At 38.5% G+C, this 288,358-nt stretch overlaps 2 protein-coding genes and 1 long non-coding RNA gene across 3 annotated transcripts; 1 reads left to right on the top strand and 2 right to left on the bottom strand.

The window, feature by feature from the left end:
* Positions 1-79,611: 79,611 nt before the first annotated feature.
* LOC120420368 (uncharacterized) lies at positions 79,612-80,721 on the bottom strand. Its single transcript, XM_039583368.2, has 2 exons — positions 80,507-80,721; positions 79,612-80,446 (listed from the first exon to the last, which is right to left on the bottom strand). The coding sequence occupies exons 1-2, from the start codon at positions 80,683-80,685 to the stop codon at positions 80,053-80,055; spliced, it is 573 nt and encodes a 190-aa protein (XP_039439302.1). The 5' UTR covers positions 80,686-80,721; the 3' UTR covers positions 79,612-80,052.
* An 8,983-nt stretch (positions 80,722-89,704) lies between these two features.
* On the top strand, positions 89,705-234,063 carry LOC120420354 (myb-like protein I). The gene is made up of 2 exons (XM_039583350.2): positions 89,705-91,255; positions 229,948-234,063. The coding sequence occupies exons 1-2, from the start codon at positions 90,938-90,940 to the stop codon at positions 231,547-231,549; spliced, it is 1,920 nt and encodes a 639-aa protein (XP_039439284.1). The 5' UTR covers positions 89,705-90,937; the 3' UTR covers positions 231,550-234,063.
* Positions 234,064-236,856: 2,793 nt separating this feature from the next.
* Positions 236,857-242,625, bottom strand: LOC120420355 (uncharacterized). Its single transcript, XR_008212626.1, has 3 exons — positions 237,819-242,625; positions 237,592-237,763; positions 236,857-237,519 (listed from the first exon to the last, which is right to left on the bottom strand). It is a non-coding gene; the product is annotated as an uncharacterized LOC120420355 (long non-coding RNA).
* Positions 242,626-288,358: the final 45,733 nt, after the last annotated feature.

Here is a 288,358-nt window from a genome sequence, read left to right as displayed (position 1 = left end):
AATCATATTTTGGTATTCCTGTGGTCTTCCACAAACATGATATTGGTTTGATTTCATGGTATTTTACCATCTATTACTGGGCAACCAAGAGCACATTTTGGTCGCTGGTATTTGCACAAGTAATACCAAAATTTGCTATTTTCATACCATTTTTAGTGCAGCAGTTGCAGTTAGTGAAAAAAACGTAAATGATCCTTATGCAACAACCAAATCTACTCACCTGATGATTCCATGTTGTTTTTAGTGATATTCTTCACCACACCGAATGCATTTGTCATTGATGAACGGCTGTACTTGAAGTTCTTGAAGCTTCTGAAAAATAACAAGATTGAAAAATAAGTATTATTAAAACGAAACTGGATTGAAATTCACCAAAATTCAATAATCTGTTGATTGACTCGTTTTTCAAAGTATTTGGTTATCCCAACTTAGAAAAATTTCAACGTTTTTGAAAAAAATATTAGTGGGTATATCACAAAAAAAAATTTAAATCAGCTTTAACATTTTTGGGTTTCAAGTCAAGTTAGCGCAAAATTAATTATCTCGTCAAAAATTTAAAAAAATCCATAGTTTCAGAGAAAATTGATGAAACCTTTCAATACCAAAATAATACCAAAATGTGGCATCCTGACTTAGAAATTTTTCCACAATGTCAAGTCATTTCTGTAGGGGGTATATCAAAAATGTTCAAAATCAAGTTTGAAATTTCCGGTTTTCAATGAAAGCATTCGCTTTGAGACATCATTTTAGCGCAAAATTAATTATTTTGTCAAAATTGGTCAAAATTTTCCCATAGTTTCAGAGGAAATTGATAAAACACCTTAATACCAAAATAATACCAAAATGTGCCATGCTGACTTAGAAATTTTTCCACAATGTCAAGTCATTTCTGTAGGGGGTATATCAAAAATGTTTAAAATCAAGTTTGAAATTTCCGGTTTTCAATGAAAGCATTCGCTTTGAGACCTCGTTTTAGCGCAAAATTAATTATTTTGTCAAAATTGGTCAAAATTTTCCCATAGTTTCAGAGGAAATTGATAAAACACCTTAATACCAAAATAATACCAAAATGTGCCATCCTGACTTAGAAAATTTTCCACAATTTCAAGTCATTTCTGTAGGGGGTATATCAAAAATGTTTATAATCAAGTTTGAAATTTCCGGTTTTCAATGAAAGCATTCGCTTTGAGACATCATTTTAGCGCAAAATTAATTATTTTGTCAAAATTGGTCAAAATTTTCCCATAGTTTCAGAGGAATTTGATAAAACACTTTAATACAAAAATAATACCAAAATGAGCCATCCTGACTTAGAAAATTTTCCACAATTTTAAGTCATTTCTGTAGGGGGTATATAAAAAATGTTTAAAATCAAGTTTGAAATTTCCGGTTTTCAATGAAAGCATTCGCTTTGAGACATCATTTTAGAGCAAAATTAATTATTTTGTCAAAATTTTCCCATAGTTTCAGAGGAATTTGATAAAACACTTTAATACTAAAATAATACCAAAATGTGCCATCCTGACTTAGAAAATTTTCCACAATTTTAAGTCATTTCTGTAGGGGGTATATCAAAAATGTTTAAAATCAAGTTTGAAATTTCCGGTTTTCAATGAAAGCATTCGCTTTGAGAAATCATTTTAGCGCAAAATTAATTATTTTGTCAAAATTGGTCAAAATTTTCCCATAGTTTCAGAGGAATTTGGTAAAACACTTTAATACCAAAATAATACCAAAATGTGGTGTTCGACCATTGACAAATTCTGCAATTTTGCAATATCAAAACAATACCTTAAATTGGTATGATACCACATTTTGCTCTTGCATAATCCTTAAGACAAATTTTTAAGGGTCCAGAAATACCAAAATTTGGTATTGATACCAGAGAAAGGTATTATTACGCATTTCCCTTGTTATTTACCCATGCTCGGGCTCCGCCGAAGGTGGCTTTTCGTCGTCATCGTCGTTGGCTTCGTTAATCTCATCCATGCCGCCTCCCACGCCACGTGGCCAGCATCCTCGGGAGTGGCCATGCCCGTGTCCTGGCGGGGGACATCCACACAAAAAGGAGTAAGATGACCTGGGATGGAAGTGGATAGTATCATTACTGAAATTTACCTCCGAGCACTTTTTTACAGCTTTCACGGTTGGATGCTTTTGCATCAGACTCTGAACGCGAGAGGGGGTGGTGGGTGGTTTGTGCCCAGGACTAGTAGGGATGCAACTGCTGCTGTGTTTGCTGGGTGATTGGAATTATTGTTTTAATTGTTTGCTGTTTTTATGGCGCTTCATGTTGAGTGCTTTTGCACATGGTTTCCACGTAATTGGTTTTGATACTCGATGCTGGTGGAGTGCATTTGACCATTGATATAGAATTGCTTTTTTTTTGCTAATGTTTAGACAATACCTGTTCAACCTTTTTTTTCTATTTGTGCTGCTTGTGTTTATTTTTTCTAGAGTTTAAATTTGACCAATAAACTGACAGAATATATTTTCCGAGAAACTTTACCAGAGCAAAATTCACCAACACACAGCAGTTGACCCGATCCCTCTTTGAACTTTGTCCAAAGGTAAAAAAAAATAAAAATTTAAATAACAATCCATAGCATAGTCACTACATTTAAATGAAAAAAGTATTTTGAAATGTATTAGGCCGATGCAAATATTTAAAAAAGTTTTTGTCCCTCGGCCCTGGCCGAGGTCAAGGGGGGGGGGGGCAAAAAAATAAAAAAATATAAAAATTTAAATAACAAGCCATAGTCTTCACATTTAAATGAAAAAAGTGTTTTAAAATGCATTTTACACTAGTTCAGTTCTTTTGCAATCATTAGTTTTCAAAAAATCTAAGATCTGACAAAAACAAAAATTGTATCGAAAAAAAAAAGATTTTGCATCGAAAATTTTCAAAAAATCTTGAGATTTTTTGCTAAAAATGATTTTAAACGCAGGAGAATGTATTTTAATTTGATTTCAGCTGGTTGCACTTGAATTTTCATTGAAATTTTGAAGTTTATTGTAAAATTTTTTTTTGCCCCCTGATTTTTCGGGCCAATTTTGAAGGGGGGGGTGACAAAAACTTTTAAAAATATTTGTACCAGCCTTATATAGTTGTTCAGTTTTTTTGCAATCATTTGTTTTCAAAAAAATGTAAAATTTGAGGAAAACAAATTTTAGCTAAAAAAAAAAGTACATCGAAACTTATATTTTATCTTTTTTCAGTAGTGCGTCCATTACGGGAATGCCGAGGACAAAACTTCATGGATTTTTCCTAAACCGATAATTACCAAAACCTGGGAATTTTTATATTTTGTCCTGGAAATTCACAAAAAAAATCTAATTTTGGTTTGGAAAATCAGATTTGGTTTTGTAACAACCAAATTGACATGATTTTTGAAGCATTTTTATTTGTGTTCGGGATACATCAGAACTAATTTGGCTTACTAAGGAAAATTGCTAAAATTTTATTTTTAATATCCGCAAAATGCCTAAGGCTATATATATTGTCTGTTAGATTTCCTTTATTTTTAAGCATATTTCTAATTTTGAACTTGGAAAAAATATCATATTCAATTATGTTTCTTTAAACACCGGAACCAGAGGCAAATCAGGACAAATTTAATGAATTATGACAGCTTTGTTTAAGCCAAATTGTTTGTAAAATGTTTTGATTTTTTTTTATTGATTTCGGTAAAAATAGGAACAGAACTGAACAATTAGTACACCGAGTTACAAATATATTGCTCTTTAATCTCCTGTACCTATCCACACTGTAGTCCATACATACTATCCCAAGGTTGTGGAAGTGACTTAAAGATTAAAGATTTGTAAAATATTTAAAATATATTTTAGCTGATTTTAGAGTGACGTATTTTTTATGGATGAAGCTATTATCATGAAAATACATTATACAAACGGCCAAAGTTGATCCAAGAAAAATATTTTTTTATCAAAATATTGTCAAGGTCGCATGATGCAAGTAGAAAACAAATCATCAAACCATTTTTTTCAAATTTTGAGTTATACTTTCCCATACTGAAAAATCCTAATTGGAAAAAAAGGATTTACGAAAAATTCTAAGATCGATGCCCGTCAAGAGTTGTATTTGGGTCTTTCAAGTTAACGATGGGAAAATAATTATTTTGATCATATGTAAATTATAAACTAGGATTATTTGGTTTGTTTTACAATATTTTTTTGCGATTTTTTTTAAAAAGATTTCTTTCTTACTTTTTACAAAAAAAGTCCTTTTTGCAGTTCCGTTGCGAAATTATTTACTTTTTCTGTCATGACGAAACGGTCAAAATTTTATCATCAAAAATAACAATACTCAAATTGGCTGCCACTGACTTGTTTAACTTCAGTTTATCTGTCAATAACAGAGTAGCAGCTCATTGGCAGTCAACCATGCACATGCTCATGACGAAACGGTCAAATTTAAATCACCAAAAACAACAATACTGAAAAGTCGAACGACGAAACGGTCTAATTAATACCTTTCGACACCATTGTTGGAAAGTTGTGCTTTTTAGCACTCAAGTGGGATATAAAATGAACCCCAAATCGTTTTATTTACGTTCCAGAGCGACAGTAGTCTTAAAATATAAAGTTTTGTAAATTTTTGTATTCTTTTAGTTCAATACTGTAATTTATGGTACGATATTTTTTAATGCGGGACATAACCTTAGTCAAAAGCAACTAAAGTTATGCCCTATTGAAAAGTTATTGCGGACTCAAAATTTCTAAGCTTAAACGTTTCAAATCTGAGCACCTCAAGACACTAGAAGATGCATTTTTCTTTCCCAAAAAGAAAAATCTGGCTTGCTGGAAGATTTTCTCCTGAGTTTTACCGAACACGGACCAGCTTCGGTACCATCACCGAACCGGAAAAAAGCAACAACACAACCGTGCACTTTCCCTCCCGTTTTTCCTCACCCTGGCAAAGCAGCTTTCAGAAAAACTTCCTTACAACCAAAAGGATCCATCTCTTCGCCGGACGACTACGACGACGTTGGACGTCCAACGGCGTGACCGGAGAAGCTCCTGTTGTATCCCTCCCCGAGCAGGGGTAAATAACACGGGAATACCAAATTTTGGTATTACTTGAGCAAATAACAGCGACCAAAATGTGCCCTTGGTTGCCCAGTAATAGATGGTAAAATACCATGAAATCATACCAAAGTCTTGTATGTGGAAGGGCACAACAATACCAAACCATGTCATTCCAAGGGTAAAATAATACCTCAAAATAGAACCATTTCAATACCAAGTTGAGGTCTTCTGGATTTTTGAACATTGCTTGAATACCAAAACTTGGTATTGCCATGGTTTTATTTTTAGGTATTCCCGCGCCCTTGGAAAATCAGATTTTGGTATTCCTGTGGTCTTCCACATGCATGATTTTGGTATGATTTGATGGTATTTTACTATCTATTACTGGGCAACCAAGTTCACATTTTGGTCGCTGATATTTGCACAAGTAATACCAAAATTTGGTATTTTCATACCATTTTTAGTGCAGCAGTTGCAGTTAGTGAAAAAACGGAAATGATCCATATGCAACAGCCAAATCTACTCACCTGATGATTCCATGTTGTTCTTAGTGATATTCTTCACCACACCGAATGCATTTGTCATTGATGAGCGGCCTGTGCATGAAGTTCTTGAAGATTCTGAAAAATAACAAGATTGAAAAATAAGTGTTATTAAAATAAAACTGGATTGAAATTGACCAAAATTCAATAATCTTTCGATTGACTCGTTTTTCAAAGTATTTGGTTTTCTTTTCAAGTCAAAAAGCGCATAATTTATTATCTTGTCCAAATTGGTAAAAAAAATCCCATAGTTTTAGAGAAAATTGATGAAACCTTTCAATACCAAAATAATACCAAAATGTGCCATCCTGACTTAGAAAATTTTTCACAATTTCAAGTCATTTCTGTAGGGGGTATATCAAAAATGTTTAAAATCAAGTTTGAAATTTCCGGTTTTCAATGAAAGCATTCGCTTTGAGACATCATTTTAGTGCAAAATTAATTATTTTGTCAAAATTGGTCAAAATTTTCCCATAGTTTCAGAGGAATTTGATAAAACACTTTAATACCAAAATAATACCAAAATGTGCCATCCTGACTTAAATTTTTTTCCACAATTTCAAGTAATTTCTTTAGGGGGTATATCAAAAATGTTTAAAATCAAGTTTGAAATTTCCGGTTTTCAATGAAAGCATTCATTTTGAGACATCATTTTAGTGCAAAATTAATTATTTTGTCAAAATTGGTCAAAATTTTCCCATAGTTTCAGAGAAATTTGATAAAACACTTTAATACCAAAATAATACCAATATGTGGTGTTCGACCATTGACAAATTCTGCAATTTTGCAATATATAAACAATACCTTAAATTGGTATGATACCACATTTTGCTCTTGCATAATCCTCAAGACAAATTTTAAAGGGTCCGGGAATACCAAAATTTGGTATTGATACCAGAGAAAGGTATTATTACGCATTTCCCTTGTTATTTACCCATGCTCGGGTCTAGAACACTTACGTTGAGGTGCAGGGCAAGATTTTGGAAAACGCCAGGCAAAAAAAAGCAAAGCAAAATCATTTTAGTCACTACGGTTGAATGCATGGTTGAGCTAGGTTAGGTTAGGTTAGGGTTAGTTGGCTGTCTCTCCATGTTGGCCGGTTTCTGGGTCCGGTCGAGGAAATGAAAACGCTGTGACTGCGAACCAGAAACCACTCTAGATCCCGACTGTGTGATGTTGGATTTATATAAATTCGTTATAATCTGTGCTCAAGGATCTTGCCGCCCGTCGTCGTTGGTTGGTGGTGGAGTCCGTTCCGGTTATTCGGTGGATCCACGTGTAACACACGGGGAAGGGACTCTTTTGTCGGTACATGGTTTAAAATTTAATCCTTATTCTGGACAGCAGCAGCAGCAGCAGCACACACAAACACACGCCATGATGATATGACGGGGCGATAAAAGCTTTTCAAAAAGAAGCCATTTTAAACATGCATGATGGGAAGGATGATGGAAAGAATAATATTTTGAGACATTTTTTTTTTGTTCGGGGTTCAACGCTATATTTGAGCTTTTGGGAGGTAAAGGTAAAGGGGAAGAGAGAGAGAGAGAGAGAGAAAAAGTAAAATGGAACAGCAAATCATTTGCAATCTACTTTTGAAAGCTGCCCTGGGGTGTTGAAAATGCTTGTCAACACGTGGAATTGGGTTGAAAGGGTTTTTTCCTAGCCACAAGATCTTATCGTTTAAAAACATGAATATAAAACCAGGGGTACAATTTGGTCAAGCTTTACCCTTTGAAACGTGTGTTTTACTTTTTAATGAACCGAGAGATTCCAATTATTTGATCTAGATGATAATAAACCTGTCATTGATTTAACTGAAATCAAAACAAGTTAACTTTCGAACTTAACTCATTTTCATAATTCAAATTAAAGCATTACAATTTAATTTATTTTTCAATCCGAATAATTTTAATTTCTAAATTACTAATGGCTGGATTGGTTATCATTGCAATTTTCCAGAACTTTCTGAAAATTGCATAAGCTCATTTGAGTTAAAAAAAGCAAACCAGTTATAAGAAGCCCATCAAATTTGCAACTTTAAGTGCTGTTTGCTCAAAGCTTGAAAACAATAACGTTTTACTCGGGAATGAAAATTTCTGAACGCAATTAAGGGCATGAAAGCCTCTTATTTGCACTGCTGTTGAGTCTCATGAAACGAAAAGTGCAGGTGTAACAGGATTGTTTTTTAATGTGCCGGCATGAAGCGATCAACATTTTGTAAACCGTTATGATTTATTCTGTGATTGTGATTTTTCTTTGTACAATCTGTGATTTTTTCCTATGCCAGTGCAAATTTTATTTCTAATGTTATAACCCCTTGAATCTTTGTAAACATGTTATCCTAGGCTTATATAAGCCATTTTTGTGAACATGGAGCACGTTACACTCGAAAATTACACTTGAGAAGGGCGTATGATATTTAAATAGCTTTGTATTTCGTAATTTAAATATTGTTGTATTTCTAGGGGGCCGTGTGGCGCGGAGGATAGCGGCTTCGGCTGACGATCCAAAAGTTGCTATGGGGCGCGGGTTCGTTTCCCGCCTTATCCTCCTGGCCTTCTATCAGATCGGGAAGTAAAACGTCGGTCCATTTGCTTAAAAGAGGTTTTGAGTGACTCAAACTTTTAGGAAATTGGAAAAATACACGCCACTTCCATGAGATTTTTCAATTTTTAAGTTCAATAGTTAAATTTTACGGTGATGTCACGATTTTATTTCGTTCAAAAGTTTTGAGGGAACAGCCTTAGATGTTATAAAAAGTCTCACGAAAAATGCAGGATGGTAAGTCTCTCCTAAAAAAATACAAAAACCATTTACTCAAACTGTTTTTTTTAAAGTGGTCTAAACGTCAAAATGTTCAAAAACCAATAGTGGGTATTGATTTTCGATGTATCCATATAGACCATTGTCCTAAGTTCAATTTTTGTGAAGATACATCGGTTATAAAAATTAAAATGTAAAAAACAGGGGGTTTGGCCATTTTTGGCCATTTCTACATGACAGACTTGATTTTTCAGTCTCGTAAATAATGTTATCAAAAAGCTCGTCCGATTTGCCAGTTTGTCAGATATAAGCTTAGTTTAATTTTTTTATGTGTTGTAAGGGGGCTAAAGTTTTTATGACTTAAGTTTTGAATGTAAAAACAAACATTCAATATTACGCTTATTTGAAATGTTAGTCTTGATTTAAAATTTTCAAAATATTTTTTTGCGAAAAGATCATAAAAATGTACAAATGTTTCATTTTTCAACATTGAAAATCGGACCATTAGTTGCTGAGATATTGGCATTAGAAAATGTGGGAATTTTCGGATGAGACTTTTAAAACTTAAATTTTCTAGTTTCTTCTTCTTTTATTCACTGTATTTCAGCAACCTGAAGTTCAATCTTCGCATTATTATTGGAAATTTTCTGAACAATTTGAAAACAATATTTTCAGGATAGGACAATCATGATCACTTTTTTAAAACATCGAATTTTTCAGTTAAAATTAAGCATTAGGTGGCTATATCTTGAAAACGGCGAGCTTTATCAAAAAATTCAAACTTTTTTTCAACTAGTATTTCTATTTTCTCAAAAATAAAAATATTTTTCATAAAGTCATAACTTGGCGGCAAAATGTTAGTCCATAATTCTCTATGGCTCAAATGTTGCAGGGGTGATTTCGCGATGTTGACAGTTGCTTTGGAGAATTTGAACGGTGTGCGTCGCGGTCAACACGCCGGATTTTCGTTGCCGTTTCCGTCTTTGTTTCCCCCCCGATTGTGTGTTTATTTCGACCCGGGTGATTTCGCGATGTTGACAGTTGCTTTGGAGAATTTGAACGGTGTGCGTCGCGGTCAACACGCCGGATTTTCGTTGCCGTTTCCGTCTTTGTTTCCCCCCCGATTGTGTGTTTATTTCGACCCGGGTGATTTCGCGATGTTGACAGTTGCTTTGGAGAATTTGAACGGTGTGCGTCGCGGTCAACACGCCGGATTTTCGTTGCCGTTTCCGTCTTTGTTTCCCCCCCGATTGTGTGTTTATTTCGACCCGGGTGATTTTGCGATGTTGACAGTTGCTTTGGAGAATTTGAACGGTGTGCGTCGCGGTCAACACGCCGGATTTTCGTTGCCGTTTCCGTCTTTGTTTCCCCCCCCGATTGTGTGTGTATTTCGACCCGGGTGATTTCGCGATGTTGACAGTTGCTTTGGAGAATTTGAACGGTGTGCGTCGCGGTCAACACGCCGGATTTTCGTTGCCGTTTCCGTCTTTGTTTCCCCCCGATTGTGTGTTTATTTCGACCCGGGTGATTTCGCGATGTTGACAGTTGCTTTGGAGAATTTGAACGGTGTGCGTCGCGGTCAACACGCCGGATTTTCGTTGCCGTTTCCGTCTTTGTTTCCCCCCCGATTGTGTGTGTATTTCGACCCGGGTGATTTCGCGATGTTGACAGTTGCTTTGGAGAATTTGAACGGTGTGCGTCGCGGTCAACACGCCGGATTTTCGTTGCCGTTTCCGTCTTTGTTCCCCCCCCCCCCGATTGTGTGTGTATTTCGACCCGGGTGATTTCGCGATGTTGACAGTTGCTTTGGAGAATTTGAACGGTGTGCGTCGCGGTCAACACGCCGGATTTTCGTTGCCGTTTCCGTCTTTGTTTCCCCCCCGATTGTGTGTTTATTTCGACCCGGGTGATTTCGCGATGTTGACAGTTGCTTTGGAGAATTTGAACGGTGTGCGTCGCGGTCAACACGCCGGATTTTCGTTGCCGTTTCCGTCTTTGTTTCCCCCCCGATTGTGTGTTTATTTCGACCCGGGTGATTTCGCGATGTTGACAGTTGCTTTGGAGAATTTGAACGGTGTGCGTCGCGGTCAACACGCAGGATTTTCGTTGCCGTTTTCGATTGTGTGGGTTTTTCGGTCCGGGCGGTTTCGCGTTTTCGCATTTTATTTGGTTTTATCTTTCCACAGCCGGCTGTCTAAGATTGAATCATTTATGCTAAACTCAACACCAAATAACCGGGAAAAATCTCATCCACATCCTCCGACTGTTTGCCTTGAGAATGCATAATACATCACACTATTAAACCAAATTTATTGATTATTGGGTCGCATCATCATCCTCTATGTTGAATCCTGGCCATTACCCTTACCCACTAACAAAATCCCAAGTAGAAGTAGTTTTCCGGCACACGTGGGGGTGTGGATATCGTATAGAACCCACCCTTGGTAGCAGCCTGTGCTAACTAACATTCCCGTCCCAATCCCCCGAGATCTACAAACTGACATGGCGGGCGCCGTTGGTGGCCAATGACTGTTACCTATTTGCTTCAGAACTAGTTTTAATGATCTTGATGTTTTATCTTTTCAACGCATTCATACATGCTGTTGATAAGGGAAACACCATTAGATCGTTCAAGCGTATGGTCGGTTGTATTGATAGGATATTACGGTCCTGTTCAGCAACGGAGAAGGACAACCATGGGTGGTCTCTCATGCTCATGCTCAATTCTCTATGGCTCAAATGTTGCAGTTTGATGACCCATATAAAAAAAAATCAAAAAATTAAAATGCGTATAGGGGAAATAGATTTTTTGTAAAAAAAAGAATATTTAAAAATCAGCAATATTTTTTCCGTGTACCTTTTACAAAATAGTCCTCATCAATACCTATAACTTTGCCGAAGACACCAAATCGATCAGAAAATTAATTGAAAAGTGACTGATTTTCAAATATTTAGTACCATTTTTGTATGAAGAGTTGCCAAAATTGTATGCAGACATGTAGAGGGTGACGATTCTCGAGATTTTCAATTTCCCGGAAATCGAGAGTTGAATTTGGCCATTTCCCGGTAATTCCCGGACCCGGGAGTTTTTTTTACTATGCCAATAGTGCCAAAAATTTTAAATGAAAAGTTATAAATTTGTTTCTTTTCAATGAATTCAGTTACAATCAATTAAGCCTCATTGTTTTGAGGAACTTTATAAAACCATTTGATATTTTTTTGAAATCTGCAAATACAAAATCGTTTCTTGAGCTTTTAAAGACTCAAAATTGTAGTTTAAAATTATTTAAATTGTTTTGAAACTTGTCATTAGATTTTTGTAAAAAAAAACTAATATAGCTAAAATATAATTTACCAGTATTTTTTTGTTGTTGTAATTTTTAAGGTCAACTGTAAATATTCATTGAAGAAATATTTACAGTTATTAGGAAAACCCAAATGTTCTAAAAAAAACTAGATTATGAGGATTGTTATCCTCGAGAGAAGATATGGATATTGAACTTAACTTGAAAAAGCTTTTCCCTCTTAGAAATAATTAAAATAAATAATTTTTGAAAATAAAACTTTTGATTTCATTTCTGGGGTGAAACTGCTAAATACTTTTGAGGCAAATTTTGGGGTTCATATTTTTTTGGCTTTTCTCGAATTATAGTTATTTTATTTTTAACAAGTTAAAATTTACACTCTCTGAATAAGAAGATTAGAGAAGCATTTTTTTATGCGAACTTGAAAATCGAATATTGAACTTTGAATGTTCTAAACAATTTTGATCAAAAAAAAAATCTGATTGGTTTATATATTTTTGCTTCGATATTTATAATTTTAAAATTTCCCGGGAGTCTCGATTTCCCAGGATATTTTTCCCGGGAATTCCCACTCGTCATCCTTTAGAGACATGTATGGGTGAACCAATGACACAAAATGGCTTCTTTGGTCATAGGGAAGGCCCCCACAAAGTTTGAACCAAATAAATAAAAACCAAATAAAATCCTTTTCCAGTTTTGATGGAGTGTTGCTCTGCTTTCAATGCTTCCATTTTGTACCGTCACAGATCCTTTAAACTACACGCAGAGAAATTTTCTTTAAACATAAATGAATTTTGGTTAAAAACAAACAAATTTGTCGTTAGTTCTGGCGTCTACGAAAGCACACGTTTATTTCTACCAAAAATAATTATTTAAATCAACGGATAATCTAACTCGGTTACGATAGTGTTTTCCCGTGACTACAAACGATACTTCGTTTAAACTAACGATTTTTTTTTTATAAATTTTATTTTGACAACTGACGATAGAACAAAACAGTCAGTAGTTTTAAACGAGAACATCAGCTGAATGTGAAAGACGAAGTATTAGAATTCAACAAGCTTATATTTAGTTCTTAATATTCTTTTCCGTTCAAATAAACAGTGGCATATTTGTTTAGTACTGTCACTGTCGAGCTTGCTGAAGAGAATTACAACTTTCAACTCGAGATGACAGGTTGTCTAAAAAATGCTGTCAGTTGATTCAACTGATGCTTCTGTATTGTCTTATGACTGATATGACGAACTGTACTAGTTGAAACAACTGATTTTTTCCGTTGAATAAAATGAATCCAGTGTTTATTTTTACAAACTGGACCGAGCGAACAATATCCAATTCCTCAATAAATTTAATTAAAGATTTCAGTGATTTTGAAGAGAAAAATAATGATGATCATAATGAATTTTCATTTGTTCAAACAATACGGACAGATCAAAACTAGAACCAAAGAAAATCTTAGTTTCTACTGACAAAATGAGCATGAGCATGAGAATGAGCATGAGAGACCACCCATGGTTGTCCTTCTCCGTTGCTGAACAGGACCGTAATATCCTATCAATACAACCGACCATACGCTTGAACGATCTAATGGTGTTTCCCTTATCAACAGCATGTATGAATGCGTTGAAAAGATAAAACATCAAGATCATTAAAACTAGTTCTGAAGCAAATAGGTAACAGTCATTGGCCACCAACGGCGCCCGCCATGTCAGTTTGTAGATCTCGGGGGATTGGGACGGGAATGTTAGTTAGCACAGGCTGCTACCAAGGGTGGGTTCTATACGATATCCACACCCCCACGTGTGCCGGAAAACTACTTCTACTTGGGATTTTGTTAGTGGGTAAGGGTAATGGCCAGGATTCAACATAGAGGATGATGATGCGACCCAATAATCAATAAATTTGGTTTAATAGTGTGATGTATTATGCATTCTCAAGGCAAACAGTCGGAGGATGTGGATGAGATTTTTCCCGGTTATTTGGTGTTGAGTTTAGCATAAATGATTCAATCTTAGACAGCCGGCTGTGGAAAGATAAAACCAAATAAAATGCGAAAACGCGAAACCGCCCGGACCGAAAAACCCACACAATCGAAAACGGCAACGAAAATCCGGCGTGTTGACCGCGACGCACACCGTTCAAATTCTCCAAAGCAACTGTCAACATCGCGAAATCACCCGGGTCGAAATAAACACACAATCGGGGGGGAAACAAAGACGGAAACGGCAACGAAAATCCGGCGTGTTGACCGCGACGCACACCGTTCAAATTCTCCAAAGCAACTGTCAACATCGCGAAATCACCCGGGTCGAAATAAACACACAATCGGGGGGGAAACAAAGACGGAAACGGCAACGAAAATCCGGCGTGTTGACCGCGACGCACACCGTTCAAATTCTCCAAAGCAACTGTCAACATCGCAAAATCACCCGGGTCGAAATAAACACACAATCGGGGGGGGAAACAAAGACGGAAACGGCAACGAAAATCCGGCGTGTTGACCGCGACGCACACCGTTCAAATTCTCCAAAGCAACTGTCAACATCGCGAAATCACCCGGGTCGAAATACACACACAATCGGGGGGGGGGGGGGGGGGGGAAACAAAGACGGAAACGGCAACGAAAATCCGGCGTGTTGACCGCGACGCACACCGTTCAAATTCTCCAAAGCAACTGTCAACATCGCGAAATCACCCGGGTCGAAATAAACACACAATCGGGGGGGAAACAAAGACGGAAACGGCAACGAAAATCCGGCGTGTTGACCGCGACGCACACCGTTCAAATTCTCCAAAGCAACTGTCAACATCGCGAAATCACCCGGGTCGAAATACACACACAATCGGGGGGGAAACAAAGACCACTTAGTTTCTACTGACAAAATGATTTTGAAACTATAAAAATTACGTTTTCAAATGAACAATGTGCACATCATTGATAAACTAGATTTTTCTGACCTAAAACCTTAAACTCCTGAAACATTCAACAAAAAATCGTGTTATTTTGACACAGCTTGCAGTTGCGACAATTTGCAAGGAAAATTTCTGTTAGAAGTCGTTTTGTCACAGTTGGATGTAAGTCTACTGTTTACTGGAGACTCCGGTAACCAAATTCAACAAAATTTCTGGATTATGCACTGAACTGTCAGCCAAACAAAAAGTTGTTATTGTTTACATTTTGTTTCAGTTTTCATTAGTTCAAGGTCATAATTTAAAGCATGTTTTTTTTTGAATTTCAAAAAGCTATATGATAGAACGAGCTTGATAGCCATTTTTGTCACTTACGTAAACATCATAGGCGTATAGTTTAACATCTTGCTATAAAGGATTCAGTAGCTCTGTACAGAACATTAAAAATAAATAACAAACTGTCCCAGCAAAAGTCTGTGAAACTTCACAATTTGCAATGATTCCTATTCAATTTCCAGCAAAATGCCGTTTTATTCATTCCCCTAGCCAACACAAACAAACAAGCCCCAGGTTGCCACCGAGCAAACCTGGAAACTGTAAAGAGTTTTTCCTATCCATATTTAGTTGGACTATTGTTGGAAAGCAGAGAGGAGAAGAAAAAGAAACGAACTCCTTCATCACTCAAGAATAACTTTACCTCTAGCACCCATCTATAAGTTGAATCTTGTTTCTCTCGCCGAGTTGCCATTAACTTTCCAGGTGAAAAGCGATTCATATTCCACAAGAAAACTTTCCACCCATCGACAACCCCCCTCCCACCGGAAAAGCTTTCATTTCTCGTTTTATTTATCCATCTTTGCTGAACCCATCAACGCTCGAGCAGCAGCCAGGAGGGGCAAACTTTACCATGACTGCAACTGATGCTGCTGCTGCTGGCCGGTGTCTGCAGCTGGAAGTGCATCCGGTGGAAATCGTCCCCCCCTCGGTCGGTATCGGATGATGATGGCCTCTTCAACAGCATCAGCTTCAACAAGAGCAAGACGAGCAGCTCAGACACTCACTTTTTATTGCTGGGTGGTGGTGGCACAGCGCAGCACCATCATCCTTCGGGTACAAACTGTGCACTTGTAATTTTAAAAACAAGGATAAGAGCTTTATACCTGCCACTTGTGCCGTCAGCTTCTGGCTCGATTGGGGGGCAGGGTGGGGAGTTTCGGTTGAACAGCTCTCGAACAAGCGGTGACCTGCGGGCAGGATGGAGCTTTTGTTGAAGTTTTGAAATTTTTAAAAATTTCTTCAAGAAAAACCTACCTATTGATACGCCGTCGATGCGGAACTTAGGAATGAGCTTGTTCAAACCTGGAAAATGTAAAGAGTGGGATGAGAATGGCTTCGATTGGCAGTATCCTCTTGAGGAGAAGCTGCCTTCTTCCAGGATGACGCTGAGTGACAGTGAAATGTGCGCGAGCCGGTAAGTCTATTCATTATTATCATGGCACGTGAGACGGGTTTGTTTGACCCACGTTTTTTTAAATATCCTGTTATTTGTCTTTGACCCATTTAATCGTGTGTGATCCATCTAGATAGTAAGGGGCAATTTTTCTAATTGAAATAAATAAAACTTTTATTATTTTTTGATAATACAGCAGTTCTTCGATTCCTTAGGACCAAGTCCAAGTACAAGTCTACGTACAAATTTGGGTTATGCCCATAGAAAAGTGCTATGCAAATATTCGAAAATCTCTATCTTGAGAAGGGATTTTCTGATCGATTTGGTTTCTTCGGCTAAAGTGTTCTACTGGGTATGATGGACGTTCAGTTTTCACCTTACTATATATTTTTTTTCGAAAATAGGTGATTATACCAGTACTGTACAAGATTCTATGGAATTATTTTAAGCAACCATGCGCACCCACGTTTATCTATGGGGGTAGCAAAAATAAGGGTGTGTGCATGGTTGCTCCTTTGAAAGCATTTAGACCCAAATTTACAATTTTATTTTATTTGCAGGGAATTCACTAAAATTTAATTTTGTCGATTGGAGCGTGTTAAGGGAGCCCAAATCTATCATACCTTTACGAAACTGAGGCGTTTACTTACATCAACTTAAAAAAATAAATAAACACCATTGATTTTTTTTTTCGAATATTGCATATACCTTGTGTGGACTACTCCAGTACATGTTTTAAAAATAATTATCTTGATATTTCGAAAATTAATTGAAATCCTATCAATGTCACCCCGGTTTACGGTATATTGAAAAAAAAATGTATTCCTCTGATTTCTCGGGCCGATTTAGAAGAGGGGCTACATAAACTTTAAAAAATATTTGCAACGGCCTATTTTGGACCTAAAGAATCGATGGACAATGTTTCATATAATGAAAATTTGTTTTGTGGATATTTATAGAGTTATTAAATTGTTAAGAGTTTATGTTAAAAAAATTAGTTGAAATGAGAATAACATTATTATTCAGCAATTCCTCACAGCACGATTTGAAAAAAAAATTGTCCGAACAGACCCAAGATAGTCTCGGGGTTACTTGACCAAAATAATTCGATCCGTTTTTTAATTTTTTTGTTGGCCATTAGGGTGTTCCAAAAATTGCAATTTTTGTCGATTTTCATAAAAACTTCTTTTTCAAAAAATCCTGACTAGAACCATTTTAATCAAATTTTTGACGCAAATGAAAGGTGTTTTTCAGGCATTTAAGTTAATAGTAAAAAGTTTCAAAAATCTATACAAACATTTGAAAAGGTCGTTTGAAAACTAAGATTCCTCGAGAAATTTTACACAATATTTAAAAAAAAAGATGAAGGTTCAATAACAGGATTCAGAGATACGTTTGTTGAAAATAAAATTTGATGTTTTGACGCACCGCGTTCAGAAACCGGATAGTGGCGAAAAAAATCAAGTTTTTTTTCACTAAAACTTTCGAAAGTTGCATCTTTCAATTACACCACGTTGTTGATTTCAAGTATTTCGATACTTAAAAAAAATCAAAATGATCAAATTATATGAGTCATTTTTTAATGGTGCTTGTTTTGTTTGTTTGAAAGGAACGAATCAAAATCGTAGAAAAAACTGAAGTGTCAAAAATAATTATGATTTCAAGATTTTTTTTAGGAAATGTAATATTTTTTTTAAATATAATAAATCATAATGAAAGAATTTCATAAAATATACTCTGGTCTCAAAGCTTTGATCTAAATCATATCAGAGATGGGCTTTTCTGATACGTTTTTAGTTGACAGAAATGTTCTTTTACCATCTGTCATTTTATTTTGAGAAATGTTGTTTAATTTCCCCCATTCAATTTTCATTTATTGTTCCATGTTCAGGTGGCAGTGCTTGTGACCATTTCGACACTTTTAACGAATGGTGTATGAGTTCTTCGTTCGCCTTCACTACATCAACGTAACTTTGACATTCTTCTTTCTTTTGTTCACACCCGAACGAATGAGCGCAACGCAAAGTCACTCACACAGTCATTTGACTCCCGCCAAACAATCTACCGAAATTCCCTTTACCTTACCTATGACTGCATTCAAACGATTGCTGTCACCATGCGTGCCCAAAGAAGAAAGAGAGAAAAAACGCAAGAAAAGGAAATAATATTTTGGTTGCTTCGAGTCGGGCAGCTGCTTGAGTGTTTAGCTCGGTTTCGTTCGTTTCAACCTCGTGTGCGTTCACTGATGGTCGCTTCGTAAAAACGATCGTAACAGGCGCGCTCAGTCAGCGTTCAACGATCGATTCGATGATGAAAACTGACTGCCTAGCTCTGTCAAATCTCGTGCAATTACTGTCATTAATTTTGTTTATTGATAGTAAAAAATCATCAAATTTAAAATTTTCATCATTTCGGGACTGTTGTTTTGAAAATGAAATAAATATGAATTTCGCTCTAATCGGAGAAACCCTTAGCATAGAGTTAAGCTTGTTGATTTTTAATTTTAAGTACAATACATCATCAATCATTTTCCAAAGCCTGCCTTTTTCGCAATTAATGCTTTAAGCTTAAGCTAAAACCTGTTACCCTCCAGAAGCGCACGTGTCACGGGCTTAAATTAAGTGTCTTGTTTTCATTAGTTTGTTGCCTCGCCATCTTACAGAAAGAAATTATCTGTCTACAAAACAAAACAGCCAGCAAATCATAGATTCTGTACAAGAGAAGCGTCGCCGAGCCGTGAAGAGAGGAAAAAAAGTAGTTCATTTTTTATTATCTTTTATTTTCCTATGAAAAGGCAGAAAAAAGAGCAAAACAAACGTCAATATTATTTCATGACTCATGCAAATCCAAAACCCAGAACATGAACACCCGGACTACTGGTGGCCGAGTTTGCATGAGTCATCTCTCCGCGCGCGCGCGTGGACTCTGTGCTGTTAGCAGTCATTAGTCAGTGGCATAGCATAAGGGCTGTTGTTACTCAAGTTGCGCAGAAAGCACACACTTGATGCGTCCTAGCGCACATGTCGTTGGAACCGCGAAGAGTTGATGGATGGTCGAGTTATCAAAATAAGATAGACGATGAACATTTTTGTGATAAATACAGACAGAGTTTTTTTTTTGTTTTCAAACAAGAATTAAAAAATATTTAATTTAATTTAATTTTGTTTCACTGTTTTGACTTAAGAGGCAGTATTTGTAAATATTGCTCGGTTTGTTCTAGAGGTCGTATCGAGGTGCTCCGATTTGGATGAAACTTTCAGCGTTTGTTTGTCTATACATGAGATGAACTCATGCCAAATATGAGCCCTCTACGACAAAGGGAAGTGGGGTAAAACGGACTTTGAAGTTTGAGGTCCAAAAAACCAAAAAAATCTTAAAATTGCTCGCATTTCCGTAAAACTTCATCAATTCCAACTCTCTTAGATGCATTCGAAAGGTCTTTTGAAGCACTTCAAAATGTGCCATAGACATCCAGGATTGGTTCGACTTTTTCTCTTAGCTTTTGCAAATTACTGTCAAAAATGGATTTTTTTAAAACCTTAATATCTTTTTGCAACAGCCTCCAACACCCATACTCCCATAGGTCTAAAGATAGGTAATTACATGGACTATAAGCCTACGGTGTTAACTTTTTGGCCAATCGCAGTTTTTCTCATAGTTTTTCGATTTTTCTAGAACAAACATTTTACAACGTTAGTTTTTGCCCTGTAGGCCGCCATAGCGGCACTTTTTGGTCTCAATTTTGTCATATTCGGAATCCTTGGACAATTTCACGTAAGTTAGTAGTATTGGGGTTGTAAATTGGATTTAAAAAATAATTAAATAAAACATTTTTGAAAAAAGAAATGGATCTTATTTCCCCTGTGATGAATACGTCAAATGCTGTATCAAGTAGGCGAAAACCTGTTTTACCCCTAATCCAACAAATTGTTAAAAAATATTTTAATTCATTCTAAATGGCAATTTTTCCAATCAAATTTACTACTCCAACACTGCTTACTTACGTGAAATTGTCCGAGGATTTCGAAAATGACAAAATTGAGACCAAAAAGTGCCGCTATAGCGGCCTACAGGGCAAAAACTAACGTTGCAAAATGTTTGTTCTAGAAAAATCGAAAAACTATGAGAAAAACTGCGATTGGCCAAAAAGTTATCACGGTAGGCTTATAGTCCATGTAATTACCTATCTTTTGACCTATGGGAGTAAGGGAGTTGGAGGCTGTTGGAAAAAGATATTAAGGTTTTAAAAAAATCCATTTTTGACAGTAATTTGCAAAAGCTAAGAGAAAAAGTCGAACCAATCCTGGATGTCTATGGCACATTTTGAAGTGCTTCAAAAGACCTTTCGAATGCATCTAAGAGAGTTGGAATTGATGAAGTTTTACGGAAATGCGAGCAATTTTAAGATTTTTTGGGTTTTTTGGACCTCAAACTTCAAAGCCCGTTTTACCCCACTTCCCTTTGTCGTAGAGGGCTCATATTTGGCATGAGTTCATCTCATGTATAGACAAACAAACGCTGAAAGTTTCATCCAAATCGGAGCACCTCGATACGACCTGTTACACATTGGTGAAAAACTCGCTCTTAATGAATATGTTTTGTATTGTGTGTTGATTATTTTAGGTTACTACATTAAATATCGAATCAATAGTTTTCATGATATCACGGATTGTAAACTGAGGGCTGAATACAACACAGTTGTTAAACACATGGATTGAAAATAAAATTTTAAATTTAAAAAATAAATAAATTTTAAAAGATTTTAAAACGTGGATATGGGATATTTTCTAGAATTTTTGAATATATTTTCACAAGAATTCTTTAATATTGTAAACTATTGAAAACATTTTAAAAAATTGAAAAAATATTTTGCCAATATGAACAATGCTCTGTTTGAGAATAGACACTGTAGTAAAAAATTAACAATTTTACTTCAAAATATTATAAATTAACAGTCTAACTAGGCACTTTACTATTAGCGGCTGTAAAGAAGAGAGGAGAAATATCTACCTTCATCCAATTACCAGCTCAATCTGAACTCTCTACTGTTTATTAAAAGTTAAAATTTTATTTTTGCCGTTTTTGAAAGGCAACATAAAAAAGCGACTTCTCATTTTTTTAAGTTTATGAAAAAATTAGAAAAAATCATTCAAAGGTTGTTAAAAATGCAATTGTTATTTAACTAAAGATTTACCCAGTCTAGAAGAGGAACCAGGTTGTACAGGGTTAACCACAATCGAGAAGACTGTCAGGTAAAACGACCACTTGGTCCAGGTCGAATCCATCCACAAGAAAAAGGGTGTTTGCAAACGACTTGAACGACGGGGAGTCCAACACAGGAACGATGAATCAGAGTGTGTAACGATGATGATGATTCATGTTTAATTTGCACAGGTTGTTCAGCAGATTTTGACGTCTGCATCGATGGCGATGGATAAAGGAAGCGCAACAGAAGAAGAAGAGGGTGTAGACTTTCTCCCCGTTTCGTGACCTGGCGTGAAAAAAGTAAATAATATCGCGCAGTAATTATACTCCAATCTCAGACACGTACGCCGCGATGGTGGAGCGAATCGCTCGACAGATGACTCAGTTTTGTGCGAAGAATCAACCACCGATCGACGGAGAGGAATCACTCAACTGCGAAGGATCATTAGCAGGTGGTGGTGTGCCAATGTCGGAAGTAACGCTAATGTCCTAACATCAGGTTAACTGAACCCAACAGTGCACACAGCACGTGGTTGGTGGTGCAGGCTGTTCAAGTGTGTGCATCTAAAGTGACCTCGTCAATCACTGCAGCAAATGCATCAAATACGAACCTGAACAGATGGAAGTCACGCTGGGTTAGCAGCGCTCAGTGGCGTTCTAAGGAAACTGTAATTGGTTTTACATGTTAGGTAGCTCAGTTGAACACAAAAATTAAAAAAAAAAAACCAAAACATAAATTGTGACAAGCACTCCGGATGACGGTAACGATTTTCCTCTTCCTTGCAAATTATGAAAACCATCATTCATCAATCAATCGCTACTACAAAAAGTGTCTTATAAGAAATTTTCTCAGCTATCTTCTAAATTTCTGCGATATTTTTCAAAGTTTTTTTGTTTTAATTTTCTGAATTATTTATTAAAAACTTTAAAAAGGAAACAAGTTAAAATGATGCGTATAAAAAATGTTTTGTATCTATGCAAATGGTTAAGGCTTGATATAGGAAATATTATATTTAATCATTGAAAAATTCAATAATGCCATTAACAATCTCAAACCTGCTAAAATTTCGATTGTATGGTACACCAAATATTAGTAAAATTGTGAAGTAAGTAAAGTTCTAGAAAACACACCGTTCAATGAATATAAACCAAGAGGTCAATGTTTGCTCCGCAATACTATAGAAATTTTGATACCCACTTGATTAGATCAAACATTTATTCAGTGCATTTAAGATACAACCGGCAAATGCTTATTCATTTTGAGATTATTGACGGCAACACCTTTGGGCCACATTCAAATTTTAATTGGCAATGTTTATTTGTTATTAATAAAAAAAATACATCAAAAAGTTTAAAAAATAACTTGAGTTAAGATTCAAAATATTAAACTTTTAACATGGATGCGCATGATCATTAGGGTGCCCAGAATATGGGACTTTTTTAAAACCTCGCTCCACAAGCTAATTATTGTTTCTTGAGCTTTTTTAGGACTCAGGGCAAAATATGAGCAAAATCAACATTTACCCATTGATATGATATGAAATATGTATATGAAAAACCCAATTTTCTTACGGTTTAGTCTGCACGGTGCGCTACTTTCATCCAAATATTCCCAAAAGTGAGATTCTTATTGGAAATTGAATGCTCTACAACTTTGTAGAACATACCAAAGCTGTAAAACTCGAGTGTAGAAAGTTATCAGCGATTTAAAAATATCATTTTTACACTTTTTTTTCACCAACTTCAGGCTCGGGTATCAATGGGTTAATCTCAACCGATTTCGCTCAAAATTTGCACAGATTGATTTCCGCTTGTGGAGCAGGGGGTCCTTTTCAATTTGGGCCCCTAATGATTATCCACCAAACAAATTATTTCAATATCCATTCGCACGTGCTTCCTTAGCCTGGGGTAAAAATGTCAACATGGTTTGTGGTTTGTATCACGTCTATTTAGAAAAGTCTAAATAAAAAAATATAAAAATTGAAATAGCAAGCCATTCAACATTTGAATGAAAAAAAAAAATTTAAAGTGCATTTTACACCTGCCCAGTTGTTTTGCAATCATTTGTTTTCGAAATATCCAAGTATTGAAGAGATTTTTTTTTTCGCCGAAAAACAATCTTTTTGCGGTGCTGTACATTGGAATTTGATATATACCAGAAAAAATAAATATGATTTTAAACGCAGGAAAATGCATTTCTAATTGTTTTAAGTTGGTTAGACTTCTAGTTCCTTTAAAAATTTTAATTGTGGTTTGGTTGAGCGTTTTAGCCCCTCAGCGAAGAAGGAAAACAGAAAGAATTGGAGTACATATTTGAAACAACAGAAATCAACGGTTACAGCAGATCAACTATCCAAGCAAATCTAGAAGGTTGAAATTATAGTTCAAATCATAGTTGAAAGGAACTCCAAAACTCTATTAGGTTATAAGAAATACGGAATTGTAAATTGATTATTTACTAATAAAATAAATTGAATTGAATTGAACTAAAGAACTAAAGAAAGAAAACTCCACAGAACTTCACTCACAACCCTTACGCCACCGGTAGAGCCACTACGAAGAGCAGCAGTAGAATTCGACTACAGGATAACACGCCCATTACGACAAAAACTGGCTAAATTTGGCATCGATTTAGTGTTCAGCAGTAGAAACAGCCAGTTGGAATTCATCTTAGGTTCAACGAAAGACCCCATACCGACGTTAGGCAAACCCGGCATCTACGAGGTATCCTGCGGCCACTGCGATATGAGCTACATTGGACAAACTAAGAGATTGCTGCAAACCAGGTTGGATGAGCATATAGACACAGATGTCAGAATTGCCAAGGAGGAAAAACGGAAAGGATTTGTCCCCCATTTCAGGTCAGCAGTAGCCGAACACATCATCAAGGAAAAACATAACATCATAACTAGCGACGCGGTCATCTTAAGACACATCACGAACCCATCGAAGCTCGCTGTCGCCGAAAGTTTGGAAATCTTCAAGGCAGGCAACAAACGTTTACTTAACAAGGATTCAGGTAACGGCTCAACGTGGCTGTTTAAGCTGTAACCTATACAGGCACCAAAAAAGAACGAGGAGGTAGTACCTACAGTAACTACAACACTGATGAAGTCTGCAAGTAGTAGACGAAATACGTATCTGTCAAGATATTAAAAATATATAGCGGAATTAAAAGGAACAACTCGTCTCTTTGTATTCATAATTTTTTTTAAGTTTTTTGAAAATAATTTTTTTTGCCCCCTGATTTTTTCCAACCGTTTTAAAGGGGGGGGGAGGGGGGTGACATAAACTTTGTAAATTTGCAACGGCCTAATTGATAAAACAAGATGAGATGTCCGGGAATTCGAATCATGCCGTTACTGGACCTAGCTACCGGCGGGTGTGAAGATGATTCATTCTTTCATTCATTCACTTATAAATGATCGTTCAAAAAAAATTCCAAGAGTTGATATTGTTTGTTTATTTTTGAGGAACCAATATTGGTCCAATTGGGTGCTAAAATCACGACAAATCTTATTTTTCAGAGTACAATATTTCTTTGTACGACCGCAAACGATTTAAAATATATTTTCAAATCAATTGTCATTTTTTTGCATAATAATGAAAAAAAGTGATCAGAAATGGTTTTTAATCGTGTTTTATTCACTTTTGTACATAAAAAATTACATAGGGCTTAAGGACCCTATTGCGTCTTATACATCGTATATTTTTCTATGTGTTCAACGATTTCCTTAATAAGATATTTAAAAAAGTTAATATTGAAATGGTTATGTATAAAATTCTTACAAAGCTTCATCCAAATCAACAATGCAAAAAAATCGTTCATCGAATTCTAAGAAAATGCTCTTCTGCAGAATTAATCAAGTCTCTGGTTAAATTATTCACTTTTTAAGCAAATTTAAAAACATTAGTGTAGGCAGTATTGAATCATAGAGTGTAAATAAATTTGCTAAGGAAAGTATCGCCGTATTCTTTAGACTTGACAAAACATTATGGATTGAAAGATGTTTGGTCCTTGATTAATTCATGCAAATAAAAGGTCGATGCAAACATTTCAATGAAATAAAGTACTTTAAAATGCATTTGACAGTCGTTTTGCAATCTTTCGTTTTTTTGTAAATGTTTGATTTTACGAAAACACAAATTTTAGCGAAAAAAAACTTTTTTCGGTACTGTTCATGGGTTTTTTTTTAAATCAATGGTTTTTTCAATATTTTATAAATTGTTCTTAACGTAGGGGAATGCAATTTAAATTAGTTTCAGCTGATTCGCACTTGAATTTCTATTAAAATTTTTAAGTTTTGTGGAAAAATATGTTTTTTTGGCTGATTTTGAAGGAGGTAAGGGGGTTAGTGTTATGTTTCAATCAATAAAGCTAATTTTTATTTAATCAGTTGAGATTTTTTCTCTATCTTACTCAAACTATTTAAATTTTGAGGTACGCCGCTGGACCAATATTAGTAGCAGTGTGGACGTCCCATTTCCAGTGTATTTGATATTAATTGTTTCAGTTCTGCATCGCACCATCATCAGGATAGCTGCGGGGCATCTTTATTCCTTACTCCTTGCGATGTGGGCTTGTCCTGTGCTACTGGTTAATGGTGTGCTGCCGTTGTCAGGGCTCTCCAAAGAAATCCAGATATCATTTTTCATTCCGATTAAATACGGTAGCCGCGACTCGATTAATGAGCCAATTCTGTGCCGCTAATGAGTGTTCGATTCAGAGCCTCTCCGCCGTTTGGATCTGGTGGCTGGTGTTGCTTTATCGCTGGACGATGATCTGTTGGAGGACAGAAAAAAACTCCAGCTAGCTTCCGCAATCTTTGGACGTGATCCAGCTCGCAAGAGGGAAGTTCACCGTCCATATGCATATAGCTGGGATGGGCTAAACCAGTTTTTCGAAATCGCGCGTTCACGACAAATGTCTCGCCAGTTTGACCGGGACAGATGGGTATCTTATGGTATCTTGCACACAGCCATTATTTATTTAGATCGGAGTGACGCCAGAGAACAGAAAACATTCGATACCGACTTGGTAGGTTTGGATGGGCCAACAAGTGCTTATGAAACGAGATTTCAAGTATCAAATCTCTAGTCGTCACTGATTCTTATAGCCAAATGGCTTTACTTATGATGAATCTATGATGAAATGTTGAGCATTATATCTCTCATTAAACACTCTTTTACTGGTGCCAACTGCCAAGTGTTGTGTCTGGAAGATTTTATGATAAGTGGCAAATTAAGGGCAGTGTTTTTAAAGTACTTTAGAAACTATTACCAATACCATCTCAACCACGAGCTTGATGTAATTTTCAAGATATTTAAGCATATTTGATAGGTTGATGATTGTATACTTTTTTTCTAATATTTTTTTGTTAATTTAAAAAGTTCCTAAGAAATTTTATTTTGCATGATTTCTGTCGTGTTTGTCGTAAAATTAAATTAATTTTCAGGTTTTAGTTATAAAAAATAAATTCAATATTGTTTCCAAATCTGGCCGTATTTAATGCCTAAACCGTCTCCACCCACCATCTTCTGACATCAATATGATCCATATGTTTCAATCTGGCCAAGTACAGTTGGAAATCAAAACAAACCCCGTCCGTCGGTGACCTCTCCATAAAACAAAGCAAGAAAAAACAAGGAAAAAACCCAACAGACCTACATGACTGCCTGTTGCATTGGATTTGAAGTATTTAAATCAGTAAAAAGTGGTTGCTCTAAAATGGACCCCCCCCGAAAGTGTTCTAAAATGATGTTTAAGGTAAGGTAACCTATTCTCGTTCTGTTAAACTTTTTATAAATTTGCGTTTATGGATTTTTTCTCTAAATAATTTAAATAATAACAGTAATTAAATTTTATCAACATTTTTTTAAATCGTAAACATATGTTCCCACCCCTCGTGATCAAAAGTCACACATTATAGTAAAATGAGCCAAAGTGAGCAGCAAGTCATACAATTTTGAACTCGTTGATTCGAGCGCATCGCGAGTGGTCTTTAATGAGTCATCAACTTCGAGCGGGGGATCGGTTTTGTGCCCGCCGCCGCCGGTTCGGTTGCAATTAATGAGTAGGATAGCGAGCAGTGACGCCGCCTCACGATAATGGCAATTCAAGACGGGCGATAAATCTGCTGCGTATCAGATTCAGCCCAGCCGGGGGTTGAATGATTGTCGGATTGCAAAATGGCACACTAAATGAAACGGCAACAATTACAGTGCATTAAGGGTGTTGTGATTGCTGCTTACTTGTGTTTTGATTTTTTTGTTAATCCATATAACTTTTCAAATCTGCTTACTATCTTCTCAAAGCTTTTCTAAAATTGTACAAGTTCAGCACTCATGAGTTGTAGGTATTAAACAAGTATTTATATGGAATTAATGATTCGTCAAACTACCATTTGTGTCCAGTTTTTCATAGTTTTAACCCCTAAAACTAAATCGTGTGCATTTGAAAGTAGGATTGGAAAGTTCAGCAAACATTAAATTAGAATGAACCTTTGGACGTTTGTTGTGGCTCGAGCATTGCCAGAATATGATTTTTAAATCGACGGCCTTTCAAAAATAAGTACATGAATAAAAAACTTTTAAGATCAAACGATCTAATTACAAATTCTGGTGTAAACAAGTTGAAATGAATTTCCAAAACGTTGTAATAAATTAAGAATGAAGAATTAAAAAAATCATTAAAAATGCTTGCTACTGACAATTTATTTTTTTAAACACCTTAAGCATCTTGTTTTACTTCTAAATTTCACTTCAGATTATTTTTTGCCAAAACAGCGTCATTAGATGAATTCTCACATCGACTTTTATGTTAAATGAAACGATAAACGAAATTTATTCATAAAAATAACATTTTCTGGCGTAGGTAAAATATGAAATATTTTACTAAAACAAATATCTTTACTTTATAATTTTTAACTATTTTGCTTAAAAGTTGATCTAATCTAATCTAATCTAATCAGACCCTAGCGCAGCCAATCTTTCGAAGGGATCCTGGAGAGTGCCTTAGGTTAGATGACGCCTAGCACTCTTCTTGTCATTTATTAACATTTGTAGTGCGCCATTGCATCGGAATGCATTGAAACATCACAAGCGTTAAACCGGCCAGGCCTACTGCGTAAAGCCGTATCGCAGAGATGACTCGTAATTGGGTTGAGTTTGAACACTGAGTGTTCGAACAACAACACAATTCTGAATCGACAGGGGAGGAAGAAGCGTGGGGACACACCACCATACGCTCCGAGATTTGGTTGTATTCGTTGGGAGCACCATGCTAAGAAGGTTTGGTACTCCGGGACTCGACTCTCTGGGATGGGACATTGTATTTCCACGAATGGCCTGGACACTATTTGCCGTGGTTATAGCGCCACAATTCGCTCTCTCTGTACCAGTATTCCTAATTCCTGTCCAAGCTCACCAAGTCGTCATGGCCTAGTGGTTAGCATGTTTGCTTACCAATCCAAAGGACGGAGGATCGAACCCCGCCTCGAGCGACTTTGATTTTTCGTTTATATTCATCATTTCAAATTTATGTGTTCTTAACTTTCTCGTTGGGCGCAGATGGGAATCGAACCCAGAACCATTCGCTTACAAAGCGAACACCGTAACCAGTCAGCCACGGCCGCTCCCTAACTATTTTGCTTCAAAGTTGAGGATAAAAATTAAAATTAGTCAATTTTAAAAATTGAATTCAAAATTGAAAGCAAAATCTGGTACAATTAAGTGAAAGTCGTATCGCCGATGGATGTTTCACTAAAAAGTTTTTAGTGGCTTAAAAAATGTAGGAATTGCTTGCATTTATTTTTGGCTAAACATCGAACAATGTTTAAAAAAAAAAATAAGTTGAATCTTGTTCTTTTTGTATTTAAAACAAAATCTCACAGAAATAAAAGAAAATATCACTAAATTTATTAATTATATAAATGTCGAAGCTGCCTTTGTAAAATTTATTTAAAAAAAAAACAAATTTTAGATAAATAATCTTTATGAATGTATTTCAAGAACTGCTCATGTTTAAACGCAAAAACTCAAAAAAATGTGTTTTTACTGCAAGGTTTTTAAAGAAACTTCTCATGCAAAAAAGGTAAAAACATCTGAAATTAGATTTATAAATCTTTTCAAATTATTCACAAAACTTTTCATGTTTAATAGAATTGAAAAATTCATGGAAATTATTTTTTTAAAAACCTTTTTGTTTTCAGCCAACTGCTTTTTCTAGAAAGAATGCAAGAACTAGAAAAAATAGTTCTGGAAAACCAATTTGTTTTCAAAGAACTGGCCTTGTTAAAACTCATGCGAATACTCATAGATTTTTTTACAATTGATTTTGTAAACCTGGCGTAAAAGTCATATAAATATTTCTTTCAAAACCAATTCATTTTCGAAGAACTGGTTATAAAATAAATAATTCAAAAACCAACAGATGTTATTTATTATTTCAAAAGCAATGCAAATACTCCCAGATATTGATAAAATCATTTTTGTTATTGTCCAATGAACTGGTAATGTTTAAAAGAATGCAAAAACATTTAAAAATTAATAAAAACATTGTTTAATTTTCAATTTTCAAAAGAACTGCAAAAACTACATAAATAATTTTTATTCTTGAGAAACCAAGAACTGGTCTTGTTTAAAAGAATACAAAAAACCCAGAAACGAATAAATTAATATTTTAATTAGTCCAATATCATTGACTATATTTGCATAGTATAAAACACCGCTAAACTACCGATAATAAACATGACAATGTTTATACGAGAAATCAGATATGCAGAAGCCAACTGCAAGCTGCAGGGGGGCTTCAAGCCGTCACTCAAAAGGTGCGAGAAGTCCTCACAATAATTGACGTACCTACCGTACAAAATCACTGTTAAACAGCGGAAGTCATATAACTGCATGATTGGTTTTTTTTTCTTCTTTTTGACCTTTCTATGATTGTTTTATTTCATATTGCTTCTGTTTGTTTGTTTTTACCTCTATCAACTGTGTTTTCTAATATGCAAAACTGTAATAGGAAAATATTTCAAAAATAAAACAATTGTATTATATGTAGCTTTGAATCTATTCTAGGAAATTCATTATTTAAAAAAAAAAGCTATTTCGATATCGTCAGTTCACCGAAGTCATTGTCATCGTTGACCTCGGTGGGAGGGCAGCTGGCTGAACAAAAAAAAAAGGTGATAACAATGCTAATTTCACTCACAGTCGTCTTTATTGGCAGTTGATAAAATGATTCACCGTAGGGAAGTGTATTGTTGCAGCCGCATTGCGACGTAACCTTCAGGACTTTGCCTTGCAGTTACGCCAACCTGGCGTACCTTTTTTTTCTATAGCTGCTGCTGAAGCTTTACCATGTGACTTTACTTATGTCGATTAATGAATCCAAATTTTGTTATATTTTTTCATTGCGATTTCTTAAATTATTGAGCCAAAACAAAGCAAGACCTTTTTTTTATTTATATTTTCTAACCAGTAGAAAACAAGTCAGTGTCTGAAAACTTCAAACTGAGGGAATAGTCAAGGCCTTAGGCTAATAAACTATTTGATTAAAATACCCTGCGATGCAGTGCAGAAGAAGATTTCTTCGCCAGTAAAGTATATCATTGGAGGATGGAACGGTAGCAAGCCTGATGCATAAAAAGATTTCAATCCATTAGGTGAATAAAATTGATAATAAATGATCGTGCAAACTGAGAAATAACCTGCGACGTGTACACATAAAAAAATAAAAATAAAATGCATCTAAGAAAAAAGCCGAATTTGATTTTGATTGTAAAAAATCTTTAAAACCTCAATTGAAAAAAAATCTTAAAATTACCCAATTTAGGACAATTTTTACAGTGTCCTTCTCGCCAACCCGGTTGGATTAATTGAAATATTCAGGGACAAGGTCCAGGGATGATTAAAAATTCTCGCCGATTCAGAGTCTCACGGTTTTTCGTTCGCACACCGAGTTCAAAGCCACCCTGCTCCGAAGGTTGTACAAAAAGGGGGGAGGGCGTTGGGACCATGGAATATTGGCGACTGACGGATGATGAACAGTTGCAGCAACGAACCGGGTTCGGTTCCACGCGGACGGACGGACGGTGATGATGATGGTGGTGATGAATGTGGCTTTGTTCGACGACCACCACCCGGAGGAGTCCATCAACGGGCGTCAAATAGTACGGTATATTACCCGATGCAGTTTGCGCGATCTTTATGAAAACGTCAACCCAAGCAAGGGGGTAACAAAGAAGCTCCTCCGGCACGGAAGATTCTCCTATGATGGGATAATTTGTTCCGTCCTAATCGCTGCTGCCGTGCAATTGACGGCCCATTGAGTTGTCACGTTAGAAGAAGTCAATTTAATGGTTATTGGAAAATTGATGCAGCTGACTGGTGGATTGATGTTACCATGCACTTTTGCAATAATTAGATGCAATTAGAAATTACAACAAAAGATATTAAAAAAGTATTTAAATAAAAACACACATGAAGACATCACCCTTTCTTTAATCGATTTCTTGATTAAAATAAATAAATCATATTTTTTGCAAGGGCTATTTTAAGTTATCACAATAATTTCCTTGAAATGGAAGACAACGCCATTATTCATTTAATTATCTCACTTGAATGCTGAAAATTGACCAAAACAATCGGCTACAAAAGTGGTTGTGGATCCAGCTGCACCACGTATTTCTCATAACAGCAAAGATATAGAGAAGTAAATCATCTGCTGTCATCGATACCGTGAATCGAGCCCGAAAATAGAGCAGAATTATTCTTCGTTTGAAGTTCTAGGAGAGATACGGTTATTTTGGGCAGTTATTTTTTTTTCTTCTATAAACACGATTTCCAACGAAAATTTATTAGAAAATTCCTTCTTATTTTATTTTTTTCCGTATAATAATTGCTTTAGTAGAAAGATTGCCAAAGATTTAAAAAACTTTAATCTAAAATGTTGCTGAAACCAAATGTTCCTGATTTTCAGTTGAAAGATCAGATATCACTCACTCTTTACCGAACGAATCTTCGCTGACTTGAGCGCGCATTCATTCGCGAGCGAACACGACACGCTGACTTGCTCACTCAGCGAAACAAATACTTCGTGAATTTCTTTTCCTACTCCGTCCGTCATCCCGAGTCACACACGAATATGCTCAGAGAGGAGAAAGCCTAAAAAAAACTAGCGGCGCGCTCATTTGGCCTGCACTACAACAGTTTGCCGTCAATTCGAATGTTGCATGGTGGAAATTGCTGCCAAATGTGTCTTTAATGTTCTGTAAACAACCAAATTGTAACATATTATTGATATCATTGATTTTAAGCAATTTCTTAAATGATCAAAGGAAAGCCGATCGCAAACTATTTTTAGTCAGCTTAGAGCGACTTAACGAAATCGGTCTCTTTGAACCATTCGCTGTACTACCCGATTGGAGTGAGAGGAAGAGCAAAGAGCGAGAGTGTTCAGTAGCGATTGGTGTGGAAGCGACAAACGGTAGGAAACGGTCAGTGCAGTTTTTTAGTCGCGCTAGATTTGTGCTCGCGGGTGAATGAGTCTTTTTGTAGCAATCAGGACCCTTGGCTGAAACTATTGAAACAATTTAAACATCAAATATTACTTTTTAATTTTATGTTTTTTGATGGTTTTAAATTTTAAATTATTGTTTACGTTGGACCAATCATTTCCAAAACAATTCTTTTCAAGCAGTTAAGTACTTGATTGCATGTTTCAAAAATCCTAAAGTATTGTAAAAAAAAATACAATATTTCCTTGATTTTTTATACTCGCTGGCATTCCTCATCAACATCACTGTTGCAAAATTTTCCACCATCTTAAAGGTACACAAATTCCTTGCATCCTGATTGAATAAGAAGTCCGAACAAGGAGAGGAAATTTTCCGTCCTTCCGGGCAACACCGTCTCGTCGGAGCAATTTCCGGTACACTGGTTAAGAAAGAATCCTTCCTTAAAATTGTGTGCACATGTGCTTTTGTACTCTTACTCCCCCTCCCGCTGAACAGACACACCGGAAGTCGAAAAGGTGCCGAGTTTTGCAGAAAAGTGTATGATTTATAATGCAGCCAATTATTAGTTTTGGCAGCGCGTGCACCGTGCACAGGATCCGGATCAGGTGAGGAGGTGGTGATGCAGGAAGGATGCACTAAAAAGGTCCTGTCACACGCCAACCAAACCGAAGGAATTGGCCAACGGTCTAGCCAGGCCAGCGGCGGCGATGGAAGATTTATGGGGATTTTTCCATTTCTTGATCGGTGCTGGGGATGTTGTTGGGGCTAGTTAAAGGAAGCTGCCTAGCTACAGCGGGTAGTAGCTTTCTTTAATAAAGGTATGGCAGATATATAGCATTCAGCAATCTAGGCTGGGATGGGGATGGAAGATGAAATTGATTTTTGTTTGTGTTTCGGTTTGGACGTGTCCAGTCATTTGGGAACGAAATGTAATTAGTTGAATGCTGACTTGAACTGATTGGCTTACAGAAAGGGAGCAAATATACATGTTTTTCATGCGTTAAAAACAATGAAAATTAAAGAATTATTATTATAAAGAAAGCACTAGTCCAAATAATAATTCTTCGAAATGAAGTCATAAATGCCTCTTCTCCTTAATTCTTGATTTGCTTATATTGTTCAGATGAACATTTTCAATAAATTGTGTTTAATGAAAAAACAATTATCACTTTGTTTTATGGTCTCTAAACTAAAAACTCATTAAAAATTTGATCAAAATTAAAAAAAATATTCCAGACTGTTCTGAAAAGAAATAGACATATAAGAGGATATAACATAAAAAGATTAAATTAGAAGAACGTTCATAATTAAAAACGTTAATTAATCCACCTTTAGGTGGTTGGTGCCTTCCTCACATTCATAAAGTGAATAAAAAACACTTATTTTTATCAAAATATAAGAGATCAGGCCTCAAAAAAGTGTATTGAAAACACTAAAGTACATATAACTTTTGATAGGTTTGTCAGATCTTCAATCTTTTGGGCTCGTTGGAAAGGTCTTTTGATTACCTACCCAACAATGGGTCGCATAATAGATCCAGACAACTTTTTCATTAAAATATTTGAGATCCGGCCTCAAAAAAGTATATAAATAACACTTAAGTGCTCATAACTATTGGTGGGGTTGTCAGATCTTCAATCTCTTGGATGCGTTGAAAAGTTCTTTCAAATACCTTTCTAACAATATATAGCATGACGGGGTTTCTTACAAAAACCACCATTTTTACAATCTTCCGAAGTTTAGCAAAAACCGTTTTTTCAGCATAACTTTTTAAGTACTTTTCTAAACTTTATAATATTAACTAGGGTCTTGTGGGACCCAAAGACGGATCGAATGAGACCAAAACAGTCTAAATCGGTTCAGCCAGTCCGGAGATAATCGAGTGCATATTTTTGGGTGCACGGACTCACATCCAGACACACGCACAGACATTTGTTCAGAATTTGATTCTGAGTCGATAGGTATACGTGAAGGTGGGTCTAGGAGGTCAAATAAAGAACTTCATTTTTCTAGTGATTTTATAGCCTTTCCTCATTGAGGTGAGGAAGGCAAAACCGTCTTGATATTTTTTTAAAAACCATTTTTGATATTTTATAATAACAATAAAAAAATATTTGTGTCCAACAAAAATAGATTTCAAATGAGGGCAAATAAGATGACAATTTTAATAAAATTCAATCTTTCAGAGGCTGTGTGTTGATAACCAGCAATCCGGTCATCGAATGAAAATAATTTGTTTCGTCGTCCATGTCCGTTGCGGGTGACCATGAACGGCCATGATCGACGACGACAAACTTTTCAAAACTTTTTTTTCGTAAAATCGCGATAACTCATGATATTTATAAGCAACCCCCTCATGTTTATACATCAAAATATTTGTAATTGTCTGCTCTATAACTTTGTAGAACATTGTTGCACTTTAAAAATAACCCTGCAAAGTTAGAAAAAACACGAAATTTTAAAATGAAAAGTTTTGTTCTAAATGAAAAAATGACCCTTCTGGGTCAATGTTGATTCGAAAAGTACATAAAATTTCCCTTAAAATGACATGCTCCAAATTTTTTTTACAGTCGAGTAACAAAAAATTGCAGAGTTTTTAAATCTCTTTTAGCGTTTTTTTCGATGAAAAATACGTTTTTTCGGAATTCTGAGTACGCCTTCAAATCGGGCGTACAATCTTACAAAAAAGTTTAGTTTGCTTTCATCTATTAGTAAATTATTCGAAAGAATAATTCTTAATAGAATGATGACGCACATTAATGAAAATTCAATTTTCGCTGATGAGCAGGTTGGATTTCGCCTTGGGCAGCTGTTGAGAGTTTCAAATTTAATTTGAAGATAAATCAGAGGGGTTATTCTACTGAAGCTGCTCTTCTAGACATAGAAAAAGCATTTGACAGTGTTTGGCATAAAGGTTTGACTGCGAAATTAAAAAGGTTTAATTTTCCGATTTATATCGTAAAAACTATCCAAAATTATTTGACAGATCGTACTCTAAAGGTAGGTAGCTCAAGGTAGCATTTTGGGCCCAATTTTATACAATATTTTTACTTCTGACTTGCCTGATTTGCCCCCAGGATGTCAGAAATCACTTTTTGCTGATGATACAAGCATCTCCGCCAAAGGTAGAAGCCTTCGTGTCATCACAAGAAGATTACTAAAAAGCTTGGATATTTTCAATTCTTATTTGAAAGAATGGAAAATTGCTCCAAATGCTGCAAAAACTCAACTTATTACTTTCCCTCACAAACCAAGGGCTGATTTTCTTAAACCAAAAAGTCATCACATCATAAAGATGAATGAGGTAAATTTAAAGTGGGAGGATCAAGTGAAATATCTTGGACTTGCTTTTGACAAAAATCTTACTTACAAGGATCACATTGAAAGTATACAGGTTAAATGTAACAAATATATTAAATGTTTGTACCCACTTATAAACAGGAATGCTAGACTTTGTCTCAAGAATAAACTGTTAATTTATAAACAAATTTTCAGACCTGCCATGCTTTATGCTGTGCCGGTCTGGACAAGCTGTTGCTTAACCAGGAAGAAAAAACTTCAGAGGATTCAGAACAAAATTCTGAAAATGATTCTGAAACTTCCTCCCTGGTTCAGCACCAGTGAACTTCATCAATTAGCCGAAGTTGACACTTTGGATGTTATGTCCAATAAGATAATTGATGCATTTCGACAAAAACCATTGCAGTCTTCAGCTGCATTGATCCGCTCATTATATAGTTTATAAGTTAGTTTTAAGGCATCCCTTTTCCCTTTTGTACATGTAGAACCTCCCACATTTGAAATCACTGAATAGCGAAAGCTACAATATTTCATGAATAAATGAAAGTTGCTAGTATTTAAAATTGAGGTGAAAAGTCATCATCGATTGTGATTGGACACTCAATAATATTTTAACTGAATGAATGTACATGGAAAAGAAAATCTGAATAAATATAAATAAAAAAAAATCTTACATAAAAGTCCCTTTGACACCAAATTTCTATCTCATCGTTTCAGGCTGCAAATTATTGAAAAACACCTATTTTTTCGCATGTTCAATAATTGAAGGGGTCGTACCGCCCCTCCGTCACGACTTATCAAAAAACGGACCTCGGATTCGTGATCAGGGACAAAAGTTACCCCTTAGGACAAAGTTTCACGCAAATCGAAGAGGGGTCGGGGCAACTGCTGTGTGTTGTTGTTAATTCATTTATTTCTGGCAGCTTTAACCTTCAAGGTCATTCGCTGCCTTAACTGCTCTGTGCGTTGACGGAGAATTACCCATTTCTAAGGTGAATTGGAATCAAAACATTTCATGTTTCATGGTTTTCCTCTGAATTTTTTTTATGTTTTTGGTAATAGTTTTTAAATTTCTTTTGATGGTTTTTCATATTTTATCATCACCTTTTTCGATATCCGCTTACTTATTTTGACATATTATATCAGATGCAGATGCTAGTAGAAAACACATCATTAGTAGTTTTGCCGTCAATGTTGTTTGGCTCAATATGATAAAATGCAAATGCCTACTACTATACTAATAATCTAATCGGAACAAGATAATTTCGTTTAACACTAGTACAAATCTCGATTAAATTTTCAAAAGGTCCTATCTGCATAGGAAACCCATGAGGGATAGGTTGTTTTGAAAATTTAATCTAGAAATGAAAGAAATAAAGAGAATAGCAACAGTTTTAAGACATCCTTTAAATTATTGTAAAAGTACCTCATGTCATAAATTAATAATTAAAAATAATTAGTATTAAATTTTGATCAAAGTATCAAAACAAATCTTTCGCTATCTGCCATATTAAAAAAAATCAACAGTCTGTTATGCTTTGATCATTAAAAAATACATAAAATCAAACTCAAACAAGTATTTTTCCTGAGAACTACAACTTTCACGCATTATTTTTATTTCCCACTCAACTCGGAATGACCTATTGCCACACTGAGTGGAATCAATTTAACGTGTACACTTGCCCACACACACACAAACCAGGCTGTTGCTTCTTCTTTTCACTACGGCCGTGCGCCTCTCATCGCACACCATCAACCAACCAGTCTGGTGCCAGGCCTACTCCGCGCTCGGCCGTTCGTCGATGGGACGACCGCTCGAACAGCTGAGATTCTGAGGTTGAGCACGGCCACGGCCTACTACTATGCTGCCACAGCAGGAACAGCAGCAGCTCTTGTTGTTATTGATGCTCTTGGCGTAAAACTTGTTTTCCTCTCTCTCTGCTCTGCTTTGCTTCGCTCTTCTGTGACGTCCCGTCGCCGATTAGTGGCCTACGAGAGGGGCTCTTTCGTGTGCGTTTTTTCTGCGCTTACGATTTGTGCAGTTTTTTATTTCTTATTCAGCTTCGAAATTGTGATTTTATAGGTTTTTTTTTTAAATGGGACATTAATTAATTTAAGTTAAATTTTATGTATTTTTCCTAAAATAATTTAAACTATTGCAATTGGTCACTGAGTTCTCTTTACTCAATTTCAAATGGATTTATATTTTGAATCAAAATTTTAGCACACTTAATAAATCTTATTTTCTACTCTTTACAGCTCTTCCATTTCAAATGTCAGCGTGAGTTCGTATCAAAGAGTCGAACTCCGCACCCTTTTCTCTCTCTTTTTTCCCCGTTGCAAAATTACGCAGTTCATTTGCACCCCGCAAATACAAACCGCGATTAGCTGCTCGCACGTGCACCCCAGGAAGGACCACCACCACGATTGTAGTACTGTGCACGTACGTCTTCGTGGTTGTCGTCTTTACAAATCAGAACGATACAGTTTCAGGGGTGAGACGAATTTGTTGAGGGATAATAAGGCACGGCAGGATTTAAATGATTTTTACAATTATGATATCGAATCGGCTTTGCTTGAGTGATGCTATTGTAATGATATTCTTTTTTGAAAATGGGCAATAGCATCTTTTCTAATTTTCTGGATAGATTTTTTTTTATTTAAACGATCTGAATTTTACTAATATTTCTTTCTTCATTCGAATTTTACAAAAAGATTATTTTTTATTGTTTGTCGTATTGAAATTTAGAAGATTTTTTGGGATCGTACATTTTCCATTTATAATATAGTTGTAAAAGTAAGTTTATAGATATCGTTTGTTTATTATACATAATTAAAAATGATTTTTTAAATACAAATGGTGACAAGTTTTGATTGTTTCAGCTCGGAACAAACCAATTAAAAAATGGAAAAAAAATGTTACGCTTTAAACGAGTTCACAAAGTAGTGCACCAGTTACTATAATTGGATTTTATTGAAGGAAGATAGAGAATCCTTCAAAATTAGTTTGGATTTATAACCCAAACTTGTTAAATGAAGACACACTTTTTTGGTGCTGTGCATCTTAATTTCCATATTTTGAAAATATTTTTAAATGAAAATATATATATATATATATATTGAAATGTTTTTATTTATGTGTATCAAAATCTTTTTTTTTTAAATAATTTTTAGTTCTTAGAAGATATGTTTTTGATATATTTGTTATCTTAGAAAAATTTGTGTACGGGTTTAAACCTGATGAATTGCCTTATTATTATTAATCGTTTTTTAAGCAATATTTTGATTTTGCAGCATGCTGAGAAAACCGCATTGGAAGTTTGTCCCACACATAAGGCTACGTGTTAAGTTTAACTATTATAGTTCTTGTGAAAAATTTACATCCTTGATTTTCGATTATTTACATATATTTTACCATTTTTTTTTTACTATTTACGCAGTAAAAACTTGTACAAATTTATGTTAAGTATATTTTTGTATATTTGTAGCCAATAGTTATTTTTTGCAATTGTTTCTCGAAAATGCAAAAAAACTGGTGTAATCAAGCAATTATTTAAAAAAATATTAGCTGTGAATAAAAGAAAAAGAATATACAACAAATATTTAATAAATGAATTTGAAACAAAAATAATTGATTTTTAAAAAGCGACAATAAAATCCAAATAATACGTAGAATAACGATTCCAAGTTATATTCTCTTCAAATAATAGAAAAAATCATATGAATTTGGTTTAGAAACAACATCTTCAACTTCTAATAAAAAAAAAATAAACCGAAAAAATAGGATTTCTGACTGCCAGTGTTGTACAAATCGATGCCTCTGTGCTATTTTATGCTAACAAGATAGGGAAACCAGCAAGCTTAGTACAAGAGAGCACAGAGGCATCGAAATATCAAACTTTCAATTCTCAGCGATTACAATTACCATTCCCAAACTCTTATCTTCCAACTTTCCCTGTCCCACTTCGGTCACGAAATTCTCAGTAAAAAGAATTGTCAATCTCTATCTCGTGTTTACACAATCCTTTGTGACATTCTCTTTTTCTATATCATTCTCGCATTCACAATCATCCCCGTCAACTGTGTGTTACCATAAACACCGCCACAAAACAAAATTTTCCAATTCCAGTTTAACGGGACGTAAAGTGTGGTCGGTTCTCAATCCCCCTCTCACGTTCTTTCATTGCGGATTTTGAGAAAACAAAACAATCTTCGGCGAGTGTTCGTGAGCGAGGAGTGATAGAAAGAGAATGTTCTTGCTGACAATCACGAGATAAAAGAAGAGAACAAACAAGCTATAGTGACGGTCGTCATACCCTCTGATATTTTGGCGCTGGGATCTTCAAATGATAGTTTTGCTTTCCATCGCTCATTGACAACACTGCTGACTGTCAATAAAAAATGTCAAAAATTCAGGAAATAATCTTTTGCATATTTGCTGTTTTTAATCATTTTCCAGTCACTTTTAGGATTTTTTTGTTTTCAAGTCGTGACAAAGTGTATCCAAAAATACTGCAGGACAGTCGAATCAAAAACAAAAAAAATCTGGCTTTTAATATAAAATTCGAGTTTGCGACCTCATTTAAATAAAATTTGAGTTGTTGATTGCCTGTTAGCATACCAAGTAAAAATTCTCCATATTTCATCACTGTAATTTTGGCAGCCATCTTGGAATTTAAAATTCTTAATTTCAAATTTCAAAAGCCCCTCGGTTTATGTACGATTCCCTTAGATGCGAGGGTGAGCTGTAGAGGGTTAAATCAGTGAATAGTATTTCCGTAATAATTTTTCAATAGGGCGTAACTATGGCTCTGAACAAGCAACCCATCCCACTCTCACTCTACGTAAACTGTTAGTAAAGCAATTGAGATTGACTCTTAACATCCAAGGTTACGCACTGTTGAAAAGTTACTACGGATTTTATGTTTGCTGATTTACAGGGTTTTTGAAAAACCGTTTAAATATAGTGCATTTAAAATCCATTTTATAATACTTTAAATTCCATGTTATTCTACCTTTCCCGAAAAATCACGTAAACCCAACCATGCAAGCAGATCATCGCACACGTGTGCTTGGTGCATCGGAAACGCAGAAAAAAATACGCTTCAGCGGGTGGTGTGTCATTGAAATTTTTGCGGTCAAATTAAATGCAAATGAGCCCCCTCCCTCTACCTGCTCATCCAACTCCGTGTTTGAAGAGACCGATGATTTACCGCACGGTCAAAGTACGCTGCACTGCACTGCACTGCCATCTCTTCCCCTTTACCGGCCCTTTTTGCGTACATTTTGCGAACTTAAATTCAAAGCAGTTTCCGCTTGAAAAATGATGCCTTTCCGCATCGTGGGATCAAGCGTTCACACAATTAATGTTAAAGTGATTCGTTTTGAATATATGCGTTTGTGTGTTTTTAAATTGTAAATTTTGTCAGATTCACTCGAATGCACTTTACAACATTTGCCTGGCTCTTTTTACAAGCTGACACTTTATACAGTAGAAATGTCCCCTAATCAGGTCAGATGGGCGATAAATTAAGTCCCCGTAACTCTTTGATACTGTTTGTTCCCAGAAGTGTTTACAAGTAGACGCTGGTTTTGAAACGGTAGCAGCAACCGATTTTAGGGAATGCGTAAGCAACGGAAGGTCGATTAGCGTAATGAATTCCGCGGTTAGCGATGCGTTCAACGAAGGGCTGTTACCTACGGCAAACAGCTGATCAAAGGCCGGTCCACCTGGCTGGCTGGCAAAGTTGTTACGATAAACGTATGGAATGTCAAATCTTGATAGTTGTGCGAGTACAGCGGTGTTGAATGATGAATGATGATACTATGCCGTACAACCGGAGCAATTGATTGTTGTAAGCAAGGCATAGTTGTAAATTTTTCATGTGATAATCTGATTTACGGGGAAGCCACGATTATGCAATGACGTCATAGTGGAGTCAGTGGAAAGTTTCGTACTGCTGGGAAAGCTATGCCACCCAACTTGTAAAAATTGCAGTTGCGTTATTATATCCAATTGAACCTGTATGCATGGGAAATGCATCAGTTGGAGTCATTTATCGATCTAATTTAATATAATTTAATATGATTAAACCCATTATTTCCAAAATAAAACAAATTGATCCATTAATAACAATTTCACAAACAAAACAGGTTTCCAATCATTTCAGGTTTTCAAGTTAGAAAAGAAAGAAAATTTTAGTATCCACTGAACAGCAAAATTTTAAAAAAATGTAACCGTAAAAAAATTTAGAATGTTGGAGAAAATTTCTTTTACACTGACTCGATTATCAGAAGGTCTCGGATGATTGCATTAAGAAAAACTGGCTTGTTTTGGATTGATTAGCTCAAATATTATTAAAATGATTTTTACGTTGTCGTGCTATCTTGTCGCTTTTTGACGTTCAAGCAAAACGCGTATTGATGTTTGACCTTGAATAAACATAAAAATAAAGCCGCAATGTGAAAAATAACAAACACGTTTTGCTTGTTTGATCATTCTGTGCGTTGTCCCGAAGTTTGGTTGAAGTTAGTTGCTGCCGAGTTACAACTACAAATGTGTACGGTGGTCGGGCATGTACGTGTGTCAAACGCGTTCTGACCTGAAATCCCTTTGGCCAGTTGTCGCACTTACAGCAATTTTCGAGGTGTGTTATGTTGGCATTGTGAGTTTCACAAAATGGTGTTCTAAACTAAATTTCACCCAAAATGCACGTGCGACAAGAGAGCACGACAGCGACGATTAGTTGAGTTAAAATTGCCAACCGTTTACAATGTAAAAATACATTTTTGTATTATTCCATTATCACGAAGGAAACGTGCTACGTAATGAAAGAACGCTCCCTTAATATTTTAATGGTTTTAGGGGCAATTTACAAAATACGTGGATGTGGAAGATGCGAGTTGATCCTGATGAGTTATTAGCAATACGATGAAAAGAAATAGGCTTATATACTTGAAAGTATATAAGGGGTATATAGGAAGTATATAAGAAAATACTTTTTACTAAAAAAATCACCAAAAATCAGGATCAACTCGGATCGTTTTGCACCCTTCGACAAAGTTGTAGGAAATTAAATTTCCTACAAGAATCTTCCTTTTGGACAATTTAGGGCGAGACCCGCGCCACCTGGCAGAAAAATACTTAAACGATGTTTTTCTGCATACATTTTTGCGATTTTCCTCATATAAACTTCAACGATAAAAAGCGACCCCTTAACCTTAACCAATTTGACTCAAAATTGGCACAGATACTTATTTATGCCTAAGGAATCGAATCAGAGGGTATCCCTGAAGTCGATTTTTTTATTGTCACCCTAAATGTATGGTTTCATAAACAACTGTCCCTTTTTCGCGATGTTGCAACGCAATAAAATGGTAAACACTAGTTGGAAAAAATACTTTACATAAGACAAAGTGCAAATCCTTGCCGTTTCCGCTTTAGTACATCTAAAAACCTACAAAATGCAATCAAAAGAATGAATTATTGGTTTTTTATTTATCGGAAAACCAGGAGTTTTAAGAAAAATGTTTTAAAACGCTGATTTATCACGAAACGATGCATAACTTAACCAACTTGTACATAATGATATTCAAATGATCAATTAATGAAAACCATGATTGTTGAAGCTTCAGTTAGTCAAGAATCGAGGAAAAATATTTGAATAGCTCATACATGCTTTTCAAATTTCATCCCATGGTGTACATTGCCGGAGAATGTGTCATATCGACGTCGTCGTGCTATCTTGTCGCATCCGCCATTTCGACGTTCCGAGAAAAATACGTTTTAATGTTTGACCTTGAATAAACAAAAACTTGAGCACGCAATGTAAACAATAACAAACACGTTTTGTTTTGCAGACCATTCTGTGCGTTGTCCCAAAGTTTGGTTGAAGTTGGTTGCCGGAGTCTCGAGTTATAATTGAACATGTTTACGGTAATCTAACTTGTACGTGCGTCAAACGCGTTCTGACCTGAAATCTCTTTGGCCAGTTGTCGCACTTACTTCATTTTCCAAGGAGTGACAAGATACACGACGAGATTGAAACTTCTTTCATATGAAAAGTGACAAAAATGCACGAAGTTTTTTCGGTTTTTATTGAATATCTCAGGATTGAAATCGAATTTTGGGGATCTGTGAAGGTCAAAAAGTGAGGCATTGTGAGCTGCACAAAATGGCGTTCTTAACTCAATTTGGCTCAAAATGCACGTACGACATGTTAGCACGACGGTGACGATATATTGGAGAAATATTTTTTTTTTTTATTTATCACAGAGCATTAAAAAAAATGTTTCACATACAACTGCAAACTAAATAAATATTCCTCTCTTCGTACGTAAAATCATCCCAACCAAGTTCCCACGACCACCTTCCACCGAACCGACAGTCACGTCCACCGCCTCTCGATCGAATTGTTTGCCACACTTTCAATTGCTCGTGGCCATAAATTACCACGCAATAAACAAAAACAGTACACCCAAGCCTAGTACTACTGAGCTTGCGACTAGACTCACTTTAGTGGGAGTCGGCCGCGACACGGTCAACACGTGCAGCTAATCGCGCACTCTCTGACCAAACGCGGAAAATTCTGCCATTTGTCGGCGACTGGGGACATTCCCAACCCCAATAGAAGAAATACGAGAGAACATGGGAGGAAAAAAATAGCCACTTTTCACAAACTTTCCCGCGGCTCGGCTCGAACAAAAGACGCGCGCGCAAAACGCTGGCGACGTCACGAGGAAAAGGAAAATTTTGATTAATCATCACGAGTTTCCTTGCGGGGTGCACGCACACACACACATCCGTGAACCGGGAAATTCGTGTTTGGTCGCGTTCTGGTCGATTTGCCGAGACTAGATGGGGCGACTTGTCCTAAGAGTTAGTTCTAGAATAATGAATGAAAATGTTTTCTTTTTTATTATTTTTTTTAACAAAAAAAATATAATTTTGAAACCACTAAAAACATAAAGTTATTTTTGCCAATAATAAAACTATAAGTTTTTTGCAAATCATGCGCAAGATTTGTTTTCTTCCATGATAGAAATAGTGACCCCATGCTGAGCTCGTTTGATGAATACGACTCAGTGACAGATAGATGGAAACACCCATCAAATCAAACAGCTTGTAGTTGAATTGATGTGTCTTTGCTTAATAAATTATTTAGATACAGTCGAATATTACATTGTCAAGTAAAACCATAGAAGAGTTCAAGATTCAAAGCATCTTTAATTAAAATAAATTTTAATTAACCAAGATTATTGAAATATTATTCAAAACTTTTGCACCCCCCTCCCAGAAAAAAAAAACGAAACTATTGGCACTACGCCCCCCGGGGCATGGCCTTCCTCTAACGTGGGATTTCTGCTCCAGCGCCTCTGACGAGACAGGAGAAACCGGGACCGACGTTTTACTTCACCATCCGATAGAAGCTCAGTGGATAAGGCGGGAATCGAACCCGCGTCTCATAGCATCATCGGGATCGGCAGCCGAAGCCGCTTCCCCTGCGCCACGAGACCCCCCTCCCCCTTTTCTTCAAAAAAGAGGCAAAACAAATATTGCCAAACAATGGAATTTTCATTCAAAAACTTGTAAAACCGTTTTTAAGCTTTTTAAAACCCCATGCATTCCATAACCGGTGCGAATCGGGAATACAGTATCAATTGAATAATTACAGAAGTTTTAAAAACATTTAAATGATTGAAAGAAGGAAATAGATGTACTGATTTAGTTTATCTAAATCTGTTCTAGAATGAATATTTTGAATTCATTTATATTTACAGTACTCTGCAACTTTTGAATGTAAAATCATATTTGATACATTTTATTTTCAAAATTAAGAAAAGGCTTTAAATTTGCTTATTTTTATTTTTGCCCTATCAATCTCAACCATAATTAAGGGAAAAAGCTTTGAATAAAAGTGGTATTAAATGGCAAATCACATACAAATCATTGACAAGAAATTTAAAAATAAGATGAAATTTAATAGGTTTTGTGGTTGTTTTTTTTTTTGGTAAAATCCATAACTATGAACAAAATAATCAATATATATTTTAATTATGAATGTATGAATATTGTTTAGAAATAGTAATCTGGATTTAAAATTATATATTACAAAAAAAAACATGATAGTTACAACAAGTTATACTTTTCGTTTGCCTAAAAGTAGAGGTTCTTTGAGTTGTCAAGTTTTCAAGTTTAATAACCTTGGCACGGGATTTCCAATTTATCATTGCCTTCAAATAATTGCATGTTCCATAAAAAAAAACATATCATTATTCATTTTGAAACACTTAAGGTTGCATGAATAAGCAAAACCCTATAATTTCAGCTGATTAAATTTTAAAAATTTGTAGAGAAACTCAAAATTGAAATTTCTTGTAAATGTTAAAAGAAATTGGAAAAGAATGGCAACTCAATTGAAAGTATTGAGCACTCAAGTTAAATGTGTCGGTTCTGTCATTCTGAATCAATTGTTATTCAAATTTGAAGTAGATTTTATTATATTTTACTAAATTTGTCCTTATTTCTGTGCTTTTGTGATTTTTTTATTTTAATTTCAATCAGAATATGTTTTTTATGGTTTTAAGTTGCTCCAATTTTAAAACGCCCAAAATTTCCAGAAAGAAACTTTCATGAAAAATGAACATGCCAGCAAAATTTCTGTTCATTTGGTTTCGGGAAGAAAAAATCATTTATATGATCAAAAATATGGACTACACAGAAAAAAATATATTAGCAATATTACATGTGGGAATGGTAACATATCTTTTGTAAAAATGTGTATTTTCACATAAGAAACTGGTGAAATTTTGATCAGTTTTGATTAATTTAACATTTTTGCACATATTTTTCGTTAAAAAAAATGTGAGGATGACATCAACCACCTTACGGTGGATTGAGTAACGTTTATTCATGCAATTACATTCCAATATATTTTCAATATTGCTTGACAAATTATAAAAGATTTAAGTGTCAAGCAAGTTCACAATAAAGGTTTTAATAACTTGTTGGTACATCATATTTGAGCCATTTTAAAGAGGTGATGTGATAACAGCCCATTCCCATGTTGTTTTCCTCATCGGTTGTTGTGTCATCACTAGAAACCTGCTCGAGAACAGTTCTCAGAACTACACCGCGAAACCAAAGCCATTTACAAACAACGTCTCGTGTCAAAAAGATGAATAATTAAAAGGGTGGTTCCAAAACATATTTGATGAAGTTCTATAATTTTTTTAACAATGACGTAATAATATAATGAAGAACATAGCAGTTTCATTGTAACATTAAATGTAAAAAAAGGTTACAGAACCACCCTAACGCTCATTTAACGCACTTGACCACAACCGCGGCTAAGGAACGCTTATCAGCGTTTTGTACATTTTACCCATGCGGAGGAGTTATGCGTTAGGGTTTGCACTTTGCTCCGCTGCACAAGATTTTGCAAAACTTGAACCATATCGCAAAACAATAACTTTTCAGCACACGAGCAAGTGATAAGCGATGAGTAATGAAACAGCTTCCTGACAGAGACGCTCACCCAAGACTCAAGTGGTCTGAAGGGAGGGGTTGAGTTACATAACTGCAGTGTGTATAAATTATACCGATAATTACATAAATATTTTGAATGCACACAAGAAATGCACACTTTCCCAGACTGAGCAGGAGGGACTATAAAGAGTGTGTGTTTTTAATATTAATACGGAATGCATTCTTTCCGACACATTCTGCAGCAGTGCAAGTGCAGTTGCAGGAGTGTGGCAATACGGGATAATTGCAGGTTTGAGTAATTTCTGCTCCGGAATGTCCCACATGTCGAAAAGTGCAATTGAACATCAGTACAGTAGTAGGTAGTCTGTGGCTGTAGAGTTCGGGGAGCTGAGAGATGAGCTAGATAATGTGTTTTCATCGAAATTCCGCGGTAGTTTACGCTCGTGGCAGACCTGACTGCAGTCTATCATTTTCTGGGTTCTTGGAAGCGCACTTAGTTCTGGATGAGTAATGTTTGTACAACTTTGTATGGGAACTCGCGGTATTGATGAACTTGTCAGACGGTGATAATTTAATGAGCTGAAATTATAGTGTTTTGCTTATTCATGCAGGCTTAAGTGTTAAACAATGAATTATGATATGTTTTTTAAGAAAATTGCTCTTGTTCTTTGCAATTATTTAAGAGGCAATGATAACACTGACCTACAAACGTTTTAACTAAAACTAAAAACTAAAAACTAAAAACTAAAAACTAAAAACCAAAAACTAAAAACTAAAAACTAAAAACTAAAAACTAAAAACTAAAAACTAAAAACTAAAAACTAAAAACTAAAAACTAAAAACTAAAAACTAAAAACTAAAAACTAAAAACTAAAAACTAAAAACTAAAAAATAAAAACTAAAAACTAAAAAAAAAAAACTAAAAACTAAAAACTAAAAACTAAAAACTAAAAACTAAAAACTAAAAACTAAAAACTAAAAACTAAAAACTAAAAACTAAAAACTAAAAACTAAAAACTAAAAACTAAAAACTAAAAACTAAAAACTAAAAACAAAAAACTAAAAACTAAAAACTAAAAACTAAAAACTAAAAACTAAAAACTAAAAACTAAAAACTAAAAACTAAAAACTAAAAACTAAAAACTAAAAACTAAAAACTAAAAACTAAAAACTAAAAACTAAAAACTAAAAACTAAAAACTAAAAACTAAAAACTAAAAACTAAAAACTAAAAACTAAAAACTAAAAACTAAAAACTAAAAACTTAAAACTAAAAACTTAAAACTAAAAACTTTTTGGTATTACAGTATTTTATCAAATTCCTCTGAAACTATGGGAAAATTTTGACCAATTTTGACAAAATAATTTATTTTGCGCTAAAATGATGTCTCAAAACGAATGCTTTTATTGAAAACCGGAAATTTCACACTTGATTTTAAACATTTTTGATATATCCCCTAAAGCAATGACTTGAAATTTTGGAAAATTTTCTAAGTCGGGATGTCCCATTTTGGTATTGAAAGGTTTCATCAAATTCCTCTGAAACCATGGGATTTTTTTTAAAATTTTGACGAGATAACTAATTTTGCGCTAAAATGACTTGAAGCCATAAAATGTTAAAGTAGATATTTTTTTTTTATATACCCACTAATATTTTCTTTAAAAACGTTGAAATTTCTCTGGGTCGGGATAACCAAATACTTTGCAAAACGAGTCAATCGACAGATTATTGAATTTTACTGAATTTCAATCCAGTTTAATTTTAGTATCACTTATTTTTCAATCTTGTTATTTTTCAGAATCTTCAAGAACTTCAAGCACAGGCCGTTCATCAATGACAAATTTATTCGATGTGGTGAAGAATATCACTAAGAACAACATGGAATCATCAGGTGAGTAGACTTGGCTGTTGCATATGGATCATTTCCATTTTTTCACTAACTGCAACTGCTGCACTAAAAATGGTATGAAAATTTCAAATTTTGGTATTACTTGTGCAAATACCAGCGACCAAAATGTGCTCTTGGTTGCCCAGTAATAGATGGTAAAATACCATGAAATCATACCAAAATCATGTATGTGGAAGACCACAGGAATACCAAAATCTTATTTTCCAAGGGCGCGGGAATACCTAAAAATAAAACCTTGGTAATACCAAGTTTTGATATTAAAGCAATGTTAAAAAATCCAGAAGACCTCAACTTGGTATTGACATGGTTTTATTTTGAGGTATTATTTTACCCTTGGAATAACATAGTTTGGTATTGTTGTGCCCTTCCACATACAAGACTTTGGTATGATTTCATGGTATTTTACCATCTATTACTGGGCAACCAAGGGCACATTTTGGTCCCTGTTATTTGCCCAAGTAATACCAAAATTTGGTATTCCCGTGTTATTTACCCCTGCTCGGGAAATGGGTAATTCACCATTAACTCGCACAGAATCGGAAAAAGTGGCCTCGACCACTCTACGATTTGCGTGAAACTTTGTCCAAAGGGGTAATTTTGGTCCCTGAGCAATTTTCTACCTAAACCGGAAATGGATTTTATTTGTATTGTTTGATTTGGCTCGAACTTTGTGGGGGCTTTCCCAAGACCAAAAGCCATTTTGTGTCATTGGTTCACCCATACAAGTCTCCATACAATTTTGGCAGCTGTTCGTACAAAAGTTGTACGTAAATATTTGAAAATCTGTAACTTTTGAAAGAGCTTTCAGATCAAGTCTTCGGCAAAGTTGTAGGTATTGATGAGGACTGTTCAGGGAAAAATAGGTATATGGAATAAAAATCTTGTGATTTTTTAATTATATTTTTTTTACAAAAACTCAACTTCCCAAAATTGATATTTTTTTGATTTTCGAGATTTTTAGAAATGTTTAAGGGGACCAAAACCCGCTACTTTTGAGCCATAGGAAGAAAGTTTAAAAATGTTGCCACAGTTATGATTTTTTGAAAAAAGTGATTTTTGGGAACATGTGAAGTTTCATTAATATTTTTTTTTATCTAATTTTTATGTGAATTTGAATTTGCAATCGAAAAATACTTAACAGATTTTTTGATATGCCTCGTTTTCAATATACAGAAACCGATGTTTGATTTCGGTGAAATATTTGCAGTATGTCGATTTTAAAAAAGTGACCATTAGTGACCATTTTTATTGAAAGGTTCAGAAAATTGCCATAAAATTGTCTAATAGACATTGAAGATTCCCCCTCTGGTTGCTGAGATACAGTGAATTGATGAAAAAGAAATAGAAAAATTGAAGTTTTCTAAGTCTAACCCAAACAACCCTCCATTTTCCAATGCCGGTGTCTCAGCTACTAATGGTCCGATTTTAAATGTTTAAAAATGAAACATTCGTTAAATTTTCCGATATTTTCCGAAACAACAAGACTAACATTTCAACAGGGCCAAATATTCAATATTACGCCCTTTTGTTCGAAAATAAAAGGGGTCGTACCGCCTCACCGTCACGAGATATCAAAAAACGGACCTAGAATTCGTGATCAGGGTCTAAAAGTACCCCTAAGGACAAAGTTTCACGCAAATGTAGATTTTAGCAAAAGTAGTTCGCTTCCTATCGAATGCAACAGATAATAAAACGATGACATGGCAAAAATTGTTACTTAATCCAACCTTAGGTGGTTGGTGCCTTCATCTCATTTATAGAGCATTCCAACCCCCCTAAAGTGTCCACATGGTTTATGGATCTCCCCTAACGTGATCGCAGCACCTAAGAGGTCCTAATAAAAATAAGTGATGAGTAAAAAAACAGAAAGCCTGCAGACTTTTTGTCAAGTTTATATAGACACCGCCTTTGAGGGAAATGGCATCCCTCTACACGGCTTTTTCGTGAGGAAGGCAAAAACCTGTGGGGAAGTAGATTGAGGTATGTAAATTCAGACCATTTTTTAAACTGCTTGTAATTTTAGATAGGTAAGTCAGATCTTGAAAATTCTTAATCCACAAGAAAGGTTATTGTTGAAACTTTCTAAAAATATATAATATGGCAGGTTTTCATGCAAAAACCACCCTTTTTTTGCAAATTGTGAAATTCATATGCATCACTTTTTTAAGCATAACTTTTGATGTGCTTTACTTAATCTCATGAATTTAAATAGGGACTTATGGGACCCCAAGACGAATCGAATGAGGCCAATACGGTCAAAATCGACTCAGCCAGTGACGAGATATTCCAGTGACATTGATTTGGTACACATGTCTACATACAGCAAAACACACAGGGGTAATTCTCCGCCAGCTCACACAGCAGTTGCCCCGACCCCTCTTCGATTTGCGTGAAACTTTGTCCTAAGGGGTAACTTTTGTCCCTGATCACGAATCCGAGGTCCGTTTTTTGATATCTCGTGACGGAGGGGCGGTACGACCCCTTTCATTTTTGAGCATGCGAAAAAAAAGGTGTTTTTCAATAATTTGCAGCCTGAAACGGTGATGAGATAGAAATTTGGTGTCAAAGAGACTTTTATGTAAAATTAGACGCCCGATTTGATAGCGTACTCAGAATTCCGAAAAAACGTATTTTTCATCGAAAAAAACACTAAAAAAGTTTTTAAAATTCTCCCATTTTCCGTTACTCGACTGTAAAAAAATTTGGAACATGTCATTTTATGGGAAATTTAATGTTCTTTTCGAATCTACATTGACCCAGAAGGGTCATTTTTTCATTTAGAACAAAAAATTTCATTTTAAAATTTCGTGTTTTTTCTAACTTTGCAGGGTTATTTTTTAGAGTGTAACAATGTTCTACAAAGTTGTAGAGCAGACAATTACAAAAATTTTGATATATAAACATAAGGGGTTTGCATATAAACATCACGAGTTATCGCGATTTTACGAAAAAAAGTTTTGAAAAAGTTAGTCGTCGTCGATCATGGCCGTTCATGGTCACCCGCGACAGACACGGACGACGAAACAAAGAGAAACGCAAAAAGTAACTTTTTCAAAACTTTTTTTTCGTAAAATCGCAATAACTCGTGATGTTTATTAGCAAACCCCTTATGTTTATATATCAAAATTTTTGTAATTGTCTGCTCTACAACTTTGTAGAACATTGTTACACTTTAAAAAATAACCCTGCAAAGTTAGAAAAACACGAAATTTTAAAATGAAAAAAATGTTCTAAATGAAAAAATGACCCTTCTGAGTCAATGTAGATTCGAAAAGTACATTAAATTTCCCATAAAATGACATGTTCCAAAATTTTTTACAGTCGAGTAACGGAAAATGGGAGAATTTTAAAAACTTTTTTAGTGTTTTTTTCGATGAAAAATACGTTTTTTCGGAATTCTGAGTACGCCATCAAATCGGGCGTCTAATTTTACATAAAAGTCCCTTTGACACCAAATTTCTATCTCATCACCGTTTCAGGCTGCAAATTATTGAAAAACACCTCTTTTTTCGCATGTTCAAAAATGGAAGGGGTCGTACCGCCCCTCCGTCACGAGATACCAAAAAACGGACCTCGGATTCGTGATCAGGGACAAAAGTTACTCCTTAGGACAAAGTTTCACGCAAATCGAAGAGGGGTCGGGGCAACTTTTCCCGATTTCGTGTGAGTTGGTAGAGAATTACCTATCTACGATACACAGCAAAAAATCCGATGGTAAAATCGCATGCAAAAGCATGCACATCACCTTCGTCAAAATAAACACTTAATATTACATACTGCATGTACTTTTTTTGCAAACAAAAAAAAAAGTTGCAACCGTCGGGATTCAAACCCAGCACCAACAGTAAGGACTGGCGCCTTAGCCCACTCGGCTATCAGACCGATGAAAAGCTGTAAGGATAAACGCATATATGAGCTTGACATTTCGGTCAAGTAGGTTTCCCATACTGAGGGCTACATATTTCAAGGTGTAAAATCACATAAAATTGCATAAAATAATGCAATATTTATTTTACACCCAGGCCTTTTACACGCAGATGCCAGCTGGTGATTCTGAGTCGATATGTACAAATGGAGGTAAGTCTAGAAGGTCTAATTAAAAAGTTCATTTTTCGAGTGATTTTATAGCCTTTCCTCAGTAAGGTGAGGAAGGCAAAACAGACCTTATGTCACCTATCACAAGACAAGGTAGCATGCATATTGCAGGGACTATTTGGTCAACAGGTGTTTCAATATACATATGCATGGAAATTCCAGGAAAATCGCAAAACAAACAAAGACTTTTCCAGTCAATATTGAATGAAAAAATTATTTAAATTGATTATTTTCCCGCAATCAATCATTGAAGCCCGCCATTTATGCAGAAAGGCCACTTTGCTTAAATCTTATAAAACATTTAGAAGCCTCTCGTCGGCCCAGTTCCTGGGAACCGTTCAGTGGTTGATAAGGCATTTATGGAACTTTGAAAACAAAAACAATAGGTTTAGAAAACCTAAACCACCGACCGTCGTAGTCTTCGCCGTCATCGTCACCGGTGAATGAAACTTCATTTTAGACACGTCCCCGACCCCGCTCTGTTGCATTTCACGCGCCAATCCTGGTGTTGGCCAGAAGCCAAGCGGCAGGTAATATCAGGGAGGTGCATTTTAATAATAAATAGCATTTGGTCGGTCAGGTGCTGTTATGTCACATTTTAGTTTTCATAAATATTGTTAAAATGGAATTTTTTAAAAAATTTCAAGAAGCTTAATTTTTTTTATTTATCTATGTTTTTAACATTTTTGTTTTTCAAAGTTTATAAGAACGAAAAATAAAAGTTGGGCCAAAGGTGCACTTGTGCCAACAGAGCTTCAACCACCCGAGTTGACGATAGTTGCGGCCGGAGCTCGTCGCCGCGGTCAAGTGTGGGGCAACTTGGACGTGACACTTTGGGTCCGTTCTGAACTGTTGGTACCACAACTATTGCCAGGTTAACATTGCACTACATGTGTTACCAGCTGGCGTGTGTTTCATTCTTCTAAAAGTTACTATCTGTTACGTAAACCACCTCTGTAGAACCAACCTCGCCGACCACATTCGCAGACGTCACAGAAATGCAAATGCAAACTGCAATTTTATAAATTCCACTCTTCTTTTCACTATTTGGATAAGCCATAGCTCACATTGACCGGCGGCGGCGTTGGTTGACCAGCTGTGTGCTAATTGTGCAGCTGGTTGGTACCGGCCAGAACTGTCCACAGCGATATCTGCGAGTTGCCGTCAATAGAAGTTTCAAACCACGGTGAAATGAGGTTTCAATCCAAATTTATACCCTTCACGAGAATTGCACTAATTAGAGGAGAATGGCGAATTTCGCCTCTTTCTATTGAGTTTCCTGAAAAAGAACACTAATTGAGCATACTCTGTTGAATGTCCTGTAGGCTACGTTAACGGTGAGTGACAACTAATATATAGAACGAATGTTTTTGCAGATGAATTATTTATTATGCCAACCATCCTGCGTGCTTGGAATTGCTGACAGGTAACGTTACCAGGACAGCTTGTTTTTCACAGGATGCCATTGGCTATTGGAAACTGGAAATCGACCGTCAATAGTTTCCAAGTTGAGTCGACCTACGCAGCTCATTCTACCGCTTCTGGAAAAAAATGAACATGGCTCTTTTGACTGCAAACATCAATCACGGTTAGAGAAGAGCAATGGTCACCACTCAATTGAACAGATTTTTTTCCGCAGAAAAAAAGTAATGGAAAAAACCGAGCTCAGAAGCATAATTGAGCGTCAAGTGCGCAAACGTGTAAAATAAATATGGTTTATTTTTTTTTTTTCAAGGGGTTTAAATGTTTTTTTACTGATAACCGAATTAGTCAAATAGAAGAAACTAAGACTCGATTCTGCTTTAGGTTTCAATAGATTAAACATATTTTAGAACTCTTCAAGTTATAATCAAGTTCCCATCAAACATGCTGGAGGGCAATCATTTAAAAAAAACTTTAATTCACCTCAAGAAACTAACTAGCAACCTCACCCCCATATCCACGTGTTCCAAGAAATTTTCCCACTGGACATCGTCCAGTTATGAACAACACCGGGGGGCAGGCCCAAGTGGGCGCGCGCGCAACACATGGTTTTTTCCGGGCTAGGGAAATTATCTGCTTAAAAATGTATGAGTCCCTCGACCACATCGCACACACAGCACTGCATTTTCCCACACACAAACAGAAAACTTTAACACGACCACCGCCCCTCCCCAGGTTGGTTTTCCAGAACTCGTATCTTGTTCAGATACGGAAGATACAACTTTTGATGGAAAGTTTCGTTCACAACCTTAGTCATTCCGGCCTAGTTCCAGAATTAACAAACAGTTTTTATCTGTCCAGCCCTCCCTTTAGCTGGACAGCTCGCTCTCACTTTGATTGGAACGATTTCAGCTGAAATTCATCATGTTTGCGAATAGCCACCGGGCTAGTAGTCGTGTAGTCGTCACTGTATGGAGCTGGATTTCCATTGAAATCGGCCGGCAGAGAAAACCCGGCAGCGTACCGAAATTAAAAGATTCGTATCGCGCTAATTGCAGATGTGACCGTTTCCATGACATGACGGAAAAAAAGCGAGCGTCCCTTGCTGTGACAATTTACAGAACAAGAAAAAAATGAATTAATGGATATTAAAATGGCGTTTAAATGGCAATACAAGAATGTTTTATTTACGTCTATTTTACCATCACAGCAAAAAATCCGATGGTAAAATCGCATGCAAATGCATGCACATCACCTTCGTCAAAATAAACACTTAATATTACACACTGCATGTACAATTTTTGCAAACACAAAAAAAAGTTGCAATCGACGAGATTCAAACCCAGCACCAACAGTAAGGACTGGCGCCTTAGCCCACTCGGCCATCAGACCGATGGAAGGCTGTAAGGATAAACGTATATTTGAGCTTGACATTTCGGTCAAGTACGTTTCCCATACTGATGGGCTACATATTTCAGGGTGTAAAATCACATAAAATTGCAAAAAATAATGCAATATTTATTTTACACCCAGGTATTTTACACGCAGCTGGATTACTACTTTTTTAGCTGTGATAGTTTTCTGGAATGGTGATTACACTTACCTACAAAAATTTTCAAAAATTACTCCAAGGTTTGTATGTAGAATTAGTGCTGATCGCTACTACCACATATTGCATGCAATTTTTTGAATATATGCAACAGCGACGAACCGCCCTAATTCTCCGTACAAACTTTGGAGAAAAACCATTCGGCCCTGTCTAAATATTTTTGTTAAATTCAAAGTGCATGTGTTTCTGGGGACCCCAAACATCATGTTTCCCTTTGAGTTGAGCCTGCGCAGTAATTTTGTCAATTTGTGTAGGTCAGTGTTATTTACTAAAAATATGTACGATAAAAAAAAAATCATTCTGCAAAAATAGCGTTTTCAGAAAAAAAAAATGCCAATTTTCAACGATAGGGCGTCATCCATAAAGTATGTCACGCTCTAGGAGGGAGCGGGAGTTGCCGCAAGCGTGACAAAGTGTGACAAGGGGGAGAGGGGGGTGGGTAAGTGAGACTATGACGTCACGGTAGAATACTTCTACTGAAAATTCATTTTTAAAATATCGTACGACAAGTTAGCAAGACAGCGCAAAATGCAATCTTTAGGATACACACCAAAAAATATCTGTGTAAAATCGCATGCAAAAGCATGCACATCACCTTTGTGAGCAAAAGCATGTAATATTGTATGAGAAAACGTGTACACAAAAAGCATGTTAGGATGAAAAAAAAATATGCACGCCCCCAAAAATAATATCAATCTGGTGAGAGTCATATCCAGTTTACAAAGTCCGCGCCCCAACCATCATGGCTATCTCGCCGATGTGAATTTATCTGGATCAACACCGATGTAGCTGCAAGTTCCCTATACATCGTATACAGTTAATACAGCATACGACGTACGGGAAACCTACTGGTACATCCGCGTTGAACGCAATACTTACAAGACGGTGGGATAGCCGAGATAGTTGGGGCGCGGACTTGGTAATCTGGATGTGACTCTCACAAGATTGATGTTATTTTTGGGGGTGTGCTTATTTTTTTTCATCCTTACATGCTTTTTGTGTACACGTTTTCTCATACATAATTACATGCTTTTGCTCACAAAGGTGATGTGCATGCTTTTGCATTCGATTTTACCATCGGAATTTTTTTGCTGTGTTATAAAACGATTTGAAAATGTAAAATTGCGCTCTCATTGTTAATAAAAAATGTGTATTTCGTTGAAAAATCATCCCAAACCCATAAAAAATAAATCTCAAAATTTGATCGGCAACTCGTTAAGGTTCAGCATATCAGCTTTCAACAACAGAACAGGTAACAGATTCCCAAAAAAGTGTCCACGTGGTTTATGGATGGTCCCTTTGGACCCTAATGAACTTTTTCATAAACAGATTTCGCAATCTTTTATGGGTAAAATCAAGAGTTTTTTTTTTTAAAGGTCCTATAAGCTATTGTGATTCATATGTGCATAGGACCTTTTCCAAACAAACTCTAGAATACTATTATTTGAAGTTTTGGAAAAGTCAGGATAAAGTCGGGAATTTTACAATGGGAATTTGAGTAGCCACCCTGACAGTGTGTATGTGACCATCATTGTCACTCGATGGAACATCGAAAAGTGATGAAAATTATTTTCGGATATTTTGAATGATCCATTTAATTCTCAATACCTTGTTAGTAGTGACGAAGGCATCAACGACAAAAATGGATTTAGTAAGTTTTAATTAACTTTTTGTCACTAGAAATTAAATTTCAAAAAATTGTATTTTTTAATTTTTGTTTTTTTTTATAACTTTTAGAAGACACAAAAAGACACCTTCTTAGCCACAGTGCGTAATGATGCACAATGGCGTTTTTTTCAAATCATGTTTTTTTTAATTATCGAAAAAAAAGCTAAATCGAATTTGCAACCTCAAACTACATTACTTCGATTTCATTTATTTTTTTTTTAATTTAAAATATTTTCTTGTATGAAAAGCATGCCTTTAATTTTTTTTGAAGAGCATAGAAAATTACGGAAAGCCATAATCATAACCTACAACTATGCTGAAGACACCAAAACGATCAGACAACCCCCTTTCTAAAGATACAGTATTTCATACATTTACAAATTCATTTTGTATGACCAGCCCCCAAAATAACCACAAAATAATTTACAATAAAGTTTGACTATTTTTACAATCACGTTTTTGCAGGATTGGGTCTGTAAGTTTGACAATTTTGCAAAAAAGAAGACAACAATTTAATGTTAATTTAAAGTTAAGTCACATTTTTTTTAAAGTTGTTCGTAAAACTACACCCAACCGGCGGACGCATGATTGTGATGCACGGCGGCATGAAAGTATATCAGAATCTGCATGAAATCTATCCTCATACATTTTTTGCGATATAGGGGTATGACATTTTTGCCCGTTACCGAACAATTATCGACATTACCGACAGCTTTTTGGTTGTATTTCACAAAAAAAAACCCTTAACAGAACGAGGATTGAACCACCAACTTCTTGGTTATAGATCCGACACGCTACCACCGCGCCATGGACGCTTGATGAAATGTGAGTGAAAGATCACTGACATAATCTTCTCTTTTGAGTGTTGCTCGGGGACGGGCCAGCATTATATGTGTTGGTGAGAACTGCAGATCGCTAAAATGTTTACACGCGGGCAAAAATGAGCTATGAGCTTACTGCAAAAAATGTTATAAAACGTGACATTTTCTGCAGCAAATCCACTGTTGCAGATTGTGAGATATATTTTTCCTTTGGGTGTAGTAATAACAAATATATATCCTCCTTAACCCTTTCAGGCCTGAACTTTCAAAAAAATATTTTTTTAAGTCAATGATGGAAAAATAATTCTTATGACCATACGAAAATTATAGGCTAGTTTTGGAAATTTTGATATTTGGGTCATATATGACCGATCAGGCTCGAAAGGGTTAAGTTTTCACATTGTGAAAAGTATATTTTAATCAGCAATAAATTTTGGTTTTTTTTTTAATAAATATTTTTTTTTTTTTATCTTAACTTTTAACCTGTCCAACCTTGTTGGCTCAATTTTCACATTCTTGATCGTCAATATACCATTTGCCCATTTTATGGTTTATTTGGTGGAATTGGTTCTCAGATGACCAGTGAACATAATATTGACATAACTTTGACAAAAGATTGGAAAAATATTTTTGTAAGTCATTCTTATATATGTTTTAAGTTAAAAAAGTGGTCTGGCCCGCGGGCTGAAAATCGAATTGTGAAAATATATTTTTCAAACATTTATATAAGTTATGTTTACTGGTAATCTGAGAATCGATTGCAACAAATAAACCACGAAAATCAGGCAACTGTTGTTTTGACTATCACAAATCGTTGCCGTCGTGCTAACTTGTCATTTTGGGCCAAATTGAGTTAAGAACGCCATTTTGTGCAGCTCACAATGCCTCACCTTTTGACCTTCACAGATCCCCAAAATTCGATTTCAATCCTGAGATATTCAATGAAATCCGAAAAAACTCCGTGCATTTTTGTCACTTTACATATGAAAGTAGTTTCAATCTTGTCGTGCTATCTTGACACTCCCTGAAAATTGATGTAAGTGCGACAATTGGCCAAAGGGATTTCAGGTCAGAACGCGTTTGACGCACGTACAAGTTAGACTACCGTAAACATTTGTAATTATAACTCGGGACTCCAGCAACCAACTTCAGCCAAACTTCAGGACAATGCACATAATGGTCAGCTAAACAAAACATGTTTGTTTTTGTTTACATTGAGTGCTTTTGTTTTTGTTTATTCAAGGTCAAACATTAAAACGCGTTTTTCTCGGAACGTCGGAATGGCGGGTGCGACAAGATAGCACGACGACGTCGAAATGTAAAAATTGAGCCGAAAAGGTTGGGCAGGCCCGTTTTAGAGGTCATTTTCTGCCATAAACGTACCTTTTCTATCTAACTATCCCGTCAGTTTGATAGAATCAGCAGAAAGTTTTTTTTTATTCAAAACTCTTCCCAGTGATTTGTTTTGAATAAGCGATACAACTCAAAATAATAATTAAGAATTAAATAAGCTTCCATTACAATTCCCAAACGAAAGTTCCTGATTTAAGTTCTTTCCAGCCAGTTTCCACATTCCTTTTAAAACAACACCAACATAACACCACCTTTCCCTCCCAAAGTGCAAGCTCGGGGTCAAACTGGTCGTTTATAAAACAAATATGTACTTGTCCGAACGCAAACAAGCGCTCAAATTGAGACAAAACCTTTGGTGTCCTCTTCAACCCCTCCCGTACTCGAAAATGAGGACACACGAATCCTTCTCCCGAAAGGATGCTGTTTACTCAATGGTTCGGTTGCTTTTCTCGTTTTTCTCACTCTGTCGGTCGATGATATTCAAATTCTTGCCACATCCACGAGGACCTGCTGCTGATGCTCCAGAGTGCTGGGAAACCATCGCCATCCCATGGCCCATACACGGAGGACGAAACAATTTTCGAGGACCACTCCAGACCAGACGGCTTCCGAAAGTATACATGGGCAAGAAGAGGAAGAAAGTCTCGCTTGCCCGGAATGCATCTCCTCACCAAAAGTGAAAGAAAGAACTGAAAAACAAAGTTGTCTTCCAAAAAAAGACGAGAAATTATAAAAAGGAGAGCAAGCGACAGAAAAAAACGTGCAGAAAACAGAAGAAGAAAATAAAGTTTCGGAACACTTTGTATGTTTTCCACTTCATCACCTTCATGCTGGGCTATGCTCTGTTCTGTACTCTGGAGCTATGGAGGTGATGACGCAATGTTAGTGCCTGACGGTGGTGCACACGTGGGTGGGTGATTATTATGCTCGAATGGTGTCTTGGGAGTGCAAAAGAAGAACGTCCTCTGCGAGAATTCAATGAGCGGTTTAATGAGGAGAAGGTTGAAATCATTAGGAAAAGATCCTTAATGTCAAAGGGCGATGATGTTACAAGTTGATAATGGAAAACTTTTAGAACTGTCCCAAAACATTTGTAAAACCAAAAAATAAATAAATAACATTTACATTTCAAATATTTGTACAAGTTTCAACCATCACTTATTGGTTGCATCAACGACGTTTGTTTATCATACTTTGCCACAAAAATTGGCACCCGATCCTCTCCATTTCGGTCCAGTGGAGCATGCTGACGATGGTCGACAAATGTTCCCCAAACCTCAACATCGAGATAGCATCGTCAGAGTCCAGAGTCCAGGACCAGGAAGACCCTGATGAGGCAACACACAGCTCAAGCACCAGACTGGACGGTACAGTGATGGAGTGCAGCTCACACCTTATCACCCATACGAGTGGGTTGTGGACTTGTCCCAAAACACCCCATCCGGAACATTATTGGTTGCAGCATTTTGTGGGTGCAGAGTTGCAGCAGTAGCAGTGAGGTGCCGTCAGAAATACGGATCGATTTTATTTTATATGGAGTTCTACAATAGAAGCTTTACACATTCACAACATAAGTAAAAGAAGTAAAACACAAAATTCGAGTACGGTTGTAGATTCTCGTCAACAGCATCGCATAACAACTTTTTTTTGTACATCAATTTTGTTTGAGCGAAGAAAAGGAAATTTTCAAATCTTGACTAAGGGACATCAATTTGAAGCTTAAAAATATATTTTTCATTTTCTCCTATTTAGCTTCATATTTTTTAAAATTTTAATTCTCTTTATCAAGCTACATAAGATAATTTGATTGAATTAACATTGAGCAATTCCCCAAGATTTCGGTCATTCGATGTTTTCTGTATTTTTTAATCCGGCTGAAATTTTTTTGGTGCCTTCAATATGCCTAAAGAAGCCATTTTGCATCATTAGTCCATATAATTTTCCACACCAATTTCCATACAATATTGAATGTTACACCCTTTTAAAATGGAAGTCTTGATTTAATTTTTTGAAAATATTGTTTTCGAAAAGATCGGAAATGTTAATTGTTAAATGTTTTACGAATGTTTCATATATTGACATTGAAAATCGGACCATTAGTTGCTGAGAATCGACATTAGAAAATGGTGGGTTGTTTGGGTGAGACTTAGAAAACTTCAATTTTCTAGTTTTTAAACCTTTGCATGACAATATCTCAACATCTCGTATCAACAAAGTTCAAAAAAGCAAAATATAGAGAATTTTCTCAGCTGTGCAAAAATATTTTTTAAAAAGTGGACAAGCAAATCAAAAAAAAATCAAATCATCCACATTAACGACCCCCAGGTCTTTTGAGGTCTCTATTGCAAGTTTCTGCTCGAACCTAGGAGTCCGAAGGCTTGAATGGGGAGAGCACCCAAACCTCTTTCTTCTCCAAGGAACCTTCCACCCCAGTGTTTGAACTGACGACCTTTGGATTGCGAGTCCAACCGCCGCCAGCGATTCCACCGGAGTAGGCTTGGTTTGGTGTGTTGTTTGTATTTATGTCATGGAGACGACTCCTGCACCTGGAATAACTTAACGGCCTAACAACCAAGGCCGGGACCGACATTTTACTTCCTCATCCGATGGAAGGTTGGAGCAGATGGACAAGCATTGATTAAAAAATTCATAACTCGGTCAAAGGTTTTTTGCACAACCTGGAAATTTCTGAAAAGTTGGCATTTGATGTCCCCTAAAACAAATAAAAAATAAATAAATAAAAAATAGTATTTTTTGGCAAATCAAGTTTTAGTGACAAAAAGGGAAATAAAAAATCACCAAAAAAATTTTACCGAGTATCATATTTTTTCAGTGTAGTCCTTATCCATACCTACAACTTTGCCCAAGACACCAAATCGATCAAAAGTTCCTTCAAAAGATACAGATTTTTGAATTTTAACGTATCATTTTTGTATGTACAGCTGAGCAACTCTCTACGAAATCAGCCGATTTCGACCATTTTTATTTTTTGTATTTTTTGATTTGACTCAAACTTTGTGGGGGCCTTCCCTATGACCAAATAAGCTATTTTGTGTCATTGGTTCACCCATACAAGTCTCCATACAATTTTGGCAGCTGTCCATACAAAAATGGTACGTAATTATTCAAACAGCTGTAACTATTGAGTGATTTTTCTGATCAATTTGGTGTCTTCGGCAAAGTTGTAGGTATTGTTGAGGACTTTTGAGAAAAAAAAAGGTACACGGAAAAAAAAAATTGCAGATTTTTTAATCAACTTTTTTTTAACTAAAACTCAATTTCCCAAAATACGTATTTTTTGATTTTCGAGATTTTTTGATATGTTTCAGGGGACAAAAATCCGCAACTTTTGAGCTATAGAGAAACATGGTCAAAAAATCTGCCGCCAAGTTATGAATTGTGATTTTTGGAAATAATCCAAGTTTCATGCAAAAACAAATTTGAAGTTATTTTTTAATGCAAAATTGAATTTGCAATCGAAAAGTACTTTACAGGTTTTTTGATAAAGGGCTCCGTTTTCAAGATATAGCCACCGAAAGTTTGATTTTAGCGAAATATTTGCAGTTTTTCAATTTTTAAAAATAGTGGCCATGAGTGACCATTTCTAAAAATATTTTTTTTTTAAAGTTCAGAAAATTTGCTATAAAATTGTCTAAGAGACATTGAAGATTGGACCTCGAGTTGCTGAGATAGAGCCGCGTTAAGAAAAAGAAACACGAAAATTGAAGTTTTCTAAATCTCACCAAAACAACCCACCATTTTCTAATGACGATATCTCAGCAACTAATAGTCCGATTTCCAATGTTAAAACATGAAACATTCGTGAAATTTTCCGATCTTTTCGAAAAAAATATTTTGAAAATTTTTAAATCAAGAGTAGCATTTTTTTAAATGGGCGTAATATTCAATGTTTTGCACTTTTAAAATGTTAGTCTTGATTTTGCATTAAAAAATAATGTCAAACTTGTTTTTGCATAAAACTTCGATTTTTTCCAAAAATCACTATTTTTTCAAAAATTCATAACTCGGCGGCAGATTTTTTGACCATGTTTCTCTATGGCTCAAAAGTTGCGGATTTTTGTCCCCTAAAACATATCAAAAAATCTCGAAAATCATAACTTGGTAGCTAATTAGTTGTTAATAATTCGCTATGGCTCAAAAGTTGAGGTTCTTTGCTCCTTAAAACATATAAAAAAAAACAAAGAAAAATAAAAAAATATGAATTTTGGGATAGGGGCCATCCAAAAACCACGTGGACACTTTAAGGAGGGGGGTATGGCGATTGTCCAAGCTCCATTTAAAAAAGGTTTTTTTTTATGGAAAATTGTCCAACAAGGGGGGGGGTTGAGATTTCCAAAAAACAGGGGTTTATGGATGGTCCCAAATTGACTTTTCGTTATAAAAGTTCCACGTATCTATTTTTTTCTGAATAGTACCAAATCGATCAGAAAATGTCTTCAAAAGCTACAGATTTTGGAATACTCAAAAAATCAAAAAATATAAATAAAATTTCCGGTTTTGGTGAAGTATACGATGATGAATAATTGAATTGTTGGGTTGACCAGTATCTATGAATTGTCATTTCAATATTATTCTCAGCACAAAAATATGACTAAGTTTTATGTTGCAACAATGTAACCAATTAATTTTTGACATGTTTCCATGACAAAACGTAATAGATTGTTGGCATTTCCAAAATCGGGTAAAACATCTTGTAGGGTTTGTTGAATTTAACTGAACGTCATCATTAACTCATTTTCGACCAAAATGGTCTATGCATAGAATGACATGTCACAAGATAGCACACAACAATGGTGTTAAATCATAGGCATAGTCATAGTTATTGTTCTTTAGACAATTAAAAAAATTTCTCATGCATAAAATATACATTTGACAATAATACATGTTTCAAGCAATGGAAAAGTTAAATAAAACAAGTCAAGCCAGATTTTGGCGTGTTTTTGTGTTGAAAGTTCTAATCAAATAATTTTTTTAAGCAAACTTTAAAACAAATTCTGGCTCCGATTAACGATTTAAGGTTCATCATCACGATTGCGCTTGCTGGGGACGATGGCACCGGACTGATCGGTAGAAAGTTAAAGAGATGCCTGCTGGAGTGATTTGTTGCCCCGACGGCGTAAGGGATTATATGGCCACGCCCTCCTCCACTGCTCTGACTGGCACCAACCGAGGAGGCAGAGACGACGACGAGATCGTAAATTTTGTGAAATGTCTAATAATTTCTGGAAAATCCATAAAAACACGATTCATGCCGGGATATGCGTTTTCGTGGAGTTTGTGTTGATTATGTTCGAGCTCACACTTCACGTGGCCCTGGAGGGGAGGGGGGGAGGGATGTTGGGTGTTCATAATTGTTTGATTGTAATTGATTGCACCGATGTCGGGAGTTTATAGATTAGAAACGGGGCGAGATGAGATTGTTAACAGCTAATTAAGATTAACGGTTGCTTTTGCACACTTGCGATGACGAAGTGGGTTCAGTTGGGTGATACAGTGAGTTAGAGGGAGAGAGCTTTAAATTATCTGGGACATGTTGTTTTGCGCGCTGCTGTCAGGGTGAGGGTTAAATTATTTGCTTTGGGTCATTTGCTGGTGGAAGGTCATACGGCGTCTGGGCTAACAAATGACCCCGACTCAGGTCTGAGGTCTGTGAATACACAAATTTGAACAAATTTATAGTATTTTATGAGCTTAGGTTAAGTAGATTTTCTTTTAATCTGTCCAATGTTTTCAAAAATTATTTATTTAAAAAATTACAACTCTGCTAGAAAGTATTTTTCAGGGTTAACGTAGACTTCAACATTATGAGTAATACTATGGAACAAATATTTCAATAGCAATATTTTTTTCTAAACAATTAAGTTAATTGTCTAAACCAGTTCAAAACTGTACAATTTTTTATATGCCCAACCCTAAACCAATAATCTCAAGTACCACACTGATAATGCAAGGTTCGGATTTATTCCCTCTAGCCAGAATGGCTCTATAAATCAACCGATATGATGCAATTGGGACTTTCGAAAGCTTGACCGTAGATCATCCGATTATAACTTCTTACACACATTCACCCATTAGATATGTATGAATGTGTGAGCGCGTGTGTGTGTGTATGAGAGGACACGTAATTTATTGAATGATGGATAGTTTTATTTTTCAACTTTTCGAGAAAACCCAGTGTCAAATTAAATTACTTGGAAGGCGAGATAGAGACCTAGCACAAGAGAGCGAGAAAGCGAGGATCGTCCGATTTGCGGTCATCGGTGTCCGTTGACAGCGAAACTGACCTATCTACCAGCAAACCAGCCAACCACCATTCATCGAAGTCGTGCATGAGTAAACTGGCCGGATTTCTTTCCATCTTTTATTTTTTTTTTTTGCAAACTCTGACGTTTTGTTATCACCCACCCTAGGAAAGTTATTGGTAAAGGTCAGTTTGAGTTTTGATGAGTGTGGAAATGGCGCGCTAGAGTGAACACTTAATTCGCTGAATTAAAACGCGATGGTGGTGCCCTGATTGGGGATTATTCAACTTTATACGAGTTCCAACTAGGTAGCGTCAGCATTTTGTATTTTTAGAGAGAATACAAAATCATTTGCGTTGCGTTTACATCGTTGGTTCTTTTATGCAAGTCTCCAGATGATTTATCTATCAAAAAATTGAAACTTTATACTGACGTCTATGCGTGAAATCATTTAATCACTTTTTGCAATTCCGTGTTGAAACTACTTACTTTCCCTGTCATTCTTGAACGACGAAATAGCCTACTTTTTTGTACCAAAAATAACAGAATCGAATAGCAACACTTTTCAAAATAAATGCTGCAACTTTTACTTTGCAGCACTGAAATGGGTGCTGAAAAGTTGAACTTTTCAGCACTTGTTTCGAAAAGTAACATTTTTCAACATTTTTTGATTTAAACGATTTATTGACGAAATACATGAAAATTTGACTTAAAATTTCACTCAATGGGTGTTTTTCGGAATTGCAAAAAATGTTGTATGGAACTCGTTGCAAAACTTGATTTTTTCAGCACTCTTCGTATTTATCCAACTCGGTGAACCTCGTTGTATAAATGTACGACTCGTGCTGAAAAAATCCTCTTTTTGCAACTTGTTGCATAAAGTACTATTTTAATCCACGAGTTTCTAAAATGATTGTGAAAATAATGAAATGACCTTTTTTGCAATTATTACTTTTTGATTCTGTTTTTTTTTTTTTGCAAAATGCATTTAGAATAGTTTTCAGTTGATTAGACTTATAATTCCATTAAACAAAATTTCGGACTGATTTTGAAGTTTGGCCCTAATAAAAAAAAAACGTTACTAAATCCACCTTTAGGTGGTTGGTGCCTTCCTCACATTTAGAGCGTAATGCTATCCAAAATAGAAACAAAAGGGCGGACCTTTCAGTGTTCTATCTTGATTCATTGTTCATACTATCAGATTGGGTAGTCAGATCTTCATAATTCAGGGCTCTTATGTGCTTATAACTTTTGATAGGGTTGTCAGATCTTCAATCTTTTGAACTCGTTGAAAAGGTCTTTTAATTACCTATCCAACGACAGGTCGCATGATAGATCCGGACAACGTTTTTGTCGAAATATTTGAGATCCGGCCTCTAAAAAGTTCATAAATGACATTTAAGTGCTTATAACTTTTGATAGGGTTGTCAGATCTGCAATCTCTTGAGTTCGTTGGAAAGGTCTATTGAATTCCTTTCTAAAAATGTATAACATGACGGGGTTTCTTACAAAAACCACCCTTTTTACAATCTTCCGGAAGTTTGTTAAAATCGTTTTTTAGCGTAACTTTTGAAGTACTTAACTAAACTTTATAATTTCAATAGACTTATGGGACTCCAAGACGGATCGAATGAGACCAAAACGGTCCAAATCGGTTCAGCCAGTGCCGAGATAATCCAGTGCAATGTTGATAATGTTGTGACTGAATACAATCGTTGTTGAACAAATTTAATGAAAATGAAAAATAGTCTTTAACGGAATGCACTTATATTTTCCCATATTTTTATGTAAAAATATTTTAAAAGAGGTGATTCATACTTGAACAAATAGAGTATTTTAACATTTAAATCGTTGCAAAGAGATTATTCAACAATTATTTCACCAAATTTTTTGGACAGCCTGAATCAGATATAACGTGCTCAATTCGTTACATAAGTGGAAAAAAAGATTGGGCCCATCTAATAATAAATGTTTCGTCGTGACTTTTCAATTAATATGGAATACCTATATTTTTGATGTCTTTACAGTTTCCCTTTTTAGTAAAATTTGCTCGTTTCATTACTTATTTCTAAAAATGTTTGATAAAGTTTTTGACGAAATTTACTTTTTTCAATAAAAAAAACATTTCGACGTCGTCGTGCTATCTTGTCGCACCCGCCATTTTGACGTTCCGAGAAAAACGCGTTTTAATGTTTGATCTCGAATAAACAAACACGGGAGCACGCAATGTAAACAATAACAAATACGTTTTGTTTGGCTGACCATTCTGAACATTGCCCCAAAGTTTGGTTGAAGTTGGTTGCTGGAGTCCCGAGTTATGATTACAAATGTTTACGATAGTCTAGCTTGTACGTGCGACAAACGCATCCTGACTTTCCTGGCCTGAAATCCCTTTGGCCTTTTGTCGCACTTACATCAATTTTCATGGAGTGACAAGATAGCACGACAAGATTAAAACTACTTTCATATGTAAAGTGACAAAAATGCACGGAGTTTTTTCGGTTTTTGTTGAATATCTCAGGATTGAAATCGAATTTTGGGGATCTGTGAAGGTCAAAAGGTGAGGCATCGTGAGCTGCACAAAATGGAGTTCTTAACTCAATTTGGCCCAAAATGCACGTACGACAAGTTAGCACGATGGCGACGATTTGTGAAATTGTTTCTATTAGATAGATTTTTCAACAAAATATCTGTTTCGTATATTCAGGATGAATAAATCATTAGTTGTACGTTTAACATCAAAAACTAAAAAAGGTAAACTAAACCTAATAACTAAAGAATTATAAAATCACTTTGCAGGTGGTCCAAAGGGCCATTTTACATGATTATTCATGGACACAAAAAATCACCTTGCGGGACACATTTGGCCCACGGGCCATACTTTGGTCACCCTTGCTTTAAAGCGAACAATTTATTTATTTATTAATTTTAAAAAGTATTGTTTTGTGACATGAAATCATCCCAGTCTGAAACAATGTTAGGCAAAATAGGTTTCAATTTTTTCAGGTCAGGTTTCTGAGTGCATCGCATTTTATCCTTTCTAGATAAGGTTAAGACTTCAACTACCGGAAAATCTTGCGATTTGTTCTTCATCATCAATTTTATCAGCAACTTGGTTAAAGTTGATGAATTTATTTTGCAAAGAAATCTATATATATATAGATTTCGACGGTTTTGTTCGAACGCGAATCAGTTCAATACGGAGCGTCGTATCGAGGTGCTTTTTGTCGCGTTGGGTTCGTATAAGTCCAAGGAAGGTTTTTACGCCAAAAAGTGACAACTTTGGCCACTCTGGAACCGATTCCGGAAAATCTGCAGATTATATGGGAAAACCTGCGTAAAATCAAATTTTGATCACAGGAGGCTGAATTAGCAAACAAGCAAGAAACGTCAGGAAACCAAAAAGGGCAGGACGAAGTTTGCCGGGAAGAGCTTGTTTATGATAAAATTGTTTATAACTACCTATTTACAATAAAACAGTTTTTAACAAAACAAAGGAGAATCAAACAAACTCTCAAAATAAATAAACATAGTAAAGTGCACATGGTTTAATTTGATTAGCCACAAAGGCTTACTGTAAAACCAACGTTTACACAACAGTAGTGGATTGGTTTCCAATTTACGTCTAATTCTCAAATTGCACCCGGTCAAATCCCAAGACAAACCGGGCTGCCCGTAAACACACCTCTTGAGCATTCTTTGCTGTGACTGCAAAACTGCTGATAATAAATATATGAGCCCGCTGTTCAATTTTTTCCTCCTGTCAGAGCACAACATTGTATCAAATTTGAAATGTGTATGTTTGTGTGAAGGAAAATAACCTACGACGACATTGGAAATTCACAGCACACGCTTGGTGACTAATGACCGCTCCAATTTCTTACGTTCATGATAATAATTTCACAATTTCATGATTATCTTTCGTAATCGCTGTAAATGTGCAAACAGAAACAATTTTCTAGAAAGTATCATTTTTCCCTAAACAATTTCTACACCGTTTCCACAAGTGTTTGTGTGTTTACCATTAAGTGTGAATATTTGATGCGCAATAGACGCTCATCAAAAACAACAACAACGCCGAGGTGGTAGCAACAATATTGGTGTCGTCGTCGTCGTCGTCTCAGGACATTGCAGTCAACAGAAAACGTACTCCAGCTGAGGGGACACAAGAATCTAAACCTCGGCAAAACGGAGAGGGGAGGCACCGAGCGACACGTGACTTCTGTTTGTGTGTTGATATTTTTTGAAGACTTATGATATGGCGTCTTGGGCATGGTTCTAACCTGGAAGAGGGTTCTTTGCCTGAGTATGTTAACCACAACGCAGTCAATTTGGAACGGAATGTTGACTGTAAAAGTGGGTTAGTACGGTTTGTGGAGCATTTTTGTTGAACTGATAAGTAATTTTCAGCTGTCAAACACAGAAAAAAAAAGTTAAATTTTGGAATGTTAAAAATTTTATAGGTTGAATATTACCTCTTTTTTTGAGTAATATTACATAAAAAATGTGTTAAAATGTGAACCTGATGAAAGTTTTCTGAGGTAAAATTCATCATTTTTTTTTTTGACACAGAATCTGTCAACATTTCCTGATGAATATTACCATGATTTTTTTTTTCTGTGAAATTTCGTCAAAAATATTACATTCTTAATATCTCTTCTGATTTTTTCATACATTTTCTATTATTCTCCTATTTTTGCTTAAAATAAAATTATATTTATATTATTTTGAATTGCAAGTAATTGCACCTCATAAGAAAACAAACCTGTACTTCCGTAAAATTAAAAAAAAAGTCAGATCTCCAGTCACAGTTAATTTTCATCATCAAAGCACTTTCGCTCTGGCAACCAACTGCGTCCAATTTTCCCTGGAGGCCCTCAAATGGAGAGAGAACGATACATTTTTGCGCACTTTTTTTGTTGCTACTCCGGACTTCATTCAGAGCCGTCCGTTTCGGAGAGCTCTCTTACAGCGCGCATATTCCTGGAACGTTCTGAGTCTTTGCTCGTTCCCCGTTTCTGAGCGTAAAACGGCTCCTCCAGCTAGACAATTAACTGCTTCCAGGAATGGGTAGTATCGGCGAGTTGGTGACAAAGTTGCTGCGGGATTAACGAGAGTTTTGAGGTTTGTTTTTGTTTGAATGTAGAGATATCTTTTTTTTTTGTCTTTGGTTTTTAGTTTTTAGTTTTTAGTTTTTAGTTTTTAGTTTTTAGTTTTTAGTTTTTAGTTTTTAGTTTTTAGTTTTTAGTTTTTAGTTTTTAGTTTTTAGTTTTTAGTTTTTAGTTTTTAGTTTTTAGTTTTTAGTTTTTAGTTTTAGTTTTTAGTTTTTAGTTTTTAGTTTTTAGTTTTTAGTTTTTAGTTTTTAGTTTTTAGTTTTTAGTTTTTAGTTTTTAGTTTTTAGTTTTAGTTTTTAGTTTTTAGTTTTTAGTTTTTAGTTTTTAGTTTTTAGTTTTTAGTTTTTAGTTTTTAGTTTTTAGTTTTTAGTTTTTAGTTTTTAGTTTTTAGTTTTTAGTTTTTAGTTTTTAGTTTTTAGTTTTTAGTTTTTAGTTTTTAGTTTTTAGTTTTTAGTTTTTAGTTTTTAGTTTTTAGTTTTTAGTTTTTAGTTTTTAGTTTTTAGTTTTTAGTTTTTAGTTTTTAGTTTTTAGTTTTTAGTTTTTAGTTTTTAGTTTTTAGTTTTTAGTTTTAGTTTTTAGTTTTTAGTTTTTAGTTTTTAGTTTTTAGTTTTTAGTTTTTAGTTTTTAGTTTTTAGTTTTTAGTTTTTAGTTTTTAGTTTTAGTTTTTAGTTTTTAGTTTTTAGTTTTTAGTTTTTAGTTTTTAGTTTTTAGTTTTTAGTTTTTAGTTTTTAGTTTTTAGTTTTTAGTTTTTAGTTTTTAGTTTTTAGTTTTTAGTTTTTAGTTTTAGTTTTTAGTTTTTAGTTTTTAGTTTTTAGTTTTTAGTTTTTAGTTTTTAGTTTTTTAGTTTTTAGTTTTAGTTTTTAGTTTTTAGTTTTTAGTTTTTAGTTTTTAGTTTTTAGTTTTTAGTTTTTAGTTTTTAGTTTTTAGTTTTTAGTTTTTAGTTTTTAGTTTTTAGTTTTTTAGTTTTTAGTTTTTAGTTTTTAGTTTTTAGTTTTAGTTTTTAGTTTTTAGTTTTAGTTTTAGTTTTTAGTTTTTAGTTTTTAGTTTTTAGTTTTTAGTTTTAGTTTTTAGTTTTTAGTTTTTAGTTTTTAGTTTTTAGTTTTTAGTTTTTAGTTTTTAGTTTTTAGTTTTTAGTTTTTAGTTTTTAGTTTTTAGTTTTTAGTTTTTAGTTTTTAGTTTTTAGTTTTTAGTTTTTAGTTTTTAGTTTTTAGTTTTTAGTTTTTAGTTTTTAGTTTTTAGTTTTTAGTTTTTAGTTTTTAGTTTTTAGTTTTTAGTTTTTAGTTTTAGTTTTTAGTTTTTAGTTTTTAGTTTTTAGTTTTTAGTTTTTAGTTTTTAGTTTTTAGTTTTTAGTTTTGTTTAGTTTTTAGTTTTTAGTTTTTAGTTTTAGTTTTTAGTTTTTAGTTTTTAGTTTTTAGTTTTTAGTTTTTAGTTTTTAGTTTTTAGTTTTTAGTTTTTAGTTTTTAGTTTTTAGTTTTTAGTTTTTAGTTTTTAGTTTTGTTTTAGTTTTTAGTTTTTAGTTTTTAGTTTTTAGTTTTAGTTTTTAGTTTTTAGTTTTTAGTTTTTAGTTTTTAGTTTTTAGTTTTTAGTTTTTAGTTTTTAGTTTTTAGTTTTTAGTTTTTAGTTTTTAGTTTTTAGTTTTTAGTTTTTAGTTTTTAGTTTTTAGTTTTTAGTTTTTAGTTTTTAGTTTTTAGTTTTTAGTTTTTAGTTTTTAGTTTTAGTTTTTAGTTTTTAGTTTTTAGTTTTTAGTTTTTAGTTTTTAGTTTTTAGTTTTTAGTTTTTAGTTTTAGTTTTAGTTTTTAGTTTTTAGTTTTTAGTTTTTAGTTTTTAGTTTTTAGTTTTTAGTTTTTAGTTTTTAGTTTTTAGTTTTTAGTTTTTAGTTTTTAGTTTTTAGTTTTTAGTTTTTAGTTTTAGTTTTTTAGTTTTTAGTTTTTAGTTTTTAGTTTTTAGTTTTTAGTTTTTAGTTTTTAGTTTTTAGTTTTTAGTTTTTAGTTTTTAGTTTTTAGTTTTTAGTTTTTAGTTTTTAGTTTTTAGTTTTTAGTTTTTAGTTTTTAGTTTTTAGTTTTTAGTTTTTAGTTTTTAGTTTTAGTTTTTAGTTTTTAGTTTTTAGTTTTTTAGTTTTTAGTTTTTAGTTTTTAGTTTTTAGTTTTTAGTTTTTAGTTTTTAGTTTTAGTTTTTAGTTTTTAGTTTTTAGTTTTTAGTTTTTAGTTTTTAGTTTTTAGTTTTTAGTTTTTAGTTTTTAGTTTTTAGTTTTTAGTTTTTAGTTTTTAGTTTTTAGTTTTTAGTTTTAGTTTTTAGTTTTTAGTTTTTAGTTTTTAGTTTTTAGTTTTTAGTTTTTAGTTTTAGTTTTTAGTTTTTAGTTTTTAGTTTTTAGTTTTTAGTTTTTAGTTTTTAGTTTTTAGTTTTTAGTTTTTAGTTTTCAGTTTTTAGTTTTTAGTTTTAGTTTTTAGTTTTTAGTTTTTAGTTTTTAGTTTTTAGTTTTTAGTTTTTAGTTTTTAGTTTTTATTTTTTAGTTTTTAGTTTTTAGTTTTTATTTTTTAGTTTTTAGTTTTTAGTTTTTAGTTTTTAGTTTTTAGTTTTTAGTTTTTAGTTTTTAGTTTTTAGTTTTTAGTTTTTAGTTTTTAGTTTTTAGTTTTTAGTTTTTAGTTTTTAGTTTTTAGTTTTTAGTTTTTAGTTTTTAGTTTTAGTTTTTAGTTTTGAGTTTTTAGTTTTTAGTTTTTAGTTTTTAGTTTTTAGTTTTTAGTTTTTAGTTTTTAGTTTTTAGTTTTTAGTTTTTAGTTTTTAGTTTTTAGTTTTTAGTTTTTAGTTTTTAGTTTTTAGTTTTTAGTTTTTAGTTTTTGGGTAATTCTCTACCAACTCACACGAAATCGGGAAAAGTTGCCCCGACCCCTCTTCGATTTGCGTGAAACTTTGTCCTAGGGGGTAACTTTTGTCCCTGATCACGAATCCGAGGTCCGTTTTTTGATATCTCGTGACGGAGGGGCGGTACGACCCCTTCCATTTTTGAACATGTGAAAAAAGAGGTGTTTTTCAATAATTTGCAGCCTGAAACGGTGATGAGATAGAAATTTGGTGTCAAAGGGACTTTTGTGTAAAATTAGACGCCCGATTTGATGGCGTACTCAGAATTCCGAAAAAACGTATTTTTCATCGAAAAAAACACTAAAAAAGTTTTAAAAATTCTCCCATTTTCCGTTACTCGACTGTAAAATTTTTTGGAACATGTCATTTTATGGGAAATTTAATGTACTTTTCGAATCTACATTGTCCCAGAAGGGTCATTTTTTCATTTAGAACAAAATTTTTCATTTTAAAATTTCGTGTTTTTTCTAACTTTGCAGGGTTATTTTTTAGAGTGTAACAATGTTCTACAAAGTTGTAGAGCAGACAATTACAAAAATTTTGATATACAGACATAAGGGGTTTGCTTATAAACATCACGAGTTATCGCGATTTTACGAAAAAAAGTTTTGAAAAAGTTACTTTTTGCGTTTCTCTTTGTTTCGTCGTCCGTGTCTGTCACGGGTGACCATGAATGGCCATGATCGATGACGACCAACTTTTTCAAAACTTTTTTTCGTAAAATCGCGATAACTCGTGATGTTTATAAGCAAACCCCTTATGTCTGTATATCAAAATTTTTGTAATTGTCTGCTCTACAACTTTGTAGAACATTGTTACACTCTAAAAAATAACCCTGCAAAGTTAGAAAAAACACGAAATTTTAAAATGAAAAATTTTGTTCTAAATGAAAAAATGACCCTTCTGGGACAATGTAGATTCGAAAAGTACATTAAATTTCCCATAAAATGACATGTTCCAAAAAATTTTACAGTCGAGTAACGGAAAATGGGAGAATTTTTAAAACTTTTTTAGTGTTTTTTTCGATGAAAAATACGTTTTTTCGGAATTCTGAGTACGCCATCAAATCGGGCGTCTAATTTTACACAAAAGTCCCTTTGACACGAAATTTCTATCTCATCACCGTTTCAGGCTGCAAATTATTGAAAAACACCTCTTTTTTCACATGTTCAAAAATGGAAGGGGTCGTACCGCCCCTCCGTCACGAGATATCAAAAAACGGACCTCGGATTCGTGATCAGGGACAAAAGTTACCCCTTAGGACAAAGTTTCACGCAAATCGAAGAGGGGTCGGGGCAACTGCTGTGTGAGTTGGCGGAGAATTACCCTTTTAGTTTTTAGTTTTTAGTTTTTAGTTTTTAGTTTTTAGTTTTTAGTTTTTAGTTTTTAGTTTTTAGTTTTTAGTTTTTAGTTTTTAGTTTTTAGTTTTTAGTTTTTAGTTTTTAGTTTTTAGTTTTTAGTTTTTAGTTTTTAGTTTTTAGTTTTTAGTTCTTAGTTTTTAGTTTTTAGTTTTTAGTTTTTAGTTTTTAGTTTTTAGTTTTTAGTTTTTAGTTTTTAGTTTTTAGTTTTTAGTTTTTAGTTTTTAGTTTTTAAGTTTTAAGTTTTAAGTTTTAAGTTTTAAGTTTTAAGTTTTAAGTTTTAAGTTTTAAGTTTTAAGTTTTAAGTTTTTAGTTTTTAGTTTTTAGTTTTTAGTTTTTAGTTTTTAGTTTTTAGTTTTTAGTTTTTAGTTTTTAGTTTTTAGTTTTTAGTTTTTAGTTTTAGTTTTTAGTTTTTAGTTTTTAGTTTTTAGTTTTTAGTTTTTAGTTTTTAGTTTTTAGTTTTTAGTTTTTAGTTTTTAGTTTTTAGTTTTTAGTTTTTAGTTTTTAGTTTTTAGTTTTTAGTTTTTAGTTTTTAGTTTTTAGTTTTTAGTTTTTAGTTTTTAGTTTTTAGTTTTTTGGTTTTTAGTTTTTAGTTTTTAGTTTTTAGTTTTTAGTTTTTAGTTTTTAGTTTTTAGTTTTTAGTTTTTAGTTTTTAGTTTTTAGTTTTTAGTTTTTAGTTTTTAGTTTTTAGTTTTTAGTTTTTAGTTTTTAGTTTTTAGTTTTTAGTTTTTAGTTTTTTTTAGTTTTTAGTTTTTAGTTTTTAGTTTTTAGTTTTTAGTTTTTAGTTTTTAGTTTTTAGTTTTTAGTTTTTAGTTTTTAGTTTTTAGTTTTTAGTTTTTAGTTTTTAGTTTTTAGTTTTTAGTTTTTAGTTTTTAGTTTTTAGTTTTTAGTTTTTAGTTTTTTAGTTTTTAGTTTTTAGTTTTTAGTTTTTAGTTTTTAGTTTTTAGTTTTTAGTTTTTAGTTTTTAGTTTTTAGTTTTTAGTTTTTAGTTTTTAGTTTTTAGTTTTTAGTTTTTAGTTTTTAGTTTTTAGTTTTTAGTTTTTAGTTTTTAGTTTTTAGTTTTTAGTTTTTAGTTTTTAGTTTTTAGTTTTTAGTTTTTAGTTTTTAGTTTTTAGTTTTTAGTTTTTAGTTTTTAGTTTTTAGTTTTTAGTTTTTAGTTTTTAGTTTTTAGTTTTTAGTTTTTAGTTTTTAGTTTTTAGTTTTTAGTTTTTAGTTTTTAGTTTTTAGTTTTTAGTTTTTAGTTTTTAGTTTTTAGTTTTTAGTTTTAAGTTTTAAGTTTTTAGTTTTTAGTTTTTAGTTTTTAGTTTTTAGTTTTTAGTTTTTAGTTTTTAGTTTTTAGTTTTTAGTTTTTAGTTTTTAGTTTTTAGTTTTTAGTTTTTAGTTTTTAGTTTTTAGTTTTTAGTTTTTAGTTTTTAGTTTTTAGTTTTTAGTTTTTAGTTTTTAGTTTTTAGTTTTTAGTTTTTTAGTTTTTAGTTTTTAGTTTTTAGTTTTTAGTTTTTAGTTTTTAGTTTTTAGTTTTTAGTTTTTAGTTTTTAGTTTTTAGTTTTTAGTTTTTAGTTTTTAGTTTTTAGTTTTTAGTTTTTAGTTTTTAGTTTTTAGTTTTTAGTTTTTAGTTTTTAGTTTTTAGTTTTTAGTTTTTAGTTTTTAGTTTTTAGTTTTTAGTTTTTAGTTTTTAGTTTTTAGTTTTTAGTTTTTAGTTTTTAGTTTTTAGTTTTTAGTTTTTAGTTTTTAGTTTTTAGTTTTTAGTTTTTAGTTTTTAGTTTTTAGTTTTTAGTTTTTAGTTTTTAGTTTTTAGTTTTTAGTTTTTAGTTTTTAGTTTTTAGTTTTTAGTTTCTAGTTTTTAGTTTTTAGTTTTTAGTTTTTAGTTTTTAGTTTTTAGTTTTTAGTTTTTAGTTTTTAGTTTTTAGTTTTTAGTTTTTAGTTTTTAGTTTTTAGTTTTTAGTTTTTAGTTTTTAGTTTTTAGTTTTTAGTTTTTAGTTTTTAGTTTTTAGTTTTTAGTTTTTAGTTTTTAGTTTTTAGTTTTTAGTTTTTAGTTTTTAGTTTTTAGTTTTTAGTTTTTTGTTTTTTGTTTTTTGTTTTTTGTTTTTTGTTTTTTGTTTTTTGTTTTTTGTTTTTTGTTTTTTGTTTTTTGTTTTTTGTTTTTTGTTTTTTGTTTTTTGTTTTTTGTTTTTTGTTTTTTGTTTTTTGTTTTTTGTTTTTTGTTTTTTGTTTTTTGTTTTTTGTTTTTTGTTTTTTGTTTTTTGTTTTTTGTTTTTTGTTTTTTGTTTTTTGTTTTTTGTTTTTTGTTTTTTGTTTTTTGTTTTTTGTTTTTTGTTTTTTGTTTTTTGTTTTTTGTTTTTTGTTTTTTGTTTTTTGTTTTTTGTTTTTTGTTTTTTGTTTTTTGTTTTTTGTTTTTTGTTTTTTGTTTTTTGTTTTGTGTTTTTTGTTTTTTGTTTTTTGTTTTTTGTTTTCATGTGATAAAAATATCGTTCCCGTTTTTCTATCTGTTGTTTCAAGTCAGTTTATTCTTCAAGTCCTACACTTAAATATGATACGTTTTCGTCTTGTCAGACTTTCTCAAATTACTCATGCCAACTTCCGCACAGACTACAGGAACATATCAGCACTGCAACTTGCACACACTCCTATCAAGTCCCGTCGAGTCTGTCTGACACGGAGTTTGCTGGCTGCACTGCACTGCTGCTGTCACACATCCCTTTTCGCAGCCGGAACAGTGAACTCGCTCAATGTCACGCATTCCAGACGCCCTGCAGCCAGCTAGTCACTTTCAGCGGGAGTACATTTGCTTACTTATTGCTTGCTAGACAATTTAGCAGCATTTTGCAGTCGCAGCGGAAAATCATTGTGTAAACATCGCAAAACTCGCCCCGCCGTCGACGTTCATTCATATTGCACAGGCCGGCCATTGCGATGGTTGCGACGTTGTTTACTCAGGTGGCCCGGGTCTCGGGGACTGGACTCTTGGGCCGGCTCCGCACAGGAAGCACTGACCTGGGCCTGGGAGATATATCTACTAGGGAAAGGCCCACTAGCTTGGAGGTGAGTACAGTTTTGCCCGGTACTAATATCAATATTTGAAATCGATCACAGAACGGTGCATTTTTGCACCTAGTTTGGGATTGTAGTACGGTTCAAATGTGGCAACAGAGTTTCGAGAAGAAGTTTATTGAAAATATCGTTTACTCTTTGATATTCTTTTGATAGTTTAAATGGAAGAGATTTTTGCCCAGTACTAATTCTGTCCCAAAAAAAAAAACATTTTTAAAGTTGAAAAATAACATTACAATTATGCAGTAACATAATCCTAAGTTAAATCGACAAGATTTTCAACGCACGAAAAAAACACAAATTAAACTCAGACTTCTCCAGCCAACATTACGTCATCAGTAAACCACAACTCACAGTGACCAAAGGTCACCTAACTTTCAATTCCGCAGAAATCACCGAGCGCCACTAGTAGTGCCGACGACTACTGATAGTGATGGCTTGATAAATTTATGTATGTTTAAGAGTAAGCAACAAAAAGTCATTTTTATCGCCAAGTTATGTTATGATTTTCTGAAGAGGCAGATTCATGTTCAGTTTCTACCTTTCTATCAAAAAACGTTCCTTTCAATTTCTACGTTATGTGCTAAATAACACTGACCTGCAAAAATTGACAAAATTGACTGCGCAGGCTCAACTCGAGGGGAAGCATGAAGTTTGGGGTCCCCAGAAACACGTGCATATTGAATTTTTCAAAAATATTTAGACTGGGACAGGGTTTTTCTCAAAAGTTTATATGGAGAATTAGAACGGTTCGTCGCTGTTGCATACAATCATAAAATTGCATGCAATATATGAGTGTAGCGAACAGCACTAATTCTCCATACAAACTTTGAAGAAAAACCATTAAGCCCTGTCTAAATATTTTAGAAAAAATCAAAGTGCACGTGATTCTAGAGACCTTAAACTTCATGCTTCCCCTCGAGGTGAGCCTGCGCAGAAAGTCACAAATTGATTCTGTTGGTTTTCAAGTTGGAATTTATTTTTAATTGCTCCTTTTTATCAGGGCTCCAACCGCCTCCTTGGGTACTGCCGAGTTGTACTATTCAATGGTTCATAACGGGCCCAAGATTGGTACTCCGTGTAATTAGACGTTGAATACGGCCGAACAGTTCTACTGAAGGGATTATGATTAACCCAAGGTCGGTATTCTTGGACATTCGACGCCGTTGAATTCATCTCTGGTTCCCATAGCGCTCCCGTTTGTAAATTGGTAATGTTCCTTGAAGAACTTTGATGCCACGATTGTCTAGCTGAATTTGTACGATTTGAATGCCAGGGACGTCTAAAGGGTAATGTGCTGTTGAACTGGACAGTTTCATAGTGTCGGCAAAACTGAGCTGGAAGACAGCTTAAATTGGCTTCGTTGGTTGCAGTTTTTTCTTGTAGAATCGTTCTAACGAATAAACACAACATTATTATAATTGAAAAACACATTTAGCAACCAAATACTCACACTTTTTCCTGCAGGGCTTTGATATCTTCTTGCAATCGATCGATGGTGGCCATTAATAGTTCATACCCAAATCCGCAGTCAACGTCGGTGTTTCTTAGCACATCTAGTTCACTTCCAGCAGCAGTTATCGCCAATACATTGATCACTATGAACCACTTTGCGGACTCCGGAGCAGTCATGATGCTGCCTATTTGGTTCCACGTTGGCTGATAAGAACTGACTGATGCATTCGGTTGGTAAAATGATTGCAATTTATACGGTTTGGTTTGTTTTGAAACTGTCAGTCAAATCGTTCCATGTTAGGCTTTTGAGTCGTGGAAAGGCAATAAAATCATTGTGTTATATTAATTACTCATTACAAAAACTTAAAACAATTGTCCTGTTTGAGCTCGTGTGATTCTCAAGTAATCAACAGAATATTTTTCTCGAATAAATTATTTTAACTTAACAGTCCTGATTTGAGTTTTTAAATAGTTCATCCAAAACTAATCAAAAAAACATATGAGGTGATTCGAAACAGCTAAAACAGCTTAAATTGGTTAATATTTTAACTAAGTTTAAAAACTGGTTTCAAAAATATCCATAATTATTACTTAAGTGGTAACCGGAAATGGATTTCTTTAAGAACTCGTTTCAAAATGTACACAATTATTACTTTAGTGGTAACCGGAAATGAATTTTATTTATATTTTATGATTTGGTTTAAACTTAGTGGGGTCCTTCCCTATCACTAACGAAGCCATTTTGTGTCGTTGCATTGGTTTACTCATACAATCATACAAAGCAGCTGTCGATACAACAATAGTACGTAAATATTCGAAAATCTGATGTCTGATCTGATCTGAATCTGAATCTGATAGGTACACATATAGGTCTTTTCCTTCTGGATTCAATTGCTTAGTAAAGAGAAGGTAGTGTAGTATCAAAATCTGGACCTTATCACGACACCATAGATAATTCGTCCTATAGATTATTAACATTAAGAAATGAATGGCAACTGAATCCGTTTGCGGCCTCGATACACTTCATGGAAAAAAAGTATTCATTGCAAAATTGATCAGATAAAAAGAAGATATTAATGACAGCATAGACAAATCATCTTGATTATTCGGCGGAACATCATATTCACTACTACAATTGCAAGTGTAACGTCACATGTCGAAAAACGACCTGTCACATTTTGTAGATGAGCAATGTGTGTAAACAAAGTGAAATAATTTTTTTTAAGTGGTGCTGATAAGGAAATTCTCAAAAAATCATCAGCAGATTGATTTTCTTGAAGAATTTCGGGAGCGGTTTTCTTTTGCGTGATTTGCCTCCTCTCTCTTTCGCGGGTGAAGAAAGATCGCTAGCGAATTTGATTTTTTGCGATTATTCCATCCCTGGTTGACAGTTTAAAAACAAGTAAATGAGTAAGGTACCATACACTGGACAGTGAATTTAACCTTTTTATTAAATAACACTTGGGTTGTTTTAAAAACCAGCCACACCTCAGCAATTTTTCATCTTGTTTTCAAGCCTGTTCAAGTTTTGAAAATGTTGAATGAAGAAGAAATATAGGGACAAGAGGGGCAGAATGAGCCACCCTTGGTTTTAGGCTTTAGAATGGATTCACACCAACTATAAGGCAAGGGTCTTACGTCAAATAACATCACCACACCAAAAATATTTCTTTAAATAAAAACACAAGTTCTGTTTATTTTTAAATTCTCCAATCAACTTTCTGAAAACATAGACAGGTTGAAACAAATTGATAAACGCTTAGAATGTTACCGGGAGCTACACCCAGAACTGGGCATCGGCATACGAGAGGATAAAGAACACTTTTCGGTAGTAAAATGGTACTGTGTGTGGACGGAGAGGATAAAGCTCGGAATTACCGAGAGTACTTCCCAAGTAACATTTTTTTCCAAGAGTTCTACAAGAGCTCTTCAAGATAGCTACAGCATAGCAGTTTGGACCGCGATAGGATAAAACTCTCTTCAAGTACTCTTCCAAACTCCTGAAGAAGTTTTGAAGAGAATTTTATCCTACTGCGGTCCAAACTGCTATGCTGTAGCTATCTTGAAGAGCTCTTGTAGAACTCCTGGAAAAAAATGTTACTTGGGTTTACTAATGGGTTCATTTTTCAAAAAAGTTCATCTGTCAAAAAAAAAAGTACCAGTACCAAGACTCGAAGCCAAGACCTTCGGTATATTGAACCATGCCTTTGCCGTATGGGCCACCATGGTTCGGTGACTGAGTGCCCAAGTAACATTTTAGGCTTTATCAAAGTTGTCGCAACCGCTATAAAACCTATCAGCCAAAACCAACATTAAAACCCCTTAGTCGTAACAAACTCCCCAGAACCTTGATAAACCCCACTTAAAACCCAAAAGGACCTCCACAAAAGGTTGTTACGGCCTATTTATAAAACCTACATAGGAGTTCAAGGCTTTACAACTGAATCCTAACAACATCCTCAAAGCCTTGATAAAACCTTTGTTAAAACCTAGTCAGGAATTATGGAAAAATGACATTTCATACGTCTTCAAACGTCTTATGCCAAATAGGTTTTATGTTGGCAAAAATAAGTCTTCGTCTTGCCAAATGAAATTATGGAGATGGTTGTCAAAAATGGCGATGATAAATAATAGATATAAGAGGTAATCCAAATAATTTGATAATAATTTCTCGCAATTGATGCCTCAAATTCAGCTGCGGTTGAAATTTTATTGATAAATGTAGGGGAGATAGAGCCAAAAAATTCAACTCGCTTCATCAAAAATCAATATTTTGTAATCATAGTGTTTAATGTTAAAAAATATTTTATTGCAATTCTTTGAAAAAAATGTTCAAAATATTTTAAAACATCTATCGCTATATAAATCATACCAGAAATTCAGCATAAATGTGTGTTTTCATCAAATTTAAATCAAATTTTTCAGTTTTCTATTTTTTCAATCAAGATGGCGGTCAATCATATTCAATCAGATCACGTGTTTAGCGCCATATTTATGCATTGCTATTTGGCCGCGATAAATGCTCTTTTAGGAGCTTATGGTTTTAAGTGAGCTTTTTACATGCCTAATGGCACTTGACAGCTACAACACCCTAGGTTTTAACAAAGCATGCGATAAAACCGTTTGGCATGGCATTGCCATCTGGTTTTCAAGCCTCTATTAAAACTTTCATAAAACCTTATTGAAAGCCAGTCGGCTTTTATTTTCACCCGGTTTTATGTCCGAGGCATAAAACCCTGTTAGAACCTATTAATTAGCTCTTGAGTAATTCTCGCTGAAAGTGGACCACTATTTACACAAGGTGCTCAAAAATCAAAAGCAATGTACTTTTCCAATAGCCCCCACCAAGTTATGAACGAAACCATGTTTGGTTGGTTAAATTTGTCCTCACCTCGGCGCCACGAAGCTTAAACATTTTTTTTTAATTGGTAATTTTTTGACTTAGGCGCACCTACAAAATTGCTCATAACTTTGCAAAAGTTCAACGAACCCTTGATGTTAAGGGGTGTTTTGGAAAGGAAATGAGCAGAGCTTTCGAATGCACTTGTCAGAAAAATACCGTTCCATACATTTTTTAGCCACAAAACACCAATGTATTTTTAAAAGTCATTTTTGAAGGCCGGCGCCCCGCTTTATCGAAAAACTGACAAATCCATTAGAAAGCTGAGACGATTTCCCATAAAGGACCAATAAATCTAAGGTGTATGTTCCTCCTATCTTTTTTAATCTTATTTTGATTCTGCGAGCGCAGCGCTCTGTTCGCATTTTGGGCACCCAAAATGTTGCAATTTGCTTTGTTTTGTCAAAAAATATATGTGCTCACTTTTTAAATGATTATTTATTGTCCAAGGATCAAAATGCACTTTCGATAATTGACCAATATTTATGTTTTTGGGTTCTTCCAGCCAATTTAATGCCGAAAAATTGTTTTTTTACTTTTTTTTTGTAAAATGCTCACTTACAATTGGGTGGACTTTTTTTCAGTAGAACTAATGAATTTAGCATGTAGGAAATTTCACCACGAACATTTTTCTCTAAAAGAAAACGTAATTTCGATACTGCAGTGCCAAGATATATAAGTTTTAGTGAGAAAAAAAAAGTGCCAATTTTAAAAATTTCTCCGACAACTAGCACGGCCTATTATTTACATGCGGCATATGTTTTGAAGGGCAGAGTATGGTTTTTTATAGTTATTTTGGTCGCTGAGTTCGGATCTGGAATCAAATTTCAGATTAACAGTGAACAGTGATATTTTAGCCACGCTCAAATATTATTTGCGTGTATTCCCCATAGCCACTTAGGGATCGGCAGCCGAAGCCGCTAACCACCGCGCCACGAGGCCTCTCAAAACAATCAGAAGTTGAAAAAAAAACAATCTCCATAAAAAAATCCGTGAGTAAAACATCAATTAAAGATGAGCGAAAGATGAAATATGACCGAAATCACTAGCGATTAAAATTACAGCATATTACCGCAAATAACTTTTGGGCGTGGCTCCAAATCTAAATGTTAATCTGAAATTTGATTCCAGATCCGAATTCAGCGACCAAAATAACTATTAAAAACCATACTCTGCCCTTCAAAACATATGCCGCATGTAAATAATAGGCCGTGCTAGTTGTCGGAGAAATTTTTAAAATTGGCACTTTTTTTTCTCACTAAAACTTATATATCTTGGCACTGGAGTATCGAAATTACGTTTTCTTTTAGAGAAAAATGTTCGTGGTGAAATTTCCTACATGCTAAATTCATTAGTTCTACTGAAAAAAAGTCCACCCAATTGTAAGTGAGCATTTTACAAAAAAAAGTAAAAAAAACAATTTTTCGGCATTAAATTGGCTGGAAGAACCCAAAAACATAAATATTGGTCAATTATCGAAAGTGCATTTTGATCCTTGGACAATAAATAATCATTTAAAAAGTGAGCACATATATTTTTTGACAAAACAAAGCAAATTGCAACATTTTGGGTGCCCAAAATGCGAACAGAGCGCTGCGCTCGCAGAATCAAAATAAGATTAAAAAAGATAGGAGGAACATACACCTTAGATTTATTGGTCCTTTATGGGAAATCGTCTCAGCTTTCTAATGGATTTGTCAGTTTTTCGATAAAGCGGGGCGCCGGCCTTCAAAAATGACTTTTAAAAATACATTGGTGTTTTGTGGCTAAAAAATGTATGGAACGGTTCTGACAAGTGCATTCGAAAGCTCTGCTCATTTCCTTTCCAAAACACCCCTTAACATCAAGGGTTCGTTGAACTTTTGCAAAGTTATGAGCAATTTTGTAGGTGCGCCTAAGTCAAAAAATTACCAATTAAAAAAAATGTTTAAGCTTCGTGGCGCCGAGGTGAGGACAAATTTAATCAACCAAACATGGTTTCGTTCATAACTTGGTGGGGGCTATTGGAAAAGTACATTGCTTTTGATTTTTGAGCACCTTGTGTAAATAGTGGTCCACTTTCAGCGAGAATTACTCTCTTGCTTGTTGGTTGCGGTGAATGCCCAAATAAAACTATTAGGCAGTGAAGATGCTACAATAAACCCTTAATAAAACTTGGTGGTGGCTTGTTGGTTTAAAAATGTTACTTGGGTGGCGGTCATTTGTCCATATAAGCCACTCAATAGGATGAACTGTTTCAATGAACTAATGAACACGCGAGAGGTCTATACTCTCGCAAAATAGTACTTTCCTCACGTTTCATTTCTGGAGGACTATCCCCTCGTTCTTTAACTTTGGGTGTATTCTCAAGCTAAACAAACAAAAACGGAGTCAAATCGTTTAGGTGCTTTGATTTGGAAGTGTTAAATTAAAATCCACTTGGAGGCAGAATGGACCTATAAAACTTATAACAACTGTGTCTCATTTCCACATATTTAAACAAAATTCAAAAAAATGTTTTTGTAAGTAACTATTTTAATAAAAGTGATCAAACTGCATGGAAACTATGCTGGAAAGGTCATTTATCTTATCACCCTTCAACGTTGTATAAGACGGAATGGCTTGTTTACTAAGGTGGCCCTTTCTGCTCCGCATCCTGGAAAAGTGGTCGAAAAAACACATTTAAAAACAAAATAGTTTTAAGTAAAAATATGTTATCAAACATGCATACAACATTGAAGGGAACATCCCAAAGCATAAGCCTACAACAGTGAGTTCATAAATTGGTATGTTTTTTATGGTTTTTGACGCATTTTACTTAGGCGGGCCATTTTTAATGAGATATTGCGTCCTACTTGTAAAATGTTACTGAAAATATTCGCACTTTTAACGCGCTTTTTTTTTTGTTCAACTGCGATTACCATTCCTTATAAGTCGTATGGATTTTTGTAGAATATTTTTAGCAAGGATTAAAGTCGTCACTATAAAAAAAATAATTCCATGTTAAAGTCCTGGTAAAACTTAAAATATGATTGATTAAAATAGGTCAATTAAGAATCATAGTAGAACTCCTTATTTACTCATTTACCACAACACGAATTCGGCTAACCTATAAATGCAAAGGATGAGGGAAAATCATACCTTGGCCACCGACGTGCGGTGCAGTGCCTAACCGATTCCAGCCCGTCCCCGTCCCCGTCGAGAGTGGCAGCATCAAATTTCCTCTCCCAGGTGTGCGTGAGTGCAGCAGCCAGGCTTCGCGGACAGAACCAACACTTTAACGCGAAAGAAGTAGTTAAATGGGAACACCGAGTCTGGATGTAACTACGCAGTTTGATGTTGCTTGATTTATTGGAGTCTTTGAAGAAATTTTAAGGGATATTTCATAATTTTATTATGAGCAATGGTGATTTAATTAATTCCGCTACAGATCGATTTCAAACCTGTTGGAACATGTCAATCCAGGTTTTCAGGAGACAAAAATGAGTGGTTTATTTTAGAACCTGTTCAAAACAAAAAAAAAACAGTCGACAAAAAAACATTGCATAGTAGAACACTAAAATCAAAAAGAAAACCAGCAAAAAATAACCCTACAATACAAGCTGCCGCTATAGAAACGTATAGAAGAAGCAACAAAAAAAAGAAAGAAAAAAGCATAACAAAATCCAAGAAAAACACCCGCACCAACACAACTTCGGTCGATCAGATGTTTTGTATTTTTATTTGCAGCCTCCTGCCACACCACCCACCCCCCGAACAACCCTCGCGATTGCTGGCGTGTATTGGTGAGCACCAGCAGAAGCATCGATTTTTGTGTGTCATTTCTGCTGCACCAGCACTTTTTTGTACGCACGCACACAGCTCGAAACGACTGCACTTTTCTGGTGGTTTGTGTGAGGTGATTTGTGCAACATGCAGCGCGCAGGTGTAGTGGTGTGCGAATATTGTTGGAGAAAATTAACGGGAAGTATTGTGATCGGAATAGTATCACTGGGTGGCTGGTAGGTGCTGCCATCTGTGTCGTGAAAAAAGCTTGAAGATTACACTTATTCCAGGGAAGTTGTTGTTTTGTTCTACGAAAATAGTTGCATTTACAGACCGAACCTAGAAAAAATATATTATAAAACTAATAACCGCTTAAATATTTTATATTTTTTTAATTTAATGATTACTCAGTTGTATGATAATTACTCGTGAAATAAATGAAAATAAAACTATGAAATCTGTTCAACACAAAATGTTTGAACTATTTTATACAAAGAATAAAATTTAATTGAATTTAATCATTTATTCCTGATACATAATATTTATATTACACAATTTCGCAATCTTACATCAAAAACAATAATTGAAACAAAAGTAAAGTCTTTCAGCAGCTACCGCAACAACAAGTAACCGCCGTTATCTTATCACACTCAAGTGTATTCTATCGCTAGGTGAAATTTATCACCCCGCCTTGGGTCAACTGGTTTCAACGTGTGACAGAACACGTTTTACCCACGCAGACTGAGTGGCTAGACAAAACGACACATCATGATTCAAAGTGCAGCTGATTGTCAGCAAAACAATAAAAAAATATGAAAATTGAAAAAACATGCCAAAGTTTTAACATTTGAATGAAAAAAGTGTCTTAAATGCATTTACACTAGTTCAGTTGTATTGAAATCATAAGTGTTCAAAAAATGTTAGATTTGACGAAAACAATAACTTTTTGCGGTACGGCACATCGTAAATTAGCATGATTTTAGCTTGACGTACTATTTTCAAAAATTTAAAAATATTTCTATGAATTCATTTGAAAATATATTAAAGTATGACGTCATTTTGCGACCTGCGTAAAAATAAACAAATAAAAGCGTTTCATTTGATTAAAAAAGGAAAAATAAACGTTGGCGTTTGTCCACGATCTATACAAAGACTCCATTCCAACTTCACATAAATGGGGTCGTAGAACTCCAATTTGATTTTTTAAGTGAGAAAATAAAATATATTACATGATGTTATGTTAAACGCTGAAATATCGAACTCATCAGTATGGCAAACCTTTTAAAACAATACATCAAAATTCTTATTGTTATAAATCCCACCAATCGTTCAATGGTCTGATAGCCGTGCGATCTGACAAGGCGCGTGTCCTGTGCGTGCTTGGTTTGACCCTACCAGTTTTGAAATAATTTTTTTGTATGCAGAAAAACTGTACATTGAAAATCTTTTCGCATTTTTTTTTAGCTTACGATTTTACCACCCTTTTTTTAGCTGTGAACGAGACGTTTCCACATTCGCGATAAGCATTATGAAAACAGAAAAATCTGCTTCAAATATTTAAAAAAAATCATTAAATTTACCATAAAGACATAAAGTCACGCACCTGCTCGATCCCAGCTCGCCACACACTTGTCCGGCACCCAACCTGCACCTTCTACTACACGTAAACACGCCGCACGCACCCACACACCCAAATCAGCGTCGTCGATGCACATAATATTATGCTTGTTGATTTACTTTTTCACCACAAACAACAACAACAACAACGTGCGCCGCACTCACCCACTCATACACAAACAGCAAGAGAGCGCGAGCGCAAGAGTTCTCTTTCTCTCGGAATCAATCCAGGAACCGACGTCGCCTCGCCGCCGTCGTTTTACAAGGGTAAGGTCTCTCTTTGAGGAAGCACGACACGACACGACACGACCAGGGAACTCACCACCAAACAGCTGATCGGTGTTTCCGCGAATGAGATGCAACAGCGAGCGAGTGTGTGTTGCGAGTTTGCTCTCGCGAGAGACGAGCTCGGCTCTGAGTGTCTCTGAATCGGTCGTCAAACAGTTTGTGGCCGCGGACGGGCTCGCCAGCGTACGACGAGTTCAGTTAGAAATCAACAGTAAACAGAAACGGACGGAAAAGTAGGATTTTAGTTCCAGAACCTCCTCCTCTCAAATTCAAACATAAAACACTTGGACACTGCGAGCAAGAGTGAAACTTGTAAAGTGGGAACAGAGTAGAAGCAAACACACAGAATACCCGGAGTCCAGCCAAGAAATAGTTTCCGTCATAAAATTTTTATCCAGCGAGTGTGTCGGGCGAGAATATCCTGGAACCGTGAAACTAGACGAAACACTTGGAACAAAACGTGAACGGTTTAAACAGCAGAGTGTCACGGAACAAACTATGCTGGAGAGAAGAACATCCCGGAAGCAGTTAACGGAACTTCGTCGAGAATCCTGCAACTATTTACTCAGCGATACTCCCGAAGGGAGTCTGTGAAACAAATACGCACAATTTTTGTAGACTTTTCCGGTACAGTTCCGGAAGTGTAACGAAGCAGCATCCCGGGGTCAGTTGAACCAATCAGAGAAATTTGTGTTGAGAAAACAAAAATATTCGCGAGTGAGTGAATGGAATAGAATACACTAAAATTACAAGAAAAAAAAATCAATTTTGTGAAAAAACACAGATTTTCGTAAAAATAAGCAATCAACAGTTCGCCAACAGTGACGATGCAGACGATGCTCTTCGGTGACAACTCAGAGGAAAATACTCCCGAAAAGTACGGGGCCAACCGCCAGAGATACAGTCTAATGTCGATGAACTTGTAAATCTGATAATTTACGGTTCTGCACCGACAGCCAACATCGGGCGCGTGTGTGAGCACGCAGACAGAAGAGTTGCCGAAAACGCAGTGCAAGGAAGAACGGTGAGAATAGCGACACAAAAGTGCACACAGGTGATGCAGATTTACGTTGTTTTTTTGTGGATGTGTAACGCGAGTGAATTGCACCAGCTGCAATCGTGAAATTTGATAAGTGGTGAAGAGCAAAGATTTCAAGTCACGTTGAAGTTAAAAATTTGAAAAAAGCGAAACATGATTTTTGAGGAAAAATGAGTGCTTGACAAACGAGAAACAAAGTGAAGAGAAAATCCAAAACCAAAAAATTACGTGAAACACAGAAAATTAAAAAAAATTAAAGAAGACCAAACCGAAAACCCAAAACAAGTGCAACCAGTGACAACAGTTAGTGGGCAGTGCAAGTGTCCCACACCCCGCAGAATATGGTGCCTCAGCACGGCCACGACCTGCAGCTAGTGGTGTCCCAGTCGACCGCCGAGCAGATGATGGATACTACCGGTGTTGTGGTGGTTCAGCAGGTCCAGCAACAGCAGCACCAGATCAGCACCATGAACCACGCACTTCAGCAGCAACAGCAGCAGAATCTGCTCGAATCCGTGCTGCAACAGCAGCAGCAGCAACAGTCCCAAGTGGTGAACAGTCCCGAGCAAATGATGGCCCAGCAGCAGCTGAATACGGTCATGTTCGGCTCCCAGATGGTGGACAAGAACTCCAGCACGCCGTACACCGATGCAACTCAGGTGAGTGAACTTCGGAAATTCGATTGCAAGTGATAAGGGGTTTTGAGGATGATTAAGAGTTCTTTTGAGGTGACGAAAAGTGTGTCAACAGTGCACAGTGTTTGTGGTTTCGGCTTGATGTAGACAGATGGTCTGATTCTGATAAAGTGGGATTTCCCGAAATCGGTCCTCTGAGTATTTCAGCATGTGGAGTGTGTTGTGGAATTTGGGGTGACTTACTCACTTTAAATTTGTTTTTGGTTGATATTTTCTATTTCTGCACTTGGTGTTGATTTTGAACATAAATTATATCATGTTTAATATATTTTTTGAAAATATATTAAATATTTCAAAATGATTTTTTATTTTCAAGGCTAGTCTCAAAAAATCAAGAAAAAAAATAAAATCATTTTTTTTTCAAAATTTTAATTGAAATAGGCATGGTATCTAATTCAAACAATTAAAAATCTTATTTCTGCGTGAATAATCGTTTTTAGCATGATGAAAACGATATAGAATTATGTGTTTATTTTTAAATTTTGATCTACAGTTTTCGCATTTTTTTTTTGTCAGAATTTGTTTGTTTTTTTGTCTATGGCTATAGCAAATATTTTTTAAACTTTTTGAACCCACCTCCACCCTTTCCCCTTCTTCAAAATTGGCTAAAAAAATCTGGGGACAAAAAACATGTTTTCAAAAAACTTCAAAATTGTAACATAAATTTAAGTCACATCAGCTGAAATCTATTCAAAATGTATTCCTCTGCGTTTAGAATAATTTTTAGCATGTTTGGATTTATTCAAAAAGTATCTGATTTTTTTTTTGTACAGTACAACAAAAAGTTTTTTTTCGCAAAAAAAAAATTGTTCGCCATAACTTCATTTTTTGAAAACGTTTTCAAATATTTCCTTCGATCAAACATAACAATAATTAAGTAAACAACAATAAATCAATGTGTGATTCCAATCTGCGGGATAGTTTGAATGAATAAAATCAATTTTATTCATAATCTATCAGGGCGTTGCAGATATTTTTCATTTTTTACGAGAATAAAGAAATTCGTCAATACTTAGATATTTTGAAACTAATTATTACAAAACAACTGCAGCAATGCATGTTAAAACACTTTTTTTTAAATAAAATTTTCGAACCATGGCGTTTAATTTCAATTTATGGATTTTGTTTTGTGCTCATCGGTTGTTAAAATATTTTCGATTGATAAAACGTAAATTTTTGCATTTTTCATAAAATTTGTTTACCTTCGGAATAATAAAATGGACGTTGCCATTTTTTATAGTTTTTTATTTATTTTAATATCCAATGTCACATTGGATATTTAAAAAAAAACTAAAAGAAATAGGACTTTTTTTATGTATTCATCGATTTTTAATAATTATTTATAAAGCATCTTAATTTTTAATGCATCATGTGTAACTTTTTGGTTCCAAATAATAAATTTGATTTTGAATTAAAATTGATTTTTAAATAGAAAAAAAAATGCAAACATTCAAAACTTGACTAGGTTTCAATCGGTGGCCAAAATTGGATGCTTATATTAATTTATTTTGGAGTTAATTTCAATTAAAGGAAGAAAATATATAATAAATATGCTTTAAAATTTATTTTCAGAAATATGTATGAAAAGGTATTTGTTCTAATGAAGATCATACGAAAAATAAAAGGAAAAGAATTGCGAGCAACTTTAATCTTGAATAAGTGGTTATTTGTGAGAAATTAAGTGTCACCACAAGAAAATTATCTGAAATTTTTTTCCAATTATGACGATTTCTTAGAAAAGACATTGAATTTGTAAAAACTTAATTTAGCGATACAACGGGTTCAAAGTTGAAAAAAATTACTTTTAATTTCAAAGTTTTTTTTAGAAAAGAAAAATGTGTTGTTAGCATATTCATATTTAATTTTACGAGTATGTTACAGAAAAAATACCTCAAATATCCTTCAAATTTCAAGATTCCTTAACGAGACAGAAAACACTAATTAGTCCTTTTTTTGACTCTACGGCTGTTCGCTCCAAATTCCCAACGAAAAAAAAAATCCCCCCAAAAAAGCTAAACGAAAAAAGTCCCTCCACCATATCGCTCAAATAAATCAAAAAAAAAACCAAAGAATCGTACGACAGCCCAGCTGCTGGCTGGCTGGCTAGCCCCAACCAGAGTCCTTCTCCTGGAGAGATAGATCTAAACTGTGTGGTGGGGGCACAAAGTTTGCCACCACCACGGGCCCCAGAAGTCCAACCAGCCAAAGAAGAATGATAAAACATAAATTTAACTTCCTGTGCAACGGCACCACCACGTAGTACTGATTTCGTCTCCTTAACTGGAAACCTGAAGGAGGGGGATTCGTGTGCACGGAAACACACGGAAAGTTCTGGTTTTGCTTGATTTGGCTTTGGACACATTTTGGGGGATGAATTACAAGGGATATTCAAGCGTAAAACTCGCTGACCCCAGCTAAGAGGGTCAACTTTTGGGGGAAATCCAAAAAAAGGCAATCCGACAAAATTCTTTCCGTTCACTCTAGCCACAGAACTTCAACTGCCAGCCAGGTTCTGGAGCGCGTCGCAGAGGTACACGTCTACTGGCTGCTCCATAATTTATATCTTCTAGATTAAACATAAATTTCCATACAATCTAGACGCATTCCTCGTTGCCTCGTGTTCGTGTCTTCACCGTTCCCCTACTGCAGCATAATTCGTCTTCTTGAAAGACGGTAGAGGAAATGTTTCACGTGGCCAGGGAAAAAAAACTACCGAAAAGGTGAAGGAAAAACGGAAACTGAATTTTCGTCATTTGGAGCAAAGTTTTTCTTATCGGAATATGCTCAAAAGTCTTTCCTAGTAAAGGATTCAATTTATCTTAAAAAAAAATTAAACTCTATCATAATACTAAATAACTTTTATTTCAGCGAATGGTTTCCAAACTAGACCTAAATTTGGGATCAAATTAGTTTCAACCGTTTTTTTTTGCTCGGGGTTCGTCGCTTGTTCTTCATTTTTTCTCTCTAAACGTCTAGCTTTTTCTTTTTCTCCAAAACCTATCAGAAAGTCAATACAAGTTTACACACCTCCAAAATTTTCCGGCTCAGACGGAATTAAATTGACATTCGCATGATAATTGAACAATTTTACCCCTCCTAGACAAGACACAGCAATCCCAAAAACAAAAAAAAAACGTCGTCTGCAATAGCGTGCCCCAAAAATGGAGAAGACAAAAAAAAACAAAAACTCGCAACACGATCTCCAATTAAGATTAGATTAGGCTAGCCCGCAAATTGATCTTCATTTATCACCACCACCTCGTCTGGTATTTTTAATTTATCTATTTTTTCCACCGCCTCCTCACCAACACCCAAAAACCCCTATCACGTGGCATCAATCAGAAATTTAAGCACTGCCGTGCCAAAAGTGGCCCGGACCTGACCTGACCGGGCAATTTGACGCGGAGAGCGTTTTTATAAAGCAATTAACACCCCTGGTGGACACCAAAAAACCGGAGAGCTGAAACTAAAACTTAGTTGGCACGTCGAGAGAGATAAACTATGGCGAAAAATTAATAAATCCAGACACGCGGTGTGCGAAAAAAACGGGTAAAAGCTCGCAAAAAGAAAAAAAAACAATGTTGGGGAAGTGACCAACCGTGGATATTTTTAGAACAGTTAGACTACAATTAGCGCCGACGAGGTGGCTGGTGTTTAATGAATCAGTTTTAGAATTTTGATGGACTGATGGAGTGCGAAAAATATGAAATCTGAGAAACTTGTTTTGTTTTGAGCTTTTTTGAACTTTGGCAGAATTTTTTTTTTCAATTCAATACACAGAAAATAATGGTAATATAACATCAGAAAATGGTTATTACATCACACAGTAAAAAAGGGGTAAATTTGGAAGACGTAAAAAAGGAAGGTTCAATATTACCTCTTTTATGATGTAATACATATTACCTCAATTAAGACTAAAAAAAATGCATTACCAGAAAAGTGGAAAATTTATTTATAGGATGTACTCATGCCCACATGTAAAAATACTATGATTATGTTTTTCTGTGCAGTTTTAGTTAAGGCTGGTACAAATATTTTTAAAAGTTTTTGACACCCCCCCCTTCAAAATTGGCCCGAAAAATCAGGGGGCAAAAAAAATATTTTTACAATAAACTTCAAAATTTCAATGAAAATTCAAGTGCAACCAGCTGAAATCAAATTAAAATACATTCTCCTGCGTTTAAAATCATTTTAAGCATGTTTGGGTTTATTAAAAAATCTTAAGATTTTTTGAAAACTAATGATTGCAAAACAACTGAACTAGTGTAAAATGCATTTTAAAACACTTTTTTCATTTAAATGTGAAGACTATGGCTTGTTATTTAAATGTTTATATTTTTTTATTTTTTTGTCCCCCCCCCCCCTTGACCTCGGCCAGGGCCGAGGGACAAAACCTTTTTTAAATATTTGCATCGGCCTAAAGGTAATATACTTGAAGTTTATAAGGTGAAATTATACAAAAAAGGGTAATATTCATCTATCAAATTTTCAAACTTTAAAATTCAACTTTTTCTACTGTGTATACAAAAAATCACTTTTTTAACACGTTATTTGAGGTACAATTACATACAAAAGATGTAATATTCAACCATGGCATTTTCAACCATCAAAAATTACTGTGTATTCAAAATATGTAATTCGATACACATTCTTTGGCGCGAAAATATTTAGTATAACACCCTCTGCTATTATTTTTGTTGATTTCCTTTGCTCTTAAAATTCAGAAAGGGTGTGTGTTTTAAATTAACACACCAAAAACATACATACATACATACATACATACTGGGAAGGGGTACATTTTTATGTTATTATGAGGCTGATGAGCGGGAATTCCCGGGAATTTGGTCTATTTTGAGCATCTCGATTTCCGGGAAATTTGGTCCAGACTTTTGATACTTATTAATATTGAAGCAAAAAATTAAAAATCCAATCAGTGAAATAAGAAAAGTTAAAGTCAATACACAAAAAAAAAACAAACTAATTTCTTTTTCAATTCCACAGTTGCTTCTTTGATTTGCAAATTCAGACAGTGTAAAATTAAAGTTGCAAATAATCCGAACATTTGTAATTGAAGACACCACCACTATGTTGGTGATCCCAAAGTTTACCTAAAAAATTGCAGTCACAGCTTGAAATGAAAAACCTAGGTAGTTTAAATTAATAGACTTCTCTTCTTCAATATTATTTTAAAATTTGGATAAAAGTAATTTTCAATTCTGAGAGGTACTTTAAATACATTGTAATACTCTGGAATTTTTGAAAATTTTTAAGAATGGCAATTTTGATAATCAGCTAATAATTACTGCTTATTTTGAGAACGAATAAACAACTTTCAAATGTTTCAACAACTTTCAGGCTGAGAAATCATGGAATTTCAATTATTTTTGTTCATTTTATTAAGCTCAAGAAAAATCATTCAGTGTTAATTTAGAATCGTGAGAAAATCAGTGCAAACCAACAAACCCTTGAATAGCCGACATAAAACTGAAGAAATGTGATAAACTGGTTATAAATTGGTTGAATTCCTTCACATTTTTGTCAACAAATCAAAAATTATGCTAAAAAACTAAATTTCCCGTGCCCCTCTATTCTGGTGTAATGTCACTTTTTCAGCCTAAATCGTGGGTAAATTACATTATTAAAAATGTAATATTTAACCTTCCAACATTACACCTTCCAAATTTACAAAAAATACTGTGTACAAGCAGTACAAAAAGTTAAAGTTATATTACACCTGAGAATGTTGACAGATTATATGTCAGAAAAAAAGTGTAATTGTATTACTTAAAAAAATGTAAATTCAGATCTTTTTATGTGTAATTTTTTTTTTCACTCATATTAAGGTGAAATTTCATCTGAACAGAGGTGATTCATTGTTCAACAATAAAATTTTCATCCTTCATTTTTTTTCTGTCCTGAAATTTTTAATAATCAACAAAAAAAAGTAGAGGTTATTTTCAGGAACTCTCAAAATTTATCCTATCAAAAAATAATGCATTATTTGGTAGAAAAAATCACAAAAATACCCCCAAAAATTGGTTATTTTTTTTTCTTTTCAATTTCACATGTTCCAAATTATTTGAGATCAAATCACTTCTAATAAAAGGTTCAACTTTAAAATTTTTAATCTTAAAAAAATCTATTTTTTTTCTTTGCATTGTTATTCAATCATGGTAATATTTCATCTGAGAATTGGTAGTTTTTATTTAAAATATATTATTTTTTGTGATTTGATTATTTTTTTAAATCATTTTTTGCCAAACAAAATTTTCAAAAAATAAAAAAACGAAGGTGTAAAATTTGAAGGTTTAATGTTACATCTTTTGTACTGTACCACGGGTATCCCGTGACTGTACTGTACTCTTATGAGTCTTGTGTTAAGTAGTCCTTAAACGAAAATATTAAAAAAAAAACATCAATTTAGACCAATAAAGTAAAGAAAACAGTGGAAAAGGGATAAATTTACCAAGGTTAAACATCGTCAAATTTTAAACCATTCAGTTTAATGTGGATTGTGTCAATACACGTTTAAATTAAGATAATTTGACAAAAAAATCAAATTTTGTTTTAGTGTAAGTTTATTTCTACATTTTTTTGTTTCGTATTTTAAAAGCTTCTATCTCGTCAAGTTTACTTTATTTTGGAAAAAAAATACACAACAAACTACATATTCTAGTTGCAATTATGCAACAAATTCGCTGATAAGACCCCCATCGCCCGATGCATTCTGAACCCGCTGCTGATTTGCGTTCTCAAAGCTGAGTCGTCATTCCTCGCCTCGACTCTCACCAAACCCGGGCGGCAAACACTTCCTTATAGCTTTCCGGGGTGCTTGAAGTTTATCGCAAACCCCCTCTCGGAGCACTGTAAACATCACACTTTCCGAGCGCTAAGAAGCGCAATACACCAGCGCCACAGACAAATCAGCTGGCGAGATAAGCTCGCGGAAAAACTGGGTCAGCTTGTCACAGACTGCTCAAGTGGTGGTGGGGGGAACCACGTCGCGGACCGTGACCCAAATCCCTGCGGCCGCCGAGTACACGTGAGTCCAGAACCGTTCCCACCAGCGCAGCGAACGAATCAACGCGAGGGTTCTGGACAGTGTCAAGCTCGAGATTGAGAGAGAAGCGGTTCGCATTACATCATCTCTGGGAGCTGTCGGGTTGAGCTGTTTCCAGCTCATGTGGAACCGCACGTGGCAGGGCCACTTATCAGCTGACTTGGTTGTGACTATGGGGGTGCAAACTAGTGCAGGGCGTTGCAAGTAGCACCTCTTGAGCAGTGCAGTGATACGCAGTTTGATTACGCACTTGGGAGGTTTTGAAGAGTTCTAAATGCTGAAATAGCGATATGTCCTGACAGGGTTGCCAGATCATCATCCTTTGTAACGCGTTCAAAAGGTCTTTCAAATACTCTGAGAAAGGGTGATCTAAATATCAGTTCAACCAAATTTACATCATTTGGGATTGAAATATTCTTTAAATGAAACTTTAGTTTTTCTGCCTCAAAAAGGGTTACCAGATCTTACTATATTATGACCATTGGCAAACGACCGGGTTACCAAATCATCACCAGATTGATGTAAAAAAATTCGGTTAATTTTACCAAAATTCGGATCATCTTGAGTGATCGTTGCAGACTTGAAAAGATGTCTAAAATTCAACTAAGTATCAACATCTTATGACAGTGTTGCTAGATCATAAAATGATGTAGTATTCCAAATATCCAATATATGAAGTTCAAAAAGGGGGTATCGAAATTTTAAACAAGCTTGAAAAGCTTCCTGAAATCTTACTAAGTGCCGCAATCTTATGACAGGGTTGCCAGATCATCAAATAAAAAACGCACTAATCGTGCGTATGCTCAAGTCAGTTCGCCAAAGCCTCACGCACCTCGCAGTCATCGCGGTACGTGTGCATGCCCTCGTCCAATGTCAACCGCTACTGCTGGCGCTGAACCTCGCCGAACAACCGTTCAACCGGTACACAGGTATTAACCACTGCGCGCGCTGTTTACCCCGTGTGTGTGCAGTATCAATGAATTATTTCAATGTCAGTTTATCTTTTTTTTATATTTTCATTTCCTGAAAATAACTCCTGCGGTTGCAGTGTCTTGTACCGTCCGTAGCTTCCGCCAGCCGCCGCTACTGAACCAGCAGAATTCGAGCCTGGTTGCCTGCTGCCGGCTGGAAGCGATTTGTTTGTTTTGCGCGCGCGAGCGCGCTTGTTACAAAACTATGTACACAGATAGTTAAACTCGGCGAGGAGGGGTGCCTACAAATTTATCGATCAACGAAGAAGCGCATTGCGCTGGAACGCCAGACCCGAACTACTGACTGATTAACTGACTGACTGAAGAAACGCACTTGCAGCGCACAACATTACGCAGCTGTTTCGCCAATCGAAGCGTTTCAATTAGCTGTGGACGACGCGCTGATAAGCTCCCATGCGGGTTGTCTGCCCCCTTAGAGGGGGTTCCGGAAGTGCCAGGAGCGCTGATGTTCTGCAGACACACATGTGTGTAGAGAAGTTGCTCGCAGATGTTGACTTCCTTGATTCTTATCCGGCGGTTGGTGCAGCTTAGCTTGTTTGAGCAGGTGGATTAAGTGCAGGCTTGTTCGACTTGTTGTGGATCAACGACCGGATTAATTGTTGGGAAGTTAATCACGATCTTGGAGTGTAGTAGCGTGACCTATATTTCCTTTAGTAGGTCTGTCTTTAGAACAAACATAAAATCGTTATCATTTCAAGCTTTTAGCTACTGTGTTATGGAGTAACGTCAACTGGGGCGAATTGGGACACATGGGGCGAATTGGGACAGCAGTTTTAACTATGTTAGAGCACAAAATTTTGATTTTTTTGGTTGGTTTCGGATAGAACAGACTCAGACCAGCAAAATGTGTACATCCATTTCCAAATTTAAACCCTTTAAGTGCTCTAAATACTGCTGTCCCTATTCAGACTGTAGTCCCGATTCACCCCAGATGACGGTAACGACAGTTACAAGAGGTTATTTCAATCCTTAAAGTTTTCCCTTTCCAGATAAAAATTTGGAACTTAATTAAATTCTACCATTTTCAAGCTTTAATGCCAAAACAATCCAAGTTTATCTGGCAACCCTGTCCCAAGTTATGACCACTTAAGTGATATTTATGTACTTTTTCGAAACCAGATATCACTTATCTGTGTGAATACTATGTCCGGATCAAACTTCCGACCTATCGTTGGATAGGTTATCAAGATACCTTCCAAATAATTAAAAGGTTAGAAGTTCTGGCAACCCTGTTTTAAGGTATCATCACTTAAGTGATATTTTTGCACTTTTTTCACTTATCTGTATGAAAACTGTGTTCGAATCCTTCATCCGACCTGTTTTTAGATAGGTAATCGAAAAACCTTCCAAACAATTATAAAAGTTTGATGATCTGGCAACCTTGTCGCAAGTTATGACCACTTAAGTGAAATTTCTGTACTTTTTCGTAGCCGGATCTGATTTATCTGTGTGAAAACTGTGTTGATATCAATATTACGTACTATTGTTGGATAGGTAATCAAGATACTTTCCAAACGATTCAAAAGTTTGAAGATCTGGCAACCCTGTCTTAAGGTATGCTCAATTAAGTGATATTTATGTACTTTTTCGAAGCCGGATCTCACTTATCTGTATGGAAACTGTGACCGGACCAACATCCAACCTATCGTTGGAAAGGTAAATGAGAGAACTTCCAAAAAAGTATAAAAGCTTGCAGATCTGGAAACCCTATCCCAATCTATGACCACTTAAGTGATATTTATGTACTTTTTCGAAGCTGGATCTGACTTATCTGTATGAAAACTATGTCCGGATCATCTGACCTATCGTTGGATAGGTAATTGAAAGACCTCTCAGAAAAATCTAAAATTTTGAAGATTTGGCAACCCTTCCTCATGTTATACCCACTTAAGTGAAGATTATGTAATTTTTCGAAGCAAGATCTCACCTATCTATATGAAAACTATGTCCAGATCAATCATTTGACCCATCGTTGAATAGGTAACCGAAAGACCTTTTAAACAAGCCTAGAAATTTGTAGTTCTGGCAACACTGTCTAAAGCTATGATCAGTCAGATGAAAATTATTTTCGGATATTTTTTTGTGATCCACTTTTTGTTGAAGTCCTTCATCGTTGAATGATTTCTAGAGAGTAGCCTGAAAAATAACTTGATATCTTTCGGAAAATTCCTTAAATTCCCATTTAAATTGCCTTAATCCGTCGTCTACCCTCAATCCTAGCTTTCACACTTGCAGCCCAAGGTTACCCCCAAAGTCCATCTCCAGACAAAACAAAAAACTTCCAAAAACTCCGGGTGTCATAAAAATCCCACCCCCTCGCAGTCTACCCATTCAAAGCCCCTTGGCCAAAGTCACACTGGAAAAATGGCCACCCCGAAGCGAGACCGGGAGAAAAATAATCCTCTTTTGGTTTCAAATTAAAATTAAATTAGAGATTTAAATTGTTTCGACAAACGTGCTCGTCGTCGTCGGAGACGACACTCTGGTGTGTATCGCACACAGTTTCCCTCCTCCAGGGAGCGACACATTTCCTCTTCGGTGTGATCTACTTATAAATTTTGTCTCTTTATTCACAATTTTGTTGGGGGATGGGAGGGAGTGCCGACCTCCGGGGCCCTTCGGCCAGTGAAAAACGATACTGTTGAGGATTGTGGACTGGTCTTTTCAGGCGGGAAGTTTTTCGTGACCGGCGTGAAATTTTCAGTACTGGGAAGATGTCCCGTGAAATCGAGATTCGGAGTAGATCAAATTTTGAGGTTATTCTCGTTGACTTTGAAATGAAAATTCTGGCAACTTCTTCAAATTCAACAACTAAAAAACAACTTTCCCCGCACAAATTACCACTCATCTACGATGTCCGGCCGGCCCCCAAAAACGCAGTCAAGATCAAGTGCGCTCGAGAGAGCAGCAGCACTTCCCCGTATGGCCGGCGGGGCCACTGCCAAGGTGGACGCGTGCCGGGGCATATTTGGAAGAAAACTGTAAGGCCGAGGGGGCAATTGGAGAGTGCGAGGCGGCGGCCAGTTTCAAATTGAAAACGCGCCGAGATCTGGTTCTAAATTTGACGCATCTCGCCGACTTTCGCACATGCAATTTGTCTTGGCCGGCCCGGAGGCGGTGAGATCTGTGGTGCAAAAGTGCAGTCTCTTTCACTGGGTGGAAACTAGAAGTAAAAGTAAGAACAAGATTGTCCGTTAGGCCTGGACGCAAACGCAAAATTTTGCGCCTGTCATCATAGCCTGCCAGTCATCGACCATTGAACAAAGCAACCCCTGTAGATTGTTCGACTGACAGTTGATGGAAAAATCGAACTGGCACAGCGTTCTGCGTTCACCACTGCGTCGAACGGACAATCTTGTTCATAGCTTAAGGGATAGTGAGTTGAAAACTGGACAGAATTGTTCTGTTCTGTTCTGAAGAGCCTAAAATTCATTGATTGTAAAGACTAAGAGATTGATCGACTTCTTAAACTGATCATGTCCTGTTACAAAGTTGGATTTGTTGAAAACTTAACAACGATAAAGGTATCTGGGTTAGCTACTTACATCTAGTTGACAATTGACAGTTGACAGATGTTAGTTTGCTGTACTTACCAGAATCGTTGGGAATATCCTCAGTCACTTGAAAAAAAAAAACTTACCTCTATCAATTTTCTCTCACTTTTCACATTGTTCCTACAGAAGTTCCACTGACACAGCCTCAATTCTGAAGTCCGTAATTGAGATCAAATTCTTCTAATAGCGATTTCACGTCAAACCAGCAGGATCCAGATCAAAAGTGATCTGATTTGGCTCAAATTTTGCATAGGCCAAAATAATTAGAATTTTTTGTTTGGAAATTAGGGTGGTCCTTTTCGAAATAGGGTGGTCCAAAAGTTGCATTTTTAGACGATGTGTTTTTTGTAATTCTGAGATATGATTTTTTGTAGTCTCAATTTTGAAGTCCGTAACCGAAATCAACTTCTCAAAAATGTTTGTCGTAGATTTCCTAATGTGTATCATGACCAAATCCGCCCAACCAATCCCACAGTGCACCCTAGTGCATCGCCAGCAGCCGCACTTGATCTTGTTAGATCGAGCACACGCCGCTTTCATTTGACCGCCAGCTTCAAATGAATTTGCAGTAAATTAACTAAACGTACGCTCTCGCTTGACACACACGCCGCGGGGATGAATTTACGCGCATCAAATGGGTCGTTAAATGCCAATCCGGGTGCGCACAAAGAGAGGTATCCCTTAGAGTGGCAGATACTCCGCCCCCGATTTCGCATCGCTATAAGGAAAAGCAAATTGTCTAATTTTAGGGTGTAATGAAACCCGGGTTGAAAAACGACCAACCCGGAATTCAAGGTCGTTCAGATCTAAACACACCGCCACCCAAATGGCGGACACTAATTCCGAGTCGGTTCAATTAACGATTTGCTGTAGATCTCTCTCTGCGCCGCAGTGACCCATTTCCGAGGACGACTGTTTACACTGGCGGCTAGTTCTACGTCGAGTGGCGCGCTCAAATTGCGCGAAAACTATTTGTAAACAGCCGCAGCGGCTGCGTCGTTTGAATCATGACCTAACCTAGAAAAAAGCGACTCTCGTAAGAGGGTTTGGACCTTTTTTTGCGAGGGACAACGGGTGTGTGATCATTGCGCGTGGTCATCAGAGTTGATGGGCAAGGAAGCGTCCCCATTTTGTGATTGTTTTTGTGTGAGCCGAGATGACAAAGCGGGAAATTGGTACTGCGGGATTGACGGTGAAGGTCGTCCGCCGATTGGCCGGATGTCGAGGGAGAGAAAGTGATTCTGCTTGCGCAGTCATTGTTTGGAGTGGGGATTTGAGGACGAGCTAGGACTAGGGGTTAGTAACGGTAGTTGACAGTTGACTGTTGACAGATGTTAGTAGTGGGTACTTACCGAGACTTCCTAGAATTCTTCTGGATCATTCACATCACTTTTGGACCTACCTGCAACAATTTCACACTATTATATCACTTTCGTAGAAGCGAAAATCAGCATCAATACATGGAATTTGAAGTCCGTAATTGAAATCACTGTTCTGAACAAGTTAGCTCGTATTTGAAGTCCGTATTAGAGATCGAAAAATCGAATCAATCCCGCACTCCCACTTCCGCGAACCTTCCCAATCAATTTCCGCTCGACAAGCTCACCGCTCCGCACTGGATTACGGCGTAGGATTTCACGCAGCTTCAATTTCCTCGGTGACTTGCGGCCAACATCGCCGGGTCAACCGAAGACGCTCCCAGGACCTTTCGTGCGTATCCAGACCGTTTTTTTTCTGCTCCTTCGCAACTCTCAACATGCTGCTGCCACCCGAAACCACATTCGTTTCATGAAAATTCATATTTTCAATGATTTATGGGAGCCGGGCCATTCCAGCGCAGATGTGAAGATTTATGGTGGTGTTCGTCGGTGAAGAAATCACCCGGCAGCCTGCAGCAGCCTTCTGGGCTGGGGGTTTTCCAAGACACTAAACGAATTTTCGGGCGGCCAGATTGTGTGTCCTGGGCTTCCGCTGCAGAGAATCGTTCATTACTATTCGTGACACGTTCGTCGGTAAAAGTTTAATGTCTTTTCATCAATCTAGCGGAATATTTAATTTTAAAGCATGATTTGCGCTGAGCTTACTTACGCCCACCGCTTTTCCATCTGGCCAGTTGCTACTCACTTTTTGAAGAGTTTTTCCACGTGGCTTAGAGGCCACCATTTGACAGAGACTAATTACGACGGGCACTTTTTGCGTGCACGTGGGCTTCCGAAACTCCTCGCTGGGAACCAAAACGTGAAAAACCAGCAGCCATAAATTTAAATCACTCCGAAAACTTCAAATATAAATAAATTAGCCGGTGTGAAGGTAGAAAGGATTCCCCCGACCTCCCCTCACTCCAAACCGACGACGTGCCAAATGAGGGATGAACTCGGGCAAGTTCTTGCCGGCGGTCGGTTCAACCCATTTCCTAATCATTAAAGTTTGCCCTAGGAATCCTTTTTCCCCGGGACGTCACACCCCGCTGCACCTCCTCCCCCACCAGGGTGGGAAAGCCCCGAAATTGACGTGCCGATTTTTTGGCTCCCGCTTGCGAACCAGCAAAAAAATAAGGGAAAATATGCGTGACATGAATAAATGAGTGTTCGGAAAGCGAAAACTTTCCCATTTGTGTGCGGCGGCGAAAGTTAACCCTTTTTTGGCCCCGGGAATGCTGTTGTTGTTGTTTTGGTGGGGAGGTTTTCCTCCAGGGTTGAGATACCGGGAAGGATTGATGGATCGGGCTGGGATTCGTAAATGGAATTTCGATGGTTTGCCGCAAAATCTCTTATCGGAGCGTTGACCTCGTTTGGAGTCTGCCTTTTTGGGATTTGTGAAATCCGCAGAAGATAAGAACTTCATTCTGGACAATCGGTGATTTATAAAGTCTACTATTAGCCTGAAGGTAGGCTTATCAATTTGTCAGATTACAGTTGACAGACTTTTTGAATGAAAATATCTTTATTGAACTTTCTTATAATAATTACATTTCTTTTACATGTCAAGTGGTATGCCTAAATGCTCTTCGTCTTTGTTGTACTTTTCGTTTTATTATTAACTGTTCTCATTTATTTCTATTTTTTAAGGACCTATAAGCTATTGTCTTTTATATGTTTATAGGACCTTTTAAAAAACTCTTGATTTTATTCACTTACAGACAGTTGTACATTTTTGCATTGAATAGAATACATTTAGGTAAAAAATCACTTTAACAACTAATCTTAACTTAAATCTAAAACAGTTGACAGAATATTAAACTTACCTCGAAGATCTCCTCAGAAGATTGTTGGTACTTACTCGGAAGTCATACTCTTATCACTTCAAATTGCTGGAAAGGTTTCTCGAATGTCTAGACTATTGAAGTCCGAATTTGAAATGTCTTGTTGAAAGCCTGAATGTATGCAATTCTTAATTAAAAAACACATAGTCGAACTGACAGATGACAGAACATTCAACTTACCTAAGGTATCTCATCAGTAGATGCTTCGTACTTACCTTAAAATAAAACACTTTTCACTTCAATCGTTGCAAACATTCTCGCAGTGTCCTCAATATTGAAGTCCGTAATTGAAATCACTTGTAAGAAGCTTGAATGTATGCAATGCCAAGAATTTTAAAAGGACAGCTGACAGTCTGGTTGAACTGCAAGTCTCACTTAAGCTTTCCACGTTGTAGCTTGAAGCAAATTCGGATCCGACCTCAACGATGAACTCCGTAATTGAAATCATTTTCACAGAAATTCAAAAAAACCTTCTTTTCCAAATAGACAAAACCCCTGAATTCACCCCTGCCATCTCGCCAGATTCCGCCGTCAAGTTGGCATGTTCCTAGGGACATCCGCACAAAAAGACGGGGACGCCACAAGAAAAATAACCGGAAAGTGATTCGTGAGATGGATCGTCGTCGTCCTTGATCGACGACCAGCCCGGGGAAGGGGGGTCGGCAAATGGGAAAATCACTTTTTCCAGAACTTTGCCCGCGCCAACTCATCAACCTGTTGTGGGGCGTCCGTTTCAGCGCGCAAAGAAGTGCGAATGATTTCTTACTGGGGCTCTGACTTTGCCTTCGTAATTTCCTATTCATCGTTTCCAGGAAAGGAGGTGGGAAAAATTCGCTAATTTTGTTTTCCTCTGCTGGTTTCTTTTTGGGCAGGGCAGGGTGGTGGATCTGGGTCGTTCGTTAAGTAAATTATAATTAATTGAATAATTCCCTAATTTCTGCACGGAGCCGGGTGACCTTTGGCAGTCCTTGCTAGAAACAACCGGCAGGTTCAATGGGCTTTGATGAGCAAATATTTAGTCATCGAGCGGAAAGTGTTGATTTGATGGAAAGGAACCTCGGCACCATTTCGTGATTGGAAGAATCTTTTTATGAGTTCAAGAAGGGTTAGTTTTGACAAGTGACAGTTGACAGATGTTAGTTGCTTGTACTTACCTGAGCTGAACGTTGATACATTGTACTTACCTGAAAAAACTCGAACACACTTCAAATGCACTGAAAATCTTTAGAATGCTTCTTCGATTTTGAAGTCCGTAATTGAAATCAAATCTCAAACTGATGATGTTTTTCTCTTATTTTTTTTCAGGTAATCATTACAATTCCAATGAACCAATAGTGTAGGCAAGTAACACACCATCTGATGTCCCTGCTGTAAATCAATGAATTCCGGATTACCGCCGTTACATCCTTCTATCTTTCCAGCGCACAATGTGCACACCCCGTAATTCGCACTTTCTCGCCGCGTGAGGAGCTTGCTTCCCATGTACGCGTCCAAGTCCTCGCGCCCACGACTTTCCAGCCAGACACAACAGAGCTCACACAGCCCGACTCAGACTCTCCCACGCGTCGTCCAAGCTGCCATCAGTCAGCCAGTTAACGACATGGTTCGTCCTTCGGACGTACCATCGACTGGTCCCGCGACTAGTCGACCGACGATGATTGAGCGTCGGATAATTTATCACTTTGTGTGTCTGGCTGGCTGGAAGAGTGAGGCACGCCAGGCCAAGAGCTGACAATGATGCCCGCCGTCGTTGCAGGGAAGATTGAAGGATGAAAAATGAGCGCGAACTTGAGCGCAGCCCAGCTGATTTGCGCTTCAGTTTTTCCGGATTTTTCCGCCCCTCTAGCCTGCACTGGTTTATGCAAATTCGCACAAATTCGCTTACTCACGCGAGAGTCTGGCACCAGCGTGATGTCTTCTTATCGGGGCTCCACGTTGACGTCGATGTTCCCTTTGATGAACGCGTGCTTTTTTTGTACCAAGTTTTCTCCCTCAAAAAGTTGGGGTTTTGATTTGCGCGGAAGAGGCGATGAAGGCGGGCGGTGAAATTGCTTTTCAAACACGACCGTTCGGGAATCGGGAGCGCCCTGGAAGGATGCGCGTTGGGTTCGTGTAATTTAGCGACTTTAGTGATGGGGAAAGGCTTCAAACCTGGTCGAAAACCTAACAAGTTGATGCGATCTTACGACAACTTGGAGACTTTCGACTTACTTGATTTTAAGTTTATTTTTTCTCAAAACGCCTGCATATAGGCAATGCATTGTTGAAGATTGTTCGGTTGACTGATGACAGACTGGTTAATTTGACAGATTGTACTTACCCCGAATTAATCTGATTCTATTTTACGTACTTACCTGATAAATTTTTCACTTCAAATTGCTGAAAATATCCAAGGAATGTACCTTGTTTTTGAAGTCCGTAATAGTAATCATTTGTTTAAAGAATTAAGATTACGCGAAATCAAGAACCACCAGATTTTCACCCCCATCCCGCGCACCAGAGACAAGGAAAGAGATTCGGAAGACGGGAAGTGTTGATGCTTCAATTTTTAAGGGGATAGGGGAAAATCTCCACGGTACCTTCAAGTAAGTTTCGATTGGAATTGGAAGATTTCTGGGAAGATATAAGGTCTAGGATACGCTCTAAGCAAGCTTTACGACCAAGGATCAAGAAAAATAATTTGCAAAACGGGAAGTTGATGCTGCACTTTTTTAAGAGGATAAGGATAATCTCCAGTAAGTTTCACTTGGAGTTGGAAGGTTTTTGGAAGGTATAAGGTCTAGGATATGCTTCAAGCAAGTTTAACGACCAAAGGACAAGAAGAGGGATTTGGAAGAAGGGAAGTGTTGATGCTTCACTTTTTTAAGGGGATAAGGGAAAATCTCCACGGTATCCCCAAGTAAGTTTCGCTTCGAGTTGGAAGGTTTCTGGGAAGGTATTAAGTCTAGGATACGCTCTAAACAAGCGTTATGACCAAAGGACAAGAAGAGGGATGTGGAAGACGGGAAGTGAAAATCTCCACTGCTATCCCCAAGTAAATTCGCTTGGAATTGTTAGATTTCTTTTTAAAAATCGGAATCACAACCTCGCTCGCTTTAAGTGAATTACTCTCCACTCTTCGAGCATCTCTGTTGTTCCCTTTTTGGTTAGCAAAATTTTAATAAAGTTAGGAAGTGTTATCCTGTTTGCAATGTAAACACAGAGTGCCGCTGTGCCGTTCTCTGATCTATGGCAGCTGATATAATGGATGGCTTTCGCGCGAATCGGCTGGAATGTTGTACGTGGGGGGAAAATTAATGAGCTTCTGCGTCTCCCCGACGTTGAAGCCAAGGCCTTTTCTTTTGCCAATTTTGGAAGATACAAGCAGCGCGATAGCGACCTCCTGTTGACGCTGGCAGATTATCGGGAAATTGAATTGTGTTCCCCCACTCTCTCCCTCTTATTCTCGTAAATCGAATTTGAGACTCCCAAAAAATATTCCTACCACAAAGCTAAGCTTTCCTCAAACGTGCCACTATTTGTTGCTGCGATTAAGGACCTCAAAATCCCGTTCCCCCCAAAAATGTACGACGTACGACGATTTGTAATCCGAAAACAAATAGCTCCTAATCTCTTCATTCGCCGTTCGTTCAATTTGTCCGGCCTGAATGGAACCACTTACTTTTCCGGCTTTTTTCCCCCACCCCCAGAGGAGGGGTTTTCCCCATGGCACATCATTACCAGATACCGGCACGACACAGGGGAAATGTGCCAAAAATGCCGGCCATAACGACGTCGTCGTCGCCGGACGTGCCTTCAAAAACTGACTGTTTGATTTCTTCTCCCTTTAATAATGTTTAATCTGGCTGGATTTGGCTGGATTAGAAGCGCTTTCTCTGTTTGCTTTGGGCGATTTTTTCTTGCTGGACTGGAGCCAACAACGTTCGAAATAAATTTGTTACGATTTAAAATTAACTAATGCAAATAAGGCGGAGGACTTGGCTTTGACCGGTTTCGGGGTTCTTCCGCTTTTTTATTCTCTCTCTTTCCCGGAAAATGTGAAAAGTGAACAGTTTAGAGGCGACACAGACAGATTTCCCTTAAGAAGAAGAGAGGAAAAGCGGTTTTTATCTTGGACCTCGATTCTTCGTCCCCAGTTTCGATTCTGGCGATTATGGAAATTAGATTTTGGGGACTTTTTCCCTTTTGAAGCAAGTTTCGGTGAAAGAAAAGAAAAAAGTTCACGAACTTGGGATTTTATAAGGCGGTGCGAGTTTTACGAGCTAATGAGACTGTTGACGATACACTTTTTGCCAGCAGCAAGTTTATTGGTTTTGCTGAGTTGTTGACGCGAACGCACAAAGTTTCGGCGTTTTTGTGCTGTGTGCAATTTTTGTAAAATTTGTTCGACCCTCGGGGGCGTTTTCTAAGGTTGTTGCTTTGTGTTCGAGTTTTTGTTTTTTTGGGGGTGAAAAGTTATCGTCAATGTTTGTGCTGGAAACATGCAAACAAGTCTGTGGGAAAACCATTGTCTGAGGGAAATCCAGGTTAATCAATAGAAGGTTGTAAAGGGCAAGAACATTGTGAAATCTGAAAATAAAATCATAAACATTTTATAAAACAAAAGAAACAAAAGAAAATAATACTCAACAATTTTCTAGAACTTGTTAATGTTGCAACCATATTAAAAGTTACAGTAACTCAGGCAAATCCTAAAAGTTGATTGTTAAGCTTGAGCGTCATGATAATACAACTTAAATCATTTTAATCTATAAGCTGTTTAAACTTAAAAGTTGGCAATCTTTGAAAACGGAAATCCTATCGAAAGTTGTGAATACTTATGGTTTTTGGTTTTCAACAAATATAAATAACCTTGCACCAGAAATATAAAAAGACCTAAAAAAAGTCTGTATTTGGCCAGTATCACGTCAATTTTGGATCTGGCTCGAGCAATAGGAGATTTGTTTTGCATTTTAAAGCATCCTTCAACTGTAAAATGCTTGATTTTTAAAATATGATTCTTTTAAATAAACTTTCTGCAAACAAATTCAAATTTTATGACTGATTTTAAAAACTTAGAAAATTATAATTTCAGTTATACTACTATCAAAAATTAGCAAAATATCAATGTATTTAAGAAAATACTTTTTTCCTTTGCTTTCACGTTTTGTCCTTATGGTCCTAAAATTTAAAATTTGTAAAAATATTGAAAAACTATTTGATTCAAAATGCATGAATAAGCTTTATGCAATGCATGCTGATTTATTTGCAATAAATTTTACTAGGTTTTGCAACGAAAATTTAAATTTTAGTCAATTTCCCCCCCCCCCCCTCATTTTGTGGGAAATTTTGCATGGTGGGGACAAAATTCTGACATTAAACATAAAATCGCCTTAAATGAAAAAAAAAATACATTTGGAAAAAAACTATTAAATTATTTAATAAATACTTTCTTTTCCTGTCATTCAACAGTGACGATATGGCCTTCTTATCATCACCAAAATTAACAGTGCTGACAAGTTTTAGTGCCGTTTTGGATATTGAATTGACGAAACACACTGCCGCCAAATTTAACGATGAAACAAATATTTTACTGAAAAAATCCATTGAAACTTGTTTTTAAGAAACACAAAACTCGATTTTCTCAGCACTCGTTATTATAAAACTGGGCAGAGCCTAGTACGACTAATGCTGAAAAATATATCATTTTTGAAATTGTTGCATAAACTACGATTTTACTCAAATTGGTAGATATTTTTTTTATAACAATAACAACTGCGTTAAATCGTTTTTGAAAAGAAAAAGATTTTAAACTTTTTGTCTGCCTTTTCTTTTTTTCTTTATGCTTCTACTTTATACTTGGAATTAAAAGCTTTATACTCGGAAGCAAATTTTTATTTATTTTTCGAAAATCTATATACGTAAAATCATTTTTTTTTAAATAAAATTGCTGTATCTCGCCAATAGTTCATTTTAGTTTGAGGTGTACATTGATTATTATGCAAAATTGTCCCGGAAAGACGGTGATGATAAAATAAAAAATATAAGGAATTGGTCAAAACTGAATTTTAATACTTAAAACGTTAAAATATAATATTAGGGAGAATTTAAGTTAAAATTTCATTTTTATCGAATTCCTTGAACAATTTTCTATTAAATGCAACCTGCGAAAAGTCTTTTGCTTAAGGGTTTACATACATGTAGATTATTACAAAATTTTAAATTACAGAATATTTGTTAAATCCACTCAAAGGATGATTATTAATCACTCCTGAAAGTTTCATGAAGATATTTCATGATTAAACTGAGTAAGAGACGATTTAAGCTCAAAATTTTGCCATGCGCAAAGCGGGCTGTCAAACTTTGTTGGCGTTTTTCTCTAAACCCCGAGTTGATTTACGGGTGCCACGATATCTCGAGATGGGAAGGACCAAATTGGCTGAAATTTGAGGTGAAGACTCTCAAGATGTATCCCGTGTGCATGACGAAGCCCAATTTTTAAAATTTGCTTTTTAGAAAAATACAAAAATCAAAAACTTTTGGTTTTTTTCATGAAAAACACAAAAATATTTTTATCTTTTTTTAAAATAAACTTTTTGAAAATCGGGCTTCGTCATGCACACGGAATCGGTTTAACGAGTCTTCACCAAAATTTTTAGCCAATTTGGTCAAGACAGTGTTGAGATATCGTGGCACCCGTTTTTTGAAATTGCTAACTTGAAATTGCTATATCTCGGCAATGGTGCAACCAAATGTCTTCAAATTTGATTTGTTAGAAGGTGAAAATGTATATTTTAATCCCTTGAAAAAAGAATTAAAAAAAATGAAGTGTGTGCTCATTAGGTTGGTTCACGGATATATGAAAAAGACAAAAGTGTTCAATTTCGTTTGCATCAACCGGAATTTTAAAGTTCTTTGACCCCAGAAGCTACCCTGAAAATTTGAGCTTATTTGGTTAAGGTTTAGTTGCTCCAGTTTTGATCGGAAGTTAGAATGGAATTTCAATAAATTTAATTGATTTATTTTTCACTTTTCTTCTAGAAAGTTTTCCTTTACCCGATAAAATATTATCTATCTAAAAAATTTCTTATAGGTTTTGATCCGGGGAACAACTTGGTAGAACATCGCAAAGCGCTAAGAATTGATCCCAAAAAGATACAGATAAATTTTTTGAGCCAGTTTTGAATTTTTGCCAAAAAAGCAAACTCCAAAAAACATCCTGAATCTTTTCGGGATCAATTCCTAGCACTTTGCGATGTTCTACTAAGTTGTTCCCCGGATCAAAACCTATAAGAAACTTAAGAATAGGAAAATTTGAAAGGGTTTTGGAGAATTTTCTATAAGAAGATGTAAAAAGTTACAAATCTCCATAGTAAATTGATTAATGTTCCATACTAACTTCAGATCAAAACTGGAGCAACTAAACCATAACCAAATAAGCTCAAATTTTCAGGCTAGCTTCTGGGGTCATAGTACTTTGAAATTCGGGTTGATGCAAACGAAATTGAACACTTTTGTCTTTTTCATATAACCGTGAACCACGCTCATACTAACCAACGACTTTTTTGCTGATATACATGTATGTAACCCCTTAAATGGTTGCAAAGTTATGATTAAAAGAAAAAAAAAAGTTTTTGGGAAAATCGTCAAAAAAGAGGGCGGTTCCAAAAATAATCAGCACCAATCTTAGGGTTTCTGTTAACTATCGATAGATGAACGTTCCCTCCAAGTTTGGTCCAAATCGGAGAAGGTTGAGTCCAAAAGTGTACCCAGTTGACCTGGCAATGAGCCGTATTTACTTTTTAAAAGTGCGAAACCTTGGATGTAAACCAACGGTCTACCCCACTTGCTCTTCACCGTTAACATTTTTTTGTAAATTTGGAAGGTGTAGTGTTGGAGCCAACTTGGAGGGTTGAACATTACGTCTTTCAAAAAAAATCAAATTATTCGCTCTACAGCATTGCCTTGGCGTTCTCGATTGCGAGATTCCTACTCGAAACTAGGTGTCCGAAGGCTTGATTGTTGAGGCAATTGCAAGCCTCTTTATACACCTAAGCTTCCATCCACCCCGGGATTCGAACTGACGACCTTTGGATTGTGAGTCCAACTGCCTACCAGCGACTCCACCGAGGCAGGACCCAGGGAGACGACTCCTACACCTGGACTGAGCTAACGACCTAACCTCTAGGTTAGACCGGGGCCAACATTTACTTCCCCGTCCGACGGAAGGCGTGATCAGACAAATCTCGTCTCAAAATTTGCCACCGGGACCTTCTGGGATCGAACCCAGGCCGACTGGGTGAGAGGCAACCACGCTTACCCCTACACCACGGTCCCGGATACATTACGTCTTTATTGATGTAATTTAACCTCAATTTAGACGAAAAAAGTTGCATTATACCAGGAAAGTTGTAAAATCACACATTTCCAGAGGTAACTTTACAATTTTTTTCAGGCATAAAAGATGTACCCCTTCCCAGATGTATTATTACGATGATTCACGTTGAGTAAGAGTGAGATAGGCTGCTTGTTTACATCCAAGGTATCACCTTATTGATTTTGTATGATTTCTATGTTTGAAAAAAGAGTCAAATATAGATTTTTTTCAAATTTATTATTTAAATGACAATTTCATTCATTTTTTAGATAAGAAATGCCGGTTATTTGTATTTCTGGAGCTATCGGGAAAAGTACTGAAAAAAATTGATAATTTTAAAATGGGATCTCAGTGGGCACCCTGTTAATCTTACAGACACAAAATTTCAACTGCAAATTTCGACTGTAAATTGCGAAGTGCCTTCTAAATTCCAAAATGAGCCCCATTACCTTGGGCTGCCCAAGGACCTCCCCTTCTGGAACCGACCCAAATGTTCAACCAAAAACATTCGACAATTCTTCCCTTTCCGGCCCAAAACGGGAACGTTCGTATAAATCCAGGCCACAGCCAAACCGAGGATATGACCGAAAAATCCCCGAAAAACCAACCCAAAAAAAAATCTCGCATGCTCGCAAACATTCAATCATACACTTCCTTAAACCCTTTTGCCGTCTCAGTTTTGCATACCGGAGTTATTTCTTGTGTTGTGGAAAAGCCGAGGATAAACTTTTCCTCCCTTTTGTTTTCCCTTCTCCCGCCTTTGGGACCTTCTGTCTGCGGGCGCAAGCCCGGCCCAGAGGAAAAACTTGTCCCAAAATATATGTGTCATTTTTCGAATGCCTCTTCTCGCGTCACTGCCGTGACATGAGGACCTTTTTCCCTTAGAAAACCGGGATTTCTTTCCGAACAGAACCTGTGGAGCTCCACTTGGTGGTGAGGGTAGGGAAAGTCTCAGATAAATAAACGCTCTGTCGTTCACATTTTACTCCTTCTTCTTGCAGTTTTTGCTTGCTTGCTTGCGATGAAAATCGCTTTCCCAAGAGTTTGATTTTCATGAGTTTTTGCAACTACGACTATTTTCTCTCGGCGTGGTTACGGGCGCACCGAAAATCAATATTTTATTATTTTGTTATTGTAAGTTATATATTTATCGCTGCTGATGGAGTTCGGCAAGAAGGAATAGTAAAATAGAAAAATATGTATATTGCGCACTCGACTGGGAGGAGGGAAAATTTCGCTATCATGAACTTTAAGCAGCGCGATGGGGGTGAAATTGTTTGCGGATTTTTCCTGGGGGAGGGGCTGAGGGGAAAACCATTGATATGTTTTCCGTTATTTTTCGGCACTTTCCCTCATGTGTGAGACTGACGTCGGCGGCGGCATCGTCTTGTTTCCTCAGGGTTGACAGTAAAATTATACGAAGATGGATGGATTTGGAGGGAAAAACACAAAAGTTTTTCATGCCTCCCTGAGCAAAACCCTGCAAGTGGGTTGGAGGAGGTTGCGTGAAATTTCGATTTGTTGTGAGAAACAACTGATATGACAGGCCCCGGCTGAGGAACGGAGTCAAAGTTGGAGGATAATCTGCCGGCTTTTTCGTCGACGGATTGGCAAATGGTTAACATAAATTTCACCTTCAATTTGTTCCGCAGACGTCGCCGGTCGTGGATCGTTGAATGTGATGCAAGTTGGTTGAAATCTTTAACGCAAAGTGTAACACTGATCATGTTGATTTCTACACAAAATGTCACTTACTAAAGTGAACTCCACTTGTAAATTTTTAATAAATCTCTTTTTCGGTCTCGGATTGACATCCAACTCACTTCGAAGACATCAGCTGATTTTGAAGAGATTTACAGAGATCTGCTGATATTCGCAAAATCAGACTCGTCTTGCAGATATCAGCTAATATCTGAAGTGTTTGAATCATTTTCCGGAGAACAGTTGATGTCTCTTTGAGTTTTACTGAAATCTACCGAGTTTGTCGAGTTGACTTTGTAAACATTTGTTAATTGATCCAAGTTTGGTCTCAAATCCAATGCCATCAACCGACTTCCACGAAATATGATTCATATTGAAAAGAATCAGCTGATATTTGTGAGTTGCAGCAGGCAAGTTTGAGTTGTACAGTCCAGACTCGATTATCCGAAGGCCTCGGAAAAATTTCACTTCGGATAAACGAATCACCAAAAAAAATTTTTTTTTGTTGCCTAATTGTTTATTGTCGAGCTTAAGTATGACCCCTAAACTACGTTAAAGTAATTTAAAACTTTTAAATCCAAGATGGCGGCCAAGATGGCGGCCAATATGGCGGCGTTGAAATATTGAATAAATGCATCAATCAACTATACAAATTTGACTAAAATGGGGTTGCAGAACTCGAATTTGATGTTTAAAACAAGAAAAAGAATAAAAAATGTTAGTGATTCGATTATCCGAAGTCCCATACAAACCTTCGGATAATCGAACTTCGTATAATCAAAACTTCGGATAATCGAGTCTGTACTGTACTACATTTCCTCGAAATTGTTAGAGTCGTTTCGAGAATTATCAGCTAAGAGTTGCTAGATAACATAACTCGACATTTTTAAAGCTATAACATTATTATTTCGAAGAAAATTCACTCAAATTAAATTCTGTCGATTGGAACGTTTTCAAGATGTCCAAATCTATCATACCGTGACAAAACTAAAGCATTCACTGACATGACTTCAAAAATATCGAGTTTATTACAGCTTTTGTGTCATTTCCCAAAGATCAATTCATGTTTGTTGACCTCCCTTTCAGTAGCGATTTTCTGTTAACAGTTATTTTTTAAATAACATTATTTTTTCAGAGACCAGCTGATGCCAAAGGTCTGACAGACATCAAGTGATCTCTGTCAAAGAAATTTGAACGAATCTACTCAACTTATTTCTAAAGTTCAACTTTAGTTTAAACTTTAAAAATGCAAGTTATTCCAAACTTCTTTTCTTTTGTTCTAGAAAAATTCCTTCTTTTTGCATTAATAGACCAATCAAACTAAAACCATGCTTCACAGAATTTCCGAAACCAAACAAACAAGGTATTTTCTCCACGGAACCAAGCAAAAATTCGATATTCATGTTTGCACCCGCAAACCTTCCCCCGTCCCCCTCTAATATCAAATGTGGCCTTTTCGCACAAACACACACCAACCGCCCCCGACTTTGCGGAATCGGTTCAGGTTCATGCCTCGTTCGGCGACGACGATTGAGCAAATATTTGCACTCATATTCTTGGCGCGAGCGGTGTCGTCGGATGAGCCTTGAGATTTCTCCGCCCTCCCGCTCGAAGGTTGCACGAAGATGGATTTTCCGGAAGTGTCCCACCCCCTCCCGGTAATGGGAAAACGAGTAAAACGGTGCGAACCTTGAGAAATTTGTTGGTGGGTGAGTGTCCCTATTTTGGGTCTAGTTGTACCTTTTTTGGACCTATTGCGTTTCAAGTTCACAGTATCGAAATAGGGTCGCTCACCCTGCTCCGATGGAAAATCTTGCGTATTACTCTTTGGTCGTTTCCTGAACCGGTGCCACTATTGGCCCTGGAGTGGTCCACGGGGCAAAACGGGGACGCACCCAATTTTGCGAGGATGAGCAGCAAAAAACAGTAATCGCAATCAAAGTGAATGAGATTTGGGACGTGCACACCGCCGTGATCGATTTCTGGTTCGGGCAGCCAAACTAGCACGAAAATAGGACACACGAAAACTCGGATACCGGATAATAGATCGTTTGTTATTCAGGAAAAATCGCTCCTTGGAGAGAACCCACACCACAGTGCGGTGTCGATAAACAACGTCAACGTGGGTGGGTTTTTCCGCAGCCGAACCGTGGCAAGTGATATTAACACTTTTTGGCCACCGCACCCGGCCCGGCTGACAGTTGTGCTTTTCCGCTGTCAGATTTGGCTGACGGGGCGGCCCTCACGCGTCGTGGTCTGCCGCCGCCGCGGTCGTCACGAGTTGATGAGGGAAATCCGATTAGTGTGGCGATAGTCTGCAAATGTTTGGCGCGACTGCAGGGTGGTCTCGTGTGATATGGTCGGGTTGAAAGAAGGTCGACTTTCGTGGTTCACCTTTGCTGGTGGGGGGAAAGGTGTGAAAATATGTGCGTATTTCAGCTTTATTGAGGAGTTTGAACTTTTTGGGATAGGTCGCTAAATGTTCAGCTGATATTATCATACTCAGATGTTCTTAACGATCCCAATGATCGGTAGACAAACCTGTTACATCGTCTGATATCAACAAATCTCGTCAAGATCAGTAAAGACTTTAATTTTAACTATATCGTCGCCTTCATCCAGATCAGCTGATGTAAACTCTCTACCTACAAAATTCAGCCAAACTTCCCAGCTTCCGGCTTATGTACTACATCCATCAAACATCCTATCCAGCGCCCGGAAGTCCTTGTGGCCAATAAATCGCGCAATCCCGCTCCACAACAGGCCCCGAATCTGTCACCGCTCTGTCACAGTCAAGTGCCGCCAACCCGCGACTTCGCTCCCAGCAGCCTTTGCCAAAATCAAAGTCATGAACATTGAAGGAAGGCAAAGAAGAAAAAAAACACAAAAATGCAAAAGAAAATCGGGGAAAACTCCGTCTCCTCTGGCCCAGACTTGAATCCCGGAAAAGTACCAACGACGAGTGCTTCCGTTTGCCTCCACCCCCCTACCCCCCTCTCATAAACTGGGCGGTGAATAAAAAGGAAAATTTATTATTATTTATTCATATGTGTGGTAGGTGTGGTGTGTACACGAGAGAATGTGCGCGGTCGGATTGTGGTTCGGTAGTTGAGCGCGGTTGTCTGTTCCGTCACATTTTTCCCTCATGACATCCTTCCGTCCGAGCAGAGGGGGGGGGGGGAGAGGTCGTGGCGTCGTTTCCGATGGGTTGTTGATGGGGACGGAACAGTGATGCGTTGGTTTTCGGGCTCAGTCAGGAGTAAACCGAGATATTAAGTCATTAGAAGAAAATTCATCAGCGGACCTCAAGTCAATTTTAAACCTCAAGTCAAGATAAGATCTCCAACTACCTCAAGTCTAGACAATATCTCAAATCAAGCCAAAACATCAAGTCAAGACTTGAAAACTCCACTTAGAGTCAAGACCAGATCGCAAGTCAAGATAGACTTCAAGTCAGGATAAGACCTCAAGTCAAGACAAAACCTCAAGTAAAACAAGACTTGAAGTCAATGAAAATTCTCAAATCAAAGTATTAGGTCGCAATCAAGACAATATCTCAAACCCAGAAAATCTCAAGTGAAGAAAATACCTGAAATCAAAGCAACAATTAAAGTTAAGACTAGAAGTTTTTTTCAAAAAGTCTGGAGCAGACCTCAAGTCAAGACAAGACTTCGACTTCAAGTCAAGGAAATACCTCAAGTCAAAATATGAGATATTATCACAATCATTAGTCAAGGCAAAACTTGAAGTCATAAAGTCAAGACCAGACTTAAAGTCAAGATAAGAATTCAAGACAAGACAAGAGCCTTGCATCAATACTTCAAGTCAGTCAAGACAAGACCTCAAGCCAAAACAAGACTTCAAGTCAAGGAAATACCTCAAGTCAAAAATGTGATATTATCAAAACTAGAGGTGGGCAAAACTGCTCTTTTTTAGGATCCGCTCATTTTCGCTCGCTCTTTAAAAAGAGCCGCTCTTTTGAACGGCTCTTTCGCTCTTTTTAAAAATTTCGATGAAATGGGATTTTCAAGAATCGTGTGATTTTATAAGTTATTTCACATTGGACTTTTAAAAAATTGGGCCGTACCAAATATTTTAAAGTTTAATCGGACAAAATGATTATTTTTTTACAAAGTCTCTCAAATATTCAGTTGATTTTTGGTAATATTTGACAAATTATGCTTCTTGAAATGCTCAAATTTGTATTCCAGTATTACTTTTATGTGCACTCAGTTGTACAATGAAAAGTTTACTTCATTTTGCTTAGAAAATCCTTTACTTTTAGAATTAATTTTTATGAGCATTGAAATATTTGAAATTGCATTTTCAATGCTCAAAAAACAAATTTAATACTATTTTTTTTGGAAATTCAATAAATTATATTTATGACAAAATCATGCCATATTGAAACGGTTCTTTCTAAAGACCGGAGTTTAAAAAGAACCGCGGTTCTTTTTTTGTGAGCCACGGTTCGTGCGCTCTTTTCAGTGAACCGGCTCTTTGAGCGGTTCGCTATTTTTTTGCTTTTTTTTAAGACAAGGCAAGACTTCAGGTCATGAAAATACCTCAAGTCAAAATATGTGGTTTTGATAACACCTTAAGTCAAGACAATACCAAAACACAAGACAAAAGGCAAAACTTCAACACAGGACATGAAGTCATAAAGTCAAGACTTCAAGTCAGTCCAGGCAAGGGCCTCAAGTCAAGACAAGAGCCTTAAATCAAGACAAGACCTCAAGTCAAGACTAGAGTTAAAACCTCAAGTCAAAATCTTAAGTCAAGACAATACTTCAAATCAAGGCAAAACTTCAAGACAAGACTTGAAGTCATATTGTCAAGACCAGATCTCAAGTCAAGATAAAGCTTCAACTCAAGTCAAGACCTCAAGTGGTGATCTTAAGACAAAGTCAAGAAATATCAACACCAAGCCAATTCCGAGCCAAATTTACAATTCCTGACAGATAGTCAGCACACTCCTGTACCCCTCAATCGCCCCACGGAAACCTTGGCCCGGGACAGATATTGCATGACTGGGGAGCATCACCGCTTCCTGTGTGTGGATGACGACCCTGCTGCTGCTCCTGTCCCGTGGATTTTAGGTGCTGCACCACAGAAATCGCTCGCCGTATTTATTACGATCCTTTTTTCCTTCTCCTTTCGCCCGGGATATTGTCATTTCTCTTCATATTTTTATTGTGATTATAATATATTTCAGCGAAAGTATCGCATGGGCGGAGAACGCCCCGCTTCCGCTTTCTCCCGGGGGTTAAGGAGGGCGCGGAAATCGTCAAAGTTGAACGCCGGGAAACTCCGTCCAATGAGTAGCTGGTGCCGGCACGATACGTGCGGAGCTTCTTCCTTCGTCGTCGTCAGGAAAACTCGAAATAAAAATGATAAAGTGTTTATTGTTGGGTGTTGTATTGGAAGAAGTCATGAATTTCAGCGCTTTCATTCTCTCGTTTGCTTTTTCATTTCCTGCAAGCCCCGTCATGAAAAGCAACTTTCAATCATTTTCGAGGCTTGCGGCACCCGAGAAAAAAGGGAATCCTCTCCGTCTGAACCCGCACTTCTTAGTTTATTATCCTTCCAAAGCCACTCAAGCGATGGTGAAATAATTTTTCGATTTCTGCCAGACTCGATCCGGCAGGCAGAGCCGCTGCTGCAGGGGATCGTAAAAGAAAAATTAAATCCTGTAAGCTGAAACATAATTTGAAATTGCAATTTTAATACCGGGAACCCGCGGCCGCAGCAAGTGCGTGTTCGATCCGACAGGAAAAAAAAGGTCTAGGCTGATCCTTCCGGGTTAGCACCTCTCGCTCAAGCTTCAAACCAGGCCCCACGTTCGTACCAGGAGGAAAATCGAGCGAAATTAAATTATCTCCACATTTCGCAGCTCTTGACTTGCACATCTGCGTTAGGGGTGCCGGCCCGCCCGAGTTCGGGAAAAGTGGGCTTTCCCAGAAGCTTCAGCGCGCGACTTCCGAAACTGACGGTGTTCGGAAAATTCCTACAAAGTTCCTCCCGAAGGGAGGGGGAGCATTTTTTTATTTCATTTTTATTGCCAATTTTATTTTACTTTCAAATGAAAATTCGAACTCTGCCGGGCGTGAAAAAGGTACCGGTGTGCTCACTTTTCCACAGTCGTCGGAAAAGCCTCCTTAAGCCGGTGAACCCTTTTTTGTTCCGGCCTCCGGTTGTGTTATGCTGTGGGAAACAGTAACACTGTTATGATAATAAAAGCCAAAGCGATGCTGGGAGGAATCGTCCTCGTTTCGGCGGAATCTACGGGGATCGATTTCGTGCCCCCCGTCGTTACCGATTCCGGGGAGTTTGTTTGGAGACAAGCGGAAAGTATATTGCGTTCGGGGACTAAACAACCCGCGCGATGGAAATGGAGTCTGGCATCCCTGGAAGTCTTTAAGATTGATTCTGGGAAAGATCTTGCAGGTTGAAAAATTTCCCTCTTGAAAAATTGCTAGGCGAATTGATACAAATTCTTGAAACAAAACAGTGAAAAAAGTAACAGTCTTGGTTTGTGTCACCCCTTTGTAGTTCAAACGGACCACTTCACTGAACAGCAAAAAATAACTTTTTTCCTTTTCCGTTTTGTGCGGTCGTTCGTAGTCCACGCAAGCCTCTCACTGTACAAAAAAGCTTTTTTTCGCGTCCTTTTTGTGTGGTTGTTCGTAGTTCACGAAGCCCACTGAACAGAACATGTTCGTGTTTGTGATTTCGTTTTGTGCGGTCGTTCGTAGACTTCCGTTTTGTGTGGCCGTTCGCTTGTTCGTGTTTTTTCGTTAGAACTAAATTTATTGTAAAATTCCATCGGTCGTCCTTAAAATTTTCCATAAATTTCCGCGAGCTCACGCTTTCCGCAGCGTTCCGGTCGCTTTAAAAGATAACGCGCCAACTTTCTTATGAAACACTGTAGGAACAGCAGCAAAAAAGTAAGCAAAAAATACAAGCGTCCACCATGATTGATGATGATTGTCCGGATTTTCCAAACCATCTTCTTCCCCCGTAGACACAAGAAAAGGAGATTGTTGTTTGTTCTTGTTCCGGGCTCGAGGGCGATTAATTGGGTGCTAATATATATATTTTTGCGAATCTCGGATTCCTAGGGGTGTGTTATCTCTGGAGTTTCTAGAAGGGGCGAAAAAAGGACTCCGCCAGTCATTAGGTCCGTCCATTTGCTCCTCGCAGCAGTAGTAGGTGTCCGGGTCAATTCCAAGTCACGACGCCAGATGGCGGCGGCAGTGCTGCCAGCAATAATTCAACTCTTGGTGGCGCAGACCCCGAAACCGACACCGACCGTGTAATTTAATTTGCGACGACACGGTTTAGATCGGTATCACTCGGTCGGGTCTACCTTTTCGGGGGTTCATAACTTTTTCGCTGGCACACGGAGGTCGGCGCTGGTCGTTGTTTGTGTGTTGTTCTCCGCGGTGACATGATACAATCTGACAATTGGCGGGTTTGCGGGGCAGCGACTGCCAGGACGGATAACGCTTCGGGAGGGTTTCGGATTATCCGGGTCCGATATCTATATTGACAGGTTAGGATGGGCGCCACACCTTCACGACCTGAGTCAACAGGTCACTGGCGGAACATCGCGCCGTCGGATTCCGCAGCCGTCATTTGTATTGTTGGCGTTGCCCTCCCGGGTCACCGCTTTTATGGCCACTTCTGCTCGGAGAAAGCGGCAATTTGTCGCCGTTTTTACCGTTTGCGTGTTGACAAATTTGTGGCCCCGCTTGTTTTTGGGGGGTATTCTGTGGTGCTGCCATCCCTGCTGAATGCTTGTTGTTGGAAACAGTAGAGATCTACTGTTGAGCTACAGTAGAATATATGGTGAACTTATAGTAGAAATACACTGTTTTGATATTTACGATATTAAAAGTTACTAAGTTACTAAAGTTTGTGAAGCCTCAAGAAATTATAAATTAGCTACCGTACGCTATATGGTTTTGAATGGTTATTAGCTAGTTTCCTCTACCCGGGGAGGCCAGGTCGTGGTCCCTCAGAAACGGAACACCAAACCGGCACCAAATGAGAACGAGGGGGAGGGGGGTAATATTTATTTTCATAAAGTAATTAATTTTCAGCGACATTTTAACATGCAGCTTCGCATTGGTGTGGTAAATCATATCCAACCTGGCGGGGTTTTGCTCCAGCAAACAGACACATACAGATGGCAGATATGTTTAGTTGTGCCGACAAAAGGGACAAGGGAGGCGGGGGGAGGTCCAACTCCCCTCCCCCCCCCAACTTTTCCATTCGAGGAGGTAAACTTTTGTCACCGAGCCGTGACAAATGCGATAAAAGTAATGCAATTTTTGCTGCTAGCTGAGCGTGAGAAATCTTGTCTGCTCACCAGAATGAAAGATGGGAAATGACAAAGTATTCTGGTTCTGGAACTGGCTTTCTGGCGGGTTCAGGGGCGTGCCAACGGGGTGTGCAATTTTCCGCCCCGCACCCAGCACCCGCCACGTTTTCGCTCAATTTTCAATTTCCATGCTTATTATTTTTTATTATTTTTAATAATGACCAAATTATGTAACCCAACATTCGCTACTTTGCACACTCCCAGCTTTTTATGCTGCTGTGGAATTGGCTGCCAGGAGGCCAATCGTAATGTGCCCACTGCACCGATCTGAACTGCCCGTTTTGTGGCTTTTCCGACACAATTATCCGTAATTTATGGTAACCAGGCTCAAGTGTTTACTGACTCGTGGGGATCATGCTCTGGTTTACTACATTCTGTGTTTCAATTTCAGCTTGCGTTTTTTCATTATTTTAAATTGCTGTGAAAAAGTAGATAATTCACAGACTTCTGGCAGCGATTTAAATCCATAGCTCACCGATGAGGGTGGGGTAATGGTGGGGAGCAGCCACCTCCGTGAATAATGAATTAACATAACATTTTTTCGCGTAACCAACGACGACGCCGCCGCAGCTGGGTTCGCAGGGCAACCCCGGTGGGTTGTTCCGATGAGTAATGACTGCGGTGACGGACTGCACCTGGAGTCCTTTGGCTTCGTGTGAAGGTTCAAAATGACATTTTTTTTACTTGAATAATTTATCTTTGAAATAGCGCTGAAATTATGTTCAAATATCCACTTGTTGCTGATTTAGTCTTTTAAGACCAGAGCAAAATTGAACAAGTCTTCATTAAATATTTAAATCAACAGTTCTCGTGCATTTTCCAAACGTTTGATGGATTCAGTTCAAAGTAACTGTCAAATGCATCGAACTAAACTGTGGTGAATTTAATGTTATCGTGGTGAGTTTTGAATCATTCAAATCGACCGTTAATTTTTTTATTTTGATACTATCAAAATATTTTTAAATTCTACAGGGTTACCAGATTTTTCATATATGTTTATCAATGAGAAGCAAAAGATTTTTTAAATTTATCTAGGAAAAACACTTAATTTGACTGTTTTAATTTATTTTCATCCACTAATATTTTTGAAAACTTTAATCCCAAACCCCTCGAACAATCCCGAAAGCTATCAATCACACTGCAATCACGCAACTGTCATGGCCAAGAAAACGTGTTCCCAGAAATTGGCCTTATCCTTAACCCAAGACCGGAAGCATCCAGCTGTGATCCCTTCTCTCTTCAAAATCCAGTCCCAGATTTAACCTGCACCGAAAAATAATAACGGCCCCGCAGGAGGCCGGCAAAAAATTGTTTTTTTCCACCGGAGCACTTCACACCACCCCAAAAGTGCACTGAACCGATTCAATTTGTAGTCCGGGTTATCCGTGGAGTGATTTATCATTTTTAATTACGGCCATTTTCATCGCGAAAACAAAAAACACACCGGGCGCGCAAATCCCACCTCTCGAATTGTTGATTAAAAGTTCCGTTTTTTTGCTGTCCTGACACAATTCCTGAAATTTATTTGCAACCGCGAAATTTTTAATTTCCCATCTGTCACAGCATTGGGAGGAAAAAAAACTGAGCCAATCACGTCCGGAATAATTAATTTTTCATAGACGTGCCCGCGGTGTTGAGATCGAAGAGTCCTTCTTCCGAAAATCTTCAACTCTAAGGGACACACTTTGTTGATCAACTGCGCGTGAAAGTTTGTTGACCCCTGGGTTGGTCATCCTTCCCGGGCGGATCATTTATTATCTCGCCCCGGTCGTGAATATCATGAATAAAATTTCGCCGCTCCCTTGCCCGAGTCGTCAGCGAGTCCTGGCTTACACAATCCGGACGCTGGACGAGCGAGGGGGAAAACTTGATCTTTGCGCAGTTTTGTTTGGCTTCGCGTAAATAATTCGATTTCCTCGAGTTCTCGTGTATAATTTAATAGAAATCATTCAATTTTATTCGATTTGCGCGGAGAGCGGCGGTACGCCATGAACTCCTGAATGAACTGCGGAGTGCGGCGTAGAACTGCTACTTTTGCGGGGTTGAAGCGTTGCGGAGATTTCGTGCATTAATTGACGGATTTTGGTGGGATTGTTGAACGTGAGCTTCTGTTGAGCTCACGTGCGAATTTCGACACTTGAATCACTCAGAAAACTTCAATTTTACACTTTACTTAACTGAGCGTGAATATATTGTTGATACTCTTTGTACTTACCTGACAATCTCAAAATTTATCCAAAAACCACTTGGAAAATGTTTTTCAACATTGAAGTCCGCATTGAATATATTGCATTTATTAAGTACTTACCAGAACAACTGTATTCACCTCCCAACAGGAGTATATCAATATTGAAGTCCGTTTTAGAAAACCAATAAATTGCTCCAGTCGATGCCTATCTAGCCTCGCACTACATTATAGGCCAATTGCCTACAGCTTCCCCACCACAATATAATAGACCCCGCGGGAACGTATCGATCCGGCGATTCACGGTGCGTGGAGGCCGATTTGGCCCTCCATTCATCGGCGTGTTGAATTAACGATGAAGTGCGGAGATTAAGCCGCCGGGACGGCCCAAGTCAGCATAAATGAATTATAAATAAAAATAAACACACAAACTGCCGGAATTATCGCGGTCGTCATCGCGCGCGTAGCGAGGCCGGATATCAACAACCGGAGGGGGACTGTGCCTTGAGGGTCGTTAAATCGTCACAAAATATCAAGAGGAGTGAATTAGGCTTGAGTGATACAAAGAAATTGTCGCCACCGAGATTCGAACTGGAGCTCTTTGCATGACAGCCAGCCTCCTTACCTCTGAACCACAGTGGCTTCATTTAAGTGTCGAGACAAAACGCTTTCATGCTCTACTCTCTACTTTCTACAACTGCCATTGTTGCATATGAGTGATAGAAAAAACTATCATTTGACGATTCAGGGAATGATTGTGAATGTGACAATGAGAGAGAGGGGCAATTCTCAGTGCTGAGAATCTCGCTATCCATCGCGAAGGTCAGTGAATGTTTGGAAATGAAATTGATCGCATGATGATTGTAGTCGCTGATAGTTCGCTATTTTTACTACACTGAAAACTGGCCAACTGCAGGAATGAAGACTGATGCTCACAGTTGAATGTCAATTCCTGCTCCATTTGAGGAGGCTGCTCTCTTCGATAAACCTGAGCTCTTCTACAGGAGGGGGCCGCCAAACTCCCAACGGAAGTGTTCTCGATGAAGAAGAAATGCACAAACTCTCCACTTGGGAGAGCTTCCTCTGAATGGGCCATAAGATCAATGAATTATTGATTAGTTGCTCTCGTCGTGTATCGATACCTCCCACACTTTTTCCCGGTCTCTCTCATGTAGAGTGTTGTGTTGAGGGTTGTAGGGTGGTGGGGAAAACAGGAAAGTTCTGCGTGTCGAGTTTTCCTCCCGACTTCCCGAGCACAAACAAGCTCGCTCACTCCACCGAGAATCGTTTTAGTTGGAAGAAGCGACTATTGGAGATTATTGGAATAGATTTTTTTTTCTCCAGGATGTTTGTGCGTGTTTCTATCTGAACTAGAGAATCTTGGCCTCTATGTAAATAAATTCCAACCGCTTCCAGGCATTCGAAGCAAGGCTGAGAGCGAGAGGTTGTTGCCGAGACAAACAAAGAGGTAAAAATAAAGTTTTATAAGAGAGAAGGACCGGAAAAATAAACAAACAAATCAGAGTTTGTGTACGTTTTGCGCTGCGTTCGTTAACATTATATTCTTGATTGAGATTTAAATCTCCGCCGCGCGGTCGATCTCGGAGTCCCGGTCACCCGTGTCCGAGCTGTCAGTTTGACAGCTTTACGCTCGACTCTCCCGGTCGGAACCGATTCACTGTGCCACCCTCAAAGAGATGGGTTTAATCTTGTGCTTTTCAATTTATTTTTTTCCTTCTTCTCTTTTTCAATTCTCTGTTTCTCGTTTTTTTTTCTGCTTGCTGGACCCAATTTACTGGGGAAAAGGCCAGCGCAAACCAGCTGGTAACCGACGCAAAAGTGGATTTCCAATAAGCATTAACATGCAGCAGTTGGGCTCGCCTTCAATGGGGTTGACCTGGTCGAGGGACAGACGAGCATTTCTCATCCTCGATTGTGACCTTATTTCTTTACTTCCTGAAGAAGTAAGAAATCTATACTTATTTATACTCGAGAAATAACTTTTGAAATGTTACTTTTTAATTAAACAGAAGCATTTCTAATTATCTTAATTTTTGGGATGATCCATCAGGTCTTCAAAATACAAACCGCTCGAGAACTTGGAAATCTCTAAATACTCCAAACAATTTGCACTTGGGTCACTTCGTTACCATTAAGCTCTCGAACGTATGTCTAGTTTTTTTTCAAGCTGGATTGATGCTCCAGATCTTCAAGTTCTCAATTATCAAAATTTTTGAAGATCCCAAAAAGCTAATAGACTACTGAACAACGTTCGATTCGGTGTACTGAAGTTCTAGAGAAGTCTACTGAAGTTTCAGATATCGTTCACGTCTTGGTTGACCCTTCAGATCTTCAAGATCCTGAAACCTTGAGATCAATCAAATCAAAAAATCAAATTATTTGCTCTTCAGCATTGCCTTGGCGTCCTCGATTGCAAGATTTCTTTTCGAAACTTGTTGTTGAAGGCTTGATTGTTAAGGCAATTGCAAACCTCTTTTTACACCTTAGCTTACATCCACCTCGGGATTCGAACTGACGACCTTCGGATTGTGAGTCCAACTGCCTACCAGCGACTCCACCGAGACAGGACCCAGGGAGACGACTCATACACCTGGATTGAGCTAACGACCTAACCTCTAGGTTAGACCGGGGCCAACCGGGGCAAACCTTGAGATATTGAACAGATTTCGAAGACTTTGATGCGCTGAAACTCAACAGAGCTTCAGTGTCCATCGCACTGTTGTCAACGACCCCCGAACGGTTTGACAGGTCTCTACAAAAGTACGGGGCACCACGTACCGCAAAAAAAAACAACAAAAACTCCTCAACGGGATAAGCCGGTCGCATATTAAATTTCATCAACACGTTTCGTGTCTCCTCACTACTTTTCCCATTTTGGCAGCGTGTGTGTGTGTCGTAATTTGATAACGGCGGAGACCTTCAACCGCCACTACTTGCGGGAGGAACCTCACACATCGCGTATCTTTTTGGGTCACATGACCCGAAAAAAACCAGCGCAACCTCGCAAGCACGTTCCGAATCAAAACATTGCGTAAGGAATTGTAGTTTTGTTTTCGGGTGGACGAGCTCCAAGGGGTTGGAATAGTTATGAAATTGCTGCGATTAGACGCCTCAACGCAGACATTCTACGGCGAACTTGCTGGCCAAAGCGGAGACAGCGCAAAAATCAGCTGAAGCAATAATAAAAATCCACTTTTGGGCGGGGGGAACCGCCGACGGGCGGATTAGCCGGGAAGGAAGTGGAGGCCGGTGGCGTCTGAGACGTCTACTCGATACAGCGCGCGTCGTCGTCTACTGGAGCCACCGAGGAGGGTAAACGACCTGCCACTCTTGCCTGTCGGAAATTCAATGTCAAAAAGTTGGAGCAAAAAAAAAAAACGCTGCAAAACCGGCAGAACCTCTCAAAATCTGCCGTAGAAGGCAGCAGCTTCTGCAGCTGTACGACGGAATCCTTACGGGTGAAGTTCGTGCGCAGTTCTCAATTAGGTTCTGTGCACGAAGAACTGCATCAGCGTCGTCAAGTCGTCTTGGGTTGGGTTCTTTGCCCCGACACGGAGCGAGAGAGAGAGAGCGGAGTTGGAAGAAACACAATCGAGATTGAGCGTGCTGTAATTTAGACAAGCATCGATATTTATGTGCCCGGGCTTATTTATGAGTGTTCTGCCGTATAGTTCTCTCGGGCAGGGCTAAGAATAGCTGTTCGAGGTACGTGATTTTCCCTCGAACCGATTGATTAGGACTGCTTCGGGCTCTTATCCTTGAACCTGTTGCACTTCCAGGGCAGCAGCGTACCTGCGCTGATCCCATCTATCCACGTAGTCCGTCGTGCTTCGAGTAATACTGGAAGCTTCAAGCCGTTTACGACTGTTGCATCCAGTCCGCTCTGATAGCCGTTCAAAAACTGTCATTAAATTACCGCGTCCCCCATCAATCTCTGCCAATGAGTCCAGAGTAAATAAATCGACCATCCCGGGCAACTTGACTTCCGACTCCTCGCCCGGCCGTAAATCACCAACCCTAATGAGTCACCTTTATCAGCGCGGCCCATTGTTCCCGTTCTGAAGCGAAAAAAAAAAAATACCGCCCAAAACCTTTTAATTTCGTCCCCAAATCCCACTCATTCCGTTAAATGATCTCTGCAGGTCCAGCTCGCGCACACCCTTCCCGTCCCGTCCCATAATTAATACTTCAATCTCGTGTTATTTATTGTGCTAATAAATTTCACACCCCGGACAGATTCCCGAGCGCGGGCGACACGCACTCGCCGGGGTCAAAATCGGTTCCGTCTACCTGCTCCTCCGATCCCTGCTCGCTTGTCGAGGATATTTTCCTAATTAATTTTCTTTCTATTATCCCTCTGGTAATCCAGTGACCTGAAACGAACAACTCTCCCAGCTTTTTTTTGCTGGTTGATCCCTTTTTCTTTGGTTGATGTTTGTTGTTCCTTCTTTGTGGGTTCGCTCGACGTGTTGGATCAATTCATCTTTTTTAATGAAACACCCTTGATTTGGATGGGTTTTTTGGAATCTAGGACAATAGATGCATCTTGAAGAGGGGAAGTTTGAGTTTGCTTCTTTAGCTTCTTCAGTTGGTCAAAATTTGCTCAGTGAACTAAGCTGAATGTAATGCAGTTTGTCTGAACCGTTTTAAGCTCACTGCACTGCTCAGACATCAGGATCTTGAAGATCCGAATGGTCAACCGAGGCCTAAATGATATCTTTCTCAATTTATTTAAGTCGGTAGCTCTCCAATAGCATCTTCTGAAGTTCGTGAAGTATTCAAAAAACTAATTAGTCTTCACTAATCGTCAAGTTCGCCGAACCAACCCAAAAGCCCAACCTAAAGTTCACAACCTCAACGACCGCCAACCGCCAGTAAGGAAGCAATTACGCTGTGCCTACCGCGGTATCAACGGTTGAACTCAGAACCGGTATCCGCCCGCGGAGCATAAACGCCCGCGCGACGCAGTTCAAAGATCCTGAAATTAGGCCCCGTTTATATGCAGCAAATGATACCATTTTAAGTAGCGTATCGCGCGTAAAGTTTAACCTTGGTGCGCGCACCGCACACGCCGACAATCGTTCAGTCAACCAGCGAGACTCCGAATGACGAGTTCGACGAGTCGTCGTCGGCCACTTCCACGTTCCAGGGCTTGGACGGGCCTAGACGTTGCGGATGCCTCCTCGCGGTGAACGTACGTTCAAATATTTGTTATTACATATTAAAATATTTACATTTACTGCGCGATAAATCAGTAATTATCATTCCGACGGGCGAGCGACTTCTGGAAGGGACGCGGTGGGCGCGGGTGACAATATGAATTTTAAAACAAGAAGAAGGTACAAAATGTGCTATTTTATGTGAGCTCGTTGACTTCGCCGCGCTGCGGCTACTGCACTTCCCGTTTGGTCGGCGGTGATTCATCGCACATCTAGAGCAGACGGCTATGTGGGAACGTTGCAGTTTGTGCTGATTTAATGAGCTTGGAGAAGGACGCTGCAAGCGTAAACATGACCTCAGATGTCTCCAGATGTGTGTACGGACCCTTGGATCAGCCGTCATCGGACTTCAATCACCCCTTTTGCGAGCGTTGAACGGACTTGGACGGATGTTTCAATTTCCTCGCGAAGCGTTTATGGCGCGGTGACCTGAACACGGAAGATCGCCGCTGCTGAACGCGGATTCCTTTTTTGGGGACGTTGTAGCGAGACTTGACCGCAAAAGCTGCGCGCGAGGTTGCGCGGTACTTGGAGGGGGTTGTTGAACTGGATATTCGAATAACTGCATGTACGGATCCCTGAGTTCAAATAGGTTTTAGGTCACATCATTCCGTAATACGAAATGTTGTTTGAACACTCCGTGCTCAAATTCAACTAATTTCAACGAATCATCTCTGCGGTAAACTTTTCACAGTAGGCCTGGCCACTTCAACGTTTGTGATGTTTCAATGCATTTTAAAGCAATGGCACACTACAAATGTTAATAAATGACAAAAAGAATGATAGGCTTAATATAACCAATCCGTATTCCCTAACAGGATATTAAATCTCACAAATCTATCTTACCTGGATGTAAAAAAATGTTCGGAAAGTTAGAAAAAAATCATAAAGAAGTTCAAATTTATGAAGGTTTTATGAAGTTGATGGTGTCAAACTAGTAAGCATCTCGTTTGCCCGGATATCCTTAAATTGGGCCCACACAACGGGCAATTATCCGTATTAAGAGCTTTTCCATAAACGTCACTTCCGTAAACGGGCTAATCGATGTGTTTGTTTTCATCTTCCGGACATAACTCCGGCCTAAGCTTCACGCCCCATAAACTCCATCCAATCAACGATAGCACACTATCGCAAGTCCGGGTACAAGCCGCATCCGGAAGCCGTGCTGTGTCAACCCGAAACAGAAGTCTTACGACCGCGTCCCTGCTACTCTGCCAAACCTGGCCCAGCAAAAGGGTTATCCCTCGGAGCGACGACGTCGGGCCCCAAAACTGTTACAACTTTCCGATAACATGACAAACTTTTCTCTCCGCCAGAGCCCTCGAAACCGATACCGAAACGGGATAAATTTATGATCCTTCTGGGGATCCTTACTTCTCCTAAATGTCCAATTCATAATTCTCCTCTTTCGCACATAGTGGCGACCTGTGGTGGTATCGTTAAGCTAGGACAGGCTGCTGAACTGTCCCGGGCCCGGCACACACACGCCATAAATAAGTAACGAGTCCTCCAAGTCCGAGGGAAGAAAAGATGTTACGATGCTAGGGTGTCCCAGAAGGCGCCGCCAGGCGAACTTAACCAAACTCCCAAAATTTGGACCACCCTACCTGCCACGTGGAGCAGAAAAACTTTTATGTGGTCTTCGTCGCAACATCCCCCGCCCGACCCGCCGCCGGGTAGTCATCGATGATGATGTGCTGAACTGATGAGAGCGCGCTACTGCTGGGCTTCTACCTTTGATCCGCCAACCGGAGAGAGGTCCGGTGCGTGCACGCAAAAAGAAGCTCGCGCGGGAAAAACCCTCCTCCAAATCGAAAAACTTTTATGGCTTTAAAGCAGCGCAAATCGTTAAATTAACTTTGGTCCAACCCGGGTCAACGCCAGACCGAAAAAAAAGGTCCAAACTCTTTTACGACTGTTGAAATGTGTTTATGCGTGTGCGCGCCGTGAACTCCGAGACCTGGCCCGCGAAGTTTTTTCCCTGTCCGAGGTCGGAGAAAAGTTCGACGGACCCCGTTTTATCGCCACAGTAGCTACGCTGAGTTGCCCCGTCAAGTTTGTTTGTTGTTTTTGGGGGGTACCCCCTCCGGTGGGACACACTGGTTGTTCTTCAGAACTTGTCCTTGAAAGTGTCCAACTCGGGGCGTGACAGGTGCCGACGATGATGGGGTCCGCAAGTGGGAATGGGTTTGAAAAATTAATAGTTCACACGTTGGAGTTCCGGCGCGTAAGGGCATGGGAACGCTGCCACAACGCTAAACGGTCTTATATTTGGACAGTAAAGCTGACGTTTCCGATGAGGTGTTTGCTTTACTGCTTAATGTAGGGAAAATTGATTCCCAGAAAACAGTTACTAATGATGGTCTTTTTATGTTTTTTCTTTGCAGGTAAACTTCATGCTTCCAATGAATTCGGTAGGCAAGTACGTAAAACAATACACGTGGACGATAATGATGTGCTGCTGCCGGGTTCGAATGGGGCTGATTGGATTGTGGAAATTTATGACCCATAGTGGTTGAATTAAATAGACTGAGGAAATGTTGGCGCAGCACTTTTTACGCAGTTGGTTTGTTTGACCTTCTGAAAAAAGATAAAATTGTACACTTGAAACATTTCTTGAAGCAAGTTTGACGGGAACTTTTCTTCCAGAACTGCTAACGTCTAATTTGGGTTGAATACATTAGCCACTTGTTACAATGGAGTAGAAATGACAGTTCGTCCATCACAAATCAAGCAGTGGTTGGGCCAAATTTTAAGTTTAAACAAAGAGTCTATCCTGCTCATTCCAAATGTAAACATCATCTGATATGAGCAGGAAAGACTCTCTGTTTACACTTAAATATGGTCCATTTACATTGTTTTGCTTGAAATCCACTGAAAATACTGCTCGACTGACGTTGTTGCCTTAAAATGGGACACTCTATTCCACAACAACATATTAGTGACAGCTGTTAAAGTGGTGAGTTTCTATATTCACCACACAGTTGACAAAGAGTCAAAATCTCTCAGATTCCGTCGAATTTATACTTATTCAAAGAAGAGTTTTGTAGTTAATTGCAGGGATGCCAATTGGGAAATTTGAAAATGTCTGCAAAATTTGCTTCAGCTTGTCTGCAAATGTCTACAAATCCAAATGAGCTGATTGTGTTTCAAAACTGATGAGCGGGCGGGTAGGATTTCCTTCGAAAATTCCTAGCAAAATCAAAGAAATATGACTGAAAATTGTCTCCACCCAATTTTGAATATTTGAATATTAGCAGATTAATTCGCAAATCTAACATCCTTGATTTTAGGTCATATTTGGGTAATTTACACTCTAAATGAAATTCATTCAAATCATACATTTACCTCAAAACTAATTTCTGTGTAAGTGTGAAGCAATTCCAATTGATGCTAATTTTCGACTGAAAAGTGACAAATCAATCCGACTTAGTCGCTTCTTCTTCCATCGCTCCTAATCAGCCCAAACCCCTCTCGGCAGGTGACATTGAACTTCAGCGGCGTTGCTGTGGCTGCATTCGATTTGAATTAAATTGCCCCCCTTATCTGAAGCCTGAAGTCCTATTTTTCGACTCGAGGTCAATGCATTCTCCCACACCACCACAACAACTCATCAGGCCTGACTGTCTTTATCGCGTTGACGCCGTTATCACCTGGAACGCCGATTAGTCGTCTTCGAAAATGCACTTATCACGTTTTGCGCGCCGTATGTGTGCGGGTCTTCCAACGTGATGCAAACTGACCGTGTTGATGACGGTGGTAGTGTAGTACAAATACTAAGCGTTAGCGTTCGCTGTAATTGTTTTGTTTTCGGGGGCTTTGTTTGTGTACGGTAAAATCGAGAGGGCGTCCACCCGGCTGGCCAGTTGCTGAACCACTTGTCAGGTTTGGTATGTCTGTGTGCAAACGAAAAGATTCCGATAATAAATGAGCTTTTTCCACTTGTGTTGAGGAATCGAGGGGGAAGAGAAGAGAGCAGAAGATAGGGGAAGGCAAAGCAGTGACAGTATGGCAGCAAAAACAAAAATATTTTCACTAAATAAATTACATTTCGGGAACGAGAATGCCTCCGATCTGGGTAAAAACAGATGTCAACGTCCACCGCCGTCGTCGTGTAGATTGTGTCGTAGTTGTTGTTCTTTCGGATGAGAGCGGGGCGTCGGTGGAAGTGTGTAGGCAAATTTGGATCGGCGGAGGAGGAGGTTCGGAATGGGTGGTAGACTGGTTCAAGAAATTCTTCGCTTCTGTGAGTGGAGTGGTCAAAGGATTCGGTGTCTTTTCGCAGATGACCTGTACAGCAGCGTCCGTGCTTCCACTTGCTTTGATTGTTTTCAACGATTCTGATCGATTTCCAAGCGACACCATGGGCACCTGTCAAAACAATAACAATCAAATCACAGAAAACGAGGGGCTTGCTTCGGCGTCGTACGGGGGACGCGTTCTGTCGCAACAATTGCACTAAACCTCGCTGGTTTGACACGTTTTAGTTTGACACGGCAGTGTGTGTGAGCACAGGGCAAACTAAAATAAGACCCGTATGTTTCAGTGCGAATTAAGTTGTTGATTAAAATCGCATTGCAATCTTCAACAAAGTTATACTGACTTCTTTGAACCAGCCTAGCGACCAATCTGTCGTTTATGGTGATTACCTATTATTTCTATCTTGCTTTTTTCTCGTGGCCCAAAGAGTTTCTTTCGGCTGGTGGTTCTTGTTGCCAGTTTGGCTGTCAGAAGTCTTACAACGGGCAGTGATTATGGGATATATACCAACTCAGAATGTGGGAGACACACACACACAAGTTGTTGGAATATTTTCTCTGGCATGCCAATAGAGTCATTAATCTTGTTTCATTCTTCCCCGGACGAAAGAAAACTTTGGCTTACGGGGGACACCGAAAATGCATTTGGATACGACGTCTTCACGTCGTCGTCGGTCAACCGGGATTACGGAGTCATATGAATCATTCGATGGGAATTTCAGCAATCTGACAGGAGACAAATTAGTTTTTCTTCTCCCTGGTCAAGCGGGCCATAAATCTGGCCGAAAGTTTTGAGTGACGACTCGGTCAGGGCTCGGTTACGTGAAATTGAGCCGAACTCCGGTCGAGGGCTAATCGAAATCGACACGGAGTTAGCACACTTCTTTCAGGCTGGTTGACCTGACTGTGCTCCTCGGGGTCGTCACCGTATTCGTCGCGCTCGACATTAACCCCGGGTAGGTCGCTCGATTCTTCCCGCCGGGCCAACTCTCCAGAATGGAGGCAATCAAATTATTTTTTATGGCCTCCCCTAAATCATCGGACCAGCATGTGTACACGTGTGTGTGTGTGTTCGTGCACTACAACACTATACTACTATCATCATCTCCGATCATGGCGTTTTCGTCATCACGTCCGCGATGTTGCCGTTGATGTGTTGTAGCGCGCAAAGAAGGGGGCAAAAAATAAACCACCCGGTTCTGCCGTTGAGGCCCGATAAATCGCTTCTTTGATGATTTTTCATCTCTTTCGAGGCTACAACAGGCCTGGGGATGCTGTATCGAATTCGCTGATGTACTATACGCTACGGCTACGGCCGCGACCGAAGAATTGAAACCCTGAAACCCATAAAGAATTATTTATTTTTATAGTGAACAGCAGCCCAAGCGGTATCAGCGGGCACTTCTCTCGAATTACAATGGAGAGCGGCGCACAACAATTTCATGATCTGAAAAATTTGAAATTAAACCTCATTTTTCTTGGTCCAACCACGGGTAGCTGCTGCTGCCGGAAAGGGGATCGAATCAACGCGAGCGCGGTGGATTAAAATAATTCCGGTATTATTGGGGTTATACAGTTGGAGATGAAATTTCATCCCTGAATCGAAATTCTCAACGGCTGGAGCGGTTGCGGTCGGGCGCGACTTGGGTGGCTTGGGCGGTAGCGCACCAAAGGGTAACAATTTGTGCGACTGTGTTTGGGTTGCCTTACTGACCCTGTTTAAACTCTCGTGGCATTGTCCGACATTGTCCAGAGTTTTCGGGAGTCCAGGTCAAACTAGTAACTTCGTAGAATCCACCGTAAATCTCCACAAGCCAACCTTGTAAAGATGGTATCTAGTACAGGAAGATTGCTTAATTGATTCCAATCTGCTGAAAATAACTCAAAATCCATTGACCGTGCCCGCTGCCAGTATCAACAGTCATCAGCGACTCCAGCGGAATTCGACAAATGTAAGGTGATTAACTTCTGCCACGGACGGCCGGATCGTGCCGATTTTAAACGCCGGTCATCATCACCTCCTAGAGGCAGTCCGCACATCTTCCGCGCAAATCTATGTTAACGAGACTTTAAGTGAGTCTACAAATTGCTGAAATTCCAGCGGTACGCGCAAAGAATCGATTCCAGCGCCGGAATTATGGCTTCGAATTAAGACCACCGTCCAATCAAAAACAACACTTTGGCCTGGACGTGAGTCAGCTCGCGGTGGTTGTTCTTGGCCTTGGTTTTCCATCCCAAAAACAGAGCTGAACATCGCAGAACCAAGAACCAGCTCATCGGCCCATGAATTTTTCGGAATCACTTTGCTAATGATGCGGTGTTTTTTTTTTTGCTCTGCGCCTCCCCAAGACTCTATTTCTCACCGGGCTGGAAAAACAGCATTAACTTGGTCTCCACCGCTCCCCGTGCGCGCCCGCGCGCTGAAAAGTCAAGGTCGTCTCGAAAAAAGTGAGCCGTCGAGGCTGGAATTCCCTGCTGTTGACGACGCCGCGCTGAGTTGACAGCTGCGGCGGAAAAGTTATGGCCGCCCAGATACAAAAGAACCTGCTGCAATAGATGCCGCGCCGACGGCGGCAGTGAAGCGCATTGAACTTGAACAAAATACCTGCCAGCCCCCCCTCATATCTTGGACGAACTTGCCAGAGGAGGAGAACGAGCGAAACAGAGAGATCAATGTCATTAACATTTAAAAATCCGACCGAATTCTGCCCGCAGCACAGCGACTGGTGAACGAACGCGCGTCAAGATGTGAACGAACCGACGACTCATGAGTCGTCGTCGCCGACGACGAACCAGCAACTTATATTCGGAAAGGTTGATTCGTTATTTATGACTGGTAGGTGCTATTAGTCAACGGAACAGCCGCCGCCGAAAACCAACTCAACGCATAGTGTTCAGCATAGTTCTGCAGTTCAACGGATTGCATTGAGCGATTACGATGAACTCTAGCGGGCGGCGGTGGGCTCACTGAACTCGGTAATTGACAGTTACGCGCGACAGTAGGAGACCTCAAGGGAGGCGCCACCAGGACCAGTGCTGGAGCCACCGCCGTGAGTAAGATATAAAAATTAAACACGTACAATTGCCTCGAGCCGAGACTTCCCGAGGAGGATGAGGCAGGGCGAAATAAATGACGATAGTAGCGGTAATAACAATAACGATAAATACTCATAAGTACGGACCGAGACCGGGAAGAAGCAGCAGAAGAAGTCGTTGTCCGACGGCGGAGCTCTTTGAGCTCAACGGTTAGTGATGCGTGCGATCGTTTGTTTTCGCCGAACCGAGTGATAAGAGCGCGCGTGGATGGGCTATCGAAGTGATCATTAATATTATGCGCCAGCGGCGCAGCAGAGTGGTTTGGAGGAGCTCGAGCCGCCTTTGAACTGCCGGGTGGGCGTTCGACGAACCCGCGCGTTGACAGGAGCGGCTCCCAGTGACTTGTCACAGTCTGCGGGATTGGGAGTGATCTCTGGCCGGCTCGAATTTCGACTTTGTTGGAGGGGCAAGTCTGACTGACTCTGCGGTAGCAATTGCAGCAACGTCGAGGGCACAATTACATTGATTGATGATGGATTCGTTTAACGATTGCCAGCTTGTCATTTGCAATTCTGCGCTTGCATCTTGTTAGCGACGTTTCTTGCCAGACGTGGCGAGCATCGATTTTCGAAGTTCTCTTTCAATGTATTCTTGGCGGGTAGAACTGAGTTTTACAGTTTTGGTTTCCTTCGAGTTTCGTAAATGCAAGTGAACCGCGATTTTTCAGTGGAGTTTGCGAGTTAGATCACCACATCCATGGAAAATTTCCTTAAATTTCGGATTCTTAAAAAAATCTCTAACTTCGACTCTAACAACTAGTTTAATTTAAAGTTTCTAAACATGATTTCGCTGACTACGTAGACTCTGGCTCCGACTCCACAGCCCTGGATAGTATTGATTGTCCACAACTTCAGCTTTTCAAAAGACCAGACTCCTCCAACTTCTAATCCACAACAAACTTCCATACAGTGCTGTTCGCTTCGCTTGGAGACCTTCATTTAGGGATTTGCAGACTGGATTTCGTCATGTATACGTGATAATTTCTCTCAGGACCCCGCACCACGGACAAGAAAAGGAATTTGAAAGACGGGAAGTGTTGATGTTCCACTTTTTAAGGGGATAAGGGAAAATCTCCGCGGTATCCCCAAGTAAGTTTCGCTTCAGTTGGGGAGATATTAGGTCTAAGCAAGCGGCCTTATGCGTGTGGAGCAAAAGCAAGTAATTGGAAGCTGCTGTCAAGCCCACAAACTTCATATTAAGTTTTTGTAAAAAAGTTGGACGATTCTTGTGAGCGAGTTGTGGCGCTATAACCACGGCAAATAGTGTCCAGGGCATTTGTGGAAATACAGTGTCCCATCCTCGAGGGTCCCGGAGCACCAAAACTTCTTAGCTGGTGGCTCCCAACGATTTATTGCTTCTACAAACAGGAACGTGAGCGGGGGATCCCCACGTTTCTTCCTCCCCTGTCGATTTAGAAATGTGTTGTTGTTTGAACATTCGTGTTCAAACTCAATCCAATTCAAAGAATCATCTTTGCGGTAAACTTTACGCAGTTGGCCTGGCCGCTTTAACGTTTGTGATGTTTCAAAGCAATTTATTGCATTGGGCACTGCAATTGTTAATAATGACAAGAGGATGCTAGGCGTTAATCAACCTAAGGCATTTTCCAGGATGCCCTCGAAAGACTGGCTGCGCTAGGGTTAGATTAGATTAGATTAGATTAGATTAGATAAAAGTTGGACGATTCTTGCTTCTAAAAATTTGCGACATGACGACTGCGACGCCAAGTAAGGAAAAGTTTCAATTCTACCGACTCCAACTCAAACTCCACAGCCCTGCTGGGTGCGAATCCCAAAAAGGTCTTCGACGTAAGACGTTCTTTCCGGACGCCACTCGGTCTAGTATCCCGAACCTTCTTCTCCAATCTAACCAAGCGAGTTTCATTAGTCATCGCCACCACACATGAAGTCTTTGATGGATTGTTCCATGGTCGTCGCTGCCGCAATCGTCATTATCACAAGTGAAAATTGAGAAATAAGTCATCCGTCTTATTGGAGTGAAGTGGTGGCGGCGCCTGTTGACGCGTCGACGTCGAAACCCGTTCCGTGGGAGGCTCGAAGGACGACTCACTCGCTAGGATCGTTTATCATTTCGGGGGACCCTTTTCCGAAGGATGATTTTTCCAACGGACGGGGTGACGACGCTGATAATAGGCTTACTGGGGGTTTCTCCCCGAAGTAGTAGCGAAAGAGGTCATAATCATTAATATGGTAGATTTTCGCTTATTTCTGCTCCATCTATTGGTTCAGCATCAAATTGCTTTCCGTGCAATCAATCACAGCGGGATGCTGCTGCTGCTGCTGGGAGTCGTCTGATTGAGGAAAACTCTCCGCCGAGTACACTTTAGTACACGGGGACGAAGCACCTGATCCAGCGAAAGAGCAAAATCATAAATCTCTTCAGCAGCAGTGGCTCATTATCAGCACGTTACTATCGGCCCTGGCAGGAGGGGGGTCTCGCTCGCATGTTCCGTGTAGCCCAGAAGCTGCCCCAGGACAGGAAGAGACTCTCTCGTACACGCACCGAAGCGCACAAGTGGATCCCCAGTGCTCTCCCAGAAGATATATTATGCTGATTACAGCGCGACGATACATGTAAGCTCATTTCGGTCGTTTATATTTATTACACTGCGTTTATAAAACACAAAACGAGAACACGACGACGACGTGGTTTGTGGGGAGGCCGCCGGAATTGCGGCAGCGGACAACTTTTCCGATTTTTCACACGGTGTAGTCCCACGTGTGCGTTTAAGCTGGGGCCACTTGAGCTGCCGTTGTTGCTGTGAGGACGGACAAAGCCATTTATCAAAACAATCGATCGGCGTTGGGCCGCTTCCCGCTTTTGGCAGAACCGGGGGCCGGTGGGGTGGTCATAAATCTACTCACCTGTTTTCATTTTTCGGAGTATTTCGATGCGAGAGTGCGTAGATTCCGAGGTGCAATAAAATTAATGGCAGCTTCTCCAGCAGCAGCTACGGAGCACTGGCGAGCTGATGGTGCGACGATGATGGACGAGATGGCGCGTCGGAAGCAAGATGAGATCCCCGAAAGGGATGGTGGTGGTGTCTTCATTGGGCGTTACGAGAGACACTGCGGTGCAACGGTGGGAAATTGGTGCCCTTGGATAATTGCGTTGGACGGAATTAGGTGTCAGATTCCTTGGAACGTGATAAGTATGATGTTGGGAATGCCAGATTAAGGTTACTCACATCATTTAAGAGAGTCCCTTGTGGGCTGAGCTATTACATCATCAGGGTCATGTGAACCAACGCATTATGGAGTCAACCTCATTCTTTTAAATGTCATCTCAAATTATAATACATGTTTGAAGTTCCTGTCAATAAATAAAATTGTAAATTTCGGCTATAAATGCTATGGAATAACTCGAAATTTAGAATTTTATCTACTGGCAGAAAAATAACTAAAATTAAATTCTGTCGATTGAAGCTTGTTCAGGGAGCCCAAATCCATCATACCTTGACGAAACTGAAGCGTTTACTGACATCAACTTCAAAAATGTCGGCTAAAAACAATAAGGCTGGCGTATCAATGAAACACCATCTCAGTTCATTGCTCTTGAGTTCCTGAAACGATTGCAAACGAACGTAACCCCACCAGACAGGCTCTCACGAACCTAAAAGCCCCCAAAACCCCAAAACTGACATCATCAGGATCATCCCCCCTTCTTCGAGGGAGAACGCAACGGATCTGCCCCCCGGGAGGGGTTCTCTGACTCATCCCGTCGTCGCCGACTTCATCGCCGTTGCAATGCAATAAAAATAAAATCCCATAAATTTGTTAATAGTGACACTAATTAGACCAACCCGGCAGCAACAGAGTCGAGAAGATCATGTGTACCACCGGAGAACGACGAGCGTATGAATAAACGAACACACACACACACACAGGCACATCTCGCCGTCCGGAACGTCCTTTTTATCCGGAGTGAAGCAGCCAAGATATACGGGCAGCTCTCAAACACCTATGGAGTAGCTCTCTGGGCAAAGTCTGCCCCGTTTGGAAAAGCTGTTTTCCCTTGGGTTGATTATCGTGGTATTCTTCTGGCGGTGGTACTCTCCACGGGTCGTCGTCGTCGAATCCTTTTGCTCTTTCGCTAATGCTCCAGGCCGTCGACGATGCCCGGTCGAGCATAAATTGTAAAACATTATACTTCCCACCCCGCCAAGAACGTTGCCGGCAGAGGGCGCGCGCACTCGACTGGGTGAAGAAGGCAGGGAAGAAAAAGTTTACGGCCTCATTTGGGGTAGGACAAGGGCCTCTGGTCGGCATACATATTCAAACATATGCTCATAATCACCGCCATAGTCGTTTTTGCACATAATTACGGCCGTTTTGTGTTGATGTGTGTGCTGGGCCGGATTGGCAGAATGTTTCCGGGCGGTCTCGACAGATTCTGCACAGTTTGCCGAACGTGGGGAGTGATTATGAGCACTGGTTGACAGATATTTGACAGATGTTGACAGAGTTGACAGAATTGACAGATTTGATAGAAACTGACACTTTCAATTGATCTACTTACCTCGCTTGATTTCACCGCATCAATTCTTAACAATTGATGGCGGGTTATTGAAATTTGAAGTCCGTAATTGAAGTGCATTTTTTTCAAAAGAAATGTTCTTCTTCACAAATTGTGTGCAACTACATACTCCAACCAACTCATAATCACCCCATCTCATATGCGGTGTAGCATTCCCGGAGAGTATCGTATCGTACACAAAGTGCATGGATGTTTGAAAACAACGAACCTCCCCTCAACTCCTATTCCATGATGCAAACCCACTCTGTATGTGTGCCTGGCGTATGTGTGCGCACACCCGGCTGTTTACTCATCTCTTTACGGCTTTTCTTCCACTTGATCTCACTTCTTATCGCCCGTACTTTAAAGTTTTTCTCTTTAAACTTTTCTTCCGCCGTTTCGCACACTCCGTTCCACTATGTTTGTCAGCAGATCTTGAGCAGTCTACCGCCTCCTCCTCCTCCTCCTCGCAAAACATATGTTCTCTTTAAAGCCTACATATGTTGCATGCGGCGGCGTTGCGGCATATATCGTGTCGACCGTAACATAAGTATTATCATCAACATCTCTATGCGCGGCCCCGCCCTCTCCGATTCTTGGTCTTCCCTCCGGGGGTCTTCTTCAACGGGGTCGTATCAGGCACACACGCTGGCGTGTAACTGGTCCCTCATAAAATAGCAAACTTTTTCGCTTTGATGCTGACGCGCTGATAATAACGATTACCGCCATTAATATTACTATCATCAGCAGCACTTGCGAGCGCGTATCTTATGAGGTTGGTCGGGATCCGATCCTTTGGCAGTGGTTCCGAACCTGGTGTCTGGATGAGACGCAGATGATTAAATTTGATGAAAACAACTGAAACTTTAAAGATGGTCGGCAAGCTTTAGGAATGTGTAAACTCCGTCTCCGACTTCGACTTTTAGTCCTTAAAAAATCAACTTCAACGTATGACTAGCTGGCAAGAAACTCAAAATTTGGCTCGCTTTTTGACTCCAATTACGATCCAGGATAATCATGATTTTTGAATTCTGACAAAAAACATATCATTTGGTTTGGAATTTGTTGACTCCAAATCCGACTGAGGACTCCAACTACGACAAAGGCTTCCCAAAACGTGTTAACTCCGTCTCCGACTCCGGCATCAAGTTGTCCAAATATTTCGACTTCATCGTCAGATCAGCTGGCAAGAAACTCAAAATTTGGCTCTCGCTGTTGACTCCAATTACGACCCAGGCTTCTCAACATGTCTTATCTCCAACTCCGACTCTGGCTCTATGTCCTCAAAATATTTAAATTTTAATGTAGGAACTTCGGATACGACTTCAACTACTACTAAGGCTTCCCTTAATGTGTTAACTCCATCTCCGACTCCAACTTTAAGTCCTCCGAAAGTTTCAACTTCAACATCAGATCAGCTGAAAAGAAACTCAAAATTTGCCTCCCGTTTTTGGGTGTCGTATGTAACGTAATCTATCTTTTCACTTGGAATTGATCAAGTGGATTTCGTTCAAACTATGTCGCGATCACCAGCGGGTGGTAACCGAAGTAGAAGATGGTCATTTTATTGATGGCGTCTGAATTAGACGCCTTATGAGATCAAATCCAGTCGTTTCATATAATTTCAGGTTTTTAACCAAACTGGTATGACATATTAAGTTGGTTAAATCAATTTACAACTAAAAAAATAATATTCATTTTTAATTATGGCGTCTGAATCAGACGCCAACACCATTTTTTATATTTTTTAAATGAAATAGTTGTTACAAATTAAGCCAGAAATGTTGATTTCTGACGTTGCTGTTGGTCAGAAACTGAACACAAAATACGACATACCTAAATACTTTCGGGAACCCCTGACCCGCACATCGCCCCAACAGATCTGGGTCACCTCACATCTTCCCCCCAATCTAACCCTACTCCACACATCGCTGACATCAGTGCGCCACAGACTCCCGCTCACCATATGACATCCCTAATCTAGACTGACTCCCCGGGCGCGCTCGCAAGACACCGATTCCCGGATCCCCAATTTCGATTTCGGAACCCGAACGGCCTTCCGGGAAATTGAGCCCGAACTTTAATTCCCAGCAGCTGTCGGGATACTCGCCGCGTTCCAGAAATTAAAGCGGATAAGAAAGTTCCCGACGGGTCCGCCCGAAAGGGGTTATTTCTGGGGAAGGGAGGTTTGTGTAATTTGATGCGGCAGCCGATAAGCTCGACATCCCCCCCCTGGTGGAACTTTTCCTCCGATAAAGAAAAAGGATACTTCTGACAGGGTTGTGCGTCGTCGTCGTAGTCAATTTAATTGGGTTGATACAGGGCGCGAGCCTCTCCGATAAGACCCGCTGCGTAGCACGTGGATCTCTCCGATTACGGCGGCTGTCTCGCAAAGTTGGGGGCCATCGACGTATCTGAAAATATGCGACCGGCAGGTTCGCTTCCGGTGGTGTTTTGAACTACACTCAGTTGTTTTTTGACTGAAATTACACAACTCGACATTATTTTAGTTGATGCCAGTAAACGCTCCAGTTTGGTCAAGGTATGTTAGATTTGGGACCACTGATCACGCTTCAATCTACAGAATTGAAGTGTAGCGGATTTTATAGTATTTTTATCCGATTTTTACAACTTTATTGATTCGCAAGAAATTCACTCAAATTCAATGCTGTCGATTGGGGCACGTTCAGGGAATCCAAATCTATCATACCTTGACGAAACTGAAGCGTTTACTGACATCAGCTTTAAATATGTCGAGCTCTGTTATTTTTTCGAAACGAAATAAAATTTAAAACGCAACTGACTGTACGAAACGGGTGGGAAATTCCAGCGTCAGGTATAGACTTCTAGGAAGTAAAACTTTTTGACACGTGGTTTCGAGCCTTCCGGCGCTTGGGTGGGGGAGGTAGAAGTTGGATGAGTTTTAATTTACTTGTTCGATGACGACGGCGATTGGACCCCGCAGGGGGACACCACCCAGAACTAGTCGGAAGTTATATAAAGTGCTCGATTTTACTGCTAATGAAATGTTGCTCACGGTGATTTCTGTCTCTTTTTCTTTGCAGGTAATGGATCGTTATTGGAAATGGATGTGGCAAGTAATGGGATATGCTATTTTAAATGAGGAATTCTGCGAGTTTTATTGACACAGGGAAAATTCACAAGACCAAATCAGTTTTCACTTTAAAACATTCATTAAATGTAAATAATATAACTGAAATTAACAGATGCGAACAAAAGTTCTTGACTAAGGCTTCCAGAAAATGTTGACTACAATTACGACCCAGGACTCTCAAGATCTCTTAACTCCGTCCCCGACACTGGATCTAGGTCCTCAAAAAAAGATAACTTCAGTGGTGATACTTTGGATGAAAAACTCCAAATTTGGTTTGTAATTTGTTGATTCCAAGTCCGACTCATGACTGTGTTACACGTTCTTTCACAATTTCTGTTGAAAAACATCAAACAATGCCATTAATTAGACAAAACAACGTCACCCAGAACGCATCCAATTATCGTACGTTACACAGCCACGTGTACAACAATTCATGTCACTTTTTACTACCGTTTTCCCAAATTTCAAACGGTTGTCTACTCTAATCCGGCAGCAATTTCCAACATCAACAACAGAAAAAAAAGAATAGGATGACTCTCAGACACGCACCGTTTGGCAATTCGGCACGGTCCCCCTCACGCTAGTTCCGGACACTTGTCCATCCTTCAAATTAAATCAAACGACACCGTTTCATCATTTCATCAGCGCGCGCGCGAATATCCCGCCGTATGTGTCAAGAGAGTTGATGTCCGCGCACTAAAAACGCACCGTAAATCTCCGCCGACCCCTCTCTGCCGGGGGGTTGTAAAGTGTCAACTGGTCGTGAATTTACGACGACGAGGGGTACCCCCCTCGTTGTCCCAAAAGTTTTGCTTTAATGAGACCATTGGCTGATCTGCTGACTGCGCACACGCCCCGGACAGGTTGCGACGACCCCCTGATAGTAAAAGTTAGCTTTACGACCCGTTGCTGCTGCTGCGTAGAAATTGCGTTCTGAAGTACGAGAGCGATCCAGCTGGCAAGGTGAAGTTTTCACACCTTGCTGACAGCTCTCGGTGTTTGGAAGTCCCGTGGACCTTGGTAGCTCAGCTTCGCTCGCACACGAAACAAGTTCGTGAAGACGATCCAGCCAGAAAGTGGTTGTTATCGAACGTAAACATCAACGAGCGCGCGCACCCGCAGGCAGGGTGCGTTTACGAGCTGCGAGACGAAAAATGAGCCCCCGAACAGGTCAATGTTTCATAACTTAACGTCAACACTGCTACTTTGCGCCCAGCGTAATCTTGGGAAGAACAGCAGCTTCCCAAAACGTGTCGAGCAGATGGGGGAGGTCGCTGCGATTGACAGACGTCCCGCGGGTTGATCTAACCTCAAAATTTGGTCGCGATCGACGGGAAAGTGCACCCAAACGGAAGATCTCTGTTTTGTTATGCCATTTAGAAGTGTTTCAATCGAGTCTCTAGAGTCGAATATTGTTGACTCCAATTCGACCCAGGCTTCTCAAGATTTCTTAACTCTGTCACCTACCCTGGCTCTATGTCCTGAAAAAGTTTCAATTTCAATGTCGGAACTTCGAACAAAAAACTTATATTTTGGTTTGGAATACGTTGACTCCAAATCCGACTAAAGACTCAATCTACGACAAAGGCTATTCTTCCAAAAAAAAAAAATCGACTTCAACGTATGATCAGCTGCCAAAAACTCAACACGGCGTGTTTTCTGGGCAACCTTAAGGAGAAAAAATAGTCATCGCTACTTTCAAATGTGTCTTATAGGAAATTTTCTCAGCTTTCCAATGCTTCTAAGAGCGAAATGTTTCATCGGGAAATTTCTGAGATATCTATATTTTAAGTTTTTTGTTTAAAAATCCTTAATCATTTATTGGAAACTTTTAAATAACAGTCCATGAAACTTGTCAAATAATGTGTTTCATGTGTCATTTACTCATCAAAAAGTGTAAAATAATACAAGAAACAACTTTGTAGAAGGTGGCAAACCACTAAACGTTTTGAAAATTTAGTTTTAACCGAAGTTTCGAATGTGTGGGATTTATTCAGAAATTTAAATCATAAAACCGCATTAAAATATTATTTTTACAAGAACAAATAGATTATTACATAATTGTTGTGTACAAATAACACTGGTCTGCTCTGATTCAGCTTGGAATTAGCTGATACAACCGAATTTTTTACAGGTTTGAGATTGATAGGGTATTACATGATTTTTATAAATAAATAACATATTTCCTTAATCAAACATTAACCAGTTACATGAATACAAAACATGTTTAATACACGAAATTGAACTGCAAACTATTGTTGCAAGCTTTAGGAGAAATACTTTTCATTAGTATAAAATGATTGTTTTAGTTTTTTTTGTATTAAGTGATCAAGGAACTAGCAATATTTTAGAAGTTACTAAAACTCTCATCTTCAATCTCATCTTTAAAAAAAAAAATTTCTTGATTCTTGTTGAAATAGTTGGTAAAGACTTTTTTTTGTTTTTTTTTTTTGTTAAAATAATAAATAATATTGTTCAAAAAAAAATTGTGACGGTGTTTTCAGCATTCTGAATTGAAAGACTCGAGTTTTATTACTACTTTTAAGTGCATTTTCAACAGTAAACATTTTATAAAATTTTAAATTTATTTTATACTCATGAAAATATGACTTTTGAAGCTTGCAACAGTAATATGTAGTACATTTTCGATTTTAAATCATATTTGTATTTATGTTCCTGGTTAATGTTTGCTTAAGAAAATATCAAAATTAATTAATTAAAATTCAATAATACCATTAACAAACACAAACCTGCCAAAGTTTTGGTTGAACATGCTAAATCAGAGAAGACACGTGATATTTGTACACAACAAATATATGTAATAATTTAATAAAAATATATTTTCACATTGTTTTATGATTTTAATTTCTGAATAAATTCCATATATTCAAAAATTTGGTTAAAACTTCATTTTCAAAATGTTTAGTGGTTTGCAACCTTCTACAAAGTTGTTTCTTGTATTATTTTGCACATTTTGATGAGTAAATGACACATGAAAACATCATTTGATAAGTTTTCTGAACTGTTAGTATAAAGTTACCAATAAATAATAAAAAAAAATTAAAACCAAAAAACTTAAAATAGAGATATCTCAGAAATTTCTCGATGAAACATTTCGCTCTTAGGCGCATTGGAAAGCTGAGAAAATTTCCTATAAGACACATTTGAAAGTAGCGATGACTATTTTTTCCTGAAAAGTTTGTTCTAGAAAACACGCCGTGCAAAATTTGACCCTCTTTTTTAAGTCCAATTATGAACCAGGCTTCTCAAGATATCTTAACACTGTCTCCGACTTCGGCTCTAGTTCCTCAACAAATTTCAACTTCAAAGTCGAAACTTCGAACAAAAAACTTATATTTTTGTTTGGACTGCACATCGGTCTGATGACTAGAACTACGACAAAGGCTTTCCAAAACGTGTTAACTCCGTCTCCGACTCCGGCTTTAACTCGTCCAAAAAATTTTACTTCATCGTCAGATCAGCTGGCAAGAAACTCAAAATGATGCTCCTGTTTTTAACTCCAATTACGACTCAGGCTTCTCAAGATATCTTAACTCCGTCCTCGACTCTGGCTCTATGTCCTCAAAAAGTTATAATTTCAATGTCGGAAGTTCTGACGAAAAACTTATAATTTGTTTTTTTTATTTGTTGACCCCAACTACGACAAAGGCGTCCCAAAATGTGTCAACTCCGACTCTGACTCCGTCTCAAAGTCCTCCAAAAGTTTCGACTTCATCGTCAGATCAGCTTATAAGAAACTTAAAATTTGGCTCCCATTTTTGGGTGTCCACATCGATCGTCACGTAGTCTTCGTCTCAGCAGTTATGTAACGTAATCTATCTTGTTCCCCCCACCGATGGATGTCCTCCACAACCACTTGGAACCGATCAAGTGGATTTCGTCCACGCTGTGTCGCGATCACCAGCGGGTGGTAGTAGAAGATCCCGCACTCTAAACACACTCACATTTGTACTTTCACGGCTAATAAATAATATCTTTTTCGAAACATGGCGAGATGAATTCATAAATAAGAAATTTACCGGTCTAATTATAGCCGCACTACGATCGCTCTCGCGCGACTTGTAGAAGGGGGAGATGCGTGTCACATTTCTCCGCGGAAACTGGAGCACTTGTCGTCCCCGGAACGCTACATCAGCTGATGCTGAGTGATCTGCGCCCGGGCCGGATTCCTGCAGCATTGTTGCCTTTCTCCGCGACGTCTTCCACGGAAAATATGTTTATAATTAGTTTGAATTAAATGTTACTTAAGCCCTCTTTCAGCGCATTTATAACAAGTTTTTCTCGAGAGCGCAGCGTTCAGCCCTATGATCTGGAGAGTAAGGGGCCTTCCTAGGTTCTCTGGCGCATTTTCACATGGTAATTTTTCATAAACACATGCTTGCGCGGGTTGTTGGTGGGAACGCGAGCGCGCGTAATAAACGCTTCCATTTCTTCGTACGCATTCGGAGATCCGTAGGGCACGCACGCCACTCTTCCAAAGGATGCCCCAGGATGGAAATAAATGATCTTTTAATAAGCGCGCGCGGGATGAAGAAGTGGTCGCCGCGTTGAAACACGTCCCAGGCTAACGAGGCCTGATACGTGTTGGATTGCTGCCAATTGTAACCGTACGTACGCAGCATTACAGTTAGACGTGCGGTGGCAAATTGTTGGTTTCGATAGGCGGTGATTAATGGGCGCGAGATGCGCTGCGCTGGGATGACCTATAAAGCGCGCGAAATCAGGTTTTGATTGGATACCTGTTTTAGTTGGAGTTTTTGAGGTTAGTTGGGTTGATTGGTCCTACTTGATTTTTACTTTGAGCTATGTTCAGGATATTCCGACACGAAGAGCTACGTCCAGATATCGATCTGGTTCAACCTTCCAACAGCCCAATCTTCTCTTCTACACGGTGTCGTGTGTCATCACACCGTATGACCTGTGTACTGTTCGCGTGCGTGTAGTCCAGCAACCCACGGGGCTAGCAACAGAGTCCAGCGGCAGTTCATTAGTCCGGCGCAGAACATGTGTCAGCACCAATTCCGTGAACCGCCCAGAGATACCATCTCTATGTTGCCGCCAGCTTCGGACACGGAAAGAATTCGTTCTTGAATCATGAAAAATCTTCTTATGAAACGTGTAATTTTGGTTTATCGTAACTCGAAAGTTCTAAACCGCTCAAATCATTCATGAACTCGTAGCGTGAACAAATGTTCACGATAGCCTGAAAAAATATTATCAAACTTTTTTCCGTGCATCCGCCCTGGTAGCGTGAGTGCGTCCATATACCGTAGATGTCTTTTGTAATAATCGTTCCGACTCGTCAAACACGATATGCAATCTCTGGAGTCGACTCATATTGTCGTCAATTGCTGCAGCAGCATAACAAACCGTACCGCAACTAGTTTTCCCATGCTGCCGGACTTGCCGTGCCGTGCATACTCATTGCGAGCCTAGATAAACATATGATTTGATACGTAATTAAACGAGTGTACCGAGCGGACCATCAGGAAGGGACGGACGCGCGGCGTGATACACCATACTGTGCAAATAAGATCGACATTAATTGCTCTCTGCGCTATCAACTTGTTACTCGTCCCAGCCTGAAGGCGATAATGGCTGCTCGCAAGAAGAGGCCGTAGGCAGAAGAGTGCACACGCGAACTCCCCAGAAGATAAAAGCCGCCCCCAGCATGACAGCGTTTATGCACTTTGCTGCACCAGTGCGCACTTCTTGCCGTGCTCTGATATCGCCTGGTACGAGTACGATGGCAGCACTTCCCAAAACCATCGTCGCCGACGCCTCGCTCGCTGTGGAAGGAGCTATTAGAGGAGTTGAAATTAAAATTAATAAAAACAAGCAGCCAACTGACGGCGAAGATATGTTCGCACTCGTTCGGACTCCTACACGGTGTTGAGGCACTGTGGGTTCGCAGTAGGTCAAAATTTGGGATTAAAAAGATTGATTTGATCTACCTCACAATAGCACCTAAAATTTACTTTAAAACAGTATTGCCAGATTTTAAAATTTAAAGCATATTTTCCACATAATTATTGATCAAACATGCAAGGGTTGCCAGAACCTATCAATCACGGTGTCATCTTCATCCAAATTGCAGGATCTGCCCTTGAAAACTTTCTAATATTCCGCAAAAGTTTAGATATCTCATTACAGTGTTGCCAGATAAACTGTTTTTATCTCAAATGAAAAGTCATGGAAATTTAATTAAAAAAAACCCGAAGATTATTTTTGGTTTGATTTGAAGGTTACGTAAATTTCAATATCAAGTGTTCATAACTTTAGGCAGGGTTACCAGATCACAAATTGAGAGTTAAAATAAAGGCGTTCCAGGAGGTCGTTCCCTGATACCAAATCTGGATATCTTCATCATTTAAATTTCTAGAATCTTCCCTTGAAAAATTCAAAAACTTTGCAAAAGTTCAGATATCTCTAAACAGTGTTGCCAGATCAACTGTTTTCAACTCAAATGAAAAGTTAATCACCAAAATTAAAAAAAAAATTCCGATTGTCAACAAACTCAATTTTCAAGTTTCCATAGCTTTAGACAGAGCTACCAGATCGCGGATTGCGATTTAAAAGTCGTATTTTGCTGAAAGCTTTCAGGAGGTCGACCGTGTGGATCAATCGGACCGCACACTGTACTCACAATCCAGAGGTTTCTGGTTCGAATCCCGCGGCGGGCGCTCTAAAAATTCTAAGTGTAAATGTGGGTATCCGGCGCCGTTGCTCCGTGCCGTACTCAAACACTTAGGAGCCCAGGGCGGCGAAGTCCTTGTACTTAAAACGAAGACACTAGAGGTTGGTACTAGCAAAAGTGGCCAACAGCTATAAAGTCAACTTCGTTTTTCCAGGAGATCGTTTCCTGATTTGCTTGATATTCTTGTAAATCAATAAAAATCGAAAAAAACACATTTCCACCAATGTGAAGCGCCGTACTCTTCCAGAACTCAAACAACCCCGGCGAAGGCAGCAAAAAGCCGCAAAACTCCCATGGAGCAATTAAAGCGAAGTGTTTATCAGTGTTAATACGGATGAGATATAAATTGGTTGGGGAGGAAGAAACGCAAACAACACCAACAAGAAACATCCGAGAAAAATAAACATTACATTAAACGAGCAACTCCGGGAGCAACACAACAGTCCGTCAGCAGAAGAGTCTGAGAGCGCGCGCGGGGTAAACGTTGATTAATATTACATTACCCACTGCACGATGCAGTTTTTCAGCGTTCTGGCACCAACGTTCTTCTGGTGTTTGATTCCGGCCCGGGAAGATCCCAGTATCGAATTGCACCCGCTTGGCAGCCAACTCCGCGTGCCGGGATTGGCAACATATGTGCACCCACCACACTCATACTGTATGCACTTTAAATTATGTTGGCATATCAACCCGAGTTCCGCACAGCATCCACATACAGCAGCCGGGGAATCGAGTGGTGAACGTCCCTCACACTGTGCCGTGACCCACGAGTGTTGGAAGAGTTCGTAGCAGCGCGCGGTTCAGCACCCAGAGTCAGGGAACTGGCAGAAGGTTAGCGCTGCGAGATCATGTGTGCAAATTAAAAGCGAAATCGTACAACCTGGGTCGGGGAGGAGGTCCGTGGCGGGGGTTGGAAGCTGGAGAAAAACATATGATTTGCGAGCAGCTTATGCTGAACACGTTTTGGGGCCAACGGACAGTGGACGACGACGGTAGCGTAGCTACCGAACATATGCTCCACTTTGCGGTGGAGCTCGTACGGAACCGGTTTGTACTGTGTGCTGTTGTCGGAAGGTGCGCGCGTACGCGCGGATCCAAACGAGATCGAGCAGGTGACCTTGGGGCGCCTAGCGCCCCTTCAGAAGAGGGGGTTTGGGGCTGTAATTTGCCTTTAGTAGCTGCTGCTAGATGGTGGAGATGCTGGTTAAGACTGACCCGGAGCGCGTTGCCTTTTGAGAAGAAGAGGGGTAGAAGGGTGTAATTCAGAAAAGTGAAACCATGGAATTAGACGTGAGATGTTGGTGGTTTTTGAAGTAAATATCAGCGAAACCGTTAATGATTTCCTTGACGTGATTAATGGACTTTTTGAAGGAACTGAGTTTGAAAGGTCAATATCGGAACAGGTAGATGATCCGGAATTTGGGCTTTGGGATCTAAAGTCGTGAGCTAAAGTCAGTCAGTCAGTTGTAAGAACTGCTGTACAACTTTTTTACTACAATGATTACCGATACCTCTCAATGATTGCTCCGTAAAATTCTTTTGATGATACTTCTTCCATCGTTACTCGTTACAAGAATTGAAATATCAAATGTATGAATCTTGAAAAAGTTTAACAAAAATCAGTTCAAAACGCTTCGACTTTGATCTCGCTCAAACGCATCCTTGGCACTCCGTTACGGATCTTCCAAGAAAACCCATTTCCAGAAATCCATATTTCACACCCCGCGTGACCAGTAGCGCCCAGAGTGTTGTGACACCCGCTGACACAGCGACACGCGGTCCATCACCGGAATCGAATATATCACGCTTAATTGCCGTCTTCGTCGCCACCGGAAGATTGAAACCGAAAACCACATCTTCGAGCCGAGCCGCCCAACTTATGACCATAGGAAATCAATAACTCACCCGACGACGACTTCAAAGTTTTTCCAGGCGCTTCGCGCCGCGGAAATTTGTGAGAGATTCGAAGAAAGGGATTGAAAAACAGTTGAAATTTAAAAATAAATTTATCATTTTAATTTAGATAAATGGCGCGCTGTCACGCGCGTGCTTTCTTCGTGGAGTTGGTTGCATAATCCGAGCTGGAACGAGGGGGAGTCACCAGGCGCATTTTCCACAGCATGTGTGCGCTTCCCCCGACAAAAAAAGAAGTGTCTGTAACGAAAGGATGAAGAATCATCTGTTTACATGCTGTTTTACATAAATGTGAATCTGATTAAATTAAAGAAGCCATAATTTCGGGGGATTTCTTTTCGGGTTACGAAACCCAGAACAACCGAGTCGAAAAGAGGGGGTCTGGCAACCAGATGAGATTGATTTTGGCCCCCTACCGCGTCGCGGGGGAGAGAAAAATTGCCATCTCGTCGTCGTCGTCGTGACGACGGAGGACCATCTGGGGTTTCTGCCACACTATCATTAAGCCTCTCTTCTGCGAAGAAGTGATTTTTGAAAGGGTCATAAATTGCTGTCACGCGGCTGTTGCTCACTCTCGGGCGAAAAGTTTGTTTTGGTTTCTTTGGGATTGAGGGGGAATTATTGGGGCATCGAGAGAGAGTTCTCGCGAGCGCGAAAAAAAAAACAATCAAATAAAGGCTAATTTTTGACAGACTGGCTGAATAATGGGAACCGCGACCGGAGATGGTTTATGGTTATGGTCCCGCGCGATGTTCGTCCTCGTGATTGGAAACATGTGCCGGGAAGCAGCGACTTGGGATTGGTTTTTAGTGTTTTGCATTAAATGGCAATTAGTTGCTGGAGAAACGAAGCGAGTTTGACATTTTGAATCTCTTCTGTTGGAATTGGGAGACTTGTTTAAGTTGGAGTTCTGCCAGTTCTGTATTGTAGTTCACTAAAGCTACCTGAGGCCATACATTAGTGGAATTCATCGATACTGACACCCGTTGAGCTGGTTGAACTTCAAATGTAAAACTTCAGGAGGTTCTCAGATTATCAAATTTGTTTTACGCCTCCGACTAACCATTTTCAAGAATGTCGACTGCGGAGTCGGACTTCACGTACTCAAAAAGTTTCTAATTTACCAATTTTTACTTCACAGACCTGACTGCGCAATTTATAGCTGGTAGATCCTGAATCTCTTACCCAAGAAATTTCAAATAATTTCAAAGTTTGAAATGTTTCAAAAGTGCACCGTCACGTCAACTCTCACCAAATTAACGTATGAAAAGAACCCTTAATTTCCAATGGAAACTCTCGACTTTACATCAGCTTGGACTGCGCTCCTACCAATTAGGTGCAGTCAACTGCTCAGTACAAACGCGTAGTTTGACTCGAAAAACTAGACCGCCAGCCATTCAACTCGTCGCCGCCGTGGATGACCTAGGGACCTGCTCCAACTCACGATTGTGTTCTCCAGTACGGGTGTTCTGCAAGGTTGGCCCGACCTCCGTAGAGCGGCTTGAAGAACTCTCTCTCTCTCTCCCTCACCGAAATAAGAAGATAAACAAATAGACTAACAAGCAATATAAACATAAACACAGTTGAGGCCCTTTTTGAAAAGAGCGCCCGCGCGTCTTTTCGAGGGCCGCTCCGAGTACAAAGTGTAGTGTGCCGGCCAAGTGGTCGGGCGCGCGAAAATCCTCTCGAGACGCGTGGAGTTACGATAATTTCACGATAAATATTTAGATAATGGGCGCGGCGCACTTTGCTGCGGGGGGAGAAGAGCGTGGGGTTGCAACTCCCCAAGTGGAGTTCTAGGATTCCAGGCGTGTGATTATCTGTTCGCAGAACTTCCCTCTTCACTAGCAGCAAAGTTCTGACCGGGCCTCTTCGAGAGAGCGACGACCAATAAATTGCACCGGGCGACTCCATTTATGGAGTCCAGGCGAGATGAGAATCGCTGCAGACGTTACGTTGAACTTGGTGGCTCCAGGACTGGATCGCCTCGACGGGCAACAACCTTTCCGGTCACGATTTGGCTCGCGCGCAGCTCTCTCGCGGAATCTCGCTGGTTTGCCTTGGCTGCTACAGCTTGATATGAAAGCTCTCAGTAATCAAAACATTCTGTGCGGTGATTCCTTTCGGCGACGGCAGCGTTCTGCGAGGTTCATTGACTGACGAACGGTGGAAGAAGACTTGGGTAGAGTTTCGATGGGATTATTGTGAGGTTGGTTAATTTGGCAAACCATGAAGATGGTCGTGAGCAAGTAGGTCGAAACGTAACCAAAAACTTTGAAATCTCAACTTGAACATCTCAGTTGACCTCGTGCCAAGCAAGATAGTCCGCTTTGGGAAACACAAAATCTCCGCCACGAAACCTCCCCCCGTACGACAACGAACATTTCCGCATAGCGCAACAAAATGGTTTTCATTATTTAATTTACCACCGCTGGCCGCGGCCACGTCCTCCGAGATTTCCCAACTTGGCAAAAAACCCCGCAGAACAATAGTCCTGCCGACGCGGTCCAGAGGCCAAGATAAGACACAGAGTCTGCATTGCGCGACCTCGTAGCGGAAGGAAAAAAACGCAAACACCAACCAAAAGACCAAAAGATTTTCACCCCTCCCTGCTCGTTTTGGAGGACATTCCACGTTGGTTTCTGGTTCGCGCGAGAGAAACAACAGCAAAAAAAAAAAAGGTTTCCATGGCGAGATCCGATAAAGTACGTATTATTTCACTCCAGACTTGGCCGCCTTCCAAGAATACGAAAATTTCATTATTATTGCCGCAGATAACGATAATCGCAAGAAGGGCGGAAGTTTTTCGGTGGCATCCCTAGCCGAACCTGCTGAGGCCAAGCCAAGATTTTCGGCGCGAAAATAAAAAAGTGTAACTGCCCCCCGAGAGTCCTTGTGGTGAATTCACTAATTACCAGACCCGCGTCGTCCCTCCCAGGAAATGCTCGGTCCCCAAAAGAGTTTACGGTTGTCTGAGTCTGCGAGAAGGGGGGGGGGGAATTTATTTCCAGGCGACAGCGCCCAGAACAAGCCAAGGAATTACACGATAATTAGAGGGAGAATCTTAATTGTGTCATATTTCGCGTTGGCTCCAAACCTTCCAGCTATCGAGGGGTTGGGCGCTTCCGGGACAGGGTGGCATCTTCGAGTTATTTAATAAAAAGATTTTTTGAAGATTTTGAGTTCGTTGAGTTTGTAGCTACTGCGATCTCCAGTTTAGAAGCCGCAGCAGTTAGACCTTCGTATGGACTTCGAAGAAAGAGTTGAGTCTTTTTAAGGACCCGAAGTCAAATCCTTGAAAGCCAGAGTCGCCAAATTCTCGACAAATTTGTATTGAAGTTAATGATTGATTCAGAGGAAGGGTCGGTAGACTTGCTAAGAGCGTATCCAGACCTAATACCTTCCCAAAAACGGTCCAATTCCAAGCGAATCTTATTTGGGGATACCATGGAGATTTTCCCTTATCCCCTTAAAAAAGTGGAACATTAACAAGTCCCGTTCAGGTCGAATTGATTCTATTCCCAATTTTTATTTCCTAGCAACTTGGGCTTAGAAATAGAATAAAAAATTGTGTAAATTTGGAAGGTGTAATTTTGGAAGGTTGAATATTACCTCTTTTATGATGTAATTTTACCTCAATTTTGACTGAAAAAGCGACATTACAACAGAACAGTGGAAAAATTACACATTTTCAGAGGTAAAAATACAAAGTTTTTTCTGACATTAAAGATAAACCCCTTCCCAGATGTAATATTACCATGAATTATTTTTCTGTGTACATAACATGGCGAAATCCAGGCTACAATCCGCTAAAATCACCGTCTCCTACACTGCAAGAAAAGTAGTGATCCAGCTGTATGTAAAAGGCCTGGGTGTAAAATAAATTTTGCATTATTTTATGAAATTCCGTGTAATATTACACCCTGAAACATGTAGCCCACCAGTATGGGAAACCTACTTGACTGAAATGTCAAGCTGATATATGCGTTTATCCTTACAACTTTACATCGGTCTGATGGCCGAGTGGGCTAAGGCGCCAGTCCTTTCTGTTGGTGCTGGGTTTGAATCCCGTCGGTTGCAACTTTTTTTTGTGTTTGCAAAAATTGTACATGCAGTGTGTAATATTAAGTGTTTATTTTGACGAAGGTGATGTGCATGCTTTTGTATGCGATTTTACCATCGTATTTTTTGCTGTGTAGCGAAGCGAAGCGATTCAGAGGAAGAGTCAGTAGAGTCGGAGTCGATCAATTTGGACAAGTTGAAGTCAGAATCATAGTTGACCTATTTCGTATAGAACTTACTCCGAGTTTGATTTGTAGTCAAAGTCTAGTCTATTTGAGAACTCGATATTTATATTTAAAAAAAACGGATTTTGTTAAGGACCTGGAGTTGGAGTTAACAAATTGTGAAAAGCCGTAGTCCAAGTTGGAGTCGAAAAAGTCACAAAAATACACAGTAGAAAACTGTGTTGGTTTGGAAGGATTAAAATTGTAAGGTTTAATATAACCTCTTTAGTTTAGACTGAAAAGTGGCATTACACTGAATTTCAGGTAAATTTACACATTTTTAGAGGAAAAATTACATATTTTTTCTTACATGTTTTTACTGTGTACAACACAAATCGTGAGAAGCCGGCAATCGAAACAGATACAAAGTCGCCATGTATTCTACACAGAAAATAAAAGTTGAATTTTGGAATGTTGAAAATTTGGTAGGTTGAATATTAACCTCTTTTTGTTGTACATACAAAATGTGAACCTGATGAATATTCATCAAAAACTGATGAAAATTCATCATTTTCTGGGGAAAAATTAATCATTATTTTTAACACAAAATCTGTCACCATTTTTTGATGAATATTACCATCATTTTTTTCTGTGTATAATTTGGTAATGAAGTTGTTTTTAGAATCGGAGTAGAAGTAAGTGAACTAGGAGACAAAGTTTAAATTGACTAGTTCCAAATGAATCCCCGATTTTCTGACTAAATCCGACTCAAGTATTTTTGAAGACCCAAAGACTGAGTTTACGTGGCGGGACTGTAGAGTCACACCTTTTTGAATTTCTGAAGTTGGAGTCTACAAATCCTTTGAAGTCGTAAACTGAGTCGGTCTGTTCCGAGAGCTCATGAACTTATGTTGTTTGGACCTGAGGTAGCCACCGTGCACCGACTCTCGTTAGGCAAAGCGCTTCCGCTTGACCTCGTCCTAAGCCGGACGCTCAACCACGGGAACGCCACGGGTGGTCCAATTTTCCGTCCACAGTCTTCCCAATTGAATCGTGGCGGGATTTTTTTGCAATCCGCCGCCGCCAGGACTATGTTTTGAAAAGCTTCATTAATTTTAACGATACTGGTAGCGCGCGCGCCCTATGGCGGCGCCTTTGCGACCCGGGAATCGACACCGAGTCAGACACCTCCCCGGTGGTGCCAAAAAGCAGCCGCCGCCGCCTGGCAGACGGACAGCAGTCCGGCCAAGAGTGTGTGCGGCGCGAGATAGAGAGTGTGTTATAATTAAAATAAATTATCAATAATAAAGCTCGTTAGAAATTCCGGCCTTCGGTTTGAGGTTGCGGGGCGGCCACTAGCGGCGGACGGACGAGGAAGTCGAGTCGAACTCACACACTCCGGTAAGCAGGCAAGTGGTGAATTACCACCGATATTCATGTTAATTTTATGTTATTGCCATCGCCGCGGCGTAGAGAGTGCGCGCGGCCGGGCAATTGTTATTGCCCGTGAGGATTTAACAACTCTTTTTTTTTTGTACTTCGGGTACTCGATGTGTTCCGTTTCGCGTTCCGAGCGATACGTCGGTGGAGGTCGAATTTATGTTTCTATTTTGCTTACGCTACCGCCCCTCGGGCGGCTACTCCCCACCCACCCCTGAAGAAGGCCTCAAATTCACTCTGGAAAGTCGGTGAGGGCTAGGCTTTGAACTTGTTGCACCGTCGGAGTGGTTAGTGGAGTGTGTCGTCGACGAAACGGCCCCCGGGGAAGCTCACCAGGGTGGAACTGGCCCGCAAGAAGTGATGTGCCCCCTCGGGGCTAGACGGTTGGACGCGACTAAACGCGTGAACACACCTCGCACAGCTATGCTCGAGTGCCTGGAAGTGGGGCCTAATGGAACCTGACAGATTGGAAGGTAGTTGATCACTAGGTGAGCATTTGCTGATTGTTTACACTGATTGGTACAATGTTGGGGAATTCGAGCAGTCTTGCTTGCGTAACTTCGCGATTGCAGGAATATCCGGATCAATTGAATAATTGTGAGATTCAAGATCTACTCACTGTAGACGTAGACTCTTTCGTTTTCTACGCTACGTTCTACAAATTTTCCAAAGCTTTCCACGTTGAACAACATTAAACTACTCAATATCTCACCAGTCCTAACTATCGCTCAACTTTGGAAATTTTCTAATTAAAATTCACATTCTTTCTGGGCTACCGTTTCCCCTCCCCACAAGCCGGTCCAACCAAAACTTTTCACCCCGAAAAAAAACAGGTACAACCTCCCACGCCCTCCCTTTTCCAGTCCAAAAAATTCGACCCCGAAAAAAAAGTTTCAACCCAGAAACAGCCTCATCCCGGCAGCTTCATTAACGTTTTTAATGGCGTACTATTTAACCTTTTCCGTGTCTCCCCCACCCCCCTCTCGGAATCTACCCACCTAGCTCTGGTCTGGTGGGTCTCACTTTTTGGAAAACCACACCAGCAGCCGGCACCAAAAGCCAAAAAAGCAGCAGCAGAGTTCCATTCCGGTTTGCCCACAAAAACACCCACATTCGCACACACGTGGTTCGGGGCTCGTACAAACGGGGACCGTCGGTTGGGGTGACATTGTTCATTTTTTGTTGTTTAATTTTAGTTGAAAAACCATTGGGATCAATGGTGCCTGTTGATTCGCACCAAGAACCGTTCAAATCTTAGCGAAATTTACTTGAGGATACCGTGGAGATTTTCCCTTATCCTATTTAAAAACGGTCGACTATGGTGTGCGGTGGAGATGGGAGCTACTACCAATTGACGGTTGTCATGGTCCAGTGTACAATCTGCGAAAATCACACTTGACTGCCAACAAAAGCCACCCCAACTCACGGTACACATTCAGAGAGAGATAACCAAGTCGGCTGCTGCAAGATGTATGTTTATGTGAAGTTTGATAATGGAAGCATGCCTGAAATAGTAATCAGCTGCTGCTACGCAACGTTCCGGAGTCCCCGGACTTGGTCACCGACATCGCTACGCCGCTACAATAGGCAGTTGTTGGCGTACGTATGGGGTCGACCAACCGGTTCGGCCGCAACAACAACAACAACAACCGGTAGCCCAGCAGCAGCAGCTGATGGATAATGTTCTCGGAACTCGTTTTTAAGCAGTCATTTATATGCGGAAAGCGTTCAATTTGTTTTGGCGTGCAGAGCAGCCAGAGAGAGAGAGTTCAAACGGACTGTGCTGGTTTCTAAAGGTTGGGTCCGCCGCCACCGCTTTTTTCCTCGTTTGTTTGCATTCTGACCATGCACAATGTTGGCGAGTTGGGTTCTTGACCACGGGGTGGGTGGGTAGTGGCCCCTCGGGGGTAAATAGATTTCCGATCAGTGGAGCGTGATTAAGTAGTCTCTTTCCCCTGGGCAGCCCCCTTGGGTCCACGGGTTTCGGGGATCTAGGGCAGAATCAAGTTTCGGAATTGAGTTTCGGGGGCGAGATTTGTGCAGTCGGGTCACATTTTGTACAACCTCTGCGAGGGGTTGGGGCAGCAGGACTTCCGCCGAGGGGTCAATCGAGGCAGTGTCCCTGGAGAAGCGATTTATTGCGTTCTCACGAGGGGTCCACCAAAGGGGGACTGTTTCAAAACCAAGATATTTACAGCTTGCTCTGCCAAGTTTCCAAGTGGAAATTCTTGAAACGACCTTCTACTTCTTGCTACCATCGACATACCCCTCGTAGTTCACCGAAGCCGATACTGGTAGTGCTTATAATTAATCGCCCAAATGAACTTGCAATTACAGACCGAACATGCTTCCGATTACCGTCGGTACACGCTTGTATAGAGATAATTAATTTATGCTTGAGCAGCGATTTCCACTACCAACCCTGCCAAAGCCTGCCTCATCGAACGGCGCAACTTTAAAGACCAAGCTCCGAAGGTTTCCGCAGCCGTTCGTCAATCTGCCGCGACCGTATTTGCCCAGTACTAAACACTTTAGCCCCAGTGAACCCTCGTGTCACTTGTCCATCCTAATTTGACAATCCTCTCGAAGAGCGACCCTCCCAAAAATAAACACTAATTTCCTTTTTCTCTCTATCCCATTTGCAGGTAAGACCCCACGGTGTATCTGCTGCTCGTCACGCTCGTGGAGTACGTCGTCCCCTCCGCCCACGAATCACAACCCGGAGTAAACCACTTACCAAAACAACCCTCGAGTGTTGTTCCAAATTGCCACTTGGAGTGTTCCGACCACCTTTCCAGGTCGGCATGCAGGATTTGGTTGATGAGGACGAAAGGTCGTTTCATCGAATTCGAATGAACGTTAGCAACCTCTCATATTAGCCATTTCACCGAAAATATGGCTGAACTTACTTTAGATCACTCATAGAGGAATGTTCGTTTCATCGAAATCGTCTCGACTCTTTCGCCAAATGTTAGCAGCCTCTTACATGAGCCATTTCGCCGAAAAATTTGCTGAACTCACATAAAAAAATCATTTGGTAAAATGGCCTACTCGTTGAGTAGGTCAATTCACAGAATCGTCTTGTAATCTTGTTCCCAAAACTTTTTGATTGGTTTTGACCAAATCACTTTTCGGTTAGACGACCTAATCTTGAACAACCATCGCTCAAGACAAACATCAATGTTTCGGCAAAACGACCTCTCGGCAGAACGTCCCAATTTCGTTAACAGAAAGGTCGTTTCGTCGAAAGCGTCTCAACCTTTTCGTCAAATAATAGCATCCTCTTAAATAAGCCGTTTCACCAAAAAGTTTGTCAAACTGCCCTCATAACACTCGTTTGGTGAAATGGCTCACATAATTTTTTTTAGATCATTTTACAGAATCGTCTTGTTAGCTTTCCCTACACGTTTAAAATGATTTCTTACTTACAATTTTTCAGTGAAACGACCTACTCGAAGTGAAAATCTTTAAAAACTTTCGCTCAATGTTTCGGCTGAACGACCTTTCGGCAAAACGGCTCAAACTCGTCGGAGGAAAGGTCGTTTTGTCGAAAGTGTGTCAATTTTTTCATCAAATGTTAGCAACCTCTTAAATGAGCCATTTTACCGAAAAGTTTCCTGAATTCACCTTAGAACACTCATTCGGTGAAATGGCTCACCAATTGAGTAGGTCATTTCACAGAATCGTCTTGTAACCTTGTTCGCAAAACTTTTTGAATGGTTTTGACCAAACAGCTTTTCGGTGAAATGACCTACTTGAAGTGAGAATCCTTGAACTACCTTCGCTCAAGATCAATGTTTCGGCAAAACGACCTTTCAGCGGTCGTTTCGTCGAAAGCGTTTCAATTCTTTTGTCAAATGTTAGCCACCTCTTAAATGAGCTATTTCACCGAAAAGTTTGCTAAACTGTCCTTAAAACACTCATTCGGTGAAATGGCTCACTAATTGAGTAGGTCATCTCACTGAATTGTCTTGTTATCTAGTTCCCTAATCTTGTTGATTGGTTTTCGGTGAAATGACCTACTTGAAGTGAGAATCCTTGAACTACCTTCGCTCAAGCAAACAACCAACGATTCAACGAACCATCCTTTCGCCGAAACGGCTCAAACTCGCTTTCCGACGCCGGGATTGAGGTTAGAGTAACGTGATGAAAGTCGGAAACGTCGTCGAGTCTCTGCGGGGAAAAATGATCCTGCTGCCAGATAAGGATGGACCGACCGGCGCATTAAACATTCAGTGACGCTTTTGATTGTTTTGGTTAAATATTTATCACGCCGGGTTCGGTGTGTCTCTGGAATCAGATTCGGCGAGGAGTTGACGGAGAAACGACTTGTTGCAAGTTAATCGTTTGCGCGCGTTTCACCTTCAAAAAGTTCGCGCGGATTACGCTTATGGCGACGGCGGGATCTATAGATGGAAGGTAGTCGCTTGGTAGCCGCCAAACAAGGACTCTCCGTAACCCCGTCAAGTTACAGCTGGTTTGCACTGTGGAAAAAAGCAAAGCTGGTTGATACGTCAGAAGCTTTCAATATTTTTTAAAGTGAAATTCTAAAAAAGTGTTGCCAGCAACGACGAGGTGAAAGCATCTCGCGGTTAACCTTCGCTCCAAGTATGTGTTGATGCGCGGACGTGTGAGTGTGTGTGTGTGTGTGAAAAAATGACGGTTTCGTGTCGGTAATGACAGGTTCGACGGTCGGCGGTTTTAGCGTTCGGGTAAGATGGATGGTGTCAGCGAGTTCGTGATTCGTGTCCTTTGGTGTTGTCGTGCAATGTGCGGGGCCGGGTGATGTAAATTTCGCGTAATGATATTCTCTTGTTTGGTGGTGGTTCCGAGAATGGTGATTTGATACATTGTTGCACATTGTACACACAAACACATTTTAATGTTTTAAAAATATTGTGACAGATCATAAAGTAAGCAAGGAAAAGGATTTGGAAGATGGAAAACGTTGGTGCTTCACTTTTTTAAGGGGATAAGGGAAAATCTCCAAAATAAGTTTCGTTTATAGTTGGATGGTTTTAGGGAGGTATAATGTCTAGGAAACACTAAAATATTCTCAGTGTGTTTTAAGCTCTTTTATGCTTCAAATAACAGATGTCAACAAATATTGTCCATTTTATGACTGCCACATAAAAATGTTACATGACCAAAAGATATCCCAATCAGCCCAGATTTCGTTCACTTCTCATCAAATGCTACTAATCACAGTATTGCTAACCTTTATCGCTGCCATACCTTCATGGCCCATCAATTTGAGGTTCACCTCAAAGCATTGATTCCATTTCCACCAAACTAATGTTGGCAATGAAATCACTCTGATAAAATCTCATCGCAATTGTGCGCCCCTCACATGATGAATGTTTAGCTTTTAGTTTACCATTTTATGTGACCCCCCATCGACGACATTCATCAAATTCAGGACTTCCTGATGCGTTGTTGTTGTTGTCGTTGTCGTAATGGAAAATTCACTTTTACTGCTCGTCCTCTTTTTATTGGCGATTTCAACCCCAAAATTCCTCAAAGTTCATGATGACCACACTCTGGCTTTAGTGCTCTTAGCCGGGACCTCATCGTGCCCAAAGTACATTTAACCGCTTCATTTAGCCTTAAAAATGCAAAACTTTTCGGGGCTCCCTCCTTCTTCCGAGATGTGTGTGTGCCATCAAATGTGCCAAATGGTTATCAGCAGCTGGGCTGGGCTCGGCTCGACTCGATTCTCGGCGCGCTCATGTTGTTACACCAACATTATAAAATTATACGGCTCTGGTTTTATTACAGTTTCAAGTTACAACAAGACCTTTGGCGGCACCGGCACACCATGCATCGTTTTATATGTGAGCATTTTTCATTAAATTTTAAAATTGTGCACCTCCCCTCAACGCCCCCCTCTTTTGGACCAACACTACCGCGTTTAGCACACACACACACGCACAAACTCACTCGGGTTTCGATATCCTCGTCATGGCGCAAAAAGCCGCCCGCAAAAGAGTTATCGAGTGTGAAAAAATCCATACTTTAGCAATTTTCTTCGCCTTTATGCTCGAGAGGCTTGTAAATTTTCCATCAGGCACCAGCGACGAGCCTCAACAAGTTTTATTTCCCTCCCCCCCCACCCCAACACCACCCAATATGGCAGGCGTCGACGACGTCGGCGTCCCCTTCGCATCGACGTCGCCGTCGTTTTGCTGCACGTAAAGCCTAAACTATTAAGACATAAGTATTGCATGCGAATATTTAATGTATGTTTTAGTTTAATCGCATTTTAGCTCCGGCCTGGCGCTCCCAACATGGTTCTGTCAAGGGTAAGAAAGGGGGAAGGTGCGGGGAGGCCACCGCAAAAGGAAGAGCTTTTATGCTCTGTGCATCGGCCCACCAACACCCCCCCTTTTAGGGCTGCTTATCTCTGCGCCACTAACTGAGCACTGCTGCAAAGTGGTGGTGATGTTGCTGCCTTGCAGTTTCGAAGGTGAACCCTCAAGTGGAGGGCGAAACAAGTTTGAAAAACTGTTGAAGTTTTGTTGTGTGACATAACTACTATAGGTTTAAAAAACAATTATTGTAAACTTTTTTTGCTACTACAAATTATGTGGGACAGATTTTACAGATTACCATGTAACATATAATAAAATTTAGTCCAACCAGCTTTGAAACAAGCCTAATTTGAGACAGATTGACCTTTTGGACATAATTGGAATCTTTGAGACAGATTCTTCCATTTGTGAACATTTGGCAGGATATTACCAATAATAAACCTAAAAAAAAGTCGTGAGACAAGTGTTTCAATTAGTCACCAGCTTTTTTTCGTAGGTGGGACAGCATTTCAAATAATCGTAAGTTGGACAAGCATGCCAGTTGGTCACGAGTAGAATTTTGAGACTGAACATTGTCTTGTGAGACAGATTGACCTTTTGGACATAATTGTAAAGTTGCCAGTGTTTTCAATAAGCAATCTTGTGGGACAGATCGACCTTATGGACATAACTGTAATTTTTGAGACAGATCGAGAACAATCTTTTAGGGTATTACCATTAGTAGCCCTAATACAAGTCGTGAGACGAGTGTTTCAATTGGTCACAAGCCTCAGCCACAATCCTTTTTCGTAAGTGGGACAGCGTTTCAAACAAGTGTAAGTGGGACAAGCATGCCAGTTGGTCACGGGTCGAATTTTGAGACTAAACTGTCTAATGAACACTGTCTTGTGAGACAGATTTACCTTATGGACATAATTGGAAAGTTGCCAGTGTAATCGCGTTCTGTGTAAGCAATCTTGTGGGACAGATTAACCTTTTGGACATAACTGGCATTTTTGAGACAAATTGTGAACAATCTTTTTGGGTATTGCCAAAAATAGTCGCGAGACGAGTATTTCAATTTCAATCGGTGTAAGCCTTCTTCGTAAGTGGGACAGCGCTTCAATTGGCCATCGGTGAAAGCCTTCTTCGTAAGTGGGACAAATAGCTAGTTGGACACGGGAAGAATTTTGAGTCTGAACTGTCAAATGAACACAGTGTTATGGGACAGATTGAACTTATGGACATAATTGGAAAGTGCCTTGAATGAGCAAATTAGTGGGACAAATTGAACTTTTGGATATAACTGGATATTTTGAGACAATTGTGAATAGTCTTATAGAAAATTACCAATAAAGGACCTAAGTAAAAGTCGTGAAGCAAGTGTTTCAATTGGTCACAAGCCGTCTTTGTAAGTGAGATAGTGTTTTAGTTTGGTCACTCACCGATGACCGATGCCTTCTTCGTAAGTGGGACAAAAATTCCAGTTGGTCACGGGTAGAATTTTGAGACTAAACTGTCAATAAAAAAAGATCAAAACCAAATTCAATAACTGTTTTATGATTGTCAGGGAAAATGAAAAGTACCAACAGTTTCAATTGATCATGGGCGACTTGAGACAGAAAAAGGGTGGGACAAATGTTTCAGATGGACACGTTAAACTTTTTTTTTCGCAAAATTTTAAAGTAACCTAAATTCTGGAAAAAAAATCACCATTTTAAATTCCGGGACAGCTGAACCCATTGGCCATGTGTGAATATTTTAGAAGTTGTGAGACAAGCATTTCAATTGGTCATCGGTGAAAACTTTGCGATCATAAGTGGGACATAAGTTGGTCAAAAGTAAAATTTTGATACAGGATCGAGAATGTATTTGTATTTAATACTTTGGGACAAACCATGCCAATTGGCCACCAGGAATTGTTTTACAATTTCCTTGAGACAAACTCAAACCAATTGGCTACAAGGATCAAATCTACAATGTTTTTTGGGACAAACCCAATTGGCCACATGGATGAAATTTACAAATCCTTTGAGACAAAACCAATCCAATTGGCCACAAGGATTAAATTTACAAATTATTTGAGACAAAACGTAACCAATTGGCCACAATGAATAAATTTACAAATTCGTTGAGACAAACCCAATTCCATTGGCCACAAAGATTAAATCTACATTTTTTTGGGACAAACCCATACTAATTGGGCACAATGATTAAATTTACAAATTCGTTGAGACAAAACCAAACTAATTGGACACAAGGATTAAATCTACAATTCAAGGTTGGGACAAACCAAACCAATTGAAAACAAGGATAAAATTTATAAATTATTTAAGACAAAACCAAACCAATTGGACACAAGGATTAAAATTTCTAATTCTTTGAGACAAAACTAAACTAATTGGACACAGGGATCAAATCTGCAATTTTGGTTGGGACAAACAAAAACCAGTTTCAAAAAAAAAAAAAACATTGATTAAATTTACAAAATCACTGAGACAAAACCAAACCAATTGGCCACAAGGATTAAATCTCATTTTTTTGTTTGGGACAAACCCAAACCAATTGGCCGCAATGAATAAATTTACAAATTAACTGAGACAAAACCAAACCAATTGGGCACAATGATCAAATTTACAAATTTATTGAGACAATGCCAAACCAATTAGACAAAAGGTTTAAATCTATAATTTTGTTGGGACAAACCCAAATCAATTGGACGCAAGGATTAAAATTGCAAATTCTTTGAGACAAACGAAACTAATTAAACGCAAGGAATCAATTTGCAAACTCTGAGACAAAACCAAACCAATTGACCAAAAGAATAAAATTCACAAGCCACCTACTTGAGGGTTAACCGACTGCTCTACTGCTGCACTCTACCGCCAGAGCCCAGTAACATCATGTGGGCACACTCGGCGCTCGGCGTGCATGTAAAAATGTATGTTTGTCGATCGGTCGTTACAGATAAATTATGTGCAATCCGGTCATAAATTTATTGCTTCCCCCTGTCAGGGAGGGGAAAGAGAAGACCGGCGCTGCTGCTCAATTCAAGTAGCTTCACCATGACCTTCCCCGCTCGGTATCCTATCGCTGGCATGCCGGCAATCGTTTCAATTGAAAATCATTGATTATTTCGAATTTAATTACCACTTTGCGCTGCCGCCGCGTTTGCCGAGTTGGAATTTTCACACAACACAACCTGCATGAAAATGAAAACATTTTACACTACCTCCCCCGTCGCTGGCGCGCGGACACCTCGACGGAAGATTCGCTCGCGCAGGTTGGTAATTGCTGCCAATTTACCAGTGATATAATTAGTGCCAGTTCTGGCTAAATTGAAATAACACACAGAGCGACTTGATGTACAGGGAGTTCCATAGATCCAGTTTGAGGGCAACCGTGGACAAAAAGAAGAAGCAAACCAGTTTTCCCTTTAAGAGAGTCATCAGCCGTGTAATTTCCCCCGATCACGAAGACCGCTGGCCGTCGCCGTGCTGCTTCGGGAAGAGGTGTCAATCAAGTTTTAACGCTGAGTTGATGGGACACCCCCCCCACCCCGACTTTCGCGACCTGCAGTCGGGTGAAGTGACATAATGATTATGATGATGGCACTCTCTTTCTAGCTGAGGTCCCCCCTCCAATAGATAACTGACCGCATGCATCGCGGGTCTATCAGCGACTATTAGCTTGATTACAGAGTCCAGGTTGAGCTGAAACATGGTGTGCAATTTGCTAGCAATTTGCCAGCCAGACGACTGTGTAGTAACAGGTGCCGTTTGCATCGAGTTGGACTGTAATTTTGCTGGGCTTTTTTTTTCTTTAGTGGAATCTCGAAATAGACCAACATAACCGTATCGATCGGGGTTGCGGCGTGATGGCATTTTAGAACTGGTGTCGATACCTGGAAAATTGGTGTCTAGACTGAAGTTTGTTTATTTTGTTTGAAAACAGCTGAAAAGTATTCCAACGAATCATCACTGCGGCAAATATCATGATGTAGGCCTGGCCACTTCGCCTTAATGCGCACCTGGAACCACTTAAAACAGTCGTTTTTTGTTAGCTATAATACTCGCAGTCTTTCAAAATCAAACTAATCTTATGTTCAATGAATCCTCTCTGCGGTAAACGTGAGGCTGGTAGGCCTGGCCGCTTTGCTGGTTGTATCATTCTCCAGGATTGTTTTCGTTATTTTCAACGGTAAAGAACATCAATTTAAAGCCCCAAATTGTGCTGGAATCACATTTAATTTGCAATGCTGACCAAAATTTAATAGCCTCGCCAAATGGAAAAGGTAAATAATAAATATTTATGCTCCAGCTCTAAACTGTTCTGAATAATTTAAAAACGCGGCTACTTGTTTCTCATTTCCGTTCCTAAGCTCCCCAATCAAGGAGTGCCGTTTCCAAATCGGCAAACATGAATTTAGGGCAACCCCCCCTCCCGTCACAAAAACCACGACTCTCTGAGGTATTTCCCGAAATTGCCGCGAATAAAAAATATATGAACGCACAAAACGCACCGCGAGAGGGGAAGGCCAGAGCACCGTGTCCGTCCCATAAATCCTCATAAATACGTCCTCACTCGTTCTTATCATCGTAGCTCTCAATTTTCCACGGAATATTTAGCCGCAACTTCCAATTAAAATTAAATTACCTTATCGTAATTTATACGCCTCCACCTCGGAGAGCGCACAGCCGGCGGTCCAGAACTCTCAGGTATCTCTTTTCCGTTCGTTCTGTTCCGTCCAGCGCGCGTCCCTCAGGACACCGAGAGCCCCGGACATTGTGTGGGGGAGGGAGGAGAAAATGGGAAAAATAACCTTTTTCCCCGGCGCAGTCCACCCCCCATATTCTATCATCGCCGTCATCATTCGTAGCCACTTGTGGTGGCAAAAAATGGCCAAATAACCAGCCCAAAAAAAAGAGCAGGACCCGGACTCCGCGTTTACAAGGCCTGCACACGAAAAACGATTTACTTAATTACCGGGTGGGTTTCCCCTTGGCAACGAGCTGGGCAGAGACGCCATGCGTCTCCATTATTTTTAATTGGTTCGTGTCCTGGAGGGTCCTTGAGCGAGTGTCCCTTTTTTTCCTAGAGGTGAGCCACTTCTTGGTCGGGGAAATAAATCGGCTTTTAATTAAAAATTATACCTTCTGAATGTAAGCGTGTGCGTGGGGGGTAGATTGACCATTTCTTCGATTGCAGAACTCTTGTTGGGTACTAATTGACACCCGAGCAAATGAGGGCACTCACAGATGTGTTAATTGATTCCGGCGAGAACTTTTGACTTGTTTGGGTAACCCCTCCCAAGAGGGGAAAAAATATTCGGAGATGATTGCTTCTGTTGGGAAAATTCCTGCAGAGATATGTAGCATTTAATCGAACGAAGTCGCTTTTTGATTGCTGTTGTTGATTAATCGGTTATTTGCTTATAGACAGAAAAAAAATTTACAGCATCGAAATTATTGACAAATTTATACGGCTCTGTCGAAATTTGAATTGCCAAATGAACAAAAAAACTTAAAAACAATGAATAAAAATACTTCATTAATTAAAAACTTAAAAATACTTCAAAATACTTTAAAATACTTAAAAATACTTTAAAATACTTTAAAATACTTTAAAATACTTAAAAATACTTAAAAATACTAAAAAATACTTAAAAATACTAAAAAATACTTAAAAATACTTAAAAATATTTAAAAATACTAAAACATACTTAAACATACTTAAAAATACTTAAAAAATACTTTAAAATACTAAAAATTACTTAAAAATACATAAAAATACTTAAAAATACTTAAAAATACTTAAAAATACTTAAAAAATACTTGAAAATACTTAAAATTACTTAAGAATACTTAAAAATACTTAAAATACTTTTACTAAATACAAGATTAAATTTTCAAAACAACCTGTCCCTCATGGGTTTCCTATGCAGATAGGGCCTTTTGAAAATTTAATCGAGAATTAATTCTAAAATGCCTTAAACTACTTCAAAATACTTAAAAATCCTTTAAAGTATTTAAAAATATTTTAAAATACTTCAAAATACATTGAAATACTTCATTATACTTAAAAATACTTTAAAATACTTTTAAATAATTTAAAATACTTTAAAATACATTAAAATTCTTTAGAGTACTTTAAAGTACAAAAAAATACTTCAAAATAAATTAAAATACTACAAAATAGTTAAACATACTCTAAAATACTTTAAAATACTTTAAAATACTTTAAAATACTTTAAAATACTTTAAAATACTTTAAAATACTTTAAAATACTTTAAAATACTTTAAAATACTTTAAAATATTTTGAAATACTTTAAAATACTTTAAAATACTTTAAAATACTTTAAAATACTTTAAAATACTTTAAAATACTTTAAAATACTTTAAAATACTTTAAAATACATTAAAATACTTAAAAAAAATTTAAAACACTATAAAATACTTTAAAATACACTAAAATACTTTAAAATACTTGTAAATCTTTAGAATACTTAAAAATGTTTAAAAATAGTTTAAAATACTTAAAATACCTAAAATTCTCAAAACGTAAAAAATATATTACTTCACACCTAGAATACTTGAAATGCTTGTAAAACTAAAAATATTTGAAATACTTAAAATATTTAAAAAAAAATCAAATCTTTAAAATGCGTAAAATAAATAAAACGCATAATTTTTTTTTTGTTATTTTCAAAACTCTTAAAATTTAGAAAATTCTTGTTTTAATTCTTAAAATTCAAAAAAAAATATGATTCTTAAAATTCTTAAAATTCTTAAAATTCTTAAAATTCTTAAAATTCTTAAAATACTTAAAATATTTAAAATCTTAAAATACTTAAAATACTTAAAATACTTAAAATACTTAAAATACTTAAAATACTTAAAATACTTAAAATACTTAAAATACTTAAAATACTTAAAATACTTAAAATACTTAAAATACTTAAAATACTTGAAATACTTAAAATACTTAAAATACTTGAACTACTTTAACAACTTAAAATACTTAAAATTACTTAAAATACTTAAAATATTTAAAATACTTAAAATACTTAAAATACTTAAAATACTTAAAATACTTAAAATACTTAAAATACTTAAAATACTTAAAATACTTAAAATACTTAAAATACTTAAAATACTTAAAATACTTAAAATACTTAAAATACTTAAAATACTTAAAATACTTAAAATACTTAAAATACTTAAAATACTTAAAATACTTAAAATACTTAAAATACTTAAAATACTTAAAATACTTAAAATACTTAAAATACTTAAAATACTTAAAATACTTAAAATACTTAAAATACTTAAAATACTTAAAATACTTAAAATACTTAAAACACTTAAAATACCTAAAATACTTAAAATACTTAAAATTCTTAAAATACTTATAATTCTTAAAATACTTAAAATACTTAAAATACTTAAAATAATTAAAATACTTAGACTATGTTTAAATAGAAAAATTAAGTTTCTTGAAAAATAAAAAAAAAACACTTCTGTCATTTAAAAAGAATGTTGGTTAGCATATCAGCAAAGGGCTGCTATTTTACCAACTGTAGTTTGACGGATTTAACTGAAATTTTAGCTTAATCAACCAACTTCAACCCAGCTTATTAGAATTGTTACATTTTAGAAAGAATTACTTACCTTGTACTTAGAATACTTAAATAATTTACCTGACTCTCTTCCCACAAGTTTACCAACAGTTTTTTCACCTTTGATCGAACCTCATCGAATTTCGCTGGAAGCTTCCAAGCCTTTGAAGTCCGCACTAGTAACGTCATCGTTCGAGTCGAGCACTGCTTTGAAGTCCCTGTTCGAAGCGGTATCGATGCAAATATAGGACAAATCTAGTCCACACACATACGTTTCAAAATTCCACAGTGCTCTCAGCGATTGATGTCACCAAGCTCGCAGTAATTCGTTCCCACAAATCGATCCCTGCTTTGATAATTACATCGCCTCGTATCTCGGGACAGTAACGCGATGTAGAACATCGCTGTCGCCGTGTCTGCGTGACTGCATGTCTGATAGCATTCGTCGTCGTCGTTGCCGGTTTCAGGTCATCCGTGCTCTGTAACCACCAGTACATCGTCTCTTCGCTCCTAAAACTAACAACTACCCAGTCGGTTGGTCTGGGGCCGTGATTCAACTTTTAACCCTTTGAACCCGCAGTTGTGCGAAGCGTCAGCTTCGCCAGTGCCGGTGCGAGCAAGTTTTGCCAACACTGACCTCCACAAGCTTAGTTTGTATGTTTTCCCTAACCCCTAGGATTTCCAACTATAAGTAGTTGATCCTTTAAGCTCTTCTGCTGGGGTCAACCCCACCGTATGTACTGTGTCACTGTTGTGTTTGCTTTGGTCTCCTTCCAAGTTCGGTGTGTGTGTGTTTACTAGTACGAGCAACCACTTCGTCCCCCCTCCTTGTCGTGATTATTATGATTATTATTACTATCATCACGATTGCAGTCGTCGGGTCGACGAGTCTTGCACACACTCGTGGGGTGTACTCATGTTTCGTTCCACATCCGACCCGCGATGCGTACAGAGGGCTGTGGGAACGTAGCGAGAGCAGTTCGCGGAAATTGAGCGTAGAGTCGGTGCGGCGCGCGGTTAAAAAGCGCGTGTTTGATTGCCCGTTACAGAGTCAAAATGCGGGAGGGGGGAGGGGGTCTGGTTGACACTGATAGCATCGCCGCGGTTTACCTAGGGCGGATCAGTGTACGGGGTTGTTTGCTTAAGGTAATAACCGACCTCTCGGACTCATTAGGTAGGCGATTGGTATCGCGATTGAGATGGTGACACTTGATGTAAGGAGTAGAGATTTGAGAATCAACTCTTCGCGTACTCTTCAAAAATTACACAGGTGACAGATTGACAGGATTGACAGAATTGACACACTAACAGATTACGTACTTACCCTTTGCTCTTCAAATCTAACAACATCTTCGAACTTACCTTTAATTCTGAGAACTTTAACTCTCTACCTTCCTTGAACTTGAAGTCCGTAACGGAAATGCAGAAGCAGTTAAAGCTCCCCGGCAGAGTTGATCCAGCTCTGCCAGATTGCCACTCGGCGCTGATTCGCAATAAAACTGGCACGATTTATTACCTTTTCTTCGTCGTCGTCGCAGAACTTTTCCTTCTCGCAGACTTCCCAAGAGCACAAGGCAAAATCGCGCCGAGTGTGCAAAACAATCGAATCAAAGTCAGAGTTGTTTCATTTTACTACATTTTCATTTCCGCTGAAGCGCATATATTGTGCTCAGCGCTTCGACAGGCGCTCCCTCTCGGAGGTCCTCGTCTAGGTCGGTGTAATGCCAATTTTCCACACATCCGACCTAATTTTTGTGCTCCAGTGGAGTGACATTCCCCTTGGGGCGGAGGTGGAACTTCAGGGGTTTTCCCTAGGAATGGACGAAACCCGAAAACGAAGCACATGTGTCAAGAGCAGCTGTTTCCATCAGGAGGTCGTCGTCTTCGGCGAATCCTTCAAGATCTACGACGAATCCTTCCAAATATATATATAATAATGATGGAGGTCGGTTGGGTGGAGTTGGCAGCGTGGAAAAGGCAAACATGAAACGATATTCTGTTTCCTTTTTCTTTTTTGGTCGAGGATCGATCAACTCGACGTCACGGGCACAGGGAGGGCGGTCCACCTCCATGTCTTGGCAATTATGAGCTCGTTTCTACTGCTTCGTCGTCGTCTATAGGAAAAGAATTGACTGACTCGAGGACTCGCCGGCAGAGTGAGGCAATAAAAGGAAGAAATGGCAGTAAAATTGCGAAATCGGAGGAAATTTCGGCATGGTCTCTTCGAGAGGTGGAGAGGTAGTCGTAGAAAAAGAAATGTAGACGACTCTTGAGCCGCGCCCCACCCCGCTTCTACAGCTGATGGCAGTGGGTGGACTCTTTTGTGCTGCACAATTGTACCCTCGTACTCTGGTTGTTGACCGAGGCGGAAACGAATATATTTTCGGCAGCAACGTCACCGTCTCAAGTGGCGGAAGGCTTCAGGAGGGCCCTCCCGAAAAGGACGATGTGACGGCTGAGTGGTCTTAAGTGGTGTAGTATTTTACATGAAAGGTCGTCGGAATTTTCCGGTCCGTAGTTCACGAGCTTCAGCTCTTATCGCCACGACTACTCGCCATTGCGTCTACTCCGGTCTGGAAAACGTCACTTTGCAAACACACTTTATGTAACGCATTTGCAAACAGCGATAAGGAGAGATGCGGCGCGCGTGCAACAACCATCAGTCAACCATCGATAAACAGTCTAGTCTGGTTGCAGTAGAAAGTGCAACCACCAACTACTCGCTGCTCTTATCAGGTCACACTACTTAGGGCGCAGTCATAACAAGTTTCGCGACGGCGCGTGTCGCATTCCCCTAATTGATTGCTAAAAGGGCGGCAGATTTATGACCCCCGGGACTTCCGGGCCAAAGCAACGGATCTTATCTGTGTGACCATCGTGGCATTACTTTGAAGTCGGTAGCGAAACGACACCGCCAACGACGAAAAAAAAACGGGAGTGACATTAAAAAATGAGATATTTTATTGAACCCAGCTCGACGACGCAAACCACGTCCGGTCCCGGACGACACCGAGTGGTGCTTGCAACCTTAATGAAGGGGACCGACCAGGGTTGCAGTCGAGTTGACCTAAATCTGATGTGGTTAGTAAGTCTTAAGCTAGTTTGACAGGTGACTGTTGACAGATTAGTTAAAAAATTGTACCGTACTTACCTGTTGATTTCACGAAGGCACCTCACTATCACAGAATCTGAGGTGTAGATATCAAAAGCTTGAAATCCAACCTAAATATTATTGGTACTTACCCCGAACTTCAGCTCAAGCCTAACACTTCCAAGAAGGTAATTGATCTTGAAGTCCGTAATTGAAGAGTCAATCTTGTATCATGTTCGTACAAAAATTCTGGTTGATACCCACACCGCAGATCAGTTTCAGTTTCAAATTTCAACAAAAATCCAACCCGACTACAACCTCGGAAGGTCATCGCGGTACCACCCCGAAACACACAAAAAACGGGACCGGTTGTTCTGGTTGCTCCCCGGCAGTTACATTTCTGCTCCACGCATCACCGCTGCTGACCACAAGCCCAAACCACCTCTTCTTGGGCCCCCGGGCCCATTACGCACCATTACGTAGGAATTTTCGGTCATCAGCTGCCCGGACCGGACCGGAAAGAAGAACAGATTCCTCGCAAGGGGCGCTACCACACGACTAGTCGAACGCAATAACAACAACAGACGCGAAGCAATAACGCAACAGCACAACAGTTCATAAATAATGAGTGCGTGTGTGTGTCGGTCCAAATGTACGGCAATCGATACGGGCTGGGTGCGTAGAAGAAGGGTACTCCGTCAAGCTACCTCGACGCTACGCGTCGTCGTCGTAGCAGGTCTACGAGGTAGGCTTCGGAGGGAACAAGATGAAGGGTTATAAATATTTAGTAAATGTTAATAGTTCAATTACACAAGCGTTTTCCGCCGTAAACTTTTTTAAACTGCGTATTTCGACGATTTCGACGGATTTGAAGGGTTAAACCGAGGGGTTGGGTTCGATTAGGGGCGGAGGGGAAATTTTCCACCTTGGTGGACACCTTCGGGCGTCCCTTAATTCGGTTCGACGAGGGTGCGTGCGTGCGTGTGGCGTTGTTTGGATGGATGGTTTTGGGATTTGATAAACGAGCTGGGTTTTGGAATTTTGCTGGGTTAACACCTCACACACACCGGGGGTTTTCCGAGAGGGGAAGGTTAACGAAAGAGCGCGATAAGGTCTAACGGGTGTAATTTCTCAACGAACCATATCTGGAACCAGGTGTTGATCAATCTAATTGATACATTGATGTAGCACGACAAGCGGGAGATTGAGCGATTTTCCTCTTCAAGAACCAAGAGTTCAGCGTGCAAAGTCAACCACGCAAAGAAAGGGAGGCAAAGCACTGCCGAAAAAAAATGATGGGCCATTAAATTGTAAATCGTTTAGATTTATAATTAGTCATTCCGGTCGTTCCGAATACGACACGCAGCCAACGCAGCGTTAATTGGCCGCAATAAAAGTGGGCTGGACTCTTGACGACGATGACCCGAACCGGGGCCCACCGGATAAGAAATTAATTTAGCTCATACCGAAAAAATAAAAACTGTACTCCATCTCTCCGAACTCGCTGCGTAACATAATATTCGCATTAACTTTCATTAGCCCGGATATGGAGATAATAATCGGCTGTGTGTAGGTCCAATTGCCTCAATCAGGGCACACTCAAGCGGGGGATACTTTATGATCTGTCATAAATCCTCCCATATCTGGTGCCCGAGAATCAAGGGATCATGGACTTTGAAACTTGCTGGAAATCTAGATCACGGTGAAATGTTTTGCTAATAGCTTTTCGCTGTAACGGCTACCGTTTTGTCGTCATCTGCCTATGGGCTCAATGAACGTCAAAGCAACGCTGAAGTTAATCACACTCGCGCAAATACACCACTCCAATCTCTACGCCTAGTAAACAAACTGTGTTTACTACTTCGAGTGCATCGAGTGCTGGACAGTGGGTGAAACTCGCAACTGGTTTGAAAATGTGAAAATTTAATTATTTCGCAATTTTGACGCTACTTGACGCGATCTTCTGCACAGTTAAAGAATCATGGTAATTTTACATCTGGAAAGGGGTACATCTTTGATGTCAGAAAAAATTGTAATTTTACCTCTGAAAATGTGTAATTTTACCACCTTTCTGGTGTAATGTCACTTCTTCAGGCTAAATTGAGGTGAAATTACATCATAAAAGAGGTAATATTGAACCTTCCAAAACTACACCTTCCACTTTTACACAATTTATTACCTTGGGGGAAAAAATCATTTGTCTCCATTTTTGACTAATTTGTGAAAGTTTGCCTGAAAATCTAGATTTTTTTTTTAAATAACCTATAATAATGGACTAAATTTACTATACCTTCATGCAGGACTTCACTTATTTGACCCCATTTACTTAATTCTACTTCTTTTGAACTTTTGAAAAGGTTGAACATTATTCTCATGGCATAATTTGGACCAAATTTTATTTATTTGTTTTGAAATTATAATTCTAATTGAATAGACTAGAAAATTTCACAAATGATTCATTTTTTAACATTGAAAATTGCACCAAATGTTTTTGAGATATCGTCAGTTGAACATTACAGGGTTAACAGTAAAAAATATATTTTAAGATGTAAAATTTGTAGGTATAATTTTACCTAGGGCGTCCAATTTTCCCGGGTTTTGAAGTTCCCGGGAAACGGGAAAAATATTTTCGAAATCCCGGGAATTCCCGGGATCCCAGAAAATTTTTGAAACTGTCATAAAATCTATGTTTTTATTATATTTGTTATGGTTTTCAAGCATATTGGTGATAATGAATATTTTTGTGCTTTGGATTACGAATGAATCAATAAATTTAATCCAATGTGATTTGAATTGAAGTCTTATATGAATAAAAACATGAAAAATTTCTTTGAAAATGTCTAAAAAACAAGAAGCTACAACAAATGAAATGAATCCAGTCAATATAAAATTGTAAAGTTTTAAGTTTCATGTTTTATATAAACATATTTTACAAATTATCTTTAAGCTACTACCGCCAACTGAAGTCATTTAAAACATTTTTTTTTTTCATCCAAAACATTTTGCAGAAAATTGGTTTAAATAGTCTCAATTCGTTACATTTGTCATGAGTCACTAGATGCCGATGTGTGACGAAAAATCATTAAATATGATATATTTCAAATTTTAAATCATAAACAGACGTAAATATAATACCAAGTCATTTATACATAAAAAATTAAATAAAAAAAGAAACATATTTAAAGTGGGAAAAGGCATTTTGCAGATCTGTACACTAAAAGTTAAATAATTTTCCCTAAAAGGTATGCCAAATAAATGCTGATATATGCTGAATACAAAATTTTATGCTTTACAAATCTTATCGATTACCAAGTATTCAACTGTTCATCTATTTCCTCAACCAAATCTGAATTGACAGACCAAAATTTGATTTTTTTTTAAATTTCGGCAATTCCCGGGACAAATCATAGGAATTCCCGGGATTCGGAAATTCCCGGGAATTTTGTCCCGGGAATTCCCGGGATGGACGCACTAATCTTACCTTTTTTATGATGTAATATTACCTTAAATTATAATGAAAAAGTGATAAAACAGTAACATAGTGATGAATTTACACATTTTTAGAAGTAAAATTACACATTTTTCTGACATCATTGTGTCCATTCATAGATGTAGTACATATTAGGATGATTTATTTTTGTAATTGTGTGACATTAAGATTGTATCTCAGAAATGAATTGTAATTTTCACAGTTTCAGAAAGAAAAATTGCAGGAAATTTTCGATATAATTTTTTAAATTGCTTTCCTTGATAACATATTTTTTAAAAGCGAAAATTGTTAAGGTCATAACCTAAAAGTGACTATTACTCCGGTGCATTTTATCATACATTTGATAAAGTACTGTTCAACTGCAAATTTAATTTTGCTTTTAAAAAAAAAATCGACATTTTTTTTAAATCTTTTTTTAAGTAATCTTTAGTAGATTTGGCTCAAAAGATATATTTTTGAGTTCCATAAAACATATAAAAAATCTAATTTAAAAAACTAAGTGTTATGGGAATTAAACTTTTAGTGAAAGCAAGTTAAATAAAGAAACAAGTATTTTTTTATGGAGACTTGTATGGAAAAAACTAAGAATGCAGAATTTTGTTCTTTTGACACAGAAAATCTATAAAGTGAAAACTACTCTCGCTGAGCTTATCTTGCAAGACTAACTTTGGTAATCCATTTTTTGACTTCATCTCGGGAAATCTATGTTTGACTTCTTGTTTTGAAATTCATTTCACATTCTAGACTTGCTTGCTAGTGCAACTTGCTAGTGAACATTATTTTTTGATATTACATAGGGGAAATATACCCATTTTAATCACACTAAGCCGTTCGACCAATTTTCATCACTTTTGCCGTTTTCGCTATTAAACCAACATTTTCAGATGTATCAACAATGAAGAGTTGCTTGCTCACTTTAAGTTGAGCTATTTATTACTTTGGAACAGTCAAAAACACTTTATTTAAGCTGTAATTCATGATCAAAGTGCTGATAGGCCGATAATAGAAATAGGCTGAGAAAGGGTATAGTTCCCCTACTTCTCTTATTATTCAAAGCAGGGCTGTGGGATTGGTGACAGAGTTGCTTGATTTGGATCTTTTTGAAAACCTGGAGTTAGATTTGGAGTCAGCAAATTTTTAGACCCGAAATCAGAGTCGGAGTTTTTCTCAGAAGCCAGAGTTGAAGTTGTAGTCGCTTCAAAGCTACCCGCCTTCGCAGAACTTATAGAATTTTGTTTGAGTCAGCTTACTTGATTCCATTCACTTGAATTCCTTAAATTGACCCATTTTTCTACTTTCTTTAGCTTATTCAACATTCTTTACTTGGTTTGCGCACTTAACTACTTAAATTCAATCTAATTTTGTCTCATTGAAAGTTAAAACTTCCCCACTGTCCGCACACGCCTTCCATCGATGTCAGCTGATGTTGACAAATATTTGCCCCTGCTCGTCGGCGTCGTCGTCGCGCTGCAAAATGACGTCCTCATAGTTTAGAACACTGAAGAATCGCAACCAGCTGCGATTACGCGCCGCCCGTTCAGCTGGTGTCCACACTAATCGCTGCTATTAATAGGACGGGCAATTGCAGTCGACGGTGGGGGAGCGTCCATAAATTGTAAATCAATTCAGTTTTGAAATTATGAATTTTTGAAACCAGTGGTTTATGGATGACCCCCGTTCGCGTAACTTTGGAGCAAATTATCAGTTTTGTGTGTTGTGGCTGCACGTCGGTTGGTCATCGTTTGGAGGTTAACGTGCGGTCACGTACTGGGTCGATAAAAGTAGTTATGGGCCGGTGACAGCGTGTTACGACTGCCATCAGTTCAGGAAGTATTACTCGCGACTTTCGCGAATCACTTTGGCTTTTAAAATTTCACCGAATCAGAGTAATCCCGGTACTTAAACTCCTCGGCAACCCCGCGCACTCTAATGGGTTGCGTTGGTTCAACTCCAAAAAGATCAACAACCCCGGGGGGCCTTCCGGTGTTACGGCACGTCCCACCCCCCTTCGAAATGCCACCGGGCTGTAAATCTTCTTATTCCACCACTTTTACGCTCATCGTCATAACCTTTTCACTCAATTTACTCCTGTGCGTGCGTGTGCACGCTGAAATAAAACGGTAAAAACTGCGCGTCGTTTTTGTGGCGGAGCCTTCTTTGACGAAAAACACATCCCCGAAGGCCCCTCCGCGAATTCCGCGAAGAGCAAGGACCATCATCGGGGCAAACAGCTAGAATCCATTAGGGGCGCGAAAGCCGCCACGTGGAGTCAAGAATCATAAACTTGTAAAATGACTGCGTGTCGCAGGGGCTCCTCAAGAAATCAGAGGGGGGAGGGCAGGGTAATCCCGCAGCAACAGCAGTCGCGAAAAGTGCCTAAGTGAATCCTGGGCACATTTATTATTTTCATCTATAAATCAATAAAGTTTTATTAGTACCCACCACCCTTCGAAGTCTGAGGTGGCGTCTCTGGCGTCACTCGAGGACCTGGGATTGACATGACCGGGGGGTTTTCCCCCTGATTAGGTGGGGTGGAAAACTTTTTTACGGTTGTCAATCAATCAAAAATACAAAAGGTATGTCGTAAAACGGTGGAATTATATCGCAAAATATAATGAAATAAGCTTTTTTTTATAGAGATTCAATTGAATTTTGAACTTTTCGTCGAGGGGCGTTACGCAGAACATCGTCTGGCAGAATTAATTAGCCCTTTTACCGAAGGCAAAATTACTCAGCCGGAAGTGAGCAAGTCATAAATTTGAACACCCACCTCGGCGCGAACGACTCCCACCGAGGATGTTCTTTTATCACTGTAAAACGGTGGAAAAACGGTCGTACCCACCCCCCGTCCTAGTAATTAAAACATTTGTTTTGTTCGGCAAAATTAAGTGCCAATAGATGACCTGGCTTCTTCATTTGGTCCCTTTTGACTTCTCGTTTTACGCTCGGTGAGCAGTTTCAATCCCGCTGGTAAAGTTAAGGGCTCGAGCAAGACTTGTAGAACACGTTTGATTTATAGTTTTCCCATAAAACTAAAACAATAAATCTATATGTTCTCGAGTTTTTTTTTCTCTCCTTTCGTTCCCCTCGGTTGATGAAGAGATTGCACGGACGAGCGGGGTTCGCAACTAGACTCACCAGTTATCGAGCAGCTCACTTTACTGTGGCAAGTAACAAAATGAATTATTGATTAAACATAACTCTTTAACACACACGCGAGGAAGGGGAGGTAGCGAACGATACCCCGAGAGACTCAGCTGTGTGCGAACCCGGAGCGCTTATTGGATCTGCCAGAGTCAATTGCTTCCAGATGAGCGATGTGGTTTTGCGGGTTGGGCACAGTTAAAATGGTTAGTTCTACGTAATCTAGTGACAGTTGACTGTTGACAGGTTAGTGTAAGAAATTGTACCGTACTTACCATGGACTCTACGCGAAATTTTAATCACTCGACTTACCTTAAATCTGCATTTCAAAAGCTAGATGTTTCATAAAGGTACCTCAACATTGAAGTCCGTAATTGAAATCTTAAACACTTCTTCGCACAGTGCAGTTCTCCAAAACGCCGTAAATCCAGCTAACCAGGCGTAAAGTGTGCGAGCACTTAACCGCCCCTCGCTAACTAGAGGACAACCACTGCGCTACTTCCCCCTGCTATTCCGCTGTTGCAGTAAAAATATATGGCAGTAGTTTAGCAGTAATAACAATTATAATCGTAAAAATATCATGTACGAGTTAATACTCGACTTTGCCGAAGTCGTCGTCGTCGACGACTATGCTGCCCGCGCGGGCCTTCTTCCAAGCATAATTAGCAATTAAAGGCCCCGACTAGTCCCGCGCAACAGGTGGGGTGCGTAGTCGTCGAAATCGATTTCTAGTCGACCGCGAAGAGCGCGCAACTTGGTCTCGCGGTGACGGCTGGTTTCGATAAATTGAAGCTAATTACTGACAAGCGCCAGTGGTGCGGTGGCTCAGCTGTGCCGGAGAATCATGTTTGGACGTATCGACAGCTGTGCCGCAACGGCGATGGGAACTATGCGGCAAGGTTTTTATGCTTGGCAGCGTGTGTTGCAGGGTTGCAGAACCATCGAGCGATTGATGGCATTGAGCAATTGCGATCGTGAATCTGGTTTAGGCAAATGGTTAGTTGGGCTTAAATTTAGTTGACAGTTGACTGTTGACAGATTAGTGACTTAAGCTATGCTGTACTTACCTCGAATTTCCTGCATCACCGCAACATTTGATGAGACATCAAAATTAGACGTGTACTTACCTGAATTTGAAGTATCTACATCAAGCTTCGCTTGATGCCATCGATTTTGAAGTCCGTAATAGTGGTGACTTCACTTGAATTTAAATTATGTACATCTGATGAAGTTGGATTTTGAAGTCCGTATTTGTAATCTCATTCTAACAAAACTTATGTTTCTCTTTTCGTTCCAGGTAATCACGTCAATCCCTCGCCACCCAATATTTGACACCCCAAATCGTAAGCTTATTATGAACTTTCCATCTGTGCGACAGCATCAGTTCACCGCTCTAAGCCATTACCCTTTTCCCGCCATTAGTGCGCGCCACAGTCTGCTATTACGGAAACGTACCCAACTGCTGCCGCTACCGTGCCGTACTATAGTCACTAGTGGTCGTAACAATAATTTGCGCGCCACATGTGTTGACGCCTTCGGGCCTTCATACGTGAAAGTGTGCTATAAACAATTTGCCACGTTGCCTCTCCCGGACAGGACGTCAGGACCTGTGTCGGAACCATAATAGTTTACTATTTAATCATGAACCCGATTACGGAGCCGAGCGCGTGTGTAAGTTCGCGCTCTACCTGGTTCTACTGCTCGTCAGGGCTTTTGCATTGACTGATGATGGGCTGTCACACGACGGCGACGCCGAAGAAGAGTTTTTCTTTGGTGGGGGTTTCCATATCCTTCGATACCGCGCGTGCAACGGTAAACATAGGCCAGAATCACGTGTTTGCCGGTCGTAAAAGTGTGAGCGCTCGCGAGCACTTTCGCTGAAACCCGGTAGCCGCGGTCGTTTATAAGCTGTTTACGGCGTTCTGGTAGGGTTGGCGGAGTTGTTTCTGGTCAAACGACTAGGTTGCCAAACCCGTCGACCTCTATCTCTCAGGATGTTCTAGAACCCCGACATCTTGAGGTTTGTTGGCTCCAACAACCGCACCGCTTCGATAATAGATGGTGATTTTAGCGGATTGCAGACTGGACTTCGTCATGTAGAGATTGTCTTAGCCCAAATTGTCCAGTAATTAAATTGAGAATAGAACCAATTTCACCTGAAACAGATTCTCACCACCGCGACAGCCAGGGAAACGGATTTGAAAGCTGAAAAGTGTTGATGGTCCTCTTTTTTAAGGGGATAAGGGAAAATCTCCACTACAATTAGTTTCGCTTGTACTTGTTCAAAACTCCAACATCGATACAAGTTCGTAGAAAATCGCCAATTTTGGCAGACTCTATCCAAACTAGCCACCCTCACCCTACGCTAATCACGCACACGTGTGCACAGATTTGTGCGCCAAGCTGTCGATATTGCCTGCGGATCTCGCCGCGGCTAGTTGGTCATATGTTATTACCTCCCCAGCAGCTTTCCAACTCGTGACACGGAAGAAACGGTGTCAAACCGGTGCGAGGGTGGCGTACCAGTTCATCCGGAACCGGTTTCGCGTGGCCGAGGTCCCGAAAGTTTGGTGTTGATCGAAAAGCGCGGTTATACAACCAGACGTGGCGACAAAATGTAATTTCCCGCGTGTCTGACCACGCAATCTTGCGGGGGGGGAGGTGTTGTTTAATGGGTCGAACATTATCGGTGATGTTTGATTTTGTGGCGTTTGAGCATAAATTTTTAATAGATTTCCATCATGTTGGAGCGCGTTTTTATGGTTGCGTGCGTGCGTCGTTCACGCGTGTTTGTGCTCACGTGGGCATATAAATTTCCCATTTTTATGTAAATGACATTCGATCACGACCGGGTGACCCCCTTCCAGGTCCCGACCCCGGACATCTCTCTGGCTGCGCTCGTGTATCATTATGCCGGGCTCACTGGAGCGGACGGTGAAAATGTGTTCATTTGTAGCCAGCCTTTTTTTTCTGGAGATGCCCGGGAAGTGATATGCCGCCGATGATTAAAACTATTACGATTCATAATTCAGTTTTATGTGCAAAAGCTTTTTTCTATCCACGGTCGCTCGGGCAAGCGGTTTCTATCAGCCGGTTCAAAATTCCGACTTAATGTGAATCTTTAATCGGTTTCGCTTCTCTCTCGTGGGCTTTTTTTTCGGGGGTGTAACCACTCGTAAAATACGGTAATATATGGAGATAGCAAGACCCGGTAGTCGGTGCCCCTCAGTGCTTAGATTTGGCCACTCTGATTAGAACTTGAGTGAAATGGTACCGAGGCCTCTCTGGGCCGTTAAAAAGAATGTTTACTAGCGCGACCCACCTCGGGCTACCGTGGCGTTGATGGCCGGGACAACTTGGCTCATCTCTCACACTACAGTTGGCATTAAACTGTCTGATTTGTGTGCCTAGCAGTTGAAACTAATTGCTCTTCTAAATGGCTTGCTTCCATAAAGCTAAGAGGTTATGACTTTTTAAATTGTTAGTATTTTAGCTTAACCTAATGACAGAAGTGACAGTTGACTGCTTGACATGTTAGTTGATAAAAATGTACTTACTTGAAATTTATCTCACCTATCTACACTTTTAACTGAACAGTTCATGTCTGACTATATAGGACTTGAAGTCCGTAATAGAACTGCAAATTTCACAAAAATACTTTAATCACTTACCTGCAACATCACCCCAGAGCATTTCTTCAATCGACTCCAGTTTGACGTCCGTATTCGAAGAGTAATTTCCTCCTACCAGGAAATATCTTCTTTCACCAAATTACCTCCCCTCCTTTCACCCCGACAGAATCGTTTTGCTAACGTAGCCTTAATTCGCTTCATTTAGCCCTGTTTGCCCCACCCCCAAATCTGTCCCTACTCCATCACCGCTAATTTACGTACTTTTTCTCCATTTATATCACCAAGCTCGGGTAATTCAAGCAAACGGAGCGTACCTTTCCCCCTCCCCCTGAATCTAGGTGCGTACTTAACGACGAGTTTAATATCTCTCCATCACGACATAATGACGCGCCCGCGCTTCTTCAAGACCGGCGTCGGTAAGGTGTTCCACTTTTTTTGGCAAAGGCGAATTAAGAGATTGAAATAAATCTTCCCCCTCGGCTCGACTCTTCACGCTCAGGTGTCCGGAACAGCCGCCACCAGCACGCAGCAGAGCTGCGTGATTTGTTCCGAAACTCATTCGCAGAATCACACCCGGCCATAAATCAAACCAAGTTGCTCGTCGAAGACGCACCGGAAAATCAGAACATCTCGTTGGTGTGTGATAAAAAGTGATATCGTTCTGCCACTTTGAATACCCCCTCGTCTAGGCTGATGGAATGTGGATAGTTTTTTCCCCCCCTTCAAGAATACTTGGACTGCTGTTTTTATCACACACTTGGTGTAGGCACACTTGAGGAGCCTTCACGGAAACACATGTTGACCTGGGCGGCGGCTCCGCCCCTCTCAGCTTATCAGCAGAATGGCAGTTGAGTAACATAAATTATGTACGCTGCCTCAGCTGAAAGCTGGTGAGATAAGTGATGGGCTGGAGTTTGTGCAGAAAAAAAAAAGTTGGGACCTCTTCCGGAAGAGGTCATCGGCAGTGATTGGACGACGACGACGGCGTCGAGAATGGTGGCAGATAAATCATTCAATTTAGAAACACGACCCTCCTGAGCCTGGTTCAGATGTGAAAAGAGAGGGGTTGGGGATCATCCCCTGAACCCGGCTCAAATCGGCAACGTTTTTGGGTTGGCTCTATTTTTGTTTCGCTGGAAATCACTTCCATCAGAAAATTGAAACCATGTGAGGGTTACGTGTGGGTGTGTGCGTTTCATCGATCCACTCAATTTTGCATTCAACAGAGAGAGACAGGTTTTTGTGGGGAGAGGCCTCCGGGATATTTTCCAGCAATTATTTTCCATCGATATTAATTTTCTGAAACGGGAATTGTGCACCCGCATTCATCATGCGGCTGCCAGAATACACCTGGGACCTGGGAGTTTGGGGACGGTGGGTTTGGGAGGGATGAAAAGTGGACAGATTAGTTGGTGACAGCTTTTGACAGGGGTGACAGGTTTTGTTAGTTGGGGTGAACAGCATCGTTCAACACTTCACTTTAATTAATATTGTACTTACCCGAATATGATCAAAAATTTAGTTTTAAAATGATGAGGGCCTTAGTTTTGAAGTCCGTAATTGAAATGCTTCCTAAAAATTTCTTCAAAAATTATTTTTATTATTTTGAAGTCCGCATTTGAAAGGTCATTTGCTAAATTTTGCCCGCATTGGACCAGTGTGTAATCTCCGGGCACTTATGTGTGTGTGTGCACCCCCTGGAGGGAGAATTTCCACTGGCGTCAATTTTCCGGAAGCACCACTCGGAAATGCCGCATGCACGCACTGGAGGAAACCCAAACCCGAAATCAATGGATGCGATGGCCGATGAATTATCGTATATTTTATGCAAATATTTCATCGAATCCTGCCCCCACCCCCCCTCCAACTCTGTCAGCGGGGAGTTTTCAGCGCAAAATTGTGTATTGATTAACGTAAGTAGATACGAATTATAATTATACCGCTCCCATTATGAATAATTAAGTGGAAAATTTCAATTATTGAAACGCCCCGCACCGATGTGCACATTTCCTGTGCAAATGACCACCAGATCCGGGGGGCACACTCCCGGCCCGGTATCGGCGAAATGATAATTCAATGTAAAAAATATTAATCAATGTAATGTCGATTTCATACCACAAATGAAACCAAATGACAAATTGATGATGGTACTCGGTGCCCGGCTCTGTCTGTCTAGTTGAGCGCCACTACCGGTATTACTGTGGATCGACTCTCTGGTCGTCTGTTGCCGGGCAAATTTATAATTCAAAAATGATGACTGCCGGACATCGTATTGCCATATCCAGCCATGCTCTGCGCTGTTTGTCTATGTCCATGGTTGTCGTGTTCACCCTCCGGCAGAGCATAGCATAGTTGCCACAAGACAGATGACATCTTAATACGAGTATGAATTATGGATAGAATGAATTTTTAATAGACAGCAGTCCATAAATTGGTCCGGGCTCGCTCTCGGAAATGACCAGCCAATGTTTGCGTTGATATACGTCGCTCCATTAAAGATTAATCACGACCGATATGCATATGAAATTGGTCAAATTTACGATACCATCAGATGGAGATAGTGCTTTGCCCTAACCTAACTTGGTTACTGTTGCCTTTCAACGACCTCTTCTCTTCAATCAACGCTCCATCAAACGATTCACCGAAATCCCTGCAAATCCCGCGGGATCGCACCTTAAACCCGACCCTTTAAAGCCAACCAACCGAAGCAGGAAACAATCAATATGTCACTCTTCCAATTATCCTTTATACGACCCCTTCCTCCACACTCACACGCTCGTTCTAAAAATTTAATTTCCAGAAATTTGTTTTACGTTTCAATTTAAATGCTAATAACCTATCGTATTTTCATCATTCACCCCCCTTCCCTTCCGGGAGAACCCTCTTTGCGCTACAAAAAAGGAGCAACCGCCACCACCCGTTTGTGAAAAGTTAAACCTTCACATACTCGTACCTGTGGAAGTCTCTACCCCAACTCCCTGCCCTTTTTTTCCAGGGGGGTATAAAGTGGAAAAAGAATGACATCACGGAACGATCCGTGCGCGGGAATCGGGGGCAAATTTCCATAAGAGACTTTTTTTATATGGAATTTGTGATTTTTAAATTCCTCTGTTATCGTAGCTAATGGGATTAGTGCAATGTTGACTGAATTGACAGCGTGACAGGGTTAGTTGAAAACGATGGAATTTGTACTTACCAGCTTGATTTTTTGCACTCTTCAAACACTTGTACTTACCGTTTGCTGGAACCACTTTCAACAAGTCTGCCGACTTTGCACCGCACCCTTTGAAGTTGACGTCCGTACTTGAGGTGAGGCGCGCTCGGCTGCATTCAAATTAATCTTTCTGCCGGCAATTTAAATACGTTGAACCTACAAAATCCCGAAAAATAAACCTAATTATAAACAGTCAACAAAAAAAAAATCAACCTTAATTGCACCTGTGAATCCCGCTCCAGCAGCAACGCACAGAACGATTTGCTCGTTCCAGCGATCCCCTCCGAAAAAGAATCGTTTCCACGAAAAACCAAAAAACACAACCTCTACACAACAACTCCGGGGAGGGGAAACTCCCATCCATTACGCCCTGAAAAGCCTCCCCGGCCAAACAACAACAGCACAGAAGCAACAGTGAAGTGAGGCAAACAAAAGTGGTGATTTATAAAAAGAGATAATCTGCTGATATGATGCGTACATATCGCGCGTTCGCGTTTAGAAGCGTAACATTAAAATTAGAATGGCCGGAGCCGGAGCCACCGCCGCAAACCCCGCTCTCCAGGTTCAGCAGAGCTCCTCTGGAAGCTCCCGAACGGGAAGGTTGGCGAGCTGCAGACACGGGATTCGTGGGAGCTATCCAGTTAAAAGGGTTGCAAAGAGTTTCAAATTTCAACTTTGGCCTAAAGTGCTCATTTAAAGTCGAAATAAGGCACATACAATGTTGATTTCGAGCTAAATAAATGCTTGAAAAGGAGACCATTCAACGTTAACCTGCGTTGATAACACAACTTGACTTTTCTGATGTAAATGTCAGTAAACGCTTCAGGTTTGTCAAGGTATGATAGATTTTGGCACTAGCTAAGCCCCAACTTAGCTCTAGAAGAGAATGTATAAAAATATTGTAATGGCTCTTCTAACTCTATGCAGTTGTGATACACAACTCGACATTTTTGAAATATCAACTTCAAAAATTTTAAGAAATTGAGATTTGTCACCAGATAAGCCCTAACTTAGCTTTAGAACAGAATGTATAAAAGCATTGTAATGGCTTTTATAATTCTTAGAGCTTAGCAAGTGTCAAATCTGCATTTCTGAGCAAAACCAGTACTCTTCCTCGCACCTCAAGTCCTCAACCTGTCTACATTTAGCATTTCGCTACAGCTTTCCTCCCACTTATTATATCTTTTTTGCGCTCCGTAGAAGACACAGGTAATGGAGGAGTGCCTCCAACCCCCTCCTCCTCACCCGGTTCTGTGCTGTCTGATTTTTCAATCCGTTAGTACGCCTCTTTTCGGGCCGAACGGATGGCTTTTTGGATGCTTCCCGGGTGGAGGAGCGCGGAGGTACGAATCACGCTAGACTGGCTGGAGCACAAACAGAACCGTGTTTGGTTTATTTGAATAACAAAAGCTGAGCAGCCAGCTGAGAACGGAGCGTCTCACTGAGTGAGGAGATAATGGGCCATCACACACACATCGGACGCGAAATGAAGGGGTTTTCAGCGGGTTGGAAAATCAAAGGGGGTTCAAGTAACCGTTTTGTATCGCGTGCCAGTCAATCCGACAAAGTAACAACTTGTCACAAATTTTCACAGCGTTGCATTTAATTTGGACGAGCTTTTCAACGTTTTTTCCTCTGTTCCAGGGATCGAAACCACACACTATCAGTGCATTCGTGGTTCAATTGCTATGCACGGCATGCATTGAATTGAGAGAGCATCGTCACAAAAAAACGTAGAACCAGGCAAAACCGATACAATGTTGTTCAAAAATGAACGCCACTATCATTTTTGTTTATGATAGTTTTACCATTCGTTTGCCTACTCTCCACTTTGCCACTTTTCACGTATTTATTTTTTTGTTCAATAAATTGTTGTTCTATCTGTACCTCCAGACTGCCTGTTTTTTTGTTCTGCTCCAGCATAAAATTGTACACTTTATGCTACCGCCAGTATGCTATCAGCCATCCACGAGACGTGTGTGTGTGTTGTGTTGACTCTGGTGCTCCAAACAACAATGCATGCATGTGCTCTTCGCTTAATGTACGTATGGTGCTTGAAATTAAATTATTCATGCTTCATAATTTTCTACGGCTCCTCCTCCTCCGCAGAGCAACCGCAAAAAAATGGTGACCAGATGCACAACCCAAAACCAGCAACGTGTGCTCCCGGTTTGTAAAGTGCTGAAGCAGTTGAAGAAATGGAAATGAGGCTGGTTTTTTCGCTAGACAAGAGACTTGTAATTGTACGAATTGAGTGTAGGAAATTGCTTGAGGGGGACATCAAAGGTTTGAAGTAATACAAAATTATGATATACTATGTTAGTTGGTTTAATTCTAGGTGACAGTTTTGACAGTGACAGTTGACTGATTGTTAGAGATTATCAAAAAGTTTACTTACCAATGTTGCTTTCAAAAACTCGAACTAAATTAACACTTGCATTGTACTTACCAGAAATCTTCGAAAAGTCATATATCTGGTATAGGTACTTTAAACTTGAAGTCCGTACTTGAAGAGACCTTGCCAAAAAATTCTAGCGTTGCATAATTTTAGGCAATTTTCAATCCTCGTTGATGGTAGCTTTAAAACCGTTGGCGGTCGTAGACCGCGGGAGGGGCGCCCCCGGCCCCATGACCATAATTTTGTTTGATGGAAATTATCTCAATTTAAATAATGGACACGGTGCGAACGCGTAATGAGCGTTTGATACATTTTGGCGATTTTCCTCGGAGAGGTCGAACGATTTTCCCGCCCACATGTGGCGTTTCGGGAAAAAGGTTGGCCCCGCTACGCTGTAGGGCATAATTATGCGAGAGGGATTTCTTTTTGACTGTGCAATTAAAGTTTAATTACTGCGAGCTGGTGCACCAGTCAAAAGTTTGGAACTAATGTCGAGTTCTGCTGGGGAAGAACGCATCTTTTGTTCGGGAAGAGGTTTTCTCTAGCTTCAAGTCCGCCCTTTCACGAACCAAATATTTAAATTCAAAGCAATTACAGCAGATGCTCCAAACCATCATTAATCACTCGACGAGCCACTTGGACGCAAGAGTTGTCGAGTGTCGATTAAAGTCTCGAAAAGGAGTGCTCTCTCTCTGCGACGCACTTGAGATGGAATTCAAAATTCCATTTCCGAATTTCGGAGGGCTCGTCCCCAACCCAGTCGCGGATGTGCGGTAATTAATGAAATTGTAGCTTTCGGGGCTCACCCCACCCCACGGTTGTCCCCGTCGTTGTCCTCCTCCAGACGAAAGCAGCGCGTTATTAATGATGTCATCAAAATCCCTTAGTAAGTGAGCAACCATCAATTAGCCCCTCGAGTGTGCTTGCCTGCGTTCTGCGAGGTTTTTTGGTTTCGTTTCGTAGGGAAAGAAAAAGTGATAAATCGAAATAAACGGCCAGGCTCGGAGAAATTGGGCTCGTTGAGTTTCACAAACGACGAGCTTCCTGTGTTTTGGGCCGCTCTACAAGTGGCCGGACCGTTGAACCGTTGAGCTGAAGATTGTTTCGATTTTTGTGCTCCGGTTAGTACCCTCCTGCGTCGTGGCCGTTCTTCCTCAACTGTTGTTAATTACAGGAAGTCACAAGACAAAAGAGCAAATTCATGTTTAACATGCAAACGAACAAATTCCTTCGTGTCTGGTGTGGTCAAGAATGGACGATTTTTTTGGTTGTTTTTGTATGGTTTGGGCAGACAATTTGGAGTTTGCTTTGCGTTGTGCTCGACAGGTCTGACGGGGGTTATGACTTGGGTATTATTGTATCACAATGTATGGATTGCCCTAAATTAGTTCTAAAAGCTTTTCTAGTGTAACCAAATGTTCTGATCGGTTAGTTCTTAAATATCTATGTTTGACAGTGACAGTTGACAGATTTGTTAGTTAGATTAAAATTAAAATTTACTTACCATTGCAGCTACCAAATCAGTACTTACCCCCTTCAAAAAGTCTTAAAAACACTGTGAGTACTTTGTTTTTGAAGTCCGGTTTAGAAGTGCCCATTTTCAAACGCCTCAATTTCGGCTTCAAATCTCCTATGGATTGCTGAATCCAAATGTTCTGATTGGTTAGTTCTTAAATATCATTGTTTGACAGTTGACATATTTGTTAGTGTGTTAAAAGTCTAATTTACTTACCATTGAAGCTGCATTCAGTCACCAAACCAGTACTTACCCCCTTCAAAAAGTCTTGAAAATATCGTGAGTACCTAGTGTTTGAAGTCCGGTTTAGAAGTGCCTGTTTTAAAACGCCTCAATGTCGACTTCAATCCGTATTTATCTGCACCGTACTTCAAGAGTTTGCATTAGTGAAGTGGCGATAAAGCTGAAATTGATGCCAAAATGAACCAGTCAACCCCATCAATCTGTCAAGAGTCCATAAATCTCGAGTGACGCCAAATTTCCGAACCGCGACAAACCACGTTCGCGCACTCAATATCCCACGAAAAAATAAGGAGAACTCCTCGAGGACCTCACCCCGTCTGCCGATCGTTATCGGAGTGGTTCGCATATGTAGATATCCACACAGAGTGTTTCTAAAACCCGCTGACGATGCCCTGATGATATCATAATTCACTTGAACCCCGTTTCAGCGCTGCGCGCCCGCTCACAGCATCGTTTACGTAACCCGAAGCAACCACCTGCCTGGCTCCACGTGCTGGCTGTAAGACGATAACCTTCCGGGGGACCCAGAATTCGTGGAAAACCTACCTCCAACTTCCACCTCAATGTTTTGCTTACATTGGGAGTGAGTACATTTGTGCCTCTCGGCAGCAGCGAGAAGGTGAATCACCGCCAAGTCCTCTTGCTCGACGTTGTCAGGTGATTCAACCTGCTCATGAGGGCAAGCCCTTAGAAACGACCTCACCTCCTTCCCCTCCAAACAGCTGAGAAGACACTCCCGAAAAAAAAGACGAGAAGGCACAGACACATTGTGTTTGACTAACTGGCACAGCAGCCCTAATGAGAAAACTTCCATTAGACACGTTGGGGCTGTATTCGGTTCGCTTTTACGAGCCTTTATGCACATAAAATTTTACTGCCCGACATTTAAATCTATAGGGCCCACACCGAAGAACAACAGAAGCCCCCACCTATCTCTCCCTCTGTGAGATGGCTTCTGTGAACCACATGTATCTTGAAGAGCAGGAGGGTGGCAGCATTTCATTTTCCGACACGTTCCTCCTTATCAACCTGCGCGTACCCAGAATCCATCAAGGACGACCCAACGTGACCTCGCCGAGGAGCAGCACAAATCAAAGGTATATACGCCTCAAGTGGCACGAAGAAAAGAAGGGACGCTGGACCATTTCATCATCATCAGCTCGTCGTCGACGACGAGCGAGCGAGGTTCTGCCGGATAAAAGTATTCCATCTTTTATGATGATTTGGATGCTCGGACCAGCATAAACATACGAGCCACATTCGGAGCACCACTGAGTGGTGGCGGTGGCCAAGTTCTTTCGGAGTCACCGTGCGTGAAGAGAGATAATGCCGGACCACGGTCTTCAGGTCGTAAATTTGGGTTCTGCTGGTTCCGCAGAACGATGACGATTAAGTTCGGGAGGGGCCGGGTCTTCTTTGGCAAATCAAATTAGAAGCTTTTGAGGAGGGAGGCGGGCAGCACTTCCGGGCGAATTTGAATGTCCATTACGGTAATGGACGGTTTTTGGGAGCACTGGTGTGACAGTTGACTGTCGCCTTGGAATGGTGCTGGCCATTCCAAGTTGAACTTCGAGTTGACAGAATGACAGTTGACAGAGCTGCTTCCACTTGATTAGCTTGTACTTACCTTGGAGTTTTCCAGATTTACTTATCACTTTTCACTTCAGTTCACTTCACTTTATTCAAGCAACTCACACTATGTGTACTTACCTTGATTGTTTCGCATTGTTCTATAACTTTGACTGACTACCTTTTTATTGAAGTCCGTATTAGAGATGTCTGTTTCAAAAAAGCCAAATTTCCCGATAAGTGAAACTTTTGAAAATCAATTTAACCAAAAAGTGACCCCAAATATTTACGACTCAACCGAAAGCATGACTCATGTCCGCGTTTTCTTTCCTTCTCTTCGATCGTTTCAACGAGATCGAAAAGGTTCGACCCGACCCAGCCAGGTCCACCCGAAAACGTGAGTGGAACCATAAGAACACATAAAATTATGATTATGGGGCTCTTCGCTCGGTCCGTTGGCGAGCAGCTTTTGATGGATTATGATTGAAAAAAAATGCACTTTTACGGTCGTGGCCCATCTGCACGAAGTCGTTTCTTTCCGTTTTTCGAGGTCGATAATTTGTCCTTCCCTTGTGCATGTGTGTGCACTTCCTGTCGTGTAAAAAAATCCATCAAGCAAGGCAAAGCCATAATACTCGAACAAGTCGTTACGGTGATTTGTAGTACAAATGAAACTCGGTGAATTTTCCCTAATTTAATTTCACACACACCTTTTGTGATGAGGTGAAGCGAGCGCTCTCCCTTCGACAAACAAATGCGCAGCAGCAGCACCCTCACCAGAGATGTTACGGTTCATTTAGTACGTAAGGGCTTTTACGGTGAAATGACGACACCGTTGGAAGCCGGGAACGCGTAAACTTAAAGGGGGAGTCACGCAACATGGCTGGTTCAAACTGGAGCGATTTGATCCGCGTCTGCTTCCTGCCTCCCCTCCCCCCCTGGTAATCAATTTTGAAACTATTGATCGAAACGTAAATTGAATCTTCAGGGAAAGGGGAGAGAGGATTGGATGAGGCGTCACACCTCAAAAGCTTCGCTTTGACTTGATCAATTCTTGACAGAGGGTTGCGGTTATACTCAATGACGGTGATTTTGACAGTTGACAGACCTGGGCTGAGCTCTAGGTTAGTCGAAATTAGTCTCCTTAAACAATTTGGCGACTTCAGTAGGGCCTAAGAGAAACTTTGCATTTTGAAAATTTGCCGATTATTTTCCAAACTAAAAAATTACTCATGCATTCACTTTAACACTATCCACCTGTTGTAGTATTTACTTACCCATGATGACCTATTTTGAAGTTCGCATTTGAAACATCACAATCCACTTCAATCACTCACTTACCTTATCATTAACTCACTTACCTTAGTTATTTAATACACTGCCCCCTTCATGGGACTAGCAGTGGAGGTATATCGATTGTGAAGTCCGTATTTGAAATTACCTTCTACCTTCGCATCGGCTAACATTGTAGCCACCATCAAAGATCGGCAACGATTTCGTCGTCCGATAGAGCGTCCCCAACTCTCGTCAGAACAAACCACAAACCCTAATGATAGGTTGTGATTTTTTTTCGTTCAGTTTCAACGAGACCTTGCAATTATTCTTTCCCGCGATGCATTCTGGAACGACTTCCAAAGTGCATACCGCCCAACCAACCAACCAACAAGTATGATTATGGGCTTCACCACCCCTAGCCAGTTCCCAACACCTCGCAGCTGATTCGCGTCGTACACGCACACACGGCGTAAATGGAGCCCAAAATGTTAGGTTTATGGTTCATTATCAAAAATTATTATGATTATGGACGAAATTTTCGATTCTTTGGAACACGAGCGCGCCTCCGCGCGCTCCCATTCCCAGAAATCAATCCTTGGCTCGTTCATGTGTGCCGGGATCGACAAGTCACTGCTCCGCCAAGACTGCGCGCAGTCCACGGCATAAATAGAGATCATTATCGTGATTATAACGTTTCCCTTTCATAGCTATTTTGCCCAGCGTCGTCAGAGTATCGCGCTTTTGAGGTCGGACGCCGTGCCCTTTTCGGCGCAGAGACAAAGTTGCGCACCTTTGGACCCCGAGACTTCGCGTCGTCGTCGACGACGACGAATTAGGGCCACATTTGTAGAAACGGCCTTTTCGAAATCTTCAGCAGCAACTGGTTGAATTTTAATGTTTAGGAAATTTATGCGCCAAGGTCTTGAAGGGGGGGCTCATAAAGCACACAGAAAACCTAGGGCTAATTGTGGGGACTCTAAGAGTTGTTTGGGGTCGAGACCCCGGTGACCGGGCTATAAAGTAGAGCTGACACTTGGGGTGTGTTTGGGGATTTAATACAAACTATCAGATTGAGAAATCGTTAGGTAAGTTTTCCAAGTTGTTGAATTGTAAAAGTGTTCAACCATTTTGGAAAACTTACGAATCGCTTTCACAATTGACTTGGTTAGGATGACAATTGACAGTTGACATTTTCACTTGTTTTGGTCACATTTCACTAAATTCACTTTTTTATTTCACTTACTTACCTTGTTACTATTTACACTGTTTTCTGCATCATCACATCATATATTGAACACTTTTTATTTAAATTATAATCAATAACTTACCTTCGAATTCAATTCTTGCAATTTGTTTCTAAACCTACTCAATTCTGACGTCCGTAATTGAAGTCTCACTTTTTCATATCAACTTTACGGAGTCTATTTTGCGAATTTTTACTCCATTTGTCTGTGCTTCTAGCAACACCCCCTCCTTCCTGTCAGGCAGGGGGATCAGGGTGTTGAAATTATCAATTGTTTGGCGGTGACCGCGTGACGAACTGATTTGCATAAGACCCCCGAGATAATGGCGCCCATTCTTAATTTGAGCCTTTTTTTTTGTAGCGCCCTCCGCTAATAAATTGCCAAACTAATTACCCAAAATCGAGCGGCTTTGGACCGTTTTTGGGTAGAGGGGAGATAGTGGAGTGCTGAACTGTTTTTGTATAGTTCACGAAAAAATAACAAAATAATAGCAAAACCAACGCGCGAGATTTATCTGGTCTGATTTATCATGGTTTATGTTTTTCCTTTCCGTAAATTCCGTAATTATTACTTAAACAATAAATTAAGGCCCCCCGTTTTGGTGGCTGGCGCTGTTGCCCCCGATCCAACAGTGATGCTAGGGAAATCGTCGGGAAATGCTCGCAAAGGAAAAAAATATAATTAACGTAAACTCTTGTGATAATCGTTATGTTGGCCAGCCGACCCGAGGTCGGCATTGAAAAGTGGAAAATCTTGAAGCATATCAGACGAACCAGAAGGCCCTGTCGATGTGGTGATCCGCAAAAACAGTCCAAGGTGAGGGCGAGGGGGGCGGTGCGGGAATTTACATAATTTTTGTAAACTCGTTTTTCCTCGAAGCGCCCCCCTTCGAGGAGGGCGCTAGATTTGTAACGCCCTCAAAAAGAGCCCGGTGTCTTCTTCGCCCAGAGGGCGAAATAGGCTGCCGGTGCGAACAAGTCATGGATAGACGGTTTTATGATAATTTTAATGGATTCATTATGGGGCGCGCTGGTCATCGTTTTTGCCCACACGTTCGACGGGGCGGCTTCGCCACACGTGTGTAATTGGGTTCAGCTTTTAGTGTTTTACCAGCTAACCGCTTTGATTAGGATTTATGCACGAGATAATTTGCATATCGTCGCTTTCATGCTATCTTGTCGCATGCCAATTTTGTACTAAATTGAGTTAAGAACGCCATTTTGTGCAGTGCACAATGCCTCACCTTTTGACCTTCACAGATCCCCAAAAATCGATTTGAATCCTGGGACACTTAGTGCATTGTTGTCATTCTTCTTCTGATAGAAGTTTCAATCTTGTCATTCTATCTTGACACACCCTGAAAATTGATGTAATTGCGACGATTGGGCAAAGGGATTTCCAGTCAGAACGCGTTTGACACATGTGCATCACCGATTACAGAAAACATTTGTAATTATAAATCGGGCTCCGACAACCAAATTCAACCAAACAAAACGTGTTTGTTATCGTTTTACATTATGTGCTTTATTTTTTGTTTACTCAAGGACAAACATTAAAACGCGTTTTCTCAGAACGTCAAAAAGCGACGTGCGACAAGATAGCACGACAGCGTCGATATGAATATTCAATTGGCAGCTGCCAGCGGTAATCACCCGGCCAACACTCTTCAAATCGGTTCTTTACGCGTCTGAATCTCAATTATTCGACAAGAAAGACTCTAATTTATTTATTTTTTCAACACAAAATTTAACCATCACAACTAATTTGTTCCAATTTTCTCCTCTCATTACAGGTAAAGCCACATTTCCACAGAACAACAACAAAAAATCCTGACAGAGTGAGTCCAATCAGTGCCGGGTTCGAAACATCGATTTTATTAGGCGGGGCCACACCTGTTACGGAACAGCAGCATTTTTCACACCTTGCCCCGTGGCGTGGCCTTGATTGCATTCTTTAATTGGATTTATAGTTTTAAACCTGGACCAACCCAGGCTTCTTCTTCACACTTTGACCTTCCACGAGTGGAGACCGGTGTGTCTGAGCGGGGTTATCTTCTTGGTACACGTTCGTATGGGCCACGAGAAAGTGAACCAGAACTTCCAATCATGTGGGTAATAAGGTGTGAAAAATAGAACACACCCATAAATATTAGGTTGGTCTCGTTGACGGGTGAAGCAGCAGCAGCAGGGTTGGTTGAAGGTTTTTGGAACTTACAAAACTTTTTTGAGAAAACTGTGGAGATTTACCCTTGTCCTCTTAAAAAAGTGGAGCAGCAACGCTTCCCGTCTTCTAAATCTCTTACTTGTCCCTGGTGTCTGGTCAAGATGTTATGAATCTGGTCCGGTAGAATTGGGGTTATTTTCAATTCACAATTCCTAGCCAACCTGCCCTGCAAAATCATCATATACACATGACGAAATCCAGTCTGCAAATCGGTTAAAAGCATCCTGGAGCACGTTTGGTCACATTATCGACCTTCAAGAAACTTGTATTAGGTTAAATTATGGCTACCTAACCTCTTCTGAAGAATCCTGCAGTAAAATGGTTCCATAACCTATCCAGATAACTCTGGAATCAAAATTTGTGACATAACCTATCTAGAAGAATCCTGAAGTAAGTTGGTTTTTGCATAACGTACTCTGAAGAATCCTGTAGCAATATAGTTTTTGTTTCACACTCTATCCAGATTAATCTTAGAACAAGTTCGGTCACATAACCTACCTTGAAGAATCTTGGAGTATGTTAAGTTATGGTTACATACCCTCCCCTGATGAATCCTGGAGCAAGATTGAGATTGATACCTTGAAAAAATCTGAAGTGAGTTAAGTTATATTTACATAACCTACCCTGAAGAATACTGGAACAAAATGGTTCTATCCAGATGAATCTTGGAACGAGTTTGGTCACACAATCTTCCTTGAAGAATCCTGAAGTAAGTTTAGTTATGGTTACATAACCTACCCTGAAGAATCTTGGCGCAAGATTGAGATTGATACCTTGAAGAATTCTGAAGTAAGGTAAGTTATGGTAACATAACCTAGCTAGAAGAATCCTGGTGTTACCAAGCTAATATCCAACAGGCGACTATGAAATTATGGAAAACTATAATCGGTATCAGACTTGTGTTTATGCCGATACATGAGCAGTTCGTTCTTCAAAAAAAAAAATCAATTCCAAACTTGCCCAACCTACCCTGTAGCTCTTGTTTTCCGCCACAGTACCGACGGAACACCGAACTGGTACCAATTTTCGAAGTTTTATTTATTGACATCGATCTCGCGGTGCACCCCCGAGGCCATTACAACGCTCTAACTCGCCAACTCGTAGCGTTGCTTGGTGGTGCTGAAACGGCGCAAATTGGCCCACCACCAGGTAACCAGCCCTCAAATTGAGGAATATTGAATTTGATTCGAAAATTGATTGTATTACGGGGCGAGTCTCGATTAGGGGGGCCTCGAACTCTCTACCGGGTATAGATCGGAGGTTACCAGGTCGGAGCTGGTTAGAGAAGGAACCGGTTTTCTTGCACAATGCTCCGTCCTAGCGATCAAACAGCTGTGGCGAGTATCACCCAAGCGAGCTGCTGAGTGACTTCATATTTTTCCATTAGTCACCTCTGCCCTCTGCCGTCGTCGACTTGAGCTCACTTTCGATTTTGTGGCCGGGCGCGCTGCAGCTCCGCTGCATTTTCCAATATTCTGATTGAAGTGCCCCAAGAAGCAAGAACCTGCAGTGAGTCACTCTCAGCGGTTAGGAAGTTGTCAGAAACGGTCGACAACGCGCGTTAGCTGGTTGTAGCCAATTGCGAGGTCGCGCGTCGGTTGGCTGTGTGACATCTCTATTAATTTTTAAAAACGCGCGGGGTTCTTTCCTAGGCTGTCACTTGTCACTGTAGAAGAGTCTCTGCGGGCTAGAAGAGCTTGGGCAAATAGTTCTACGCGGCGTTAAAAACGCGAATGAACTGGTGCGAGTCAAGCCGCAAAAAAAAAAAATGAAGTAGAATGAACTCTTTTCCGACCATCTGTCACTGATTTTAACGGGGCTGAGTTTGGTCGAACTTTTGCGGTAATAGTGGAATGAAAGCGCCGAGGGGTGACTCAATTTGTTTGAAAATCTAGCGTCAGTTAAGTTTAAAAGTTAGAAATCATTTAAACTTTTTTTCAAGTTTATCACAGTGAGGCCATTCGAGTCGAAATGGGGAAATTGTGGAATTCGCCAAAATCCGCAAGAAGGTGGAAAAGTCAAAATTTTGTATTTTTTGTCAAAAAGTTGTGGAAAAGTCAGTAATTTCAAACAAACTTGCCTTAAAAAAATATTTTCTTCAATATCTTGTAAAAATTTCAAAACGATTGCAATCAATTCTTTTTGAGCACTTAACTAAATGTTTTTCATTATTTTTAATCTATTTGAGAATAAAGGGACTTTTTAAGACATTAAAAAATCCTGATAGTCCTCTAAAATCCCAAAAGTTTTTGTATGAAAATGAATTAAAAAATAATTACCAACTAAAATTCAAACGTTTTTCGTTTTAAATGGAAGAAAATATTTTTTTTTTATATGAAAAAAAAAAATTGTAAAACTCACAAAATAAGTTAAAAAAAAATTTAGGCTGTTTATCAATTTTTTTAAAGAATATGTTGTTTATTTTCATTTTTAACATAAAGTTAGAAGTAAAACACAAATTTTCCATCCAATAAAAATACAACTTAAAAAACTGGATAAATTAACTTCATGTTAAAATAGATTTAGATATCAGCATCCACACAATTAAAGGAAGCTTGATAAAAAGCGAATTCCTAGAAATTAAGATTTTTCATAAAGATTTATGAATATTATTACGTTTTAAGTGCTTTTGAAAAATATTTTTCATTCAAATTTTTTATCACTCCTTTTTTACAGTCACAGGAACAAAAACTTTTTGTTTAGCAAATTTCAAAATTAGCCTTAGAATTTTAGGTATTTTGTAGTTTTTGATTATTTTTTTAAGTTTAACTGTTGAGTGTTTTCATCTTTGAAGAATTTTTTTACATATTTGTATTAAATTTCAGTTTGTTTTTTTTTTTATTGTTAAAAGTGCTATTGTTTATGTTCTCTTTTTTCTTCTCTCTGTATTTTTTATTGCTATTTGAGTAAGAAAATGCTCATTATTTGAGTTTCTGGAAAAGCCGGGAAAGGTCGGGAATTCAAAAATGAAGTTTGTGTAGCCACCCTGAATCGTTTGGCAGATTTAATTTTTTGTTGATTTGAATATTTTTGATTGTATTAGGTAAAGGAACTGAAAAAAAATAGCTAAATTAGCTATAACCCAAGAGAAAATTTTATGATTTTTTTTGTGCAAAAAAAAATCTACAAGGGGGGGGGGGAGGGGAGGGAAATCTGGAAAAATCCTCTGGTTTATTGACGGCTCCACAATTTTTTTCTGAAAAACATTTCAGACTTCCTTTTTTTATTCTTTTCTATTAATTTTTTTCTCTTTCTTTGATGCCTACGATGCAATGGAAGAATTTACAAAATAGTTGTTTTTTTTAATTGCTATCTTTTTCATTATTTTCAAATCTTAAAAAATAATAAGCTTTATTTTGAACAGAGAAATGGTTAAAATTGATCCTGAATCGCAGTTTAAATTGAATTGAAAATGCTTGTTTTGAAATATTAGTTTTTTTCATAGGAAAAGCAGTTAAAAAATCTAATTTTTAAATAGGTAAACCAACTACGTGAAATTTAACTCGATTATTGAATATTGTACCATTGAAAATATCGCGAGTTTTTTTTAAAAGGTCCAATAAACCAAATTTTCAGTTTTTGCTTTTTATGTGTTTTGTAATACCCCTGACTCAGGGCGGTTTCAAAAACACCTGTTGGACCTTTAAAAAAAATCCAGATATATCCATCAAAAGTTCATGTACAGTCTTGATTCGATTATCCGAAGGCATTGGAAAAATTTCGCTTTGGATAAATTGTTTTTTTCGCTGTATAATTTTTGATTGTAGAGCTTAAATTCAAGATGGCGGCCAATATGACGATGATGTAATTTTGAAAAAAAGCAGTTTAATATTTAATAGGCAATCAACTATTCAAATTTTACTAAAATGGGGTCGTAGAACTCGAATTTGATGTTTAAAAGAAGAAAAAAAAAACGAAAAATCTTTATTGTTCGTGATTCGATTATCCGAAGTCCCATACAAATCTTCGGATAATCGAACATCGGATAATCGAGGCTTCGGATAGTCAAGTCTGGACTGTATACTTTTTAACAAAAGTCGAGAACCAAAAACAATCAAAAATGTGAAATTTTCATATTAAAATCCAGAATTTATTTATTGAAACCAATAATTTTAAGTTCAAACTTATTTTGCTTTCAAACTTCTCTTCTAGAGCTTTAACATAGAGGTCTTAAAATTAATCAGTTTTTATACTTTTTTCGACACTCATCACAAAACTATTCCCAATCGTCGCACCCCTCGCGCCCCTCGCTAGAAGGCGCGAACCCGAAACATTTTCCACTCCCCCGCACACATCCACTCAACTCTATAGCCTTCTTTTTTTCGCTCTACCACTTTCCGTCGGTCGCTCGGAAAAATGTCGGAAACTTTCAACTTTGAGTTTTTAATTGGAAATTAAAAGCCAGAGACATAAGCCATCTGCCTCGCGGAGGTTTCACCCTCCCTCCCGCCGTTAACGTTCTGCAACCGATAAAATCGTCGTTCGCTCCGGAAAAACCTCCAATATTGGCGGAGCGAGAGGTTGGAAAAGTTTTTTTCCTCCTCCCCCCACCCTGATGACTTTCTCTCTAGGTGGGAACATCGGTTGTCGATGGCAAAGTTGGTCGTTTTCTTTGCAAAACTGATTAGAGCTCGTTTCCTGCCATTTCCGGTCGGCAGTCGGGATGCGGTGCTGCCTGGCGGGCATGTTAAACCTGTACCTACCCCCTTAACTTACGGTTCAATCCACGGTGCGGTGGTTAATACCGATAAATTAGGGCGTTCGCTCGACTATTGATAATCTCATGCATATTCGATGTAAATTAGTTTCAATTAAGTTGCCTCGACTTTTCCGCGGGACCGCCTTAAGTGGTGAACCGATGCGAAATTTGACGTTTCTGGAGGGAGGAAGCAAAAGTGGATTATGATTACTGACGATTTTATCAGGAACCGGGAAATGACGCACCTTTTCTAGTGTGCCTTTCTTCGGTGGCGGTCTTATCTTTTCCCTGCTGAAAGCTCTCGAGGATTGCGTCCTCCGTCCGAGGGGATTATTATAATCGCCGGCTGCAATGGGTACGTTTCCGAAGGGGGGCAGGTCGAGGAAATGGCCATTACTCTCGGTTGTTATTGTTAATCAAATCTAATATTGGAGCTTTATTTTTTCATTATTGTTATTATTATGATTTGCCGTATCGTATCGTCGTAGGCCATCATCAGGCCGTCGAGGTCAATCTACCACCCCTTCGGGGTATTGCGAGCAGGGTTGCCGGTTTCTTGGTTTTGTCACACTGGTTAACGATTGACATTTGAGATTGCTTCACTTGATACTGCTTGATATCCTTGAACGTTGTACAATGTCGTCAAATTCATATTATGTTTTTTTTTTTCAAAAAATCATCTCATCTGAAAAAATAAGCAACGAAGGCGTGTTTCACTTCCTTCAGAAATATTGATAATCATCAAAAACTTATCAACATGAGAATTTTTGTACAAATTTCATAGTATTTCAACAAAAAATCATCAAGACATAACAAAACCATTAAATTGAATACGGCGTGTTTCACTTTCTTTCAGTAGTTTGATACTGATCAAACGGCTAAAGGTGGCAAAACTAGATGACAAAGTTCAAAGTTGACAACATGCAACTGCACCAAACTACAGCTGTTTTGAACATAGGAGTGATCTTTCAAAGGCGTGTTTCACTTCCTTTGAGTAGTTTGATATCAATCTTCTGACTAGTGTTGAAATTTGATAGTCTTTGACAAGAAATTAGAGGTTCTGACAAAAGCGTGTTTCACTTCCTTTGTTCAAATTGATTCTAATAAATCAAATGAGGATTGCATCGCTAGAAGGAAAACCTCAAATTTGTCAGTATTGAAAGACATGAAATTATAACTATTTGACACTGATTAGCCTTGATATTTGCAAGGCGTGTTTCACTTCCTTCCTCTAAATTTCAAATCTTGAAGCTCTTGTCGGAACTGAAGATGTTCTTAAAAATGCGGGTTTCACTTCGTTCAAGAAGTATTTTTAACAAATAATAGGAAAATTGCGAGTGTCTTAGGTAGATGGAAGACCTCAACTTTGTCAGTATTCAAAAGCATGCATTTATTACAGTTTGTGACTTAACGGCCCCGATGTTTGCATGGCGTGTTTCACTTCCTTTGAGTAGTATTTTTATCTGTGTAGTAGATTACAATTATCAAATTAGATGATGCCTAAATTCCAAATCTGGAAGCTCTTGTCAGAACTGAAGATGTTCTTGAAAAGGCGTGTTTCACTTCCTTCAGGAAGTATGTTGATCAAGTAATCGGCAAATTGCGAGTGTCTTTCACTAGAAGTCATGCGACTATTCAAGGACCATTTAACTCAAGAGTTATTCGGGTCCGAATGTCAGGCTGGATGTATTTAAGTTGTAGACAGCAACCGATTCTTCATAACCTCAAACAACCAAACTGATCAAACTGTCAGCCCTGGCCAGGCCCCCAGAACTTCCAAAAGTCACCCAGAGGAAGAGGCATTCGGAGTCAATGTGCCGTGCAGCTAATCAGCATAGAAGCATTTTCGGTGGCTGCTGCTGGCCCTTTAAACATATGCGCCCGTTGGCGCACCCCTCGGCCGGAAAAGCCCACCTAACCCAAGAAGGGAGGAGGAACGCGGGGGAAATATTTGCCTTTGCCTAGCTGTGTTTTCCTGCAGCACCAAATGTGTCAGTTCAAATTCACGCCTGATGAAGCGTTAAACACTCCACAAATGGAATTTGTGTTTCGGAAGGCCAGGTCAGGCGTTACGTTTCTGAGGGTTTTGGTCGGGCTGTTCTGCGTTTTTTTGGACGGGGGCCGTACGAATAATGTATACATAAATCAAACGTGGGTGTGCGAGGGTTTCCCCGCAAGGGTTGGAGGTTGGGCAGGACGGAAGGAAAGGCCGTGATGAGGGTGTGTGTGTGTGTGTGTGTGTGTGAAGGGACTAGGGTGTGACGACGCGCGTGATGGGTGTCGAGTTTGGCACGGTTTCCCAGCGAAGGGTCCACGGATTGTGGCTTGAGGGATTGTGGGTTTTTCGGACTGCGGCGATCGTAAGAGGAGGTTTTGAACTGTGTATTGACAATTTGACAGAGCTTGTGTCAAATTCTCCAGATCTCTTAAATTGAAGATATTTTGAAAACTGTAGTTAAATATTAATTATTAAAACGCGTAGCGTTCATCTGAATTTGCGTGTTTCACTTCCTTTGGATCCTTCGGATCAGGAAGTGAAACATGCAGTTGTAGAACACATCTCAACAAAATGTATTTTAATAAGATATTGAGACAAAATTTGCCTTATTTTTTTATGATAGTCGAAGAATTGTTAAAAATCGGAGTGTTTCACTTCCTTACTTGCTGTAGAACCAAAACTCGCGAGTGTATGCAGCTTTAAGGACCCAATGTAGCGTAATTTAAAGCCATGAACCAGATATCTAATCATCTGAACGAGCGTTGACACGTCGTATCGATAAAAACCGGGAAAAACGACGAAAATGCGACCATAATCGGCTTACACACACGTGTGAGGGCACGAAAATCGCTTACATTTAATTTTCCGCTTCCCGTGTCAGGTTCATCCGAGCGCGAACATAAATCCATATCCACGGCCTGTGCATCGCGTTGAATGACACCACGAACCATAAAAGCCTATTAATAAAAATTCTAATTCATGTGCAGCATAATAAAACAACGACAACAACAGAGGCGACCGTTGATGGGACATTACGGGGAGGGTGCCGTTTTTTGGATCTGGTGTTGCTTCCACCAGAGACACCACCGAGTGTAATGGAAAAGATCGTATCGGGTCGAGGCCCCTCACGCGACATCCCAGCATCGATGATGTTGTCTTAATTAGTGTGAATCACGCGATACCATAAATTCAATTTTTATGACACAGACTGCCCGAAAGTACACGTAACGGATGGGTGTCCCCAGGCTGATCCAGACTGTCACATGTGGGGCCCAAGTCTCGGGCACCCGATATGATTTATTTCGACCGCCGCTGTTGGTCGAGTTGTTTAACAAACATTAACCGTATTAAAACAAAGCCATTAGCATAAATGCAGTATGACATGGGGATTCACCGAGCGGTGACTTAAAGTGCTTCCGACATGCGGCACATACCCGGGGGTGACCACACCCGGGTTCCCGAAAAAATGCCCCGACTCATCCGACCCATTAAATCAAAGCCGCAAACGAAACTTGGCCCGGAGACTGCAAGTCATCTCGTCCAATTTTTTCCCGTCCAGTCATGAAGGTGCTTAACCGACTTCCCTTCGGGGGCACCAGACCGGTCAAGTCGAAGACTTGAAAAAAAAACTAGATCAGTTAGTCTGCTTGCGCCGAAAATTGTTTCCGTGTCCAGCGCGCGCGATACAGATCACGCGAGGAGTTGAAAATTAAATGTTTGACGGCTTCTCCACTGTTTGCGCGCCCGCGCCGTGTTAGCCCCCTCCGTTTGACTGACGGGTTCCGACAGGAATCTCTGGCTGGGGGGTCCACACGTGGGTCGTTAGATGCGCTACACTCCGGCGTTGACCCGTTGGTCAAAGTGAACGCTCTGCGGGGGATGGTAACGACATCTTCTCGTGGGGTTTTTTTGGGGTTATGGGAAATAATAGTTGCGGAAAATTGTGCGCAATCACGGTGAGATGACCGGTTGACGGTTCGGACTTGGTATCGTTACGCGTGGTTGAGTTTTCGGTTGTTTCGTGTGCACGTTCTAGGATTGATACCTGCAGATCTGGAAGGTCAGAGCACTCGAAACATTTTATGACAGTTTTTCCTAAATTTCGTCATTCCAATTTGGTTTTGGATATTTTTAACAGTTGAGAGTATGACAGATCAACAGTACTATTTTGCTGGATTTTTTTGTTTATTTTTCGTGAAAAAGTTTTTTATGAGCAAGAATTTGACACTCGGAGGAAATAGCAAGTGAAAAACGCCGATTTCACCTTAAAGTTAGGAGGTGTTTCACCTTCTTCACAAACATTCAATTTTTGCTTACAAAATAACAGATATATTCCCAATATTATTATTTGTGGATTCTTTTGAGTTTAATTTAAAACGGAGTGTTTCACTTCCTTTGTTTATTGTTACTTGATGGAATAAATCTTAAAAAATAGAGAATAACGTTACGGAAAGTTATGAAATGCAAAACTGTTCTCAAATTATATAATTTCAATAAAAAATGGAGTGTTTCATTTCCTTAACAGTAATTGAGTTTTTAGTAAAATGTTAAATTTCACTTTTTAACGCTTGAAACGTAGAAGTTTACTTTAAAACAAATGTCATGATTTGTTTTAAAACCCTGGAGGAAGTGAAACACTTTTTATCATCATAACTACATCATCATCACTACTAAAGCTAAATTATTCATGTTTTGGTCAGTATTTATCAGAAAATGACATCAAATTGTGACTAACATACACAAATCGTATCAGATTGATGTCTACATGGATCCAATTAATAAAAGTACATGTCCTGATGTAATTTGACAAAAGCTTATTACTAATTGCTTTCGATATTGATCAAGTTCAAGAAATGCACACTCATTCCTCAACAACTTTGCAAATCTATTGAAAATTGCACTCCTCAACTGTGTGATGCATCACATAAATAATCGACTCATAATTCCAAACAACGCACACGTGTATACTCTGTGACACAGATTTCCCCCTGCTGCTGCTTTCCCGGCAGCGCCGGATCAATAGAATCCTTTACTCCCCAGCCCCTTTTTTCCTGGTTAAAGCAATTTAACGAAACTTGTTGAGGTGAACCTTCCCCCTACTCTGCTCTGTCTTGCAGGGCCATTAACTTGGCACATTCGCATATCGGCAAACCCTTGGCAGGGTCCGCCTGCAAGAGCCGTTCAAGAAATCAATTATTAAACTCCCCCTTACTCGAGAGCTGAACTCAATAGAGCGCTGTACACGACGTGTCCAAGAGAAGGTCTACCGAACCAAGTCTGCGACTGTGTGTGTTTGTGTGTATTTTGCTTGTGATTATTGTTATTAAACTGAAAGTAATTACAAATAATTACATAATGATGACAAGTCGCTTTTTTTCTTGCCAGTCGTCGTCGCCGGCGCTCAATCTGTTCCATCTACGCGAGTAGTGTTTAACCAACTGAGCTTCTCTTTCTCCGGGCCGACCGCGTAAGGCCGACGCGGAGGTTCTTGGTCAGCCTTGTTAGGCCGACGTCGATTTCTCTTGCCTCGTGCGATACTCCGGCGGCCAAGACTTGGCCAAGACAGCTGTGCTGGCCCCGATCAAAATCACATCAACCACACACAATTTTTGCCCAGATTTGCCCCTCCTAGTTAGACCGCTACTTGCTAGGGTAATAGATCTTCGTGGGTCGAGGAGAGGGCTCGCACGGATCGTTAGCAAATCATCGTGACCGCGCGGAAAAAGTTTTCGGGGTTCCAGTGATTTGCACGACGATTTGGCTGGAACTGCGCTTGAGCGGGTTTTCCTGTCGTGGACTGTGATTGTACGTTCTGGTAGAGATTTGCTGGCGCAACTCGTTTTTGAAATATTTGTATGTTTGTAAATTTTATTGACAGATTTGACAGATTGACAGTTTTAATTGGTTTTTTATTTAGTTGAAACACACTTACCTTTGTAGATCACCGTAAAACATCACTTCAACATAATTTTGATTGTTTCTGTGCTAGTTACTGTCAGTTCACCATTACTCACTTACCTTAAATTAAAAAAAACATCACTCCAAAATCACTTCACGTCAACCTTTGCTGAAAGAGTTTTCAGTACTGTCACCTTGAAGTCCGTAATTGAGGTGAGAGTGCAATATTATCTCTTCAATGTTTTTAAAAAGGAAGGTGAGGTATTATAGCCATCTGAAGTCCACAGTTGAAACGTCATTTTACGAATGAATAATTCTCAATCAACTAAACAGATTGAAACACTTGTATCGAAATTGTTTCGAGTCCAAAGAAAACAATAACAATCTTTACTACAAAAAAATCTCTGCTAGTCATAAGCCCCCTAAATCCAACTCGCTGATCCGGGTGGTCAGATTTGAAGTTCCCCCAAACTGTTCCACTTTTCCTTAAGAGTGTACCATACTGTGGCAATCAAAGTCCCCCTCGAGAGCTTCGAAGAGATTGACATAATCCGTCGAGCCAGTTAAAACCCATATTCCCTCAATTCCCGAACTGCTTCAAACCCATTGAACCCATAAATTAAGCCAACAGCCAGTTTACCCTGCCATAATCACATCGTCAGCACTAGTTAATCCCGCTTTCGCGTTGGTTGGTTTTCCATCGGAACTAAGTCTTGCCCGGCAGCAACAAATGAGGCGAAACCCCCTTCTTGAAGAGAGAAGGGCCCAAGAAAAACAGAAACTCATTCCCGAAAAAAAGTATGAAACGCTCATAAAAACGAAGGAAAAAATCCGCCGTTTCATTTTAATAAACGTCTAATTATGGGATTTTCAACTCTGCTAGACGCTGGGTCTGCCTTTGTGTGTTTTTCTGAACTGGTACACCACTTACCAAGTTCAGTTCGAATGTCTGCTAATCGACTGATCTTTTTTTCGCTATTTGGTTTCTTTCGTTCTGCTTAATAATTCATTTATGAATTTTTAATGGCTTTCATGTGTTTTCTCCGCTCGCGCTCGCGCGCGCCCGCCCAGTCTATGAAAAAATCATTTACTTAAAAACATTTCACCTCAGCTGGTTTGGCCCTGAAACCGGCGCTGCGTGGTTCGCTGGAAACGTTCTCCGAAAAACTTCCAACAATTTGCCGAAAAAGTGGAAGTCGGCGTGAGGTCAAGTGAAAACTACCTTGGTGGAACACAGAGTCGGCAGAATATTCCACGGATTTAAAGCATGATAATTATCGTCATCATCATCCGCATCGACTGCTCGTTTCGAGATCTGAAAGGGGGGCGCGAAGATCTTCAAAGGCGCGCGTGAAACACGCCAACGACATCGCCGGCGAATAGTGGCCAAGTTTTCGAGAGAGAGAGAGAGAAATAGGTTTTTAAGTGTGCTGAAAATTAATTAATTTCCAGTCCTGTGTCCTCTTCGTCGCCTTAATAGCTCCGAACAACTCCCCCTTCCGGGCTGCTCTCAACTTCTTCGGCAAAACTTTTAATTATTTATCTATTTTTTGTGACGCCCACGCCGCCGCCACTTCGCTAGACAGTTTAAAAGATAATTAGGGCGCGGCTGCGGGAAAAATGTAGAGCCGGGTCTTCCCCGTGGAAATGGCACTGAAGATTGAGCCATTTCAGCGCCATTTGTCACGGTTGACGGGGCTTGATTGCGAGGCTCTGGGTTTGATATTTATCGGGTTGTACGCATTTATTGACAGGTTTGACAGATTGACAGCATTTATCGAGTTGGTTGAATTATTATGGTACTTACCCCCTTGACAGCCTCGCTGGTACACTTTAAGTCCTGAGAATCACTTCAATTTGTTCAGGGGTATTCATGGGTACCTCGACTTTGAAGTCCGTAATTGAAAAGCAATTTTGAAAAATGTTCTGAATTTTTGTGCTTTTACCACAGTTACCGCATTTGAGGTGCAACTCCGACTTACAGTTGATTCCATCGCTCGTACCCCCAAATCAGAAACCACACAATCTGAGTGTCCAAACTAAGAAATCAAACACCGTCCATCGCCGAGAGCATCTCAATCTACCCCAATAAATCAATCATTACCAACAAACATCACCTCGTTAACTGCTCGTTAAGCGGCCCAGCAGCAGCAGCAGCCGCTGATCTCAATCCGTAATCAGTTTGTAGTTCGCGCCATACACGCATGGTCTACATGGTCCAGCGTGTTTTTGTTTATCGACCACGCATAAAATCACCTTCTTTTTTTTGGGAGGAGAAACCGTGGAGTCTACGCGGCTCGTAAATCTTATCTTGAACGTGCGCGAAACGAGCGGAGATCTCATCTACAGCAGGGGTGTCCCAGAAGCGCCAACTACAGCGTTGTGTCTGGCGCTGATAAGCCCCTGCTGGGTTTATGGGTCCAGATCTGCTGGACGTCGATGAGTTAGATGAGAGCTGGATCGTTGAATCGATTCATTTGGAGAGTCGCATCACTTGCTTAGAGCAGATTCTGGCTTTTAATTGGGTTTTGATTGTTAAAATCAACTGTGGTACTAACGGTTGTCATGTTTGACAAAAGACTCAACTGTGACAATTTTAAGATTCACCAATTGGGTCCTAAAATGAAGCATAGATTGCTGATATTACTGTTTACAGCGATAAAGCTTATTTTTCTGAGTACAATGACCCTTTGTACGACCACAAAGAGTTTAAAATGGATTTTTAACTCAATTTTGAAAAATTAACCTCGCGGTCCTTCTTGACAGAAAAGCTCCTACTTGACAGCTCGTTCCAAGGGGACCATAGTTGATCCATCGAAAAAATGTTGTCTTGTCAAAAAAATTTTTTGCATTAAAATGAAAAATAGTGATCAGAAATGGTTTTTAATCGTGTTTTTTACCGTTGTACATAAAAATTGACATAGGGCTTTAGTACCCAATTTCCAGTTTTTAGCATTTTGTATCGTTTTTATTTAACAGTTCAAAAAAGTCAACTGTGGTCCAAATAATATCTGGCTACTAAATGTCCTATAAATCAACTGTGCCGTAACGATGGACCAGTTTGTTGTGATCTTTTAGTATTATTAGTATATCTGCGGTAGAAACTTGACTACAACAGCAAACTAATCTATGGTAGATAGTTGATTTTTGGACATTCAAAAGCTTGGACAAATTCTTATTCTAATGAACAAAGAATCAACTGTGGAAAAAATATAGCCCAATTTCTTGTAGCCTTTAGAAGAAGTCAACTATGGTCTACTTGAAATCTTGTATTTATGTTTAAATTCTGGAAATTTTTGCTTCTGAATGTTCTATATACCAAGAATCAACTGTAGGATGTACGATGGACCAGTTTGTTGCGATTCATTAGTTTCTTTAGTAGATCTGCGATAGAAACTTGAACACTACAGTATACTGTTCTATGTTAGATGTCACAGTTGATTTTTGGACATTCAAAATCTTGGGCAAATTCATATTTTCTTGAACGAAGAATCAACTGTGGAAAAATCATTCCATTTTGTTGTAGTCTTTAGAAGTGATCTGCGATAGAAAGTTAAATACAACAGCAAACTGTTGGACATTCTAAAGCTTCGGCAAATTCTTGTATTCATGAACGAAGAATCAACTGTGGAAAAATGATTTTCTGAATTCGTTTTGGTTTAATGATTCAAAAAAGTCAACTGTGGTCTTACTAAAACCAGGCAGTATGTCTAAGTTTTAAAGTTTTTTACTTCAGAATGACCTCAAAATCAACTGTAACATGTACGAAGAACCAGTATGTTGTGATCCCTTAGTTTCTTTAACAGATCTATGGGAGAAACTTGAAGACCACAACAAACTGATCCAGGGTAGATTCCACAGTTGATTTTTTGGAAATACAGTAGCTAGGGCAAATCAACAACTATGGTATATTTCATGATTTTTGGACATTTCACTTGCTTAGGGCAGATCCACAACGCTTTCAGGGTTTGAAGATTTGAAGAATTATTTACTGATAGCGAATTTTAAATAGATTTGAAAATGCAACTGCTTCTCAGGATTTAATATAATTTCAAATATTGAAGTTCTGGCAAATAAACTGTGACATTAATGACATATTTGTCGTAAATTAGAGCCGGTTGATATTTGCTTGACATCAGATCTTCTCAAATCTCCCCAGTTTTCCCAAAACATCAACTCAACTGTAGTACTAATAAATGTTCTGTTTGTTAAAAAAAATCAACTGTGACATTTGATATATTCTAATTTCTTTGCAGTACACTCAACCCCCGGTGGTTGGTCACTTTTTCGTTTGACACTTTTTTAGTTTGTACCCCGTTGGTTGGTCAAAGTCAAACTAAAAAGTGACGAACTGTCACTTTTTACACGGCGCTCACGTACACTATCAAAACAAACGTTTGATGGTGTGTGTGAACTCCGTGTAAAAGGGGTGTCAAACTAAAAAGTGACTCCGTTCGTTTGACAACAGTTGGTGTCAAACCATCGAGGTTTGAGTGTATACAAATCTTTTCTTTTAAAAGGTCCAATAAACCAAATATTCAGTTTTTGATTTTTGGGTGTTTTTTAATACCCCTGACTCAAGGCGGTTTCAAAAACACCTATTGGCCCCATTAAAAAAAACTCCAGATATGTTTCAGTTTAACAGTACAAAAAAGTCAACTGTGGTCTTACTAAAATTTGGCAGTATGTCTATATTTTTGATGCCGTCATCAAGGGCTATCCAAAAGGCAACTGTGACATGATTGATCAGTTTGTTGTGATCCGTTAGTTACTTTAGTATCTGTGGTAGAGACAGTCCATGGTAGATGTCACAGTTGATTTTATACGTACAGGAATCGGGACAAATTTTCATTGAGATATTAAAATCAACTGTGATATGTTTAATCATTTTTGATCGTTTCACAAAATATTTCAACTTTTGAAGATCTTCAAAATCAGCTGTGACACACAACAAGGTTCAGCGCTTGGAATGTTGGTAAAATTTTATTGATATAATTATAACAATTTAAGTTATGGTAAATCAACTGTGACATTAACGATAAATTTGAGTCGGTTGATCGTCGCTGGACATCAGATCGCCTTCCCCACTCTCCCCAGTTCTCCCTAAACTCTCCTTTCCAGCCATAAACTTTTTCTGTCCATAATCCAATTAATTTCGGAGACGCGCCCAAGCCGCAGCAAAGCCGGTAACTTTCGCCGCAGACCTTTGGCTGATTTAGGGGGAGAGGGGGTAATATGCACCCCTGGGGCAAAATGCACCCCTTGCTTTTCTCGGTGTTTGGAAGAATTTTCCGGGGGAAAAATCATAGAAATTGGAAGCTTAACCCTGCTAAACCATGCTGGACAAATTTGAGCATCGTGGTATAAAAACAGCTTAAGTTATTTGCAAAACTGTAAAATGTTGTGTTTTCATCTAATTTTCATTGAACTTTCATTATGATTTTTGGGCAATAAAAAAGCATTTATTGTTATTCTAAGTGTTGAGGTATATATTTTTTGCCATAATCTTCATTATTCTGAAGATAGATGAGTCCAAAAACATCAAAAAATGCATTTTTAATTAAATTTTCTGCAAAAAGCGGGGTCGGGGCAAAATGCACTGCTGTGAAGTTCCTTTGTAAAAACAGCGGTGTCATCTAGTGGTGACTAGTGAAAACTGCTTTTACCCGGTGCATTTTGCCCCATTGTTGCGGTGCATTTTGCCCCGTTGTTGTAGTGCATTTTGCCCCAATGTTGCGGTGCATATTGCCCCGCATGGTTGTTTGAAAGAAATCAAAAATATTTTTAGAAATCTGTTATTTTTAAACAATTTTGAGGTTTTTAATGACTTTTTTCACTTGGATGACGTTAACTAATAGTTATTTATGAACATCTAACGAAATTCTTTTACAGAAATGCTGTTATGGTTGAGAAATCACAGTTTTCCCTTAGGGGGTGCATATTACCCCCTGTCCCCCTACTACGGCTCGTTACCGCGGAGTCTCCGCCGAGGTGCCCTGGCGCTGCCCAAAAACTTCAAGTTATGCCTCTAATTGATTTTTACTGCTTTTAAGAAAAACTACAACCAAAAACATTTACGCAGGAGGTCGGTCGGTCGTAAAATCCGGTGCAAGCCAGGTTCAACAAGTGGCGCGTACTAGTTGCGTGGAGGATTGAATTTCTCCCCGCCGGGCAGGTCTAGGGCGGTCATAAATAAGAGAGGCGCGCGCATAGTGCGTACGCGATTATGATTTTTTATTGCCGCAGGGTCGTAAAACCCGATCTACGGAAGCCCACGTGCGGAGGGAAAGTGACCTGACTCCGAGGGGACATAAAAGTTTGATAATTAGACGCAACCAATTTGATTGCAAGCAAAACGGTGGAAAACTAGTGGATACAGATCGTTTAACTGCAGGTTGGATTGCCTGGCGGTAGATCTTCGGGTTTCCCACCGCGGTCGTCTTACTAGGAGCAGATCCTAGATCTGAAGTTTAAGTAGCTCCATTGACCCTACGGGTCACCCAAGAACTTCCTGACAACTCCGACGTCTTCAACCTCGTGGGAAACGCATCGACCCGTGACTGCGCTCCACCGCTGTCATCAACTTCAACCGCCCAATCAAATCGTTTTCCGCATGACGGATTCATTCCGCTTCGAATTCCGCTTCGAAAATTGCTTCGAAATTTTCTAAACAGATTGTCTGATTCATTCCGTTTCGATTCCGTTTGAGCATTTTTTGCACAAGGGCGACACCTGCTGGTGTACAGCGGAACCTCGATGACATTTCGCCGAGTTTCGCCGAAGCGGTTTTTCGTCAGTGTGTGAGTGAGTTGACATCAAAAGAAATGTCAAACGCGTTTCAACTTGAAATTTCTAAGAGCGTCATCGGAAGAGCCTCGATTATTTTCAATCGGATTTTCCGGATTCTCAAAGTTTATGGGCGGATTTGTTTATTGCCAAGTGCCCCACGACCAGGAACGCTGCCGTTTGTATATGGACCGTGGGCCGGATCTGTCCTGCGTACGTTGCTGGTGAGTTTGGTTAAAATTTGAACTTTTTTTTTATCCCCAACTGATTTGACGACGATTCTAGGAATTTGTTCATACCTGGCCTACTAGTGCGAGTTACTCAACAAGCAGACGAACCCGGTCCAGCGAACATGCGTTGATTTGCTCCCATTCAACTTGGCCAATTGTTATCGCTGGTACCGGCATGAGTGGCGGACGGACTTCTCCGTCGGACAAAGAGATCAACGGAACTTGTCCTTCTGCATTTCCAGCGGATTCTTTATTGGAAAACAGGTAGCCCAAACAGACGTGCGGAAATGCACAAGCCGGCAGCTGGACTGTTGCCGCCACCACCACCAACCATTGTCATCCCGCCGGAGTAGTGTTCCGTACTGCCGGACCACAATATATTGTAAAAATTACAAATTTTAAGTAATTAAAACACGGGATTCATGGTGGGGATAGTGTTTTTTTAAATTAATTTTGAATATAAATAAAAACTGCCTAAAATAGGCCAAAAAAGTTGAATCAGTTTTGAATTCCAATTAAATCAAAACAAAAAAGAAAATCAAAAAGAAAAAAAAGAAGAAGAAGCAGCTGTCAAAGCTTACCCGTCTGTTCCGTTTCAATTCCGTTTGAATTCCGCTTGAACCGATTTGCGGCGAAAACTCAAACGGAACCGGTTGTTGCGTTTGAAGCGGAATTCGTTTCCGAATCTAAAACGAACACTGTTTAGAATTCGAATTGAACTTTTTTCGCTCAAGCGGAATTCTAAACGGAATTCAAACGGAACGTGCTGAGTGGGCGAAAGCGCACTTTTTTCCGCTAGACGCGCGCACTTAGTTCGGGCAGCACACGACGACTTCACGTGACACAGTTTTCCCCAAGGGCTAACTCGGCGCAATCGCCGCGCCGAGTCCTTCAACATACATTAGGAACAGGTGACTGGACACTTTTGCTCGATGTCCTTGCAGTGATTGTAGAAGACTAGGGGTGGTTAATTTGTCACCCCGTCAACCGACAAGTGAGCGTCTCTAATTGGTGTTGGCCGCCGCGCGGCCTAATGATTGCTCGAATAGAAAATTTAATTAAAAATCATGCTGCGGTGGCTACCTGTGTTTCGTTCGTGCCCGGGCAATTTATTTATTTATTATTCTGTGATTGATTGATAGGTTTTTCACCGCGCTGGGGGGGAGTGCCGCCTCACGAGTAATCCGCGCCAAGGGGGAGGGGGAGGTTCAACCTCGCTGCCGGAGATCCCCAGCTCGAGATTGACAGCATCGCTCGTTGTAACGATGCAATCGATGGGTTCTCAAGTGGTCCAGAGGCTCCTTGTCCGGTAGCCGTTGAGCCATTCGAGGTCCGCTCCTTCTCGACGAGATAGTAATTAGCTCAATGTCAATTGCAGCCATTAGCTGGTTGATTTGGCTGCAGCAGCAGCTTTAAGATGCACTCGGGCGAGATTGGCTTCGAGAGCTGAACGGAGTGGTGCCCAGGGGTTTTAATTATTGGCTCCGGGAACTCTTTGGAGTGGACGAACGTCGTTTGATCTGCACTCTCGAACAAATGACCGGTGGATAGAAGTTGGGTTCTGCTCTCGGTACACGGAAAATTAAGTAAAATCCTCATGGGCGAATTGAGCCCACAATTGTGATCCTTTATTTTGCTGAAAACCTGTAAATTCCAATTTGTGCCCAAATTTGATCATCCCAAACAGATCAAACTCATCATTCAGTTTGAGCACAATTTTTTGCTCAACGTGCTCAGATTTTTAATAAAAGTACGAAAATTCTTCAATAAGAGACCAAATTTGTGCTTCAGTCTAAATTTTGTGCGAGTCATGCAAAATTTGTGCTTGTTGTGCACAAATTCGTGCTTTAAAAATGAAGTATGTGCCCCACAAAAGGTTGACAATAATATGGGCACAACTTTTTTTCAACTAATGAACATTGTATTCAAAGTGTATGTCATTTTCCCACACAAGCTCATGAGTTTTCTGATAATATTATGGGAACTTTGTTGTTTTGAAAATTGGTGCGTTTTGTTCACAAATTTGTGCTCAATATTCTAGAAATTGTATTTTTTTTGGAAAATATGGCTACATTTTTCAGGAGTTGTGCCCAAATTTATCCAAGTGTGTAAAGTTTGTATGAATCAGACACAAATAAGTGCTTGACGTACTTTAATTTGTGCTCTACAATTGAAGGTTTTGCAACGTTGCACAAATTTGTGCCTTTGAAAATGTAATTTTCTTTCAACAAATGAACACAATTTGAGACAAAATGTTGGCCAATTTCTCGCATAGTTGAATGAATTTTTCCGTGTTCAGAGTCTGCTTTTGAAACAAGACTCATCATGGGTGACTTAATCCCAGTAATTTAAGGCTCATCGTTCAAACTCTACAAGCAAGAAGGTGCACGCAATCGACGTCTGTGTCAGTCAGGCCACAAGGAAAGTCGACGCAAGAACTGCTGCGCAGTTCCACTGGAACTGTTCCAGTGACCTCCAGCTGGTCACTTTCTACCCTGGCGCAGCTATTATTTTTGTTTTGCGTGGGCGCCCCAAGTCACGTCGCGGGCAGAACAAGTTCTAAGCCGGTCTGCCCAGCGCGTAGGTGTCACCGCAGGACGCCACGCACCTCCTCCGGCTTCGCCCTGGCGATTATTGGTCCGACGACAGCGTTAAGAAAATTTATGTCCCATTCTATCGCAAAATTCATAAATAATCAACAGTCACGGCGGTAGCTGTGCGGACTTTCGCACATTGGCGATGTAATCGCGAATAAAAGTCTTTTGCAGGGTGGCGTTACTATTTTGTATTTTGGTAATTACTCAAATATTTATAATTTGTTGTTCTTTGAAAAGTATTTAAATGAATTCTTTTAGTCAATTTTCATGAATTTCACGTCAATAATTTGATTGACCTAGAGGTTAGGTCATTAGGTTAGTCCAGCTAGGTCATTAGGTCAGTCAGTAGTAGTCGTCTCCCTGGAAAAGGCTAGTCGGCAGTTGGACTCGCAATCCAAAGGTCGTCAGTTCGAATGCTGGTTCGAACCGCCAAGGTCATGCAGTAGAGCGAACAATTTTTTTTAATTCTGAAAATGTGCAGATCTTGGCACTATTATTTCCGTCCACAGCCACGTCCCCCCTCTCTAGGGCAGGGCTTCCGCTGCCGTGGCCAATCCCGGAGGATCCAACCCAAGCAAAAATTTCGCATCATTATTCATTCATCATCGCGCGTATAGAGATTAGCAGCCGGAGATAGCAGCGTGGCACTCCGGGCTGTGCTCGAAGGAATAATAATAAATGGTTTTTATATAAAATTCAAATTTTTCGGGCGTGGCCGCACCCGATTCCCGAGATGTGCACTTCCTGTGTGTGTCTGGTGAGGAACTGACCCCTTTCAACATGATTTCGCTGAAGAAGCGCGCTGGGACGGGCGCGCGCGCTGTTCTTGCATTTGCATTGGAAAAGAATATAAAATCAACGAGACGCTTTTTTTTTGCAGCAGCAGTTGCTTCGATTATTTATAGTGCATTTTTTTCTCTGACGGCACATGTATGCAGAATTGCATTGCACAATTTCCGAAACCCCGGAGACCACACGCTGAATATCTGGTGGCACTCGTTGGAGTGATTCCAGTTTTCCTATAACCGGGGCGCTCATTTGCACATCATGAATAATCATTTCTGCTCGCACTTTTGTGGTGATGAAAGGGAGGGTGGTGTCAAATGGGAGGCACTGCCGGCGGCGGTGACTGGGCTGCTGACTCGTAAAAGTCTCCTCTGATTCTCTGGGCAGGGTGCTTGCTGGGCTGGAAAAGTTGCTGAGGCTGCTGACACTCGTTGCTGAAACGGCAAGTTCTCGATGTAATAGTTTCAGCTCCAAGAAAGTTTGTTTTCAATATGAGCGCAACCGTTAGGTTGGCCCACTTTTCAAAAGTCGAGCCCAAATTTGAGCTTTAAGAACATGTTCATAATATGGGCACAAAATTTTAGCCAAAATGTGTCCTTCAAAAACGTTTGCTTCATTATGGGCACTAACGTGAGCATGAAGTGCTCACTGTTCAAAAGTCGAGCGAAAATTTGAGCTTTAAGAATCTTAAATTTTGTTCAGAATATTTTGGGCACAAAAGTTTAGCCAAAATGTGAAAATATGTCTATCAAGAATGTTTGCTTCACTATGGGCACAAACGTGAGCATGAAGTGCCCACTATTCAAAAATCGAGTCGAGCCCAAATTTGTGCTTTTAGAATATTAAAATTTTGTTCATAATATGGGCACAAAAGAAGAGCCAAAATGCGTGTTTCAAGAACGTTTGCTTCATTTTGGGAACAAAGTTAAGCATGTAGTCTTCAAACTTTTTCAAAAGTCGAGCCCGAATTTAGTACTTCAAGAATATTAAATTTTGTTCATAATATGGGCAAAAAATATAACCAAAATGTGTGTTTTAAGAATATATTGCTTCATTATGGGCACAAATATGAGCATGAAGTGTCCAATTGTCAAAAGTCGTGCCCAAATTTAAAACTTCAAGATTATTAAATTTTGTTCATAATATGGGCACAAAAATATAACCAAAATGTGTATTTTAAGAATTTTTGCTTCATTATGGGCACACGATGAGCATGAAGTTTCCACTTTTCAAAAGTTTCAATTTGAGCCCAAGAATTTTAAATTTTGGGGGGGCACAAAATAAAACCGAAATTTGTGTTTCAAGAATATTTGCTTCATTATGTAGAGTCCCCTTTTCAAAAGACGTGCCCAAATTTAGAACTTCATGAATATTAAATTTAGTTCAAAATATGGGCACAAATGTATAGCCAAAATGTGTGTTTTAAGAATATTTGCGTCATCATGGGCACAAAGTTGAGCCCAAAATAGATCTTTAAAAAGAACTTGTAAGGGAACAAAAGTATTAGCCCACTTAAGAAAAGTACAATTTAATTTGAAATACGAGAAATGTCATTTTAGTATCACCAAGAAAATCAGATTGAAGTGCCCACTTTTAAAATTTGAACCCGAATTTGAGTTTCAAGAAACTTAGTTATATGGGCACAAAAGTGAGCTTGAAGTGCCCCCTTGTAAATTTAAGTCTTATTTTGAGCTTAAAAAGAGTTCTATGGGCACAAAAGTGAGCTTGAATAGTCAACTCTAAATTTAAGCTTCAAGAAATTTAGTTCTTGCACAAAATTAAGCTTGAAGTGTCAAACTTGAAAAATTAACTCTAAATTTGAGTTTCAAGAAAGAGTTCCATGGCCACAAAAGTGAGCTTGAAGTGCCCACCTTGAAAAGTTAAAAAGAAATTTAGTTCAATGGGCACAAAAGTGGGCTTGAAGTACCCACTTTGGAAATGTAAGCCTTAATTTGAGCTTCAAGAAAGAGTTCTATGGGCACAAAAATGAGCCTGAAGTGCCCAACAGGAATAGTTTACTCTATATTTGAGTTTCAAGAAATTAGTTCTTGAACAAAAGTAAGCATGAAGTGTCCAACTTGAAAAATTAACTCTAAATTTGAGCTTCAAGATAGAGTTCGATGGGCCCAAAAGTTAGCTTGAAGCGCCCAACTTGAAAAGTTAACTATAAATTCGAGCATCAAGAAAGAGTTCAATGGGCACAACAGTGAGCTTGAAGTGCCCAACTTGAAAAATTAACTCAAAAATTTGAGCTTCAAGAAATTTAGTTGTATGATAGGCACAACAGTAAGCTTGATGTGCCCAACTTAAAAATTACCTTTCTAAATTTGAGCTTCCAGAAATTTTGTTCTATGGGCACAAGTGAGTTTGAAGTGCTCACCTTGAAAAGTTGAGCCAAAATATGATCTTAAATAAATTTAGTTCTTCGGAGACAAAAGTGAGCTTGAAGTGCTTTCGAAAGTTGGCACTTCAAGCCCAATGGTGAGCCCAATTTTGAGATTCAAGAAAGTTAGTTTTTTGGGTACAGAAGTGAGCTTGAAGTTTGTGTTTTTAACTCTGAATCTGTGCTTCAAGAAATTTTGTTTTATGGGCACACATTGAGCTTCAAGAAATTTAGTTGTTTGGGCACAAAAGTGAGCTAGAAGTGCCCACTTTGAAAAGTTAACTTTAAATTTGAGCCTCAAGAAATTCTATGCCAAAAAAGTGCGATTTAAGTGCTCACTTTTGAAAGTTGAGCTCAAGTTTGAGCTTCAAGATATTCAGTTCTAAAAAAGGACACAAAAGTATGCTTGATGTTCTCATCTTGAATAGTTGATCCAAAATTTGATCTTCAATAAATTTTGTTATTTGGGCACAAAAGTGACCTTGATGTGTCCACTTTTGAACGTTGAGCCCTAATTTTAGCTTCAAAGCTTGAAATGCCCACTTTTAAGAGCTGAGACTAAATTTGTAATTTAAGAAATGTTATTTTTGGCATTAGTTGTACACTGAAATGGTATAGTTTGGTTCAAAACTAGTGACTTCTAGCTAGTTAGCCCCCACCATGTGACAACCACATCGTTGAGTGTGTGACGTATGAGCCTTCCTTAATCTGTGTGCATCCCCTACTCGTGTGTGTTCACTACGCACACCCGTGTGCCAATCATTCGAGCAGAACGTGATGAATGAATAAATTCGAACCTTCATCCCGTGTGTCGCTGTGCTCCTGACGGCCGACTACGTGACGGAGCTGTGAATCGACATCCGCGCGAGCGCTCCCCGGCGAATTCCGATGTCTTCCGCATGTCGTCGTTTTGCGTGCATCAGGGAAATTTGATTAAAGTGCCTTTTGCGGCCGCTGCCGCCGCCTTCTCCTCAGTCGCATTAAATATTAAACGAAATCGATTCCTTGCCCGGGATGAGCGCCGCCCCGTTGATTGTCACTTCCGAAGGGGCGGGCGGGCGGGCGTTAATTGGAATGCCGGTGACATACATTCCCTGGGAAGCAGTCACGGCAGTGACAGAGAGTTGACAGAAAATACTTACGCCTGCTACTGGAAATCGTCGCACTGGATAACACAAACTTACCTTAATCTTCGCTGTAAAAAGAAACACCTCATTCTACCTCGCATCTACCCAGCGATACCTCAGCGTTGAAGTCCGCACTTGAAAGCTCCATTCTAACGACTTCAGGCTGGATGAGTTCGCACGGCGCAGAACCCGTTCCCGCGGGCCGCTCCTTTTATGGGACACAGAAGGACACCGACCGAGCACTTCCTAGTTCTGAGTCGTCGGCGGTGCCCGCCGTCGATGATGATGTCTGGACACGAATGCCTAATGAAGCGCGCAAATCCAGCGCGCGGGGTTGCAGTTTTTTTATGAAGAAGGAAAACCTCTTCGAGATGCAGCTGCTGCAGAATGACACTAATGAGCGACTTGCTCGTCACGCTTCGCCGAGGTGATGATCGATTGGACAGTTATTGGAAGCGTCGGACGTGCGCCGAGGGCGGCGGCGGTGACAGTTTTGCGGAGCTTAAATCGTGGTGCGTCACGAGAGAGTTCGCTGATGTGGCTAGATTAACGATTCGAATCGTGGTTGTGCAGCTTGCCGACGGTAACGGGACTTGGCGGCGTGACCTGGACGTAATTGCTGGAGCGTTTCTACGACAACCTCGCTTCGCGAGTTTCTCGTCGATGAGCAGTGCACTTCAGGAAGATCGCAACAGTTTTCTCTCGAACTTCAAACTCCCAAATCGCCCATACACTTTACCCCAAAAAGCATTCATCCAAAAGTTACACACTCGAAACCATCGCACCGCAAAAAAGGCGGAGGTCCCCGCCCTTCATTATCCCTGCAGGACCGCTTCCACGGATGAGTAACGTGCGTACACTTTTTATTGCGGCTCGACTTTTTTTTTCAACTTTGTTCAGCCAACTCCCACTTGACGGCGCGCAACAAACGCTCTGTGCGAAAATCACTCATTCGTGTCCCCCATTCCTCGATCATTACACCAAGGGGGGGAGACAAAAAAAAAGTTCGTTGACGACCAAACCTTAATTCTGCAATCATGTTTTAGCTGGGGAGCCCGCAGGCATTTCAGTGTGCTTTTTTTCCAGCGACCATTTTTGTCATGTGTGTAATTCTATTATGTTGGGCGCTCTCGGATTTACGCTGGAAAAGCACCCAAAGCTGGACACACACATTGTGGAGAAAGTGCCCAACATTTTGGAACAAGTGCCCAACATTTTGGAGCAAGTGCCTAACATTTTAGAGGAGGTGCCCAATATTTTTTAGTTTTTGCCCAAAATTTTAGAATAAGTTTCCATAATTGTGAAGAGGTGTCCAACATTTGGAACAAGTTCCTAACATTTTAGAGGAGGTGTCCAGCATTTTGGAGAAATGCCCAACATTATGGAGCAAGTGCCAAACCTTTTTGAGCAGGTGCCCAATGTTTTTGAGTAACTGCCCAACATTTTGGAACAAATGTCCAACATTGTGGAGCAAGTGCCAATAATTTTGGAACAAATTCCTAACATTGTAAAACATGTGCCCAACGTTGTGGAGCAAGTGCAGTTTTGGATAAAGTGGCCATCATTTTGGAATTAGAGCCCAGAATTCTGAAGAAAGTGCCCGAAATTCCGTGACCTTTATTGTAGAGCAAGTGCCCATCATTTTGGGGCAAAGGCCCAACAGTTTGGATCAAGTGCCCTGCATTTTTGATCAAGTTCCCAAAATTCTTGAATTGACCTAAATTTCAAATATTTTTGCTTAAATTGTACCTTTATCACAAAACTGTGCTTAAAATTTCAAACTCCACTTTTGCGTGCACGGTCACATCGAAGTAACGTCTCCTCCCGCGCACGTCCCGAACTCTGTATCCCGCAGAATGCGCCATGATACTCCCAGAGATCCCCTTCTTCATCCCGCACCCCTCGAAACTCACACGTGGGCTATAAATTATACTTTTTAGTGCCCCCTCCCCCTCCTCCTGAACTTGCACGCTTGACGGGACCGCCAGAGCGAGCGAAAAAAAGAGCATATTTGTTATGTTTATCCAAATTACGGCGCGAGGGTCCAGTCCGTGGAAAAGTCGCGCCAAAAGGGACGGCGAGCTCGTATTAAAATGTAACTCTTTTTTTGATTATTTTAATTTTTCACAAAGTGACTCATGTGCTTGCATAACTTTTTTTTGCTGGTGGGTTCGACCTAGGCTAGACAGAATCCGTTCCTGGTTTTGTGAGAGTTGGACGCGGGATTTGTTTAACTTTTTGCGATTTGCGGACAAGGCCGAAAAAGAGTGACGAATTTGTGCCCGGCTAGACCGCGGTGGAATTTGGGAGTTCAGCCAGCCGGAATCAGGGCTTCGCTGGAAGTGGAAGCTTTTTTTGTGCTCCTCGTTTTTGCAAGTTGTTCGGAGGTCGTCGCGAAAAACGACTGTTTCATGTAGGAAAGTTTTTAATTGGAGAGGGATCGTCCTGCTACGGTGCGTTTTTGTTTGAGAAACAACCTAGTTTAATCTGGACTATGAAGCTGAACATTTTCAGAATTCTGACTTCAACTCTGAGTCTGGTTTCTCAAGATTGGTCAACCCCAGCTTTGACTATCAAATCTGCAAAAGAGACTGTGACTAAAAACTCATACTCCGGCTTCGACTTCTCCGGGTTTATTGCCAAGACTCCAGTGCTAACCCTGGGTCTTCAAGAAGTACCGATTCTACCGACTGCTTTACCGACTCTGTATAAACTATATAAGCAAAAATGTTACAGAATTTAGTAAAACTGTTAATCGTTCAGCATGTTTTTCAAACAAAAGTCTTGAACAACTTCCATTAATACAAAAGTTTTGGAGGCTTTTCCAACTCTAACAACGAAGTCTCATAAATTACACGTTACACCGACTTCGACGGAAATTAGTTCTAGATTTGTCCGGGGTCATTCCGGGGTATTTGAGGATACCGAGGAGATTTTCCCTTTCCCCTATAACAAAAGTTGAGCATCAACACTTCCCACAACCTGGTTCAGGTGGAATTGGTTATTTTTCCAACTGTCAATTTCTGACAACGTGGGCTTTGACAATCATTACATGGCGAAGTCCAGTCTGCAATCCGCCTAAATCGCCGTCTCCATCCAAAGCGAAACTTTCATCCGAATGATGAAAACTAAACTTTTTTCCATCTCTCCGTCCCTCTTCCAGACCAAGAAGCACAGCCCCGGCCACATCAAGCGCCCGATGAACCCGTTCATGGTGTGGAGCCAGATCGAGCGGCGCAAGATCTGCGAGGTGACGCCGGACATGCACAACGCGGTCATCTCGAAGAACCTGGGCGCCCGCTGGAAGGCGCTGAGCGAAGCCGAGCGGCAACCGTTCATCGACGAGGCCGAGCGGCTGCGCAAGCTGCACACGCAGGAGTACCCCAACTACAAGTACCGTCCAAAGAAGAAGCAGGTCAAGGGTGCTCCCGCCAAGGCGGCCGGTTCCAGCTCGCCGTCGGCCTCGCCCGCGTCCTCTACGTCGTCGCGGGATAGCTGTGGGTCGACGACGACGACGTCGTCGTCGGCGTCTTCGACGAAGAGCAAGTCGGGAAGCAGACGCAGCAGCGGGAAGGTCAGCAAGAACGACAGCAACAACAACAACAGCAGTAGCATGAGTAAGTCGAAGAAGGCGGTTATCCGGGCTGAGCTGAGGGAGAGTGAGAGCTTTGAGGATCTGTACTACCATCAGACGGCGGTGCAGTGTGTGGGCGGAAAGTCGCCGGATCCGCCGGTCGGTGCCGCGATGTACGAGGACAGTTCGTTGATCTCGACGGAGCAGACCTTTGCGGAGTCGGTGTTTGACGAGGCGGGTGGGAATTTGTTCTCGACGAATCTGGACGGGTTCAGTGCGGAGGAGTGCAGTCGTGGGTTTGTGACGCAGACGCTGTTCGATCCGGAAGAGGACAACAAGACGTTCATACTGAACAACAACGACGACTCGAAGGGATATCTGTACGCGAACGGTGCTATGAACCAGGAGCAGGCTGGCAATGGGGTGATCAACGGTGCGGGCAGCCAGATGGAGGTGGACATCAAGCGGGAGCTGTACTACGAGGACGAGGATCGGTTCGACGTGACGGATCCGTGCCTGAACGGAGGACTGGACGATGTGTTGAACGGCACCGGCGACCAGATGAACGGTCACCCAGTGAGTCCGGTCAACTCGATCAACGACATCGTCACGTACAACGGACTGTTCACGGTGACGCAACCGGGCAGCGGAACCTCCAACGGAAACACCCTGGCCAGCTTCAGCGATCTTGCCAACCTGACGTCGAACGGGTGCTCGCAGCAGACATTCCTGATTGCGTCGCACGTTGCCAGCCAGCTCAGCGAACTCAGCTCGATAAGCCAGCTCGACAGCCGGTCCCCGTCGGCGGGCATCACCGCCAACCAGCTCAACAGCATTTCGTCCAACTGCCAAGTGTTACCCACCTCGACGATGATCTCCGTCAGCAGTACGGCGTCCTGCGCGGGGACCATCAGCAGTAGCAGCAGCGGCAACACCATCACCACCAACTCCTGCCTCCCGACCGGTATGGTCCTGACGGACTGCGGCCCGGCGATAGCGCCCGGACTCATCAACACCCACTCGCACCACCACCATCTGGACTTTAGCGACATGGTCGGGACGGAGGACTACAACGACATCACGTTCGACGGGCTGGAGACGGCGTCCTCGTCCAGCGGCTCGCACCTGGAGTTTACGTACCCCTCGGCGGACATGCTGCTCGACACCGGCCACTGCTACGACCTCAACTAAGCCGGATCATTTTTGTTTTTTGCAAACACATCGAGAAAAAAAACCAAAAAATTAAGTGCTTTATTGTGAGAGCGAGACAAACGAACGAACGAGCGAGAGAGAGTGAGAGCATGCGAGAGACAGAGGAAATGTTTGTAAATTAGAGAGAAGACGAGGAGAGAGCGCGCGCGAACGTGGCGAAGAGAGGAAAAACAAATTAAAAAGTGTTGTGATGAGGTAAACAGAACTTTGCGCGCGGAAACAGGAATTATTCGAGATTTTTTTGTTGTTGTTTTCATGGGTTGTCAGCGCGGGCGAGAAAGCAAACTGTTGTGATATTTTTTTCCTCCTTAATTAATTGGAAAGTTTGGCAAAGTGAGGTGGTCGCGGAAATTGAATGCGCCAAAAAGGTTGTCAATAATTAGTGAGCGTGGTCAGCGCTCGGGGAAAGAATCGACAAAAAAACAAAAGAAAGTAAATTGAAAAATTGCAAATGGGACCGCGTCCCAAAAGTGCCGGCGTTCCAAAGCAAAAAAAAACGAGGAAAGGATCTTGGCAAGAAGAAAAAAAGTTTCGTAAGTCACCGCAACCACCGCGGCATTCAATTGATGGCGCGCAATGAAATTGGTTCCTTTCGATTCCCTCTACACAACTTTCAGAGTGAGGGGATGAAAAAGTTTTACATTTGCGGGACCGAGGTTCACCTTTTTTTTTCGGCGAGGAAAATGTTTTGTGGTATTTTCCATTAAGTCATTACACTAATAGCCTCTCTTCCTCTTTGGTGAGGTGGTTTTCGAGAGTGCCGCGAACATTGTAGCACTTTGTAACCGATTGCAAAGTTGTGTCTTTAAGGTTCTTGAAGAGAACGAATAAAAGTAGTTTTTAACCGATTGACAACTTAAAGATTGAAGATTTCGCAGTAAATCTTTACCGACCCGAGCAGACGGAAATAACTTGGGAATAACATTTTTTGTTATTTGAAAATACTAGGCCAATAACATTTTATGTTATTTATAACAAGATTTGTTATTCGTCGTTATGATTTTTTTGTTATTGGATTGTTATTGTAATAACAGATTAATAACATTTTTAGTTATTCTTCGAACAAATCTCTGTTATTATTTTTTGTTATTTTAACAACTAATCCGATCATCCCAATAACAGTTGGAGATATTCTTCCATAACAAAAAATGTTATTCCGCAGTTGTTTTGGCTTTCAACCAATATCAGACCAATAACAAATTTTGTTATGATAACATAAACTGTTATTAAACCGTTATGCAAAAATTGATTTCTCAAGAAGATTCCATAACACTTTCTGTTATTTTAACAGGATTTGTTATTGAAATGGTATGAATTTTGTTATTACCGTCTGCCCGGGGAATGGTGAAATTTAAGCAATTTTGTATGAATCAATTTCTCAGCAAAAAACCGCCCAGCAGAGAGTGATTCAAACGAATCGCATCTGCCAGCAATAAAGCGAATTCAATGATGTAGAAAAATGAGCGGCATCTTTCGCGATAAACCCGGCTGCCCGAAGGGCGTGCGAGCGCCGGAACAATCCCGCCAGGTCTGCCAGTTGTTACCAGTTCTCCGATTGAAGGAAGAAATTATGATTATTGAATGATTTTCTGTTTCTACCTTCGACTGCGGTGCTTCCTCCTTTTTTTTTGTTCCAGGAGTTACAGCGGATCATCACGAGCCAGGGCGAGGAAATGGTTGATTTATGTTTCGCTGCATAAATCATGAATCATAATCTTATTATGCCGGTTTAAGCTCCCCCCGGTCTTTGGGAGATCCTTTTTCATCGGCCAGACTCCGGCCAAGACGAGAAATCAGTTATGCATCAATACTGGAGCTTTTATTGCTGCCATTATTCGAGAGGCAGAGAGTTGTTGATTCAAAGTTAGCCCAAGAAAAACCTCAACGTGGAACCGAAAGTCATGTGGCTAATCCTCTGATTCGACCCCGGGAAGGTTGAGAGGATGTGGAACTTTTTGCCGGCCAGTTTGTCCGTCCGATGACTTTGATCCGAATGGGTGGCCGGCTCTTTTTTGCCGACTTCGATGGATTGGAGAAATTGCGGGAAAGTGGCGGGGAAACCCAGTGCTGACTGGTTCGAAGTCGACTTCGAGTTCATTCTTTGATTGGGGCAGGCTTCTTCTGTTCGGATGCACTCAGAACTGGGATAAACATCTTTTCACTTGCGCTAACGTTTTTACAGCGCTTAAGACATTAAAATGCTTCAAACTACCGGCAACGTGTTCTTTTGAACATGGTTTAGCCGCTCACTTGAAAAATAATTCGGAAACATGTAACTATTTAGCAAGCGCTATCAATATAAACAAACCCGCTAAGTCACTTGACGTTTACCTATTCCCGTCGAAGACTTACGAAAATCAGGCGAGAAGCGAAGGCAAATAAAAAACCAAGACCTACCACCAACAGCACCGGCAACGCGTGTTAGAGTGAGCCAGTGATGCAAGGAAACTTCCGCTGGAATCGCTACTTTTTATGGTTTAATCAAAAATGTTTGTTTTTAAAAAAAACTGGCAGCCACAAATGTGCGCAAGTTGCAATTGGGCATTATCGTCAGACGAGAATAGACTTTGAAAATATTTTTGTAAAATGCTTTTCAAAGCAATAGAAATAACTTTTGGTAAAATCAAATTTAACAGAAATGTTCATAAAAAGCATGGAACACCCCGGATTATCGAGCATCATTCAGACACCACCGCTTAGTGTGATGGGAACGGGTATATCCCCTAGGTGAATACTAGATGCCAACTGTCAATAAGATTTTGCATCTTTTTTGATTTTTTTGAAGTCACCACCACTTTTGAGTGTCTCAAGTTTTCCGATTAGCATACATGTGAGAGAGGAAGTGTATAAATTGATTGTCCTTTCTCGGCCATCCGTTCCGATTTGCGGACCTCATATCATCTGTCCTGGGCCAGCTCACCACAGCATTTTCGTTTATTTAATTTATTATAATTTGTCAGTCGGTCCAACTATTGCTTTCTCGTCTCCGATTTTAGTTCTTCGATCAGCAAAAAAAACCCCAAAACTTGCTTCCTTCAGCACTCTCGATTAGGATTTCCTTTTTTTCGATTGTTTTGTTTTCAGTTTTCAGTTCATGTCGCCACTCCCAATCTTATTTGTAAATACTGTACAATATTATTTAACAGAAAAAATCAAGTCGTTTTGTAAATTGATTTCCCCGCGGTGCGAAAAACAGTGGCTCTGAATTAGTTCAAAATGGTGACACACTTCGAAACCAGAGAGAAGGTAACGCAATCCCACCAGGCCAGCACTCTGGCAACACTGGCGATTTGTGGTTTTCAATTTTGGTAGCTCAGTTTCGTTCGCTTATTCGGTTTGGCTAGACGAGCGCGCAGTTAAATTGGAGAGAAAGAAGTAGGAAGGTAAATTAAACAAACAAAAAAAACTGTAGATACAAAAATAAGAGAATAAGCTAAATGTGATTTAAGTAATGGAATACAAATTCCGAACCATTCGGAAATTTTGCAAACAAAAACGAATATTAAGAATCACACCCACACTGACACCCACACAACAATACACACCACACACACACCCCCGTACGTTTAAGAAAAAAAAGTAAACTTATAGTTGTAAAGGTAGTACTTTTTAATCGTAGCCGATAAGATCTTGTGTGCGTGATAGGAGACAGGAAGCGAAACGAACGAAGTCAAGTCGGTTGAAATAATTTCTAAGTGTGATACAGCAAAAAATAGAGTTGCGTGCGTGTGCGTGAAGGAATTGCGACCTCACTCACACCCACACACACACATCCAGAGCAAGCAAAGGCAAGTCGCGTTTAAGGTGCAAGTCCTCATTCTTCGCGAGGACTCAATATTGACCTAGGAATAAATTAACATATACATACATAAACTATTGTGGTTATAGTGATTGTGTAGCGGTACTATTTTGCATATATACTCTACAGTGAAATCATGAGAAAAATATAAATTGCTAGGCGCGCCGCCACGTGCAGGATCGACTGTTGGTAAAAGTTGTTTGTGACTTTTGTTTCGCATTGAGTCGGAAGTAGAAGACGAAGAAGAAGAAGAACTCTCTCTCACTCAAAACTCGTTTCATTGCAAACGAAAGGAACGCAGAATTGTACGGCAAGCATCCAAAAACTGTGGAAGGAAGGCAAACAAGAAGAAGAAGAAATTAACCATTGTGATTTGCAGATCTCTAAAAATAAAATAAACACATACAGAAATGATAACTTGGTTTTTGTCAGCAAACAATATCAGGGAAATGTTTGTTTTTGTTCTCTTTTAAGGAAATGTAATCAAAAATAACTACCACAAGGAAAAAAAACTCACACGTACACAGAACAGAAACAAAACAAAACACACATACACAATCATAGACGAATTCAAAACGAGAAAACAATAGTGGATAATTGTATTCAATTAAACGAAGCATCAATTACAGTAAGTAAGCTAATTCAGCGCAGCAGTGTCAGTAGCAATCAAATAGCTTTTCAACAATTATTTAAGTCAATAGGTAAAGCAGTTGGAATAAACAATAGCAGGAACAAAAAACAGAAACAAAAACTTTTTGAAATGTAGCCGTTATTTTTGTAATCATCAACATAGAATGAACGCAAACGAGCTAGTTTAGTATCAGTTTTAGTGAAACGAAGGCTTATTTTTGACATGTGTTTATTTTTTACTTTTCGACAAATGAAAAACACAAATCTCAGGAAATGAACGAAAATTCAAAAAAACAATTACTAAATAAAAACAAGATTGTTAAGCAACTTATTATACAAACAAAATGGTTTATTTTACTACTACTCTGCAAAAAGAAATCACATAAAAACACACACACATACATACACAAAAAAGCAAGTAACACTAGACTGCAGTTTGACGGTTCAAGCAAATAATTTTGGGTGCTAAACCAACACACTGAACGCAAGTTTTTCTCAAGTTTATTTTCCACCTTTAAAACAAAACAAAAATCAATGGTACGAGAACAATCACACTCTACTGTCAGAAAACAATCGAAACGGCAACGTTCCTGGATCAATCCTCTCGGCTCAATCACACCGATCACACCACTACTATCAAAGCCGCGCCGCCGGCTTCCCGTTTTTCTCCCGTAACACAGTGACGTACAGGTTGTGAGAGTGAGAGCGCGCCGCGCGTGAGAGTCTTCCCGGAGATTGTTCCCCCCCCCCCTCGATTGAGTGTCCTTTGGTCATTGTTTTGGCGAACAATGCAGCTTGCTTGGATTGGGAGAGAGTGCGGTTCGTTCACACACACATACGAAATGCATGGATCACTCAAAAAATTATTCACGTTGAAGTTACGTGAAAAGCTTTGTGGTATTTTTCCACTAAAGTTTTCACGTAACTTCTACGAGGAGACTCCAGTAGAAACGGAATTTGCTTGGTCAGAGCATTTCACGTCTATTCTACGTGTTTCACACGTAAAAGCTAAATGGAACGTCGATGATATCTACGTGTTTGTTTTAGTGAACGTTGTATGAACTTTGTAGTATGTAGTAGATTTTGGTTTTGTTTCACTTATTTTTCGAATAGAAATAATAATGAAGTCAGTTAAATTTGCATAAACATGTTTATTTAACCAATATTTCCAAAGATCTTACCGTTAGAAACTAAATTGTAAAAAATGCCATTTGCTGGGAACACCGATGAGACCTTTCCACCAGGTCGGCCCTGCCTCGACAAGGTGCTCGACCAAATGGTCGCGATCTCCTCCCCAAGGATCTCCGAGTAGTCCAGTCCGTTTGCCACGCGCAGAATCGCCACCGTTGGCCAGTGCTTTGTGCACCACGTTAACTTCTACTCGGCCGTCGCTCTTATATCCGAGCATTGTCGAGATTTTCCTTGCCCATGACTTCAGCCAACCGGGGGTTGTTGGAGATGGCCGGTTGCGGTGCCAGGCAATGGTTAATCGGCCGCTGTTGATGTCCGCGCTCAGCGATCTGTAGTTGGAGAAAAGAGAAAGGGTCATAAAGTAACAGTTTGTATATTTTTTTAGATTTTGGGAAACTAACCTCTTCATAATTCTGCCGCTGATGGCCAAGACATTAGTGAAGTCTCGGCGTAGCAACCTGGATCGGATTTCCTGGGCTCCCGAACTTTGCCAACTGGAGATTGCTGGTGATGACCAGTTTTGATGCCAGTGGCCGCCGAAAAACTAAAGTTGCTGCTTTCAGAAATCAGCTTCTGCAAAAACTTTTATTAATTACATATAAAATTATTCAAATTTAATTTAACTTACCGTCTCTTCCTTTTTCAACTAAATTTAACGAGAATAGTCCGGCAGCAGGACTTCACCGTACGCCATCAATTTTCATACTAAAATAATCACGTAGAAATTTGGTAGAATGCCGCACTCGAGTCATGTTGAAGTTACATTTCAAAACACATAAAAGCTACATGGAAAAACCTAGTGGAAAAATACTATATGGTTTTTCACGTAACTTCAACTTGAAAACATTTTTTTGCCAGTACACTTTCACATTATTTTTACGTGTGTCACGTAAAACAAGCCTAGCGAGGGGAAAATCGGGGTTACGTGATTTTACAGGTAGCATCAACGTGTGGATTATTTTGAGTGATGGAAGTCGTTTTTTTACTCGTGTTTGTGTTAGTGTTAGTAAGATTCTAAGCAAACTTGTACGTGTAAGCGGTCGAGTACAGTAAGCATCGCTGTGGACGAAACAATGGGCGAGTAACGGAAAAAAATGCACACATACACAATAACATACAAACAGACACACATACACTAGTTGCGTAGAGTTGAAAGAAATATTGAATTATTAAAAAACATAAATATTGGTGCGAAACAATTTCCCGAGGCGGAGAGGAGCAACCGGGAATTAATTTTAAGACTGATAGCTGCAGACATAATTAGGCAACAATAAGATATAAACAAAACGAAACAAGTGCGCGGTGCAGATGAGTAAACAAAAAACGTAAACATTTGGTTGTCACTTTGCTACAGTAGCTGCCTGTATGTGTTTCTGAATTAATGTGCCCCTTCGGTAGAGAGCCCCACCTGTCCCTTCCTCTTTTTCCGAAACCTTCCGGCTCTAGCTTCGTTTTCCAACGTGTTTTTCTATTGTTGTCGCCGTTGTTGTTGTGCATGCAAACAAACACTCGTACATACGCAGATTAGAGGAGCGCATTTGTATTGGTAAGCTCGATCCACAGCGATTATCGCAGTAGGCGTGAGCGATACTCACCACACATAAGCAAGTTTATTCAAGAATGTTTCCCTTAAAATTTCCCCTTTTCAAATGACACATGGCAGTAGAGACTAAAATTTTCCCATGAAATTAACATATCTTGTTTGTAAGCGAAAGAACAATAACAAACTAACACACGTGTGTTCCTTTGGCCACCATTCTAACACAATCGTTATCGATGTACAAATAACACACACATACATAGAGGAAGAAACTAGAAAACCACATAACCAACACAGACCAAAACCAAGCGCCCCTCTCCAAACAAATATGTGCCCTTTTGCCGCCCGCCGCCGCCCTTAAATGAAAAGATTTGAAATTACAACATTATCGCATTTCATTTAACACAAAAAATAGGAAAGTTCGAAAATTCTGTTGATCTCATTTTACGCTAACTTGTTTATGGGTAATTATTATTCTGAAACTGTCAAAACTGCGTACTTTTAGTAAGCACTATTTTTTTTCATCTCATTTTGTTCGCAAAGTTGCTTACCTCTTTGTTTACAAACAAATCATTGACGTTTCGCTCTGTTCTAACGATTTCAATCGGCCGTTAAGCAAACCAATACAAACACAAAACAAACCAACCTAGAGGAATCAAGCAAACGAAATAAATAATAATAAAGTAGTAGTGAACCCTAAGTGTAAATGGAAACAATTAAATAAGAGATGTGAGAGAAAAGAAAAACAGAAAACAAAATAAAAGAAATATTCAGGTATCTATGCAGGCTGTGAAATAGTCTATTCTTTATTTTACATAATTACAAAATATAAATATTTTTTTAAACTTGTATTACCATATTTTAAAACTTGTTTTAGACGATTTGCTTCTGTTTACTTACATACGAGGCCCCCTTTCTTTTTGTTTTGACTTGCCACAAACAGTACATCACAAACGGGATAAATCAAACATTTGTTCAAAAAAACCATGTTGACAACTGCCAAACCATGCATTTTCCTACACAACTGTTACAGGCAAGATCCTCTGTTTTGAAGCAGGTTTGATTATTTTTGTTCGAAATCATTTTTTTTTCTCTTCTAAAGTCATTTTAATACACTTTCTTACAAAAAATAAACGCTGTTGTTACAACATTACACGCGTGATGACAACACGCAACACGGAAATCAAATTTTAGTAACTTTACCAAACAACAGTGGGGGACTAAGCAAAAACCACACACACATACAAACAGAACTACATCTTACTCCTAGCTCTACGCGCGATGACGAACACAAAGCAAATCATCGAGAGCAAACTCGTTTTTTCTTAAGGCTCATAACTATTATACTAAACGAAATACAAACAAACAAACAAACAAAATATTACATCCGTGGAATCAACTGCTTTAAGTGTGTAGAGAAACGTTTCTTTCTAATTGAAGAAAAAATGATAAAAAAAAACAAAAAAATGACAAAAAAAACCGCTAACATGAACACATAAATTTGAACCTGCAAACTCTTGCAAAGCCAGGACACCCTGTAGAGCTGAAACAAAATTTGTGACCGATTAGGGGTAATTTTCGTGAATCACGATGGACAAAGAGTAACCCGAACCAGAAAAGCCCAAGAATATTTATTGAGCAAGACAAGGAAAAAAAACAAACAAATTACTAAATGTCTATTTATATATTTACAATCTTGACGCAAATTTGTAACGTTAGAGACCACACAAAATATTAACTGGAAGAGCGTGGATGGCACCGCGGACACGAGCCGTGACTGTCGTCTAAAGAGATTGACAACTTAACGTTGACAGGCGAAACACAAAGTAATCACAAGTGGGATTAGAACCATTTATTGTTATATTTACAGTAACGCAAGGCAGAACATCGTCAAAACCGCAAAGCTGATCCCCATTTTGTCACCGACAGCATTGTATTTGGGTAAACATCATTTTATTGTTGACAGCGCGCGCGCGCTCGTTCGCCGTTATTGCGTTACGCGCGCGTTTGACAGCTGACGGTGGGTTCCATCGTTGCCCTGTGAGAAATGTAAGGCGTTACAATTCCCACAGGGTAGAAGGATGATTGAGGTTTCAATGCTGTGATGCTCTCGGCAAGGACTGTGCGACTGTGCAAAGGCCTACTGCGTAACGCGTATGCGTTACAATGCAGCTGTCAAAGGGGGCGGTAACGCAGGTGGGGTGAGCTGTTCGCGTGACGCTCGTGAATCAATTTTGTAGCTTAGAATAATGAAATGGACGCACGTGTGTGCGGACTATTTGTTGTTTTGACATTGGTTTGAGCATTGGAGTGACCAAGCGTCCACAGAAACACACACACTGACGAATGCCAACCACGTTTGACAGCTGCCAGCTGCTGTCAAACCGCGCGTGGGAACTATCTATTAGAGCAGATCTTAAAAAAAGAAGGATTAAATGCAGCAACTATGAGGAAATTAAAGATACCAATTTGTAACATTCTGTACATTATTTGACCATACCAAGTAAGAAGTTTTGTACATTTCTGTGTAAATATAACGATTATGGATTATATTAAATGAAAATAATATTAGTGACAACAAATGTGGAGTTAAGGACCGTAACTAAGGAAGAATTAAGGTGCGCTGTTTGAGCGAATTTGTGAGTGTAGAGCTAGCAGAACGAAACATCGATTTTTGTTGAGAATTTTTTAATTTCCGTCAGAAGAGAAACACAACAATCGATACCGACCAAAAGAAACGAAAACGAAAATGTAAACAAAAGCCAACTGTTAGGGCTTGACAAGAATGGATTGAACGGCTAGAAATACAAGCAAATTATTTCGATTAGTTTTGTGCCTATCAACTCCTTACACCTAAAGCTCTAGGTTTCATATCAGTTATTTCTCAAAAATTGTTAGGCAATTAATCGTAAAGACCTCAAACTCTGATTTCCCCGAAAAACGTCACGTTGCTAAATTTCCGTGCTGAGCATTTCCCCTGATCAAAGAATGTCTGATCTCAAACGTCCGTGGACTGTGTCTGCCAAATCAAATCCCAGGGAAGCCCAGCGCGGAAACCGAAACGTCGACGCCCTGAGTCATTGTTCGACCAATCAATCAGCAACCGTTACAGCAACTGAAAACAAAGCAAAAACACAAAACAAACACAGAAATGCAAATTTTTGACAAGCAATATACAACAAAAATAAAAATAAATTGAAACCGACTGCAATTAATTTTTCGGAAAACAATGCCGCTGAAAACGAAAAAAAAGCAAAAAAAAAGATGTAAAAACAAAGAAAAACAATAACATAACGACAAAAGTAACGCGAACAAAACAAAAGAAATCTGTTTTACCCAATAAGAAGTTGTTGAAGTTTTTGACATGCAAAAAGAAACCAAAAGTGTCTGTTTTCTTTTCTGTTTTAGGAAAAAAAGGTAAACAAAACAAACAAACAAAATAATCTAACAAAATCGAAATTAGGATGTGCGTGGAAGGGTAACAAAAAAAAAGAAGAAGCTGTTTGAGAAGCGTTACACTGTCCTTTTGTTTCAGTTGTGTAACGCGCGCGATCGTATTTTGTTTTTCTTTGTGTTAGGCAACCATGTTTTCGTTTCGGAACCTGTTCTTTCCGGTTTTTTTTTTGTTGAACGAGTGATTAGCGACGGCCAATCAATCAAATCAATAAAGGTCTCAAAGCAAACAAAAGAGAAAACGCATAATTAAACAGAGGCCTTTTTCAGTAGGTGAAAACACAACCGAATCCTGTTGCAACAAGCAAAACAAAAGGGAAAATGAATCGAAGAAAAAAAAAACGGGGGAAAAAGGCTCACGAAAAGTGGAGAAAGGAAAAAACTGAATCGAAGCAAAGCGGGTTAATTATTAATTAACAACTTGTTAGTCATCGAGCGAACAATGCGTATATGAGTGTCGTGCCACCGACTAGAGCAAGGAAAGGAAAAGCATTTGCCCAATCTTGAAGAAAAGAAAAGCTTTACACCTAACAGAGAGATGATGGATGTTGGAAGGAAGGAGTTTTGCGTGCTTGTGTGTGTCAGGCGTTTGACAGGGAAAGCAAACTCAACAAAACAAAATTGCAAAAGCTCTCAACACAACACAAAAAGCAAGAACTTGAAGCAAAGAAAACAAATCAACACAATGATGCGAAGAACAATGAGTTTCGTTTTTCTGTGGATTATTATGATTATCGATATGATTAGTTACGCTAATGATTAATTATCAACTATTATTATGATCATTGAAATATTATTACTTATTATAAATATTACATTATTGATTATTATTATATGAAATATATAAACAGTGAAAAAATTTACATTTGAAAAACAAAGAATTTTAATCGACTTTACTGTGGTTCCACTTCTGCATTGAAGTTTCTCCTTAGCAAAATATCACAATGTTGTCAATTCACCTCAGCTGTCAAAAAGGGTTGTGAGTCTGTCAAATTAAGCTTGTTTACGAGGAAAGATGCTGATTTTGGTAAGTAAGAACATTTCAAAAAATTTAGTAATGGTAGTGTCTCAACTAACACTAGTAGTACTCTGTTGAATTTACAAATTAAAAATTAAGAACAAAACAGCAAAACAATTACAGTAGTTGTTCGGTTACTGGGCGTTGTTTAACTGGGATGCTTTTTAACTGGGCACTCGATAACTGGGCCGTAGCCCAGTTAAAAAGCAGACATACGTCAAAAAACCAAAACAAACCGAAATGGCCGAAGGGTGAATGAGTGCAAAAATCCTGTTCAATAAATTAATAAACTTTTTTCAAACTATTATTTGATTTGAAGCCACAATTAAAGAAATATGAAAAGCATAGTAAATAAATTGCATCATCTTTTATTTTTATATTTCATGAGGAAAATATTATGCATCGGTGGTCCCCACGATTTTTTTTCGTTTAGCTCAGTAATCGAAATTTTCAAAAATTTTCAAGCGATTTTCGTATGTATAGCATGTTTAAGACTATAGGTAACAAATGATTTAAAATTGTTTATGGTTTTTGACTGTTTTTAAGTTTTTCGAATAAAATAATTTTAAGTTTTTACAAAGTTCCATATTTTTTGAAAATGCATCGTTTTTCATAATTTGCAATATGCGCCTTGCCAACAAATTTTAAATTTCAAGTCTTTATTAGATCCAGACTCGATTTTTTGAGGCCCCGATTATCCAAAGTTTCTATTATCTGAATATTTTGTATGGTAATCAAATAACGAATAAAAAAAAATGAATAGTTTTTAAGAAATTCCTTACTTTTAACATCGACTTCAAATTCTGCGGAATGTATGACAAAAGGTCGAATGGACAAATGGTCGAAAAGAAAAAAGATCGAAAGTTAACAAAAGGAAAAAATGAAGTTGAAAAATTTTTGCGACCAATTTTTCGATTTTTTGAAAAAATCAGTATTGATTCAAAAATTTATAACTCGGTCAAAGATTTTTTGCACTCCTGGAAATTTCTGAAAAGTTTGCATAAGATGTCCTCTAAAACATATAAAAAAATAAAAAAAATAAAAATAGTGTTTTTTTTGCAAATCAAGTTTAAGTGCTAAATGTTAAATTAAACATCACCAATTTTTTTCCGTGTATATTTTTTTTCAGTGTTGTCCTTATTCAAACCTACAACTTTGCCGAAGACACCAAATCGATCAAAATATTCCTTCAAAAGATACAGATTTTTGAATTTTCATACATCATTGTTGTATGGACAGCTGCGAAATTTGTATGGAAAATTATATGGACAAACTAATGATGCAAAATGGCTTCTTTGGGCATATCGAAGGCATCAAAAAAGGTTCAGCCGGATAAAAAAATCAAAAAAAAAAAAATCAAATTATTCGCTCTACAGCATTGCCTTGGCGTTCTCGATTAGGTGTTCGAAGGCTTGATTGTTGAGGCAATTGCAAACCTCTTTTTACACCTTAGCTTCCATCCACCCCGGGATTCGAACTGACGACCTTTGGATTGTTAGTCCAACTGCCTACCAGCGACTCCACCGAGGCAGGACCCAGGGAGAGGACTCCTACACCTGGACTGAGCTAACGACCTAACCTTTTTTTTTAGGTTAGTCCGGGACCAACATTTACTTCCCTTCCGACGGAAGGCGTGATCAGACAAATCTCGTCTCGAAAAATGCCACCGGGACCGTCTGGGATCGAACCCAGGCCGACTGGGTGAGAGGCAATCACGCTTACCCCTACACCACGGTCCCGGCTGGATAAAAAAAAACAAAAATTAAAATTGCAGAAAAAAGAGGAGATTTTCTGATCGATTTGGTACCTTTGATTGTTCTAGGTGTATATGTATTTTTTTCGATTTTTTTTATGTGTTTTTTATTATCCAGAGTTTAAGATGGTCTGAAACTGAAACCATAGTTGAGATATTGAGATAATATTTTTTTTATTGAAATTTAACTTTTTTTTCTTATAATTACTGAAATTTAATTTTTAGATGATTAATCTAATTTGCAATCGAAAATGTCCACTTTTTTTATACAGTAACCCAAATCAAGTTACTATTTGATGGTTAAATTTTGTGAAACATTAGTTTTTGTCAGTCGTACCTAACCAGATCAATTTTTCTTCAACTGGCGAAAACTTGGAATTCAATTGGTTCGATTTTGAATGCTATAAAATGAAATTTTTCGTTTGTTTAAATTAAGCCTATCATCTTTAATTACCTTCATAAGGGGTGAAATTAGGTCTGGGGGTGAGATTGGGTCATACCAAGTTCTGCATTTTTGTATTACCCAATCTCACCTCCAGACAAAATGTTACCTCTGATGACGGATATCAAAATATGTGTTTTTATCGCCTTTCTAATGTTATCAATGATTTCAAAATTAATAATTTGTTTTGTTGAAATAAGAAGAAAAAATAGCAAATTCAACTTTGTTTGTCGTACTCAGGTAATGAAAAGTTAAAATTTAAATTACCTTCAAAAACTCTTTTACTGTTTTTCAAACAGTGAAACATTTCCTTCTATTTTTCCTTCAAATTTGCTCAAATGCTCTCAACTCAAGTGCAACTATTCACAAGAAATATCTCCTCGCAAGCCAAGCTCCGAAAAAGTTTCCTTGGAGATCGCATTCCACCAGAGTGAACCCGAATTCAAACTCACAAAACTGCAAGAAAACTACAGTGCCCAGCACAAAAAAAAAAGAGAAACAATTCCAACTATACAATACTCAATCGAAACAGACACAAACTATGCGCTAAAGCTTCGCTTCTGTGTGAAAAGAGAAGTCTGGAGCATAGTTTCGAAAATGCAAATTAAACTTTTAACTACATCAGTTTGGGTTGTAGTTTGGGGAAAGCGCAAGTGGAAAAGCTTTTTCGCTGTTTCCTTTCGGTCTGAGGGTTCTTTTTGTCGTCCTGATCTCAGCTTCGTTTTGTTAGCAGTAGTCAAGGATGAGCTTTAGATGTTTGTAGTGTTGTGAGATACGTGGAAATTGATTTTTTTAAATGAAATGTTACTAAATAAAACAAAATTGAGGCTTTTTCAATTTGAAAAATAGTAATTTCTTTAAAAAAGTGTTTTTAATCAAAATTTTATTCAGAATTCTATGATTCTACTAAACAACCCCCGAACCAAGGCAAATCCTCGCCTTGAAAACAACATTAAACCTGTTTAAATGATGAAACATTATTTTAGTGGAAATTTCCAAGCGAGGGAGGGAAGCGTCAAACTAGGACAGTAGTGTGACTAGCTTTTTTAGTTCGTCTTCCTTTGCTTCGCTTTTGGCTGGAAAAACTTTTTACGTTCCAAACTAGCTGGAGTGGCGAAAAAAATAACACTTTGGGGAAAAAGAAAAGTTGGCGCAAAAGTTTGGAAAATATTTCCGTTCGTTTTTCCATTTCATTTGAATTCATCTCCCCCCACACACCGTGTGCCGCCGCCAGTTCAGGTCGTTTTCGTGTTTCACGGTTCGTGAGGTCCTGCGAGGAAGAGATCGCTAGTTTGCTGAAGTTGGTTTTGTTAGAAGGGATTTTTTATCATTATAACCTATAATGATGAACAAATATGGGCTTTAAATTTCAATAAACATATTTTTTGTGCTTAACTTAAAATTTCGTAGTTTTAGAGTAGATTAATCATACTCAAGGAAGATTATACAAATGAAATAAAGAAATAAATAGTTCAGGCCTAGCTCAAAACTCAATTTTGTATGTGTTTTTTTTAAGCAAAGATTAATTTTGTTCACTGTTTATTTACTCAAAAACGCTGTTCTTCCAAAAAAATAATATTTGACACTATTGTATTTACACTGAAAAAATTAAGTTACATATTCCAGTAATGTGTTATTCGAAACATTTGTAGCGTAAACAAATCCCTTTAAGAGTTTCCAGTGCTGGCTGGTATGGGATGTTATTTTTTGTAATGTCCTGTAAACTTTGATTTTATGCCATTAGTTGCAACTGAGCAATTCTCTACCAAAACCGGAAATGGATTTTATTTGTATTTTTTGATTTGGCTCAAACTTTGTGGGGGCCTTCCCTATGATCAAATATGCTATTTTGTGTCATTGGTTTACCCATACAAGTCTCCATACAATTTTGGCAGCTGTCCATACAAAAATGGTATGTAAATATTCAAACAGCTGTAACTTTTGAGTGAATTTTCTGATCAATATGGAGTTTTCGGCAAAGTTGTAGGTATTGTTGAGGACTTTTGAGAAAAAAATAGGTACACGGAAAAAAAATTGCAGATTGTTTTATCAACTTTTTTATCACTAAAACTCAATTTCCCAAAATACGTATTTTTTTATTTTCGAGTTTTAAACGTGTTAAAAAAAAAAGAAAAAAAAAAAGATTTTTTGATATGTTTTAGGGGACAAAAATCCGCAACTTTTGAGCCAAAGAGAAACATGGTCAACAAATCTACCGCCGAGCTATGAATTTTTGAAAAAATAGTGATAATAGTAAAAAATTTAAGTTTCATGCAAAAACAAGTTTGACATTACTTTTTAATGCAAAATTGAATTTGAAATCAAAAAGTACTTTACAGATTTTTTGATAAAGTGCTCCGTTTTCAAGATATAGCCACCGAAAGTTTGATTTTAGCGAAATATTTGCAGTTTTTCAATTTTTAAAAATAGTGACCATGAGTGACTATTTCTAAAAATATTTTTTTTGAAAAGTTCAGAAAATTTGCTATAAAATTGTCTAAGAGACATTGAAGATTGGACATCGGGTTGCTGAGATAGAGCCGCTTAAAGAAAAAGAAACACGAAAATTGAAGTTTTCTTAATATCACCAAAAAAACACACCATTTTCTAATGACGATATCTCAGCAACTAATGGTCCAATTTTCAATGTCAATACATGAAACATTCGTGAAATTCGATTTTTTCGAAAAAAATATTTTTAAAATTTTTAAATCAGGACTAGCATTTTAAATGGGCGTAATATTCAATATTTGGCCCTTTTAAAATGTTAGTCTCGATTTAAAAATTTTTGAAATATTTTTTTCGAAAAGATCGAATTTCACGAATGTTTCATGTATTGACATTGAAAATCAGACCATTAGTTGCTGAGATATCGACATTAGAAAATGGTGGGCTTATTGGGTGAGACTTAGAAAACTTCAATTTTCCTGTTTTTAAATCATTGCATGGCAATATCTCAACAACTAAAGGTTGTATCATCAAATTAAAAAAAAAACAAAATTTAGAGAATTTTATCATCATCTCACCATTTTTATTTTTAAAACTGAGAAACATGGGCACTAATTTTAAAAATTGAAAAACTGCGACTTTTTTCAAAAAAAAAGGTGCAGGTGGTTATGTTCTACATGACCAATATGACAAAGAACTTTGAACAAAACTCCTAAAAAAATATTTTATTACATTTTATTTTTAAATCATTGCCTATTTATTTAATCCTGAATAATTTATTCTTATTAAATGTTTCCAATCTTTGGCACCTCTGTGGAAATAAATTGCCAAAACACGAAAATAATTCCAAAACAAGTATGGTTCGGAAAATGCCACGGAACCGGTCACTCTAGGTTGTGGTCACCACAATCAAAATGGTTATTTTCATGTCCAGTATCAAAACCCATGAATTTTGATACCCATATTGCCCCAAGTCGGATGGTTCGATAAATGTCCTCCCGATAGAACCTTCCCTAGGGCACTGGCCACTCCAGGTGTGGCCAATATTTGGTGCATATACTGTGTCTTTCAATGTGTGCGTGTGTGTGTGTGAGCAATAAAATTACCACCGTGGATTCGTCTTTGACGAAACCTCGATAGGCGCTGAAATTTTCTGAGGCTAAGTGCTAGCTTATATAGTTCGCATGAAATGTGGCAACAGTGGTGCCAAACTCTCGCGTGAGAGTTTGGCAAAAGCAGGAGAGGAAGCAAAATTTGCACCATGTTGCCACATTTCATGCGAACTATATAAGCTAGCACTTAGCCTCAGAAAATTTCAGTGCCTAACGAGGTTTCGTCAAAGACGGATCCACGGTGGTAATTTTATTGCTCACACACACACGCACACATTGAACGACACAGTATGTGCACCAAATTGGGAGGAATTCTGTTCTAATGAAGATTGTTAGGATGGTCACAGGAAAACCAGAATGATTCGAGGCAATGGGGTTGGGACCACATTTATAGGATATTGGCCAAACTTGGAGTGGCCAGTGCCCTGGGAAAGGTTCTTCCGAGGGGACATTAATCGAATCATACGACTTGGGGCAATATATGTATCAAAATTCATGGTTTTTGAAACTGGTAATGGAAATGGCCATTTTGACTGGATTGGCCACACCCGGAGTCGCCAGTGCCCTGGGAAAGGTTCTACCAGGGGGACATTAATCGAACCATACGACTTGGGGAAATTTTGATACCAATATTACCCCAAGTCGTATAGATCGGCAAATGTCCCCCCGGAAGAACCTTCCCCAGGGCCATGGCCACTCCGGGTGTGGCCAATGTTCTACCAATGTGATCCCAACCCCATTGCCCCAAATCATTCTAGTTTTCCGGTCACCTTTCTAACAATCTTCATTAGAACAGAATTCCTCCCAATTTGGTGCACAACCTGTGTCATTCAATGTGTGCGTGTGTGTGTGAGCAATAAAATTACCACCGTGGATCCGTCTTTGACGAAACCTCGACAGGCACTGAAATTTTCTGAGGCTAAGTGCTAGCTTATATAGTTCGCATGAAATGTGGCAACAGTGGTGCCAAACTTTCGCGTGAGAGTTTTGCGAAAGCAGGAGAGGAAGCAACATTTGCTACGTGCTTTCAGCCAATCAGCAGCCAGGATTTTACTTGCATTCATTTTTTATTTTCATCTTAACTTTTAAGTACATTAACAAAGTTTTATCAACTTTGTGAGGTAGTCAACTTGTACTTTAAGACTTCCCCTTTCGTTTGGTGGGTAAAACATAAAGATTATTTGAATGGGGGGGAAGATATAAGCATTTGAAAAACGACAGAAAATCGTTACACTTTCGCTTCGCGAAATTTTGGATTGACACCCGTAGACAGTGCCCTTAGGACAAAGTTCTTTGGCAAAAAAAAAACCTAGAAATGGCTATAACTTGAAAACGGTGCACTCTATCAAAATTTCACTAGAGTACTTTTTGATTACAAATATGATTCCACATCAAAAAATTAAGTTGAAAAATTATTGCTACAAAAGTTTCAATTTATTGAATAAATCCACATTCTGAAAATTTCTTAAAAGGTGCCATTTGATGTCTCTTAAAACATATATCAAACATAAAAAAAAATGTTTTGTTGCAGATCAAGTTTTAGTGATAAAAAGTGAAATTAAAAATTCACCGTGTATCATTTTTTCAGTGTAGTCCTTTTCCATACCTACAACTTTGGAGAAGACACAAAATCGATCAATGAATTCCCTTCAAAAAATACATATTTTGGAATTTTTATACATCATTTTTTATGGACAGCTGCCAAATTTGTATGGACAATTATATGGACAAACTAATGATGCAAAATGGCTTTTTTGGGCATACCGAAGGCCCCAGAAAAGTTTCTGCCGGATTAAAAAAATATAAACATCAAAATAAAAAAAAAAAAACATTTCGTAGAGTATTGCTTTAATAACTTTTCAGAATCAAGTCGGATCATTTGCACTCTCTAAAAACAAAGTAGAGCGTTAAATTTCACATTAGTATTTCACTCTTAGCAAAATTTCCACATAATTAAAACCACATCGGAAAAAATGCTATACAGTCATCTCACATATTCGGAACACCCACAAATTCGGAACACTTTTATGATAATTTGTCAATAGCATGCCAAAAGTAGCTTTTCTGTCTACCTTACTAATTTTAGAACCTTCATTTGGACATTGTCTTGCTATTTCACTAGTAAAAGTAGGACTTTTTGAACAAAAAACTTCATTTCAAGACTAGTTTGTCCAGAGCAGAAAAACACTGCCTCCAAATGGCCTGTTTCATAATTGTGGGATGTTATTGTGCCTACCACAATTGTGGAACACCTGAATTTAACTGATATTTTCACAAAAAAAAGTTATCAAACCATGTATAAAACATCACTAAGCTTGAGTTTCATTGGTTTCAGTGTGTGAAGTCATTATTTGGTAATAAATATGTACTCCTGGAGAGATCCAAAGTTTGTTCACATTCGTAAGAAAAAAGTGTTCCGAATTTGTGGATTTCAAGGGTCAAAGTAATTCTTCAAAAACTTCATATAAAAGTTAAAATTTGAAGATTTTCGATACAGCATTCGAAAGATCGCAAGAAAAGCTTTCAAATTAAGGTAAAAGCGAATCATTAAGTTCAATTATCGATTTGCTATGATTTTTTGAACATTGGCCGATCTGGAAACCGTTCCGAATAAGTGGGATGACTGTACTCCATGCCTAAAAAAATGAATTCCAATACAAACTGTATCTCTAAACAGCGAAACCGATGCAGATTGAATTAGCTGAAAAGCTAATCCATGTCTAATTTGGCTCAAAATCGGTACAAGTAACTTAATTTTGTTAAAGGAATCGAGCCAGGGGCTGTACCCTAGATTGTCCAAACTTCCTCATTTTTCTTGTCACTCTCATGCTCACCATTAAAATTTGTAAAAATTGCATGCTTGCAAAACAAATCTTGGAACATCATTTGCAAATTTCAGCATTAAAAATTCCAGTTGCATAAAATTCCCATCGCAAACTACAAATATTGACCAGCTGACATTGGAGAACAAACAAGTGCACATTATCGTGCACATAACAGAAACAAACACACAATCACACTCACACACCATCGCGAATCGAAGCCGGGTTCGATTCCCGGTGCCAAACAGCTCCGCGTGCACTTTGTTTGACTGCGCTCACGTTCTGCTCGTCGTCGAGGAAGCAAACACAAATCTTCTTCCGGCGATGCCAACACATGCAGGAACTTCAACAGCAGAAAAAGCAACGAACACACAAACACACACACGTGGCGTTCGTGGGGCCAATCCGTTTTGCTGTTGGCAGGCTAAAACAAATGATTATGCTGCTGAGATGGGGGCTGATTCTGGGGTTTGAAAAACAGAAGAAAAAAGCAAAAGAAACAAGAACGAGAAGAAGAAAGACTTTCCCAAAAGGGCAAGCCAAAACTTTTCGGCAAAGAACTTGGTCACGATCTGGCACTGAAAAGCATCGCCGACTCAATGACAAGGGGAAGGGTAAGGAGGAAAAAGCAGAGCAGAATCTTGCCCAGAATGATTTATACGTATTTTGTCTGTTTGTGCATGCATAAGTAATGCATTATTTATGTACATCATCAGGCAGCGAAAGCATCAGCTGGGCTCGCTCGCTCGTTTGTTTTGGTGTGTGCGATCACAGCTTTTGCAAGTTTTTTTTTTCGTTCGACGGTGGCTTTCTTCAGCCGTTGAGTTCGCTTATGGATAGTGGCTAGTGAGATGGGTTTAGGGGAGAGATACCACATTTAAACTTTCTTGATAACATTTGGAATTCTGACCTGACCTTAACATCCTTTTTTTAATTTTGTGAGGGTCATTTCATCTTTTCTATATAAAACTAGTACAAATTCGCAGTCGACTTTTTCAATTATCAATTTAATATTATCAAAACTTTGAGAAACCAAAATTTTAACAAAATCTGAGCCAAATAGCGTCATCAGATTTTTGGTTGGAATCAAATTTGGATGCATTTGCGCAATTTAAAATTGTCATATGCAATTTCTGGATAGAAATACGATTCAATTTAAAACAAAACGTCCCAGGACGACTTTACATAAGAATCATCAGAATCAGAATCATTCAACTCTCTATAGCTCAAATAATTTTTTTCGTGATTTTTTTTTCCCTGTTCAGAAGGTAATTTTGAGCAACTTTTGTTCTACGAAAAGCTTTGCTTTTCTATTTTTTGGTTTTTGATTTCATTTTTAGTATTTTATTTACATTTATCATGTTTAGTTCATGTGCCTTTTTGATAGTTTTAGGATTATTATACAATTTCTTATCATTATCTTTTGCTTTATTAGTTTTTTCTTGTTTTTACAGCTGAGCAATTCTCTACGGAATCGGTCTTTTTTTCTTAATTTAATTTATTTTTATATTTAAATATAGCTAACACTTTTTTGGTGCCTTCGGTATGCCCCCATACAAAAAATTCCTTCAAAAGAAACAGATTTTGAATTTTCATGCATCATTTTTGAATGGAAAGCTGCTAAATTTGTATGGAAAATTATATGGAATAACCAATGACGCAAAATGGCTTCTTTGGACATACCGAAGGCACCAAAAAAATTTCAGCCGGATTGAAAAATACAAAAAAAAAATCGAAATACTGAAATCTCCGAGAATGGCTTACCCGAGCAGACGGAAATAACCCGGGAATAACATTTATTGATATTGGAAAATACTAGGCCATAACATTGTATGTTATTTATAGCAAAATTTGTTATTCGCCGTTATGATTTATTTGTTATTGGATTGTTATTGTAATAACAGGCTAATAACGTTTTAAGTTATTCTTCGAACAAATCTTTGTTATTATTTTTTGTTATTGTAACATCTAATCCGATCATCCCAATAACAGTTGGCGTTATTCCAAAGTTGTTTTGGCTTTCAACCAATATCAGAACAATAACAAATTTTGTTATGATAACATGAACTGTTATTCAACACTTATGCAAAAGTTGATTTTTCAAGAAGAATCCATAACACTTTCTGTTATTTTAACAGTATTTGTTATTGAAATGGCATGAATTTAGTTATTACCGTCTGTCTGTACCTTTTTATTAAAAGGTAGAAAATGCGTAGAGGCATAGTCTGATATATTACAAATTTACTGCATACCAAACATACAGGAAATGTTGACCCCAGAAAAAAACAATTTGAAAAAAAAAACATTGGCAAAGTCACATAACACAAGTGAAACTTCCAACCTCAAAACTTTCTTAAATTTAATGAGTTTTTCTTTCCAGTGCTTTTCAAACATCAACAATTGTTGATAAATTGATTTCCGGCGAATTTTAAAACCGAAGCCTATCTAGAGGCGAAAACACATTTGAAGTATATTGCAATTATTGAGTCTTAATAAAATTCAGATCATTTATTTAAAAAATTACTTTGAGAATCGGAAACAAATAAATTTCATTTTCCGAAATCTGCAATTTGACTGTAAAAATGAATATGTTTACCGACTTTATTAAAAAAATAACATTTTTTAACTATGATCAACGGAGAAAATTATGTAGAGCCCGGGCAGACGGTAATAACAAAATTCATGCCATTTCAATAACAAATACTGTTAAAATAACAGAAATTGTTATGGATTCTACTTGAAAAAAACATTTTTGCATAAGAGTTCAATAACATTTTTTGTTATCATAACAAAATCTGTTATTGGTCTGATATTGATTGAAAGCCAAAACAACTTTGGAATAACATTTTTTGTTATGGAAGCATACCTCAAACTGTTATTGGGATGATCGGATTAGTTGTTAAAATAACAAAAAATAATAACAAAGATTTGTTCGAAGAATAAATAAAAATGTTATTGATCTGTTATTACAATAACAATCCAATAACGAAAAAATTTTAACGACGAATAACAAATCTTGTTATAAATAACATAAAATGTTATTGGCCTAGTATTTTCAAATATCAAAAAATGTTATTCCCACGTTATTTCCGTCTGCTCGGGAGAACCATACTCCCTTTTTCGTCACAATGACGAAAATCTCACTCGAATAGAACCAGTCGTTTTTTTTTTCTTGAAACGGTCTGTTATTTGTGACAGCATTGCTAGATTGTTTATTTTTCCCATTTTTTTACAACGTTATCGAAAAGTATGAACATATTTATTTGCAATTATCTCCTTGAAAAAACCTTGAAATTTATATTGGGATTTCTTCTTTTAAAGATTTCACACGAAACGAAACTTGATTAACTGGTAATAGTTTTTTTATATATAATTTATCGAAATATGGTTAAAATTTACTGATACTGATTTTGCATCATTAGTTTGTTCCATTCAATTTAGCCTTTTGGTTTCAAGGAAATATTCCTGGAATTTAATGTGTATCAATAAAAATATTTACAAAGTTTGACATTTAAATAAAATGAAATTTTGATCTTGAAATGTTAATGGTTGTTCTTGTTAATTTATTTAAAGCATGGTTTTCTCAAACAAATTTTACTTCTAATTTTTTAATGACTTATGCTCATATCTGCGATTTTTTTTCTTGAAATATGATATGATATTTCTACCTTGAATTAGTTTTCTGGAGAATTGATTAATTGTTTTATTTATAGAGCTGTTACCAATATTTCCAAAGCTCATTTCACCCATTCCCTCCTCCAATATTGCCAAGAAAAATTAGGGGGATTATCATTTGTTTACATCAAAATTTAAAATAAAATGAAAATTGACGTTCAATCTTTTGTAAAAAAACAATTGTTAGTTCATTGAAACAACTGAAAATATTTTGATTGTTTGTAAAAGTTTGGTGTACCGTTCAGGATCAAACACATTGAAACCCCGATGGTTTTCGCACTAACTGTTGTCAAACGAACGGAGTCACTTTTTAGTTTGACACCCACGGTGGGTAAGAAAGGGATTATTATGCAACTTGCATGCACCTCGGAAATTCCTTCTGGAGGTTGTTTGGGGGACTATTCTGAGTCAGAAAAATCAATTCCCAAAATATTCTGTCGGTGAAAACTGGTTTTATCTCGATTTGAAGTTAAAAAACCTACACCCAACTGGCAGTCGCATGATTTTGATGCATGGCGGCATGAAAGTATATCAGAATCTGCATGAAATCTGTCCTCATGCATTTTTTGCGATATAGGAGTATGACATTTTTGCCCGTTACCGACAATTATCGACATTACCGACGGCTTTTTGGTTGTATTTCACAAAAAAAAACCCTTAACAGTATGGGGATTGAACCATCAACTTCTTGGTTATTGATCCGACACGCTACCACCGCGCCATGGACGCTTGATGAAAATTGAGTGAAAGAGCACCAACATATGCTTCTCTTTGCAGTGTTGCTCGGGACGGGTCAGCATTACATGTGTTGGTGAGAACTGCAGATCGCTGAAATTTTTACACGCGGGCAAAAATGATCTACGGGCTTGCTGCAAAAAATGTTATAAAATATGACATTTTCTGCAGCAAATCCACTGTTGCAGATTTTGAGATATATTTTTCCTTTGGGTAATAATAATAATATATCACCTAAAACCTCAAAAATACGTCTAAAATCACGGTCTAACTCTGGACAAAGATGCACATTTTTATCAAGATATCAATTCTTAGTTCCCAAAATATATTCCTGACATAGTACACCTCAAATCGATCCATTACTTGAGTCCCAGCGTCATCAGGAGGTGTAAAATAGTGATATTTCTAAAACAATATTTTCAATTTGCTCTGGTAAATAAACTGTCATGTCTGAATTCAAAAATTAATGTTGTAGCATTGTTGCAAACAAAATGAAGAACAATTTTGCAGAAAAAAGAATGAAATTTTATCCATTTTCAGTTAAGTTATGTCTATTTTAGTGGGAAAATTGCTGCCAATTTTCAAAATTCTCGATATTTAACTCATTTCTGTTATTAACAGCTACTGCGATCATACTCAGTAGGATGTAACAGAAATTACATTTTGGCGGACATTCTGGGGCTTGTTACGGAGGGCATACTGAACTGAAATCCCAAATATGAGCTTGATTGAACTCTACAGGAGCATGCTTTTTGCACTTGAATTTTTAATAAGATTCAACCCGTAAATTTCTTGTTTTATCAAAAATGTAGATTTTTTAGTCATTCTGGTCACTGAAGCGTTTATTTTCAACATCATTGGCGTGTAGGACAGATCCTTGCGCATGTTTTGGTATAGATAATATTGAATTGAAGTACTCTGAAGCTCTGTACAGGTGTTCAGAGTTTTGAAATTTTTCTAAAAAAAAACGTTCCAGCAGAAAAGATAGGCGTTGCGAAATTTTCTTTTTGCTCAAAACTTCAATGTTTTATATACCAAAACATGCGCAAGGATCTGTCCTACACGCCAATGATGTTGAAAATAATTGCTTCAGTGACCAGAATGACTAAAAAATCTACATTTTTGATAAAACAAGAAATTTACGGGATGAATCTTATTAAAAATTCAAGCGCAAAAAGCATGCTCCTGTTGAGTTCAATCAAGCACATATTTGGGATTTCAGCTCAGTATGCCCTCCGTAACAAGCCCCAGAATGACCGCCAAAATGTAATTTTTGTTACATCCTACTGAGTACGATCGCAGTAGCTGTCAATAACAAAAATGAGTTAAATATCGAGAATTTTGAAAATTGGCAGCAATTTTCCCACTAAAATAGACATAACTTAACTGAAAATGGATAAAATTTCATTCTTTTTTCTGCAAAATTGTTCTTCATTTTGTTTGCAACAATGCTACAACATTAATTTTTGAATTCAGACATGACAGTTTATTTACCAGAGCAAATTGAAAATATTGTTTTAGAAATATCACTATTTTACACCTCCTGATGACGCTGGGACTCAAGTAATGGATCGATTTGAGGTGTACTATGTCAGGAATATATTTTGGGAACTAAGAATTGATATCTTGATAAAAATGTGCATCTTTGTCCAGAGTTAGACCGTGATTTTAGACGTATTTTTGAGGTTTTAGGTGATATATTAGGTTTTTTAACTTCAAATCGAGATAAAACCAGTTTTCACCGACAGAATATTTTGGGAATTGATTTTTCTGACTCAGAATAGTCCCCCCAACAACCTCCAGAAGGAATTTCCGAGGTGCATGCAAGTTGCATAATAATCCCCTTCTTACCCACCGTGACACCCCTTTTACACGGAGTTCACACACACTACCGAACGTTTGTTTTGATAGTGTGCACTTTGACCAACCAACGGGGTACAAACTAAAAAAGTGTCAAACGAAAAAGTAATCAAGACCAACCACCGGGGGTTGAGTGTATTGCTTTTCGCTTTATTTTTTTCGAAAAATCTCATGATGATGATGCATTTTGCAAAACTTGTTTCACGTGGTTAATGGATGGTCCCTGTTACCCCGGTTTACGGTACTACCCGGGCAGACGGTAATAACAAAATTCATGTCATTTCAATAACAAATACTGCTAAAATAACGGAAAGTGTTATGGAATTTTCTTGAAAAATCCATTTTTGCATATCAATTTAATAACAGTTCATGTTATCATAACTAAATTTGGTATTGGTCTGATATTGGTTGAAAGCCAAAACAACTTTGGAATAACATTTTTTGTTATGGAAGAATACCTGCAGCTGTTATTGTGATGTTTGGATAAGTTGTTAAAATAACAAAAAATAATTACAAATATTTGTTGTCTGTTATTGCAATAACACTACAATAACAAAAAAAATCATAGCGACGAATAACAAATCCTGTAATAAATAACATAGTATGTTATCGGCATGGTATTTGAAAATATCAAAAAAATGATATTCCCAAGTTTTTTCCGTCTGCTCGAGCTCACAGTCAATTTTTAACTGAATTTATTTAAAACGCTGATGTTTTCTTCAATTCTGAAGCTCTAGCATTAGTTTGTAGGAATTCAAAATTGTCAATTATGTAATATTCGGGTAATTCCCTACCAATTCACACAGCAGTTGCCCCGACCCCTCTTCGATTTGCGTGAAACTTTGTCCTAAGGGGTAACTTTTGTCCCTGATCACGAATCCGAGGTCCGTTTTTTGATATCTCGTGACGGAGGGGCGGTACGACCCCTTCCATTTTTGAACATGCGAAAAAAGAGGTGTTTTTCAATAATTTACAGCCTGAAACGGTGATGAGATAGAAATTTGGTGTCAAAGGGACTTTTATGTAAAATTAGACGCCCGATCTGATGGCGTACTCAGAATTCCGAAAAAACGTATTTTTCATCGAAAAAAAAAAACACTAAAAAAGTTTAAAAAATTCTCCCATTTTCCGTTACTCGACTGTAAAAATTTTTGGAACATGTCATTTTATGGGAAATTTAAAGTACTTTTCGAAAAATGACCCAGAAGGGTAATTTTTTCATTTAGAACAATTTTTTCATTTTAAATTTTCATGTTTTTTCTAACTTTGCAGGGTTATTTTTAAGAAAGTAACAATGTTCTAGAAAGTTGTAGAGCAGACAATTACAAAAATTTTGATATATAGACATAAGGGGTTTGCTTACAAACATCACGAGTTATTGCGATTTTACGAAAAAAAGTTTTGAAAAAGTTGGTCGTCGTTGATCATAGCCGTTCATGGTCACCCGCGACAGACACGGACGACGAAACAAAGAGAAACGCAAAAAGTAACTTTTTCAAAACTTTTTTTTCGTAAAATCGCGATAACTCGTGATGTTTATAAGCAAACCCCTTATGTCTATATATCAAAATTTTTGTAATTATCTGCTCTACAACTTTGTAGAACATTGTTACTTTCTTAAAAGTAACCCTGCAAAGTTAGAAAAAACACGAAATTTTAAAATGAAAAATTTTGTTCTAAATGAAAAAATGACCCTTCGGGGTCAATGTACATTCGAAAAGTACATTAAATTTCCCATAAAATGACATGTTCCCAAAAATTTTACAGTCGAGTAACGGAAAATGAGAGAATTTTTCAAACTTTTTTAGTGTTTTTTCGTGATCAGGGACAAAAGTTATCCCTTAGGACATAGTTTCACGCAAATCGAAGAGGGGTCGGGGCATCTTTTCCCGATTTCGTGTGAGTTGGTAGAGAATTACTCATTCACAAGTGAAAAATAATTCAAAAAAATAATCCAATTCGTTTCTTTAAAACAATGAAAATTCGTGTTTTACCAGTGTTAGTAAATTTTAAATAATTTTAATAATAACTTTTAAATTTTAGCAAGAATAGTGAACAGAATATTTTGAAAATATCGTGCGTCAATATTTTTAAAATATTGCTTAAGGTTTTATTTTTTTGTATTTTGTATAATATTTACTTTTGAAATATTTATTTTGAAAATCCAACTAATAAAAAAATGATCGTAAATTCCTGCCCCAGAAAAAGGAATTGTTGGATACTTTTTTACAAATTATATTAAATATTTGAAAATAAATGTGTTTGTGTCTATCTTTCTGTAAGTGATCTGAAATTATTTACAGCATTATCGTACTGTTCTATTATCTGAAAGGTTACATATATGTTGTTATAAATATGTGGTTATTTTCGATCGAAAATTAAATTATTCATATTTTAATTTTATTTTATTTTAGATTTATTCCCTACCCCATACTCCCTTTTTCCAGCTTTCGTTGAAAGGCACCATATGATAAATGCAACAAACACACTCGTGCATAAAATCTCACAAACATTGTGAAGCCGTTTGTTTGCATGCGCTGCTCGGAACGACCATCCAGCATCACACCATCATCTTCGGATCGGAAGGACCGACGAGTCCATGATCGTCGTCTCCTCACAGTTGTGTCGGTTGTGGCGGACTGATTTTTTCGCTTGATCGCCTCTCTCTCTGACGGTTACGTTTATCTCCTACTCTCCCAAGAGCCAAATTTGCATAATGGAGGAGACACCGTTTCTTCCTCAAACGAGGGAGAGGGAGATGCTTTTTTACCTACTCAATAGTGAGCAGTTCCAGGTCTTCGGACAGATGGGTGTGATGGGTGTCACATTGAGTGAAATGAATGAATGGTCATTTCGTGTAATTCTTCACCCCATTAGTGCTGCACAGCTGAACAGAGTGACAGCTGGTATCGCTGTTATCGGGAGGAAAACATCAACACTATGGATTATGGTGCTACTTTGTAGTGCAGCATTGTGGTACGATTTGTGTTTTGAATTTAACTTTAAATGAAAAAAATTATCATTATTCTTATTTGTTTTAATTAAAATGTTGATTAGAAAAAAAAAATTTCTAGCAATTTATTGTTACATTTTTTTTTATTTATGTAAGTAATTTTGGATTTATTTTTTAAATTTAAATTATGTTTAGATAACAAAGATTTATATACATCAAGTGATATGATACATTGAATAGTTATTTTAAGAACTTCTATCTTTTTTTAATTTTTCTTGTTGATTATCCTTTCGTTAATGTTTGCATTGGGTGCTGTTGTGTTTGTTTATTAAAGATCAAACATAAAAAGTCACGAAATCTATACACTTCAAGATAGAACTATCATATCAAAATGCTGTTCGTTAGTTCGTTTAGGATCTGTATCTAATTCGATTCAATCAACAAGTTCGAAAAAACCTGATCCATCAGTTCATTACAGCTAACGAAGTTGCAGTGTTGGAAGAATTTCCTAGCTAATCTAAGCTTAGCCCTTCTCGATAACAGCCTAAGCCATGCTATGTGAAGGTAAGTTTGCCCGAGTTCCATCACTCGTGTTCGCACGTACTCACGCAGCAATGATCTTGCAACACACACACTCTGGAACTCGACCTCCGTGCAGTACCGCTACGGCGGAGGCAACAAAAAAAAACTCGTTCAATTACATCTCGACGAGCAGATCGTCGGAGTACTTTACGCACTATTAGCCGCTAAGGTAAACATTCTCAACACTGCTAGGAGGGCCACCGCCACCACGTGGTTCTGACCTTCACGATTCCATACGTGAGCCATGGGGCGCTCATCAGTCCGATCAGCTAGTTTGTTTGTTTTTTTTTTACGTTGAGTTAGTTAATCTTGAGTAATGTTGCAACGCAAAATATTTCGGGTATCTCCGACTTTGGCTTATGAAGATTCAGCGACTCCGACTGCGACTACGACTCCAATTAATTACTTCAAAGTTGATTGGTTAAAAAATCATCCAAAAGTAAATCTATGAAATCGGTAGATTTTGTGATTAAATACTCAGTGAGGTGATGTTCACACAATATCTACAACGCCTTTCAACCATTTTAAGTTTAATACATATTTAGACAAATTCCAATTTCTCACCTTAACAAAAGGCATCCGCTAACGGCCCTAATCACATCAACTAGTTTGCACCTTGGCGTGAGCTCCCTCGCCCCCATTCCTCTCCACATTCACCAAGGGACCAATTACGACGACGACGCCGTCAGGTTCCGCTACCAGTTGCTTCTGCCTGGCTGATGAATCCATTTCCAGGTCAACAATCGGCAATAAATAATCCGCTTAGCTGGTTTCCTGGGGGCCTCCGCGGTTGCCGTTACCATCGCCAAGGGCATCCCAATTAATTAGGCTTAATTTCACAAACCGGTGCGCCGTCGCCGCCGCCAGGTCCCATCATCACCATAATGACATCGAACAGAGCCTGGTCGCGCTAAGCAACTTAAGGTGATGAGACATTTATATCGACCACGCACGCCGCGGCGGCCATCAACGCGACCGCTAATTGTAGACGCCACTTGAGGATTATTAGGTTGAAGAACGCCGAGAGCAACAGTGGTAGCAGCAGAAGCAGATGCTGAGTGGAAGAGAGCTCGTTCTCAATTCAATGGTTTTAGCAGAATAAACTTCATTCTGAATTAGCCAAAAAAAAAAAAAAAAATATGGATGAGATAAAAACTAGTCGCATAATCAAAAGTTTTCGATTTTATTAAGCATGAATATTTCCGTAGTAAGAGTTCAATAGGGCGAATCTGCTTTTGTAAACAAGCAGTCTATCCCTTGTTCCCCCGTCTATAGACTGCTTGTTTACAAACGCAGATTCACCCTATTGAACTGTTACTACAGATTTTTCCACTTTTGTGGAATTCATTTCTTTGAGCATAAATTCATAGGAGAATACAATTTTGTAAGCATGGTGCCAACCTAATTGCCTTTGCGTGAAACCAGTTGGAAATTACTCTGCTTTAACCGTTTGTTGCATTTTATGAGCCGTACTAGCAACTTAATATTTTAATGATTTGTTTTAAATACGAAAAAAAGAATGTGTTATCTAAACAAAACTATTTATTAAAAAAACATAGTGTGACGTCACGGTCTCGTTTTGAAAGTAGAAGCATTTTTGAGCAATTCTCTACGAAATCGGTCTTTTTTTCTTAAATTTTAATTTTTGTATTTTTTAATCCGGCTGCAACTTTTTTGGTGCCTTCGGTATGCCAAAAGAAGCCATTTTGCATCATTACTTTGTCCATATAATTTTCCATACAAATTTGGCAGCTGGCCATACAAAAATGATGTATGAAAATTCAAAAATCAGTATCTTTTGAAGGAATTTTTTGATCAATTTGGTGTCTTCGGCAAAGCTGTACGTATGGATAAAAAAATGTTACAGGGCAAAAAAAAAAAAATTTTGGAGATTTTTAATTTAACTTTTTGTCACTTGATTTGAAAAAAACACTATTTTTATTTTTTTTAATTTTTTGATATGTTTTAGAGGACATCAAATGCCAACTTTGCAGAAATTTCCAGGTTGTGCAAAAAATCTTTGCGCGAGTTATAAATTTTTGAATCAATACTGATTTTTTCAAAAAAAAAAAAAAAAAAAGAAAAATTGGTCGCAAAAATTTTTCAACTTCATTTTTTAATGTATAATCAAATTTGCAATCAAAAAGTACTTCAGTGAAATTTTGATAAAGTGCACCGTTTTCAAGTTAAATCCATTTTTAGGTGACTTTTTTGAAAATAGTCGCAGTTTTTCATTTTTTAAATTAGTGCACATGTTTGCCCACCTTTGAAAAAAAATATTTTTGAAAAGCTGAGAAAATTCTCTATATTTTGCATTTTTAAACTTTGTTGATACGACCCTTCGTTGCTGAGATATTGCCATGCAAAGGTTTAACAAACAGGAAAATTGATGTTTTCTAAGTCCCACCCAAACAACACACCATTTTCTAATGTCGATATCTCAGCAACTAATGGTCCGATTTTCAAGGTTAGACAATGAAACATTCGTGAAATTTTCCGATATTTTCAAATATTTTCAATTTTTTTAAACCAAGACTAACATTTTAAAAGGGCGTAATATTGAATGTTTGGCCCTTTTAAAATGTTAGTCTTAGTTTAAAAATTTTGAAAGTATTTTTTTCGAAAAGATCGGAAAATTTCACAAATGTTTCATATTTTAACATTGAAAATCGAACCATCAATTTTCCTGTTTTGCATGGCAATGTCGCAGCAACTAAGGGTCGTATCAACAAAGTTCAAAAATGCAAAATATTGAGAATTTTCTCAGCTTTTCAAAAATATTTTTTTCAAAAGGGGGTAAACATGCGCACTAATTTTAAAAAATTGAAAACTTCGACTATTTTCAAAAAAGTCACCTAAAAATGGATTTAACTTGAAAACGGTGCACTTAATCAAAATTTCACTGAAGTACTTTTTGATTGCAAATTTGATTTTACATCGAAAAATCATTTTGAAATGATGTTTTTTTGCGACCAATTTTTCGATTTTTGAAAAAATCAGTATTTATACAAAAATTCATAACTCGCTCAAAGATTTTTTGCACAACCTGGAAATTTCTGAAAAGTTGGCATTTGATGTCTTTTAAACATATCAAAAAATAATAAAAAATAAAAATCTATTTGCAAATCAAGTTTTAGTGACAAAAAGTTAAATAAAAAATCACCAAATTTTTTTAACCGTGTATCATTTTTTTCAAGCGTAGTCCATATTCATACCTACAACTTTGCCGAAGACACCAAATCGATCAAAAAATTCCTTCAAAAGATACAGATTTTTGAATTTTCATACATCATTTTTGTATGGACAGCTGCCAAATTTGCATGGAAAATTATATGGACAAACTAATGATGCAAAATGGCTTCTTTGGGTATATCGAAGGCACCAAAAAAGATTCAGTCGGATTAAAAAATACAAAAAAATCGAATGACCGAAATCCTAGAGAACTGCTCATAAGCTTTAATTCAGTAATTTAGTTATTTTGAAATGGTGATGTTGTGATTTTATTTAAAAATGTAAAAAATGAATGGCAAAAGGGTTTAACAAAAGGTCTCATTTTAAAAAAATGTGGAATTTGTTTAATAAGGGGTTAAGTTTTAGAGCAAAGTAATATTCGGGGCATATTTGGAGCTCTGTAACTCTGCATACTGTATGTTTTTCTGTGTAATTTTCCAGCTGAATCCGAATCTGCCCTTAGAATTGAGCTAAAGTTTTAATTTATCGATTTTTGGTCATATTTTGGGTTTCTAAGTAGAATTAACATGTAAACCCAAAATATGACCAAAACTTTAGCTCAATTCTGAGGGCAGATTTGGATTCAGCGCGCAAAATTACACAGAAAACCATATAGTTGGAATTTTGTCGAATTTTGTCACTTTTCCCTTGAAGATAATATTGAACCTCCCTAATTTTAAAGCAAACCAGAAGCACCCCTTCCCATTAGCAAAATTCAATCAACTTGTTATTAATTTTGCAAAACTAATATCGTGTTGCTTGAACACACACAGAAAAAAAATCAATTCCCGTAATCGTGAATTAAGTTCACGAATGTGAGATCCACGAAGGAATGTATTCATGAGTATGGTGCATTTTCACCATAAACGTGAATATATTCCTTCGTGGTTCTCATAATCGTGAACTGACTTCACGGTTTCGAGAATTGATTTTTTTCTGTGCAGATTAATTTGAACGCGCAATGGACTGTCATTCAACAAAGCCTTCACAAACCATCAGTGTTTTTTTATGAATACAAGTTATAAGAAGAAAACAAGAAAATTATTTAAATCCGAACATGTGAGTAATATGATGTGGGATAAATTTGCTATTCATTCAATAAAAGCTGAAAAACTCCCGTGCACCGAATTCAGCCTTCCATGAAAAGCCACGTGCATCCTACCCACATGCACTGATTTGCACTATGGCGTATGCTCAAAGTAGAGAAAAACCGTTCTCTTGCGTTTGTTGTGGTAGCGCGAAGCCTCACTCTTATTCGCGTACGAACGTATGGGAAAGTGGTTTTGTTTTTGGCGATTTTCTTTACCATTTTTGTTATTGTTGCTGTCGGTTTTCCTAGATGTAGCTTTTCGGATGTTGTTTGAACACATGCGAGTCCTGGGCGAGCAAGGTTTGCTTTGGATGCACTCGAAGTGGATAGGTTGGCTCAATTTTAGATTAGTTGAGGTTCGAAATGTTTCGTATGAGAGCTATTCTGTTTTTGTAGAATTGTCTGTAATATTTTTGATTTTTCATACCTTGGAATTTGAGTTTTTTTAAATTATTCTTGTTATCACCCTAATTTGCCAGTAACAAGCGTAAGCTCTAGGACGAAGTATTTCAAAAAATGAGAGAAACCCGCATCCCTGTGCAGCCATGTAAACCAGGAAAGGTGGTCGCACTACACGGCCAGAGCTAAATACGTTCGACGGCAAATACAGACTGGCTACTGCTCTTTCAGTATAGTTGAAACCAAAAACATGGTGAAGAGAGTAAAGGTATACCTGTGCGGAAGAACCAAAAAACACACAAAAGTGCACCCAGCGAAAATTTAATTATGAAATTCTTGAAATAACGTAAATTTGCAGATAATGAAAACCTTCGTTCTGATAACCATGTTGCTATAGTTTGTGTGTGTAGGAGGATCGTGTTTGTGAAAGTATTTAGAGGAAAAGTACCTATTTTGGGAAAAATGGCTCAAATTTGATCACTTTTGATAAAATCATGAAAATTTTAGCAAAACATCGAAGAGGATTTCAAATGAGAAAAGATCATAGAAATCCATAACTGGGACTTTATCATCTATTATGTTTTCGGGTTTGGAGGGATTTTGGCTATGGTGCGCAACATTGTAGAATCATACGGTGCAGCTACATTCACCTGTTACAGAAACTTTGTAGTCTTCTATGGTGAAACAAAGGTTTATGTATAGGGAAAACAAGTTCAAATTGACCCAATATTTACTTTCGTTTGTCGTGAGAATTTAAAATACTAAATGTTTTGAGGTTATGTGCATGGTGAAATTCGTGCAACTAGGAAAATTCCGTGAATTTCGTAAATCAAAGTTTAAAAATAAAATTAGGCCGTAGCATGTATTTTTTAAGTTTATGTGTCTCATGTGTCTTTTTTTTTGTAAAAAAAAATATAAATTATAATACAAGTTTGTTGTGGCGAGTTTTTTCAAAAGATTGCTCATGTTTTTTTCAGGTGAATTAAATTATTTTAATGGTCGAATAAAAACAAACATTATTTAAAGTCAACAGTACAGTACCGCAGTTCTTTACAAAATCGGCCATTTTTATCATTTTACCATTTTTATCATTTTACCATTTTTATTTAATTTTGCATTTTTTTATTTGGCTCAAACTTGTATGACCAAAGAAGCAATTTTGGGTCAATGGATAGCCCATACAAAACTCAATATAATTATTACATCTGTCTTTACAAAATTTTACGTAAATATTCGAAAATCAGCAACTTTTTAATCTAATCTAATCTAATCAGACCCTAGCGCAGCCAATCTTTCGAAGGGATCCTGGAGAGTGCCTTAGGTTAGATGACGCCTAGCACTCTTCTTGTCATTTATTAACATTTGCAGTGCGCCATTGCATTAGAATGCATTGAAACATCACAAGCGTTAAAGCGGCCAGGCCTACTGCGTAAAGCCGTATCGCAGAGATGATTCGTAATTGGTTTGAGTTTGAGCACTGAGTGTTCGAACAACAACACAATTCTGAATCGACAGGGGAGGAAGAAGCGTGGGGACACACCACCATACGCTCCGAGATTTGGTTGTATTCGTTGGGAGCACCATGCTAAGAAGGTTGGGTACTCCGGGATCCTCTGGGATGGGACATTGTATTTCCACGAATGCCCTGGACACTATTTGCCGTGGTTATAGCGCCACAACTCGCTCTCTGTAACAGTATTCCTAATTCCAATCCTAGCTCACCAAGTCGTCATGGCCTAGAAGTTAGCATTTTTGCTTACCAACCCGAAGGACGGGGACTTCGAGCGACTTTGATTTTTCGTTCATATTCATGATTTCAAAATCTATGTACTTAACTTTCTCGTTGGGAGCAGATGGGAATCGAACCCAGAACCATTCGCTTAAAAAGCGAACACCATAACCAGTCAGCCACGGCCGCTCCCATATCGAAAATCAGCAACTTTTTATAGATAAAAAAAAGAAATTTTCTAAATCTTGTTTTCAAAAAATCTGAAAATTTCACGAATGTTTCATGTTTTAACATTGAAAATCGGACCATTATTTGCTGAGATATTTTGTTGAGACTTAGAAAACTTCAATGTTCCTGTTTATTTTTGTTTAGCCGCTGATATATAGAAATTTAATTATTAAAAAAATGTTTTTTTCTTAAAAGTCATTTATTTTTAAATAACATGATGGTCACATTTTTCACCATACTTCTCTACAGCTCAAAAGTTGCGCGATTTAGTCCCCTAAAAGATATCTTAAAATTTAAAAAAAAATACAAATTTTGGGAAATTTTGTTTTTCTAAAAAAAGGTTCGTGGCAGTGCGTGGCCGAATGGTTACGCTGTCCGCTTTGTAAGCGGATGATTCTGGGTTCGATTCCCATCTGCTGCAACCTTCCATCGGATGAGGAAGTAAAATGTCGGTCCCGGCCTTGGTTGTTAGGCCGTTAAGTCATTCCAGGTGTAGGAGTTGTCTCCATGCCATAAGTACAAACAACACACCAAACCAAACCTACTCCGGTGGAATCGCTGGCGGCGGTTGGACTCGCAATCCAAAGGTCGTCAGTTCAAACACTGGGGTGGAAGGTTCCTTGGAGTAAAAAGAGGTTTGAGTGCTCTCCCCATTCAAGCCTTCGGACTCCTAGGTTCGAGCAGAAACTTGCAATAGAGACCACAAAAGACCCGGGGGTCGTTAATGTGGATGGTTTGATAAAAAAGGTTAATAAACAAATCAACAAGATTTTTTTTCCGTGAACCTGCTTTTTTTCTGAACAGTCCTCATTAATACCTACAACTTTGCTGAAGACACCAAATTGATCAGTCAATTCCTTCAAAATTACAATTTTTGCCATCGGACACCTGCCAAAAATTGTATGGAGATTTGTATGGCTGAACCAATAACACAAAATGGCTCAACATTGGTCTTAGGGAAAGTTCCCACAAAGTTTGAGCAAAATAAAAAAAATTAAATAAAATCAATTTCTGGTTTTGGTAGATAATAAATGTTCAAATATTTTTAAGTTCTGTGAAATTTGATGTTTTAGAAATAAGTAGGGCTAGTGATTTTTCGCGTTTTCATATGCCCTTTGCCGTAAATTTTTTAAATGCCGTGAAATTACGCGAAATTCGAAATAATCTTTTGTACAACTGCTTTCCACTGTATTTGAACTATGATTTTTAAATTTAAACAACTCACAAGATACTTACCGGGCATTTTGGAAGGAGCTGAGCGATTCTCTACGAAATCGTTTTTTTTATTTTAATTTTTGTTCTTTTTTTTTAATCCGGCTGAAACTTTTTTGGCGACTTCGGTATGCCCAAAAAAGCCATTTTGCATCATTAGTTTGTCCATATATTTTTCAATACAAATTTTGATCGATTTGGTGTCTTGGTTTGGATATGGACTACACTAAAATAATGATACACGGTAAAAAAAATTTTGGTGATTTTTAATTTCACTTTTTGTTACTAAAACTTGATTTGCAAAAAAATCTATTTTTAATTTTTTTTTATTTTTTTATATGTTTTAAAGGACATCAAATGCCAACTTTCCAGAAATTTCCAGAATGGGCAAAAAATCTTTGACCAGGTTATGATTTTTTGAATCAATACAATTTTTCTCAAAAAATCGAAATATTGGTCGCAATTTTTTTCAATTTCATTTTTCGATGTAAAATTGAATTTGCAATCAAAAGTACTTTAGTGAGATTGTGATAAAGGGCACCGTTTTCAAGTTATACCCATTTTTTTGTAACTTTTTTCAAAATAGTCACAGTTATTGATTTTTTAAAAAAGGGACCATGTTTGCCAACCTTTGAAAATTTTTTTTTTAAAGCTTTGTTGATACGACCCTCAGTTGCTGAAATATTGCCATGCAAAGGTTTAAAAACAAGAAAATTGATGTTTTCTAAGTCTCACCCAAGCAACCCACCATTTTTTAATGTCGATATCACAGCAACTAATGATCCGATTTACAATGTTAAAACATGAAACATTCGTAAATTTTCCGATCTTTTCGAAAAAAATATTTGAATAAATTTTAAATCAAGACTAACATTTCAAAAATACCAAACTTAGCAAAACATTGTAATACGGCCGAAGCCGAAGTGTAAACAAAGAGTCTATCCTGCTCGTTCCTAATGTAAACATCAACTGACGTGAGCAGAATAGACTCTTTGTTTACACTTCGGCTTCGGCCCTATTACAATGTTTTGCTAGAAACATTCAATATTACGCCCATTTTATTAAATTTGGTTTCAAATAAAATACATGTCAAGAGAATTCGTTGGATTTTGTTAAGAAGGATAAAAATCGGCTTTAAATGATTTTTCTCCAATTTTTTGACATCCTAAAATTTTCATTTTGTCGAAAACCACGAACACAAACAATTTTATGTCACTTACTTCAGTGACCTACCTGAGGTGAATCTGTTGTTCAAAATGTTCTACATTTTAGAGATATTTTAGCATTTTGACTTTCTAAAATCTTGGTGTAATAATGATAGCTTAATCGTTATTTCAGTGGATAAAAATTCTACAAAATTTCATCCATTAAATTTGCTTTAATTGAATCTTTGATTTTTTTGCGATCATTATTTTGTGTCAAAGGGTCATATTTTGTATTTTGAAGTACTGCTAGCTTTTTCTGTAACTTTTGGAAGGATTGGTCAAAATTGTTCATAAAAACGGTTATGCTTCAAAATATCAATTTACTATGATTGAAACACAGTTAAATCGAAAATAGGAGTATAGTTTATGTTATAAACATTTTCAAAAGTTTAATTCTAATATACCAAATAAAAAAAATTCCACAAATTCACATAAGAGCAAAATTTGGATTGCCAAAAACTTAATTATTCTATACCGCATTGCGTTTATTGCGTATTCAAAGCGCTTAAAAAACTAGAGAGCGAAAATTGGTTTGCCATTTGGCCCACATCGGTTGCAGTGCTTTCGTGCACTTGAAACAAATGAAAAGTGCAATTTCATTTGAATTTATTAGCTGACATGTCACCACCACAAACGACCGTATAGCAAGCAAGCAAGCAGGCTGTGGGAAAGTTTTGCGGAGGCGGTTTGACACATTTCCCCAAGTGCAAACACCAAGGGGTGTGTCACAGTGTGAGGAGGTTCAGGACTATTCTTGATTTAGCTCCAAAATACAGCTTGATTGACGGCTGTCAACTTGAAAGGATCTTTTTGCTTTTAAGAGTCTAAACAGTTTTTGTTTGACATTTTCAATTGTTCCTTAAATTGATTTTTAAAATTTCGTAATTATTTTTATGGGAATCTTCAATAACTACTTTTTTCTAAATAATTTTGCTTTCATTTTGTACCAGGAAATCAAATAATTTTCAATCTCATGAATTACAATTGTACAACATTCCAATGAAATCGAGTTGGGTTTACATTTCCCCACAAACCCCTGCTTATAATCGTCATCATCGTGCGGCGGGAAAATCGATTTCCCAAGAATTTGTTGCATCCCGCATCGACAAACGGTGTCATCCAACAAGCCGCCCATTTGCAATGGCCCCACGAACTAAACCGATTTCCGATGCCACCACCACGCGATAATCCTTTGGCCACCTACTGAGCAGAGCGGTGCAGCAGCATTCAATATTCATCTGTTTCGTGGAGGGGAAAACCAGGAGGGAAAATCCGTCGGAAAAGTGGCAAACGGTGGAAGAGAGGGGTTTTCCGCATTTTCCCACTTTCGCTGGGATTTCCCCGTGAGTGCGGTAGAACTAACTAACACATGCAATCGAAAATTGTCACCCGAGTTTAGCGAACACACACACACACGTTCAGAGGGGGCAACAACACATCCAACGCATAATAGTTATGCTAATTTAATTTATAGTGGCAATATAATTGCATTGGGCCACTCGGACTGCAGCTGCGTTGTGCCAAAGCGTGTCGTGGCAAAAAAAGGTTTTTCCTCTAATCCAGGGAGGGGGCGAAACGGTTTAATTTATACACCTCTGGATTTGTGTGAAACAAATGTCGGTTAGGTAGCGCACTCGATTTGTCAAAGCCAATCAGTTCAACATCTATTTTCTTCTCTGAGATGTTGATGTCACATAGGGGAAAGTGGGGCAAGTGTAACAAGCTAAGGAAATTCTCGTTATAACCCATTAAAAAGTTAAAAAATCCGTCGTTTTTTTTAAAATCATCTTTTTTAAAAAATCCAGTTTTTTAATGTTAAAAAATTGATTTTAAAATTTTTGATTTTCCGTACGTTGTACTCAACTAGTGGGGCAAGACGAACAACCCGTTGGGTCAAGAGGAACAATGCATGAAAAAACATGTTAATTTGCTAACAATTGAACTGTTATCACTTAGATACATCAGATTAGAATGTATTTGAAAGGTTTCTTCCATTTTTAGATGAAATAATAGTATTTTACTAAGAATTTTATCGTTTTTACGAGAAAAAAATTACTTATATGATAAATAGTAAATTTTCATAATATCACTTTATTTTGTATAGACATTTTTTTTAACAATTGTTTATCAATTTTTAAGTACTATCAATTATTTATTTCCCAATAAAATATGTTGTTGCAGCAATTCGTATTTTTTTCCATACTAAAAATCCATATGGTACACTTGCCCCACCTGAACAAGATTTTTTAAAAGCTCTTAACAAAAATAACCAAAAGTTATATCATACTTCGTAATAGGTGCATGTCATTGGTAGGGACACTACTGCTCTAGGAAAAATAGCATTTTAATAAAAAAAATCAAATCAAACCTTTTGTGGTCTCTATTGCAAGTTTCTGCTCGAACCTAGGAGTCCGAAGGCTTGAATGGGGAGAGCACCCAAACCTCTTTCTACTCCAAGGAACCTTCCACCCCAGTGTTTGAACTGACGACCTTTGGGTTGCGAGTCCAACCGCCGCCAGCGATTCCACTGGAGTAGGTTTGGTTTGGTGTGTTGTTTGTACTTATGGCATGGAGACGACTCCTACACCTGGAATGACTTAACGGCCTAACAACCAAGGCCGGGACCGACATTTTACTTCCTCATCCGATGGAAGGTTTTGATAAAATGAGCCTTAAAATGAACTCTAAGCCTTATTTAGCACTTTCCAAATATTATAAGAAAACAAAGGTTTTGAAAAAACCTTACTAAATCTTATGCCCCGTGGCGTTTACGTCTTGTTGGCGGTTATTGTAAAAATTACTGCCGTACGAGCAATTGTTCCTCTTGCCCCATATGGTCGTCTTGCCCCACCTTCCCCTACGGGGCAAAGGTGCGCTCTTCATTTTTTTAGAGCAATTGCCTGGTTCTCGAGATGTAAGCTATTTGCGGTAAGTCCTAGTACTACGTTTTGAAGGCCTTGATGAACGGCTTATACTTGAAGTTCTTGCAGCTTCTGAAAAATAACAAGATTGATTTTTTTTTCAAAGTAATTGGCTATTCAGAGAAAATTCAACGATTTGAAAAAAAATCTTAGTGGGCAAATAAAAAAATAAGAAATCAGCTTTAAAATTTTTGAGTTTCAAGTCATTTAAGCGTTAAATTAATTATCTTGCAAAAAATAGTAAAAAAAATCCCATAGTTTCAGAGGAATTTGAAAAAAAAAAACACTTTAATACCAAAATGTGGTATCCTGACTAAGAAAATTTTGCACAATTTCAAGTAATTTCTTTAGGGGGTATATCAAAAATGTTTAAAAATAGGTTTGAAATTTTCGGTTTTCAATGAAGGCATTTGCTTTGAGGCATCATTTTAGCGCAAAAATAATTATTTTGTCAAAATTGGTCAACATTTTCCAATAGTTTCAGAGGAATTACTGTAATACCAAAAGAATACCAAAATGCGGTTTCCGACCATTGTAATTTTGCAATATCAAAACAATACCTTAAATTGGTATGATACCAAATTTTGCTCTTGCATAATCCTAAAGACAAATTTTGAAGGGTCCAGGAATACCGTAAAACGGGTGACTTTGATAGGATTGAGATTTTTTCGCAACATGAAGAGTAGAAATAAAATACGTACGGAATGCTATGGAATCATACTGACCATGATAGAGAAGTTCTCAAAGTATTTCAAGAAGAAGTTTTCATATAATTTTGAATAGTTTGAAAAGTGAAAATGTTGATGAATAACATTATTTTAATATTCTCAAAGTGTCATGATTTTCTCATGATTTCAAATCGGAATACGTATGCATTTTCGGATTCTTCGATCAATTTTCCGCTAGGAGAAGGTAAACGAAGCAAATAATAAAAATTGTGTGTTTCTGAAACATAATTAAATAAAATTTCAAAATTGGAAGCCATTTTCAGTAGAACAAATTTCATACAAAATGTGAAAACTTTTGATTTTTTTTTCAAAAATAGAGCATCGACCTTGAAGGGTTGTTTGGGTGAGTCTTAGAAAACATCAATTTTCCTGTTTTTTTACCTTTGCATGGCAACATAAAATGCCAACTTTTCAGAAATTTCCAGGTTGTGCAAAAAATCTTGGACCTAGTTATGAATTTTTTAATCAATACTGATTTTTTTTTCAAAAAATCGAAATATTGGTCGTAAAAAAATTTCAACTTCATTTTTCGATGTAAAATCAAATTTGCAATCAATAGTACTTTAGTGAAATTTTGAGATAGTGCACCGTTTTCAAGATAAATCCATTTTTAGGTAACTTTTTTGAAAATTTTCGCAGTTTTTCATTTTTTTTTTAAATAGAGCACATGTTTGCACACTTTTGGAAAACATATTTTTGAAAAGCTGAGAAAATTCTCTACATTTTGCTTTTTCGGACTTTGTTGATACGATCTTTCGTTGCTGAGATATTGCAATGCAAAGGTTTAAAAACAGGAAAATTGATGTTTTCTAAGTCTCACCCAAACAACCCACCATTTTTTATTGTCGATATCTCAGCAAATAATCGTCAGATTTTCAATGTTTATATATGAAACATTTGTGAAATTTTCCAATCTTTTCGAAAACTTTTTTTTTCAAAATTTTTAAACCAAGATTATTTTTTTAAAAGGGCGTAATATTGAATGTTTGTTGTATTTTACAAACGAAGCCATCTTTTTAAGAGAACTTTGCTTGCAAAATGCGTCAAAACAAAGGTAAACGCAAATCTTCTGAAGATTTGGTCGTTACGTCGGTGAAGCGTTTGAACGCTAAACCGGCTAACGGAAACAGAAAAAGAAAACAGCCTCTTCTGAGGTCTGATTCTGATTCTGAATGTGAGGTCAATCCTCCAATTCCATTGACAAACAGTTTCGGTGTTTTATCCGAAACTGATGACAAGGATCCTTCTCCTCGTACTGAGCCTTCTGCCGTCGAGAAACGAGTAAAGGCTCCGCCAATTGTTGTGACTTCCGTCTCCGATTTGGCCAGCTTTCGAACGCAACTGAAGAATTGCAAGGAAACTTGCAATTTGAAGGTTTCGTTCCAGCTTGGTCGAAGAGGAGAATGTCGCTTGTTGACGGAATCTTTACAAGATCACCAAACTTTTGTTGGTTATTTGAAAAACCACAAACACAATTTCTACACGTATGAGACCAAGAATGCTCGGCCATTCAAGGCGGTCTTGAAAGGTCTCTCCAACGACTTGTCGGTGGATGAGATCAAAAACGAACTTAAGGTGTTGCTTGGCTTTGCCCCATCCCAAGTAATACCAATGAAGAAAAAATCAAACGGGAATATTTCTCGCTTTGGTTTGACTTCACAATTTTATCTGATTCATTTCAACAGAAATGAAATCAACAATTTGAAACTTTTGGACAAAGTTCAGTTTTTGTTCCATGTACGGGTAAAGTGGGAGCATTTTAAGAAACATGGCGGTAATGGCCAGAATCTGACCCAGTGCCGGCGTTGCCAGGCATTCGGTCACGGTACTGATCATTGCGCCATGGTTCCAAAATGCATGGTTTGCGGGGATTCTTCTCACGACAAGGACAATTGTCCCGTGAAAGAAGTCACCCAATTTAAATGTGCAAATTGTGGTGGAAATCACAAATCAAATTTCTGGGATTGCCCCATCAGAAAAAAAGGTTTTGGATTCTCGTGCTAAGCATCAGCCGAAATCCAAACCGAAATTTTCTCAAAGTCAGGTTGTACCTGCATCTTTAAATCAAACGTTCGTGCTGTCTCACTCGAACAATTCTAGAAATACCCCTACCGTGGAAAAGTTAGGTAACAACAATGGCATTTCTTATGCTAACGTCGTTTCGGGTTCATCCACGAATTTTAAATCCTCTACCAATCTTTCTGAAATTGGGCAGGTACCTCAAATCTCATTTGAAAATTTTTCTGCTGGCAACGCTTTGGGATCTTCTGATCTAGGCGATGTTACGTTTGAAAAAATGACTTTTTTGCAAAACTCACTGTTTGGTTTGATTCAAACAATGAGTAATGCTACATCCATGATGGAAGCAATCCAGATTGGATTAAAATTTGCGAATGATGTTGTTCTTACCCTGAAGTTTAATCATGGATCTAAGTAATTCCATCAATATTATGAATTTTAATGCTCGCTCTTTAAAAGCGAAAGAAAATGAATTTTTCAACTTTTTACGAGTTCATAACGTGCATGTTGCTGTTATAACCGAAACATTTTTAAAAACTGGCACTTATTTGAAAAGTGATCCAGATTATAAAGTTATAACTAATAACCGAATGAATCGAAATGGCGGTGGAGTTGCAATAGTTATCCACCGTAGTATGAATTATAGCACGTTACGTGACTTTAAGTTAAAAGTTATTGAAAGTTTGGGCATTGAACTTGAAACTTCTTTTGGGAAAATTATGATTGCAGCTGCATATTTGCCATTCCAATGCACTGGGGAAAATAAAAATTATTTCAAAGGGGATTTGAATAAACTTACTCGGCATAGATCTCGATTTTTGATCATCGGTGATTTTAATGCCAAACACCAATCTTGGAATAATTCAAAAGTAAATTCCAATGGTAAAATTCTGTTCAGAGATTGCACTTCTGGTCTTTATTCGGTTTTATACCCGAATGGGCCAACTTGTTTTTCTTCTGTTAGAAATCCATCAACAATTGATTTGGTGTTGACAAATCAAAGTCAGTATTGTGGTCCTTTAGTGACTCATGCTGATTTTGATTCTGATCATCTTCCAGTAACTTTTTCACTCTCTCATGAAGCAGTTACCAGACCCAATAGTTCTGTGTTTAATTACCACAAAGCTAATTGGGACAGGTATCAGCATCATATTGAGAATAATTTAAATCATGATTTTGTTTTAGAAACCAAAGCTGATATTGATTCAGCCTTGGAATCTTTAACTAATGCAATTTTGGATGCTAGGAATATTGCTATTCCTAAAGTCCAAGTCAAATTTGATTCTCCCATTATTGATGACGATCTTCAGCTTTTGATTCGTCTGAAAAATGTTCGCCGAAGACAGTATCAACGTTCTCGTGATCCTGCACTGAAGCGAATTCAAAAAGATTTGCAAAAGGTTATTGACCACAGATTCACTCTCCTGTGAAATGAAAAGTTCGCAAGAGATGTCGAACAAATTAAACCTTATTCCAAACCTTTTTGGAAACTTTCAAAGGTTCTTAAGAAACCTCAAAAACCCATCCCTTCTTTAAAAGATGGTGATAATATTCTATTAACTAATGGGGAAAAAGCTCAAAAACTTGCTCAGCAGTTTGAGAGTGCTCATAATTTCAACTTGAATGTTTTGAGTCCTATTGAAAATCAAATTTCAATAGAATTTCAGAATATTGTTGAACAAGAATTTTCATCAGATGAAGTTTTTAATACGGATCTGAATGAAATAAAATCTATTATCAAAAAATTTAAAAATATGAAAGCCCCTGGTGAGGATGGCATTTTTTACATTTTAATTAAAAAATTACCAGAAGCAACTTTAAGTTGCTTGGTCAAAATTATCAACAAATGTTTTGATTTGGCATATTTTCCCAGTAGTTGGAAAAATGCCAAAGTAATTCCGATTTTGAAACCGGATAAAAATCCTGCTGAAGCCTCAAGCTATCGGCCCATTAGTTTGCTTTCATCTATTAGTAAATTATTCGAAAGAATAATTCTTAATAGAATGATGACGCACATAAATGAAAATTCAATTTTCGCTGATGAGCAGTTTGGATTTCGCCTTGGGCATTCAACTACTCATCAGTTGTTGAGAGTTTCAAATTTAATTCGAAGCAACAAATCTGAGGGCTATTCTACTGGCGCTGCTCTTCTAGACATAGAAAAAGCATTTGACAGTGTTTGGCATAAAGGTTTGATTGCGAAATTGAAAAGGTTTAATTTTCCGATTTATATCGTGAAAATTATTCAAAATTATTTGACGGATCGTACACTGCAGGTATGTTATCAGAATAGCAAATCTGATCAACTACCTGTACGTGCTGGCGTCCCTCAAGGAAGCATTTTGGGTCCAATTTTATACAATATTTTTACTTCTGACTTGCCTGATTTGCCCCCAGGATGTCAGAAATCACTTTTTGCTGATGACACAAGCATCTCCGCCAAAGGCAGAAGCCTTCGTGTCATCACAAGAAGATTACAAAAAAGCTTGGATATTTTCAATTCTTATTTGAAAGAATGGAAAATTACTCTAAATGCTTCAAAAACTCAACTTATTATTTTCCCTCACAAACCAAGGGCTGATTTTCTTAAACCAAAAAGTCATCACATTATAAAGATGAATGAGGTAAATTTAAAGTGGGAGGATCAAGTGAAATATCTTGGACTTGGTGTTGACAAAAACCTTACTTACAAGGATCACATTGAAAGTATCCAGGTTAAATGTAACAAATATATTAAATGTTTGTATCCACATATAAACAGGAATTCTAGACTTTGTCTCAAGAATAAACTGTTAATTTATAAACAAATTTTCAGACCTGCCATGCTTTATGCTGTGCCGATCTGGACAAGCTGTTGCTTAACCAGGAAGAAAAAACTTCAGAGGATTCAGAACAAAATTCTGAAAATGATTCTGAAACTTCCTCCCTGGTTCAGCACCAGCGAACTTCATCAATTAGCCGAAGTTGACACTTTGGATGTTATGTCCAATAAGATAATTGATGCATTTCGACAAAAATCATTGCAGTCTTCAGCTGCATTGATCCGCTCTTTATATAGTTTATAAGTTAGTTTTAAGGTATCCCTTTTCCCTTTTGTACATGTAGGACCTCCTACATTTGAAATCACTGAATAGCGAAAGCTGCAATATTTCATGAATAAATGAAAGTTGCTAGTATTTAAAATTGAGGTGAAAAGTCATCGTTTGTGATTGGACACTCAATAATATTTTAACTGAATGAATGTACATGGAAAAGAAATTTGAATAAATATAAATTAAAAAAAAAAAAAAAAAAAAAAAAAATAAAAAAAAAAAAAAAAAACATAAAAGTTCCTTTGACACCAAATTTCTATCTCATCACCGTTTCAGACTGCAAATTGTTGAAACACCTCTTTTTTCGCATGTTCAAAAATGGAAGGGGTCGTACCGCCCCTCCGTCACGAGATATCAAAAAACGGACCTCGGATTCGTGATCAGGGACAAAAGTTACCCCTTAGGACAAAGTTTCACGCAAATCGAAGAGGGGTCGGGGCAACTTTTCCCGATTTCGTGTGAGTTGGTAGAGAATTACCCACCTACAACTTTGCCGAAGACACCAAATCGATCAAAAAATTCCTTCAAAAGATACAGATTTTTTAATTTTCATACATCATTTTTGTATGGACAGCTGCCAAATTTGTATGGACAATTTTATGGACAAACTAATGATGCAAAATGGCTTCTTTAGGCATACCGAAGGCACCAAAAAAGTTTCAGTCGGATTAAAAATACAAAAACTAAAATTGAAGAAAAAAGACCGATTTCGTAGAGAACTGCTCCTTATTCTTATTTTTCCAACTGATCCACCAACCCTTGGGGTCAACACAGAATGCTAAACTATATTCACCCCCGATAAAGATCTTCCGAAGGCCACCACTCACATTCTACACTGTGAGCTTGATGAAGGGTCTCCAGGGTTAATTACGGCGCAACAAACGGTCTCTGTACCGGCAGTGCAACTTACTTTTTTTGCAAAGTGACGTATTTGGGTTTACCCAAAAAAAAATATATCTCTGTTGAAATTTGAGTGATTTTTTACTGATTTGTTATGTTTTTTCTTATTAGCTAACCTTTGTTTTAAATACATGTTACTAACGTCACTCACACGGTCGTAAATTAAATCATAGCATTTGTTGCACATATCGTTCAACCGCCAAAGCTGACTGATGGTTTCAGGTTGAAGAATAAAAAAAAAACACGCCCATGCCCTTGTGCCGGTGCATAATTTTGAGCCTCATTGTAGGAAATAAGCCTTTTGATACTGGGTGTGTGTGTGTGCACGTCGAGCATGTTGTAAAATATGCAAATTGTTTTATTTTTATAAAATGTTTGCCGCGCGCCCATCGTGAGAGGTAAAAATAACGCACCGCAATGCTTACCGTCACGAAACATTTATTGCACCGAGCCCAGCAGCCTTTTGGGGCTCCTGGGTTGAATCAGGTTGTGCGGGCTGCGTTCGATCTTGATAAATCCCGGGGTTCACGTCATTAGCATGTGCGTTGGTCAGTGAAGTTGCCTCCCTGGGCCATGCAACTGGTTGTGGACAACGCGTAAATGTTCATAGTTTAGAATGATTCACAACATTGTCAAAAACAAAAAAAAATCGTTGCGAGAATGTTATATTTAACGCAAAAATCTTTATTTATTAAAGAAATAAGATAAGTCCCTGAAAATCCGAAAAAAAACCATCACAATCTTCACTGTTATTCTTTCTCAAGGATAGGCCTAACCACAAAAATTCCTGGAAAAAGGACTTCAAAGAATCATTGAACTCGCAAAAATGAGCGTATCCAGTTCATAAAATCAAAGTTAAGAAGAACAACCCGCAACTCGGCAGTAGCATCAGCAGCAGCAAACAACAAAAAAGTTAAGACGATGCAGAAAGCAGATAATAAAATAAAAACAAAGTACCACAAAGTCTATTAGTGCCATAATGTTTCAATCCGAGAGGAGGACCCCCAAGTTTGGTTTTTGGACTGACTTCTCGACGACGACGATGGCAATGAGCTGGTACATGTACTGCCAGCAGAGGAGGCAATGTCAGGAGAGTACTTGCGAGTTCGAGAAAGAGAAGTTTTGGTTTCGTAATTTGGTTGCACAGAAATAAAAAAACATTTAAAAAAGAAATAATTTTCTCAAACTCAAAATATTCAGCCAGAAGCTCCGTTTGAAACATGGACCATTTAAAATGTAATTGATATGTAATTTTTGATACTGTGCTAAAAGCTGGAGAAAAAAAAGTCTAAACTCAGCTTGTCGACCAAAAGAAGGCAGCAGCCGGGGCGATGAAGTTTATTTCTTGTGTTTTTGTGTTTAATTTAACAACCAATACTTTGCGATAATAGCCCAGAGACAGGGCAGCAGTTGCAACGCAGCAGTGCAGCCCAGACATCTCGTCAACGATTGGCGTCTTCCAGCAGTCAGTCCTGGTGGCACCGCTTGGTGTTCGATCTGGAGTTTTTGTCGTTGTTGCAAGTTAGTTGTAGCAGATAGAAAAGTTGACTTAAATTAATTTGCTGTAATTAAAATCAATCCAAAACTTTCGCAGCGGGATTGTAGCGAAACAAGAACATCCGAAGATAAAGCAAAGTATTTTTTCTGATCGCATTTAAAGAACAACTGTGATTGCAAGCAATCGAAGACTAACAAGGTGACAATTCAGTAGATATTTAGTTTTTCTTAGCATTTTTTATCTCTAAATTGGAATCAGAAACATTTGGTTTTATCTGTTCTTTTAAAAACTTTTTGAAATAGTTAGACCCTAGAAAATCTCTAAGGTAATAAACAATTGGTTTTACAAAAAAAAAATCACTGGAATTGAGCCTTATTTGTAGAATGACATTTTCTACAATTTGTTAAGCACCAAATAATTTTGAAATTTCTGTAGATGTGCCTTTAACCGAGCTACCATTGCATAAGGTGTGTTCAATTTCTGTCTGGCTTGGCAATTTCAGATTCTCTTCAAAAGCGTAAAAATACTGACTGGGAATTCTGATCCTGCGACTAGCGATGTACTGGATTTCCAATCCAAAGGTCATGAGTTTGATTCTCGTACCGGGATGATGAAGTTTGTTAAACCTATATATATATTGCATTCCCGTTTTTTTTTTTTGCAACACGACTTTTTTGCACATTTCCTCTCGTCAAAAATGTCTGATGAATGAGACACCATTTTTTTCTATAAAACTCAACACAATAATAAAAAATATAAAAAATAACATTTATTTCTGGCAAGCAGAATTGAAAACAAAATTCTGTTGCCAAAAACGGGATGGCTTGTGATCAACATTTAGGGACTTATGTTTAATTTTGCACGGTGCTCTTTACCATTTTTTTATCAGAGCAATTCTCTACCAAAACCGGAAATGGATTTTATTTGTATTTTTTGATTTGGCTCAAACTTTGTGGGGGCCAAACAGCTGTAACTTATGAGTGAATTTTCTGATCAATTTGGTGTCTTCGGCAAAGTTGTAGGTATTGTTGAGGACCTTTGAGAAAAAAATAGGTACACGGAAAAAAAATTTGCAGATTTTTTTATTAACTTTTTTTTCACTAAAACTCAATTTCTCAAAATACGTATTTTTTGATTTTCGAGATTTTTTGATATCCAAAAATCCGCAACTTTTGAGCCATAGAGAAATATGGTCAAAAAATCTGCCGCCAAGTTATGAATTTTTGAAAAAATTTCCCAAAATACGTATTTTTTTTATTTTCGAGATTTTTTGATATGTTTAGGGGACAAAAATCCGTAACTTTTGAGCCATAGAGAAACATGGTCAAAAAATCTGCCGCCGAGTTATGATTTTTTGAAAAAATAGTGATTTTTGGAAAAAAATGAAGTTTCATGCAAAAACAAGTTTGACATTATTTTTCAATGCAAAATTGAATTTGCAATCGAAAAGTACTTTACAGATTTTTTGAGAAAGGGCTCCGTTTTCAAGATATAGCCACCGAAAGTTTGATTTAAGCGAAATATTTGCCGTTTTTCAATTTTTAAAAATAGTGACTATGAGTGACCATTTCTAAAAATATTTTTTTTTTGAAAAGTTCAGAAAATTTGCTATAAAATTGTCTAAGAGACATTGAAGATTGGACCTCTGGTTACTGAAATACAGCGGCTTGAAGAAAAAGAAACACGAAAATTGAAGTTATCTTAGTCTCACCCAATCAGCCCACCATTTTCTAATGACGATATCTAAGCAATTAATGGTCCGATTTTCAATGTTAATACATGAAACATTCGTGAAATTTTCCGATCTTTTTGAAAAAAATATTTTGATTTTTTTTAAATCAAGACTAGCATTTTAAATGGGCGTAATATTAAACATTTGGCCCTTTTAAAATGTAAGTCTTGATTTAAAAATCTTCAAAATATTTTTTTCGAAAAGATCGGAAAATTTCACGAAGGTTTCATGTGTTAACATTTAAAATCGGACCATTAATTGCAGAGATATCGTCATTAGAAAAAAGGTGGGTTGTATTGGTGAGATTTAGAAAACTTCAATTTTCGTGTTGCTTTTTCTTAAAGCGGCTCTATCTCAGCAACCCGAGGTCCAATCTTCAATGTCTCTTAGACAATTTTATAGCAAATTTTCTGAACTTTTCATAAAAAATATTTTTAGAAATGGTCACTCATGGTCACTATTTTTAAAAATTGAAAAAACTGCAAATATTTCGCTAAAATCAAACTTTCGGTGGCTATATCTTGAAAACGGAGCCCTTTATTAAAAAATCTGTAAAGTACTTTTCGATTGCAAATTCATTGAAAAATAATGTCAAACTTGTTTTTGCATGAAACTTAAATTTTTTCCAAAAATCAATATTTTTTCAAAAATTCATAACTCGGTGGCAGATTTTTGGACCATGTTTGTCTATGGCTCAAAAGTTGTGGATTTTTGTCCCCTAAACATATCAAAAAATCTCGAAAATCAAAAAAATCGTATTTTGGGAAATTGAGTTTTAGTAAAAAAAATGTTGATTAAAAAAATCTGCAATTTTTTTTTTTCCGTGTACCTATTTTTTCTCAAAAGTCCTCAACAATACCTTCAACTTTGCCGAAGACACCAAATTGATCAGAAAATTCACTCAAAAATTACAGCTGTTTGAATATTTACATACCATTTTTGTATGGACAGCTGCCAAAATTGTATGGAGACTTGTATGGGTGAACCAATGACACAAAATAGCATATTTGGTCATAGGGAAGGCCCCCACAAAGTTTGAGTCAAATAAAAAAATACAAAAAATAAAAATGGTCGAAATCGGCCGATTTCGTAGAGAGTTGCTCATCATTTAAATCCGGAAAATTCCAAATAAACTTTTAAAATAGTTGCAAGGGCCTTATTGAGGAATGAAAAGCCAGAGTTAAGGGACATGAACTTAAAAAATTGCAATGGCAATACAATTTTCCATTTACACTCAACTTTCATGAATATCATATGGTAATTCTTGTGTAGTTTTTTTTTAAGATTTAATATATTTGTGACTGATTGTAGCTGAAATCAAAATGAGCAATATTTTTTGTTAGTTTATCAAAACAAATAAATAAATTCCCGAGAACGGGTAAATAACACGGGAAAACCAAATTTTGCTATTACTTGGAGAAATTTCAGAGATCAAAATGTGCCCTTGGTTGCCCAGTAATAGATGGTAATATACCATGAAGTCTTACCAATATCTTGTATGTAGAAGATCACAACAATACACCCAAAATTCAGAATCGAGATAATCGATCTCTCAAAATTTATTGAGGGCTCAGTGCCAAAATCGATAGAATAATGGTACCAACTCACACCATCATAACAAATGAGTTCATTCGTTAGTTGAATCAATAAGTCTCCAACAAGTGTCATACATCGACTTCCGACTTCTCCATGGTCACCAAGCTGTGGTGACCGAGGCAGCTAAGTCATTGGATTAGTTTGTCAAAGGTCTCTGGTTCGATTCCCGTTGTCGACACTTTTGGTTTTTTGTTTGACGGATGAACTTTTTTTGCAAATGAACCTCGAGAGAACAGTTCTATCGCCCATCTCGAACTGTGTTCTCTGCGTCCGTGAATGGTACCACTATTCTCTCGACTCGAGACCATCATTCTCTCGGACTAGCGCTGCCAGTTTTGGGTGTACCAAGTCTTGTTATTCCAAGAGTAAAATAATAGCACCAAAAAAATTTCAATGCCAAGTTGAGGTTTTTTGGATTTTGGATTATTGCAGGTTTTGATATTGCTGTAGTCTTTTTGAGACTATTTTTGGTTATCTTTTAATTTAAGAGAAAATTTGACGGCAAAAAATAATTATTTTGAATGTTCGAAAATTTACCTTTAAGAGCAACAAATTATAAACCACTGGCCAACCAGCACTAAATGACTCACAATCGACCACTAATTCAAACTTCTTGGGAAACTCCTCGAGCATAATTTGAGCAATTTTTCCACCATTTCCCGAGGCTCTGCCCGTACTTTAGCCGCAAATGATTTGCAGCAAATCGGTTCAGCAAACTTCCCCAGTGTTTGTGCGTTTGTGTTTGCTCAGACTCACCCAACTGTAATTTAGAACCTATTTTCCGCAAACCCCCACTGCAGAAAAGCCCGCGCGTTCTGGCCGGCGTTTCGTGTCGTGTGTTGTGTTGGACTTTTGGTTTCTAATTTACATATTTGTATAGAATGAAGTTCTGCGCGGAATATTGCTCCAGAGAGGGGGTGGGGATCTCTAGAGGTGGGGAGTAGAACTGACCACCACCGAACGCATTGTGGTGGCAATGGGTTGACCATTTGCTGCCCTTTTCACCCCCACCACCCTCTTCAACCACCCGTTCTATTATGGTTGAAGTGCAAACACGTCGTCGTCGCGAAAATATCGTGGCTCGCGGTCACTGATTGTGAAGGATAAATTAGCATCAGATTATGGGCTGTGGGTGCAACTTTGCAGTGCCTGTGCAGCTCGCGTTAGGGTGATTACTTCAAGTAATGATTTATTTTGTCAAATATTTTTTTAACTTTAAAAATGTTTGAATAAAGATGTTTTGAATTGTATTGAAATTATGGACTTTTGTTCATAGAATAAGATGCACTATCAATATTTGATCAAAAATTAAGTTTTTGGCCTCCAAGTGGATTTGTATCGAAAAAATCGCCTTTTTCAGAAATGCTCATTCATTTTAGTGCAGCCACTTGCAATTGCATTGAAAAAATGTGATTTTTTATAAAAAATCGAAATTTCATGCATACTTATTTTTTGGGCTCATTTTTTTTGTAAACTTGAAATTGCAATCGAAAAGTTCTTTGCAGATTTTTTAATAAAGGAGCAGATCTCTACCTGGATGATGAATGGAGAGAATGCGTAACGTCATTTTCGAATCATCCCACTTTGTTTACATCTACAAATATGAAGGCTGTTCAAGCACAAGCATGACTTTTTTATTACTGGTAAATGAGCTGTTTTATAATCAGTAGTATGTCTTTTATTTATGAAGTTTTCGACTTATTTTTTGCTGGAAAACTGTGTGTGTTTTCAAGTTTTGATTGGTTAAAAGAGGTTTTTCTTTTTTTCGGTTGACGAAGGACTTCGGCGAGAGTGTCATTCTGCGATGTCGCAGATAAATTCCCTGGCTGATTATGGATTTCTGCAGCTATTCCTGGTCCAGCGAAAAACATTGCTAATTCTAGTGAAGCTGATCCAACAAACAGAGAAGTTTGTCCCCAAACCAGTAGGGTTTCAAACAGAATCAAACAATAAAGATAGCTTCTGGATAAATACAACCGCATCGACTCCATAAACAACTTTTATTCAAAATTATAAAAAAAAAATGACGATCACTCCTTCAACTTTCTTAAGATTTCTTGACTTCAACTCCAGGTCCCAAAAGCCTCGCATTTTTTATTCCTGCAGAAAACAAAATTATCGATAACAATACTCTCTACCTGGGATGGGATAAACAAAGAGAAAAAAACCTATTGTCAAACTAAACCACTTTCAACATGGCCACTTCTGTCAACCTAAACCAGTCCTTTCTTATGAGGAGAAAATGAGAAGTATTGTAATTTGAGTTGAAAAAAAAAATAAAACGAATTTAAATCAATTTCACAAATAATTGTAAATTGCATTAATAGATTGATTAAAATATTTTCAATTGAAAGGCATTTATTTCTATCGTACACCGAATGTTGACTTATCAGCATTTTCATTTTAAAAAACAATACATTTCATGAACCGACTATTCTTTTGCCCATTTAAAACTCTTGTTATTTTTTTTGCGCGTTACATAGAAATGTCATCTAAATTGAACAATATTAAACCTGTGTTTCCCATGAAATTAAAATGTGGCGTGAAGAAACAACATTGTAGAACTGGATTTAAAAAGCAAACAAAAATAATGGCCACAGTTTAGCCTATTTGATTTTTTTGCACTTTTTTATTTCAACACATTGCCACAAATTGAAAAACAAACTTTTATGCTCTTTGAAGTGAATGAATTGGTACAAATTTGAATTTTTGCCAGCCATTTCTAAGGAATGTTAACTTTCTTTAAAGTTGAGTAAAAATTGCCGTTGAATTCGACGTGCTCCTCTTTGGGGAACTGGGAAAGATTTATTTACTTTCTTTGCGTAACGGGACAACGACAGGAGCAGATAAAAAAAAATCTCCCCTCCCATTTAATGACTTGCAGGCTCGCTTGCAGGCTTTTTAGGATTTTTTTAGATTGATGTAAGAAAACGCATTGAAATCGTATTGCATTTTTCACATCCAAATGAAAATGAAAAATCTTTCATATAAAAAAACACATTAAAAATTGAAGAAATGAACATTTTTTGACTCATCTTTGATTTGCCAACCATTTCAAGTAATTTGTATCCGGCAGCTCCTTATGAACGGATCTACCGTAAAACGATGGAATATAAACTCAGGATTCTCCACCCACGTCCAACCGCAAATTTTAACAGCCAAATTCAAAAAAAAAAAATCTGCGAGGAGAAACTA

Source organism: Culex pipiens, chromosome 3, assembly GCF_016801865.2.
Source record: "Culex pipiens pallens isolate TS chromosome 3, TS_CPP_V2, whole genome shotgun sequence".
In the NCBI taxonomy this organism is placed as follows: domain Eukaryota; kingdom Metazoa; phylum Arthropoda; class Insecta; order Diptera; family Culicidae; genus Culex; species Culex pipiens.
Note: the sequence above shows the minus strand (reverse complement) of the source record. Positions and strands in the feature narration are given on the sequence as shown.

Coding starts and splice junctions, on each gene's coding strand:
- LOC120420354 (XM_039583350.2), top strand. CDS start 90,938: ATGGTGCCTCAGCACGGCCACGACCTGCAGCTAGTGGTGTCCCAGTCG. Junction 91,256..229,947: donor CGTACACCGATGCAACTCAG/GTGAGTGAACTT, acceptor TCCCTCTTCCAG/ACCAAGAAGCACAGCCCCGG.
- LOC120420368 (XM_039583368.2), bottom strand. CDS start 80,685: ATGACTGCTCCGGAGTCCGCAAAGTGGTTCATAGTGATCAATGTATTG. Junction 80,447..80,506: donor AAAGCCCTGCAGGAAAAAGT/GTGAGTATTTGG, acceptor TTTATTCGTTAG/AACGATTCTACAAGAAAAAA.